The following is a 288,358-nucleotide window of genomic DNA, read 5'->3' on the forward strand; positions in this document are numbered from 1 at the left end:
AGTTGAGTGAGTTTTTTATAGATTTAGGATATTAATCCCTTATCAGATATATCATTGGCAAGTATCTTTTCCCATTCAGTAGGATCCCTATTTGTTGTATTTATGGTTTCCTTTGCTGTGAAAAAACTTTTTAGTTTGATGTAATCCCACATGTTTATTTTTTCTCTTACATCCCTCACGCGAGGGGATATATCAGTAAAAATCTTACTCTGGGTAATGTCTGTGAAGTTTCTTCCTATATTTTCTTCTAGATATTTTATGGTTTCAGATCTTACATTTAAGTCTTTAAGCCATTTTGAATTTATTTTTGTATATGGTGTAAGGAGGTGGTCCAGCTTCATTTTTTTGCACGTGTCTGTCCAGGTTTCCCAGCACCATTTATCAAATAGACTGTCTTTACCCCATCGTACATTCTTGCTTCCATTGTCGTAGATTAAATGACCATATAGGCATGGATTTATTTCTGGACTCTCTATTCTGTTCCATTGATCTATGTGTCTGTTTTTATGCCAGTACCATGCTGTTTTAATTACTGTAGCCTTGTAGTATAATTTGATGTCAGGTATTCTTATACCTCCCACTTTGTTCTTATTTCTCAAGATTGCAGAGACTATACGGGGTCTTTTATGGTCCCATATAAATTTTAGGATTATATGTCCTATTTCTGTGAAAAACGTCGTTGGTAGTTTGATAGGAATTGCGCTGAATATGTATATTACCTTAGGCAGTATGGACATTTTAACTATATTAATTCTTTCTATCCCTGAACATGATATGTGTTTCCATCTATTTATCTCTTCTTTCATTCCTTTCTTCAGTGTCTTATAATTTTCTCAGTACAGATCTTTTACTTCTTTGGTTAAATTTATTCCCAGGTATCTTATAGTTTTTGGAGCAATTGTAAATGGGATTGTTTTTTTAAATTTCTCCTTCTGATGTGTTATTTTTGATATACACAAATGCAACTGATTTCTGAATATTAATTTTGTATCCTGCTACTTTACTAAATTCATCTATCAGCTCTAATAGCTTCTTGGTGGAGTCTTTAGTTTTCTCTATATATAGTATCATATCATCTGCATATAATGATAATATTACTTCCTCCTTACCAATTTGCATGCCTTTTATTTATCTTTCTTGTCTGATTGCTGTGGCTAGAACTTCCAGGACTATATTGAATAGAAGCGCAGATAGTGGGCAACCTTGCCTTGTTCCTGATCTTAGGGGGAATGGTTTTAGCTTTTCCCCGTTGAGTATGATGTTAGCTGTGGGTTTGTCATATGTGGTCTTTATTATGTTGAGATATGATCCCTCTATTCCCACTTTATTAAGGGTTTTTATCATAAATGGCTGTTGGATTTTATCAAATGCTTTTTCTGCATCTATTGATATGATTATGTGATTTTTATTTTTCATTTTTTTAATGTGGTGTATCACATTAATTGATTTGCGGATGTTGAACCAGCCAGCATACCAGGGATGAATCCCACTTGGTCCTGGTGTATGATTTTTTTAATGTATTGCTAAATTCTGTTGCTAATATTTTGTTGAGGATTTTTGCATCTATGTTCATTAGAGATATCGGCCTGTAGTTTTCTTTTTTTGTGGTGTCTTTGTCTGATTTTGGGATCAGGGTGATAGTGGCTTCATAAAAAGTGTTTGGGAGTCTTCCCTTTTTTTGGAAGAGCTTGAGGAGAATAGGTGATAATTCTTTTTTGAACGTTTTGTAAAATTCACCTGTAAAACCATCTGGTCCAGGGCTTTTGTTTGTTGGGAGATTGTTGATTACTGATTCAATTTCCCTGGTGGTAATCAGTCTATTCAGGTTTTCTGTTTCTTCTTGAGTTAGCCTTGGAAGGTTGTACGCCTCTAGAAAATTGTCCATTTCTTCCAGATTGTCAAATTTGTTGGCATATAGTTGCTCATAGTAGCTTCTTAAAACTTTTTGTATTTCTGCGGTGTGTGTTGTCACTTCTCCTCTTTCATTTCTGATTTTATTAATTTGGATCCACTCTCTCTTTTTTTTAATGAGTCTGGCTAAAGGTTTGTCAATATTGTTTATCTTCTCTAAGAAACAACTCTTGGAATCATTGATCTTTTGTATTGTTTTTCTGGTTTCTATTTCATTTATTTCTGCTCTGATCTTTATTACCTCCTTCGTTGTGCTCCCTTTGGTCTTATTTTGCTGTTCTTTTTCCAGATCCCTTAAGTGTGAAGATAAACTGTTGATGAGTGATGTTTCTTGTTTCTCTAGGTAGGCCTGCAAAGCTATGAATTTCCCTCTTAGGACTGCTTTCACAGCATCCCATAGATTTTGGGTCGTCTTGTTTTCATTTTCTTTTGTCTCGAGATATCTTTTGACTTCTTCCTTGATCTCCTGCTTGACCCATTCATTATTTAGTAATAAGTTATTCATCCTCCATGAATTGGTGTGTCTTCCATTTTTTTTCCCTGTAGTTCATTTCTAATTTCATAGCACTGTGATCAGAGAAGACAATTGGTATGATTTCAATTTTCTTAAATTTATCAAGACTTGTTTTGTGGCCTAACATATGGTCTATCTTGGAAAATGTTCCATGTGCGCTTGAGAAAAAGGTGTATTTTGCAGCATTGGGGTAAAATGTTCTGAAAATATCGATTAAATCCAAGTAGTCCAATGTATAATTTAAGGCTGTTGTTTCCATATTGATTTTCTGTCTGGAAGACCTGTCCCCTGTTTTCAGAGGTGTGTTGAAGTCCCCTACTATGATAGTGTTACTGTTGATCTCTGTCTTTATGTCAGTCAGTATCTGTTTTATATATTTAGGAGCTCCTATGTTGGGTGCATAGATGTTTACTAGGGTTATGTCCTCTTGTTGGATCGAACCCTTTATTATTATATAGAGCCCATCTTTATCTTTTAATATGTTCTTCATTTTAAAGTCTATTTTGTCAGATATAAGTATTGCAACTACAGATTTTTTCTTGTTTCCATTTGCATGAAATATCTTACTCCAACCCTTCACTTTCAGCCCGTGTGTGTCTTTTGTTCTGAGGTGAGTCTCTTGTATACAGCATATACAAGGGTCTTGCTTTCTATCCAGTCAGCCACCCTATGTCTCTTGATTGGAGCATTTAATCCAATTACATTTAAAGTGATTATTGATAGGTACATAGTTATTGACATTTTTTAAATTTGCAGTTAGGTTGTTTTGATCTTTCTTCTATTTACAGAAGTCCTTTTAGTATTTCTTGCAATGCTGGCTTGGTGGTAATAAATTCCTTTAGCTTATTTTTTTCTGGAAAGCTCTTTATCTCTCCATCAACTTTAAATGATAGTCTTGCTGGATAAAGCAATCTAGGTTATAGGCCTTTGTTTTCCATCACTTTGAGTATCTCCTGCCACTCCCTCCTGACCTTCAATGTTTCTGTCGAAAAATCTTATGGGAGTTCCCTTGTATGTAACCCTCTGTCTTTCTCTTGCTGCTTTTAGGATTCTCTCTTTGTCTTTATACTTTGACATTTTAACTATAATGTGTCTTGGTGTTGACCTATTTGGGTTTATCCTGGTCGGAACTCTCTGCACTTCCTGGGCTTGTATGTTGGTTTCCTTCATTAGGTTGGGGAAGTTTTTGGACATTATTATTTCAAATATGTTCTCAATACCTTGCTTCCTCTCTTCACGTTCTGGTATTCCTATGATGCACATGTTGTTGTGCTTGATGTTATCCCAGAGGTCTCTTAAGCCATCCTCATTGTTTTTTATTCTTTATTCTTTCTGTTGTTCCATTTGGGTGATCTCAGCTACCTTGTCTTCTAAGTCGCTGATTCGATCCTCTGCTTCATCTAACCTGCTGGTAATTCCTTCAATTGAGTTCTTAATTTCGGTAATTGTGTTCTTTAGTTCTAACTGTTTTTTCGTTATGATTTCTACATCCTTCTTTATGTCTTCTCTAAACTCCTTAAAGATTCTTATCACCAGTGTTCTGAACTCTGTCTCTGAAAGGTTGGTTACCTCTGCTTCATTTGGTTCCAGTTTTGGAGGTTTCTTCTGTTCTTTTATTTGGGATGTGTATCTTTGTTTCCCCATTCTGGCTGACTCTCTGTGTTTGCTTTGATGTATTAGGTAGATCCACTAGAGTTCTTAGTTCTTGCTAGGTTATCTTATGTAGTATGTGTCCTGTATATTTGACTTGCACTACTTCATTCTTCTCCTCTGCGTATCCTCCAAAGGTGACTCTTGTGTTATGTATATTGTCCTGTTCAAGAAGATCTTTAATTGCTTTTTGCTTGTGAGTAGGTGGGGTTAACTCCTAGGTTGACTTGTGAGACTTGGCTCTGCCCACCGCAGGGCATTCTGCTGCGTGAGGGTTAACCACATAAATGTGGTGTGGCCTCTTTGGGCTCTTTTGCCTGCAGAGAATTCCCTCTGTGTGTGTGACTTGTAGGTCAAACCCGGTGGTACTCTGTTTTGGCCTGGAGTTGGCCTCTGGATATGTTGTATCTTGTGCCTCTTCAGCTGGCCCCTGGTAGGGCAATTTCAGAACAAAGCAAATCACCAAGCACAACAACAACAACAAAGAAAAAAATCAAATACATTCACGTGTAAAAACACCCGATAACCCCCACTTGACACAGGTAAAAATATCAAAGATATAAAGACAAAACACAACAAAACAAAACACAGTAAAACAAAAAGCAGCACCAGTCTTGGCTTAAGCCCACCAAGTAATGTCCAGGTTGTCCTCTGCTGTACCAAAGAGCCCCCTGCTTATTGCGCAGGCAGAGCTGGTCACCTGGTGCCCTGAGTGACTTTGGGACTGTAGATTGAAATGCGTGGGCCTGAGGGGTCTGGATGATAGCTTTTACAAAGTCAGTGCAGTTTCTGCTCTAGCCTGCACATATGCACACTGAGCGTATCACCACCAGCCCCGTGTCCAGTACTCCTGAGTCTTAGGGTACTTCTTCAGTTTGTGTATTTATGGGAGGGGTGCGGGTGGGAGATTCCTGAGCTGCTGAAATCCCAGAGCTGCATCTGCCGCTTACTGCTGATCCCTCGGAGTGTCTCAGCAGTAGCACTAGCCCCGCCCTAGGCAGGCCAGAAAGGTTGGGGGCTGGTGATGGAGGGGTCTTCTTACTCCCATCCCAGCCGCGTGTCACCCTCTTCCTGCAGGCCAGAAAAGGTGGTGGCTGGGGGTAGAGGGGTCTCTTCTCTCCTAGCCCAGCCAAAATCACACTCTTCCCAGCCTCTTCCCTGGGTCAGAGCTGCCTGTCAGTCTTCCCAGAGCCTGAGCACTAGAGCTCCTCTGTAATCTGACACTACCCTTCAGTTCAGGGGCCAGTTTAAGTCTCTGGAAGGGTGGGGGTAGGATTGGAAGAGCAGGGGGGAGGGGCCCAGGTATGGAGACTGTATTCTTTGTCCACCCTAGGGCCCACTAGCCGCCCTCCTGGTGGGAAAGATCAGCTGTGGGACTCAGGGAAAGAGCCCACCTCCTGTTCTCTGTGCTCTCCGTTCCGCCTTGGGATTTTTCGCCGCCACCGCCGCTGCCGGCAGAGACCTCGCTGGCCCTCACGTTTTCACTCCTCTCCCTTCCTTCCTTCCCCTGCTCGCCCAATTAGCGCACCTTCAAGTAATCCTTCCACGAGTTTCTTAGCTGTTCTGTGTGATGAGCAAAGAGTTCTTTGATGGGTTATAGGTCCCGTTTGTAATAAGATCCGAAGGAGAACTAAGAAAGTTCGCCCCCCTGCTACCATTCCTATCAAATAACTTTCTTCTTAAGCACAGTGTTTGAAAATAGGGTAACAGAGAACACTGTAATCTTCTTCTAGGTGGTTAGTATAATCCTAATACCAAAACTGCACAAAAAGTGGAATGGATATAATTATTAATCAAACTCATGTATGATCATAATGAAAAATTCCTAAATAAAATATTAGCAAATTTAATTCAGAAAGGTTTTAAAATAATAATAAAGTAAAAGCAAGTCAGATACGTCTTAGGAATTGAAATAATTTCATATATCTCTGTAGTTTACTTCTTTAATAGATTGGAAGGAAAATATTAGCATCTCACTGATATAAAAGAAGACCTTGATGAAGCAAAGAAAAATAAATAGAAAGTATAATGATTCAGGAAAAATAGCTAAAACCTAAAAATTAAAATATATATATATATATATATATATATATATATATATATATATATATATATATATATCAATCTTGTTATTTTTCTGGGAAGACATGCTATTACAAATAAAGAGTTGCCAAATGACAGAAATAAAATTCTCACTGGATAGGCTCAATAATAGGATGGGAATGACAGATGATAATATCATTGAGCTTGAGGACAAACCAGTAAAATTCATTCAGTCCACATAATAGAGAGAAAGTATGCTCTAAAAAATAAACAGAAGCTCAGTGACCTGGGGGACACAAATTTATATCATCAGAGTACCAGAAGAAGAGGAAAAGGGAAAGGGGCTGAATGAGTAGTCAAATAAATAATAGCTAAACACTTCCTAAATTTGATGGAAGACACAAACTTAAAGATTCATAAAGCTGATTAAATACCAAATAGAATACACCAAAATATCCATGCCAAGACCCGTCATAATTAAAATTTTGAACACTAAAATCAAAGCAAATATGTTGTAACCAGCCAGAGAGAAAGAATACATTAACTACAGGAAAACACCAATTTAAATCATAGCACATTTCACATAGACCTTGGAGGCCAGAAGGAAGCTACAAAAAATACTTCAAGTAACGAAAGGGAAGAACTATTCAGCACCTTTAGGAATAAAAGGAATATAGAAACGTTCTTACATGAAGGAAAACAACAAAAAAATTGTAACCAGTAGATGCAACTTTTTTTTTTTTGCTATTTCTTTCTTTTATCATTTTTTTCCTTTATTTACAAAATTTGTATAATTTTTCTTAGATAATCTCATTTCTTAATTGAAGTTTATTGTGGTGACAATTGTTAGGAAAGTTACATAGATTTCAGGTGTACAACTCTGTATTACATCATCTATAAATCCCATTGTGTTTTCACCACACAGAGTCAGTTCTCCTTCCATCACCATATATTTGATCCCCTTTACCTTCATCCAACACACCCCTTCCCCCTTCCCATCTGGTAACAATTACACTTGAGTTTTTGTTTTTCATTTGCTTGTCTTGTTCTATTGTTGTTTTAGTTTATATAACACATATCAGTGAAATCATATGGTTCTCTGCTTTTCCTGTCTGACTTATTTCGCTTAGCATTATAATCTTGAGATCCATCCATGTTGTCACAAATGGTCCTATTTCATCTTTTCTTACCGCCGAATAGTATTACATTGTGTATACATACCACAACTTCTTTATCCATTCATCTATCGAAGAACATTTTGGTTGTTTCCACATCTTGGCCACCTTAAATAAAGCTGCAATGAACATTGGAGCACACGTGTCTTTAAGGATAAAAGTTTTCAGATTTTTTGGGTAGATACCCAGGAGAGGGATTGCTGGGTCATATGGTAATTCTATTCGTAACTTTTTGAGTTACCTCCACACTGCCTACCATAACGGCTGCACCACTCTGTATTCCCACCAACAGTGTATGGGGGTTCCTTTTTCTCCACAGCCTCTCCACCACTTGTTACTATTTGTCTTGTTGATGACAGCCATCCTAACTGGGATGAGGTGATATCTCATTGTGGTTTTTATTTGCATTTCTCTGATGATTAGTGATGTTGAGCATTTTTTCATATGTCTATTTGCCATTTGTATGTTCTCTTTGGAGAAATGTCTCTTCAGGTCCTCTGCCCATTTTTCAATTGGGTTGTTTCCATTTTTGTTGTTGAGTTGCATGGGTTCCTTGTATATTTTGGACATTAGCCCCTATCGGAGGCTCCGTTTGCAAAAATCTTCTCCCATTCAGTTGGTTGCCTCTTTATTTTGTCAATGGTTCCTTTTCCTGTGCAGAAGCTTTTAAGTTTGATATAGTCCCATTCATTTATTTCAGCTTTTACTTCCCTTGCCTTTGGAGTCAAATTCATAAAATGCTCTTTGAACCCAAGTTCGATAAGTATAGTACCTATGTTTTCTTCTATGCAGTTATTGTTTCAGATCTTATGCTTAAGTCTTTGATCAATTTCGAATTAATTTTGGTGACAGATACCAGTCCAGTTTCATTCTTTTGCATGTGGCTTTCCACTACTCCCAGTACCATTCATCGAAGAGGCTGTCTTTCTCCATTGTATGTTTATTGCTTCTTTGTCAAAAATAATCTATCCATATTTATGTGGTTTTATTTATGGGTTCTCAATTCTATTCCATTGGTCTATGTGTCTCTTTTTCTGCCATTACCATGCTGTTTTGATTATTGTTGTCCTATAGTACAAGCTAAAGTCAGGGAGTTTGACACCTCCAGTATTGTTCTTTTTTCATAAGATTGCTTTGGTTATTCAGGGTCTTTTGTTGTTCCAAACAATTCTGATGATTTTTTTGTTCTTTGTCTTTTTTTAAATGCCAAGTCGTCATCAAAATGGCGGCGTGCAGTGAGCCTCTGTAAAGCTCCCCTTTATTTTACAATTAATCGAACAACAATAAGTCCACAAAGGACTCCTTGCACAGCAGACAGGCAAGACGAAGAGGCCCACTACTGAATTCACTGAAAGGTGGGCGAATTGCGTGAGCGGGGAAGAAGGGAAGGGAGAAGTACAGAGACGGAGTCACGCAGGCGGGCGCAGGATGCAGGCCTAGCTCAGTGCTCTGAGCTCGCTGCATCCCGGAACTACCGCAGCTGCGGGAGAGGGAAGAACTCGGACTGCTAGGGCTCTGCTTATGGCCCACAGGGATGAGAGGACAACATATAACACGGCTGAACCCAATGATCACGGCAGAGATCTTGGAGCAAAGACTGAGGGAAGAAGGCTGAAAACAGTGTTTTACGCCCTCACTGCCGAGCAGAGAACGGAAGCCTTAGGCACTGAGATTTGCCACCCCCTCCCTACCCTCCAAGAGCACTCTCCACCCACACCTGCCCAGTGCTAGAAGCAGAACAGTAGCAGTGTCAGATCAAAAGAATGGAATGTTTGCTATTCTGAGAACTGTGGACTGCAGACACTGATTCTCAGCCCAACTAGTTCTGGCAGAGGGGAGGGAGCTGTGGAAGCGGGACCGGCTGTGGTGATGGTCACCGCCATTACTCTGGGCCACCTCTCACAACTCACCCTGACGCTGGCCCCACTTATCTTGGCGGATCCTTGCAGGAGTAAACAGAACTGCTGAAACATACGGGCTGTGAATCCTGTGCAGGAAGAACTTTGGAATTTCAAAAGCTCTCCACATACCCACACGGACACTGCAATCTGTGACCCAAGTGAACTATTAGCAGAGGTGAAGCCCGACTTCCAGGGAATTCCCCAATTGTATGAGAAGCTGGAATAGTGCAGAGAAAATATAGCACTACTGTGTGAGAGAAATAAAAGGCTGCAGTCAGAGAGAAAATAAACATTCTACCAACAAGTACTGGAAAACAAAAGAAAGACTTCTTCCTATAAACCTGTTGCAGAGGCCACACCTGTAAATGTCTAGGAAGAGAAATAATAAATCAGTATTTGCCATGAATAACCAAGGCAACAAGACAGCTCAGAAACAAAGTGAAAAGTCTCCAGAAAAGGACCTCAAAGATATGGAAATATGTGACTTAAATGACAGAGAATGCAAGATTGCAGTTCTGAAAAGAATTACGAGATGCAAGAAAACACAGAAAAGGAGTTTAATGAACTCAGAAACGCAATCCAAGAACAACATGAGCATTTTACTAAAGAGATTGAAATTTTAAAAAAGAACCAAATAGAATTTCTGGAGATTAAGAATTCAATAGACGAAATTAAGAATGAAATAACCATCTTAGGTAGTAGAGATGACCAAATGGAGGAAAGAATCAGTGACATCGAAGACAGAAACCTGGAAATTACACAGATGGAAGAAGAAAGAGACTTGAGACTTAAAAGAAATGAAAGAACTCTACGAGAAATTTCTGAATCCATCAGAAAGAGCAATATAAGAATAATGGCATACAACTAGGAGAAGAAAGACAGAAGGGAACAGAGAATATATTCAAACAAATTGTTGATGAGAACTTCCCAAACTTGTGGACAGAACTGGATCCTGGAATCCAAGAAGCAAATAGAACACCTAATTACCTCAATCCCAATAGGCCTTATCCAAGGCACATTGTATTGAAGCTCTGTAAAACCAACGACAAAGAAAGAATCCTCAAGGCAGCCAGGGAAAAGAAGACGGTAACCTACAAAGGAAATCCCATTAGATTATCATCAGATTTTTCAGCAGAAACTCTACAAGCCAGAAGTGATTGGAACCAAATACTCAAACTATTGAAAGAGAGAAATTATGAGCCAAGAATAATGAATCCAGCAAAAATATCTTTAAATATGAAGGAGGAATAAAGACCTTTCCACAGATACAGAAGCTGAGGGAATTTTCTAATACACAACCTTCACTACAAGAAATACTAACGGAGGTTATTCGACCACCATGAACCGGGACAATTTGTGGTAACCAAAGCATAAAAAGGGGGATAGTAAAGGCCTGAACCGGAATATGGGAATGGAGAAAGTAAGCGTGCTGAAGAAAAAGAAATACTCTAAATATCAAACTTTCTTTTACTTAAACTTAAGGGTAACCAGTCAAGAAAAATCCAGAACTGAAATATATACTGTAATAAAAGAAGAAACAGAGGGAAACATCATAGAATACCACCATACAGAAATAATAGACAACAACAAAAAGGCAAGGAAACAATGGAGACACAGCCTTACCAGAAAACTAAAGATACAATGACAGGAAATTTTTGCATATCAATAATCACCTTAAATGTAAATGGACTGAACTCACCAATAAAATGGCACAGAGTAGCAGATTGGATCAAAAAACTAAACCCAAACATATGCTGTCTCCAAGAGACACATCTCACCTACAAGGACAAGCATAGACTCAAAGTGAAAGGGTGGAAATTGATACAGCAAGCAAATGGTACCCAGAGAAAATCAGGTGTAGCCATAATGATATCAGATGAAACAGACTTCAGGGTGAAAAAGATAACAAGAGAAACAGATGGACATTTCATAATGGTAGAGGGGACTATACAAGAAGACATAACAGTCATCAATATTTATACCTCCAATCAGGGAGCACCGAAATGTACCAAGCAACTACTATCAGAACTAAAGGGAGAAATTCACCAAAACACAATTATACTAGGGGACATAAATAAATCACTGACAGCTATAGATAGATCATCCAAACAGAAAATAAATAACGAAATAGCTGCCATAAATGACACATTATATGAAATTGACATAATTGACATATATAGAGCACTTAATCCTAAAACATCAGACTATACATTCTTTTCTAGTGTACATGGAACATTCTCAAGGATAGACCATATAGTGGGACATAAAATAAGCCTCAGCAAATTTAAGAAAACTGAAATCATACCAAGCATATTCTCTGATCACAAGTCTTTGAAATTGGATATGAACTGCAAAAAGAAAGCAGGAAAAAACACAAATACCTGGAGATTAAACAACATACTTTTAAAGAACGACTGGGTCAAAGAAGAAATTACAGGAGAGGTCAAATGATACATAGAAACAAATGACAATGAAAATACATCCTACCAAAATTTTTGGGATGCATCGAAAGCAGTTTTAAGAGGGAAATTAATATCATTACAGGCCTATCTCAAGAAACAAGAAAAATCCCAAATAAATAACCTCATGTTACATCTTAAAGAACTAGAAAAAGAAGAACAAGTGAAACCTAAGGTCAGCAGAAGAAAGGAAATAACATAAATCAGAGCAGAACTAAATGAAATAGAGAACAAAAAGAGTAGAAAAAATTAATGTGACACGGGGTTTGAAAATTAATCTGGGGAACGTAATTTAGTGGTTACCAGAGGGTAAGGGGGTTGGGAGGTGGGAGATGAGGGTAAGGGGGATCAAATATATGGTGATGGAAGGAGAACTGACTCTGGGTGGTGAACACACAATGTAATTTATAGATGATGTGATACAGAATTGCACACCTGAAATCTATGTAATTTTACTAACAATTGTCACCGCAATAAAAAAAAAAATGTGACAAAGAGCTGGTTCTTTGAAAAGATTAGCAACATCGACAAACCGTTTGCTAGACTCACTAAGATAAAAAGAGAGAAGACACTAATTAACAAAATCAGAAATGAAAAAGGGGAAGTTATCACGGACACCACAGAAATACAAAGAATCATCCAGGAATACTATGAAGGAGTATAAGCCACTAAATTCAATAACCTAGAAGAAATGGACAAGTTCTTAGAAACATATAGCCTTCCAAGGCTGAACCATGAAGAACTGGAAAATCTATACAGACCGATCACCAGTAACGAAATTAAATCAATCATCCAAAACCTTCCCAAAAGCAAAAGTCCTGGACCAGATGGCTTCACTATTAAATTCTACCAAACCTTCAAAGAGGATCTATTACCAATTTTGCTCAAACTCTTCCAAAAAATTGAAGAAGAGACAATACTCCCTAACTCATTTTATGAGGACAACATTACCCTGATACCAAAACCTTGTAAGGACAACACAAAAAAAGAAAACTATGGACCAATATCTCTGATGAATTGACATGCAAATATCCTAAACAAAATTCTAGCAAATCGAATACAACAATGATTTACAAAGATCATTCATCACGACCAAGTGGGGTTCATTCCTGGGGCACAAGGATGGTTCAACACCTACAAATCCATCAATGTAATACATCACATAAACAAAATAAGGACAAAAATCATATGATTGTATCAATTGATTCTGAAAAAGCATTTGACAACATACAACATCCATTTATGATTAAAACTCTTAGTAAAATATGTATAGAAGGAAAAAACCTTAATATAATAAAGGCTATATATGACATGCCCTCAGCTAATCTCATAATTAATGGTGAAAAACTGAAGCCCTTTGCTCTATGTTCAGGAACACGACATGGCTGTCCCCTATCACCTCTGTTTTTCAACATAGTGTTAGAAGTCCTTACCAGAGCAATCAGGCAAGAGAAAGAAATAAAAGGCAACCACATTGGGAATGAAGAAGTTAAATTATCACTCTTTGCAGATGACATGATGCTATATATAGAAAACCCTAAAGACTCCACCAAAAAGCTATTAGAAGCAATTAACGAATACAGTAAAGTAGCTGGCCACAAAATCAACGTACAAAAGTCCATTGCATTCCTATATACTAACAATGAAATCTCAGAAAAAGAAACACAAAAAACAATTCCTTTTGGAATTGCAGCAAAAACAATAAAACACCTAGGAATAAACTTAACCAAGGATGTGAAGGACCTATATGCTGAAAACTGTAAGACATTTTTGAAAGAAATTGAAGAAGACACAAAGAAATGGAAATACATTCTGTGCTCATGGATTGGAAGAATCAACATAGTTAAAATGGCCGTATTGCCCAAAGCAATATACAGATTTAATGCAATCCCCATCAAAATCCCAATGGCGTTTTTTAAAGAAATAGAACAAAAAATCATCAGATTTGTTTGGAACCACAAATGACCCTGAATAGCCAAAGAAATTTTAATAAAAAAGAACAATACTGGCGATATCACACTCCCTGACTTTAGCTTGTACTACAGTGCTACAATAATCAAAACAGCATGGTATTGGCAGAATAATCAAAATAGCATGGTATTGGCAGAAAAACAGACACATAAACCAATGGAATAGAATTGAGAACCCAGAAATAAAACCACATAAATATGGACAGATAATTTTTGACAAAGAAGCTAAAAACGTACAATGGAGGAAAGACAGCCTCTTCAATAAATTGCGGTGGGAGAATTGGAAAGCCACATGCAAAAGAATGAAACTGGATTGCTATCTGTCCCCATGTACCAAAATTAATTCAAAATGTATCAAAGACCTAAGCATAAGACCTGACACAATAAACTGAATAGAAGAAAACTTCTGTACTAAACTTATGGACCTTGGGTTCAAAGAGCATTTTATGAATTTGACTCCAAAGGCAATGGAAGTAAAAGCTAAAATAAACGAAGGGGACTCTTTGAAACTTAAAAGCTTCTGCAAAGCAAAAGAAACCATCGACAAAATAGAGAGGCAACCAACTGAATCTGAGAAGATTTTTGCAAATAGTCCTTCCGATAAGGGGCTAATATCCAAAATATACAAGGAACTCATGCAACTCAACAACAAAAAAACAAACAACCCAATTGAAAAATGGGCAGAGGACCTGAAGAGACATTTCTCTAAAGAGGACATACAAATGGCAAATAGACATATGAAAAAATGCTCCACATCGCTAATCATCAGAGAAATGCCAATAAAAACCACAATGAGATATCACCTCACCCCAGTCAGGATGGCTACCATCAACAAGACAAATAGTAACAAGTGTTGGAGAGTCTGTGGAGAAAAAGAAACCCTCATACACTGTTGGTGGGAATGCAGACTGGTGCAGCTGTTATGGAAGGCAGTGTGGAGGTTCCTCAAAAAATTATGATTACAATTACCATATGACCCAGCAATCCCTCTCCTGGGTATCTACCCAAAAAATCTGAAAACATCTACACATAAAGACACGTGTGCTCCAATGTTCATTGCAGCTTTGTTTACGGTGGCCAAGACATGGAAACAACCAAAATGTCCTTCGATAGATGAATGGATAAAGAATTTGTGGTATATATACACAATGGAATATTATTCGGCGGTAAGAAAAGATGATATAGGAACATTTGTGACAACATGGATGGATTTTGAGAGTTTAATGCTAAGCGAAATAAGTCAGACAGAAAAAGCAGAGAACCATATGATTTCACTGATATGTGGTATATAAACCAAAAACAACAAGAGAACAAGACAAACAAATGAGAAATAAGAACTCATAGACACAGATAATAGTTTAGTGGTTACCAGAGGGTAAGGGGGTTGGGGGTTAGGAGATGAGGGTAAGGGGGATCAAATATATGGTGATGGAAGGAGAACTGACTCCGGGTGGTGAACACACAATGGGATTTATAGATGATGTAATACAGAATTGTACACCTGAAATCTAGGTAATTTTACTATCAATTGTCACCCCAATAAATTAAAAAAAAAATACCATTGGGATTTTGATGGGGATTGCATTAAATCCGTACATTGCTTTGGGTAATATCACCATTTTAACTATGTCGATTCTTCCAATCCATGAGCACAGAATCTCTTTCCATTTCTTTGTGTCTTCTTCAATTTATTTTTAAAATGTCTTGTGTTTTCAGCATATAGGTCTTTCACATCCTTGTTTAAGTTTATTCCTAAGCATTTTATTATTTTTGCTGCAGTTTCAAAAGGAATATTTTTTTTTATTTCTTTTTCTGAGATTTCATTGTTAGTATATAGGAATGCAATGGAGTTTTGTACATTGATTTTGTAGCCGGCAACTTTACTGTATTCGTTGATTGTTTCTAATAGCTTTTTGGAGGAGTCTTTAGGGTTTTCTATATATAGATAGCATCATGTCATCTGCCAAGAGTGACAATTTAACTTCTTCATTGACAATTTGGATGCCTTTTGTTTCTTTCTCTTGCCTGATTGCTCTGGCAAAGACTTCCAACACTATGTTGAAAAGCAGAGGTGATAGGGTACAGCCCTCTCATGTTCCTGAACGTAGAGCAAAGGACTTCAGTTTTTCACCTCTTTTTTTTTAATTAAAGTTTATTGGGGTGCCGATTGTCAGTGAAGTTACATAGGTTTCAAATGTACAGTTCTGTAATACATCATCTATATATCATTTTGTGTTCACCACCCAGAGTCAGTTCTCCTTCTATCACCATATATTTGATTCTGTTTACCCCCCTTTGCCACCACCCTGGTAACCATTAAACTATTGTCTATGTGTATACGTTTTTGTTTCTTTTTTCATCTTGTTTGTTTGTTGCTTTCAGCTTTATATCCCACATATCAGTGAAATCATATGGTTCTCTTTTTTTTCTGACTTATTTCACTTAGCATAATAATCTCCAGATTCATCCATGTTGTCACAAATGACACCATTTCATCTTTTCTTATGGTAGAATAGTATTCCATAGAGTATATATACCACATCTTCTTTATCCAATCATCTATTGAAGGACACTTTTGTTGTTTCTATGTCTTGGCCACTGTAAATAAAGGTGCAATGAACATCAAAGCACATAAGTCTTTATGGATAAATGGTTTCAGATTTTTTGGGTATATACCCAGGAGAGGGATTGCTGGGTAATATGGTAATCCAACCATTTTTTTTTTGTTTTTAATCAATTTTATTAAGTTATAATTGAACAAAATTTTGTATATTTAAAGTGAGTAACATGATGATTTTGCCATACACATATTTTGTGGAATGATTACTACAATCAGATGTTGACATAAAAGTATCCAAACCTGTGGAAAATTTCCGTAATAATTTATTTGAGCAAACAGAGGGTATACTTGGAAGCAAGTTCTCAACAGACAAAAAAAAATTGTTTCTGAGAATGAGTTTGCAATTTGTTTTATGCATTTGGAATTAAGGAGGGAGCATAAGGAAGATTATAAGAAAGTGGGAGAAAGCTAGGCTGGATAAGATTACAGGATAGTTAACAAGGTTATGTGCTCTCTTGAAGGTGGTTACATCCCAGGGGTCTGGAATAGGAGATTACTCTGGCATTTCAAAGGTGTGTTGACCTAGATGCACAAGAACAATGGATAGTGCTTGTTTAAGGCAAATACAAAACTTTTATTAAAGAAGTTATATGCCTGGGATGTGACTACTCACCATGTCCTGCTCAGTTAGGAATTTATGATCAGATCACCCTGGAAGGTGACTTTTGGTCACTGGACTAGTCAGACTAGTATTATAGAATCCCCTTTTTTATGTCCACACCCATCACCTCACATAGTTATCATTTCTGTGTGTGGTGAGAATGCATAATGTCTACTCTTTTAAGAAATTTCAAGCACACAACACAGTATTATTAACTAGCATTACCACGTTCCAGAGATAATTCATCTTACAACTGAAGGCTTGTAATCTTTGACCAGCATCTCCCCACCCTCTCCAGTCTCTAACCCCTGGTAGCCACCACTGTAGATCTAGAGAGATGGCTAAAGGAAGTTCTTTAAACAAAAAATGCAATGATAAAAGAAAGAAACATGAAAAAAAAGAAGAAACAACAGAAAGACAAGAAATATGAGTACATATTATAGACTACCTTTTTGCTTATTAGCCTTATGAACTATATTTGATGATTGAAACAAAAATTTTAACACCATCTGGTACTCAAGAAAATCTCATTTTAAAATGGGGAAGACTAAGCAACCTAAATGAATGTGAATATTCCATCTTCATTTGAAGCGGTAAAAAGCTGATACCAGCAGACTTTGATAATATATATGTATATTGTAATACCCAAAGCAATTATTATAAAAACTATGCAAAGAGATACTCAAAAACACCATAAATCAATCAATATGGAATCTGAAAAAATAGTGTTCAAGTAACCAACTGGAGGGCAAGAAAAGAGAAATAGAAGTATGAGATCCAGAGGAAATACCTAAGTAACAAAACAACAGACTTAAGCACTAGTCCATAATTACCTTAAATGCAAATGATCTAAATAACTAATCAAAAGCCAGAGATTGATTTTTTAATGCCCAGACTTTATGCTATTCAGAAGATAATCACTTCAATTATAACAATACAGACAGGTATTAAGTAATAGAATGAAAATATATATACTACACAAACATTAGTTTTTGTTTTTGTTTTTTTACTTTTTATTTTATTAAATTTATTGCAGTTACAATGGTCAGAAAAATTACATAGGTTTCAAGTGTACAATTCTATAATACTTCATTTATATATCACATTGTGTCCTCACCATCCAGAGTTAGTTCTCCTTACATCACTATGTATTTGACCCCCTCTCTTCTACCATCTCCCTTCCCCCTTACACGCTGGTGCCCACTAAACTGTTTTCTGTGTCTATGAGTTTTTGGCAAACATTAGTTTTAGAAAGGCAGAAGTAACTATTAATATCTGATAAAGTGATGAGACAAGTAAAGAGTTAATAGGAGCAGGCACGTGAGCTGTTACGATGGGACAGGCAAAGAGTTAAGAAGAGGGAGCTTGTGAGTTAGCAGGAACGAGCTTAAAAATTCATTTCTTTGCTCTGAATTCCCTGGCTGGCACTGCATCTGCAAGCTGACAAGCACCTTACATCCATCATAGGTGGGAACAGAACAGTTCCCAATCGCAATAGCAACTCCCTGCAAAGTAACAAACACCCATCATAGATAGGAACAGAACAGTTCCCAATCACAACAACAACCCCATGTAAGCTGACATCCATCATAGATGGGAACAGGAGAGTTACCAGGAGAAGAAAGTTGTAATGGCAGCCCCCCCTGCAAGCTGAAAAGCACCCTACATCTTGCTTAGAAAAATATAAAACTAGAGCTAAATAGAAACCTGCTGCAGCTCTCTCTATCAGACTCTGCCTGGCAAACTTTTCCTGCCATATTTATCTTACCCCTCTGTCTTGGCAGCTCTCTCTATCAGACTGCCCTAGAAAAACTCCATTTGCCAGATCCCAACAGAACTCTCTCTATGTCTGACTTTCAATAAATCATTTTGCTATTGTACAGTCTCGTGAATGCTTTCACATTCTGTGAATGACCAGGGGTTAATTCTACATCAAGACATAAAGTAGACTTCCAACCAAAAAATAAAGAAAAATTACTAGAGACAAAGAGGGACATTGCACAATGATAAAAAGGATCAATTCCCTTTTCCCATTCTAATTCACCATAGTACTGGAAGTTTTAATTACTGTAATAAGGAAAGAAAAAATAAATATATGCAAATTGGAAAAGAAAAACAATAAAACTCTTTTTGCATATGACATGATTGCCTACAAATAAAAATTCAAGGAACATACTAAAAAGTATTCTTAGAATGAATAAATGATTTCAGCAAGAACCAAGATACAAGATCAATATGCAAAAATCACTCGCATTTATAAAGACTAACAATCAGTATGTACCACACTAATGTAAGATAGTATAACAGGGAAAACTGTAGGGATGGTCTTATAGAAGCTACATGAAAACTCTGTACTTTCCATTCAATTTCTCTATAATCTAAAACTGCTCCAAACAAAAGTACATTAGTTTTTAAAAACAATCAATGTATGAGGTCTGACAATTAAGTGCGTGAAATTGTTGCAACAATGTTGCTAACCTTTTTCTGATATCAGAGGGAGTATTCATTATGAATTTGTACCAACTGGACTGTTAACCAAGTTTACTATTTGGAAGTGCTGAAAAGGCTGTGTGAAGAAGTTAGATGACCTGAACTTTTCACCAACAATTCATCACTCTTGCACTACGACAATGCACCAGCTCACATGGCACTGCCTGTGAGGGAGATTTTATTCAGTAAACAAATAACTGTATTGGAACACCCTCCCTACTCACCTGATGTGACCCCAATGATTTCCTTCTTTACCTGAATATAAAGGAAATATTGAAAGGAAGACACTTTGATGACATTCAGAACATCAAGGATAATACGTCAACTCTGATGGCCATTTCAGAAAAAGAGTTCCAAAATTGCTTTGAAGGGTGGACTAGGCACTGGCATCAGTGCATAGCTTCCCAAAGGGAGTACTTCAAAGGTGACCATAGTGATATTCACCAATGAGGTACATAACACTGTTTCTAGGATGAGTTTGCAAACTTAATTGTCAGACCTTGTATATATCTAAACAAAAAAATAAAACAAAATGTTATAACAATGTATGATAAACTATTGTGTTAGAGGAAATAAAATATAATGAATAAAATCTAGTCTAAGAATCAGAAAAGAATTTCTCAAAAAGCAGTAAGTTAGTTATAGTTTTATAACTAATAGTAGATTATGAATTATCCACCAGTAAGAGAATCTACAAACTGGAAATAGTGAAAGAGAAAGAAAATTTACAGTTAGTTAAAAAGGAAGATATTTATAGTGTAACGATTAAATAATTATAGAGGAATTGTGACAAGGAATGAGACTAGAATTGAAGGCAGCATTTGCTAGACAGTTGAGGTATTTGTAAGCATCATGGATTAGTCAGGTTTCTCCAGAAAATCAGAACTAGTAGGGTATATAGCAATAGGGATGATGATAGAGATAGAGATAGATAGATGATAGATAGATAGATAGATAGGATTAATTTATTTTTAAGAACTGGCTCATCATTATAAATGCTGAGAAGTCCCATAATCTATCATCTGCAAGTTGGAGACACAGAAAAGCTGGTAGTGTAATTCAGTCTGAATCTGAAGGCCTGAGAACCAAGATATAATGATTTAAATCCCAGTCTTAAACCTGAGATGTCCCCATTAAAGCAGGCAAGTAGGACTACCAAGGGGCAAATTATTTCTCTGCTTTTTGTTCTATTCAATTCCTTAAAGGATTACAAGAGACCCACCCACATTGGGTAGACCAATCTCTTTTACTAAATCCACTGATTCAAATGTTAATCTCATCCCAAAGCACCTTCACAAACACACCCAGAAGTAATGTTTAATCTGTGTACCCCATGGTCACTCAAGTTGACATAAAATTAACCATCACACAATGTTTTGGGTTTCAGACTTTATCCTAAGGGTAATGAGAAGGAATGGAAAGCTTTTATATACTCAAGTGACATAAGCATATTTGCATGTTAATACGAAAACTATAACTACAGTGTGGAAAATGGATTGGATGGGAGCAAAAGTGGATGCTGGAAAACAAGTTAGTGGGCTAAGGCAAAAGTCAAGTTCTTGCTCCTGAAATAAACCTTACTCCTTGTGGCTGTATTAATTGTAGATGTAAATTCAGATGCTGACTTGAGGAACTGAAAAATCTTCACTCTGTCTGATAGCATGTTGGGTTTTCTCCTTTTATGAGTAAATATCTTGGTAAGCTTCTGTATTGTCTTTAAAAGTACTCTGGACCTTTAGTGTCTGTTTACATTTTTCCTTCAATCACATCACTCACAATGTAACACTCAGATACATAATGGAAATATAAATAAACACTCTTATAAGCAAAATTCAAACATGCTGTATTATTCAACTATGATGCAATAAAATTCTGGAGGTGGACAATTATTTTAAATTTTAAAAATGAGTAGGAAATATGACAGAATAATTTATTATTTTGTTAACTTCTACTTATATTGACAGCTGTTAAAAAAAAGTGAATTATTGTTCAGTGAATTTTTTTGTTCCCCCATTCCAAGAACCTAGTCAGAGCCTGAGCTCTCTTAACTCAGACATGTTTGAAGTTCCCAAGTAGAATTTACTTAAATACAACTTAGAGTTATTCAGAAATATTTTCTAACTGTTTCTTAAGAGGAGATAAAAGAAGAAATAACTCAGACATGTTTGAAGTATCCCAAGTAGAATTTACTTAAATACAACTTAGAGCTATTCAGAAATATTTTCTAAATGTTCCTTAAGAGGAGATAAAAGTAAAAGAGAGAAGTAAAAAGATACCATAAATGTTATGGAGAATGACGATTTTCCTAGAGATAAAAGTACTGGGAAGTTTGTGTTTTTCACAAATAAAGAGCAAACATGAATATGGCAGGACCTCTAGGGAAATGGTTTTCAGTTTTTGAAAAGAATCCTGTTTTTAAAAAGACTACTGAATAAAGAAAGCTACCACACAGCATGGAATCATAAAGACTTAAACAATTAAGCAGTGTGGTCCTAACTCCAGAGGGTACTCTCTAAATGTCTTACTTGATGTATCTTTGGCACCTTTATATAACTTTGGGTAAATTTGGCAGCCTTAGCACTGAGAATGACTGAAAATTTAATATCTCTGAAATTCAACAAAATGGAGTTATAATTTCATATTAGTTTCCTGGAATTGTAACAAAAGACCGCAGAATGGGTGGCTTAAAACAACAGAAATTTATTCCTTCACATTTCTGAAGTTCAGAAATCTGAAATCAAGATATCAACAGGGCCATGTTCCATCCAGTTTGAACTCATTTTAACTGGATTATATCTGCAAAGACCCTACTTCCAAATAAGGTCACCTTTACAACTACCAGCAGATAAGACTTCAGCATAACTTTTAAGAAGACACAATTCAAACCATAACAGTCTACTTTCTGCACCCTCCCCCCTAATTCCTGTTTTTCTCACATGCAAAATACATTAACCCTATCCTAATATCCTTAAGTGCCTCCCCAGAAGAATTGAGCCTCCCCAGACACCATTAGACATAAGAATTCTCCACAGATCCTTCTTGGATAACCCCATCTCTATTGTTGGCTTCTGTTGAAATGGTTGATTGGATCCATGAGTTACATCCCTAATCTCTCCAGCAAAAGATTGCTCAGCCACACACTTGGTGTTCTCTCCAGAGCATACCTTAGCATATTTTTCTGTATGAATAGGTTGAAACTTTTTCAAATAATCAATTTCAAGTTCCTTTTTTATTCAGTTTTTCCACTCACATTTTACTATAAGCAGTAAGAAGAAAACAGACTACACCTTCCACATTCTGCTTGGAAATCCAACTTCATCACTTATAAATTCTATTTTCTATCCAACAGAACAACATGACTCAGCCGTGTTTTCTGCTATTTCATAACGTATAACCTTTCTTCCAGTATCCAATAACGTTCCTTATTTCCATCTGAAAATTTACCAGAAGTATCTTTAACCTCCATATTTCTAACAGTAGTCTTTTAAATGCAATGTAGGCTTTTCCTATCATGTGTCCCCACATTTTCCAGTTTCTATCTATTCCCCCAATCCAAAGCCATTTCCATATTTTGTTTAGGTACTTAATACAGCAGCACCCCACTTCTTGATACCAAAATCTATATTAGTTTTCTAGGTCTGCCTTGATAATTTAGCCAAATACAGTGGTTAAAAATAATGAATATTGAACATCTCATTGTTCTGGAGGCTAGAAGCTTTGAAATCAAGGAGTTAATAGGGCAATACTCCCTTCAAAGTCTCTAGGGAAGATAACTTCCTTGCTTCTTCTAGCTTCTGGACGTTGCTAGCAATCTTTGACATTCCTTGGCTTTTGGTAGCATAACTCCAGTACCTTTGCCCTTCTTCATATGGCCACTTTCTTGCATTTCAGTGTCCAAATCTCCCTCTCCTTTCGCTTATAGTGACACCAGTCACTGTAAGAGCACCAACGCTAACACAGTATGGTTTCATTATTTTGATTACATCTGCAAAGATCCAATTTCCAATAAGGTCAAATTCACATGTACTGTGGACTAGGAATTCAACATAACTATCATATTGGGTGACACAATTCAATCCACAACAAACTTGGATTTTAATTTTATTTAATAGAAGTTATGTGACCTTTTTAAAAACACCTGTGTCTGCATAATAAGATGTATCATTATAGGAATTCAAAGTTATGCTGCTAAGTAACCCTCATGTTAAACAGGAAATCAAAATTATAGAGTACTTAGAAAAATATGAACAACTAGACCACTAAATATCACAATTTAAGGGGTTTGCGCTATAGTTATACTCAAAATTTATAGCTTCAAATTATGCATTAAAGAAGCAAGAATGAAAATAACTGAATTGGACATTCAATTTAATTTATAAAGAGCACAACAAAAATTATAAGGGAAAGAAGAGGAAGGAAATTATATAAAAAACAGCAGAAATTGATGAATTAGACACTTCTTCCAAGAAGACATGCAAGTGTCTCACAGATACATGAAAAGATGCTCAACTTCACTAGCTATTAGAAAAATGCAAACAAAAACCAATGTGAGATAGCACTTCACACCTTAAAATGGCTATCATCAAAAAGACAAATAATAACAAGTGTCAGACCAGTTGTGGAGAAAAAGGAACCCTCATACACTGCTAGTGGAAATTTAATTGGTACAACCATTCTGGAAAATAGTATGGAGGTTCTTCAAAAAGTTAAGAATAGAATTATCATATAAGCCCACAATCCCTCTTCTGGGTATCTACCAAAAGAAAGAGAAAACATTTATCCATAAAGATATATGTACCCCTATTTTCACTGAAGCATTATTCATGGTGGCCAAGACATGGAAACAACTGAAGGGTACTTTGATAAATGATTGGATAAAGAAGATGTGGTACATATATACAATGGAATATTACTTGGCCATAAGAAAATATGAAATGCTGCCATTTGTGACAACATGGATGGATTTTGAGTTTATCCTGCTAAGCAAAATAAGTCAGATAGAAAATTCAAGAAACATGACTTCGCTCATATGTGACATACAAAACTGAAATCAACAAAGAAACAAGAAAAACAAACAAAGAAAGGAAACTAATAAACACAGACAACAGTTTAGTGGCTACCAGAGGGAAAGGGCATTCGGGGAGGTAGAAACGGGTAAAGGGGGTCAAATATATGGTACCAGAAGGAGATATGACTTTGGGTGGTGAACACACAATACAATATATAGATGATGTACTATAGAATTGTACACTTGAAACCTGTATGATTTTATTAACCAATGTCACCCCAATAAATTTAATAAAAAAGAGTATTTTTTAAAAAAGAAAGAATAAGGAGAGGATGTTTCTCTTATCCTTCATGTTCAAGAGTATGCTGAAAGACCTAGCTAATGCAATAAGATAAAAGAAGGAAATAAAATGTACCCTGTTTCCCCAAAAATAAGACCTAGCTGGACAATCAGCTCTAATGTGTCTTTTGGAGCAAAAATTAATATAAGACCCAGTCTAATATTATATTATATTATATTATATTATATTATATTATATTATATTATATTATATTATATTATACTATATATTAAATAAGACCCTTCTTATAGTAAAATAAGTCTGGCTAGGTCTTATTTTGGGGAAACATGGTATACAGATTGGGAAGGAAAACATATACAACTGCCTTTGTTCACAGATGATGTGGCGGTCTATGTAAAAAAAAAACCCTCAAAATAAAAAAGAAAAAATCATGGAACCTGTAAGCAATTTTAGCAAAGATAAAATTGTAGGATAAAAAGTCAATTGCTTTTCTATTTAACAGCAATAAACAATTGGAATTTGGAATTTAATGTACAACATTTACATTAGCAGCAAACAAATAAAATACTTAGGTATATCTGCAACAAAACGTGCAGTATCTATATGAGGAAAACTACAAAACTGTGATGAAAGAAATCAAATAAGATCTAAATAAATGGATAGACATTCCATGTTCATGTACAAAAGACTCAATATCATTATGATGTGAGTTCTTCTCAAATTTATCTATAGATTCAATGCTATGCCAATCACAATATCAGCAAGTTACTTTGTGGATTGAGACAAAGTGATTCAATGTTTATATGGACAGGGAAAAGACCCAGGATGGCCAAAACAATACTGAAGGAGAAGGAAAAAAGAGTACTGACACAATCTGACTTCAAGATTTATTATACAGTAACCAAGACTCCGTATGTATTGGTGAAAGAATAAACAAATGCATAAATGCAACCAAATAGAGTCCAGAAGTAGACCCACATGTATATAGTAGTACTTCAGTTTTCCATCGACTCCGCTGACGAAACATTTTGGTTTACAAATGCCAAAACCCCGAAGTAAATGGTTCGGTTTTCAATCACACCTACGAAGTCGAACATGTCATGCAGCTTCCACTAAGTGCAAGATGCTGAGGCCTAGCTGTCGGCTGTTGAGTCCTGAGCACCCACACAATACAGAGGTGATATCTGGCTTATTTGGTGACTGTGTGAAATCAATCTATACTCATCTCATCTCAGGAACACTCTTGCAACCAATTTGTTTTTGTGACTGTGTGCAATCAATCTGTGTTCATGTCATCTCAGGAGCCCTCTGCCAATCAACACTTGCTGTGAGAAATGGATAAAAGCTGCAAAGCCAAGAGAATCATTGACAGAACAATAGTAGAGGTGAAGAAGTAAATTATTTCCAAACATGAAAGTGGTGTCCATGTATGTGATCTGGCAATGCAGTTTGGTATTGCCAAATCTACAATTTGTACCATCTTAAAAAATAAAGAAGCCATTAAAGGAACCAATGTTGCAAGAGGTGTTAAAACACAAGACAAAGAACACAGACAATTGAAGAAGTGGCAAAATTGCTTTTCCTTTTTTTTTTTTTTTTAAAGATTTTATTGGGGAAGGGGAACAAGACTTTATTGGGGAAGAGTGTGTACTTTCCATGACTTTTTTTCAAAGTCAAGTTATTGTCCTTTCAATCTTAGTTGTGGAGGGTGCAGCTCAGCTCCAGGTCCAGTTGCCGTTGCTAGTTACAGGGGGCACAGCCCACCATTCCTTGCGGCAGTCGAACTGGCAAACCTTGTGGTTGAGAGGATGCGCTCCAACCAACTGAGCCATCCCGGAGCTCAGCTCAAGGTGCCGTGTTCAATCTTAGTTGCAGGGGCCGGAGCCCACAATCCCTTGTGGGACTCGAGGAATTGAACTGGCAACCTTGTGATTGAGAGCCCACTGGCCCATGTGGGAATCGAACCGGCAGCATTCAGAGTTAGGAGCATGGAGCTCTAACCACCTGAGCCACCGGGCCAGCCAAAAAAAAAAATGCTTTTCATATGGATAAATGAAAAACAGTTGGCCGGTGACAACATTTCTGAAAGCATAATTTATGAAAAAGCTTTACATTTGCATGCTGACCTCATCAAAAACACCCCTGGAACAAATGCTGAGAGTGATATTTTCAAGGCAAGTAGAGGGTGGTTTGAAAAGTTTAAGTGGAAAAGTTGTATACACAACGTGGTGAGACATGGTGAAGCATGCCAGTTCCAACAAAGAAGATGCCGACCAGTTTGTTTTGGAATTTAAAGATTATGTAGAGGCAGAGGGTTTCCTTCCCCAACAAGTTTTAAACTGTGATAAGACAGGCCTCTTTTGGAAGAAAATGCCAAAGAGGACCTACATAAAAAAGAAGAGAAATCATTGCCGGGAAACAAGCCCATGAAAGACAGCCTAACCCTTTTATTTTGTGGGAATGCAAGTGAGTATTTTAAGTTGAAGCCTTTGCTAGTCTACCATTCTGAGAACCCCAGGATATTTAAGAAAAACAATTGTCATAAAAAGCAAATTGCACGTGATGTGGAGGGCAAACAGCAAAACTTGGGTAACCAGGCAATTTTTTATTGAGTGGGTTCATGAAGTGTTCGGACCAAGTGTAAAAAATTACCTCCAAAACAAAAATCTTCCAATGAAATTCCTGCTTGTTATGAATAACACCCCAGCTCTCCCCCCAAGGCTTGGAGGATGATTTGATGGAAGAGTTCAGTTTTATCAATGTAAAGTTTTTGCCCCCCAACACAACTCCTCTCATCCAGCCCATGGACCAGCAGGTCATATCTGATTTTAAGAAGAATTACATCAAAGCACTGTTCCAAAAGTGCTTTGAGGTGACCTTGGACACAGAAATAACCTTCAGAAAGTTCTGGAAGAACCATTTCAGTATCCTACATTGCTTACATTTCATAGACAAAGCATGGAGGGATGTGTCTCACACAACAATTCAGGCCGCATGGAAGAAATTGTGGCCAGATACTGTCCCTGAACATGTATTTGTGGATGTTGAAGAGGATGCTGCTATTGTTGAAGATATTGTGTCTCTGGGAAAGTCCATGGACTTGGAAGTGAGTAGTGATGATGTGGAGGAGTTAGTGGAGGATCACAGGACTGAACTCACCACAGAAGAACTTCAAAACGTTATGACGGAGCAGCAACAGGGGACAACTGAGGAATTGTCTTCAGAGGAGGAGGGAAGAAATAGTGTTTCTACTGCACTGATCAAAGAAATGTGTGCAAAATGGGTTGAAGTGCAAATTTTTGTTGAAAAATATCACCCTTATAAAGCTGCTGTAAGTCATGACACTAACACTTTCAATGATAATGCTATGTCTCACTTTAGACAAATTTTAAGACATCAGAAAAAGGAAACGTTAATTGATTTTTTTTTAGTAAGGAAAAGATCCAGTGAGTCTAAACCAGGTGTCAGTGGTGTAAAAAAATCAAAAGAAGGAATGGCAGAAGAGGCGTCACATACAGTGATTACGGAAGAGGGCTAGAGAACACCTGAAAAAGGCTCACCTATTGTGATTCTCAAAGAGGACCACAGAACACCTGAAGAACAGTCACCTATTGTGATTATTGAAGGGGACCCCCAATCTAAACCATGACTATCATCATTGAAGGTAAGAAAAAATTCCATTTTAATTTTTATCATGTACAGTACTGTTTTTACATTGTGTTTATGTATTATTGCTTTTACAGTACAGTATATTGTGTTTATTGCTTTCATTGTGTATCATTTTATGGATCTATGGTATCATTAGATAGTGAAATTCATGCTAAATTGCTGTGTTAGGGATTGATTTTAAAGGTCTGGAAGGGATTAATTCATTTTGCATTACTTTCTATGGGAAACCATGCCTCAGTTTTCGAATGTTTCAGAACTCGAACGGTCTCCTGGAATGGATTACATTAGAAAATTGAGGTACTACTGTATAGCCAAAAGATCTTAGACAAAGGAGCAAAAGCAATTTAATGGAGAAAGAGTAGTCATGTCAACAAATAGTGCTAGAAAAAGTGGAATCTATATGTAAAAAAAAAATCGATATAAACACAGACCTTATCTTTTCACAAAAAAATAACTCAAAATGGATAATAGATCTAAATGTAAAATCTGAAACTTCTAAAAGATAACTTAGGGGAAAATCTAGGTGATGCTGAGTTGAAAAATGACTACTTAGGTAAAACAATAAAACCAAAATCCATGAAACAAAATGTTGATAAATTGAATTTCATTAAAATTTAAAAAGATTCATCCTGCAAAAGATACTCCTAAAAGAATGAAAAACAAACAAACAAACAAACAAAAACAAGCCGCACACTAGAATAAAATATTTGAAATGAATGTGACGGGTAAAAGACTTATATCTAAAATACACAAAGGACATTAAAACTAAAAAATAAATAAATAAATAAATAAATAAATAAATAAATAAATAAATAACAAAAATAAAAATAAAAATGAGCCAATTATTTGAACAGATACCTCATCAAAGAAGATGTACTGATGACAAGTTAGTATATGAAGAGAGCTCTATATCTATGCCATTAGGTAATTGAAAATGTTAAAAAGTATTTTAATGGTGTACACCTGACATAATGCATTTCTCAAAACCCACAGAACTGTATAACACAAACAGAAAGCCCTAATGTAAACTATGGACTTTATTTAATAACCAATATTCATTCATCAATTACAAAAAATATACCACACTCATCCAAGATGTTAATACTAGAGGAAACTGTACAGAATGTTGGGGACAGGTGGTATATAGAAACTCATGTAGTAAATGCTCAAAAATATGCAGAGTTGGGATTACACCACAGAAATGGAAGCAGGACAAGTTCCTCTTGAAATCTCCCCTGGAATTTACACCAAATTGAACAGCTATAATTCCAAAATGGACTCCCTTCATAGTATAAACGCAAGACTGAGAGAAGCACAATTAGAATCATTTAGAGAGATGTCATCAAAATGGCAGTGTGAGGTGAGTCTCTGTAAATCTCCCCTGGAATTTACAACTAGTTGAACAGCTGTAACTCCACAAAGGACTCCATGCACAGCAGACAGGCAGGACAAAGAGGCCCACTACTGAATTCATCTAAGGGTGCACAAGTCTCGTGAACAGGGTAGGAGGGAAGGGAGAGGTGCTGAGACGGAGTCGCACGGATGCGGGATGCAGACCTGGCTCAGTGTGCCGAGATTGTTGCATCCCAGGGATGCCACTGCTGCGGGAGAGGGAGGAGCTCGGAATACTGGGGCTCCAATTATGGCCCACAGGGCCGAGGGGACAGCATATAGCACTGCCGAAATGAACGCTCATGGCAGAGACCTTGGAGAAAGGACTGAGGGAAGAGGGCTGAAGGGGGTGGTTAAAGGCCTCACTGCCAAACAGAGAATGGAAGCCGTATGCACTGAGACTAGCCATCTCCTCCCTACCCTCCCAGAGCTCGTCCCGCCACAACATACCTGGTGCTGGAAGCGGAACAGTAGCACTGTTGGATCAAAAGAACAGAACATTTGCAGTGCTGAGAACTGTGGACAGCAGACACAGATTCACAGCCCAAATGGTTCTGGCAAAGGGGAGGGAGCTGTGGAAGCAGGACCGGCTGTGGTGGTGGTCGCCAACATTGCTCTGGGCCACCTCTCATAACTCACCCCAAACCTGGCCCAAACTATCTGGGTGGATCCCTGCAGGAGTAAACAGAACTGCTGAAAAATACAGGCTCTGAATCTGGTACAGGAAGAGCTTTGGAACTTCAAAAGCTCTCCGCATACCTACACGGACACTGCACCCTGTGATCCACATGAACTATTAACAGAGGAGAAGCCCATCTGCCCAGGGAATAAACCCATTGTGTGAGAAGAGGGAATAGTGAAGAGAAAACATACCACTACTGTGTGAGAGAGAAAAAAAGGCTGCAGTTGGAGAGAAAACAAAACATTTTACCAACAAGAACTGGAAAGCAAAAGAAAGATCACTTCTTATCAAACTGTTGCAGAAGCCACCCCTGTAGATGTCTAGGAAGAGAAATAATAAATTAGTAATTGCCATAAATAACCAAGGCAACAAGACAGCTCAGAAAGAAAGTGAAAAGTCTCCAGAAAGAAACTTAAAGATATGGAAATATGTGACTTTTAAATGACAGAGAATTCAAGATTGCAGTTCTGAAAAAATTCAACGAGATGCAAGAAAACACAGAAAGGCAGTTTAATGAACTCAGAAACACAATCAAAGAAGCACATGAGCATTTTAGGAAAGAGATTGAAATTTAAAAAAAAGAACCAAATATAATTTCTGGAGATTAAGAACTCAAGAGAAGAAATTAAGAATGAAATAACCAGCTTAGGTAGTAGAGTTGACCAGATGAAGGAAAGAATCAGTGACATTAAAGATAGGAAATGACAAGGAAATGACAAGGAAAACCTGGAAATGACAAAGATGGAAGAAGAAAGAGACTTGAGTCTTAAAAGAAACGAAAGAAATCTACAAGAACTTTCTGACTCCATCAGAAAGAGCAATATAAGAATAATGGGCATACCAGAAGCAGAAGAAAGAGAGAAGGGAATAGAGAATATATTGAAACAAATTGTCGAAGACAACTTCCCAAACTTGTGGACAGAACTGGATCCTCGAATCCAGGAAGAAAATAGAACACCTAATTACCTCAATCCCAAGAGCCCTTCTCCAAGGCACATTGTATTGAAGCTGTTTAAAATCAACGACAAAGAAAGAATTCCTCAAGACAGTCAGGGAAAAGAAGATGGAAATTTACAAAGGAAAGCCCATTAGATTATCATCAGATTTTTTAGCAGAAACGCTACAAACCAGGAGGGAGTGGAACCAAATATTCAAACTATTGAAAGAGAAATCATGAGCCAAGAATAATATATCCAGTAAAGATATCCTTTAGATATACAGGAGGAATAAAGACCTTTCCAGACATACAGAAGCTGAAGGAATTTTCTAATACACGAACTGCACTACAAGAAACACTAAAGGAGGCTATTCGACCACGATCAACAGGGAGAATTTGTGGCAACCAAAACATAAAAAGGGGGAGAGTAAAGGCCTGAACCAAAATGTGAGAATGGAGAAAGTAAGCGTGCTGAAGAAAATGGAATACTCTAAACATCAAACTTTCTTTTACATAAACATAAGGGTAACCACTCAAAAAAAATTCTGAACTGAAACATATACTGTAATAAAAGAAGAAACAGAGGGAAACATCATAGAAAACCACCATATAGAAATAATAGACAAAAACGAAAAGGCAAAGAAACAATGGACAGACAGGCTTACCAGAAATCTAAAGATAGAATGACAGGAAATCCTCACATATCAATAATCACCCTAAATGTGAATGGACTGAACACACCAATAAAAAGGCACAGAGTAGCAGATTGGACCAAAAAACTAAACCCAACCATATGCTGCCTCCAAGAGACACATCTCAGCTACAAGGACAAGCATAGACTCAAAGTGAAAGGGTGGAAATTGACACTCCAAGCAAATGGTACCCAGAGAAAATCAGGTGTAGCCATACTGATATCTGATGAAACAGACTTCAGGGTGAAAAAGGTAACAAGAGACAGAAACGAACATTTCATAATGGTAAAGGGGACTATACAACAAGAAGACATAACAGTCATCAATATTTATGCCCCCAATCAGGGAGCACCGAAATACACCAAGCAACTACTAACAGAACAAAAGGGAAAAATTGACCAAAACACAATTAAACTAGGGGACTTAAATACATCATTGACAGCTATGGATAGATCATCCAAACAGAAAATAAATAATGAAATTGCAGCCCTAAATGACACACTAGATGAAATGGACATAATTGACATATATAGAGCATTTCATCCTAAAATATCGGAGTGTATATTCTTTTCTAGTGTACATGGAATATTCTCAAGGATAGACCATATATTGGGTCAAAAAGTCAGCCTCAGCCAATTTAAGAAGATTAAAATCACACAAAGCATATTCTATAATCAGAAGCCTTTGAAACTCGATATCAACTGCAAAAAGAAAGCAGGAAAAAACACAAATACATGGAGATTAAACAACATACTTTTAACGAACGGCCAGGACAAAGAAGAAATTAGAGGAGAGATCAAAAGATACATAGAAACAAATGACAATGAAAATACATCCTACCAAAATTTTTAGGATGCATCGAAAGCAGTTTTAAAAGGGAAATTAATATCATTACAGGCCTATCTCAAGAAACAAGAAAAATCCCAAATGAATAACCTCATGTTACACCTTAAAGAACTAGAAAAAGAAGAACATATGAAACCAAAGATCAGCAGAAGAAAGGAAACAACAAAAATCAGAGCAGAAGTAAATGAAAAGAGAACAAAAAGACAACAGAAAAAAAATAATGTGACAAAGAGCTGGTTCTTTGAAAAGATTAACAAAATTGATAAACCCTTGGCTAAACTCACTAAGTAAAAAGAGAGAAGACATTAATTAACAAAATCAGAAATGAAAAAGGGAAGTTATCACAGACATCACAGAAATACAAGGATCATCGAAGAATACTATGAAGGACTATATGCCACCAAATTTAATAACCTAGAAGAAATGGACAAGTTCTTAGAGATATATAGCCTTCCAAGGCTGAACCACGAAGAACTGGAAAATCTAAGCACACAGATCACCAGTAATGAAATTGAATCAGTCATCCAAAACCTTCCCAAAAGCAAAAGTCCTGGACCAGATGGCTTCACTAGTGAATTCTAACAAAACTTCAAAGAGGATCTAATACCATTCCTGCTCAAAATCTTCCAAATAATTGAAGGAGAGACAGTACTCCCTAACTCATTTTATGACGCCAACATTACCCTGATACCAAAACCTGGTAAAGACAACACAAAAAAAAGAAAACTACAGACCAATATCTCTGATGAATACAGATGCAAAGATCCTAAACAAAATTCTAACAAATCGAATACAGCAATGCATTAAAAAGATCATTCATCACGACCAAGTGGGGTTCATCCCAGAGGCACAAGGATGGTTCAACATCTGCAAGTCCATTGTTGTGATACATCACCTAAACAAAATACAGGACAAAAATCATATGATTATATCAAGTGATGCAGAAAATGCATTTGACAAGATACAACATCCATTTATGATTAAAACACTTAATAAAATAGGTATAGAACGAAAATACCTTAACATAATAAAGACCATATATGACAAGCCCTCAGCTAATCTCATAATTAATGGTGAAAAACTTAAGCCCTTTGCTCTACGTTCAGGAACACGACAGGGCTGTACCCTATCACCTCTGCTTTTCAACATATTGTTGGAAGACCTCGCCAGAACAACCAGGCAAGAGAAAGAAATAAAAGGAATCCACATTGGGAACGAGGAAGCTAAATTATCACTCTTTGCTGATGACATGATGCTATATGTATAGAAAACCCTAAAGACTCCACCAAAAAGCTATTAGAAACAATCAATGAATACAGTAAAGTTGCCGGTTACAAAATTAATGTACAAAAGTCCATTGCATTCCTATATACTAACAATAAAATCTCAGGAAAAGAAATACAAAAACAATTCCTTTTGCAATTGCAGCAAAAAGAATCAAATACCTAGGAATAAACTTAACCAAATATGTGAAGTACCTATATGCTAAAAACTATACGATATGTTTGAAAGAAATTGAAGAAGACACAAAGAAATTGAAACACATTCCATGCTTATGTGTTCCAAGAATCAACATAGTTAAAATGGCCATATTTCCCAAAGCAATATACAGATATAATGCAATCCCCATCAAAATGCCAACGGCATTTTTTAAAGAAATAGAACAAAACATCATCAGCTTTGTTTGGAAGCACAAAAGACCCCAAATAGCCAAAGCAATTTTAAGAAAAAATAACAATACTGGAGGTATCACACTCCCTGACTTTAGCTTGTACTATAGGGCTACAATAATCAAAACAGCAGGGTATTGGCAGAAAAACAGACACATAGAGCAATGGAGTAGAATTGAGAACCCAGAAATAAAACCACATAAATATGGACAGATAATTTTTGACAAAGAAGCTAAAAAAAGACAAGAAAAAAAGGGAAGGTACTGTCGAGGCAAGATAACTGAGTACATTTCAGAGCCACTTCTCACAACCCATCCCGCCCCCATCTGCACCTATCTAAGCAGATCTCTGCTTGGGTAAATAGAACCACGGAAAGACACAGGCTCTGAATCTGATTGCAAGAGAGCTTTGGGACTTCATAAACTCTCCACATACCCCCGAGGAGGTGGTGCACTGAGACCCAGGCGACCTGTTCAGAGGGGAGAAGCCCACGATCCAGGGAAGCCAACTCCCTATTGTGTGAGAAGATGGAAGATTGCCGGAGGATATATAAGAGAGAAGAAAAGGCTGCAGTGGGACAGAAAATGAAACATTCCACCAACATCTACTGGAAAGCAAGAGAAAGACGTCCTCCTAACAAGCTGTTCTAGAACCTACTCCTGTAGATGCTAAGGAAGATAAATAATAATTTGTAAATTGCCATGAATAGCCAAGGTAACAAGGCAGCTCAGAAAGTAAATGAAGAGTCGAGAAAATGAACTCAAAGATATCGAAATATGTGACTTAAATGAAAGAATTGGAGAGTGACATAATCAAAATGGCAGTGTGAGGTAAGCATCTGGAAATCTCCCCTAGAATTTACAACAAATTGAACAACTAAAACTCCACAAAGGACTCCCTGCACAGCAGACAGGCAAGATGAAGAGGCTCACTACTGAATTCACCTAAAGGTGGGCAAATTGCGCCAGTAGGGGAGGAAGGAAGGGAGAAGTGTGGAGAGGGGGCAGTGCAGGTGCAGGATGCAGACCTAGCTCACTGCTCTGAGCTCACTGCATCCCAGAACTACCGCAGCTGCAAGAGAGGGAAGAACTTGGACTGCTCCTGCTCCTTTTATAGTCCACAGGGCTGAGTGGACAGCATATAACACGGTTGAACCCAACGCTCACTGCAGAGACCTCGGAGCAAAGACTGAGGGAAGATGGCTGCAAATGGAGGTCTAAGCCCTCACTGTCACAGAGAATGGAAGCCTTAGGCACTGAGACTAACCACCACCTCCCTACCCTCTCAGTGCTCGCCCCGGCCCTACCTGCCCAGTTCTTGAAGTGGAAGAGAAGCAGTGTCAAATCGAAAGAACAGAATATTTGCAGTTCTGAGAACTGTGGTCACAGACAGATTCGCAGACCAACTAGTTCTGGCAAAGGGGAGGGAGCTGTGGAAGCAGGACCGGCTGTGGTGGTGGTCACCGCCATTGCTCTGGGCCACCTCTCACAAGCCACCTCGCCCCTGTCCCCACCTATCCGGGTGGATCCCTGTAGGAGTAAACAGAACTGCTGAAACACACGGGCTCTGAATCTGGTGCAGGAAGAATTTTGGAACTTCAAAAACTCTCCGTATCCCCACACAAACGTGACGCCCTATGACCCACGTGAACTGTTAACAGAGGAGAAGCTTGTCTTCCAGGGAATGGCCCCATTGTATGAGAAGCTGGAATAGTGCAGAGAAAACATAACATTATAGTGTCAGAGAGAAAAAAGGGTTGCAGTTAAAGAGAAAATAAAATAATCTAACAACACGTACTGATAAAGAAAACAATAAAGACATCTTCCTATCCACCTGTTGTGGAACCCACTCCTGTAGATGTCTAGGAAGAGAAATAATAAATCAGTAATTGCCATGAATAACCAAGGCAACAAGACAGCTCAGAAAGACAGTGAAAAGTCTCCAGGAAAGGAACTTAAAGACATGGAAATATATGACTTAAATGACAGAGAATTCAAGATTGCAGTTCTGAAAAATCTCAATGAGATGCCAGAAAACACAGAATGGCAGTTTAATGAACTCAGAAACACAATCAAAGAACCACATGAACATTTTACCAAAGAGATTGAAATTTTAAAAAAGAACCAAATAGAATTTCTGGAGATTAATAACTCAATAGAAGAAATGAAGAATGAAATAGCCAGCTTAGGTAGTAGAGTTGACCAGATGGAGGAAAGAATCAGTGACATCAAAGATAGAAAACTGGAAATTACAAGGATGGAAGAAGAAAGAGACTTGAGACTTAAAAGAAATGAAAGAACTCTACAAGAACTTTTTGAGTCCACCAGAAAGAGCAATATAAGAATAATGGTGTGGGGACAGAGCCCCAGAGAACAGTTTGCAGTTTGTCAGCCTCATGTGGAAAGGTGCTGGCTCAGGTAGTAGATAGCCATCAGCTGTGTCTGGTTGGCCATCAGCTGTAACCATTGAGCCATTGGCCACTATAATAACTGCCGTGGCTACGGAGGGAAGTCGAGGAGAGAGGAGGAGACTGAAGGAGAGTGGAGGAGAGTCGGTCGGTTGGCAGCAAAGCGGACAGCAGGTCACACGTCGTGTAAACCCAGCCTCCAGTGAGACCATAGTGGTATGACTTCCCTACCTATGGCTCCGTGGGTGTTCCTTTTTGGCCTAGCCATATCCTGCGTTCTTGTGTGGGGAGTGGGACCAGAGACCCCGCAGGGTCCCACGCACGACAAACGAACATACCAGAAGGAGAAGAAAGATAGAAGGGAACAGAGAGTATATTCAAACAAATAGTCGATGAGAACTTCCAAAACTTGTGGAAAGAACTTGATCCTCAAATGCAAGAAGCAAATACTGCGGAACATCTAATTACCTCAATCCCAACATGCCTTCTCCAAGGCACATTGTAGTGAAGCTGTCAAAAATTAATGACAAAGAAAGAATCCTCAAGACAGCCAGGGAAAAGAAGACAGCAAACTACAGAGGAAAGCCCATTAGATTAAAGTCAGATTTTTCAGCAGAACCTCTACAAGCCAGAAGGGAGTGGAGTCAAATATTCAAAGTATAGAAAGGGAGAAATTATGAGCCAAGAAAAATTATCTAGCAAAGATATCCTTTAGATGTGAAGGAGGAATAAAGACCTTTCCAGGCATATAGAAGCTGATGGAATTTTCTAACACACGACCTGCACTACAAGAAATACTGAAGGAGGCTATTCAACCTCAAACAAGAAAGCAAAAAACTAGAAAACCACGAGTAATATTGCAAACAGAGAGACAGAAGCAGGAAATGCCAACCCTTACACAAATAGGACATTGTACACTTGAACAAAACATACAAGGTACAGAAGAAAAAAATTAAAGAAAAAAATGCAATTTCTACTGCAAGCAGAAATCTACTCATAGCATAAATAGGGATAATTTGTGACAACAAAAACATAAAAGGGGAGAGAGTAAAGGTCTGAACCAGCAAAGGGGAATGGATAAATGAAGCGTGCTGAAGAAAATGGAACACCCTAAATATGAAATTTTCTTTTACATAAACTTAATGGCAACCACTTAAAAAAATATCCAGAACTGAAATATATGACATGAAAAGAGAAGAAACAGAGAGAAAAATCACGGAATACCACCACTGAAATAACAGACAGCGACAAAATGGCAAAGACACAATGGAAACACTGTCCTACCAGAAAACAAAAAAAAAGAAAGATAGAAATACCTTATATATCTATGATCACCTTAAATGTAAATGGACTGAACTCAGCAATAAAAAGGCAAGAGAGGCAAATTTGATCAAAATAGTAAACCCAACCACATGCAGCCTCCAATAGATGCATCTCCACTACACAGAGAAATATAGACCCAAAGTGAAAGGGTGGAAAATGACACTCCAAGTAAATGGTATTCAGAGAAAAGCAGGTGTACTCCTGCTTATAAACAGACTTCAGGACAAAAATGGTAACAGGAGACAAAGATGGACATTTCATAATGATAAAGGGGACTATAACAACAAGAAGACATAACATCATTAATATTTATGTTCCCAATCAGGGAGCACTGAAGATTACAAAGCAACAATTAAGAGAACTAAAGAGAGAAATTGACCAAAACACAACTATAATAGGGGATATAAACACATCATTGACAGCTATGGATAGATCATCCAAGAGGAAAATAAATGAAGCAATAGTAGCCCTAAATGATACATTAGATGAAATGGACATAATTGACATTTATAGAGTATTTTATCCTAGAACATCAGACTATACATTCTTTTCTAGTGCACATGGAACATTCACAAAGAGAAACCGTACGCTGGGACAAAAAACTAGCCTCAGCAAATTTAAGAAGATTGAAATCATACCAAGCACATTCTCTTATCACAGGGCTTTGACTGGATATCAACTGCAAAAAGAAACCAGGAAAATTCACATACACGAGGTCTAACAATTAAAAATGTGAATTTGTTGCAATGATGTTGCTAATTTTTTTATATATTAGAGGGATTATTCATTATGAATTTGTACCAACTGGACAAACACTAATCATCAGAGAAATGCAAATAAAATGAACAATGAGATATCACCTCACACCAGTTAGAATGGCAATCATCAACAAGCCAAATAATAACAAGTGTTGGAGAGGCTGTGGAGAAAACGGAACACTCATACACTGTTGGTGGGAATGCAGAATGGTGCAGCTGCTATGGAAGGCAATGTGGAGCTTCCTCAAAAAATTAAGAATATCATTACCATAATACCCAGCAATTCTTGTCCTGAATATGTGCCCCAAAATACCTGAAAACATTTATCCGTGGAGATATATGTGTTCCACTGTTTATTGCAGCTTTATTTATGGTAGCCAAGACATGGAAACCAAAGTGCCCTTCTATAAATAATTAGATAGAGAAGATGTGGTGAATATACACAATTGAATACTATTCTGCTGTAAGAAAAGATGAAATAGTGCCTTTTGCAACAACATGGATGGCTGTTGATGTAATTATGCTGCTAAGTGAAATAATTCAGACAGAAAAAGTTGAGAACCGTAGATGTCACTGATATGTGGTATATAAAGCTGAAAACAACAAAGGAACAAGGCAAACAAATGAAGAAACAAAAACTCAGACACAGATAATAGTTTAGTCATTACTGGAGGGTGCGGGGGAGAAGAGTGGTAGATGAGGGTAAAAGGGATCAAATATATGGTGATGAAAGATGAACTGACTCTGTGTGGTGAACACACAATGTGACATATAGATGATGTATCACAGAATTGTACACCTGAAACTTATGTAAATTTGGTAACAATTTTCACCCCAACACACTTTAAGTAAAAAAAAAAAAGGAAAAACCAATGAATGAAGAGATAAATAAATAGAGGTAAAGTGATAAGAAAAAAAATTAACATTTAATATAAAGTAGCAATCTATGTATCTAAGTATCACACCAAATCTCAAATAGGGTAAATACAAAGAAAATAAAACCAAGGCATGTCATAATATAACTGCTGAAACCAAAGGTAATTTTCTTTAATATAAGGGGGAAATCATATGAATCATAGAGGAATGCTAATGTCAACAACCATAGATTTATCATCTGAAACTAAGTATTCCAAAAAATGGTGGAATAACATTTTTAAAGTAGTGGAGGTGAAGGAAGAACTAGGAAAACTCATTTTCTATCCATAGAAAAATTCCTTGAAGTTTCTACCACAAAAAACTGGAAAAGTGTGAATTAAACCAAAGGATTTAAGAGAGCCTAACTAAATGATGGTATGCATCACATTATAAATTGGAAGTCTCAATATTATAAAGGCAACAATGCTCCCTAAATTGATATATACATTCAATCCAATGTCAATAAAAATTCCAGCAGGACTATTTGTAGAAAATGACAAGCTGGTTCTAAAATTTCTATGGAAATACAAAGGATATAGAATGTAAAACAATTTTACAAAACTAGAAGTTGGAGGACTTTTATTACTGTGTTTCAAGCTACAAAGCTCAAGACAGTGTGATATGGGGGAAAATAGACAAAAGGAAAATAGAGAAATACTAAAGGAGCAGAAAAGAGTGTCAGAACACAGAATGACACACATACAGTAAAATAATTTTCTATAAGGTTGTTGAAGAAATTGAATGACAGAAAACATTTTTTACTTTGTGTGATATATTTAGTACAATTGACCATATGTTTGATCATAAAGCAATCATTCACTTCTTTCTAATGTTTCATATTATTCATGATTGGATCACGTTCCACTAACTGAATTACTTAAATACATTCTATTTTTCAGCAACATATTACATAAAAATATTCCCTAAAATATCTATTTAATGATTCATGATATTAGCTTAAGGTAGCAAATGCATCCACTTCACAATAAGGATGTTGATGAGAATGAAATGCTGCAAGCCTATTTGCTATGACCTCCTGAATAATCCAAGTGATTTACTAGCACACTCATGCTTAGACTGTGGTTTTGAGGACACTCTAAATTTGTTATATGATTTCCAAGCTGAACCCTCTGCGACCCCTTGCCTACTTCAGCGTGTTACATCCTTGCCTGCAATATATGTTAATATAACCCAAGCAGTTTAAAATAAACTCTTAAAGGGCTGAAAGTCATTCTTGTTTCTTAAGATGATTCTGAATGTTTCTGCTTTTGTCTATTATGTGTAAATTTCATAATGTAAACTTATTTCCAAGTTCTTTGAAGATTTCTCCCCGTGATTCCCATGTGCTGGCAACATTCATGGCCTGTTAACATTTTCATCTCATCCATTCAAGCAGTTTTCTACTATTCCTAGTACTATATTAGATTTTAGTGTTATTTTCAAATACTAAATTAAGACCACAGTGGCTATTATTTTTTGTCTTTATGATGTATATTTTCCATGTTGCTATATTTTATTTGTATGTTTTTTCATATTTTTTGTATTTACCCAATGCTCCATTAAATAGATACATCATCATTACTTAAGTATTTCCATTATGGTTGTTTGATTATTTTCACATTTTTTCTATAATAAATAATGTTTATAATAATAATAACACAATATTTATTGAGGGATTTCTTTATGACAAATGCTTTAAATGCTTTATATATATGATTGAAGTTTCAAAAAATTGTTTTGGTTAAGGTAATGCTAGCTAGCTGTTTTAACAGACAAATACCAAAAGTTTAATGGCTCAATAAAAATATGCTTCTTCCTAAATCACATAAATACTAAATAAATATTTCTGATCAGCAGGTGACTGTTACAAGTGGTGCTTCAGGAAAACAAACCCAGTTAGTCTCACCAGAGATCAAATATTTTAAACCAATTTGTATTATTTTTAATGGTTTTGTAAGTTCTTTTAAAGATTATTTATTAGGGGAATAGCACAAAAGTAGAATTATTAGGATAAAGGATATGGATATTTTAATGATACTTGGTTTTAAAAATGGTGACTACTCCAGCAAACTAATTTTATGCACCACTGCCAGCATTTGGCACATTATGGACTTAACTATGCATGCAAATTGTATAGGTTAAAACGGTACTAATTTTTTTCATTAAAGTTTGTTGGGTTGACAATTATTAGCAAAGTTACATCGATTTCAGTTGTACAATCTGTAATACATCATCTATATATCATATTGTATGTTCACCATCCAGAGTAAGTTCTCTTTCCATAACCATATATTTGATCCCCTATAACCTCATCTACCACCCTCTTACGCCTTACCCTCTGGTAACCACTAAACTATTGTCTGTGTCTATGACTTTTGTTTCTTTGTTTGTCTTTCCTTTGTCACTTTCAGTTTTACATCGCACATATCACTGAAATTGTATGGTTCTCTACTTTTTCTGTCTGGCTTATTTTGTGTACCATTATAATCTCAAGATCCATCCATGTTTTCACAGTTGGCACTATTTCATCTTTCCTTCATGGCAGAATAGTATTCCATTGTGTATATATACCACAACTTCTTTATCCAATCATCTATTGAAGGACACTTTGGTTGTTTCTCTGTCTTGGCCACCATAAATAAAGCTTCAATGAACAACAGAGCACATGTACCTTTACGGATAAATGTTTTGAACTTTTTGTGGTAAATACCCAGGAGAGAAATTGCTGGATCATATGGCAATTCTATTCTTAATTTTTTGAAGATCCTCCCAACTGCTTTCCATAGCGGCTGCACTAATCTGCATTCACGCCAAAAGGGTATGAGGTTTCCTTTTTCTCCACAGCCTCCCCAACACTTGTTATTATTTGTATTGTTGATAACAGCCATTTTAACTGGTGTGTAGTGATAACTTATTTTGGTATTTATTTCCATTTCTCTGATGATTAGTGATGTTGGGCATTTTTTCATGTCTATTACCTATCTGAATGTCTTTAGAGAAAGGTCTATTCAGGCCATCTGCCCATTTTTTAATTGGATTGTTTGTTTTTTTGTTGTTGAGTTGTATGAGTTTCTTATATATTTTGGATATTAGCTCCCTATCGGAGGAGTTGTTTGCAAAAATCTTCTCCCATTTGGTTCGTTGTCTCTTTATGTTGTCCATGGCTTCTTTTTTTTGTGCAGAAGCTTTTTAGTTTGATACAGTTCCATGCATTTATTTTACCATATACTTCCTTGCCTTTGAAGTGAATCCATAAAATCCTCTTTAAACCCTATGTTTTCTTCTATGCAGTTTATGTCAGGTCTTATGTTTAGATCTTTGATTCATTTTGAGTTTATTTTGGTACATGGTGACAGATAGCAGTCTAGATTCATTCTTTTGCACGTGGCTTTGCAATTCTCCCACCACTATTTATTGAAGAGGCTGTCTTTCCTCCATTGTATGTTTTTAGCTTCTTTGTCAAAAATTATCTGTCCATATTTTTGTGGTTTTATTTCTGGGTTCTCATTTCTATTCCATTGGTCTATGTGTCTGTTTTTCTGCCAATACCGTGCTGTTTTGATTACTGTTGCCCTGTAGAGCAAGCTGAAGTCAAGGAGTGTGATACCTGCAGCATTATCTTTTTTCTTAGGATTGCTTTGTGTATCTGGTGTCTTTTGTTGTTCCATACAAATCTGATGATTTTTTGTTCTATTTCTTTAAAAAATTCCATTCGGATTTTGATGGGGATTGCAATAAATCTGTATAAAGCTTTGGGTAATGTGGCCATTTTCACTATTCTGATTCTTCATATCCGTGAACAGGGAAAGTCTTTTTTTCTTTCTGTCTTTTCATTTCTTTTAAAAATGTCTTATAATTTTCAGTGTATAGATCTTTTACATCCTTGAATAAGCTTATTTATTCCTAGGTATTTAATTCTTTTTTTTGCAAATTACAAATGGAATTCTTATTTTTTAATTTTTTCTGAGATGTCATTGTTAGTTTATAAGAATGCAATGGATTGTTGTACATTTATTTTGAAGCTGGAAAATTAATGTATTTCTACATTGTTTCTAATAGCTTTTTGGAGGAATCTTTAGGGTTTTCTATACATAGCATTATGTCATCTGCAAAGGGTAACCGTATAATTTCTTCATTCCCAATTTGGATGCCTTTTATTTCTTTCTTTTGCCTGATTTCTCTGGCTAGGACTTCCAATACTAAGTTCAATAGCAATGGCGACAGGGGACAACCCTGTCTTGTTGCTGAACATAGAGCGAAGGGCTCCAGATTTTCACCATTAATTGTTATATTAGCTGAGAGTTTGCTATAAATGGCCTTTATTACGTTAAGGTATTTCCCTTTTATAACCATTTAATTAAGTGTTTTTATCATAAATGTATGTTGTATATTGTCAAATTCATTTTCTGCATCTATTGATGTGATCAAATGATTTTTTAAATTGAAGTTTATTGGGGTGACAATTGTTAGCAAAGCTTCATAGATATAATGTGCACAATTCTGTAATACATCATCTATATATCACACTGTGTGTTCATCACCCAGAGTCAGTTCTCTATCATTCACCATATGTTTGATCCTCTTTACCCTCATGTACCACCTCCACCTCCCCTTACCTTCTGGTAACCATTAAACTATTGCTTCTCTATGAGTTTTTTTCCTTCATTTGTTTGTCTTGTTGCTTTGTTGTTTTCAGTTTTATATACCACACATCAGTGAAATCATGTGGCTCTCGAATTTTTCTGTTTGACTTATTTCGCTTAGCATTATAATTATAATCTCAAGAACCATCAATGTTGTCTCAAACGGCAATATTTCATTTTTTCTTTTGTCAGAATAGCATTCCATTGTGTATATATATCACAACTTCTTTATTCAATCATTATCAAAGGACATTTTGGTTGTTTCCATCTCTTGGCCACTGTTAATAAAGCTGCGATGAACATGAGAGCACATATATCTTTACAGATAAATGTTTTCAGATTTCTTGGGCAGATACACTGGAGAGGGTTTGCTGGGTCATACGGTAAGCCTATTTGTAGTTTTTTGAAGAATCTACACACTGCCTTCCATAGCAGCTGCACCAATATGCATGCCTACCAATAGTGCATGAGGGTTCCTTTTTTTCCATAGCATCTCCAGCACTCCTTAGTATTTGTCTTGTTGATGATAGCCATTCTAACTGGTGTGAGGTGATATCTCACTGTGGTTTTTATTTGCATTTCTCTATTGATGAGTAATGTTGAGTATTTTTTTCATGTCTATTGGCCATCTGAATGTCCACTTTAGAAAAATGTCTATTCATGTCCTCTGCCCATATTTAATTGGATTTGTTTTTTGTTGTTGTTGTTGTTGAGTTGTATGAGTTCCTCATATATTTTGGATATTAGCCCCCTACCAGAGTTGTTTGTAAAAATCTTCTCCCATTCGGTTGGTTACCCTTTTATTTTGTCAATGGTACATTTGCTGTGTAGAAGCCTTTTAGTTTGATATAGTCCCATCATTTATTTTACCATTTACTTCCCTTGCCTTTGATACCCAATTCATAAAATCCTCTTTGAACCAAAGGTCCATAAGTTTAGTACCTGTGTTTTATTCTATGCAGTTTATTGTTTCAGGTCTCATGTTTAGTTCTTTGATCCATTTTTTTATTAATTTTGGTATTCAGTGACAGATGGTAGTCTAGTGTCATTCTTTTGCATGTGGCTTTCCAATTCTCCCCGTACCATTTATTTGAGAGGCTGTATTTTCTCCATTATACATTTGCTTCTTTATCAAAAATTATATGTCCATATTCCTGTGGGGTTATTTCTGGGTTCTCAATTCTATTCCATTGGTCTGATGTTCTGACAGTACCAAACTGTTTTGACTATTGTTGCCCTGTAGTCAGGGAGTGTGATACCTCTAACATTGTTCTTCTTTCTTAGAACTGCTTTGGCTATTCAAGGTCTTTTCTGCTCCATACAAATCCAATGATTTTTTGTCCTATTTCTTTTAAAAATGCCATTGGGATATTGATGGAGATGGGATTAAATCTGTATATTTCATGGTGATGGAAGGAGAACTGACTCTGGGTGGTGAACACACAATGGGATTTATAGATGATGTAATACAGAATTGTACACCTGAAATCTATGTAATTTTACTAACAATTGTCACCCCAATAAATTAAAAAAAAATCTGTATATTTCAGTGGGTCATATGGCCATTTTAACTATTTTGATTCTTCCAATCCATGAGCATGGAATGTCTTTCCATTCCTTTGTGTCTTTTTCAATTTCTTTTAAAAATGTCTTACACTTTTAAGCATACATGTCTTTCACATCCTTGGTTAAGTTTATTCCTATATATTTTATTCTTTTTGTTGCAATTGCAAAAGGAATTTTTTTTTCTTTACTTTTTCTGAGGTTTGATTGTTAGTATTAGGTATGCAATGGACTTTTCTATGTCAATTTTGTAGCCCGCAACTTAAATGTATTCATTCATTGTTTGTAATAGCTTATTGGCGAAGTATTCAGGGTTTTATATATATAGCATCATGTCATCTGGAAAAAGTGACAATTTAATTTCTTCATTCCCAATTCAGATGCCCTTTATTTCTTTCTTTTGCCTGATTGCTCTGCCTAGAACTTCAAATACTATTTTGGAAAGCAAAGGTGATAGGGGACAGCATCGTCGTGTTCCTGAATGTAGAGCAATGGGCTTCACTTTTTCACCATTAGTTATGACATGAGCCGACGGTTTTGTCATATATGCCCTTTATTGTGTATTTTCTTTCTATACTCATTTTCTTCAGTGTTTTAATGATAAATGGATGTTGTATCTTGTCAAACACTTTTTCTGTATCTATTCATATAATCATATGATTTTTGTACTTTATTTTTTTTTAACGTGGTATGTCACATTGATTGATTTGCATATCTGAAACCATTCTTGTGTCCCTGGGATGAACCCCACTTGGTCGTGTTGTACAATCTTTTTAATGCATTGTTACATTTGATTTGCTAAAATTTTGTTTAGGACATTTGCATCTGTATTCATCCGAGATATCGGCCTGTAATTTTTTGGGGGTGTGTTATCCTTACAAGGTTTTGTTATCAGGGTAATGTTGGCTTCATAAAATAACTTAGGGAGTACTGTCTCTTCAATTTTTTGAAGAGTTTGAGTAGGACAGGTATTAGATCCTCTTTGAAGGTTTGGTAGAATTCACTAGTGAAACCATCCAGTCCCGGACTTTTGCTTTTGGGAAGGTTTCAGATGATTGATTCAATTTCCTTACTTCTGATATGTCTATTTAGATTTTTTCATTCTTCATGATTCAACCTAGGTAGGCTATATGCTTCTAAGAACTTGTCCATTTCTTCTAGGATATTGAATTTGGGGGCATATAGTCCTTCATAGTATTCTTCGATGATCCTTTGTATTTCTGTGCTATCCATGGTAATGTCCCCTCTTTCATTTCTGATTTTATTTATGTCTTTTCTCTTTTTATCTTAGTGAGTCTAGCCAAGGGTTTGCCAATTTTACTAATGTTTTCAAAGATACAGCTCTTTGTTTCATTAATTTTTTCTATTGTATTTTTATTCTCTATTTCATTTAATTCCACTCTGATTTTTATTATTTCTTTCCTTCTGCTGACTTTGGTTTCATTTGTTCTTCTTTTTCTGGTTCTTTAGGGTTACGTGAGTTTGTTTATCAGGGATTTTTCTTGTTTCTTCAGATAGGCCTGTAATGATATAAATTTTGCTCTTATTACTGCCTTCACTGTATCCCAATAATTTTGATAGGATGTATTTTCCATCTCATTTGCTTCTATGTATTATTTGATCTCTCTCATATCTTCTTTGACCCAGTCATTCCTTAAAAGTATGTTATTTAATCTCCAGTTATTTGTGGTTTGTCCTGCTTTCTGCTTGCAGTTGATAAACAAATTGATACTGCCTTCACTGTATCCCAATAATTTTGATAGGATGTATTTTCAATCTCATTTGCTTCTATGTATTATTTGATCTCTCTCATATCTTCTTTGACCCAGTCATTCTTTAAAAGTATGTTATTTAATCTCCAGTTATTTGTGGTTTGTCCTGCTTTCTGCTTGCAGTTGATAAACAAATTGAAAGCTTTGTGATCAGAGAATGTACTTGATATGATCTCAATCTTCTTAAATTTGCTGAGGCTACTTTATGTTCCAATATGTGGTCTAACCTTGAGAATGTTCAATGTACACTAGAAAAAATGTATAGTTTGGTGTTCTAGAATGAAGTGCTCTATAAATATCAGTTATGTCTATTTTATCTAATGTGTAATTTAGGGCTGCTATTTCTTTTCTTCTTTTCTTTTTGGATGATGTATCCATAGCACTTAATGATATATTTAGATCCCTTACTATAATTGTGTTTTGGGCAATTTCTTTTTTTAGTTCTGTTAGTAGTTTCTTTGTATATTTTGATGCTCCCTGACTGGTGTGATAAAGATTGATGATTGTTATGTCTTCTTGTTGTGTAATCCCCTTTATTATTATGAAATATCCATCTTTATCTCTTATTACCTTTTTTATCCTGAAGTCTGTTTCATCTGATATATGTATGGTTACACCTGACTTTCTCTCAATACCATTTGTTTGGTGTGTCAATTTCAACACTTTCACTTTGAGTCTATATTTTTCCTTGCAGCTGAGCTCTGTCTCTTGGAGGCAGCATATGTTTGGGTTTAGTTTTTTTATTCAGTCTGATTCTCTGTGCGTTTTTCTTGGTGAATTCAGTCCATTAACATTTAAGGTGTTTATTTTTTTAATTAATTTATTTTTATTAGTTTTAGGTACACAAAACAATGTAATAGTTAGACATTTATCATTTATATCCCTCACACAGTGACAACCCACCTCCCCCCATCCACTATCCCTCTGACATCCCACACAGCTATTACATTTCCATTGTCTCTGTTCCTAATACTGTTCTCTGCTTCTTGTAACTATATATATAGTTACATATATATATATATATATATATATATATATATATATATATATATATATATTTACATATATATACATACATATATATGTATATATATTTATATATATAAAATTGTAGTTGAGATTCATTATTGTTCAGCTTCAGGTGTACAGTGCAGTGATCAGGCATCTACATCTTCCCTGACGTGGTCTCCCTAAAGAGACAAGTGTCCGTCAGATACCCTACAAAACCTTTACAACATTATTGATTACATTCCCCAAATTGATTTGCATAAACCCATGGCGACCTTGTGGATACTGACTGTGCTTTCTAATCCCTTCACCTACCCCTTTATCCCCACATCCCCCCATCTAGCAACACTTAGTTTTTCCTCTATGTCTCCAAAACTGTTTCTGATTAGTTCATTCATTTATTCTTTTCTTTACATTTCACATATAAGTGAGATCATATGGTATTTGTCTTTCTCTGTCTGACTTATTTCGCTTAACATAGTTTTCTTTTGGTCCATCCATATTGTGGCAAATGGTAAGATTTCTTTCTTCTTTATGGCTGCGTAATACTCCATTGTATAAATGTACCACAATTTCCTAATCCAGTCGTCTACTGATGGGCATTTCAGTGTTTCCATGTCTTGGCTATTGCGTATAGTGCTGCAAGAAACATAGGGGTGAATAAATTTTTTTCAATTAGAATTTTGGATTTCTCCAGATAGATACCTAGGAGTGGAATTGCTGGATCACAAGGTAGTTCCATTTTCAGATATATGAGATTCCTCCACACTGTTTTCCACAGTGGCTGCACCAATCTGCAATCCCACCAAAAGTGCACAAGGGTTACCTTTTCTCCACATCCTCGACAGCACTTGTTGTTTGTTGATTTATTGATGATAGCCATTTTGACTGGGGTGAGGTGGTATCTCATTGTGGTTTTTATTTGCATATCTCTGATGGTTAGTGAGGTTGAGCATTTTTTCATGTCCGTTTGCCATCTGTATGTCCTTTTTAGGAAAATGTCTCTTCATCTACTCTGCCCATTTTTCAGTTGGGTTGTTTGTTTTTTTTTGTAGTTGACTTGAGTGAATTTTTTTTATAAATTTGGGATATTAACCCCTTATCGGATATATCATTGGCAAATATCTTTCCCCATTCAGTAGGATCCCTTTTTGTTTTATTGATGGTTTCCTTTACTGTGAAAAACTTCTTAGTTTGATGTAATCCCACATGTTTATTTTTTCTCTTACTTCCCTTGTCCGAGGGGATATATCAGTAAAAATCTTACTCCGGGTAATGTCTGTGAAGTTTCTTCCTATATTTTCTTCTAGGAATTTTATGGTTTCAGAGCTTACATTAAGTCTTTAAGCCATTTTGAATGTTTTCTTGTATATGGTGTAAGGAGGTGGTCCAGCTTCGTTTTTTTTGCATGTATGTGTCTAGGTTTCCCAGCTCAATTTATTTAATAGGCTGTCTTTACCCCAACATAAATTCTTGCTTCCATTGCCATAGATTAAATTACCATATAGGCATGGATTTATTTCTGTACTCTCTATTCTGTAACATTAATCTATTTGTCTGTTTTTATGCCAGTACCATGCTGTTTTGATTACTGTATCCTTGTAGTACAATTTGATGTCAGGTATCATTATACCTCCCAATTTGTTCTTATTTCTCAAGATTGCTGAGGCAATCTGGGGTCTTTATGGTCCCATATAAATTTTAGGATTATATGTTCTATTTCTGTGAAAGACGTCCTTGGTAGTTTGATAGGAATTGCATTGACTATGTATATTACTTTAGTCAATATGGGCATTTTAACTATATTAATTCTTCCTATCTACGAACATGGTATGTGTTTCTATCTATTTATATCTGCTTTAATTTTTCTCTTCAGTATACTATAATTTTCTGAGTACAGATCTTTTACCTCTTTGGTTAAATTTATTCCCAAGTATTTATAGTCTGTGGAGCAATTATAAATGGGATTGTTTTCTTAATTGCTCCTTCTGATATTTTATTATTGGTATATACAAATGCAACTGATTTCTGAATGTTAATTTTGTATCCGGCTACTTTGTTAAATTCATTTATCAGCTCTAATTGTTTCTCGGTGGAGTCTTTAGGGTTCTCTCTATATAGTATCATGTCATCTGCATATAATGACAATTTTACTTACTCCTTACCAATTTGGATGCCTTTTATTTCTTTTTCCTGTCTGATTTCTGTGGCTAGAACTTCCAGCACTATGTTGACTAGAAGAGGAGAATGTAGGCAACCTTGCCTTGTTCCTGATTTTAAGGGGAATTGTTTTAGCATTTCTCTATTGAGTATGATGTTAAATGTGGGTTTATCATATATGTCCTTTATTATGATGAGATATGCTCCCTCTATTCCCACTTTCTTAAGGGTTTTTATCATAAATGGCTCTGGATTTTGTCAAATGCTTTTTCTGTATCTATTGATATGATCATATGATTTTTATTTTTCATTTTGTTAATGTGGTGTATCACATTAATTGATTGCGGATGTTGAACCACCCAGCATACCAGGAATGAATCACACTTGACCATGGTGTATGATTTTTTTAATGTATTGCTGAATTGTATTCGCTAATATTTTGTTGAGGATTTTTGCATCTGTGTTCATTAGAGATACCGGCCTGTAGTTTTTTTTTTTTTTTTTTTCTTTTTTTCTTTGGTAGTATCTTTGTCTGATTTGGGCATCAAGGTGATAGTGGCCTCGTAAAAAGTGTTTGGAAGACTTCCCTCCTTCTGGATTTTTTGGAAGAGCTTGAGGAGAATAGGTGATAATTCTTTTTTGAACGTTTTGTAAAATTCACCTGTAAAGCCATCTGGTCCAGGGCTTTTGGTTGTTGGGAGCTTGTTGATTACTGATTCAATTTCCCTGGTGGTAATCAGTCTATTCAGGTTTTCCGTTTCTTCTTGCGTTAGTCTTGGAAGGTTGTATGCTTCTAGAAAATTGTCCATTTCTTCTAGATTGTCAAATTTCTTGGCATATAGTTGCTCATAGTAATTTCTTAAATTTTTTTGTATTTCTGCGGTGTCCGTTGTCACTTCTCCTCTTTCATTTCTGATTTTATTAATTTGTGTACTCTCTCTTTTTTTGATGTGTCTGGCTAAAGGTTTGTCGATTTTGCTTATCTTCTCCAAAAATCAACTCTTGGATTCATTGATCTTTTGTATTGTTTTTCTGGTTTCTATTTCATTTATATCCGCTCTGATCTTTATTATCACCTTCCTTGTACTCCCTTTGTGCTTATTTTGCTGTTCTTTTTCCAGATCCCTTACGTGTGAAGAGAAACACTTGATTAGTGGTGTTTCTTGTTTCTTTAGGTAGGCCTGCAATGCTATGAATTTCCCTCTTAGGACTGCTTTTGCGGCATCCCATAAATTTTGGGTCGTCGTGTTTTCATTTTCGTTTGTCTTGAGATATCTTTTGATTTCTTCCTTGATCTCATGGTTGACCCATTCATTATTTAGTAACATATTATTCAGCCTCCATGAATTGGTGTGTCTTCCAGTATTTTTGCTGTAGTTGATTTCTAATTTCATAGCACTGTGGTCAGAGAAGACAATTGGTATGATTTCAATTTTCTTAAATTTATCAAGACTTGTTTCATGGCCTAACATATGGTCTTATCTTGAAAATGTTCCATGTGTGCTTGGGAAGAATGTGTATCCTGCAGCTTTAGGGTGCAATGCTCTGAAAATATCGATTAAATCCAAGTGGTCCAATGTGTCATTTAAGGTCATTTTCTCCATATTGATTTTTTGTCGGGAAGACCTGTCCCTTGTTGTCAGAGGTGTGTTGAAGTCCCCTACTATGATAGTGTTACTGTTGATCTGTGTTTATGTCAGCCAATATCTGTTTTATATATTTAGGTGCTCCTGTGATGGATGCATAGATGTTTACTAGGGTGATGTCCTCTTGTCAGATAGATCCCTTTTTTATTAAATAGTGCCCATATTTGCCTTTTAATATACTCTTCATTTTAAAGTCTATTTTGTCAGATATAAGTATTGCAACTCCAGATTTTTCTCATTTCCATTTGCATGAAATATCTTACTCCAACCCTTCACTTTCAGCCTAGGTGTGTCTTTTGATTTGAGGTGAATCTCTTGTATACAGCATATGCAATGGTCTTGCTTTCTTATCCAGGCAGCCATCTTATGGCTTTTGACTGGAACATTTAATCCATTTACATTTAAAGTGATTATTGATAGGTACATGGTTATTGCCATTTTTTAAAGTTGTAGTTAGATTTCTTTCATCTTTTTTCTGTTTACAGAAGCCCTTTTAATATTTCCTGCAATCTTGGCTTGGTGATAATAAATTACTTTAGCTTTTTCTTTTCTGGGAAGTTCTTTATCTCTCCTTCAATTTTAAATGATAGCCTTGCTGGATAAAGCAATCTAGTTTGTAGGCCTTTGTTTTCCATCACTTTCAGTACCTCCTGCCACTCCCTCCTGCCTCCAAAGTTTCTGTAGAAAAGTCATTTGATAGTCTTATAGGAGTTTCCTTGTATGTAACCTGCTATCTTTCTCTTGCTGCTTTTAGAATTCTCTCTTTGTCTGTAACCTTCGCCATTTTAACTATAATGTGTCTTGGTGTAGACTTGTTTGGGTTTATCCTTGTTGGAACTCTCTGCACTTTCTGGGCTTGTATGTCGGTTTCCTTCACCAGGTTAGGGAAGTTTTCGGATTTTATTACTTCAAATATGTTCTGGATCCCTTGCTTCCACTCTTCACCTTCTGTTATTCCTATCATGTGCATGTTGTTGCGCTTGATGTTATCCCAGAGGTCTCTTAAACCATTTTCATTGTTTTTTATTCTTTTTTTCTTTTTGTTGTTCCGTTTGGGTGATCTCAGCTGACTTGTATTCTAAGTTGTTGATTTGATCTTCTGCTTCATCTAGCCTGCTGGTAATTCCTTCAAGTGTGTTCTTTATTTCAGTTATTGCAGTCTTTAGTTCTAACTGGTTGTTCATTATGAATTCTCTATCCTTCTTTATGTAGTCACTAAGTTCCTTAAACACTCTTATCATCAGTGTTCTGAACTCTGTCTCTATAGATTGGTTACCTGTATTTCATTTGGTGCCAATTCTGGAGGTTTCTTCTGTTCTTTTATTTGGGACATGTTTCTTTGTTTCCCCATTCTGGCTGACTCTCTGTGTTTGCTTCAATGTATTACATAGATCCTGTAGGGTTCTTGGTTTTTGCTGGGTTATCTTATGTAGTATGTGTCCTTTATATTTGACTTGCACCACTTCCTTCTTCTCCTGTGCGTGTGATCTGAAGGTGACTCTTGTGTTGTGTATATTGTCCTGTTAAGGTTGATCTTTAATTGCTTGTGTCTTGTGAGTAGGTGGGATTGACTCCTAGGCTGACTAGTTGTGAGACTTGGCTCTGCCCACAGTGGATGTTCTGCTGCATGAGGTTTGATCGCTCAAATGAGGCTTGGCCCCTATGAGCTCTTGTTCTTGTAGAGAATTCCCTCTGGTGTGTCACTTGTAACCCAGTAATACTCTGATTTGGTCTGGAGTTGATCTCTGGGTGTGTTGAATCTTGTGCCTCTTGAGATATGCCCTTCAAGTAATCCTTGTACAAGTCTCTTAGCTGTTCTGTGTGATGAGCAGAGAGTCCTTTGATGGGTTATCGATGTTCAATTTGTAGTAGGTTCCAGAGGAGAACTCAAGAAGTTCGTCTCGCTGTCGCCATTTCTGAGTCTCTCTGTCCTAAGGTGTTTATTGATATGTGAGGATTTCCTATCTATCTATCTTTGTTTTTTTGGTAGAGTGGTTTCTCCATTGTTTCTTTGCATTTTTGTTGGTGTTTGTTATTTCACTGTGGTAGTATTCTATGATTTTTTTCCCTCTGTTCCTGCTTTTTTTATGTTATATATTACAGTTCTGGTTTTCTTTCTTTTTCTTTTTTTTTTTGTGGTTATCATTAAGTTTATGTCAATGAAAGTTTCATATTTAGAGTATTCCATTTTTAGCCTGCTTCCTTTCTCATTCCCTTCTTCTGGTTCATACTTTTACTCTCTCCGCTTTTACGTTTTTGTCACAAATTATCCCCATTTATTCTGTGAGTTAATTTCTATGCTGCAGTAGCAAATTGTCTTTTTTTTTAAGTTTTTTTCTTCTTTACCCTGTATGTTATGTTTAAACGTACAGTCCTATTTGGTGTAGGTGTTGCCATTTCCTGCTTCTATCTGTTCATAAGGCACTTATGGTTTTGTATTCTTTTCCTATTTAATTTTAGGTCAAATAGCCTCCTTCACTATTTCTTGTAGTTCAGGTCAAATGTTGGAAGATTCCGTCAGCTTCTGTATGGCTGGAATGGTTTTTATTCCTCCTTTATATCTATAGGACATCATTGCTGGATATATTATTCTTGGCTCATACTTTCTTTCAATAATTTGAATATTTGATTCCATTCCCACCTGGATTGTAGAGTTCTGCTAAAAAATCTGATGATACTCTAATGGGCGTTCTTCTGTAGGTTACCACATTCTTTCCCTGCCTGCCTTGAGAATTCTTTCTTTTTCGTTAATTTTTGACAGCTTCAATAAAATGTGCCTTGGAGAAAGCCTATTGCGATCGAGGTAATTAGATGTTCTATTTTCTTTCTGGATTTGAGGATTGTGACGGGCCAGCCGCCACAAATCGAACAGTACCCGAATGGGGGAGTGGGAATGAAAAAAGACACTCACACATATGATGATGCGGCCGTTCTTCAGTGATCCTGAAGCACCGAGTTTACTATTCTTCACCAATTTATACCGTTTGTGTACATGCAGCTTAACAATCATGAGTATGCATTATCTCATTAAGAGTAAATTTATGACTTTTACATACAAACTACAAAATCCTTGAAACTTTCCCAAAGTCATTATCTCATGACAAAGCCCACCAATTATCCTGCTAGTCTTCAGTCCTCAGTGTCCGAGAACCGGTCACTCCCACCTACTTTCTCAGCAGCTTGCAAGCACCCTCCAGGTGCAGACAGAGATAATGCCTTAGAAGCTGAAACAAGTTAATCACAAACTGAGCCAGGCTGCAAGGCTTTAGAATAACAAGAAATCATGGCTCCCCACATCTCCCCCTTTTTTATTTTATTGAAGCAAAATCCATATTACAGGAGATATAAGGTGACGGTGCCTGTCTTAGGCATCCCGGGACCATCTCATCAATTAACCCGTCTTTGGAACTTGTATTTTTTAATACAAGCCCTGTCTTAGGTGTTGAAGGACCTCCCAGGATTTACCCGTCATTGGCTAACCCGTTCCAATACATACAAGGGGGAGAGAGAGACTTAAGGCCTTGTCTTAAGCTCAAGCTGATGGATGTCAGCTCGCAAGTCTAACATCCTGCTGATGAAACATTTAATGAGGATGGGGAGTAGGCACAGAACCAAACAGACACAGATGTCCAATATAAGAAAAATCATAACAGAATGGGTAATATGAGGCATAGATGGCATAGCATTTCTAAGAGCATCAATAAACTCAGAAGCAGCCTGAGCTGCATCAAATTTTAAGTGTTTAGCTTTTCTCATATTTTGAATTTTATCATGAAGCCGAAACATATCTAAAGACACATTAGCATCATGCCAAATTTTTTGAAGATGTGAACGAACCCGATTTTAATCATATTGACTATCATTATATCTTTTAGGAGTAACACATATCCAATGATATTTTGAATGACACTCTAAATAAGATTTAACCTTCATACTCTGAATCACATCTCCCATATACTGAACCGTATCATAGAGGGCATTTACCTTTTGTTTTAATTTTTTATCAATAGCTTCTTGGGTCCCTAAAGCCAAAGTAACATTTTTTGAAAGAGTATTAACATAATGAGCATTTTGAATAGTCTGAGAAAGGGCCACCGCTGCGGTGGCAGCAGTTGCAATGACAGTAACCAAAGCCATGATTTTTGCTATGAGAAGTCCAATAAACCGCTTCTGTCTGCTTAAAGCATACTCAATTTTTTTGAAAACCTGCAAACTTCTTTTAGCATACCAAGGTCCAGAGATATTAACAGGAAGCATAATAAAAGATGGTTGTTTAAGTATCATAACATTAGTTTCTAACGGCACCCAAGAAATACAATTTGTTAAAGAACAATTATTACAGGAAACATTAAATTGATTTCCTACAAAGTGTACATCAATATTTTCAATCAAAAGTGCATATGGGGAAGGAACACGACCAGTTACATTAACAGTTTTAACAACAGTGGTCGAATCTCTAGTCCCATCTGGTAAAGCAGCCACCTGACTGCAGGGAGTGCCTGATTTACAAAACTCAACCATTTGAATAACCTCACCCATTGCTCCCATAAGTCTCCATAATGAATTTTGCTGATATTGCGCATCAGAGCTCCAAAATCCAGAAATTAATTCTCGGGCCCATCCTGACCGGTTACTCCTAGACCAGTCAACAATATATCTGCCTGTTCCAGGGATGTCATAGCGAACAGGATTATTGCCAGGACAATCTTTTCATGGAGCAGTCTCAATGTCCAATTTCAGTCTTTTATTGCAAGATGGACGCAATGGAGGGACAGGCAGATTTATTTTGCGTCCTCCGGACCAGTCGCCTAACATGTTGAGACGAATAGTCCATCCAACTAGAGAGTTATTAAGATGCATAGTAACAGGAGAACTGCGCAAGCACCCGGAAATTGATTTATTTTTTGCAATACAAATAGGCAAACATATTTCTATATCATTATAAGTAAAATTCTTTTCCAAATGTTGTTTTATGTGTCCATCAGAAGGCAGTCCTAGGGCGTGAGTGTCATTGACATAGACTGGAATCTCAGGACCATCCCATACAGCAGGGTGGAGGATTGGTGGATCAGGTACATAGGCCCAATACGTCTGGTTTTCTTCTGCATTGCTGAGAGTCATCAATGTCATCAGCAGGTAGAGGGTCCACATGTCGCACCAATCGTTCTGGCAGCCACCGAGGACCCTCTGCATCCTGTGGAAAAACACAAACATGCCCTCGGCCCCATATGAGGACTGGATCTGGGCCTTGCCAAGAGCCTGTAAGTGGGTCTTTCCATTTGACCAAAGCCTGAGTGGCAGTAGAAGGATGCCAAAAGCGCTCTGCAGCACTCTTACCATGGGCATCCAAGGTCAAAAAATTTTGAATAAAGAGAGAATGAGACAGGTAATTATGGGGCGTCAGGGGATATAACTCCCCCTTTTTTATTTTTTGTAAATTGACTTTTAATGTGCCATGAGTGCGTTCAACAATCCTTTGCCCCTGGGGATTGTAAGGAATGCCAGTAACATGATTGATAGAGAATTGCTGGCAAAATAAAGAGAATTTTTTGCTGAATGGCTTTCTCAACCTTAGAGAGAGCCTTCCGTGTAGGCTCAGTAAGAGACCTGGGGGAGGTCGGATCAGAATCTCCTTTTAAAATTTTAAACAGTGGTTTAAGATCTCCAGTAGTTAATCCCAAAGAAGGGCACAGCCAATTAATATCTCCCAACAACTTTTGAAAATCATTAAGAGATTTAAGATGATCTTTTCTAAGCTCTATTTTTTGTGGAGTGAAATACTGAGCAAACAACTGAAATTCCAAGTAAGAATAAGGCTCACTTCTCTGTACTTTTTCGGGTGCAATAATAAGACCTGAGGCCAGAAGGTTCTCTTTCATATTCACAAAGCAAGCTAACAACACCCCTTCCTTCTTACAGGCCAACAAAATGTTATCCATATAATGAATAATGTAAACAGAAGGAAACTGTTTTCTGGTGTTATCAATTGCTTTACTAACAAACTTTTGACACAAGTTGGGGCTATTTGCCATGTCTTGGGGAAAGACTCGCCACTGATATCTTTTTATAAGCTAGTTTTATTTACTTTTTTAAAATCTTGTAACAATCTCTATTTCTCCGATTTTTTCTTAATTACAAAAATGGGTGAATTTTAGGGTGAAGTAGATTTAATTATATGGCCTTTATCAAGCTGTTCCTGTACTAAAAAATTAACGGGGAGGCCGGGAATCAAACCCAGGCCTCCTGCGTGGCAGGTGAGAATTCTACTACTGAGCCACCAATGCTTCACTAGTCAGTGTACCTAAAATTGTTATGGTAAAGGGGGCAATGGGACCGTACTGTGTGTAAGCTTTTTTTAATTACTTGTTCTTACTGAAAAGGTCTCCATTTTTTAATCCTGTTTTTTGTCTGATCAGTTCTTTTAATAAGAGGATATACTCCAAATTGTCCTAAAGACTCTCCGTTTGTGACCTCTTCACAAGCCATTTGAAAGGGAAGCACACAACAGAATCTGACCCTGGCTTAACATATCCTGGCGGGGGGGTCTTTACCCCGAGGATCCCACTGATCTCTTAAAGAAATCTGGGGACCCAGAGGACAATTTTCTTTACCCACAGCAACTTTGAGCTCTACCAACTGTCCCTGAATCATCTTTATCTGTTTTGTAAGTGTAAATATAGGATTTACAAACCGCCTGCTTTCTTGAGCTGCAGCCACCACTAAATCTTCCTGATCTTGAGGGTCTAAATCTTCCCAGTGTTTATCTGGAGGTTTCTGGATAACAGGCTCTTTATTATGTTTAGCAAGTCCCTCTGCATATCTGACTCCTTCCCTCTCCTCTTTCTCTTCTGGAGAGGCGGCAGATGGAAAAGTTTTCTCAGCATAATCAGCCCCCTCCCTTTCTCCCAGCTCTTCCAGTGAAGCGGCAAACGGAAGGGTTTCTTCATTTCCTGCCTGTTTTACTCTTTCTAACTTACAGCCTTCCCTTTTAAGATCTAAGCAATCTCTAATTAAAGTCCACAATCCAAATGTTTCTATAGGGACCCGCAGAGGTCCTTGGACACTATAATAGCCTTGTAATTGTTCTCCAACCTTTTCCCAAGTCTCCAAGCTGACGGTACCTTCATCTGGAAACCATGGGCAAACTTTCTTTACAAATTCTAAAAATTTATCTAATTGCTCTTTGCTCACCCTGCTGCCACGGGCAGCAAGTAATCTCTTAAGTCCTCTAACATACAGGTCCTTGCTGCTGGCGTGACCCATTTTCTTAAGTCCTCTAACACACAGGTCCTTGCTGCTGGCGTGACCTATTTCTCTTTTCCCTGACTCGGCCCTTCTTTCAAACAAAGAAAAACAATCAGATGCCCGTCTGGCCGTGCCCCTCTCGGGACCAAATCTGTCTTAACAAAAGGCGTTTTGGTATAAATCCCCAAACTGGTGGGCGGAAGCCCAATCGCCGTTATGCCATATGACAGAACCGGAACCTCAGATTAGGGCCCAAACAAGCTCCGTAACACAAAGTCGTGGAGCTATCATTTACTCACACATTTATTTGACCGAGGGCACAGTGCCTTACTCACCGCGCATCCATGAAATAAGCTCCTCAATAAGAGCCGGGCCCTAACCACGCGGTGTTTTTCACTGTTACCCCCGTATTTGGTCCCTGTTCGGGCGCCAAGTGTGACGGGCCAGCCGCCACAAATCGAACAGTACCCGAATGGGGGAGTGGGAATGAAAAAAGACACTCACACATATGATGATGCGGCCGTTCTTCAGTGATCCTGAAGCACCGAGTTTACTATTCTTCACCAATTTATACCGTTTGTGTACATGCAGCTTAACAATCATGAGTATGCATTATCTCATTAAGAGTAAATTTATGACTTTTACATACAAACTACAAAATCCTTGAAACTTTCCCAAAGTCATTATCTCATGACAAAGCCCACCAATTATCCTGCTAGTCTTCAGTCCTCAGTGTCCGAGAACCGGTCACTCCCACCTACTTTCTCAGCAGCTTGCAAGCACCCTCCAGGTGCAGACAGAGATAATGCCTTAGAAGCTGAAACAAGTTAATCACAAACTGAGCCAGTCTGCAAGGCTTTAGAATAACAAAAAATCATGGCTCCCCACAGAGGATCCAGTTCTTTCCACAAGTTTTGGAAATTCTCCTTGATTATTTGTTTGAGTATACTCTCTGTTCCCTTCTCCCTTTCTTCTCCTTCTTGTATTTCTATTATTCTTATGTTGCTCTTTCTGATGGAGTTGCAAAGTTATTGTCGAGTTCTTTCATTTTTTTTTAACACTCATGTATCTCTCTTCTTCCATCTGTGTCATTTCCAGATTTCCATCTTCGATGTCACTGATTCTTTCCTCCATCTGCTCAGCTCTATTACATTACCTGGCTATTTCAATCTTCATTTCCTTTATTGAGATTTTAATTGCCAGAAATTGTATTTGGTTCTTTTTTTAAATGTCAATCTCTATAGTAAAATTTTCAGTTTGTTCTTTTGTGCTCCAATGTTCATTGCAGCTTTGTTTACGGTGGCCAAGACATGGAAACAACCAAAATGTCCTTCGATAGATGAATGGATAAAGAAGTGGTGGTATATATACACAATGGAATATTATTCGGCGGTAAGAAAAGATTATATACGAACATTTGTGACAACATGGATGTATCTTGAGAGTATAATGCTAAGCGAAATAAGTCAGAAAGAAAAAGCAGAGAACCATATGATTTCACTGTTCTTTGATTGTGCTTCTGAGTTCATTAAATCGGCTGTCTGTGTTTTCTTGCACTTTTGAGTTTTTCAGAACTTTAGTGTTTAATTCTCTGTCTTCTAAGTGACATATTTCCATGTCTTTAAGTTCATTTTCTGGATAGTTTTCATTTTCTTTCTGAGCTGCCTGTCACCTTGGTTATTCATGACAATTAATGAATTATTATTTCTCTTCCTAGGCATCTACAGGAGTGCAGTCTGCAACAGCTTGATAGGAAGATGTCTTTATTTTACTTTTGAGTTGGGGTTGGTGGAATGATTTATTTTCTCTCCCGCTGCAGTCTTTTATTCCTCTCATGCTGTAGTGTTATATTTTATCTCACACTGTTCTGGTTCCTCGAAAAATTGGGGAGCGTTCCCTTGAAGGTGGATTTCTCCTCTGTGAGCACGTCATCTGGGTCTAGAGTACCATCTCCACGAGGGGATGTGCAGAACTACTGATGTAGCAAAACTCTTCCTGCAACCAGATTCAGAGCCTATGTTTCACCAGCTCTGTTCACCCCTGCAGCGATCTACCCAGATAGGTGGTGATGGAGGCAGGGTAGGTTGTGAGAAGTGACTCTGAACAATGGTGACTATCATCACCCAGTTTGCTTGCCACCACAGTTCCTTCCCCTTCACCAGAATTTGTTGTGCTGTGAGTCTGTGACTGCAGGGCTTAAGTTCTCAGAGCTGTACATATTCAGTTACTTTAGGCTGAAACTGCTATCATTTCACTTGTAGCACTGGGTGGGTGAGGGTGGTTTAAATCACTGTTTTTATCCTTTTTCCTTCTTTCCCATCACTATTTTTGTCCATTTCTACAAGATGTCTGCAGCAAAAACATCTCTGGACGGTGGGCAATAATATAACCTGATACACTGGTGACTAATGATTTTTTACTCTACTTGGTAAGGGAAATCTGTCATTTTATGTATGTAGCCAGACTATATTCTTATCATAAATATTTGCTAAGGTAAAAACATGTTAACTTACACATGGAGTTTGGGATTGCTTAATTAAAAGTTTTTCATTCATGAAAGGATATCTAGAGAATATTTTCTTGAGATTTGAGCACAGTATACAGTCTGAAGGCTGAAGGACAGATAGGAATGGAGAGGTAATTATACTTCCCATTTATTCAATTAATATTTGCAAAGGTCATTCTATGAGCAAGTTACTGTGCTATCACAGAAGTTTCTGCTGCCAAGTTAAAATTTGACATTAGTTGCAGTGTTAATTTCAAATAGGGATGAAGTTAGGATATACTGTTATAACAAATATGATACCAAGTAAATAATGTAATTTATCTTCATGTATCTAAAAAAGTGACATTTACACCAAACGAGTCATATTGTAGGTAACTTATTTATTAGAACAGCACAACTACTCCTCAGAAAAATTACATACACACACACATACACACACACACATATATGTATGTGTGTGTGTATATACATACATATATATATATATAAACTTTCTTGATACTTTTAGGCACTTTAGCCTCTCCATTTTTTTTTTTTTAATTTCTTGGGGTGACAATTGTTAGTAACATTACATAGATTTCAGGTGTACAATTCTATATTACATCATTTATGTATTGGATTTTGTGTTCACCACCCGGAGTCAGTTCTCCTTCCATCACCATATATTTGATCACCCTTACCCTCATCTCCCACCCCCCACCCCCTTAACCTCTGGTAATCACTAAACTATTGTCTGTGTCTATGAGATCTTGTTTCTCATTTGTTTTCCTTGTTCTTTTGTTGTTTTTGGTTTATATACCACATATCAATGAAATCATATGGTTCTCTGCTTTTTCTTTCTGCCTTATTTCGCTTAGCATTATACTCTCAAGATCCATCCATGTTGTCACAAATGTTCCTATATCATCTTTTCTTACCGCCGAATAGTATTCCATTGTGTATATATACAACAACTTCTTTATGAATTCATCTATCGAAGGATATTTTGGTTGTTTCCATATCTTGGCCACCGTAAACAAAGCTGCAATGAACATTGGAGCACACGTGTCTTTATGTGTAGATGTTTTCAGATTTTTTGGGTAGATACCCAGGAGAGGCATTGCTGGGTCATATGGTAATTCTATTCGTAATTTTTTGAGGAACCTCCACACTGCCTTCCAAAACGGCTGCACCAGTCTGCATTCCCACCAACAGTCTATGAGGGTTGCTTTTTCTCCACAGCCTCTCAAACGCTTGTTACTATTTGTCTTGTTGATGACAGCCATTCTGACTGGGGTGAGGTGGTATCGCATTATGGCTTTTATTTGCATTTTTCTGATGATTAGTGATGTTGAGCATTTTTTCATATGTCTATTTGCCATTTGTATGTCCTCTTTGGAGAAATGTCTCTTCAGGTCCTCTGCCCATTTTTCAATTGGGTTGTTTGTTTTCTTGTTGTTGAGTTTCATGGGTTCCTTGTATATTTTGGATATTAGCCCCTTATCGGAGGCACTGTTTGCAAAAATCTTCTCCCATTCAGTTAGTTAGCTCTTTATTTTGTGGATGGTTTCTTTTCCTGTGCAGAAGCTTTTAAGTTTCATATAGTCCCATTCGTTTAGTTTAGCTTTTACTTCCATTGCCTTTGGAGTCAAATTCATAAAACGCTCTTTGAAACCAAGGTCCATAAGTTTAGTACCGAAGTTTTCTTCTATTCAGTTTATTGTGTCAGGTCTTATGCTTAAGTCTTTTATCCATTTTGAATTAATTTTGGTACATGGTGACAGATAGCAGTCCAGTTTCATTTTTTTGCATGTGGCTTTCCAATTCTCCCAGCACCATTTATTGAAGAGTGTGTCTTTCCTCCATTGTATGTTTTTAGCTTCTTAGTCAAAAATTATCTGTCCATATTTATGTGGTTTTATTTGTGGGTTCTCAATTCTATTCTGTTGTTCTATGTGTCTGTTTTTCTGCCAATACCATGCTGTTTTGATTATTGTAGCCCTGTAGTACAGGCTAAAGTCAGGGAGTGTGATACCTCCAGTATTGTTCTTTTTACTTAAAATTGCTTTGGCTATTCGGGATCTTTTGTGCTTCCAAACAAATCTGATGATTTTTTGTTCTATTTCTTTAAAAAATGCCATTGGGATTTTGATGGGGATTGCATTCAATCTGTATATTGCTTTGGGTAATATGGCCATTTGAACTATGTTGATTCTTCCAGTCCATGAGCACGGAATGTCTTTCCATTTCTTTGTGTCTTCTTCAATTTCTTTCAAAAATGTCTTATAGTTTTCAGCATGTAGGTCCTTCACATCCTTGGTTAAGTTTATTTCTAGGTATTTCATTCTTTTTGCTGCAATCGCAAAAGGAATTGTTTTTCGTACTTCTTTTTCTGACATTTCATTGTAAGTATATAGGAATGCAATGGACTTTTGTACGTTGATTTTGTAGCCAGCAAGTTTACTGTATTTGTTGATTGATTCTAATAGCTTTTTGGTGGAGTCTTTAGGGTTTTCCATATATAACATCATGACATCTGCAAAGAGTGATAATTTAAATTCTTCATTCCCAATGTGGATGCCTTTTATTTCTTTCTCTTGCCTGATTGCTCTGGCAAGGACTTCCAACACTATATTGAAAAGCAGAGGTGATAGGGGACAGCCAAGTCGTGTTCCTGATCATAGAGCAAAGGGCTTCCGTTTTTCACCATTAATTATGAGATTAGCTGAGGGCTTGTCATATATGTCCTGTATTATGTTAAGGTATTTTTCTTCTATACCTATTTTATTAAGTGTTTTAATCATAAATGGATTTTGTATCTTGTCAAATGCTTTTTCTGCATCAATTGATATAATCTTATGATTTTTGTCCTGTATTTTGTTTAGGTGATGTATCACAACGATGGACTTGCAGATATTGAACCATCCTTGTGCCCCTGGAATGAACCCCACTTGGTCTTGATGAATATTCTTTTTAATGCATTGTTGTATTCGATTTGCTAGAATTTTGTTTAGGATTTTTGCATCTGTATTCAACAGAGACATTGGTCTGTGCTTTTCTTGTTTTGTGTTGTCCTTACCATGTTTTGGTATCAGGATAATGTTAGCCTCATAAAATGAGTTAGGGAGTACTGTCTTTTCTTCAATTTGTTGAAAGAGTTTGAGCAGGTTTGGTAATAGAACGTCTTTGCTGGCTTGGTAGAATTCATTAGTGAAGCCATCTGGTCCCGGACTTTTGCTTTTGGGAAGGTTTTGGATGACAGATTCAATTTCATTACTGGTGATCGGTCGGTTTAGATTTTCCAGTTCTTCATGGTTCAGCCTTGGAAGGCTATATATCTCTAAGAACTTGTCCATTTCTTCTAGGTTATTAAATTTGTGGCATATAGTCCTTCATAGTATTCTTGGAAGATCCTTTGTATTTCTGTGGTGTCTGTGATAACTTCCCCTATTTTATTTCTGAGTTTGTTTATTAGTGTCTTCTCTCTTTTTATCTTAGTGAACCTAGCCAAGGGTTTGTCAATTTTGTTAATATTTTCAAAGAAACAGCTCTTTGTCACATTAATTTTCTCTATTTTTTTGTTCTCTATTTCATTTAGTTCAGCTCTGATTTTTGTTATTTCCTTTCTTCTGCTGACCTTGGGTTTCACTTGTTCCTCTTTTTCTAGCTGTTTAAGGTGTAACATGAGGTTATATATTTGGGATTTTTCTTGTTTCTTGAGATAGGCCTGTAATGATATAAATTTCCCTCTTAAAACTGCTTTCGCTGCATCCCAAAAATTTTGGTAGGATGTATATTCATTGTCATTTTTTTCTATGTATCTTTTGATCTCTCCTCGAATTTCTTCTTTGACCCAGTCATTCTTTAAAAGTATGTTGTTTAATCTCCATGTATATGTGCTTTTTCCTGCTTTCATTTTGCAGTGGATATCCAATTTCAAACCCTGTGATCAGAGAATATGCTTGGTATGATTTCAATCTTCTTAAATTTGCTGAGGCTGATTTTATGTCCCAATATATGGTTTATCTTTGAGAATGTTCCATGTACACTAGAAAAGAATGTATAGTCTGATGTTTTAGGATGAACTGCACTACATATGTCAATTATGTCCATTTCATCTAATGTGTCATTTAGGGCTGCTCTTTCGTTATTTATTTTCTGTTTGGATGATCTATCCATAGCAGTCAGTGATGTATTTAGGTCCCCTAGTATAATTGTGTTTTGGTCGGTTTCTCACTTTAGTTCTGGTAGAAGTTTTTGGTATATTTCAGTGCTCCCTGATTGGGGGCATAAATATTGATAACTGTTATGTCTGCTTGTTGTATAGTCCCCTCTACCATTATGAAATGTCCATCTGTTTCTCTTGTTATCTTTTTCACCCTGAAGTCTGTTTCATCTGATATCATTATGGCTACACCTGATTTTCTCTGTGTACCATTTGCTTGTTGTATCAATTTTCACCCTTTCACTTTGAGTCTATGCTTGTCCTTGTAGCTGAGATGTGTCTCTTGGAGACAGCATATGGTTGGGTTTAGTTTTTTGATCCAATCTGCTACTCTGTGCCTTTTTATTGGTGAGTTCAGTCCATTTACATTTAAGGTGATTATTGATATGTCAGGATTTCCTGTCATTCTATCTTTAGTTTTCTGGTAAGGCTGTGTCGCCATTGTTTCTCTCCCTTTTTGTTGTTGTCTATTATTTCTGTTGGTGGTATTGTATGATGTTTCCCTCTGTTTCTTCTTTTATTACAGTGTGTATTTCAGTTCTGGATTTTTCTTGAGTGGTTACCCTTAAATTTAAGTAAAAGAAAGTTTGATATTTAGAGTATTCCATTTTCTTTAGCACGCTTACTTTCTCCATTTTCGTATTCCGCTTTAGGCTTATACTCTCCCCCTTTTTATGTTTTTGTTGCCACAAATTGTCCCTGTTGATGGTGGTCGAATAGCCTCCTTTAGTATTTCTTGTAGTGCAGGTCATGTATTAGAAAATTCCCTCAGCTTCTGTATGTCTGGAAAGTCTTTATTCCTCCTTCATATCTAAAGGATATCTTTACTGGATTCATTATTCTTCACTCATAATTTCTCTCTTTCAATAGTTTGAATATCTGGTTCTACTCCCTCCTGGTTTGTAGAGTTTCTGCTGAGAAATCTGATGATAATCTAATAGGCTTTCTTTTGTAGGTTACCGTCTTCTTTTCCCTGGCTGCCTTGAGGATTCTTTCTTTGTCGTTGATTTTAGACAGCTTCAATACAATGTGCCTTGGAGAAGGCCTGTTGGGACTGAGGTAATTAGGTGTTCTATTTGCTTCTTGGATTTGAGGATCCAGTTCTGTCCACAGGTTTGGGAAATTCTCATCAACAATTTGTTTGAATATATTCTCTGTTCCCTTTTCTCTTTCTTCTCCTTCTGGTATGCCCATTATTCTTATTTTGCTCTTTCTGATGGACTCAGAAAGTTCTTGTACAGTTGTTTCATTTCCTTTAAGTCTCAAGTCTCTTTCTTCTTCCATCTGTGTAATTTCCAGATTTCTATCTTCGATGTCACTGATTCTTTCCTCCATCTGGTCAACTCTACTAACTAAGCTGGTTATTTCATTCTTAATTTCTTCAATTGAGTTCTTAATCTCCAGAAATTCTATTTGGTTCTTTTTTAAAATTTCAATCTCTTTCGTAAAATACTCATGTTGTTGTTTGATTGTGTTTCTTAGTTCATTAAACTGCCCTTCTGTGTTTTCTTGCATCTCGTTGAGTTTTTTCAGAACTGCAATCTTGAATTCTCCGTCATTTAAGTCACATATTTCCATATTTTGAAGTTCCTTTTCTGAAGACTTTTCACTTTCTTTCTGAGCTGTCTTGTTGCCTTGGTTATTCATGGCAATTACTGATTTATTATTTCTCTTCCTAGACATCTACAGGAGTGGCTTCTGCAACAGGTTGATAGGAAGTGGTCTTTCTTTTGTTTTCCAGTACTTGTTGGTAGAATGTTTTATTTTCTCTCCTACTGCAGCCTTTTTTCTCTCTCACAACGTAGTGTTATGTTTTCTCTGCACTATTACAGCTTCTCACACAATGGGGCGATTCCCTGGGAGACTGGCTTCTCCTCTGTTTATAGTTCACTTGAGTCACAGGACTTAGTGTCCGTGTGGGTATGCGGAGAGCTTTTGAAGTTCCAAAGCTTTTCCTGTACCAGATTCAGAGCCTGTATGTTTCAGCAGTTCTGTTTGCTCCTGCAGGGATCCGCCCAGATTGGTGGGCTAGGGACGGGGTGACTTATGAGAAGTGGCCTGGTGCAATGGCAGTGACCACCACCACCACCAGTCCTGCTTCCACAGCTCCCTCCCCTTTGCCGGAACTAGTTGGGCTGTGAATCTGTGTCTGTGGTCCACAGTTCTCATAACAGCAAATATTCTGTTCTTTTGATCTGACACTGCTACTATTCTGCTTGTAGCACCAGGCAGGTGGGGGCAGGGCGAGCTCTCGGAGTGTAAGGAGGGGGCGGCTTGTCTCAGTGCCTAAGGCTTCCGTTCTCTGCTCAGCAGTGAGGGCTTAAACCACCGTTTTCAGCCTTCTTCCCTCAGTCTTTTCTCTGAGGTCTCTGCCGTGAGCATTGGGTTCAGCTGTGTATATGCTGCCCCCTCAGACCTGTGGGCCATAAGCGGAACCCTGGTAGTCCGAGTTCTTCCCTCTCCTGGAGTTGCGGTATTTCCGGGATGCAGTGAGCTTTGTGCACTGATCTAAGTCTGCGTCCTGCGTCAGCTCGGCTCCGTCTTGGCACTTCTCCCTTCCCTCCTCCCCTGCTCGTGCCATTCGTCCACCTTTCGTTTAATTCAGTAGTGGGCCACTTCCTCTTGCCTGTCTGCTGTGCAGGGAGTCCTTTGTGGAGTTATTGTTGTTCGATTAGTTGTAAATTCCAGGGGAGCTTTACAGAGGGTCACCTCAAGTCGCCATTTTAATGACATCTCTGTTCAGATAACATTTATTGAATGGTTACTTTGTTACAGGGAATATTCTAAGCATTAAACATATATTATTAATTCATGATATCTTCATAACCACTTATTCAGCTCCTGCTATTATTACTTTATTTCACTGATGAGAGAACTGAACCAAAGCGTGATTGACTAAAATTGTCAGAGATCCCACGTAATTTAAATAATGGAGCTAAGATTCAAACCTATACAGTTATAGTACTGGCACTATGCTCTTAACAGCTATGCTATACTGTCTGTCTATTGTCACAAGGTGGAGGAAGCAATCACCCATCCAGTGGTAACTAGTTTGGTGTGTATCCTCCTCACTACCATGCCTTTCATTATAATCTCACAAGTAATCATTTTTAACCTCATTAATAGATGCTGACATTTTAGTTGATTTGTTGAATAGGCAAACAACCACCTGTCCAGTGGTAACCATCCACACTCTCATAACTTTCTCTATGATATTACAAACATCCTCCAATAAATACTAACTTTAGGTTTTATATTCTTTATGTCAATATGCAATCATCGTATATATATATTTTTTTTTTCTCAACATTTTTTCCACAGATCAATATTTCATGGAGACCTTTCTAGGCTAATAGACATAAGTATTCTTTATTTTCTTTAAAATCTGAAATGAATACACCATAATTTAGTCATCTAACTCCTCACAGAAGGAAAATATGTACAGTTCATTTTCATTAAAACAATGATGCAGTATGCATTTTACAAATATTTTATTTAGGTAAGAGAGATTTTTAATAGTGGAAATTTTGGATTAAAAAATGTTTATTTTAACATTAACGTGCAGAATAATTGCCTTAGCAAAACATTATACCAATTCACAATATCAGCCTCCAGCTTCATCCAGCCCATTTTCTCAGAACTTGTTAAAAGCAGATATCAGTCATTTATACTAATTATTTTCCAATCTCAAAGGTGAAAGTGGTACTGTTATACTTATTTCTCTTGTAGTTATCTGAAGTTCATGTTTAGGCTGACTATAATGCTTCTAATACTTATTGTTTGGTTGATTGTCATATTACATTTGCATATGCCAGTTGGTAAATCTTGAATTCATATATCATCACTCATTTGTCAATTATTATTGGCTAAGAAGGAGGAGGGTTTGATATAGTCCCATTTGTTTACTTTACCTTTTACTTACCTTGCCTTTGAGGTCAAATTCACAAAATCCTCTTTGAACCCAAGGTCCATAACTTTAGTACCTATGTTTTCTTCTATGTAGTTTATTGTTTCAGGTCTTATGTTTAGGTTTTTTTTTTTTTTTTTATCCATTTTTAGTTAATTTTGGTATATAGTGACACATAGCAGTCTAATATCATTCTTTTGTATGTGGCTTTCCAATTTTCCAACTAAAAAGCTTCTGCACATCAAAAGAAACCATCAACAAAACAAAGGGACAACCAACAAAATGGGAGAAGATATATGCAAAAAATGACTCTGATAAAGGGCTAATATCCAAAATATATAAATAACTCATACAACTCAAAAAAAAATCCATTAAAAAATGAGCAGAAGACCTGAACAGACACTTCTCCCAAGACATAAAATGGCCAACAGATATATGCAAAAATGCTCAACTTCACCAGTTTTTAGGGAAATGCAAATCAAAACCACAATGAGGTGTCACCTCAAATTGGTTAGAATAGCTATCATCAAGACAAATAATACGTGTTGGAGAGGCTGTGGAAAAAAAGGCACCCTCATACACTGTTTGTGGGGATGTAAATTGGTACAGCCACTATGGAAAACAGTATGGAGGTTCCTCAAAAATATAAGAATAGAATTACCAGAATGACCCAACAATCCCTCTCCTAAAAAATCCCAAAATATGAAAATATTTATCCATACAGGTATATGTAGTCCAGTGTTCATTGAAGCATTATTTATGGTGACCAAGACATGGAAACAAATAAAGTGTCCTTGGTAGATGACTGGATAAAGAAGATGTAGTATATATACTCAATGGAATACTACTCTGCCATAAGAAAAGTTGAAATACTGTCATTTGCAAAAACATGGATGGATCTTAAGACTATTATGTTAAGCAAAATAAGTCAGTTAGAAAAAGTCAAGAACTGTATGACTTCACTCATATATGGGATATAAAACTGAAAGCAACAAGGGAACAAGACAAACAAACAAAGAAACAAAAATTCATAGACATAGACAACAGTTTAGTGATTATCAGGGGGTAACGGAGCAGAGGGATGGTAGAAGTAGGTAAAAGCGGTCAAACATATGATGGTGGAAGGAGAACTGACTGGGTAGTGAGCACACAATGTGATATATAGATGATGTATTATAGAATTGTACACTTGAAACCTGTGTAATTTTACTAACAATTGTCACCCCAATAAATTTTATTTAAAAAATTAATCTATAGTTTTAACACAACTCCTATCAAAATTTCAGCTAGAGAATCAAGATTGTGGATTAGGTAAATGTTGTGCTTCCTGCTTCCCAGGATCACACCTACAAATTATAGAAAAGTCAACCTTAAGAATCACCTGAACACTAGGTGAACAGAACCACTATAACTAAGGATATAAAGAAGAGGCCATTTCCAGAAAAACAGACACATAGACCAATGGAATACAATTGAGAACCCAGAAATAAAACCACATAAATATGGACAGATAATTTTTGACAAAGAAGCTAAAAACATACAATGGAGGAAAGACAGCCTTTTCAATAAATGGTGCTGGGAGAATTAGAAAGCCACGTGCAAAAGAATGAAACTGGACTGCTATCTGTCACCATGTACCAAAATTAATTAAAAATGGATCAAAGACTTAAGCATAAGACCTGACACAATAAACTGAATAGAAGAAAACAGGTACTAAACATATGGACCTTGGGTTCGAAGAGCATTTTATGAATTTGACTCCAAAGGCAATGGAAGTAAAAGCTAAAATAAACGAATGGGACTATAATGATACTTAAAAGCTTCTGCACAGCAAAATAAACCATCGACAAAATAAAGAGGCAACCAACTGAATGGGAGAAGATTTTTGCAAACAGTGCCTCTGATAAGGGGCTAATATCCAAAATATACAAGGAACTCATGAAACTCAACAACAAAAAAACAAACAACCCAATTGAAAAATGGGCAGAAGACCTGAAGAGACATTTCTCCAAGGAGGACATACAAATGGCAAATAGACATATGAAAAAATGCTCAACATCACTAATCATCAGAAAAATGCAAATAAAAACCATAATGAGATATCACCTTACCCCAGTCAGAATGGCTTTCATCAACAAGACAAATAGCAACAAGTGTTTGAGAGGCTGTGGAGATAAAGGAACCCTTATACACTGTTGGTGGGAATGCAGACTGGTGCAGCCATTATGGAAGGCAGTGTGGAGGTTCCTCAAAAAATTATAAATAGAATTACTATATGACCCAGCAATCCCTCTCCTGGGTATCTAACCAAAAAATCTGAAAACATCTACACATAAAGACACGTGTGCTCCAATGTTCATTGCAGCTTTGTTTACGGTGGCCAAGACATAGAAACAACCAAAATGTCCTTCGATAGATGAATGGATAAAGAAGTTGTGGTATATATACACAATGGAATACTATTCAGAGGTAAGAAAAGATGATATAGGTACATTTGTGACAACATGGATGGATCTTGAGAGTATAATGCTAAGCGAAATAAGTCAGACAGAAAAAGCAGAGAACCATATGATTTCACTGATATGTGGTACATAAACCAAAAACAACAAAAAAAATAAGACAAACAAATGAGAAACAAGAATTCATAGACACAGACAATAGTTTAGTGGTTACCAGAAGGTAAAGGGTGGTGAGGGGTGGGAGATGAGGGCAAAGGGGATCGAATATATGGTGATGGAAGGAGAACTGACTCTGGGTTGTGAACACACAATGGGATTTATAGATGATGTAATACAGAATTGTACACCTGAAATCTATGTAATTTTACTAAGAATTTTCACCCCAATAAGTTAAAAAAAGAAGAGGCCATTTCAAGACTGTTAAGAAGGGTGGAGATGTGAAACAGGCTGACCCCAAATCCACAGAGAGAGTTTGAACACTGGGAGGGTCACCTCTGTGGTATAGTTCCCACCTGAAGAAGGAAGGATCCCCCCAACCTCATGCCAGGCACCCCAGTCCAGGGGTCCTGTGCTGGGAAGAGGAGTTCCCACAACATCTGTCAGTGAAAATCAGTGAGGACTGTATGCCCTTCCCAGTGGGGTGAAATGTGGCTTCAAAACCAGATGTCCTCTTTTAGAGCTGGCCCGTGGAGTGGCTCACTGGCAGTAATTCACCTGGTCTCTGGCGGAGGGGGTGGCAGCTCAGGATGCCCAGGGATGTGCAGGAACAGACTGAACTCAGTGTTTTTGGCATGGGAACTGGAGGGACTGGAGGCATGTTTGACACTGTCTGGAGCCTGTACTCATGTGGCTTATGTGGGGTAGACATAATCTTATCAAGATTAAGCCCTTCCCCAAAGGGCCATCTCTGGGACCTCATTAAGCCCTCCCCCAAAGGGCCATCTCTGGGAATCCATGCATGCATGTTGCTTTGGTAAGACCCTGGATCCCTGCCCTCCCCACAGTTGATGTGACATTGCCCTGAAAACTCTTGACTGTCAGACTGCTGGCCCCACCCCACAGGCTGGGGATTAATGTGGGTGGAGTGCCTGTGGCAGCCCAAGAAATGTTTGCTGGAAGTCATTATGCCAAGATGTGCACCATAGCATAGACAGGAGGTGGTGTGGCAGGCTTAAGAGGAGCAATGCCTTCCCATAATGTTCTCAGGGCAGTTTTTGTGAGGTGGTCCTGTGCTCAACACAGGATGGAAAGCCAAGACAGATCTGAATTTGTAGAAATCACTGACCACACCCCTTAGCTCCCTGTAACCCTGTCCCTCCCACTTAGAGTTGCATTGCCTGGGACACTCTGGATACCTGTGGGGCCAGCCCCACCCACAGAAGGCATGGAGGAGGGTTTTTTGTTTGTTTATTTGTTTGTTTGTTTTTGTTTTGTTTTGTTTTGTTTTCTATAGCAGCAAACAATCCAAAATGGACCTGGTAGATTTTAGGAGTGGATAGGTACTAAGAAACTGCATCACAGCCACTCAAAGTTAGCTCTTGGGAATTTGTGAGCCTGAGGTGGTAGCAGGGTGCAGTGTTTTCCATGCACTGGGCAAGGTGGTCACATACCAGGCACTGGCATAAGAACTGAATCTGTATTAACATTGTAAAAACTACCAGTCACATCTCCTGACTCCCTTGAACTCCACCCTGCCCTGCTAGTGCTACATAGTCAAGGGCACTCTCAACACCAGGTCAATCAACCCAGCACACATACATAAGGAACTTCTTTCAAGGGCTGGGCCTTATGGGCAGATGGCAGGTGGTAATAGTCCTGGGCGCCCTGGGCACTTTGCTAACCTGCCTTAGGCACACTATTGGTGGCAGCAGGCCTCAGTTGACAGTGAGGCCATTCCAACATGCCTCCAGTTCCAGCATAGGCAGGGTACAACCACTTATAGCTTTGAGGCTCCAACCAGATAGCCATGGGCCAGTAACAGGCAAGGCTGAAATTTCCCTGCATGGGAGCCCCACCCAAGAGACACCAAAACCACACAACCAGAGGCCAGCTTCAAACCACATCAGAGCACTACCTGATTAGCCCCACAAGTGACACACACAAAGGGGGGGGGTCTCGTCAGGCACAAGAGCCCACAGAAGTGAAGACCCCTTTGAGGTGTCAGCCCCCACACAGCAACTCATATACTGTGGGTTGTTGTCACACAACAGCCTAGCTGATTGTCCCCCCGTGTCTTTCCTTAAGGAAAGAAGAGTTTGTGAGACTGTGCATCTCTGGGACTGTATATTTCTCTCTATTTAGTCTCCAAAAGAGGGTTTGCAGCCAATGATGAGTAAGATTCCCCACAGGGGGGACAACTCAAGCCAGGTGGAACCCCGTGGTGACCCCTGCCTTAGAAAGATTTGTGAAGGGGCCTTGTCTCCCTTTCCCCCTGCCTTGGAAAAGCCGCTGCTGACTCTCGCTTACCCCTCTCACCTAATTGTGAGAAGAGTCTTTAGAGCAATAAGATTAAGCTCTCTCTGTTCAGCTCTGTAAAACTATTTCGACACGTGATATATATCACTCAAGGGAGTCACATATCTCACCTCAAGGACTTTCCGCTTCGGCTGTTTAAAGATCAAATAATTGGTTTGGGGAATTTCTAAAACGTGATAAATGAGTCTCACAGACTGTGACAAAAACACTGCTACTCCCTTGTATAATTATCAATAAAAACCACCAGTCGGCTTAATTCTGGGCTCCAGTCTTTCATGACTGTGAGGCCCCTGGGCTTCTGAGATTTAACTGCATTAAGTCTCTGTTTCTTTCTTTCTTAAAACCTTAACCCAAGCCACCACTTCTCTCACCCTCACTGCCCATGTTGTGCTGGATGCGACAGTGGGTGTAGCCAGTCCTCACAATTAGTCATCCTGGAAGTCAATCCCACCTACTGATGCACCAATTTCCATCAAAGCTCAACTATAACAGGAAAACACATACAACACATGAGGGATACTCCTGGAATACATGCACAGGAGATTAGGGAGATTGTGCAATTCAACTACACAGGACACATACTACATAAGGCCATCCAGCAAAGACTGAGAGACACAGGAGATCTACCTAATACATAGAATAAAACACAGAGTGGCAGGCAGAATGAGGAAATAACAAAATGTACCAAATAAAGGAACATGAGAAACCTCCAGAAATAGAACTAACGAAATGGAGGCAACCAACCTACCAAAGACACAGTTTAAAACACTGATTATAAGAATGCTTAAGGAACTTAGTGATAATTTCAACACAGACATAGCAAGCATGAAGAAGGACATTAAAACCATGAAACAGAACCAGTCAAAAGAGGGCAAATGGGGTCTAACATGTGACGATGGAAAGAGAACTGACTCTGTGTGGTAAACACACAATGTGATATATAGATGATGTATTACAGAGTTGTACACCTGAAATCTATGTAACTTTAGTAACAATTGTCAACCCAATAAACTTTAATTTAAAGAAAAAAAAACACAGAAGCCAGTCATAAACAAAAAAATACAATAATTGAAATGAAGAATATACTAGAAAGAATCCACAGCAGATGGGATGAAGTAGTGGGTTGAATGAGCGATTTAAAAGACAACATCGCAGAAAACACCCAATGAGAACAACAACAACAAAATAATAATAAAAAACAATGAAGATAATTTGAGGAACCTGTGGGAAAATATCAACATTTGCATCATAAGAGTTCCAGAAGGAGAAGAGATGAGGCATGTGATCAAGAACCTATTTGAAGAAATAATGACTAAAAAATTTCCTAACCTATTGAAAGAAATTGACATACAAGACTGGGAAGGGCAGAGAGTCCCAAACAAGAAGAACCCAAACATGCCCACAACAAAACACATCATAGTTAAATGACAAAGGTTAAAGACAACGAGAGAATCCTAAAAGCAGCAAGAGAAAAATAACTAGTTACTCACAGGAGAGCTCCCATAAGACTATCAATTGAGTTTTCTACAGAAACTTTACAAGCCAGAAGAGAGTGGCAAGAAATATTCAAACTGATGAAAAACAAGGGCCTACAACCATGACAGCTTTACCCTACAAGGTTATCATTTAAAATTGAAGGAGATATAAAGAGCTTCCACAAAAGAATAAGCTAAAGGAATCCACTACCACCATGCCAGTATTACAGGAAATGTTAAAAGGACTTCTTTAAGTAGAAGAAAGGAGAAAAAAGAAACTAAGTAACAAAGACCAAATATATGAATAATAAAATGGCAATAAGTATGTGGCTATCAATAGTCACTTTAAATGTAAATGGATTAAATGTTCCAATAAAAAACACATAGCGTAATTGAGTACATAAGAAAGCAAAACCCATGCATATGCTGTGTATAATTGACCCACTTCAGATTGAAAGACACACACAAACTGAAAGTAAGAAGATGGAAAAAGATATATCACACAAACAGAAATGAGAAAAAAAGCTGGAGTAGCAATACTTATATCAGACAAAATAGACTCTAAAATGAAGAATGTAACAACAAAGGACATTACATAATAAAAAAGAGATCAATCCAACAAGAGGACTTAACCTTAGTAAACATCTATGCACACAATATAGGAACACCTACATATATAAAACAAATATTTACAGACATAAAGGCAGAGATCAACAGTAACACAATCATAGTAGGGGATTTTAACACCACACTGACACGAATGGACAAATCATTCAGAAAGAAAATCAACATGGAAACAAAGGCCTTAAATGACACATTAGAGCAGATGGAAATAATTGATATTAATACAGCATTTCACCACAAAGCAGCAGAATATACATTCTTTTGAAGGGCACATGGAACATTTTCCTAGATAGACCACATGTTAGGCCACAAAACAAGTCTCAATAAATTTAAGAAGATTGAAATGATCAAGTGTCTCCTCTGTCTACAGTGATATGAAAGTAGAAATCAATTACAAAAAAAGCACACACACACACCAAAAAAAAAAAAAAAAAAAAAAAAAACAACTGAAAAACACACAAACACGTGGAGATTGAAAACCATGGTACTCAATAACAAATGGGTCAGCAAAGAGATCGAGGAAGAAATCAAAAGATACCTTGAGAAAAAGGAAAATGAAAACACAATGGCCCAAAATTTATGGGACACAAGTGAAAGCAGTCCTAAGAGGGAAATTCATAGCAATGCAGGCCTACTTAAAGAAATAAGAAAAATCTCATATCAACAGTCAATCTCTACACCTAAGAGAACTGGAAGAAGAACAACAAAATAAGCCCCAAGTGAGTACAAGGAAGGAAATAATAAAGTTCAGAGTGGAAATATACAAACTAGAGACAAAAAAAAAAAAAATCAATGAAACCAAGAGCTGTTTTTTCTTGAAAGGTAAACAAAATTGACACACCTTTAACAAGACTCATCAAGAAAAAAGAAAGAAGGCCCAAATAAATAAAATTATAAATGAAAGAGGAGAAGTGACCACAGAAATACAATAAATAAATAAATAAATAAATAAATAAATAAATAAATAAATAAATACTATGAGCAACTATATGCTAAATAATTAGGAAATCTGGAAGAAATGGATAAATTATGATAAACATACAACCTTCCAGGGCTGAATTGAGAAGAAACAGATAATCTGAACAGACTGATTACTACCAAAAACATTGAACCAGTAATCAACAAACTCCAAACAAACAAAAGTTCTGGGCCAGATGGCTTCACAGGTGATTTTTACCAAATATTCAAAAAAGAATTATCACCTATTCTCCTTAAACTATTAAAAAAAAAAAAAACCCTCTAGAAGTAGGGCAGTTTCCCAAGCTAATTTTATGAGGCCACCATTACCCTGAACCCCAAACAAGACAAAGACATTGCAAAAAAAAGAAAACTATAGGCTGATATCCCTAATGAACATAGATCCAAAACTCCTCAACAAAATATTAATAAACAGAATTCAGCAAAATATTAAACAGATCATAAACCATGATCAAGTGGGAATCATTCCTCGTATGCAAGGTGGGTTCTATATTCACAAATCAGTTAACGTGATACATCATATAAACAAAATGAAAAATAAAAGTCCTATGGTCACATCAACAGATGCCGAAAAAGCATTTGATAAAAATGAGCATCCATTTATGACAATAACAGAAAATGGGAATAGAGGAAACATATCTCAACATAATAAAGGCCATATATGATAAACCCACAGTTAACATCATACTCAATGGGAAAGAGCTAAAACTACTCCCCTTAAGATCAGGAACAAGACAAGATGCTCACTTTCACCACTTTTATTCAACTAGTAATGGCATTTCTAGCTGCAGCACTCAGACAAGAAAAAGAAATAAAACGTATCTAAATTGGAAAGGAGGAAGTAAAATTGTCATTATTTGCAGAATACTTGATACTATATATAGAGAACCCCAAAGATTCCACCAAAAGACTATTACAATTAATGAGAAAATTTAGTAAAGTAGCAGGATACAAAATTAATATTCAGAAATTGTTTGCATTTTTGTATACCAATAATGAATTATCCCAAAGAGAAATTAAGGAAACGATCTCATTTACAATTGCATTTAAAAAATAAAATACTTAGGAATAAATTTAACCAAGGACATAAAAGATTTGTACTCAGAAAATTATAAGACATTGAAGAGAGAAATTTAACAAGATAAAAATAAATGGAAACATATACCATGCTCATGGATAGGAAAAATTAATATAGCTGAAATGTCAATACTACTCAAAGTGATGTATAGATGCAATGCAATCCTATCAAAATTCCAATGACATTTTTCACAGAACTACAACAAATAACCCTAAAATTTGTATGGAATCATAAAATATCCTGAATAGCCACAACAATCCCCAAAAATAAGAACAAAGTGGAAGGTATCATGCTACCTGATACCAAATTATACTACAAGGCTATAGTAATCCAAATAGCATGCTATTGGCATAAAAACAGGCACATAGATCAATGGAACATAATAGAGAGCCCAGAAATAAATCCATGCCTATGTGGTCATTTAATCAATGACAAAGGAAGCAGGATTTTACATGGGGGTACAGCCAGTCTATTTGATAAATGGTACTGGGAAAACTGGACTGATACATGAAAAAAAATGAAACTCAACAACCTTCTTACACTACATACAAGAATAAACTCAAAATGGATTAAACACTTCAATATAAACCCTAAACTATAAAAATCATAGAAGAAAATATAGCAAGTAAACACACAGACACTACCCGTAGAAATATTTTTGCTAAAAGAAAAAAAAAAATTGCTGACATACCCTCAGGAAGGGAAGCAAAAGAAAAAAAAAATTAAAAATGGGACTGTCAAACAGCAAAGCTTTTTCAAAGCAAAGGAAACCATCAACAAAACAAAAAGCCATCCTATTGAATGGGAGCAGATATTTGTCCATGATACATCTGATAAGGGGTTAATATCCAAAATTTATAAAATAGTCATATAAGTCAACACCAAAAAAAAAAAAAAAGAAAACAAACAACCCTATTAAAAAAAAAATAGACAGAGAACCTGAATAAACGTTTCTCCAAAGAGGGCATACAGATGGTCAATAGATATATGAAAAGATGTTCAACATTACTGATCATCAGAGAAATAAAAATAAAAACCACAATGAGAGACCACCTCACTTCTGTCAGAATGGCTATCATCAGTAAATCAACAAACAAATATTGGCAAAGACGTGGAGAAAAGGGAACCCTCATACATTGTTGGTGGGATTGCAAATTGGTGCAGACACTATGGAAAACTGTATGGAGGTTCCTCAAAACATTAAAAATAAAGCTACCTTATAACCCGGCAATTCCATCCCTGGTATTTTCCCAGAAAAATCCAAAATACTTATTTGAAAAAAAAATATATGCACCCCTTTGTTTATTGCAGTGCTATTCACAGTAGCCAAGACATAGAAACAACTGAAATGCCCATCAACAGACGATTGGACAAAGAAATTGTGGTACATTTATACAATGGAGTATTACTCTGCCATGAAAAAAGAATGAAATCTTACCATTTGCAATAATATGGATGGACCTAGAGAATATTATGCTATGTGAAATAAGTCAGACTGAGAAAGACAAATACCATATGATCTCAATTATATGTGTAATTTAAAGAACAGAATAAATGAGCAAACAAAACAGAAATAGACACAGAGATACAGAGAAAGAACTTATGGTTGCTAGATGGGAGGGGGTTTGGGGGATAGGGGAGAAGTTGAAGGGATTAAAAAGTACAAATTGGTAGTGACAAAATAGTCATGGGGATGTGAAATACAGTATGAGGAATATAAACAATAATATTGTAAAGATCAGGTAGGGTGCCAGACGGGTATTGGACTTGTCAGGGATATCACTTGATAGATTGTATAGATGCCTGACCACTGCACTGTACACCTGAAGCTTAAGTAGAATAATATGGAATGTTAACTATAATTAAATATATATGCATATATATGATAACGGGATATAAACTACATCATAGGGAATATGGTCAATGGTATAGTAACACCTATATACGATGTCAGAGGGGTAGTAGACTGGAAGGGGGTTTATCACTTTCTGAGCGTTATAAATGTCTAGTCATTATGCTGTTTTGTGCACCTGAAGCTAATAAAAATAACTGAAAAACATTCCAGGTACAGTTTTGTAGACACAGGCAAGCTTACTATAAAATATTTATGTAGAGACTCAGGTCCTAGAATAACTAAAACAGTCTGGAAAAGTAGAATCATGTTGAATGAACCACTCCACCTCGTATTAACACATACTATTAGCCACAATATATAGCCACAACAATCATGATAGGTTGATATTGTCAGGAGATCAGTGAAACAGAATGCAGAACACATAAATTGACACACACAAATATTCCCATATATTTTTTATTGCAAAAAATTCCCATATATTAAAGTGCAAAACAGTTTAATGTAGGAAAGATAGTGTTTTAAATAAATGGTGCTGGAGCATTTATATATCCAAAGACTTAAAAATCAACCTCAACCTAAACCTCACAACTTATTCAACAATTAACTAAAAATGGATCATGGGACTTAATATAAAATATAAAACTATAAAACTTTGAAAAATAGCAAAGGAGAAAATCTTTGGGACCTAGGGCTAGGCAAATAGTTCTTAAAGACTTGTCATCGAAACATGAAAACTAAAAGAAAATTTGTTAAATTGTACTTCATCAAAATGAAATATATTCAAAATGATTTCCCTGATAAGTCCAGTACCCATCTGCACTATAGACCTGAAGCTGAAGGAGAATAATATTGAATGTCAACTGTTATATATATATATATATATATATATATATATATATATATATATATATATATATAGAGAGAGAGAGAGAGAGAGAGAGAGAGAGAGAGAGAGAAAATATGTGCACCCCTTTGTTTATTACAGTGCTATTCACAGTAGCCAAGACATGGAAACAACTGAAATACCCATCAGTAGACGATTGGACAAATAAATTGTATATAATTGTATATATTGTATAATTGTATATATTATATATTATATATATGTTATATATATATATGTTATATATATGTTATATATATATATATATATATATATATATATATATATATATATTCCACAGGATGTAAACTCAGCATAGGGAATATAGTCAATGGTACTGTAACAGCTATATACAAGTCAAAGGATTAGTAGATTGGGAGAGGTGGGGGTTATCACTTTGTGACGGGTGTAAATGTCTAACTATTACCTATATTGCTTTGTATGCCTGAAACTAATAATAATTAAAAAAAGAAACTAACCACACTTGCTCTGTAAAAATCCCTTTTAAGAGTAGGAAAGGAATTTACATAGTGGGAGAAAATATTTATAAACCACATATCCAAAAATGAACTAGTATCTCTCAAAATTCAATGGTAAAACAACAACAACTACAAGTAGACATATACAAAAGACATGAATAGATATTTCACTGAAGAGGACATACAGATTTAAACGCATGAAAATATATTCAATATCATTAGCCATATGATAATGATAGCAAATGAAAGCCACAGTGAGATATAACCACACACCTATCAGAATGGCTAAAATAAAGTGATAATACCAAATGCTGGAGAGTAGAGAAACAATCAATTTTATATTGCTCATAAAACTGTAAAATGGTATAGCCAATTTGGAAGCAGTTTGGCAGTTTCTTAAAAAACTAACCATGTAGCTAACATACAACTCAGCAGTTACTCTTCGGTATTATCCCAAAGAAATAAAAACATACATTCACAGACAAATTTACATCTGAATTCTTATAGCAAATTTTTTCATAACAACCAAGTACTGGAAATAATCCCAATTCCCTTCAACAGGTGAATGGTTAAACAATCTGTGACCCCCTGGGAATACTACACACAACTTGGATAGATCTCAAGTGAATCATGCTGAATGAAAAACATCCAGTTCCCAAATCTTGCATACTGTGTGATTCAATTTATACAACATTGTTGAAATGATAAAATTATAAAAATTAGCAGTTGTCAGGGGTGAAGATAAGGATGAGACGGGAGGGAAGCAAGAATGGTTGTAACAAAGCAAAATAAGGGATTCTTGACGTTATGGAAATGTCCTATATCATGAGTATATCAATGTCAGCGCTCTGGTTGTGACATTATACTCTAATTTTGTGAGATATTACTATGGGAGAACCTGGATAAAGGGTAGACATGGTCTCTCTATTGTTTCTTAAAACTACATGAGAGTCTACAATTTTATTACAATAAAAGGGTTTAATTTAAGGGAGAATTTCTCTGACTGTGATAAAAGCAAAAGGCTCACCATTCAAGTTTCTCAAAATAAGTGTGATTGTGCATTGAGATTTCTTAAAATTAAAGATTTGCTTTGGGAATGACAAGCCTTGCTTGCTTTCAGTCTCAGAGGCTGACTATTTTTTATGTGACATTTCTTACCAAACCCTATGACATTCCCCACTGATGACGCACTGAAGCACCCCAAAGGTAGAGAGAAACTTGAGAACCAAGAATCTTAAGGTTCAGAAGTATAGAAAATGAGAGATAAACCAGATAAATGCTTAAGACCAGTTTTTGAAGCATGACAAACTATTTATTTTATGTCATTCTTATCATAAATAAAATTTTAACTTCAAAAAAGGTTTAATTTAAAAAGTGTATAAAATAAAAATGGATACTACCTATTTTGTATGTTGTACAAGAGATTAAATTACATAATATTAATTATAATTGCAATAGTAACTCAAACTCATGGTTATAGTCCTGCTAATGAGACTGGAGTGAAAGAATTGAGGATAATGACAGTATTACAGCTGCAAGGGTAGGGGGACTAGAGATAAAAAAAAAAAAAAAAAAAAACAGGATAAAAATTGTATAACCTGAGGGTGAACTTCTATCTAGAAAACTCCTTTAGCTGTCGTGTCAAATATTCCACATTAGTTTAGGATTAAATTCTATATAACAAACAATGGATTTGCCATATTATAGTACCCAATTTACGGGTCTCAAATCTAACATACATACACATACACACATGTACACACACACACACACACACACACACACACACACACACACACACACACTTGTTTCTAAGCTCCACAATAGCAGGTAATAAGTGTCATATCTTTGTGTCATTATCATTTTGCCTAGAGCCAGGCACTTAGGATGGCCACGCATATTCATATCCTAAGCTATTCAAAGTCTGGTCCATGGACCAGCAGCATCAGCATCTCCTGGGAGCTTGTTAGATGCAGAATATCAGGCCCTATTCCTGATCTACCGAATTGAAATCTGCATTTCAACAACATCCTCAAGTGATTCGTTTACACAGTAAAGTTGAAAAGCACTGCTGTAGACAATCAGCATTTGAAATGACCACTTGTGTAATAGCTTATTTCAAGTTAGGAAAGAAAAATATAATCCTTTGTATATATTGTCAAATAATTCTAGATACTTCCTTGGGCAAGTCTATCATTCCTGTTTTGAAAACTTCTGGGAAAGAGTATCTATCATGCCATAATGCTTTTCCATGGGCAGAGGAAAAGAAGATCTTGTTAACAGTGTGCTAATGTGGATGAGGAAAAAGGACCAGGGGTAATGTGGAATAAGTCTCCAAATTTGATGAAAGCAAAAATTTCCTGCTGTAATTTATATCTCAAATACCATATTGTCATGGCTACACCACACATAGTTCAGTTGATAATATTTATCTCCTGTAGAACATCAAATAATTGCTCAAGGGCCAAAGAGAAAATTAAATAAGGAAATTGTAACTATTATGAAGAGATTAACTTCAAACCCCACCCTGTTGTAGCTGAACATATGTCATTATTTCATTCTTTTGCAAAACTATTATGATGATAACCTAGCATTACTTATACATATTTACTACTCCTGCTCAGTCAATATCTAAGCTCAGAAATATAATAATAATGCATGCTGCTAAGACGCCAAAAGATTTGGATAAAGATATCAAAGGCAAATATATTAAACACATTTTATTTTTATTTTATTTCATTTTTTTAAATTAAAGTTTATTGGGATGACAATTGTTAGTAAAGTTACATTGGTTTCAGGTGTACAGTTCTGTATTACATCCTCTATATATCACATTGTATGTTCACCACACAGAGTCAGTTCTCTTTCCATCACCGTATATTTAATCCCCTTTACCTTCATCTACTACCCCCTTCCACCCCTACCCCGTGGTAACAACTATTGTCTGTGTCTATGAGTTTTTGTTCCTTCATTCGTTTGTCTCGTTCCTTTGTTGGTTTCAGTTTTATATCCCACAGATCAGTGAAATCATATGGTTCTTGACTTTCTCTGTCTGACTTATTTCGCTTAGCATTATAATCTCAAGATCCATCCATGTTGTCACAAATGACACTATTTCATCTTTTCTTATGGCAGACTAGTATTCCACTGTGTTTATTTATGGTGACCAAGACATCAAAACAACCCAAGTATCCTTCAATAGATGATTGGATAAAGAATATATGGTATGCAATGGATTTTTGCATGTTGATATTGTAGCTGGCAACTTTACTGTAATCATTTATTGTTTTTAATAGCTTTTTGGTGGAGTCTTTAGGGTTTTCTATACAGAGAATCATGTCATCTGCAAAAAGTGAAAACTTAACTTCTTCATTCCCAATTCAGATGTCTTTTTTTCTTTCTCTTGCCTGATTGCTCTGGCTAGGACTTCCAATACTATGTTGAATAACAGTGGTGATAGGGGACAACCCTGTCTTTTTCCTGAAGGTAGAGCAAAAGGCTTCAATTTTTCACCATTAATTATATTATATGAGGGTTTGTCACATATGGTCTTTATGATGTCATGGTATTTTCCTTCTACACCCATTTTATTAAGTGTTTTAATCATAAATGAATGTTGTCTTGTCAAATGCTTTTCCTGCATCTGCATCAATCGATACAATGCTATTATTTTATCCTCTATTTTGTTTATGTGATGCATCACATTGATGGATTTGCATATGTTGAACCATCCTTGTGCCCCTGATATGAACACCACTTGATCGTGATGTATAATCTTTTTAATGCATTGTTGTATTCCATTTCCTAGAATTTTGTTTAGGATTTTTGCACCAGTATTCATCAGAGATTTCTGTCTGTAATTTTGTGTGTGTGTGTGTTATCCTTACCCGGTTTTGACATTTTCTTCTCTATTTCACTTAGTCCTGCTCTGATTTTTATTATTCCCTTACTTCTACTGACTTCGGGTTTCATTTGTTCTTCTTTATCTAGTTCTTTAATGTGTAATGTTAGCTTCACTATCTTGGATTTTTCTTGTTTCTTGAGATAGACCTCTAATGATATATATTTCCCTCTTCTTACTGCTTTTGCTGCATCCCAATAATTTTGATAAAATTTATTTTCATTCCCATTTGCTTCTACATATCTTTTGATCGATCCTCTTATTTCTTCTGTGACCCAGTCATTCTTTAAAAGCATGTCGTTTAATTTCCATATATTTGTGTTCTTCCTGCTTTCTTTTTGTACTTGATAGCCAACTGCAAAGCCTGTGATCAGAGAATATGCTCGGTATTATTTCAATCTTCTTTAATTTGTTTAGGTTAGTTTTGTGTCCCAACATGTGATCTATCCTTGAGAATGTTCCATGTAAACTAGAAAAGAATGTGTAGTCTGATATTCTAGGATGAAGGGCTCTATAAATGTCAATTATATCCATTTGGTCTAATGTGTCATTTAAGGCTGATAATGCCTTATGGTTTTTCTTTTGGATGATCTATCCCTAGCTGTCAGTGGTCTATTTAGGTCCCTTACTATAATTCTGTTTTTGCCAGTTCCTTCCTTTAGTTCTGTTAGTCATTGCTTTGTATACTTTGGTCGTCTGTCATTGGGAACAGATATATTAATTAATAAGTGGTATGTCTTCTTGTTGTATTATGTCCTTTATCATTATGAATTATTCATCTTTGTCTCTTGTTGCCTTTTTTTTTTATCCAGAAGTCTGTTTCTTTTTTGTTTTTGTTTTTTCAGATATAAACATGACTAAACCCAGTTTTCTCAGGATGTCATTTGTTTGGAGCATGTTTTTCCGTCCTTTTGCTTTGATTCTATATTTGTCCTTGCAAGTGAGATGTGTCCCTTGGTGGAAGGATATGGTTGGGTTTTGTTTTGTTATCCAATCTGCTATTCTGTCTTTTTAATGATGAGTTCAGTCCATTTACATTTAGTGTTATTATTGATATGTGAGGATTTCCTTAGCCATTTTATCTCTTGGTTTCTGGTAGATCGGTGCCTTCATTGTTAGTTTGCCTTTGTGTTTCTGTCTGCTATTTCAGTTTGATGGTGTTCTATGATTGTTTTCCCTCTCTTTCCTTTTTCTTTTAACTTTATGTGTCTCAGGTCTGGATTTCTGTATTTTATCAGTGGCTGCCATTAAGTTTATGTAAAAGAAAGTTTTATATATACAGTAGTCTTTAGTCTTTTTTTATTCAATATGCATCTTATCTCCATTCTCCTTTGCAAAGTTCGACCTTTAACCCCTCCTCCTTTACGTTTTTATTGTCAAAAATCATCCCTATTTATGCTGTGATTTCATTTCTGAGTTGCAATAGCAAATTGTCCATTCTTCTTTTTTTATATTTTTATCTTCTTTACACTTGATGCTATGTTTAAATGTATGGTGCCCTATGCTGTGTAGTGGTAGCCATTTTCTGCTTCTGTCTGTCTGTCAGTAATCTTGCTCATGACTTTGTAGTCTTTTGTCTTTTTGTTTCAGGTCACATAAGCTCTTTATTTCCTGTAATGCAGGACTTGTGGTGGAAAATTCCCAAGGCTTCTGCATATCTGCAAAAGTTTTTATTCCTCCTTAATATCTAAAACATAATTTTGCTGGATATATTATTCTTTTCTAGTGATTTCTTTCTTTCAATAGTTGTTTCAATAATTTCATTCCACTTTCTCCTGACTTATAGAATTTCTGCTGAAAAGTCTGATGATAATCTAATAGGCTTCCTTTTGTAGGTTCCTGTCTTTTTTTTCTCCCTCACAGCCTTGAGAATTCTTTCTTTGTCATTAATTTTTGACAGCTTCAATATAATGTGCCTTGGAGAAGGACTGTTAGGATTGTGGTAAGTAGGTGTTCCTTTTGCTTTTTGAATTTGAGGATCCAGTTCTTTCCATATGTTTGGGAAGTTCTCATCGACTCTTTGTTTGAACAGACTCTGTTCCCTTGTCCCTCTTTTCCTCTTCTAGTATACCCATTATATTTATACAACTCTTTCTGATGGAGTCAGATAGTTCTTGTAAAGTTCTTTCATTTCTTTTAACTCTCAAGCCTCTCTCTTTTTCCATCTGCATCATTTCCATATTTCTATGTTCAATATCATTAATCATTTCCTCCACGTGGTCAGCTCTATTTCCTAAACTGGCTATTTCACTCTTCATCTATTTTATTGAGTTTCAGGTCCAGAATTTCTATTTACAATTTTCAATCTCTTTGGTAAAATATTCATTTTGTCTGTTGATTTTATTTCTGAATACATTAAACTGCCTATCTGAAGTTTCTTGAATCTCATTGATTTTTTTCCAGGACTGTGATCTTGAATTTTGTAATTTAAGTCACATATTTCTGTGTCTTTCAGTTTGTCTTCTGGAGAGTTTTCACTTTCCTTGTGATTGCCTTATTATTTTGGTTATTCATGGCAATTAATTTCTATTCTTGGGTATCTATGGTAATGAATTCAGCAGCAGGTTGATATGAAGAGGTCTTTCTTTTGCCTCCCAATAGGCACTGGTGTATTTTATTTTCTCTTTCATGGATCATTTCATTTTCTCTTGAGTTGTTCTAGCTTCTCATATCATGAGAAATTTTGTGGGGAGGTGGGCTTCTCCTCTGTAACCAGTTTACCTCAGTCTCAGGGCACCACCTCTGTGGAAAGATGTGGTTGGTGATGGGAATCTTAGCCTCTGAAATCTCAGTGCTGTCCTCACAGCAAACTGTGAGCATCAGCAGCCCTTGGTGACCCTGCTGCAATCAGCTGTGCATATAAGATGGGGGTAAGGTTGCCTGGGAGATTTGGCTGGTGTGTTTGTGGCTTTGTTCTCTTCGGAGTAATTGCCATTTCCAGACCACAGCTGCCTCATCCCTATAGCGCTTCCCTTGTCACTGGAATTGGCCACACTGTGTGTCTGCTATTCAGGAACTCTCTCTTAAGTTCTCAGGGATATAGATATTCTGATCCTTAAACGGACACTGCTGCCATTTCTGGGAACCCCTGCTAACACTGGGAGGGTGTGAGGGAGGTGAGCTATGGAAGGATGGATAGAGACAGCCAGGCTCTGTGACTTTGTTTTCTGCCTGGAAGTGATGGGCTGTTAAACTGCAGTTGTCACAAATATGTATTTAGTCTTTGCCCTGAGGTTTCTGCACTGACCACTGTGTTCACCCATATTATATGCTGATCCCTCAGGCAGAATTGCTGAGGCCACAGAAAGTGGGTCAGTTCCCACAGAGCAGCTCATACACTGTGGGTAGAGCCAATCATCATAGTCACCCTGGGAGATAGTCATACCAACTGATGCACCAAAAGAAATCAGAGCTCACCTAAAGCAGGAGAAAACACACAACACTCTCAAGCAACTCTCCTGCAACACACATGCATGAGATCTGGGAAACCGCCCTATTGGACAACACAGGACACATAATACATAAGTCAATCCAGCAAAGACTGAGAGGTATAGGAGATCTATATAACACATAGAAGCAAACATAGAGTGGCAGTCAGAATGAAGAAACAAAGAAAAATGCCCCAAATAAAAGAACAGGAGAAAGCAACAGAAATAGAACTAAAAAAAACAAAGGCAAACAATCTATGAGACAGAGTTTAAAAAATTAATTTTATAAATGCTTAAGGAACTTAGTAGGAATTTCAACAAAGAGATAGCAATCATAAAGAAGGACATAGAAAATATAACAAAAGACCAGTCTGAAATAAAGAATAAAATAACTAAAGTAAAGACTACACAAGAAGGAATCATCATCATATTAGTTGAAGCAGAGGACTGAATCAGCAATTTGGAAGACAAGGTAGCAGAAAACACATAATTGGGCCAAAAAAATTAAAAAGCATAACAAAAAAAGAAGATATTTTAAGAGGCTTGTGGGACACCATCAAGTGTAACAACATTCTCATCATAGGAGTACCAGAAAGAGAAGACAGGGATCAAGGGATCAAGAACTTATTTGAAGAAATAATGACTGAAAACATCCTTAGCCTGCAGAAGGAAATAAACATAAAAGCCCAGGCAGTGCAGAGTCCCAGGCAAGATGAATCCAACCAGGCCCAAATAAGGCACATTATAATTAAAATGGCAAAGTTTAAAAACAGAGAATCGTAAAAGCACAAAGAGAAAGGCAAGTAGTTACTTACATGGGAGCTCCCATAAAACTATCAACTGACTTCTTAAAGGAAACTTTGCAGGCCAGAAGTGAGTGGAAGGAAATATTCAAAGTGATGAAAAACAAGACTTTACAACCAAGACTACTCTACCCAGCAAGACTATGGTATGATTTAAAATTGAATGAGAGATAAAGAACTTTCCAGACAAGAAAAAGCTAAAGGAATTCATTACCACCAAGCCAGTATTACTAGAAATGTCAAGAGGAGTTTTTTGAGCAAAAGAAAGCAAAAACAAACACAATTCAAAAATATGAATAATAAAATGGAAGTATTATGTACCTATCAATAATAAATTTTAATGTAAATGGATTTAATACTCCAATCAAAAGACAAAGCATAGCTAAATGGATAAGAAAATACGACCCATGTGTATGCTGCCTATATGCAACCCAACTTGGATAGAAAGACACACACAGACTAAAACTAAAGCGATGGAAAAAGATGTTTAATTCAAATGGAAATGAGAAAAAATATGGGATAGCAATACTTATATCAGACAAAATAGGCTTTAAAGTGAAGAATAAATAAGAGACAAAGAAGGGCACTACATAATAATAAATAAATAAACCCAACAAGAAGACATAACCCTGGTAAACATCTATGTACCTAATGTAGGAGCACCTCAATATATAAAACATATATTGACCAACATAAAGGCAGAGATTAACAGTAACACAATAGTAGGAAACTTTAACACCCCACTGACACTAATGGACAAATCTTCCAGACAAAAAATCAATGCAGAAATGGCAGCCTTAAATGGCACACTAGACCACATGGATTTAATTGATATTGTTAGGGCATTTCCCAAAGCAGCAGAATATACATTCTTTGCAAGTGCACATAAAACATTTTCCAAGATAGACCACATGTTAGGCCATAAAAATTTTGTCTCAATAAATTTAAAAAGATTGAAATCCTATCATGTGTCTTCTCTAACCACAGTGGTGTGAAACTAGAAATCAATTGCAAGAAAAACTGAAAAACAACACATAGGGACTAAATAACATGCTACTAATAATGAATAGGTCAACAATGAGGTCAGAGAATAAAATCAAAAAGATACCTTAAGACAATAGAAAATGAAAACACAATGACCCAAAAATCTATGGGACACAGTGAAAGCAGTCCTAAGAGGGAAATTCATAGCAATGCAGACCTACTTAAGAAACAAGAAACATCTCAAATAACGAGGCTATCTTTACACCTAAGAACTGGAAAAAGAACAGCAAACAAAATCTAAAGTCAGTACAAGCAAGGACATAATAAAGATTAAGAGCAGAAAAAAATGAACTAGAAACTAAAGAAAAAATGCAAAAGATCAATGAAACCAAGAGCTGTTTTTTTGAAAAGGTAAACAGAAATGGACAAGTTGTTAAGAGGGATGACTCAAATAAATAAAATCAGAAATGAAAGAGAAGTGACAACCAACATCTCAGAAATACAAAGATTTAAAAAATATACTCAAAATTCTGAAAATGGAACTACCTTATGATCCAGTAATTCCACTCCTAGGTATCTATCCGGAGAAATCCAGAACTTCAATTCAAAAATCTCTATGCACTCCTATGTTTATTGCAGCACTATACACAATAGCTAAGACATGGAAACAACCAAAATGCCCATCGGTAGATGACTGGATTAAGAAACTGTGGTACATTTATACAATGGAGTATTATGCAGCCATAAGGAGAAAGAATCTTACCATTTGCAACAACATGGATGGATCTAGAGAACATTATGTTAAGTGAAATAAGTCAGACAGAGAAAGATAAGTTCCATATGATCTCACTTATTTGCGGATTCTAAAGAAAAGAATAAGTGAATTGAACTAATCAGAAACTGTGTGGGAGACAAGGAGGAAAAACTGAGGGTTGCTAGATGGGCGGGGGGAGTGGGGGGGTGGGGGGGAAGGTGAGGGGATTGGAGGGCAGTCGGTGACCACAGGATGGCCACGGGTTGAAAATTAATCTGGGGAACGTAATTTGGTGGTTACCAGAGCGTAAGGGGGTTGGGGGTGGGGGATGAGGGTGAGGGGGATCAAATGTACGGTGATGGAAGGGGAGCTGACTCTGGGTGGTGAACACACAGTGTGATTTATGGATGATGTGATTCAGAATTGCACAACTGAAATCTATGTAATTCTACTAACAATTGTCACCCCAATAAATAAAAAAGAATAAAAAAAAAAAAAAAAAAATATACTACAATCCAATGACGTCATACAAATGGCAGCATGAAGTGAGCCTCTTGAAATCTCCCCTGGAATTTACAACAGATTGTATAGTTATAATTCCAAAAAGGACTTCCTGTGCAACAGACAAGCAACACTAAGAGACGTGCAACTGAAATCATCTAAAAGTGGGCAAATTGGGGGGAATGGGGTAGTGTGGAGGGGTGGGTCACGTGGGGCTGCAGGATGCAGACCGCAGCTCTCAGCTCCAAGCTCCCTGCACTCTGGAGCTACCACAGAGAAGAATTTGTACTGCTAGTGCTCCCATTGGCCCACAGTCCTGCTTGAGAGATAAGCATATAAGACAGCTGAACCCAACGCAAACGGCAGACCTTGGAGCAAACACTGAGGGAAGAACGGTGAAAGTGGTGGATTAAGCCCTCACTGCCAAGCAGAAGACTCAAGGTGTAAGCACAGAGCCTGGCTGAACCCTACCTACCCTCCCAGAGCTCGCCCCACCCCCACCTTCCAGGTTCGAGAAATGGAAAGCCGTGTCAGATCAAAGAACAGAATATTTGCAGTTCTGAGAACTGCAGCCCGTAGCCACAGACTCAAATCCAATTAGTTCCAGTGAAGGGGAGAGATCCTTGGGTGCAGGATTGACTGTGCTAGTGGTCGCCACCATTGCTCAGAACTACCTGTCACACCCCACTATACATCTGCCCAGCCCTAACTGGGAGGTGACCTGCAGGGGTAAACAGAGCCACTGAAACACACAGGCCCTGGATCTGGTATAGTAAGAGCTTTAGAATTTCAGAAGCTCTCTACAACCCCCCATGGAGGTAGTGCCCTGAGATGCAGGTGACCAACTCAGAGAGGAAAAGCTCACATTTCAGGTAACAACCCCCACCCATTGTGTGAGTAGCCAGAACAGTGCAGAGAAAATACAACACTTCACCATGAGAGAATAAAGGCTTCAGCAGGACACCATATATATATATATATATATATATATATATATATATATATATATATATATATATATATATGTATGTGTGTGTGTATATATATATATATATACACACACACATATATATGTATACACACACACACACACACACACACACACACACATTCTACCAACACCTACTGGAAAGCTGAACAACCTGCTTTTAACAACCTATTGCACAACTCACTCCTGTAGATGCCTAGGAAGAGAAACAATACGTTACTGGCCATGAATAGTCAAGGAAACAAGGCAGCTCAGAAAGAAAATGGAAGTCTCCAGAAAATGAACTTAAAGACATGGAAATATATGACTTTGATGACAGAGAATTTGAGATTGACCTTCTGAGAAAAATTAATGAGATGCAAGAAAACACAGACAGGCAGTTTAATGAATTCAGAAAGACAATCAAACAACAAAATTAACATTTTACCAAAGAGATTAAAATTTGAAAAATGAACCAAATAGAATTTCTGGAATTATTGAATTCTTAAATTCAATAAAAGAAATGAAGAGTGAAATAGCCAGCTTAGGTAATACAGTGGAGAGATGAAGGAAAGAATCAGTAACATCCAAGATAGAAATCTGTAAATAACACAGAAGGAAGAAGAAGAGACTTGAGTTAAAAGAAATGAAAGAACTCTACAAGAACTTTCTGAATCCATCAGAAAGAACAATATAAGAATAATGGGCATACCAGCAGGAGAAGACAGACAGAAGGGAACGGAGAGTACATGCAAATAAATAGTCAACAAGAACATCCCAAACTTGTGGAAAGAACTGGATCTTCGAATCCAAGAAGCAAACATCACACCTACTTACCTCAATCCCAATAGAGATTTTCCATTGCACATTGTGTTGAAGCTGTCAAAAATTAATGACAATGAAAGAATTTTCCAGGCAGCCAGGGAAGATGGTAACCTACAAAGGGAAGCCCATTAGATTATCATCACATTTTTTTAGCAGAATCTCTACAAGCCAGGAGGGAGTGGAGAGAAATATTCAAACTATTGAAAGAGAGAACTTATGAGCCAAGAATAATATACCCAGCAAAGATATCCTTTAGATATGCAGGAGGAATAAAGACCTTTCCACACATACAGAAGCTGAGGGAATTTCTAACATATAACCTGCACTACAAGAAATACTGAAAGAGGCTATTCAACCTGAAACAAAAAACAAAAGGATACAAAACCATGAATAGTATCATGAACAGAGAGAGAGGCAGGAAATGGCATCACCTACACCAAATAAGACACTCTATATTTAAACATAAAATACAGGGAAGTGAAGAAAAAAATTTTAAAAGGGAAGAAAAAGACAATTTGCTACTGCAGCACAGAAATCAACTCACAGCATAAATAGGGAAATTTCTGACAAAAAAAAAAAAAAAAAAAAAAAACAGAAAACGGGAGATAATAAAGATCTGAACCAGCAGAGGGGAATGGAGAATGTAAGAAGAAAATGGAATGATGAAGAAAATGGAATACTCTACATAAGAAACTTTCTTTTACATAAACTTAATAGTAACCACTCAAAAAGATCTAGAACTGAAATATATAACATAAAAGAAGAAGAAACAGAGGGAAAAAATCATAGAATTCCACCAAATTGAAATAATTGGCAACAAGAAGGCAAAGAAAAAATGGAGACACATTCCTAGCAGAAAACCAAGATAGAATGATAGGAAATCTTCATATATCAATAATCATCCAAAATATAAATGGACTGAACACAGCAATAAAGGCAGACTAGCAGATTGGATCAAAAAATCTAAACCCAACAATATGTTACCTCCAAGAGACTCATCTCAGCTACAAGAACAAATATAGACTCAAAGTGAATAGATGGAAATTGACACTCCAAGTAAATGGTATTCAGAGAAAAAACAACTGCAGCTATGCTGACATCACATGAAACAGACTTCAGGATTACAAAGGTAAAAGGAGACAAAGAAGGACATTTCATAATGATACACGGAACTATACAAAAAGAAGACATAACAGTTATCAATATTTATGCCCCGAATAGGGGAACACAGAAATATAAAAACCAACTACTAACAGAACTAAAGGGAGAAATTCAGCAAAACACAATTAAACTAGGGTACCTAAATACATCATTGAAGTTATTGATAGATCATCCAACCAGAACATAAATAAAGAAATATCAGCCCTAAATAATACACTAGATGAAATAGACATAATTTGACATTTACAGAGCACTCGATCCTAGAACATCCACTATACATTCTTTCCTAGTGTACATGAAACAATCTCAAGGATAGACTATATATTGGGACATAAAACTAGCTTCAACAAATTTAAGAAGATCAAAATCATACCAACAATATTCCCTGACCACAAGGATTTGAAATTGGATATCAACTGTAAAAGGAAAGCAGAAAAAGGCACAAATATGTGGAGATTAAACAACATACCCTTAAAGAGCAAATGGGTCAAAGAAGAAATACGAGGAGAGATCAGAAGATAAATAGAAACAAATGAGACTGAAAACAATTCCTACTGAGTGACGTCATCAAAATGGCGGCGTCAGGTGAGCCTCTGTAAAGCTCCCCTGGAATTTACAACTAATCGAACAACAATAACTCCACAAAGGACTCCCTGCACAGCAGACAGGCAAGATGAAGAGGCCCACTACTGAATTCACCAAAAGGTGGGCGAATTGCGTGAGTGGGGGTGGGGGGAAGGGAGAAGTGCGGAGACAGAGCCGCAAGGGCGGGCGCAGGATGCAGAACTAGCTCAGTGCTCCGAGCTCACTGCATCCCGGACTACCACAGCTGCGGGAGAGGGAAGAACTCGGACTGCTAGGGCTCTGCTTATAGACCACAGGGCTGAGGGAGCAGCATATAACAGAGCTGAACCCAACACTCACGGCAGAGACCTCGGAGCAAAGACTGAGGGAAGAAGGCTGAAAATGGTGGTTTAAGGCCTCACTGCCAAGCAGAGAAGGAATCCTTAGGCACTGAGACTAGCCGCCACCTCCTTACCCTCCCAAGCTCGCTCTGCCCCCACCTGGTCAGTGCTAGAGGCAGAACGGTAGCAGTGTCAGATCAAAAGAACAGAACATTTACTGTTCTGAGAACAGTGGATCGCAGCCCAAATAGTTACAACAAAGTGGACGCTGCTGTGGAAGTAGAACTGGCTGTGATGGTCGACGCTATTGCTCTGGGCCACCTCTCACAACACACCGCGCCCCAGGCCCCAACTTCTGGGCGGATCCCTGCAGGAGTAAACAGAACTGCTGAAACATACAGGCTCTGAATCTGCTGCAGGAAGAGTTTTGGAACTTCAAAAGCTCTCTGCATACGCACACTGACACTGCGCCCTGTGACCCAAGCGAACTATTAACGAAGGAGAAGCCCGTCTCCCAGGGAATCCCTCCATTGTGTGAGAAGCTGGAATAGTGCAGAGAAAACATAGCACTACCGTGTGAGAGAAATAAAAGGCTGCAGTCGGAGAGAAAATAAGACATTCTACCAACAAGTACTGGAAAACAAAAGAAAGACTTCTTCCTATCAACCTGTTGCAGAGGCCACTCCTGTAGATGTCTAGGAAGAGAAATAATAAATCATGAATTTCCATGAATAACCAAGGTAACAAGACACCTCAGAAAGAAATTGAAAAGTCTCCAGAAAAGGAACTTAAAGGTATGGAAATATGTGACTTAAATGACAGAGAATTCAAGATTGCAGTTCTGAAAAAACTCAACGAGATGCAAGAAAACACAGAAAGGCAGTTTAACGAACTCAGAAACACAATCCAAGAACAACAAGAGCATTTTAAGAAAGAGATTGAAATTTTAAAAAAGAACTAAATAGAATTTCTGGAGATTAAGAACTCAATAGAAGAAATTAAGAATGAAATAACAAGCTTAGTTAGTAGAGTTGACAAGATAGAGGAAAGAATCAGTGACATCGAAGATAGAAACCTGGAAATGACAAGGATGGAAGAAGAAAGAGACTTGAGACTTAAAAGAAATGAAAGAACTCTACAACAACTTTCTGACTCCATCAGAAAGAGCAAAATAAGAATAATGGGCATACCAGAAGCAGAAGAAAGAGAGAAAGGAACAGAGAATACATTCAAACAAGTTGTTGATGAGAACTTCCCAAACTTGTGGACAGCACTGGATCCTCGTATCCAATAAGCAAATAGAACACCTAATTACCTCAGTCCCAACAGGCTTTCTCCAAGGCACATTGTATTAAAGCTGTCTAAAATCAACAACAAAGAAAGAATCCTCAAGGCACCCAGGGAAAAGAAGACAGTAACCTACAAAGGAAAGCACATTAGATTATCATCAGATTTTTCAGCAGAAATTCTACAAGCCAGGAAGGAGTGGAAGCAAATATTCAAACTATTGAAAGAGAGAAATTATGAGCCATGAATAATGTATCAAGCAAAGATATCCTTTAGATATGAAGGAGGAATAAAGATCTTCCAGACATACAGAAGCTGAGGGAATTTTCTAATACACAAACTGCACTACAAGAAATACTAAATGAGGCTATTCGACCACTATAAACAGGGACAATTTGTGGCAACCAAAAGATAAAAAGGGGGATAGTAAAGACCTGAACCGGAATATGGGAATGGAGAAAGTAAGTGTGCTAAAGAAAATGGAATACTCTAAATATCAAACTTTCTTTTACTTAAACTTAAGGGTAACCACTCAAGAAAAATCCAGAACTGAAATATATACTGTAATAAAAGAGGAAACAGAGGGAAACATCATAGAATACCACCATACAGAAATAATAGACAACAACAAAAAGGCAAAGAAATAATGGAGACACAGCATTACCAGAAAAATAAAGATAGAATGACAGGAAATCCTGACATATCAATAATCACCTTAAATGCAAATGGACTGAACTCACCAATAAAAAGGCACAGAGTAGCAGATTGGAACAAAAAACTGAACCCAACCATATGCTGTCTCGAAGAGACATATCTCAGCTACAAGGACAAGCATAGACTCAAAGTGAAAGGGTCGAAATTGACACTCCAAGCAAATGGTACCCAGAGAAAATCAGGTGTAGCCATAATGATATCAGATGAAACAGACTTCAGGGTGAAAAAGATAACAAGGGACAAAGATGGACATTCCATAATGGTAAAGAGGACTATACAACAAGCAGACATAACAGTCATAAATATTTATGCCCCCAATCAGGGAGCACCGAAATATGCCAAGCAACTACTAAGAGAAATAAAGGGAGAAATTGACCAAAACACAATTATACCAAGGGACATAAATACATCACTGACAGCTATAGATAGATACATCAACCAAACAGAAAATAAATAACGAAATAGCAGCCCTAAATGACACATTAGATGAAATGGACATAATTGACATATACAGAGCTCTTCATCCTAAAACATCAGACAATACATTTTTTTCTAGTGTACATGGAACATACTCAAGGATAGACCATATATTGGGACATAAAATCAGCCTCAGCAAATTTAAGAAGATTGAAATCATACCAAGTATACTCTCTGATCACAAGGCTTTGAAATTGAATATCAACTGCAAAAAGAAAGCAGGAAAAAAACACATATACATGGAGATTAAACAACATACTTTTATAGAACGACTGGGTCAAAGAAGAAATTAGAGGAGAGATCAAAAGATACATGGAAACAAATGACAATGAAAATACATCTGACCAAAATTTTTGGGATGCAGCGAAAGCAGTTTTAAGAGGGAAATTTATATCATTACAGGCCTATCTCAAGAAACAAGAAAAATCCCAAATAAACAACCTCAGGTTACAACATAAAGAACTAGAAAAAAAGAAGAAGAAGTGAAACCCAAGGGCAGCAGAAGTAAGGAAATAACAAAAGTCAGAGAAGAACTAAATGAAATAGAGAACAAAAAGACAATAGAAAAAATTAAAGTGACAAAGAGCTGGTTCTTTGAAAAGATTAACAAAAATGACAAACCATTGGCTAGACTCGCTAAGATAAAAAGAGAGAAGACACTAATTAACAAAATCAGAAATGAAAAAAGGGAAGTTATCATAGACAACACAGAAATACAAAGTATCATCCAAGAATACTATGAAGGACTATACGCCACCAAATTCAATAACCTAGAAGAAATGGACACGTTCTTAGAAACATGTAGCCTTCCAAGGCTGAACTACGAGAAATTGGGAAATCTAAATGGACCGATCACCAGTAATAAAATTGAATGAGTCATCCAAAACCTTCCCAAAAGCAAAACTCCGGGACAAGATGGCTTCACTAGTGAATTGTACCAAACCATCAAAGAGGATCTAATACCAATCCTGTTCAAAGTCTTCCAAATAATTGAAGGAGAGACAGTACTCCCTAACTCATTTTATGAGGCCAACATTACCCTGATATCAAAACCTGGTAAGGACAACACAAAAAAGAGAACTACAGAGCAACATCTCTGATGAATACACATGCAAAAACCCTAAACAAAATTCTGGCAAATCGAATACAACAATGAATTAAAAAGATTATTCATCACGACCAAGTGGGGTTCATCCCCGGGGCACAAGGATGGTTCAACATCTGAAAATCCATCAATGTGATATATCACATAAACAAAATAAAGGACAAAAATCATATGATTATATCAATTGATGCAGAAAAAGCATTTGACAAGATACAACATCCATTTATGATTAAAACACTTAATAAAATAGGTATAGAAGGAAAATTCCTTAACATAATAAAGGCCATATATGACAAGCCCTCACCTAATCTCATAATTAATGGTGAAAAACTGAAGCCCTTTGCTCTACGATCAGAAACATGACAGGGCTGTCCCCTATCACCTCTGCTTTTCAACATAGTGTTGGAAGACCTTGCCAGAACAACCAGGCAAGAGAAAGAAATAAAAGGCATCCACATTTGGAATGAAGAAGTTAAATTATAACTCATTGCAGATGACATTATGCTGTATATGGAAAATCCTAAAGACTCCACCAAAAAGCAATTAGAAACAATCAACAAATACAGTAAAGTTGCTGGCTACAAAATCAACGTAGAAAAGTCCATTGCATTCCTATATACTAACAATGAAATCTCAGAAAAAGAAATACAAAAAACAATTCCTTTCGCAACTGCAGCAAAAAGAATAAAATACCCAGGAATAAACTTAACCAAGGATGTGAAATACCTATAAGCTGAAAACTATAAGACATTTTTGAAAGAAATTGAAGAAGACACAAAGAAATCGAGAGACGTTCCATGGTCATGGATTGGAAGAATCAACGTATTGAAAATGGCCGTATTACTCAAAGCAATATACAGATTTAATGCAATCCCCATCAAAATCCCAATGACACATTTTGAAGAAATAGAACAAAAAATCATCAGATTTGTTTGGAACCACAAAAGACCCCGAATAGCCAAAGCAATTTTAAGAAAAAAGAACAATACTGGAAGAATCACACTCCTTGACTTTAACTTGTACTACAAGTCTACAATAATCAAAATAGCATAGTATTGGCAGAAAAACCCATACATAGATCAATGGAATAGAACTGAGAACCCAGAAATAAGCTTCCACAAATATGGACAGATAATTTTTGACAAAGAAGCAACAAACATACAATGGAGAAAACGCAGCCTGTTCATTAAATGGTGCTGGGGGAATTGGAAAGCCACGAGCAAAAGAATGAAACTGGACTGCTATCTGTCACCATGTACCAAAATTAATTCAAAATGGATCAAAGACTTAAGCGTAAGACCTGACACAATAAACTGCATAGAAGAAAACATAGGTAGTAAACTTACAGAACTTGGGTTCAAAGAGCATTTTATGAATTTGACTCCAAAGGCAATGGAAGTAATAGCTAAAATAAACGGATGGGACTATATGAAACTCAAAAGCTTCTGCACAGCAAAAGAAGCCATCGACAAAATAAAGAGGCAACCAAGTGAATGGGAGAAGATTTTTGCAAACAGTGCCTCCGATAAGGGGCTAATAGGCAAAATATACAAGGAACTTATGCAACTCAACAACAAAAAAACAAACAACCCAATTGAAAAATGGGCAGAGGACCTGAAGAGACATTTCTCCAAAGATGACATACAAATGGCAAATAGACATATGAAAAAATGCTCAAAATCACTAATCATCAGAGAAATGCAAATAAAAACCACAATGAGATATCACCTCACCCCAGTCAGAATGGCTATCCTCAACAAGACAAATAGTAACAAATGTTGGAGAGGCTCTGGAAAAAAAAGTAACCCTCATACACTTTTGGTGGGAATGCAGACTGGTGCAGCTGTTATGGATGGCAGTGTGGAGGTTCCTCAAAAAATTATGAATAGAATTACCATATAACCCAGCAATCCCTCTCCTGGGTATCTAACCAAAAAATCTGAAAACATCTACACATAAAGACACGTGTGCTCCAATGTTCATCACAGCTTTGTTTACGGTGGCCAAGACGTGGAAACAACCAAAATGTCCTTCGATAGATGAATGGATAAAGAATTTGTGGTATATATACACAATGGAATATTATTTGGCGGTTAGAAAAGATGATATAGGAACATTTGTGACAACATGGATGGATCTTGAGAGTATAATGCTAAGCAAAATAACTCAGAAAAAGCACAGAAACGCATGATTTCACTGATATGTGGTATAGAAACCAAAAACAACAAAAGAACAAGACAAACAAATGTGAAACAAAAACTTATAGACACAGACAACAATTTAGTGGTTACCAGAGGCTGCAATAATTTTAACTTATGTGCCAACCAAGTTGGCGTCATCTCTAGTTAAGCTTACCTTACTCAAATCACACCTTTGCTTTCTGTGGATGCACACCAAATTTTTATACTATATTCATTTGCATTCACTTGTTGAATAGGGACAACACCTTCTGCTTATTCACAGACAACTCACTTATTCCGTAATGCCTAATTAAGTGTTCTCTGTAACTTGTAGTGTGAAATATTTCAACAAATGTTTATGTTTAATATAACATAATTAACAAAAACAAAGTGAGCAGTCAATAAGTATTTTAAACATTTTTCTAAATATCACTTAGGTGAGTTATTTCTCATGTCAAAGTCATTTATTTGGTATCATTACTCATATTTGAGTAATAGAAAGTAGAATGGCATATTAATTTATTTTAAAATAAGCCTCCCAGCTTATCACATTTAAGAATTTCTTCTAAATGATTGTTGTTGAACCTAGTAGAAGCTAACACCACTTTTAATGAAAACCTCTTTTGTTCAAATTCACTGAACACTCTCCTTTTAAACCTCATCATCTTTTAAATTTTGCTGTGAGCTGAACTCATTTAACCTCACCTCTGCACAAACAGTAGATAAATAGGTTACTGCTTGCAAAATATTTCATGTTCTTCATGATAGAAGTTTAATAAGATAAATGAATTTCTCTAAATAAGAAAAAAATGTGTGTGAAAAAGGCAAATTTTAATGTAGAGGGAATGTGTCTTTAAATTATTTAAATAAAAAAACTGTTAGCTGAGATAAAGAATTTGGTATTGATGCATACAGCTATCAGTAGTCTACTACGATATTCTGAATTAATAACTTAATAGAAAGTATACTTGAACTGAATAAGTCATACGTAACACAACAAATTTTACATAATTGTGACAAAATGTCATCTATTTACTTCTGAGATAGTCTTTCCTTAGAAATTGGTATCATCAGTCTCTGAAACCAATTCCAGCTGTCACTATCCCATCAGAATATAGAGTAGTGTGTTTGTTGTGCTCACAAACACAGAAGTGGTTCTTACAGTTAATTCCCCCTTTGATTGAATTTAAGGTGTATTTTCTCTAAATTAAGGATAGCCTATCTTACCTAGGAATGTTATATTCTTCACAAACACTGTAATTTCTATCACAAAGCCACTGTCAACCTAATTCTTTCCACAGCCTCCCTCAGTCTGCCCCCTGCAGCTCACAAAGTGAATAAGCATTCTAAAATGGTAAACCATCCAATGAATTTAGTCATATTTTCCTTAACTTCATTTAAACACAGCACAAAACAGTGTATTCCAAAAAAATATGAATTTACAAGATATTAAACAAATGTGGTTTCTGAAAACCATTCTTTATTGCCAAAACTTTTATAAAATATAAACCCCAAGATCTGCAGACGTTTTCTTTAAAACTAGACCTAACTTCTGAGGTAAGTGTGCTTCCAGTGGTCCTTTTGCCCAGACAGAACAGAGGTGGCATGTGATCTATCAATCATCAACCCACTAAAAAGCATCTGGTAATCAGTCCACTCCAGGATAAGGTGCAGAAAACAATATATGAATCTCCCCTTATGCATTTAATTTGCATTTCTAAGACGTTTCTCATTTTGTGCCTCAGATTTTCCTAATTATTTTAATTGCCTGGACAATTATCATTTGTCAGTTCAGAAATTAAAGGGAAACAATGATAACTACCACACTGTGAGTATTTATTCCTGGCACTAATAACTTTTTGCTTGTTACCTCAACTTGAATGGCAATATTTTACTTTGGGTGAGAGTTATGTTTAACTCAACAAGTAGCTAAAATCTTTTATGCTTTCCCTAAAATGCTGCTTCTCAGGTGAGCTTATATGTAGAAAAAGCACACTGAAGATTTCCTTTTCATATAAAAGCATAAAGTCATATGTGCACATTTTTTAAGAGTTTGTATGGGAGGTAGATAGGGTGGAAAAAATACGTAAACTAAAAACAAAATATAAATACTATATGGGAGACTTTCACTTTTGGTTATGCTTTAGAAAGTGACAAGAGAATATCTTTAATACTCTAAATATGATCTGGCCTTACCTATATCTGTAACAAAGCCCAGATTCATAAACTCTTTCCAGATATGAGGAGATCAGAATTCAGGGAGGCTGAGACATCCAAATATTGAGGGGTAAGAATACCAAATAAAAGTAAAACCTGGAAAAAGAACGCTAGAAATCTGCATAGCTGAATGAACACAGGATGAAATTTCATAAGGTGTGGCAAAGAACAAATATCAGGTAAAGGATAACTACTAGAGGGGTGAAGTAAGCAGAACAACTACCATTATTCAGACAAAACTGAGAGCTATTTGATTTCTCAGCAATCAGAGAAGAGAGACCTCATTGAACACCCAAAACATTCAGCATAAACACCAGGTAGGTCACAAAGTACGGATAGAACTCAATTGGTACTTGTAAATACTACTCTAGAGCCACATTAAGAAAATATTTTTTAAAAATTCAAAAGGATATAACTGATTCACAAATATCTTCACGGCTTGTCAAAACAGAATTCATCATTCTTTGTAGTCAGACACGCATAAAGACATGCAAAAATAACATTCACATTCTCCAGGATGCAATAAAATTTAATAGACATGTGAGAAAACAGGACATTTGTTGCCAGGGGCAACAGGGAGGGTAAAATGGGAAATTCGAGCTCAACGGGTATAATGTTTCATTTATGTAACATGAATAAATTCCAGAGATCTGCTGAAACACTTAGTGCCTATAGTTAATAATATAGTACTGTACACTTTAAAATATGTTACCAGGATAAATCTCATATTAAGCATTCTTACTACCCACAAAGCACACAACAAGAACACAAGGAAATTTTGGGAGGTGATGGATAAGTTTAGTACCTTTACTGTGATGATAATATCACTGGTGTATGCATATGTTCAAACTCCTCAACATGTATATACTAAATGTATGCAATTTTTGTATATCAATTATATATCAATAAATCTTAAAAATAAATATATGGGTGGCCAGTTAGCTCAATTTGTTAAAGCATGATTCTAATAAAACCAAGGTTACCAGTTCAATCCCCACATGGGCCACTGGGAGCTGTATCCTTCTTAAAAATGAATGAGAGTGACGTCATCAAAAAAATCTCCCCTGGAATGAAAATCTCCCCTGGAATTTACACAAATTGAACAACCATAACTCCACAAAGGACTCCCTACACAGCAGACAGGCAAAACAAAGAGGCTGACTACTGAATTCACCTAAAGGTGGGCAAATTGCATGAGCAGGGAAGGAGGAAAGGGAGAACTGCGGAGACAGGGCAGCGCAGATGGAGGACGCAGACCTAGCTCAGTGTTCCGAGATGGCTGCAACCAGAAACTACTGCAGCTGTGGGAAAGGGAACAACTCTCACTGCTAGGGACCATTTATGGCACCCAGGGCTGAGGAGACTGCATATACACAGCTGAACCCAACCCTCACGGCAGAGACGTCAGAGCAAAGACTGAGGGAAGAAGGCTAAAAACGGTGGTTTAAACCCTTAGTGCTGCAGAAAATGGAAGCCTTAGGCACTGAGACTAGATGGCCCCTCTCTACCCTCCCAGAGCTCTCCCCGCCCCCACCTGTCCAGTGATACAAGTGGAAGAGTACCAGTGTCAGATCAAAAGGACAGAATAATTCCAGTTTAGAGAAATGTGGTCCACAAAAAAAGATTCGCATCACAACCAGTTCAGGCAGAGTTGAGGGAGCTGTGGAAGCAGGACCGGCTGTGGTGGTGGACGCCGCCATTGCTCTTGGCCACCTCTCACAACTCACCCTGCCCTTGGCCCCACCTACCTGGGTGGATCCCTGCAGAAGTAAACAGAACTGTTAAAACATATGGGCTCTGAATCTGTTGCAGGAAGACCTTTGGAACTTCAAAAGCTCTCCGCATACCCACACGGACACTGCGCCCAGTGACCCAAGCGAACTATTAACAGAGGAGAAGCCCATCTCCCAGGGAATCCCCCCATTGTGTGAGAAGCTGGAATAGTGAAGGGAAAACATAGCACTACTATGTAAGAGAAATAAAGGCTGCAGTCGGAGAGAAAATAAGACATTCTACCAACAAATACTGGAAAAGAAAAGAAAGAGCTCTTCCTATCAACGTGTTGCAGAGGACACTCCCATAGATGTCTAGGAAGAGAAATAATAAACCAGTAATTGCCATGAATAACCAAGGCAACAAGACAGCTCAGAAAGAAAGTGAAAAGTCTCCAGAAAAGGAATTTAAGATATGGAAATATGTGACTTAAACGACAGAGAATTCAAGATTGCAGTTCTGAAAAAACTCAACGAGATACAAGAAAATACAGAAAGGCAGTTTAATGAACCCTGAAACGCAATCCAAGAACAACATGAGCTTTTTACGAAAGAGATTGAAATTTTAAAAAAGAACCAAATAGAATTTCTGGAGATTAAGAACTCAATAGAAGAAATTAAGAATGAAATAACCAGCTTTGGTAGTAGAGTTGACCAGATGGAGGAAAGAATCAGTGACATCGAAGATAGAAACCAGGAAATTACACAGATGGAAGAAGAAAGAGACTTGAGACTTAAAAGAAATGAAAGAACTCTACAAGAACTTTCTGACTCCAACAGAAAGAGCAATATAAGAATAATAGACATACCAGAAGCAGAAGAAAGAGAGAAGGGAACAGAGAATATATTCAAACAAATTGTAGTGTACATGGAACATTCTCAAGGATAGACCATATATTGGGACATAAATCTAACCTCAGAAAATTTAAGACCATGGAAATCATACCAAGTATATTCGCTAATGACAAGATTTTAAAATTGGATATCAACTGTAAAAAGAAAGCAGAAAAAACAGAAATACATGGGGATTAAACAACATACTTTGAAAGAATGACCGGGTTAACGAAAAAATTAGAAGAGAGATGAAAAGATACATAGAAACAAATGAGAGTGAAAATACATCCTAACAAAATTTTTGGAATGCAGTGAAAGGAGTTTAACAGGGAAATTTATATCATTACAGGTCTATTTCAAGAAACAAGAAAAATCCCAAATAAATAACCTCACATTACACCTTAAATAACTAGAAAAAGAAGAACAAATGAAACCCAGGTCAGCAGAAGAAAGGAAATAATAAAAATCAGAGCAGAACTAAATGAAATAGAGAACAAAAAGACAATAGAAGAAACTAATGTGACAAAGAGCTGGTTCTTTGAAAAGATTAACAAAATTGGCAAACCCTTGTCTAGTATCACTAAGATGAAGGCACTAATAAACAAAATCAGAAATGAAAGAGTGGAAGTTATCTAAATACAAAGGATGATCCTAAATACAAAGGATCATCCAAGAATACTATGAAGGACTATATGCCACCAAATTCAATAAACTAGAAGAAATGGACAAGTTCTTAGAAACATATAGCCTTCCTAGGCTGAACCATGAAGAACTGGAAAAACTAAACATAACAATCACCAGTAAGGAAATTGAATCAGTCGTCCAAAACCTTCCCAAAAGCAAAAGTCCGGGATCAGATGGCATCACTAGTGAATTCTACCAAACCTCCAATGAGGATCTAATACCAATCCTGCTCAAACACTTCCAAAATATTGAAGAAGAGACAGTCCTCCCTGACTCATGTTATGAGGCCAACATTACCCTGATACCAAAACCTGGTAACGACAACACAAAAAAAGAGAACTACACACAAATATCTCTGAAGAATACAGATGCAAAAATCCTAAACACAATTCTAGCAAATCAAATGCAACAATGCATTAAAAAGGTTATTCATCACGACCAAGTGGGTTTCATCCCATGGGTACAAGGATGGGTCAATAACATCTGCAAATCCATCAATGTGATATATCACATAAACCAAATAAAGGACACAAATCGTATGATCATTTCAATTGATGCAGAAAAAGCAGTTGACAAGATACAACATCCATTTATGATTAAAACACTTAATCAAATGGGTAGAGAAGGAATCTATCTTAACACAATGAAGGCCATATATGACAAACTCTCAGCTAATCTCATAATTAACAGTGAAAAACAGAAGATGTTTGCTCTACGTTCAGGAACACTGCAGGGCTGTCCCGTATCACCTCTGCTTTTCAACATAGTGTTGGAAGTCCTTGCCAGAGCAATCAGGCTAGAGAAAGAAATAAAAGTCATCCAAACAGAAAATGAAGAAGTTAAATTGTCACTCTTTGCAGATGACATGATGTGATATATAGAAAACCCTAAAGACTCCACCAAAAAGCTATTAGAAACAGTCAACGAATACAGTAAAGTTTCTGGCTACAAAATCAACATACAAAAGTGCACTGCAGTCCTATATACTAACAATGAAAACTCAGAAAAAGAAATAAAAACAACAATTCATTTCGCAATTGCAGCAAAAAGAATAAAATACCTAGGAATACACTTAACCAAGGATGTGAAAGACCTATATGCTGAAAACTACAAGACATTTTTTAAAGAAATTGAAGAAGACACAAAGAAATGGAAAAACATTCCATGCTCATGGATTGGAAGAATCAACATAACTAAAATGGCCACATTACCCAAAGCAATATACAGATTTAATGCAATCCCCATCAAAATACTAATGGCATTTTTTAAAAGAAATTGAACAGAAAATCATCAGCTTTGTTTGGCATCAAAAAAGACCCCGAATAGCCAAAGCAATCTTAAGAAAAATGAACCACTAAACTATTGTCTGTGTCTATGAGTTCTTGTTTCTCATTTGTTTGTCTTGTTCTTTTGTTGTTTTTGGTTTATATAGCACATATCAGTGAAATCATATAGCTTAGTGGTTACCAGAGGGTAAAAGGAGTGGGGGGTGGGAGATGAGTGTAAGGGAGACCAAATATATGGTGATGCAAGGAGAACTGACTCCAGGTGGTGAACACAATGCGATTTATAGATGATGTAATACAGAACTGTACAACTGAAGTCTATGTAATTTTACTAACAATTGTCACCCCAATAAATTAAAAAAAAAAGTAAAAAGAACAATGCTGGAGGTATCACACTCCCTGACTTTAGCTTGTACTACAGGGCTACAATAATAAAAACAGCATGGTATTGGCAGAAAAACAGACATGTAGACCAATGGAATAGAATTGAGAACTCAGAAATAAAACCACAGAAATATGGACACATAATTTTTAACAAAGAAGCAAAAAGTTTCAATGTATAAAAGACAGCCTCTTCAATAAATGGTGCTGGGAGATTTGGAAAGCCACATGCAAAAGAATGAAACTGGACAGCTATCTGTCACCATATACCAAAATTAATTCAAAATGGATCAAAGACTTAAGCATAAGACCTGAAACAATAAACTGCATAGAAGAAAACAGAGATACTAAACTTATGTACCTTGGGTTCAAAGAGCGTTTTATGAATTTGACTCCGAAGGCAAGAAAAGTAAAAGTTAAATAAATGAATGGGACTATATCAAACTTAAAATCTTCTGCACAGCAAAAGAAACCATCGACAAAATAAAGAGGCAACCAACTGAATGGGAGAAGATTTTTGCAAACAGTGCCTCTGATAAGGGGCTAATATCCAAAATATACAAGGAACTCATGCAACTCAACAACAAAAAAACAAACAACCCAATTGAAAAATGGGCAGAGGACATGAAGAGACATTTCTCCAAAGAGGGCATACAAATGGCAAATAGACGTATGGAAAAATGCTCAACATCACTAATCATCTGAGAAATGCAAATAAAAACCACAATGAGATATCACCTCACCCCAGTCAGAATGGCTATCATCAACAAGACAAATAGTAACAAGTGTTGGAGAGGCTGTGGAGAAAAAGGGACCCTCATACACTGTTGATGGGAATGCAGACTGGTGCAGCTGTTATGGAAGGCAGCGTGAAGGTTCCTCAAAAAAATAAGAATAGAATTACCATATAACCCAGCAATCCCTCTCCTGGGTATCTCATAAAAAAATCTGAAAACATTTTTCCCTAAAGACATATGTGCTCCAATGTTCATTGCAGCTTTATTTACTGTGGCGAAGACATGGAAACAACCAAAATGTCCTTCGATAGATGAATGGATAAAGAAGTTTTGGTATATATACACAATGGAATACTATTTGGTGGTAAGAAAAGATGAAATAGGACCATTTGTGACAACAAGGATGGATCTTGAGATTATAATGCTAAGCGAAATAAGTCAGATAGAAAAAGCAGAGAACCATATGATTTCACTGATATGTGGTATATAAACCAAAAACATCAAGAGAACAAGACAAACAAATGAGAAACAAAAACTCATAGACACAGAAAATAGTTTAGTGGTTACCAGAGTTTAAGGGGGCAGGGGTGGTAGACGAGAGTAAAAGGGATGAAATATATGGTGATGGAAGGAGAACTGACTCTGGGTGTTGAAGACACAATGGGATTTATAGATGATGTAATACAGAATTGTACACCTGAAATCTATGTAACTTTAGTAACAATTGTCACCCCAATAAACTTTTAAAAAAAGTATTTACTGCCTATGGGATTTCACTGAAGTCTTATTACATCAAAACCGTTACTTACGACTAACTCTTACGAGCTATCTACAAGTGTACACACACACACAGATACCCTCATATACACAAGTAAAGATAACTTTCTTACTGCATAAATTCTGTGATAGCTGTTAAAAAAAAAAAAAAAAAAAAAAAAAAAAAAAAAAAAAAAAAAAAAAAACAAAGATTCCCATTCTTCACTGATATTCTCAGTGCTTTTACCTTCCTGACTCTTGTTTCCCCAGCAACACTGTAAGGTTAAAGCTGCTCAGCATTTCACAATTTCTATATACCATCAAGATTTGGAAATGCAAATGACACATCTCTTATTCTCCAATGTCATTTTCAAACTATTACTCTTCCACTTTCCTCTAAAAGTATTTGTTCCTTACAGACCAAAGCTATCTGGCTGAACCACATTTCTTTTCAGTCTTAAAAGATTTTAGCATCTGGTTTATAATCTCTCCTTTTCAGCACAAGTTCTCTCATTATTTCAGGTGACTTCAACAACACCATAGATGACTATGCCAAATCTTTGCATCCTTGAATTCTACATCTCAAAGGTAGTCATCTATGTTATCCCTACTACTCGGTCATACACTGGTCTTTGTCATAATTGGAACTTATCAAGCTTCTAAATCTAAAATTCACATGTCCTACTTTTACAGCATTATCTCTTTTCTTTCTAGCCTTCACACCCCATAATCTCAGGACACTTGCTCTTTCTTCATTCTTGATGGAGAAACAGTATTACATAGTACTTTACTGATTCAAGTTTATTAATACCTATAGGATGACTCAAGTTGCCTACTTCTTCACGAGTCAGTTTTGGTAATTTATATTTCCCAAGGAGTTTGTCCATTTGGATAACTATGTCTTTACATATGTAATGCAAAAGTTGATCATAATGGTCTCAGTATTTTGATCTCTCCTCCTACATTTGTACTTATAATCTGTTTTCATTCTAAATAATGATTGTCTTCTCTCTCTTTGTTTTATTTGATCAGTCTTGCCAAAGTTTCATCCATTTTATTTATAATTTTTATTCAGCTATTTGTATCCTTTCTATTGTATTTTTGTCTGTTTTCTTATTTTCTACTCTTTAGTTAGGTTTTTCATGTTGCTCTTTGATTTTTTTTTATTGTGTATGCTTGACTCACTAATTTTCAGACGTTTTTATTTTCTAAAATAATCATTTAATACAAAAACTGCTCTTTTAAATACCACTTTAGCTGCATTCCACAAGATAATATAGTACTTCACAGTTTTCAGTTAAAATAATTTTAATTCTCATTATTCTTTCTTCTTTGGTCAGGAGTTATTTACATGTGTTATTGTCTAGTGACTAGGTGTATATTTTTACATACTTTTCTATTATTGAGTTCTAATTTGTGTTTTGGTCATCAAAGTGGTCTTTATGATACTTCAAAAGTATTTGTAGTAGCTTGCTTTATGACAAAAACATAAATTCTCAAATATGTTCCATGAAAACTTGAAAATAATGAATATTATGTAGTTAATTTACATATATAGTAATATATATTTATATGTATAGTAATTTTTACACTTCCACACATGAAAACACATCTATTATGTTAAGCTTATTTATTTTTATATAAAATAAATACAGGGATTCTGAAAATCTATAATTTTACTATTTAAAAATATATTTAAAATGTGTTAAAATCATCCTCAATTTTGGTGAATATTTTCCACTTCTTTCAATTTTTCTTTCTTTATGTTACATTAAAATTGTGTTATTCAGTAATTTTAAGTTTACAATTGCTCATTCACCCTAAAAAACTTACCCTTTATTCCTATGCATTACTTCTCATTATTTTTAGTAATTTCTTTTATTAAAGTTTATTTTAGCTGATATTAATATAGTCACCCTAGCATTATTTTGGCTAGTATCTTACTTGCATAAGTATCTTTTAAACTTTCAACATTTTTGTGTTCTAACATTTTAACAGTGCTTTTGCCAATGCCATATAGGTGGGTCTTTTAAAACTCCATTCTGTCAAACTTTGTCTTTTAACTATAACATTTACTCTATTTACATTTAATGCAACCCTGCCACATTTAGGTTTAGTTCTACCATATTTTTTTTTAAATAAACTTATTTGGGTAACAATGGTTAATAAAATTAAATAGGTTTCAAATGTACAATTCTATAACACATCATCTGTATGTCACATTGTGTGGTCACCACCCAGAGTCAGTTCTCCTTCCATCATGATATATTTGATTTCTATCTTCTATTTGTCTCCTTTTCCATGCCTCTGTTCCCCCTCCCCTTTCTTACTCTCTTTTGTATTTTTTCTCCCTTAATCCACTTTTCCCTCTCACAATGTTAAGTTATACTCTTTCTCATTATCCTTTTAGTGGTCTCCTAGTAAATTTAGATAACAAATTTGATACTAAAGTTTTAATTTTACAAATCAGACATGTAACTTGGAAACAATGCATTTGCTATAGGAAGCCCTTAAGCCATTTCAGCTAGAAGACAATAATAACAAACTTGGGCTGAGATCCATCTTCCAATTAATTGTAAGCCTTAATTTTAAAGTCTAATAATCATAATCAACTTGGAATTTAAAAACTATTCCTGTTCCTGACTTAACTTTTCAACTCCTTGGGTTGTACCGTAACCAGCAGCTTCAGAAAGTATCATAATATAACACAACTAACCTAATACAATCATAATTGAGGATGTTTCTACAGAGATGAAAATATCCTCATTAACTCAAGCTCAAGATTATTGAAAAAGGTAAAAATTACTTCAGTGTGCTACTATGTTCAAGTTATCACTAGGCTTAAACCTTATAGGAATTGTAGCTTGAAATTTAAGATCTTGGTTATCTTTCTAAACCATCCCAGAGCAGCCCAATGAGTAGGTACATAAGGCTCTGTACAAGTTCCAATATTCAATATTCCAAGGGAAGCATATTAGGGCCAATGCAGTCCTGCAAGTGTTTTTTCCCCCCTGATGAATAAAATAAGTCAATCGTCAAAATCATAAGCAGCAGGTAAAATTTATGAACACCTGGACAAGGACTTAAGGTGAGTGTTGGCTGAAGCACCAATGAACACATGGGGATAATATAGTTTAGCAGTAGAAATTCTATTCTAGAAAAAAGAACAATGGCCCAGGAGTCTTGAAATATGGATATTGTTTCTAGTCCAACAAGTGAAAATCCCTTTTGTATACAGCAAGTCACCTCCATATTATAAATAAAAACAACTTCAAATAATGACATTGATAAATAAGTACAACGTTACCAGTTAAGGTTAGAAGCAGAGTTAAAGAGCATAAGACACCATATCATAAAAATATTTTGCCTCATAAGGGAATGACAGGCAGTTAGTTTCACAGAATGCTGATGACAGACCTCTTCCCCTCAACAATAATAATAATAATAATAATAATAATAATAATAATAATAATAATAATAATAAAATTATGGAACATCTGAAAATGCCAGAGTAAGAACTACGAATTTTACATATTTTAAGTCATTTAGTCTCCATAATGACCATATGAATAGGAATATTAGATCATTTTTTTACAGATATGGAAATTGAGGTAATAGATAGCTAGTGGACTTGCCCATAGTCAGACGGATAAAAAATAACAGAGCTAGGGCTTCAAATTCCATGTCCATGAACCTGTAGAGTACTTACTGTCTCTGTCACTTTGTACATAAAGATGAAACAGTTTATAGCACAACTAACTTTGTACATGAGATGAAACAGATTATTACACAAGAAATTTCCCAATGACATTATATAAAAATTATGCTTCAAGGAACCACACAATATCTAGTACAGAGATAAGAACACAGTAGATATCCAATAAAACTTTTTTGTTGATGTAATTTGACCAATTCTATTGTGCTTCCACGGCTTTTCTATATCTACACTCATTCAATGCTAAGTTTTGTAGCAAATGTTCTCTAATGAATTCCTAGGAATGATTTAAAGAAACAAACACTGGCAGCAGGAAAGCCTGTGCCACCTGGCTTAGCACTGTCTTCATTACTTAGTTATCAGGAACAATATGTTGAAATGTACAGGTGCCATCATTTTATTAGTAGTCTACTGTTTCATGCTGGACACATGCTTAGGGCACCCACAATTTAAAAAGAAAAGACTCTCTATGATAAGATCAAGACTGAATTTGTTAAAGGGATAAAAAATAGATCTTTCCAAAATAAAGAGAATAAAAAAATGAATGCAATGAATCATTGACATAGCAATCTATATCTTGAGGGAGTTGTTCTCTACACTATAATTATGCATATGTTACAATGAGTTCTTCAAGACTTGTGTTCAAGTTAAGGGAAAGACACAAGCGATGGGTGTCTCAGGGTGGGAGACTCAAAATGGAGTGTCTTGTGATGAAGGTTTACTGGTAGAGGATGAACGAACATTACCTCAGATTTCTCATGAAGTTAATCTCTGAATCCCCAGAGCACGGACAATCTGAATTACTGATTTACATCCTAAGTAGGCTATGTTTTTTGTTGTTGTTGTTGTTTTTTAATTTATTGGGGTGATGATTGTTAGTAGAATTACATAGATTTCAGGTGTACAATTCTGTATTACATTTCTGTATTACATCATCTATAAATCCCATTGTGTGTTCACCAGCCGGACTCAGTTCTCCTTCCATCACCATATATTGCATCCCCTTTACCCTCAACCCCCACCCCCCTTACCCTCTGGTAACCACTAAACTATTGTCTGTGTCTATGAGTTCTTGTTTCTCATTTGTTTATCTTGTTCTTTTGTTGTTTTTGGTTTATATACCATATATCAGTGAAATCATATGGTTCTCTGCTTTTTCTGTCTGACTTATTTCGCTTAGCATTATACTCTCAAGATCCATCCATGCTGTCAAAAATGTTCCTATATCATCTTTTCTTACTGCCGAATAATATTCCATTGTGTATATATACCACAACTTCTTTATCCATTCATCTATCGAAGGACATTTTGCTTGATTCCATGTCTTGGCCACCAAACAAAGCTGCAATGAACATTGGAGCACACGTGTCTTTATGTATAAATGTTCGCAGATTTTTTGGGTAGATACCCAGGAGTGGGATTGTTGGGTCATATGGTAATTCTATTCGTAATGTTTTGAGGAACCTCCACACTGCCTTCCATAATGGCTGCAACAGTCTGCATTCCCACCAACAGTGTATGAGGGTTCCTTTTTCTCCACAGCCTATCCAACACTTGTTACTATTTGTCTTGTGAATGATAGCCATTCTGACTGGGGTAAGGTGATATCACATGGTGGAATTTATTTGCATTTCTCTGATGATTAGTGATGATGAGCATTTTTTCATATGTCTATTTGCCATTTGTATGTCCTCTTTGGAGAAATGTCTCTTCATGTCCTCTGCCCATTTTTCAATTGGCTTGTTTGTTTTCTTGTTGTTGAGTTTCATGAGTTCCTTGTATATTTTGGATATTAGCCCCTTATCGGAGGCACTGTTTGCAAAAATCTTCTCCCATTCAGTTGGTTGCCTCTTTATTTTCTCGATGGTTTCTTTTGCTGTGTAGAAGATTTTAAGTTTCATATAGTCCCATTCGTTTATTTTAGCTTTTACTTCCATTCACTTTGGAGTCAAATTCGTAAAATGCTCTTTGAACCCAAGGTCCATAAGTTTAGTATCTATGTTTTCTTCTATGCAGTTTATTGTGTCAGGTCTTATGCTTAACTCTTCAGTCCATTTTGAATTAATTTTGGTACATGGTGACAGATAGTAGTCCAGTTTCATTCTTTTCCTCGTGGCTATCCATTTCTGCCAGCACCATTTATTGAAGAGGCTGTCTTTCCTCCATTGTATGTTTTTAGCTTCTTTGTCAAAAATTATCTGTCCATATTTATGTGGTTTTATTTCTGGGTTCTCAATTCTATTCCATTGGTCTATGTGTCTTTCTGCCAATACCATGCTATTTTGATTATTGTAGCCCTGTAGTACAAGCTAATGCCATGGAGTGTGATACCTCCAGTATTGTTCTTTTTTCTTCAAATTGCTTTGGCTATTCCAGGTATTTTGCGGTTCGAAACAAATCTGATGATTTTTTGTTCTATTTCTTTAAAAAACGCCATTGGGATTTTGATGGGGATTGCATTAAATCTGTATATTGCTTTGGGTAGTATGGCCATTTTAACTATGTTGATTCTTCCAATCCATGAGCACGGAATGTCTTTCCATTTCTTTGTGTCTACTTCAATTTCTTTCAAAATGTCTTATAGTTTTCAGCATATAGTTCCTTCACATTCTTGGTTAAGTTTCTCCTAGGTATTTTATTGTTTTTGCTGCAATTGCAAAAGGAATTGTTTTTTGTATTTCTTTTTCTGAGATTTCATTTTTAGTATATAGGAATGCCATGGACTTTTCTACGTTGATTTTGTACCCAGCTACTTTACTGTATTTGTTGATTGTTTCTAATAGCTTTCCAGTGGAGTCTTTAGGGATTTCTATATATAGCATCGTGTCATCTGCAATGAGTGATAATTTAACCTCTTCATTCCCAATGTGGATGCCTTTTATTTCATTCTCTTGCCTGCATGGTTCAGGCTTGGAAGGCTATATGTTTCTAAGAACTTGTCCATTTCTTCAAGGTTATTGAATTTGGTGGCATATAGTCCTTCATAGTATTCTTGGATGATACTTTATATTTCTGTGGTGTCCGTGATAATTTCCCCTTCTTCATTTCTGAATTTGTTAATTAGTGTCTTCTCTCTTTTTATCTTAGTGAGTCTAGCTAAAGGATTGTCAATTTTGTTAATCTTTTCAAAGAACCACCTCTTTGTCACATTAATTTTTTCTATTCTCTTTTTGTTCTCTATTTCATTTAGTTCTGCTGTGATTTTTGTTATTTCCGTTCTTCTGTTGACCTTGGGTTTCACTTGTTCTTCCTTTTCTAGTTATTTACGGTGTAACATGAGGTTATTCATTTGGGATTTTTCTTGTTTCTTGAGATAGGCCTGTAATGATATAAATTTCCCTCTTAAAACTGCTTTCGCTACATCCCCAAAATTTTGGTAGGATATATTTTCATTGTCATTTGTTTCTATGTATCTTTTGATCTCTCCTCTAATTTCTTCTTTGACTGAGTCGCTCTTTAAAACTATGTTGTTTAATCTCCATGTCTTCGTGTATTTTCCTGCTTTCTTTTTGCAGTTGATATCCAATTTCAAAGCCTTGTGAATAGAGAATATACTTAGTATGATTTCAATCTTCTTAAATTTGCTGAGACTGATTTTATGTCCCAATATATGGTCTGTCCTTGAGAATGTTCCATGTACACTAGAAAAGAATGTATAGTCTGATGTTTTAGGATGAAGTGCTCTATATATGTCAATTATGTCCATTTCATCCAATGTGTCATTTAGGGCTGCTATTTCATTAATAGTTTCTGTTTGCATGATCTATCCATAGCTGGCAATGATGTATTTAGGTCCCCTAGTATAATTGTGTTTTGGTCAATTTCTCCCTTTAGTTCTGTTACTGGTTGCTTGGTATATTTCGGTGCTCCTTGATTGAGGGCATAAATAATGATGACTGTCATGTCTTCTAGTAGTATTGTCCCCTTTACCATTATGAAATGTCCATCTTTGTCTCTTGTTATCTTTTTCACCCTGAAGTCTGTTTCATCTGGTATCATTATGGCTAAAACTGATTTTCTCTAGGTACCATCTGCTTGGAGTGTCAATTTCCACCCTTTCACTTTGAGTCTATGCTTGTCCTTGTAGATGAGATGTGTCTCTGGGAGACAGCATATGGTTGGGTTTAGTTTTTGATCCAATCTGCTACTCTGTGCCTTTTTATTGGTGAGTTCAGTCCATTTACATTTAAGGTGATTATTGATATGTGAGGATTTCCTGTCATTCTATCTTTAGTTTTCGGGTAAGGCTGTGTCTCCATTGTTTCTTTGTCTTTTTGTTGTTGTCTATTTTTACTGTATGGTGGTATTCTATGATGTTTCCCTCTGTTTCTTCTTTTATTACAGTATGTATTTCAGTTCTGGATTTTTCTTGAGTGGTTACCCTTAAGTTTAAGTAAAAAAAGCTTGATATTTAGAGTATTCCATTTTCTTTAGCACGCTTACTTTCTCCATTCCCATATTCCGGTTCAGGCCTTCACTCTCCCCTTTTTTATGTTTTGGTTGCCGCAAATTATCCCTGTTGATGGTGGTCGAATAGCCTCCTTTAGTATATCTTGTAGTGCAGGTTGTGTATTAGAAAATTCCCTCAGCTTCTGTATGTCTGGAAAGGTCTTTATTCCTCCTTCATATCTAAAGGATATCTTTGCTGGATACATTATTCTTGGCTCATAATTTCTCTCTTTCAATAGTTTGAATATTTGGATCCACTCCCACCTGGCTTGTAGAGTTTCTGCTGAAACATCTGATGGTAATGTAATGGGCTTTCCTTTGTAGGTTACCATCTTCTTTTCCCTGGCTGCCTTGAGTATTCTTTCTTTGTTGTTGATTTTAGACAGCTTCAATACAATGTGCCTTGTAGAAGGCCTGTTGGGATTGAGGTAATTAAGTGTTCTATTTGCTTCTTGGATTCGAGGATCCAGTTCTGTCCACAAGTTTGGGAAGTTCTCATCAACAATTTTTTGAATATATTCTCTGTTCCCTTCCCTCTTTCTTCTCCTTCTGGTATGCCCATTATTCTTATATTGCTCTTTCTGATGGAATCAGAAAATTCTTGTAGAGTTCTTAATTCTTTTAAGTCTCATGTCTCTTTCTTCTTCCATCTGTGTAATTTCCAGGTTTCTGTCTTTGATGTCACTGATTCTTTCCTCCATCTGGTCAACTCTACTACCTAAGCTGGTTATTTCATTGTTAATTTTTTCTATTGAGTTCTTAATCTCCAGAAATTCTATTTGGTTCTTTTTTAAAATTTCAATCTCTTTCGTGAAATGCTCATGTTGTTCTTGGATTGCATTTCTGAGTTCATTAAACTGCCATTCTGTGTTTTCTGGAATCTCGTTGAGATTTTTCAGAACTGCAATCTTGAATTCTCTGTCGTTTATATCACATTTTTTCCATATCTTTAAGTTCCTTTTCTGGAGACGTTTCACTTTCTTTCTGAGCTGTCTTGTTGCCTTGGTTATTCATGGCAATTACTGACTTATTATTTCTCTTCCTAAACATCTACAGGAGTGGCTTCTTCAACAGGTTGGTAGGAAGAGGTCTTTCTTTTGTTTTCCAGTACTTGTTTTTAGAATGTTTTATTTTCTCTCCGTCTGCAGCCTTTTATTTCTCTCACACAGTAGTGCTATGTTTTCTCTGCACTATTCCAGCTTCTCACACAATGGGGGGATTCCCTGGGAGACTGGCTTCTCCTCTGTTAATAGTTCGCTTGGGTCACAGGGCGCAGTGTCCTTTTGGGTATGTGGAGAGCTTTTGAAGTTCCAAAGCTCTTCCTGCACCAGATTCAGAGCCCGTATGTTTCAGCAGTTCTGTTTACTCTTGCAGGGATCCGCCAAGATAGGGGGCAGGGACGGGGTGAGTTGTGAGAGGTTGCCCAGAGCAATGGCGTCGACCACCACCACAGCCGGTCCTGCTTCCACAGCTCCCTCCCCTTTGCCGGAACTCGTTGGGCTGTGAATCTGTGTCTGCGGTCCACAGTTCTCAAAACAGCAAATATTCTGTTCTTTTGATCTGACATTGCTACTGTTCCTCTTCTAGCACTGGCCAGATTGTGGCGGGGCGAGCTCTGGGAGGGTAGGGAGGGGGCGGCTAGTCTCAGTGCCTAAGGCTTCCATTCTCTGCTCGGCAGTGAGGGCTTAAATCAGCGTTTTCAGCCTTCTTCCCTCAGTCTTTTCTCCGAGGTCTCTTCCATGAGCGTTGGCTCAGCCGTGTTATATGCTGTCCCCTCAGCCCTGTGGGCCATAAGCTGAACCCTAGCAGTCCGAGTTCTTCCCTCTTTCGCAGCTGCGGTAGTTCCGGGATGCAGCAAGCTTGGAGCACTGATCTAGGTCTGCATCCTGTGCCCGCCCGCGGGGCTGCCTCTCCGCACTTCTCCCTTCCCTCGTCCCCTGCTCGCGGGATTCCCCCACCTTTAGGTGAATTCAGTAGTGGGCCTCTTCGTCTTGCCTGTCTGCTGTGCAGGGAGTTCTTTTGGAGTTATTGTTGTTAGATTATTTGTAAATTCCAGGGGAGCTTTACAGAGGCTCACCTCATGCCGCCATTTTGATGACGTCACTAGGCTATGTTATTTTAAAAAATTCTTTCACATTACAAAATTAATAGTACGTCTGTATAACTGTTGACATAGGAAAAATATTAAAAGAAATTCAAAGCATTTATTTTTCACCACAGAGATAATCAAAATTAAGATTTTGATGATTTTCCTTATCCTCTACTTTCAAATTTCAGTTATTTTTACTTGATACAGTGATTGGTAACAACGAAGCTGCCCATGTGATTGTCTGTCTCTGAAAGGTTTAACTATTCTAAGAGCAGCTTGTGGTTGGCTGAGATTAAGGCCAAAGCTATGATATATTTTTTATTATCATGATACTTACAGCTGTGTGTATGGACAGTTCCACTTGGGGCCTCTGTCTCTGCTTGTTCCCTCTGATAGGGTACCTTGGCCCCACCCCTAATCAAGCTGAAAGGAGTCAGCCTCAAGCAGCCGCATGAAGTTCTGGAGGGACACACATCGCACTTTCCCAGACATCTCCTTTAGGCTTTGCCAAAATTGCTGTACCGGTCGCAACTCTTTCCAATGTTTCAACAAGAGTGCATTGGGTTGTAGGTCTATTTTTTCCCAATCAACCCCTGCTGCCACAAGATCATGCCACATCTGTGTGTGTGCTACTCTCTGAGACCCGGGATCTCGCTCCTTTACTTTTGATTTGGGCTTCCAGGTCTCAACTGCTCGGACCTCCTGTCTTAACTTCCTTTGCCGCCAGCTTTCAACGTCCCACAAGGTGGCCATGGCAACAGTAAATTCATGGATCCGCCACCCCACATAGGGCATAAGAATGGCAACCAAGGATCCAAAAATACTTGCAGGTGCAGTATCCAAAACCAGACCTCTCATGCTGGCTGTAAAAAGTTCTTCATCTGGCCGTTGAAAATTAGGGTTGAAAATAGCATGTTTCATACTCATTTCATGGAAGCTTTGAGTAAGTTCTATATATGACTGCCATTTACTCATAGTGTCTGGCAGCTCAGCAGCCTCTCCCCATACTGTGCATACTGCAGCAGTGAGCCACTCCATTAGAGTGTGGTTGCCCTGGTCGTGGGCCAACCTGTGGCAGTTCTGTAACCTTTGTCGCAGGGACGGATGCAGTGTCACGAAGGCGAGCTTTTCCATTTCGCCTGGGGAGCAGAGAATACTGTCTGCCCCCTCATCCCATAAACGTAGTAGCCAAGTGTGGGGACAGAGCCCCAGAAAGCAGTTTCCAGGCTCTCGGCCTCATGTGGTAAGGTGCTGGCTCAGGTAGTAGATGGCCATCAGCTGTGGCTGGTTGGCCGTCAGCTGTAACCATTGAGCCATTGGCCACTAATATAACTGCCGCGGCTACGGAGGAGAGAGGAGGAGAGAGGAGGAGACTGAAGGAGAGTGGAGGAGAGTGGAGGAGAGTCGGTCGGTTGGCAGCAAAGCAGACAGCAGGTCGCACGTCGTGTAAACTCAGCGAGACCATAGTGGTATGACTTCCCTACCTATGGCTCCGTGGGTGTTCCTTTTTGGCCTAGCCATATCCTGCGTTCTTGTGTGGGGAGCGGGACCAGAGACCCTGCCGGACACCCCGCATGACACATGGCGAAGTCGGCAGGATCCCCTGCACTACACCAAGCCAATACTGACTCTCCAGGACTCTGTCTCTACCGCCTCCCCAGCTCCTGCAACTCAGTGGGAGTGTATGGGGTATAGGTTGTGATCTCAGTCACAGCTGGGTTGCCAGCAGCAATGCCCCTGCGGCACAAAGGTTGCTCACGTTTTATCTTTTGCTTCAAGATTGGCCGGGCTTGGGGCTTGGGAGCTACATTGTTTCCACTCGCATCCTCTGCCTCTGCCTCACAGTCTCCACTGTGGGGCCCCTCTTCTAACAGGCAGACCCAAACTTCGAGCGCCTCCAACCGAGTCACCTGGTCTGGCACTTGAGCTATTTCATTAAGCGCATATTATGTATTGAGACTCAAGGCGGTGAGCAACATCCAGCCCACGCGGTCGGCTGTACCCTTCACCTTCTCTGGCAACCACTCAGCTAGAACCTGCAGGGCTCTCTCCACGCTGGCTGGAGAGCCATCCATGTCCTCCCACCCATCCTCAGAGGTCCAACTCCTGAAAACAGTGGCCATGGGGCACCACACACTGTGTGGGGTCTGCCTTCGAAATGGCAGGAGATAGCAGATGCCTGCTATGACTGTGCCATCTGTGCCCAGTACAGCTCCCAAAGGGGGAGGCTCCCCTGGGAGACACAGCAGATTATGCGAGGGAGGGTGCCCCTCACTCGCTTACAAGTGAATTACATTGGACCTCTGCCTAAGGCCCTCAGTGTAATGTATGCATTCACAGCAGTGGACACTGCTATGGGGATGATGTTTGCTTGGCCGTGTTCAGCTGCAGATCAGCAGCATACAGTGGTCTCTCTTAAATAGCTGTGCACCCTCTATGGGAGCCCCCAAGTCATTGAAAGTGACAGGCGTACCCATTTTACAGGGCAAGAAGTGCAACACTGGGTTGCCATGATGGACATACAATGGTTGTTTCATACCCCATATAACCCACAAGCAGCTGGCATGATTGAACCCTACAACGGCCTTTTGAAGCAAGGCCTCTGGGTGTCAAAACACCCTCCCACAATGCGCGACTGGGCCTTGCGTCTATGGGACGTTTTGGGAATCCTGAATGAGAGACTACAGAAGGGAGGGCCAGCACCAGTAGAAGCTCTGCTACATCGGACGGCCTCTCCCATTCAATTAGAGGTTACCACAAGTGAGAATCTGTTAAAGCCAGGCTATGGCAGAAATGGAAACATTTTGCTGCCAACTCCCACACACTTGAAAGCAGGGGAACGGCAGTAATGGACTTGGCCCTGGCGCGTCAAAAGCTCCTACTGTAGGTGGTTGGGCCTGATAGCCCCATGGGGGGCTGGTTTGACTCATGATTTGCAAGTTACGCCAGGAGTGATGGCCGAGTAACCACCGCAAGTGACTGTAGTATACGGAGGTCCCGATTCCGGGATGATTTTGTGGGGAACCTATGTGCTCCCACTATGGGCTATAATGGGGTTCTCTGTTGTGTTACATGTTGAAACCATGCAAGGGATCCCAAGCACTGCCATAAAGATCTGGTAGCACAAATCGGGAAAATTGCCAGTGGCAGCGACCCTCCTTTTCCAGGACAAAAAGCTAGCATGTATTCTCCCAGATGGAAGGGATTTGTCATTGTTGGTTCCTAAGACTACTATTTCTTTCCATCCGTAGGTGCCTGTAGGGTAATATGATTGTGGGGACAGAGCCCCAAAAAGCATTTTCCAGGCTCTCGGCCTCACATAGAAAGGTGCTGGCTCAGCTAGTAAATGGCCATCGACTGTGATCAAATGGCCATCAGCTGTGGCTAGTTGGCCGTCAGCTGTAACCAGTGAGCCATTAGCCATGAATATAACTGCCGTGGCTAGGCTAGCAGAAAAAATGAGTCTAGCAAGAAGATGGTGGCTGAGCCTACAAACTGCGCAGTGAGGGTTGAGAATTGTGTGGCTCCTGTTTCCTGTTTTTCCAACCCAGCCACCAGCAAGAATATAGTGGTATGACTTCCCTACCTATGGCTCCGTGGGTGTTCCTTTTTGGCCTAGCTATATCCTGCGTTCTTATGTGGAGAGCAGGAACAGAGACCCAGCAGGCCGCCCCACATGACACATGGTGCAGCGAGCAGGGTCTCCCACACGACAAATGGCGCAGCGAGCAGGGTACGGTGCCGGCCCAAGCTCTCTGAAGGGCGGTGGAGCAGTTTGTGCCTATGAACACTCAGTTACAGGAAGACCAGGAGGAGTAGCTGCTGGAGAGCTGGACCCCATGGAGGGGTGGAAAGACATGGACGGTTCCCCAACCAGCAGAGGCCAGAGAAAGTGAAGGTCCTTGCAGCCCGGTGGGCTGGGAAGTTCTTGCTGAGGCAGCCCTGATGCAGGACTTGTAGTCCCAGGAGGAATGGCTTGCGGCGTCCTCCGTGGGAGCTGAGGGTGAGGTCAAGGTCATCCCTCACCCCCAGGACAGCCCTGGCGAATGACTATGGACTATGGGGAATTGCCTTCCATCCCTAACTTAATGGACAGCTTGACTATTTGTTTGGGAACATACCACTATGTAGTGGAACTGGCAGATGTTTGCTTTTGTGTCTTGACTGGCCGCCATCGAGAATATGTCACCACCTTGACTGTGAGCCGCTGTTGTTCCAGCACGGTACCCTGAGAGGCCCAGAGAGAGTGGCAGTGCCCTGAGAGCCCTGGCTGTGTCCAGGAAGTCTGGCTGAGCCGAGAGAGAGTGGCAGTGCCCTGAGAAGCCCTGGCTGAGTCCAGGAAGTCTGGCTGTGCCCAGAAGTACTGGTGGTGCCCTGAGAAACCCTGGCTGTGACCAGAGAGCTTGGCTGTGTCCAGGAAATGGCATTCACCTCCAGGCTCCTCGCACAGGGCTCCTCGCAGAAGACGCTTGTCGCGTAGATTGTGAGGCGAGACCCTGTAGGGGTGGAGTGTGGGGACAGAGCCCCAAAAAGCAGTTTCCAGGCTCTCGGCCTCACATAGAAAGGTGCTGGCTCAGGTAGTAAATGGCCATTGACTGTGATCAAATGGCCAGCAGCTGTGGCTAGTTGGCCGTCAGCTGTAACCAGTGAGCCATGAGCCATGAATATAACTGCCATGGCTAGGCTAGCAGAAAAAGGGGGAGCTAGCAAGAAGATGGTGGCTGAGTCTGCAAGCAGCACAGTGAGGGTTGAGAATTGTGTTGCTCCTGGTTCCTGTGTCTCCAACCCAGCCGCCAGTGAGAGTATAGTGGTATGACTCCCCTACCTATGGCTCCGTGGGTGTTCCTTTTTGGCCTCACCAAGTCCTGCGTTCTTATGTGGGGAGTGGGACCAGAGACCCGCCTGACACCCCGCATGACAATGATACAGGACCCTCACAGAAGACGCTTGTCATGTAGGTTGTGAGGGGTGCAGTACCCTGTAGGGGTGCAGTGTAGGAACAGGGCCCCAGAAAGCAGTGTCCAGGCTCTCAGCCTCATATAGAAAGGTGCTGGCTCCGGTAGTAGACGGTCATCAGCTGTGACTAGTTGGCCATCGGCTATTACTGGTTAGCCATTAGCCACTGATATAACTGCCGCAGCTGAGCTAGCAAGGTCTGGCGTGGTGGTCTAATGGTGTGGCGTGGTGGTGTGCCGTCCTGGTGTGGTGTGGCATGGTGTAGTGTGGATTACGGATTGCAGCTAGCTAGTGAGATTGGTAGGCAGAGACAAGTGGACGGCAGGTTGCGGATTGTGTGGCTCCTGCCGCCTCTGTCTCCAACCCAGCCGCCAGTGAGAATGTAGTGGTATGACTCCACTATCTATGGCTCTGTGGGTGTTCCTTTTTGGCCTCACCATATCCTGCATTCTTATGTGAAGAGCGGGACCAGAGACCCCACATGAAAGCCGGCATGACACCGTTGTTCTCAAATTGTGGTCCCTTGACCAGCAACATCAACAACATGGGAAAATTTGTCAGAAATCCAAATTTTCAGGCTTACCCCACCTCTACTGATTCAGTAACCCTGGGTGTGGAGCCCAGTAATCTGTGGTATAACAGCATGCAAGGGGGTACTGATACACACTCAAGTTTTAGAACGACTATTCTAATCAAATTTGTTATCTGAAGATGTACAGTCAGGGTGAGAATAATAATACCTAACACTTTTTGAGTACTATTGTTGTGTGGGGTGTCATACGGGGTCTCAGCTACGGCTCCCCACATAAGAACACAGGATGTGGCTAGGCCAAAAAGGAACACCCATGGAGCCATAGGTAGGGGAGTCATACCACTATAGTCTCACTGGAGGCTGGATTCACACGACGTGCGACCTGCTGTCCGCTTTTCTGCCTGCCAATTGACGGACTACACTTGACTCACCCACCAGTGCAGCCTCAGCAGTTATATCAGTGGCTAATTGGCTAACTGGCTACAGCTGACGGCCACCTAGCCACAGCCCACGGCCATCTACTACCCGAGCCAGCACCCCTCCACATGAGGCCGAGAGCCTGGAAACTGCTCTCTGGGGCTCTGTCCCCACAACTATGTTCCAAATATTGTACTAAACACTTAAAATACATAATGTAATTTATTCTAACACATACATGTGAGGTAAGTACCGTTATTTCCATTATACAAATGAAGAAACTAAGGAGTTCAGGTAACTTGACCAAAGTCACATAGATAATAAATGGTAGGGTCATGTTACAAATCCAGGTAGTCTGTCTCCAGAAACCCTGCTTTGAACTAGCGTAATATATCATGTTCTACCTTAGACTATTGAGGCAAAAGTAGGCTGAATATCCCTATTTACATTATGTAGAAATAAAGATACTGCTCTCAAAAATAGCTGTCTCACCACATGGCATTCTCCATAATAAAAATAAAGGGAGAGAGGCAAATTATCTTTTGGTCTCCAGTTAATCAAGGTATATCTTCTTTTCTCTCAAACTTACTAAACAAAATAAAAATAAATTTCAATATACGAATTAAACATTGGGACAAGTGGCTCTGCAGTTCCTAGCTGAATTGTTTACATTCTCTAAATTCTCAGTTTTCTTTCAGTAAAAATGAGATAATAATGGTATCTACCTACAAAATATTTGTTGTGAGGATTAAATTAACCTCTGTGTGCGTGTGTGTGCATGTGTTTGTGTGTATGAGAGAGAGAGACAGAGAGAGAGAGAAGTATTAGTAGTACATGCTGTTGTTGTTTTGTCATTTAGATGTTAAGGAATATCTCAATATTGCCCAGAATTTTCTTTCTTTTTTCTTTTATTCTTTTTATTTGTTTATTGGGGTGACAATTGTTAGTAAAGTTACATAGATTTAAGGTGTACAGTTCTGCAATACATCATCTATATCTCATATACTGTGTTCACCACCCAGTCAGTTCTCCTTCCATCATCATGCATTTGAACCCATTTACCCTAATTCTAAAACCTTTTTCCTTCCTTACACTCATAACCACTAAACTATTGTCTATGTCCATGAGTTTTTGTTTCTTCATTTGTTGGTCTTGTTCCTTTGTTTTGTTTTTAATTTTATATCACACATATCAGTGAAATCATGTGGCTTGAATTTTTCTGTCTGACTTATTTCATTTAGCATTATAATCTCTTTTTTTATTTTTTGAAAATTTATTGGGTTGACAATTGTTAATAAAATTACATAGATTTCAGGTGTACAATTCTGTATTACATCATCTATAAATCTCATTGTGTGTTCAACACCCAGAGTCAGTTGTCCTTCCATCACCATATATTTGATCCCCCTTACCCTCATCTCCCACCCCCCACGCCCCTTACCCTCTGGTAAACACTAAACTATTGTCTGTGTCTATGAGTTTTTGTTTCTCATTTGTTTGTCTTGTTCTCTTGATGTTTTTGGTTTATATACCACATATCAGTGAAATCATATGGTTCTCTGCTTTTTCTGTCTGACTTATTTCGCTTAGCATCTCAACATCCATCAAGGTTGTCGTAAATGGTACTATTTTAACTTTCCTTACTGCTAAATAGTGTTCCATTACGTATATATACCACAACTTCTTTATCTATTCATCTATGCAAGAACTTTCATTGTTTCGAATGAGTTTTGTTCTGTCAGTTGTTTGTCTTGTTCTTTTGTTGTTTTTGGTTTATATACCACATATCAGTGAAATCATGTAGTTCTCTACTTTTTCTGTATGACTTATTTCACTTATCATTATACTCTCAAGATCCATCCATGTTGTCACAAATGGTTGTATTTCATCTTTTCTTACCACCGAATAGTATTCCATTGTGTATATGTACCACAACTTCTTTATCCATTCATCTATCGAAGGACACTTTGGTTGTTTCCATGTCTTTGTCACCATAAATAAAGCTGAAATGAACATTGGAACACACTTGTCTTTATGTATAAATGTTTTCAGATATTTTGGGTAGATACCCAGGAGAGCGATTGCTGGGTCATATGGTAATTCTATTCGTAATATTTTGAGGAACCTCCGCACTGCCTTCCATAGCGGCTGCAACAATGTGCACTACCACCAACCCTGTATGAGGGTTTCTTTTAATCCATAGCCTCTCTAACAATTGTTATTATTTATCTAGTGGATGATAGCCATTCTACCTGGGGTGAGGTGATATCTCATTGTGGCTTTTCTTTGTGTTTCTCTGAGGATTAGTGATCTTGAGCATTTTTTCACACGTCTATTTGTCATTTTAATCTCTCCTTTGGAGAAATGTCTTTCAAGGTCCTCTGTCCATTTTTTCAATTGGGATTTTTTGTTGTTGTTGTTGAGTTGTATGAGTTCTTTGTACATTTTGGATATTAGCCCCTTATTAGAGGCAATGTTTGCAAAAATCTTCTCCCATTCAGTTCGTTGCCTCTTTATTTTGACAATAGTTTCTTTTTCTGTGCATCATCTTTTAAGTTTAATATAGTCCCATTCATTTATTTTAGCTTTTATTTCCCTTGCCTTTGCAGACAAATTCATAAAATGTTCTTTGAACCCAAGGTTCATAATTTAGTACCTATGTTTTCTTCTATGCAGTTTATTGTTCAGGTCTTATGCATAAGTCTTTGATCCATTTTGAATTAATTTTGGTACACGGTGACCGAAGCAGTCAAGTTTCATTCTTTTGCAGGTGGCTTTCCAATTCTGCCAGTACCATTTATTGAAGAGGCTCCATTGTCTGTTTTTGTTTCTTTGTCAGTATTTATCTGTCCATATTTATGTGGTTTTATTTCTGGGTTCTCAATTCTATTCCACTGGTCTATGTGTCTGATTTTCTCCCAATACCATGCTGTTTTGATTATTGTAGCCCTGTAGTACAAGCTAAAGTCAGGGAGTGTGATACCTCCAGCATTGTTTTTCTTAGGGTTGCTTTGGCTGTTCGGGCAATTTTGTGATTCCATACAAATTTGATGATTTTTTTCTATTTATTTAAAAAATGCCATTGGGATTTTGATGGGGATTGCATAAAATCTGTATATTGCTTTGGTTAATATGACCTTTTAACTATGTTGATTCTTCCAATCCATGAGCACGTACTGTCTTTCCATTTCTTTGTGTCTTCTTCAATTTCTTTTAAAAATGTCTCACAGTTTCAGGATGTAGGTATTTCACATCCTTGGTTAACTTTATTCCTAGGTATTTTATTCTTTTTGTTGCAACTGCAAAAGGAATTTTTTTTTTTAATTTCTTTTTCTGACATTTCATTCTTAGTATATAGGAATGCAAAGGACTTATGTATGCTGATTTTGTACCCAGTGACATTACTGTGTTATTTACTGTTTTTAATAATTTTTTGGTGGAGTCTTTAAGGTTTTCTATATATAGCACGAAGACATCTGCAAAGAGTGACAAATGAACTTCTTCTTTCCCAGTTTGTATGCTTTGCTTTCCTTTGTCCTCATGATTGGTCTGGAAAGGACTTCCAACACTATGTTGAAAAGCAGAGGTGATAAGGGACAGCCCTGTCATGTTCCTGAACATAGAGCAAAGGGCTTTAGTTTTTCACTCTTAATTATGAGATTAGCTGAGGGCTTGTCATATATGACCTTTATTATTATTAAGGTATTTTCTTTCTATACCTATTTTACTAAGTGCTTTAATGATAAATGGATGTTGCATCTTGTGAAATGATTTTTCTCCATCAATTGATATAATCATATGATTTTTGTCCTTTATTTTGTTTGTGTGATGTATCACATTGATGGATTTGTGTATGTTGAACAATCCTTGTGCCCCTGGGATGAACCCCAGTTGGCAGTGAAAAATAATCTTTTAAATGTATTGTTGCTTTCGATTTGCTGGAATTCTGTTTAGGATTTTTGCATCTGTATTCGTCAGAAATATTGGTCTGTAGTTTTCTTTTCTTTTTTGTTATCCTTATCAGTTTTCGGTGTCAGGGTAATGTTGGCCTCATAAAATGAGTTAGGGAGTACTGTCTCTTCTTCAGTTTTTTGGAAGAGTTTGAATAGGACAGGTATTAGTTCCTCTTTGAATGTTTGGTAGAATTCACTAGTGAAGCCATCGGGTCCCAGACTTTTGCTTTAGGGAAGGTTTTGGATGACTGATTCAATTTTGTTACTGGTGATCTGTCTGTTTAGATTTTCCAGTTCTTCATGGTTCAGCCTTGGAAGGCTATATGCTTCTAAGAACTTGTCCATTTCTTCTAAGTTATTGAATTTGGTGGCATATAGTCCTTCATAGTATTCTTGAATGATCTTTTGTATTTCAGTGGCACCTGTGATAACTTCCCCTCTATCATTTCTGATTATGTTTATTAGTGTCTTTTCTCTTTTTATCTTAGTGAGTTTAGCCAAGGGTTTGTCAATTTTATTAGTCTTTTCAAAGAACCAGCTCTTTGTCACATTAATTTTTTCTATTGTCTTTTTGTTCTCTATTTCATTTAGTTCTGCTCTGATTTTTATTATTTCCTATCTTCTGTTTATCTTGGGTTTCTTTTGTTCTTCTTTTTCTAGTTCTTTAAGGGGTAACATGAGATTATTTATTTGGAATTTTTCTTGTTTCTTGAGATAAGCCTGTAATGATATAAATTTCCCTCTTAAACTACTTTTGCTGCATCGCCAAAATTTTGGTAGTATGTATTTTCATTGTCATTTGTTTCTCTGTATCTTTTGATCTCTCCTGTTATTTCTTCTTTGACCCAGCTGTTCTTTAAAAGTACGTTGTTTAATCTCCATGTATTTGTGGTTTTTCCTGCTTTATGTTTGCAGTTGACATCAAATTTCAAAGCCTTGTGATGAGAGAATATGCTAGGTATGATTTCAATCTTCTTAAATTTGCTGAGGCTATTTTTATGTCCCAATATATAGTCTATCCTTGAGAATGTTCCATGTACACTAGAAAGCAATGTATAGTCTGATGTTTTAAGATGAAGTCTAAATGTCTATTATGTCCAGTTCATCTAATCTGACATTTAGTGCTGATATTTCTTTCTTTTCTGTTTTTATGATCTATCCATAGCTGTCAATGATGTACTTAGGTCCCTTACTATAATTGTGTTTTGGTCAATTTCTCCCTTTAGATCTGTTAGTAGTTTCTTGGTATATTTAGGTGCGCCCTGATTGGGGTCATAAATATTGATGACTTTTATGTCTTGTTCTAGAATAGTCCCCTTTATCATTATGAAATATCCATCTTTGTCTCTTGTTACCCTTTTTATCCTGAAGTATGTTTCATCTGATATCAGTATGGTTATCAATGCTTTTCTCTGAATACCATTTGCTTAGAGTGTCCATTTCCATCCTTTCACTTTGGGTCTATATTTGTCCTTGTCTCTTGGAGGTAGCATATGGATGAGTTTAGTTTTTTGATCCAATCTTCTACTCTTTACCTTTTTATTGGTGAATTCAGTTCATTTACATTGAGAATGATTATTGATAAATGAGGATTTTCTATCATTCTATCTTTGGTTTTCTGGTAGGACAGATTCTGCATTATTTCTTTGCCTTTTTTTCCCTATATATTATTATTTCAGTGTGGTAGTATTCTGATTTTTCCCTATGTTTCTTCTTTTCTTATGTTATATATTTCAATTCTGGATTTTTTTTCTTTTTTTTAGTGTTTACCATTACGATTATGTAAAAGGAAGTTTCATATTTTGAGTATTCCATTTTCTTCAGCATGCTTACTTTTTCTATTGCCATATCAGTGTTCTGGCCTTACACTGCCCCATTTATGTTTTTGTTATCACAAATTATCCCCATTTATGCTGGTTGAATAATCTCTTACAGTATTTCTTGTAGTGCAGGTTGTGTGTTAGAAAATTTCTTTAGCTCTGTATGTCTGGAAAGGTCTTTATTTCCCCTTCATATCTAAAGAATATCTTTGCTGGATATATTATTGTTGGCTCATAATTTCTCTCTTTAAATAGTTTGAATATTTGAGTCTACACCCTCCTGGCTTGTACAGTTTCTGCTGAAAAATCTAAAGATAACTTAATGGGTTTTTCTTTGTAGGTCACCATCTTTTCCCTGGCTGGCTTTAGGATTCTTTCTTTGTTGTTAATTTTTGACAGCTTCAATACAATCTGCCTTTGAGAAGGCCTGTTGGGGTTGAGATAATCAGGAGTTCTATTTCCTTCTTGGTGTTGAGGATCCAGTTCTTTCCACAAGTTTGGGAAGTTCTCGTTGATTTTTGTTTGAATATACTCTCTGTTCCGTTCTCCCTTTCTTCTCCTTCTGTTATACCCATTTTTCCTGTATTGTTCTTTCTAATGGAGACAGAAAGTTCTTGCAGAGTTCTTTCACATCTTTTAAGTCTCAAGTCTCTCTCTTCTTTCATCTGTGTCACTTCCAAATTTCTATCTTTGATGTCACTAATTCTTTCCTCCATCTGGTCAGCTCTATTACCTAAGCTGTCTATTTCATTCTTCATTTCTTTTCTTTTCTTTTCTTTTTTTTTTTTTTTTGAGTTCTTAAACTCTAGAATTTATATTTGGTTCTTTTTGAAAATTTCAATTTCTTTGGTAAAATGTTCATTTTGTTATTTGATTGTGTTTCTGAGTTCATTAAACTCCCTCTCTGTGTTTCTTCCATCTCGTTGAGTTTTTTAAGAAGTGCAATCCTGAATTCTGTGTCATTTAAGTGATATATTTCCATGTCTTTAAGTTCATTTTCTGGAGACTTTTCATTTTCCTTTCTGAGCTGTCTTGTTACCTTGGTTATACATGGCAATTAATGAATTATTATTTCTCCTCCTAGGATTGTACAGGCTTGAGTTCTGCAATAGGTTGATAGAAAGGGGTCTTTCTTTTGTCTTCCTCTATGTGTTGACAGAATGTTTTATTTTCTCTGTGACTGCAGCCTTTTATTCTCTCTCCCACATTAGTGTTATATTTTCTCTGCAGTATTCCAACTTCTCACAGAATGGGGGGATTTCCTGGAAGGCGGGCTTCTCCTCTGGATCTCAGGGCACTGCCTCTGGGGGGGATGTGGAGAGCTTCTGAAGTTCAAAGCCCTTCCTGCAACAGTTTCAGAGCCTCTGTGTTTCAGCAGCTCTGTTTATTTCTGCAGGCATTTGCCCAGATAGGTGTGTTACGAGAAGTGGCCCAGAACAATGGAGGCAATCACTACTACAGCCAGTCCTGCATCCAAGGTTCCCTCTTCTTTGCTGCAAAAGGTTGGGCTGCAAGTCTGTGGCTGTGGACCACAATTCTCAGAACTGCAAATATTCTGTTCTTTTGATCTGACACTGCTACTGTTCTGCTTCTAGGTGGTGGTGGGGCAGGCTCTGGGAGAGTGTGAGGAGTAGGCTAAGCCCCATGCCTAAGCCTCCCATCTTCTGCTCAGCTTTGAGGGCTTAAACCACCATTTTCACCCTTCTTCCTTCTGCCTTTGCTCCGAGGTCTATGCCGTGAGTGTTGGGTTCAGCCATGTTATATTCTGATCCCACAAATGGGACTGTGGGCCATAAGCAGAGCACTAGCAGTCTAAGTTCCTCCCTCTCTTGTGGCTGTGGTAGTTTCAAAATGCTGCATCCTACTCCTCCCGTCTCAGCACTTCCTGTTTCCTGCATCACCCCGCTTGCCCAGTTTGTCCACCTTTAGGTGATTTCAGTTGTGAGCTTCTTAGTCTTACCTGTCTGCTGTGCAGGGAGTCCTTTGCGGAGTTATTGTTGTTCAATTAGTTGGAAATTACAGGGGACATTTTAAGAGGCTCACCTCATACAGCCATTTTTATTTGTTAAGCCCAGCTTTTTAAGAAGCTCATCAGGGTTCTCCATGTGGATGATGTTTGAAAAGATTTGGAAATGTGAACCCTGCCGAAAGTAATTCAGTCTCAGGCCATCCAAGTCTGGTACTCCATATTTAACTCAAAGTCAAGTTTGTAGCATTTTGTTTTTTAGGTTATTAAAGAATAATGTTATTATTTTACTATAAAATTATATGTATCAACAAACGGAGCAGAATTTCATTATGAGATTAACAGGGAGGTTATAGTGTTAGGAGATTCTAATAGCTAGGCAAAGGTACACATTAGTTTTAGGGTTCCGGAGCGCATCTACGAAGCCTTCCTCACTCCCCAAGGACCTCTGAATCCTCAGAGCACTGACGTTCTGACAAACTGTACTTGTTTATATCCTGATTTATGTTGATTGTATGTGTAAGATTTAAGTCTCACACCATCTTAAAAATTATTTGAAAGCATGGATTTTCTCATATAGCACAGTACTATTCTTAATTTTTTGAGGAACCGTCACACTGCCTTCCATAGAGGCTGCACCAGTCTGTATTCCCACCAACAGTGCGTGAGGGTTCCTTTTTCTCCAGAGCCTCTCCAACACTTGTTACTATTTGTCTTGTTGATGATAGCCATTCTAACTGGGGTGAGTTGGTAACTCATTGTGCTTTTTATTTCCATTTCTCTGATGATTAGTGGTGTTGAACATTTTTTCATATGTCTATTTGCCATTTGTATGTCCTCTTTGGAGAAATGTCTCTTCAGGTCCTCTGCCCATTTTTCAATTGGGTTGTTTGTTTTTTTGTTGTTGAGTTTCATGAGTTCCTACTATATTTTGGATATTAGCCTCTTATCGGAGGCACTGTTTGCAAAAATCTTCTCCCATTCAGTTGGTTGCCTCTTTATTTTGTCGATGATTTCTTTTGCTTAAAGCAGAAGCTTTTAAGTTTCATATAGTCCCATTCGCTTATTTTAGCTTTTACTTCCATAGCCTTTGGAGTCAAATTCATAAAACGCTCTTTGAACCCACGGTCCATATGTTTAGTACCTATGTTTTCTTCTATGTAGGTTATTGTGTCAGGTCTTGAGCTTAAGTCTTTGATCAATTTTGATTTAATTTTGCTACATGGTGACAGATAGCAGTCTAGTTTCATTCTTTTGCACATGGCTATGCAATTCTCTCAGCACCATTTATTGAAGAGGCTGTCTTTTCTCCATTCTATGTTTTTTTGCTTCTTTGTCAAAAATTGTCTGTCCATATTTATCTGGTTTTATTTCTGGGTTCTCAATTCTATTCCATTTGTCTATGTGTCTGTTTTTCTGTCAATACCCTGCTGTTTGGATTATTGTAGCCCTCTAGTACAAGCGAAAGTCAGGGAGTGTGATACGTCCAGTATTGTTCTTTTTTCTTAAGATTGCTTTGGCTATTCGGGGTCTTTTGTGGTTCCAAACAAATCTGATGATTTTTTGTTCTATTTCTTTAAAAAATGCCATTGGCGTTTTGATGGGGATTGCATTCAATCTGTATATTGCTTTGGGTAATATGGCCATTTGAACTATGTTGATACTTCCAATCCATAAGCATGGAATGTCTTTCCATTTCTTTGTCTCTTCTTCAATTTCTTTAAAAAATGTCTCATAGTTTTCAGCATATAGGTCCTTCACATCCTTGGTTAAGTTTATTCCTAGGTATTTTATTATTTTTGCTGCAATTGCAAAAGGAATTATTTTTTTGTATTTCTTTTTCTGAGATTTCATTGTTAGTATATAAGAATGCAATGGACTTTTGTACGTTAATTTTTTAGCCAGCAACTTTACTGTATTCGTTGATTGATTCTAATAGCTTTTTGGTGGAGTCTTTAGGGTTTTCTGTATATAGCATCATGTCACCTGCAAAGAGTGACAGTTTAACTTCTTCATTCCCAATTTTGATGTCTTTTATTTCTTTCTCTTGCCTGATTGCTCTGGCAAGGACTTCCAACACTATCTTGGAAAACAGAGGTGATAGGGGACAGACCTGTCGTGTTCCTGAACCTAGAGCAAAGGGATTCAGTTTCTCACCATTAATTATGACATTAGCTGAGGGCTTGTCATATATGGCCTTTATTATGTTAAGGTATTTTCCTTCTATACCTAGTTTATTGTTTTAATCATAAATGGATGTTGCATCTTGCCAAATGTTTTTCTGCATCAATTGATATAATAATATGATTTTTGTCCTTTATTTTGTTTATGTGATGTATCACATTAATGGATTTGCGGATGTTGAACCATCCTTGTGCCCCAGGGATGAACCCTACTTGGTCGTGATGAATAATCTTGTTAATGCATTGTTGTATTCGATTTGCTAGAATTTTTTTAGGATTTTTGCATCTATATTCATCAGCGATATTGGTCTATAGTTTTCTATTTTTGTGTTGTCCCTACCAGGTTTTGGTATCAGGGTAATGTTGGCCTCATAAAATGAGTTAGAGAGTACTGTCTCTTCTTCAATTTTTTGGAAGAGTTTGAGCAGGATTGGTATTAGATCCTCTTTGAAGGTTTGGGAGAATTCACTAGTGAGGCTATCTGGTTCCGGGCTTTTGCTTTTGGGAAGGTTTTGGATGACTGATTCAATTTCATTACTGGTGATGGGTCTGTTTAGATTTTCCAGTTCTTCATGGTTCAGCCTTGGAAGGCTATATGTTTCTAAGAACTTGTCCATTTCTTCTAGGTTATTGAATTTGGTGGCATATAGTCTTTCATAGTATTCTTGAATGATCCTTTGTGTTTCTGTGGCATGCGTTGTAACTTCCCCTTTTTCATTTCTGATTTTGTTTATTAGTGTCTTCTCTGTTTTTGTCTTAGTAAGTCTAGCCAAGGTTTTGTCAATTTTGTTAATCTTTTCAAAGAACCAGCTCTTTGTCACATTAGTTTTTTCTGTTGTCTTTTTGTTGTCTATTTCATTTAGTTCTGCTCTGATTTTTGGTATTTCCTTTCTTCTGCTGACCTTGGGTTTCACTGGTTCTTCTTTTTCTAGTTCTTTAAGGTGTAACGTGAGGTTATTTATTTGAGATTTTTCTTGTTTCTTGAGATTCACTTGTAATGCTATAAAGTTCCTTCTTAACACTGCATTTGCTGCATCCCAAAGATTTTGGTAGGGTGTATTTTCCTTGTCATTTGTTTCTATGTATCTTTTGATCTCTCCTCTAATTTTGTCTTTGACCCGGTCATTCATTAAGAGTATGTTGTTTAATCTCCATATATTTGTGTTTTTTCCTGCTTTCTTTTTATAGTTGATATCCAATTTCAAAACCTTGTGATCAGAGAATATGCTTGGTATGATTTCAATCTTCTTAAATTTGCTAAGGCTACTTTTATGTCTCAATACATGGTCCATACTTGAGAATGTTCTATGTACACTAGAAAAAAAAAATATGTAGTCTGATGTTTTAGGATGAATTGCTCTACAAATGTCAATTATGCCAATTCGTCTAATGTGCCATTGACGACAGCTATTTCGTTATTTATTTTCTGTTTGGATGATCTATCCATAGCTGTCAATGATGTATTTAGGTCCTGTACTATAATTGTGTTTTGGTCAATTTCTCCCTTTAGTTCTATTAGTAGTTGCTTTGTATGTTTCTGTGCTCCCTTCTTGGAGGCATAAATATTAATGACTCTTATGTCTTCTTGTTGTATAGTCTCCTTTACAATTACGAAATGTCCATCTTTGTCTTTTGTTACCTTTTTCGCCCTGAAGTCTGTTTCATCTGATATCAGTATGAATACACCTGATTTTCTCTGGATACCATTTGCTTGGAATGTTAATTTTGATTGTGTTTCTGTGTTCATTAAACTTTCTTTCTGTGTTTTCTTGCATCTTGTTGAGTTTTTTCAGAACTGCATCTTGAATTCTGTCATTTAAGTCACATATTTCCGTATTTTTAAGTTCCTTTTCTGGAGACTTTTCACTTCCTTTCTGAGCTGTCTTTTTGACTTGGTTATTCATGGCAATTGATGATTTATTATTTCTCTTCCTAGACATCTACAGGAGTGGGTTCTGCAACAGGTTGATAGGAAGAGGGCTTTCTTCTGTTTTCCAGTATGTGTTGGTAGATTGCTTTATTTTCTCTCCGACTGCAGCCGTTTTTTTTCTCTCTCACACTGTAGGTTTATGTTTTCTCTGTACTATTCCAGCTTCTCACACAATGGGGGGATTCCCTGGAAGGTGGGCTTCTCCTCTGTTAACAGTCTGCCTGTGTCATAGTGCACAGTGTCTCTGTGGGGATGCATAGAGCTTTTGAAGTTCCAAATCTCTTCCTGCACCAGATTCAGAGTCCATGTGTTTCAGCGGTTCTGTTTACTCCTGTAGGTATCTACCCAGATAGGTGGGGAGAGGGGCGGTGTGGTTTGTGAGAGATGGCCCAGACCAATGTGGCGACTACAACCACAGCTAGTCTTGCTTCCACAGCTCCCTCCCTTTTGCTGGAACTAGTTGGGCTGTGAATCTGTGCCTGCGGTCCACAGGTCTCAGAACAGCAAATATTTGGTTCTTTTGATCTGACACTGCTACTCTTCCGCTTCTAGCACTGGACAGGTGGGGTCGGGTTGAGCTCTGGCAGGGTAGGGAGGGGGCGGCTAGTCTTAGTGTCTAAGGCTTCCATTCTCTGCTCAGCAGTGAGGGCTTAAACCACCATTTTCAGCCTTCTTCCCTCAGTCTTTGCTCCGAGGTCTCTGTCGTGAGTGTTGGTTTCAGCCATGTTATCATCTATCCCCTCAGCCCTGTGGGCCGTAAACGGAGCCCTGGCAGCCTGAGTTCTTCCCTCTCCCAGAGCTTCGGTAGTTCCGGGATGCAGCAAGCTCAGAGCACTGAACTAGGTCTGCGTCTTGCACTTGCATGGCTCCATCTCCACACTTCTCCCTTCTCTCCTCCCCTGCTCATGCAATTTGTCCACCTTTTGGTGAATTCAGTAGTGATCCTCTTCGTCTTGCCTGTCTGCTGTGCAGGGAGTCCTTTGTGGAGTTATAGTTGTTCAATTTGTTGTAAATGCCAGTGTAGATTTCCAGAGGCTCATGTCACACTACCATTTTGATGATGTCTCAATTTTGACTTCTTAATCCCTTCCACTTTTTACCATCCCTGGTCCTCCTCCCATCTGGAAACTATCAAAATCTTCTTTGTATTTATGAGTTTGTTTCTATTTTGTTCTTTAGATTCCCCATATACGCAATGTCCCATTGCATCTAGTTTTCTGTCTGATATACTCTGTAAAATATCCTCCAAGTCCATCCATGGCTGAGCAATATTCCCTTGCACATATGTACCACCTACTCTTTATCCATTCATCCATTGACAGACACCCAGGCATCTTGACATCTTGGCCATTGTAAACAATTCTTCAATGAACATATGAATGCACTTGTTCCCTCAAAGTAGTGTTTTTTGGGTTTCTTCTGATTAATACCCAGAAGTGTCATTACTGGGTCCATCTTTGTCTCTTCTTATAGTCTTTCTTTTAAAGTCGATTTTGTCTGGCATAAATATAGCTACATCAGCTTTTTTGTTTGTTTGTTTTGTTTCCATTTTCATGAAATATCTTTCTTCCCATCCCTTTACTTTCAGTTTGTGTGTGCCTTGGGATATGAAGTGAGTCTATGATAGGCAGCATATGTAAGGGTCTTATTTTCTGATTCATTCAGTCACACTAAGTTTTGATTGGAGCATTTAATCCATTTACACTTTAAAGTAATTGTTGATAGATATGTCATTATTGTCATTTTATTATATATATACATATATATATGTATATATATATATATACATATATATATATATATATATATATATATATATATAGAGAGAGAGAGAGAGAGAGAGAGAGAGACAGATGATACATATATATGTATATATATGTATATATATTGAGGTGAAATATATATATATATATATATATATATATATATATATATATATATAGAGAGAGAGAGAGAGAGAGAGAGAGACAGAGACAGAGAGAGAGACAGAGAGAGAGAGAGAGAGACAGAGAGGAGAGAAGACTCTCTAACATTTCTTGTAATACTGGATTGATGTTGATGAAATCCTTTAGCTTTTTCTTGTCTGGAAAGCTCTTTATCTGCCCTTTGATTCTAAATGATGGCTTCGCTGGGTAGAGTAATAATGGTTGTAGGTGCTTGCTTATCATCACTTTAAAAAATTCATGCCAATCCTTTTTAGCCTGCAAAGTTACTGTTTGAGAAATCAGCTGGAAACTGATTGGGAGTTCCATTGTAGGTAACTAGTAACTGCTTTTCTCTAGCAGCTATCAAGAGTCTCTCTTTGACCCCATTTACCCCCATCTACCACCCTCCTCCCCCATACCCTCTGGAATCCACTATTGTCTGTATCTATGAGACTTTTTCTGACTTATTTCGCTTAGCATAGTAATCTCAGGATTTATCCATGTTATTGCAAATGACACTATTTCATCTTTTCTTATGGCAGGATAGTATTCCCTTATGTATATGTACCACAACTTCTTTATCCAATCATCTATTGAAGGACACTTAGGTTGTTTCCATGTCTTGGCCACCATAAATAAAGCTTCAATGAATATCAGAACACATATATATCTTTATGGATAAATGTTTTCAGATTTTTGGGGGTAGATAGCAGAGTAGCATTCCATTGTGTATGGGTAAAAGGGGTCAAATATATGGTGATGAAAGGAGAACTGACTCTGAGCGATGAAAACACAATGAGATATATAGATAACGTATTACAAGTTGTACACTTAAAACCCATGTAATTTGACTTACCATTGTCACCCCAATAAATTTTAATTAAAAAGAGAGTCTGTCTTTGCCTTTAAACTTTGGCATTTTCATTATGATTATGTCATTATGATTATGTCTTTCATTATCATTATGTCTTGGTGTAAGCTTGGTTGGGTTCATCCTGTTAGGGACTCTCTGCACTTCCTGGGCTTGTATGTCTATTTCCTTCACTGGCTTAGGGAGGTTTTCTGTGATTATTTCTTTAAATAGGTTTTCAGTTCATTGGTGTCTCTCTTCTCCTTCTGGTACTCCTGTAATGTGAATGTTAGTATGATTGACGGTGTCCCAGAGGCCCCCTAAACTATCTTCATTATTTATATTTTTTTTTCTTTTTGCTAGTCTGATTGGGATTTTTCTGTTACCTTGTCTTCTAAATCACTGATTTGATCTAATCTGCTGTTGATTCCTTGTAGTGTATTTTTTTTTTATTTCAGTTATTGTATTCTTTATTTTTGACTAGTTCTTTTTGTTGTTGTTTTCTCTATTTTTATTTTCCCTGTCTCTTTGTTGAAGTCCTCCCTGAGATCATTGAGCATCCTTAAAACCAATGTTTAGAACTCTGCACCTGTTTTATTGTCACCATTTTGTTTAGTTCTTTTTCTGGAGCTTTGTTCTTTTATATGGGACATATTTATTGGCCTCCCCTTTTTGGATGCCTCCCTGTGTTTGTTTCTGTGTATTAGGTATGGTTGCTATACCTCCTGTTCTTAGTAGAGTCTCCTCATGTAATTGGTGTCCTATGAGACCCAGTGGTGCAATGTTCTCCGTCACCAAAACTGCATTCTCCAGTTGTGTCCTTTATGTGGGTTTTGAGTGTCTTCCTGTTGTAGATGAGCTTTGGTTTAGGTTTGCACATCAAGGAGAGGGACTAACCCTCAGGTTGACTTTTTGAACGGACTGGTCATGACTACAGTGGAGGAGCTGTCTTGCAAGGGCTGACCCTACAGAGCTGGGTTCACTTTAGTGGGTTTCTGGTGCATGCCCAGTCTCCCCTTGGGGTGTGTCATCCTTAGATGTGGCTGGGTGATGTTCTGGCTTGGTTCCAAACTAGTCAACAAGTGTGCCAGCCTTAGGGCTTCTTGGGAGGGGACCCACTGTAGGCCAACTTTAGCCGCAGCCTGTGCCCTGTCTGGGGCCACCTAATATGAGCCCTAAAGCAATCCGTAGATAGCCACTATCCACACTGTGCTTGGAGATGCCTTGAGAGAGGCCAAACCATAAACCAAGGCACGCTCTTGCTATCGTGTTTCCCCAAAAATAAGACCTTGCTGGACAATCAGCTCTAATGAGTCTTTTGGAGCAAAAATTAATATAAGACCCGGTATTGTATTATATTATATTACATACTTGGTATTATGTTATAGTAAAATAAGACTGGGTCTTATATTAATTTTTGCTCCAAAAGATGCATTAGATCTTTTGTAAGATAGCTAGGTTTTATTTTGGGGGAAACATGGTAGTGCCAGGTTTAGGGCTGCTTAGCCAGAGGTATGGGACACTGTGAAGCCAGATGCTGTTTGTTTGGGTTTAGTGAACCTTTCAGAGATTTTAGGAAAATCCACAGCATGAGCTAAGACAGGTTGTTTGTAGAGAAAAATCACTGGAAATGTCTTGGGTGTGCCCAGAAGTTTGGTGGGGCGGGGTCTCAGGGAATCACTCTGGTTGAGATGAAAGGCAATCATTAATTTGATAGAGACCCAGATATGGTGGCCCCCTGTGTCTGCAAGCAGGGGAAGTGAGGTCTCAACAAAGAAACAATAGTTTCCACCAGCTCCTCCCTCTGAAAGAAAACTGCTCCTTCTGCCCTCACCCTAAAGTTAGATAATTCAGTTCCTCCTCAGATGTCCTTGCTGCCTTTCAAGCTGCTGCATCAGTGCTGAAGCTCAGAGTGAGTTAGTCCATCAGTGAGTAAGTCCATATTTGGGCCCTTTAAGAGGAGTGCCTTTGACTCCAGCCACCCTCTGGTTCACTCAGCCACAATTTCAGCTGGTTTTCTTAGCCAGACATTATAGGGACTCCTCTCCCTGGCACTGGATCTCTGAGCTTGGGAGTCTGGTGTGGGGCTGGGATCCTTGCTCCTCTTTGGGGGACCTCCACAACCAAGATATCCCTCCTGGCCTTTAATGGTCACACCTGGGTGTGGGACAAACATGTTCCATATCTCTTCACCTCCTACCAGTCTCAAGGTATCTTCTTCTGTATGTACTGTATGTAGGGCTTTGGTTCAACTAGACTTCAGGCAATTCTCAATGATGGTTGTTCTGTAGTTTAGTTGTTATTGATGTGGTTCTGAGAAGAGGCAAGCACAACATTTACTACTGTGCCATCTAGAAAAAAAGTTTTAAATATTCAGTTTACTCAAATAAGTAATAATCAAATTTCTACTCCACATACTCAATATCTATATCCTATTTCGAATAGGCACTTATAACATACTGAAGTACCTTCTATTGTAGTTACCTAGATTTGTTTGATATCTCCTCCTGTAATCTCTGTGAGTCCAGGGACTCATGTTTTTAGCCCCAAAGTACCTAAAAGAATGCCTAGTAATCATATGAATTTTAAATAGACACTAAATCAATTAACAAATATAATACAATCTGGGTGACCATGAATGTACTTTGAATAAATTTTATCATTTGGCAAGATACTTAAGTCTCTTTTCTTACAAAGCATTGCTTAGAATGTGTTACAATATATAACTTACCTGATTTACATAAAGGTATTTATACATTATTTATACAAATGGCATCATTCATTTGATGGTGTGTACAGCCTTAAATTCTGTGGAATAAACTGCTACACCATTGTGTAAGATTCCTCCAAAGTGGGTCATAAAAGAAAGAAAAAAATAGAAGATGGCAGATTAGGTGGATGCTGTACCAACTGCCTCTCAGGATCACACCAAAACTGCAAATAAATTATACAATAATCAACCTTGGGATTCATCTGAACACTAGCTGAATAGAACCACTAAAACTAAAGATTTAAAGAAGAGGCCATGTCAAGACTGGTAGGAGTGGCAAAGACACAAGGCAGGATGACTCCAGACATATGGGGTGGGGTGAAATGCAGAGAGGGACACCCCAGTGGCAGAGGTCTCCCATGAAGAGTCAGGGCCCCCACCCGGCCCCACGTCAGTCTCCCCAGCCCAGGGGTCCTGTGCCTAGAAGGAGAGCTCCACGATAGCTGGTAGTGGAAGTCAGCATAGACTCTGTCTGCCTGTCCTGGTGGGTTGGAGGGAAGCTGGAGGCCCAGTTGCCCTATTGTGGAGCCAGCACACAGACTCAATTGCTGGTGAACACTCACCTGGTCTCTGGTGGGGGGAATAGCAGCTTGGGGGTCCCAGGAGCCTATGGGGAAGGACTGAACTGAGTGCTTTTGGCATGGGAGCTGGAGGGACAGGGGCTATTTTCCCCCAGGGCAGAGCCTGCACATATGTGGATTACATGAGGGCACCATCTTTTCAGCAATAAGCCCTCTCCCAAAGGGCCAGGTTTGGGACTGCATTGGTCTGGTGAAATCCACACAAGCTGGCATGGTGATGCCTGCTGTCTCTGCCCTCCACACTGCTTTTGCAGCATTGCCCAGGAAACACCTGACTGCCAGGCTGCTGGCCCTGCCCCACAGGTTGCAGATTGAGACAGGCAGAGGGACTGTTCTAGTGGGACAGTGTTTGCTGTAGGGTGTTGAGTTGAGAGCTGGCCAAGGTATTCTTGGCACGGTTTTGTGGGCTCATTGCTGATGCAGGAACGGAGACTGCTCTGACTTTGTGGGGGCTACTCACCACACCCTGTGGTGTCCTGGGTGCCTGCCCTGCCCACCTCGATCAGTGTTGAGGGAGGCACTCTGGGCACTTAATGTCCAGCACCACCTCCACAGGCCATAGAGTTTTTTTCAGCATAGGACAGCCCACATTGACCTGGGGAGCTTTTTGGTGGTGAGCAGTGTCCCAGAGGCCATCAAAGCTACTTGCAGGGGGTAGCTCTCGGGACTCTTTGAGCCTGAGGTGGAAGCAGTGCACGTGTGGCTCACAGTGGGGTGCTATTTATTCCAGGTTGGGTCCTCCCCCAGAGGGCTAGGTCTGGGATCTCATTGGTCCAGTGGAACCTGCTGTGGTAACTGCCTTGTGAAGCGCTGGGTCCCTGCCCTCCACACAGCTAATGCTGAGTCTCAGTGAGACTCCTCACTGCTGGGACTCTGGCTCTGACCCATAGGCTGCGTGGAGACTAAAGTGAGCAGAGAGCCTTTTTCTTCTCTTTTTATTTTTTCTTTCCCTTTTTAATTTTTTTTTCCTTTTTTTCTGCTTTCTTTCTTTTTTTGTTGTTGTTTCTTTTGTTTGCTTGTTATAGTTTTTGGTTATCTTTTTTCTGCTTTGTTCTGTTGTTTTATTTTTTAAATTTTTGTTTGTCTTGTCTGTTTGTTGTTTGTTGTTTTTTTGTGTGTAGGGGAGTGTATTTGTGTTTTTTTGTGGTGGTTTCATTTTTGTTTTGTTTTGTTTTGTGAGATGGTCTGAGGCTTAGCACTGGTCCTGGAGCCAAGACTACACTGAATTTGTAGAAATCACTGACCACACAATTTACCCTCTGCAACAGCACCCCACCCACATACAGGTGTATTGCAAGGGGCACTCTGTGTTCCTGGGTGACCAGACCCACCCCACAAACCGAAGAGAAGGTTTTCTACAGCAGCAGATGGTCTGCAGTGATCTGGGGAGATTTTGGTGGTGAACAGTAATGCAAAACCTGCACTGCAACCACTCAGGGGCAGCTCCTGGGAATTTGTGAGCCTAAGGTGGAGGCTGGCTGCAATGCCCTCGGGGCGCTGTACAAGGTGGTCACAGGCCAAGTACTGGCATAAGACATTAATCTGCATTAACATTATAAAATCCACTGGTCTTATTTTGTGACTCACTTGAACTCCATCTTGCCCAGCTAGTGCCACATTGCCGAGGGTACCCTCAACACTGGGTCAACCAGCCAGACACGTTCTCCTAAATAGCCTCTTTCAACAGTTGAGCCTTACAGGTAACTGACAAGTGGCAACAGGCTTAGAGGGACCTGGGCCTTTTGCTAAGCTGCCTCAGGCTCAATAGTGGTGGCAGCCAGCCTCAATTCATAGAGAGGCCACCCCCACATGCCTCCAGATACAGCATGGGCAGCAGCCTACCATATACAGCTTTGAGGCACCTACCATGTAGCCACAGGCCCATAACAGACAGGGCTGAAACTGCCCTGCATGGGAGCCCCACCCAAGAGACATCAGAAACAATACATGCAGAGGCCTGCTTCAAAACAAACCAGAGCCCTACCTGGTTTGACCTACAAGAGGCACACTCAAAGGAAATTCTCTACAGACACAAAAACTGGCAATGGTGATGCCTTGCCTGAGGGGTCAAACCTCACACAGCATCTTATACACTGTGGGAGTAGCCAATTCTCATAGCTAATGAGCCTGGGAGTCAATCCTACCCATTGACAAGTGAAAACCAATTAAGGCTCAACTTCAACAGGAGAATGTACACAACACAACAGAAACCTCTGGAACACATGCACAGGAGAATAGGGAGACTGTGCAATTCAACTACAAAGGACACATACTACATAAGTCCATGCAGCAAAGACTGAGAGACATAGATGTTCTACCTAATACATAGAAGCAAACACAGAGTGACAGCCAGAATTAGGAAACAAAGAAACATGTTCCAAATAAAACAATAGAAGAAAACTCCAGAAACAGAACTAAATGAAGCAAAAGAAACCAACCTATCAGAGGCAGAGTTTGAACACTGATTAAAAGAATGTTTAATAAACTTAGTGAGAATTTCACCAAACAGATAGCAAGCATAAAGAAGAATACAAAAATCATAAAAGATAACCAGTCAGAAATATAAAATAACCGAAATGAAGAACACACTAGAAGGAATCACCAGAAGATTAGATGAAGTAGAGGATAGAATCAGCAATTTAGAAAACAAAATAGCACAATTCACCCAATCAGAACAACAACAACAAAAAAAAAAAAAACAATGAAAATAGTTTGAGACATGTGGGATAACATCAAGCACAAAAACATTTGCATCACAGGACTACCAGAAGGAGAAGAGAGGGAGCAAGGGATTGAGAATCTTTTTAAAGAAATAATGACCAAAAACTTCACTAACCTGGGGAAGGAAAATGACATATAAGCCCAGGAAGTGCAGAGAATCTCAAACAAGATGAACCCAAACAAGCCCACACCAAGACACATTATAGTAAAAGTGGCAAAAGTTAAATACAAGAAGAGAATCCTAAAAGAAGCAAGAGAAAGACATCTAGTTACTTACAAGGGAGCTCCCATAAGACTATCAGCTGACTTTTCTAGAGAAACTTTGCAGGCCAAAAGGGAGTGGCAGGAAATATTCAAAGTGGTGAAAAAAAGGCCTACAATCAAGATTGCTCTGCCCAGCAAAGCTTTCATTTAAAATTGAAGGAGAGATAAAGAGCTTCCTAGAAAAGAATAAGCTAAAGGAGTTCATTATCACAAAGCCAGCATTGCAGGAAATGTTAAAAGGGCTTCTTTAAGCAGAAGAAATGTGAAAACAAACTAACAAAGGAAGACCAGAACTACGAATAATAAAATGGCAATATATATGTACCTAGCAATAATGACTTTAAATGTAAATGGATTGAATGCTCCAATTAAAAGACGTAGGGTGGCTGAGTGGATAAGAAAGCAAGACCCATGCAAATGCTGTTTATAAGAGACATATATAAAAGGGAATATTACTCAGCCATAAGAAAGGTGAAATACTACCATATACAACAACATGATTGGTCTTGATATTATCATGCTAAGTGAAATAAGTCAGACAAATATTTGAGAACCATATGACTTCAGCCAAATGTGGCATATAAAACTGAAAGCAATAAATGAACATGACAAACAAACAAACAAACAAACAAAAAACCTCATAGACACAAATAACAGTTTAGTGGTTACCAGAGGGTAAAGAGGGAGAGGGTGTGGTAAAAGAAGGTAAAAGGTCAAATACATGGTGATGGAAGGGAAACTTACTCTGAGTGGTGAACACCCAAAGCAATACATAGATGATGTATTATAGAAATGTATATGTGAAACCTATATAATGTTGCCAACCAATTTCACCGCAATAAATTTAATAAAGATTTTTTTTAAATAAATAAATGCAAGATTTTCAACAATGGGATTTAAGAAGAATGTGGCAGTAGACACTATACTTTCTCACTGTACTCATCCCCTACACCTAATCAACACCAGTTTCTTATAATTTGTATCTACTAAATACCCATGGGATATGCCATTACTGTCTATCCCCATGTCACTTTCCTAAGGGCACCACCCTCATTTTTTAACTGGACCACTGCATCCTAGCACGTCTCCCTGCATCCAGTCTTTTCCCATTCCAAACTATTTTTCATATTACAACATCACTGATCTTTGTAAATAAAGCACATTTGTGATCATGCCACCTGCACCTTGCCTTCAGGCTTCCCATTGCCTGCTAACTTAAGTGCAAATGTTTTAACAAGGCATGCAAGTACAAGTCTCATCTCTTGTCTCTAACTAATTTCATCCATATGTGATTATATATTTCATGTTAAAATTATACCAAACTGCTTACAGCTCCATATTTATTTATTTTGTCTCATATTCAGAATTTAGCACACACTAGTCCCTCTGTTGTGTACACCATTTAACACCTTACCCAGCCTTTTCTAGTGCTAATTCTTACTCATTTTTCAGGTCTCAATTAAAACAATCTACCTCCAGGAAGCTTCCTCTAACTTTCCCGGAATGTGTTAAATAACCCTTCTTTATTTTACCAGAGCACTTTGTAATTCCTTCATCATACCACTTAATTTTAATTGCCAGCTTATTTTTCTAACTTTATAACTAGACTGCAAGCTCCATGAAAATAATTTTATCTTGTTAATCCTCAACTCCTAGCATAAAATGTCCAAACAAAATTTTGTTGTTAAGTGAATAGGTCTAATATCCTATAGCAACAATTTTTTTTTTTCTTTCATAGAATCAGTGGCAAAATAAGCAGCATAAAAATGGGGGAGCTTTAATGTCTGGAGGAGGGTAAATGTCACTTGGGCTGCCCGTCATATCCAGAAACTCAACCTATAAAGTGATATGTTGTATAAAGGGTCCGTCGTCAAGGATTCCTTTCTTCTTTTTCTTTCTTTTCGCTCTTCTTCTTTCTTTCTTATCTCTTCTTTCTTTCTTTCTCTTTCTTTCTTTTCCGTTCGGTCTGCCCCCTTTTTTCCTTTCTTTTCTACCCCTCTTTCTTTCTTCTTTCTTTCTTTCTCCCTTTTCCTCCCCTTCCTTTTTGTTTTCTTCTTTTCTTGCTTTTCTTTCTTTTCTTTTTACATTGGCTACAAGTAACGCCACAGAAGCTTTAATAGAGGGAATCCCCCCCGTTATTAACAGAGTGTGGGCAAATATTAAAATCATTCTGTCCAGGGCAGACAATACTGCTCCACCAGATACAGAAGAAAAGAAACCATTTTACTACTGAATAAGCACTAAATTTAGATTGCAATGCAACACCATAGGCAGTCTACTATTGAAGAAGGAAGTAATTTCACACTCATGCATCACCAAGCAGTTGCAATCTGTACATACGTGTGTCTTAAAGATTATCCATTGGATGACATCATAGAAACGGGCAGCATGAGGTGGGCATCTTGAAATCTACCCTGGAATTTACAACAAATTGAACAACTATAATTCCACAAAGGATTCCCTGCACAGCAAGAGATGCACAACTGAAATCATATAAAAGTGGGCAAATAGGGTGAGTGGGGGAAGAGGGAAGTACAGAGATGCTTGGCGCACACACGCAGGATGCAGACCAGAGCTCAAAGGTTTGAGCTCTCTGCATTCCAGAGCTACTGCAGCTGCGGGAGAGGAAAGAATTCAGACTGTTAGTGCTCCCCTTATGGCCCACAGTTGGAGCAAAGGCTGAGAGAAGAAGGGTGAAAACAGAGGTTTAAGCCCTCACTGCCAAGCAGAGAACTGAAGGCTTAGGCATCAGAGCCTACCTAACCCCGACTCACCCTCCCAGAGCTCACCCCACTCCCACCTGCCCAGTGCTAGAAGCAGAATGGTGGCAGTATCAGATCAAAAGATCAGAATATTTGCACTTCTTAGAACTGTGGCCTACAACCATGGACTCAGAGCCCAACTAGTTCCAAATAAGGGAAGGGACCCCTGGGTACAGCACGGGCTGTGCTACTGGTCACAACCATTGCTCACAGCCACCTCTCACAACCCATGGTGGCCCTGCCCCCACCTATCTGGGCTGGACCCTGCAGGGGTAAACAGAGCCCCTGAAACACACAAGCCCTGAATCTGGTGCAGTAAGAACTTACGAACTTCAGAAGATTTCCACATCTCCCAATAGAGGTGGTGCCCTGAGACGCAAGAGAACTGCTCACAGAGGAAAGCCCACCTTCCAGGGAATCCCCCCCATTGTATGAGAAGCCAGAACAGAGCAGAGAAAATATACCTTACAGCATGAGAGAGAATAAAATACTACAGGTGGAAAGAAAATAAAACATGCAAGCAACATCTACTGGAAAGCAAAGGAAGGACATCTTCCTACCAACCTGTTCCAGAATCCACTCCTGTAGATGCCTAGGAAGAGAAATAATAATTCACTAATTACCATTAATAACCAAGGTAACAAGGCAGCTCAGAAAGAAAATGAAAAGTATTCAAAAAATGAACTTAAAGACGTGAAAATATCTGACTTAAATGACAGATAATTCAAGATTGCAGTTCTGAAAAAAATACTCAACGCAGTACAAGAAAACACAGAGAGGCAGTTTAATGAACTCAGAAACACAATCAAAGAACACAATGAACATTTTTACCAAAGAGACTGAAATTAAAAAAAAAAAATAGAATTTTGGGAGATTAAGAACTCAATAAAAGAAATGAAGAATGAGATAGCCAGCTTAACTAATAGAGCTGACCAGATGGAGGAAACAATCAGTGACATCAAACGTAGAAATCTGGAAATGACACAGTTTGAAGAACAGAGACTTAAGAGTTAAAAGAAAAAAAAGAGCTCTACAAAAACTTTCAGAAATTGCTTTCTGAAAGAGCAACATAAGAATAATGGGCATACCAGAAAACAAAGAATGAGAGAAAGGAACAGGAGAATATTCAAACAAATGGTCAATGAGAACTTCCCAAAATTGTGGAAAGAAATGGATCCTCGAATTCAAGAAGCAAATAGAACACCTAATTACCTCAATCCCAACTGGCCTACTCCAAGACATACAGTATTGAAACTGTCAAAAATTAAAGACAAAGAAAGAATCCAGAAGACAGCCAGCGAAAAGAAGACAGTAACCTACAGAAGAAAGCCGATTAGGTTATCATCAGATTTTTCAGCAGGAACTCTACAAGCCAGGAAGGACTGGACTCCAATATTCAAACTAGTGAAAGAGAAAAAAATATGAGCCAAGAATAATATATCCAGTAAAGATATCCGTTAGATATTAAAGAGGAATAAAGACCTTTCCAGAAATACAAAAGCTGAGGGAATATTCTAATATATGACCTGTACAACAAGAAATAGTGAAGGAGGCTATTCACCCTGAAAAAAAAAAAAAAGGCAAAAGAATACAAAACCATGTTGAGTATTATGACCAGACAGACAGAAGGAAAAAATAGCAACCTGTGCACCAAATAAGACACTATACACTTAACCATAACTTACAGGGCAAAGAAGGAAGAAAAAAAAAAAAACACTTAAAGAAAAAGAGGAAAAAAACAACTTGTTACTGCAGCAGGGAATCTACGCACAGCATAAATAAGGATAATTTCCTACAACAAAAACATAAAAGGGGGAATAGTAATGATATGAAAAGGCAGAAGGAATGGAGAAAGTAAGCATGCTGAAGAAATTGTAGTACGCTAAATATGAAACTTTCTTTTACGAAAACAAAATGAAAACCACACAAAAAACCCAGAACTGAAATATATAGCATAAAACCAAAAGAAACAGAGTGAAAAACCATAGAACACCATCACACAAAAATAAGAGACACCAACAAAAAGGCAAAGAAACAATGGAAACACAGTCCTACCAAAAAAAACAAATGTAGAATGATAGGAAATGTTTTTTTGGTCATCAAAACGGCGGCGTGAGGTGAGCCTCTGTAATGCTCCCCTGGAATTTACAACTAATCAAACAACAATAACTCCACAAAGGACTCCCTGCACAGCAGGCAGGCAAGACTAAGAGGCCCACTACTGAATTCACTATAAGGTGGGCGAATCGCGTGAGCGAGGGAGGAGGGAAGGGAGAAGTGCGGAGACGGAGCCACGTGGCCACAGGATGCAGAACTACCTCATTGCTCTGAGCTCGCTTCATCCCGGAACTACCCCAGCTGTGGGAGAGGGAAGAACTCAGACTTCAAGGGCTCCACTAATGGCCCACAGGGCTGAGGGGGCAGCATATAACACGGCTGAACCCAACGCTCACGTCACAGACCTCGGAGAAAAGACTGAGGGAAGAAGGCTGAAAACAGTGGTTTGGGACATCACTGCTGAGCACAGAATGGAAGCCTTAGGCACTGAGACAAGCTGCCCGCTCCCTGCCCTCCCAAAGCTCGTGCCGACCCCACCTGCCCAGTGCTACAAGTGGAAAAGTAGCAGTGTCAGATCAAAAGAACAGAATATTTGCTGTTCTGAGAACTGTGGACCGCAGACACAGAGTCACAGCACAACTAGTTCTGGCAGAGAGGAGGGAGCTGTGGAAGAAGGACCCGCTGTGCTGGTGGTCACTGCCATTGCTCTGGCACCTCTCACAACTCATCCCGCCCCTGGCCCCACGTATCTGGGCAGATCCCTGCAGGAGTAAACAGAACTGCCGAAACATATGGGCTCTGAACCTCATGCAGGAAGATCTTCGGAACTTCAAAAGCTCTCCACATATCCACAAGGACACTGTGCCCTGTGACCCGGGTGAACTATTAACAGAGGAGAAGCCCATCTCCCAGGGAATCCCCCTATTGTGTGAGAACCTGGAATAGTGCAGAGAAAACATAGCACTACTGTGTGACAGAGAGAACAAAAAAAAAGGCTACAGACTGAGAGAAAATAAAACATTCTCCAACAAGTACTGGAAAACAAAAGAAAGTCCTCTTCCTATCAACCTGTTGCAGAAGCCACTCCTGTAAATGTCTAGGAAGAGAAATAATAAATCAGTAATTGCCATGAATAACCAAGGCAACCAGACAGCTCAGAAAGAAAGTGAAAAGTCTCCAGGAAAGGAACTTAAAGATATGGAAATATGCGACATAAACGACAGAGAATTCAAGATTGCAGTTCTGAAAAAACTCACCGAGATGCAAGAAAACACAGAAAGGCAGTTTAATGAACTCAGATACGTAACCAAAGAACAATATGAGCATTTTACGAAAGATTGAAATTTTAAAAAAAGAACCAAATAGAATTTCTGGAGATTAAGAACTCAATAGAAGAAATTAAGAATGAAATAACCAGCTTAGGTAGTAGAGTTGACCAGATGGAGGAAAGAATCAGTGACATCGAAGATAGAAACCAGGAAATTACACAGATGGAAGAAGAAAGAGACTTGAGACTTAAAAGAAATGAAAGAACTCTACAACAACTTTCTGACTCCATCAGAAAGAGCAATATAAGAATAATGGGCATACCAGAAGGAGAAGATTTAATTCTGAGTCAATGACTGGTGACATCCAGTTTTGCCAAGAAAAAAAAATGCAGAAAATCTTACTAAATTTATGCTTCTGGGAATATCATCTAGCAGTACATACATGCTGCTAACAATAAGACAAAAAGAAACCCAACGATATGGATGATATACAAACTCCAGTGAGCAAATGGTGCTATCACCTCACATCAGCTTGTTAGAGCTTTATGATTTCTGTCTCGTTACATGTGACATCGAAGTGACATCGAAGACAGAAACCTGGAAATTACACAGATGGAAGAAGAAAGAGACTTGACACTTAAAAGAAATGAAAGAATTCAACAAGAACTTTCTGACTCCATCAGAAAGAGCAATATAAGAATAATGGACATACCAGAAGGAAAAGAAAGAGAGAAGGGAACAGAGAATATATTCAAAAAAATTGTTGATGAGAACTTCCCAAACTTGGGGACAGAACTGGATCCTCGAATCCAAGAAGCAAATAGAACACCTAATTATCTCAATCCCAAAAGGCCTTCTCCAAGGCACATTGTATTGAAGCTGTCTAAAATCAATGGCAAAGAAAGAAACCTGAAGGCAGCCAGGGAAAAGAAGACGGTAACCTACAAAGGAAGGCCCATTAGACTATCAACAGATTTTTCAGCAGAAACTATACAAGCCAGGAGGGAGTAGAAACAAATATTCAAACTATCGAAAGAGAGAAATTATGAGCCAAGAATAATGTATCTAGCAAAGATATCCTTTAGATATGAAAGAGGAATAAAGACCTTTCCAGACATACAGAAGCTGAGGGAGTTTTCTAATACACGACCTGCACTACAAGAAATACTAAAGGAGGCTATTCAACCACCAACAACAGGGACAATTTGTGGCAACCAAAAGATAAAAAGGGGGATAGTAAAGGCCTGAACCGGAATATGGGAATGGAGAAAGTAAGCGTGCTAAAGAAAATGGATTACTCTAAATATCAAACTTTCTTTTACTTAAATTTAAAGGTAACCACTCAAGAAAAATCCAAAACTGAAATACATACTGTAATAAAAGAAGAAACAGAGGGAAACATCATAGAATAACACCATACAGAAATAATAGACAACAACAAAAAGGCAAAGAAACAATGGAGACAAAGCCTTACCAGAAAACTAAAGCTACAATGACAGGAAATCCTCACATATCAACAATCACCATAAATGAAAATGGACTGAACTCAACAATATAAAAGCACAGAGCAGCAGATTGGATCAAAAAACTAAACCCAACCATATGCTCTCTCCAAGAGACACATCTCAGCTACAAAGAAAAGCATAGACTCAAAGTGAAAGGGTGGAAATTGACACTCCAAGCAAATGGTACCCAGAGAAAAAAAGGTGTAACCATAATGATATCAGATGAAACAGAATTCAGGGTGAAAAAGACAACAAAAGACAAAAATGGACATTTCATAATGGTAAAGGGGACTATACAAAAAGAAGACATAACAGTCATCAATATTTATGCCCCCAATCAAGGAGCACCGAAATATACCAAGCAACTACTAACAGAACTAAAGGGAGAAATTGACCAAAACACAATTCTACTAGGGGACCTAAATACATCACTGACACCTATGGATAGATCATCCAAACAGAAAATAAATAAAGAAATAGCAGCCCTAAATGACACATTAGATGAAATGGACATAATTGACATATATAGATCACTTCATTCTAAAACATCAGACTATACATTCTTTTCTAGTGTACATGGAACATTCTCAAGGATAGACCATATATTAGGACATAAAATCAGCCTCAGCAAATTTAAGAAGATTGAAATCATACCAAGCATATTCTCTGATCATAAGGCTTTGAAATTTGATATCAACTGCAAAAAGAAAGCAGGAAAAAACACAAATACATGGAGATTAAACAACATACTTTTAAAGAACGACTGGGTCAAAGAAGAAATTAGAGGAGAGATCAAAAGATACATAGAAACAAATGACAATGAAAATACATCCTACCAAATTTTGTGGGATGCAGCGAAAGCAGTATTAAGAGGGAAATTTATATCATTACAGGCCTATCTCAAGAAACAAGAAAAATCCCCAATAAATAAACTCATGTTACACTTTAAATAACTAGAAAAAGAGGAACAAGTGAAACCCAAGGTCAGCAGAAGACAGGCAATAACAAAAATTAGAGCAGAACTACATGAAATAGAGAACAAAAAGACAATAGAAAAAATTAATGGGAAAATGAGCTGGTTTTTTGAAAAGATTAACAAAATTGACAAACCGTTGGCTAGACTCACTAAGATAAAAAGAGAGAAGACACTAATTTAAAAAAATCAGAAATGAAAAAGGGGAAGTTATCACGAACACCACTGAAATACAAAGGATCATCCAAGAATACTATGAAGGACTATATGCCACCAAATTCAATAACCTAGAAGAAATGGACAAGTTCTTAGAAACATATAGCCTTCCAAGGCTGAACCATGAAGAACTGGAAAATCTAAACAGACCGATCTCCAGTAATGAAATTGATTCAGTCATCCAAAACCTTCCCAAAAGCAAACACCCGGGACCAGATAGCTTCACTAGTGAATTCTACCAAACCTTCAAAGAGGATGTAATACCAATCCTGCTCAAACTCTTCCAAAAGATTGAAGAAGAGACAGTACTCCCTAACTTATTTTATGAGGCCAACATTACCCTGATACCAAAACCTGGTAAGGACAACACAAAAAAAGAAAACTACAGACCAATATCTCTGATGAATACAGATGCAAAAATCCTAAACAAAATTCTAGCAAATCAAATACAACAATGCATTAAAAAGATCATTTATCAGGATCAAGTGGGGTTCATCCCCGGGGAACAAGGATGGTTCAACATCCGCAAATCCATCAATGTGATACATCACACAAACAAAATAAAGGACAAAAATCATATGATTATATCAATTGATGCAGAAAAAGCATTTGACAAGATACAGCATCCATTTATGATTAAAACACTTAATAAAATAGGTATAGAAGGAAAATAACTTAACATAATAAAGGCCATACATGACAAGCCTTCAGCTAATCTCATAATTAATGGCGAAAAACTGAAGCCCTTTGCTCTAAGTTCAGGAACACGACAGGGCTGTCCCCTATCACCTCTGCTTTTCAACATAGTGTTGGAAGTCCTTGCCAGAGCAATCAGGCAAGAGAAAGAAATAAAAGGCATCCACATTGGAAATGAAGAAGTTAAATTATCACTCTTTCCAAATAACATGATGCTATCTATAGAAAACCCTAAAGGCTCCATCCAAAAGATATTAGAAACAATCAACGAATACAGTAAAATTGCTGTCTACAAAATCAACGTACAAAAGTCAATTGTGTTCCTATATACTAACAATGAAATCTCAGAAAAAGAAATACAAAAAACAATTCCTTTTGCAATTGCAGCAAAAATAATAAAATACCTAGGAATAAACTTAACCAAGGATGTGAAGGACCTATGCTGAAAACTATAAGACATTTTTGAAAGAAATTGAAGAAGAGACAAAGAAATGGGCATACATTCCGTCCTCATGGATTGGAAGAATCAACATAGTTAAAATGGCTATATTACCCAAAGCAATATACACCTTTAATGCAATCCCCATCAAAACGCCAGTGGCATTTTTTAAAGAAAGAGAACAAAAAATCATCAGATTTGTTTCAAACCACAAAATACCTCGAATAGCCAAAGCAATTTTAAGAAAAAAGAAAAATACTGGAGGTATCACACTCCCTGACTTTCGCTTGTACTATAGGGCTACAATAATCAAAACAGCAGGGTATTGGCAGAAAAACAGACACATAGACCAATGGAATAGAATTGAGAATTCAGAAATAAAACCACATAAATATGGACAGATAATTTTTGACAAAGAAGCTAAAAACATACAATGGAGGAAAGACAGCCTCTTCAATGGTGCTGGGAGAACTGGATAGCCACCTGCAAAAGAATGAAACTGGACTGCTATCTGTCACCATGTATGAAAATTAATTCCAAATGGATCGAAGACTGAAGCAAAATACCTGACACAATAAACTGAATAGAAGAAAACTTCCGTACTAAACTTATGGACCTTGGGTTCAAAGAGCATTTTATGAATTTGACTCCAAAGTGAATGGAAGTAAAAGCTAAAATAAACGAATGGGACTATATGAAACATAAAATCTTCTATACAGCAAAAGAAACCATCAACAAAATAAAGAGGCAACGAACTGAATGGGAGAAGATTTTTGCAAACAGTGCCTCAGATAAGGGGCTAATATCAAAAATATAAAAGGAACTCATGAAACTCAACAACAAAAAAACAAACAATCCAATTGAAAAATGGACAGAGGACCTGAAGAGACATTTCTCCAAAGAGGACATACAAATGGCAAATAGACATGAGAAAATGCTCAACATCACTAATCATCAGAGAAATGCAAATAAATACCACAATGAGATATCACCTCACCCCAGTCAGAATGGCTATCATCAACAAGACAAATAGGAACAAGTGTTGGAGAGGCTGTGGAGAAAAAGGAACCCTCATACACTGTTGGTTGGAATGCAGACTGGTGCAGCCATTATGGAAGGCAGTGTGGAGGTTCCTCAAAAAATTACGAATAGAAATACCATATGACCCAGCAATCCCTCTCCTGGGTATCTGCCAAAAAAATCTGAAAACATCTACACACAAAAACACGTGTGCTCCAATGTTCATTGCAGCTTCGTTTACGGTGGCCAAGACATGGAAACAACCAAAATGTCTTTTGATAGATGAATGGATAAAGAATTTGTGGTATATATACACAATGGAATATTATACGGCAGTAAGAATAGATGATATAGGAACTTTGTTGACAACATGGATGGATCTTGAGATTACGGTGCTAAGCGAAACGAGTCAGACAGAAAAAGCAGAGAACCATATGATTTCACTGATATATGGTATATAAACCAAAAATAACAAAAGAACAAGACAAACAAATGAGAAACAAGAACTCATAGACACAGACAATAGTTTAGTGGTTACCAGATGGTAAGGGGGTTGGGGGGTGGGAGATGAGGGTAAGGGGGCTCAAATATATGGTGATGGAAGGGGGACTGTCTCCGGGTGTGAACACACAATGAGATTTATAGATGATGTAATGCAGAATTGTACACCTGAAATCTATGTAATTTTACTAACAATTGTCACCCCAATAAATTAAAAAAAAGAATAGTGTCAATGGAATTGTAATAGATATATAGGGTGTCAGAGGGGCAGCAGATTGGATGAAGTGGTTATCATTTTGTGAAGGGTGAAATGTCTAACAATTACATTGTTCTGTAACCTGAAAGTAATAAAAAAGCTAATAATAAGAAAGAGAGAGAGAGAGAGAGAGAGAGAGAGAGAGAGAGAGAGAGAGAGAGAGAGAGAGAGAGAGAGAGAAAGAAAGAAAGAAAGAAAGAAAGAAAGAAAGAAAGAAAGAAAGAAAGAAAGAAAGAAAGAAAGAAAGAAAGAAAGAAAGAAAGAAAGAAAGAGAAAGAAAATAGCACAAAAGAAATCACACACACTTTGATATCGCCCAACTGACTGTGGTAATTCAAGTGAAGAATATGAATTATAATCAAATTATATCAACTAACATATAATGAGAGGCAAGGCGATACGGTAATTAGGAGGACAGTGTCTGGAGCCATATTGCCTGAGCTCAAATCCTTATTAAACTGCTTAATAACTGTGTGACCTTGGGCAAGTTACTTACCCACTCTGTGTCTCAGTTTTCTATAAAATGACGATGATAATAGTACCTAGTTCATTGGATTGTTGTTGAGAATTAAGAAAGATTATACATGTAATGAGCTTAGTGCCTAGCACCCAGTACTTGCTCTATATATTTTAATTATTACTACCGGACACTATGTGCCACACACTATGTAGGGAGACCTCCACCACCACTAAATCCAAGGAATCCAAATAGCTCCCACACACTTTATATATGCTCTGCCTCTAGGAGAAAAGTTTGTGTCACTGAATTTCTATCTTTCTGACTCAACTGTGTCTCATTAATAGCCCATAATTATTTTATCTCCATATCTCAAGCATCTAGGAGGAGATTACTAAGACTATCACATTTGACAGTGTATAGTATATAGTAAATAACATAGATGCTATGGGTGAAAGGAAAGGAAGCAAAAAGTTATTACCTCCTATTGCTTCCCCTCTATCCCAAAGCCTACAATTTCTCTATTCATTTATTTATTTTTGTATTTTAAATACATCAATTAAAATATGGCTAACACACAATATTATATTATTTTCAGTTGTACAACATAGTCATTCAACATTTATACACCTAAAGAAATGATCACCATGATAAGTCCAGCATTCACCTGACACTGTACTATACTATCACAATATTATTGACTTTATTCTCTATGCTATACATTACATCTCCATTAAATATTTGTGTTTTCCTGGAAATTTGAATCTCTTATTCCCCTTCACCAATTTCCCCCATTTTTAAGAATTCTCAATTACAGTTGACACTCATCTCTACTCATTTTATATATCAAACTTTTGATTCTCGGGACTCTCTATGTTCTCCTCTCTTGAGCTTCTAGGCTTGAAGACTAACAAAGGTAGCAGAGATGCCTCAGAGACTCCGGCATCACTAGCCATATAGGTACCCAGAATAGTTAAGACTGAATGTGTAAGTTTCCCATTAATCATTTCACACCTCTAACACTGATTTAATGGTTGGCATAAATGAGCACATCTTTAGTTTTCACTAAACTCATAAATAAGTACACTGATCTTAATAAACTCCTTCACTAGGAAATAGGAGGCTAAGTCCATGAAATTTTGAGATAAGTTTAAAATTGCTAAGAGAAGGCTGATTTCTCTGATAAAGAAGTAATAAAGGAAAACAAAGTATGGCCAATATTAGAGTTATTGCAAAACACTGGGATTGAGCAGACCTAATTATGTAATGATTAACTCAAAACAATAAGACAATGGAAATCTTAAACACCTTACTTGTATTTATGATTTTACATTTGAAATGAGCTCTTAGTATTGAAAATTGGTAGTCGCCATTTGTACAGAAAACTGAACATCACAAGCGAACCAAAGAAAATTTTCATCATTATCTGAAGTTTCAATCCCAAATTTTATTTGGATTTGAATTAGCTGGTATGCTGACTAAGATTTTAGCTTTCTCATTTCTCATGAAAAAAATGTGGCTGTGACAAAATTATTTTTTTAAGTTTATTGCAGTGACAATTACTAGTAAAGTTACATAGATTTTAGGTGTACTATTCTGTAATACATTATGTACATCTCATATTGTTTGTTCACCACCCAGTCAGTTCACTTTACATCACCATACATTAGACCCCGTTTACCCTCTTCAAGAGCCCCCTCCCCCCTTAACATCTGGTAACCTCTAAGCTATTTATATCTATGAGTTTTTGTTTCTTTGTTTGTCTTGTTCTTTTTTGTTTTCAGTTTTATATACCACACCTCAGTGAAATCATATGGTTCTCTACTTTTTCTGTCTGACTTACTTCACTCAGCATTATAATCTCAAGATCATTCCATGTTGTCACAAACGGTCCTAGTTCATCTTTTTTTACCGCCACATAGTATTCCATTGTGTGTATATACAACAACTTCTTTATCCATTGATCAATCCAAGGATATTTGGTTGTTTCCGTGTCTTGGCCACCATAAATAAAGCTTCATTGAACATTGGAGCACACTTGTCTTTATGGATAAAGGTTTTCATATTTTTGGGGTAGAGGGAGAAGGATTGCTGGGTCATATGGTAATTCTATCCTTAATCTTTTCCGGAACCTACACTGCCTTCCATTAGCACCTGCACCGATCAGCATTTTATGAGGGTTCTTTTTCTCCACAGCCTCTCGAACACTTGTTACTATTTGTCTTGTTGATGATAGCCATTCTGACCAGGGTGAGGTGGTATCTCACTGTGGTTTTTATTTGCATTTCTCTGATGATTAGTGATGAGCACCTTTTCATATGTCTATTTGCCATTTGTATGTCCTCTTTGGAGAAATGTTTCATATCTGCTCCCCATTTTTCAATTGGGTTGCTTGGTTTTTTGTTGTTTAGTTGTGTGAGTTCCTTCTATATTTTGGATATTAGCCCCTTATCAGTGGTGCTGTTTGCAAAAATCTCCCATTCAGTTGGATGCCTCTTTATTTTGTCGATGGTTTCTTTTCCGTGAAGAAGCTTTTAGTTTGATATAGTCCATTCATTTATTTTACCTTTTACTCCCCTTGCCTTTAAAGTCAAATTCATAAAATGCTCTTTGAACCCAAGGTCTATAAGTTTAGTGCTTATGTTTTCTTCTATGCAGTTTATTGTGTCAGGTCTTATGCTTAAGTCTTTGATCCATTTTGAATTAATTTTGGTACATGGTGACAGATAGCAGTCCAGTTTCATTCTTTTGCACATGTCTATCCAATTCTCCCAGCACCATTTATTGAGAAGGCTGTCTTTTCTCCAATGTATGTTTTTTGCTTCTTTGTCAAAAATTGTCTGTCCATATTTACGTGGGTGTATTTCTGGGTTCTAATTCTGTTCCTTTGGTCTGTGTGTCTAATTTTCTGCCAATACCATGCTGTTTTGATTATTGTTGTCATGCAGTACAAGTTACAGTCATGGAGTGTGATACCTCCAGCATTGTTCTTTTTTCTTAGGATTGCTTTGGCTAGTAGGGGTCTTTCGTTGTTCCATAGAAATCTTTTCATTTTGTTTTTGCTACTTCAAAAAAATGCCTTTGGGATTTTGATGGGGATTGCATTAAATCTGTATATTGCTTTAGGAAATAGTCATTTATCTATGTCGATTCTTCCAATCCATGAGCATGGAGTGTCTTTCCATTTCTATGTGTCTTCTTCAATTTCTTTTAAAAATGTCTTATAGTTTTCAGCATACAGGTCTTTCACATCCTTGATTAAGTTTATTCCTAGGTTTTATTCTTTTTGTTGCATTTGCAAAAGTAATTGTTGTATCTTTTTATTTCTTTTTCTGAGATTTCATTGTTAGTATATAGGAATGAAATTGACTTTCGTACATTGATTTTGTAGCTGGTAAATTGACTGTATTCGCTTCTTGATTCTAAAAGCTTTTTGTGGAGTCTTTCGGATTTTCTATATAGGACAGATATTATATCCTCTTTCAAGGTTTGGTAGGATTCACTAGTGAAGCCATTTGGTCCCAGACTTTTTCTTTTAAGAAGGTTTCAGAAGACTGATTTTATTTCCTTACCGGTGATCTGTCTATTTAGATTTTGCAGTTCTTCATGATTCACTTAGGAAGGCTATAAGTTTCTGAAGACTTGTCCATTTCTTGTAAGTTATTGAATTTGTTGGTATACAATCCTTCATAGTATTCTTGGATGATCCTTCGTGTTTCTGTGGAATCAGTGATAACTTCCCCTCTTTGTATTCTGATTTCTTTTTAATTTATTGGGGTGACAATTGTTAGTAAAATTACATAGATTTCAGGTGTACAATTCTGTATTACATCACCTATAAATCCCATTGTGTGTTCACCACCCAGAGTCAGTTCTCCTTCCATCACCATATATTTGATCCTCCTTAAACTTATCTCACACCCCCAACACCCCTTACCCTCTGGTAAACACTAAACTATTGTCTGTGTCTATGAGTTCTTGTTTCTCATTTGTTTGTCTTGTTCTTTTGTTGTTTTTGGTTTATATACCATATATCAGTGAAATCATATGGTTTTCTCTTTTTCTGTCTGACTTGTTTCGCTTAGCATTATAATCTCAAGATCCATCCATGTTGTCAACAATGTTTCTATATCATCTTTTCTTACCGCCGAATAATATTCCATTGTGTATATACTACAACATCTTTATACATTCATCTATCGAAAGACATTTTGGTTGTTTCCATGTCTTGGCCACTGTAAACAAAGCTGCAATGAACATTGGAGCACACGTGTCTTTATATGTAGATGTTTTCAGATTTTTTGGGTAGATATCCAGGAGAGGGATTGCTGGGTCATATGGTAATTCTATTCGTAATTTTTTGAGGAACCTCCACACCGCCTTCCATAACGGTTGCATCAGTCTGCATTCCAAACAACAGTGTATAAGGGTTTCTTTTTCTCCACAGCCTTTCCAACATTTCTTAGTATTTGTTTTGTTCATGATAGCCATTTTGACTGGGGTGAGGTGATATCTCATTGTGATTTTTATTTGCATTTCTCTGATGACTAGTGATGTTGAGCATTTTTTCATATGTCTATTTGCCATTTGTATGTCCTCTTTGGAGAAATGTCTCTTCAGGTCCTCTGCCCATTTTTCAATTGGGTTGTTTGTTTTTTTATTGTTGAGTTTCATGAGTTCCTTGTATATTTTGGATATTAGCCCCTTATCGGAGGCACTGTTTGCAAAAAACTTCTCCCATTCAGTTGGTTGCCTCTTTATTTTGTCGATGGTTTCTTTTGCTTTGCAGAAGCTTTCAAGTTTCATATACTCCCATTCATTTATTTTAGCTTTTACTTCCATTGACTTTGGAGTCAAATTCATAAAATGCTCTTTGAACCCAAGGTCCATAAGTTTAGTACCTATGTTTTCTTCTATTCAGTTTATTGTGTCAGGTCTTATGCTTAAGTCTTTGATCCATTTTGAATTAATTTTGGTACATGGGGACAGATAGCAGTCCAGTTTCATTCTTTTGCACGTGGCTTTCCAATTCTCCAAGCTTCATTTATTGAAGAGGCTATCTTTCCTCCATTGTATGTTTTTAGCTTCTTTGTCAAAAATTATCTGTCTATATTTATGTGGTTTTATTTCTACGTTCTCAATTCTATTCCATTGGTCTATGTGTCTGTTTTTCTGTCAATACCCTGCTGTTTTGATGATTGTAGCCCTCTAGTACAAGCGAAAGTCAGGGAGTGTGATACCTCCAGTATTGTTCTTTTTTCTTAAAATTGCTTTGGCTATTCGGGGTATTTTGTTGTTCCAAACAAATCTGATGATTTTTTGTTCTATTTCTTTAAAAAATGCCATTGGCGTTTTGATGGGGATTGCATTAAATCTGTATATTGCTTTGGGTGATATGGCCATTTTAACTATGTTGATTCTTCCAATCCATGAGCATGGAATGTCTTTCCATTTCTCTGTCTCTTCTTCAATTTCTTTAAAAAATGTCTCATAGTTATCAGCATATAGGTCCTTCACATCCTTGGTTAATTTTATTCCTAGGTATTTTATTCTTTTTGCTGCAATTGCAAAAGGAATTGCTTTTTGTATTTCTTTTTCTTTGATTTCATTGTTAGTATATAGGAATGCAATGGACTTTTGTACGTTGATTTTGTAGCCAGCAGCTTTCCTGTATTCGTTGATTGTTTCAAATAGCTTTTTGGTGGAGTCTTTAAGATTTTCTATATATAGCATCATGTCATCTGCAAAGAGTGATAATTTAACTTCTTCATTCCCAATTTGGATGCCTTTTATTTCTTTCTCTTGCCTGATTGCTCTGGCAAGGACTTCCAACACTATGTTGAAAAGCAGAGGTGATAGGGGACAGCCCTGTCGTGTTCCTGAACATAGAGCAAAGGGCTTCAGTTTTTCACCATTAATCATGAGATTAGCTGAGGGTTTGTCATATATGGCCTTTATTATGTTAAGGTATTTTCCTTCTATACCTATTTTCTTACGTGTTTTAATCATAAATGGATGTTGTATCTTGTCAAATGCTTTTTCTGCATCAATTGATATAATCATATGATTTTTGTCCTTTATTTTGTTTGTGTGATGTATCACATTGATGGATTTGTGGATGTTGAACCATCCTTGTGCTCCGGGGATGAACCCCACTTGGTCGTGATGAATGATGTTTTTAATGCATTGTTTTATTCGATTTGCTAGAATTTTGTTTGGGATTTTTCCATCTATATTCATCAGAGATATTGGTCTGTAGTTTTCTTTTTTTGTGTTGTCCTTACTAGGTTTTGGTATCAGGGTAATGTTGGCCTCATAAAATAAGTTAGGGAGTACTGTCTCTTCTTCAATTTTTTGGAAGAGTTTGAGCAGGATTGGTATTACATCCTCTTTGAAGGTTTGGAAGAATTCACTAGTGAAGCCATTTATTCCCGGGCTTGTGCTTTTGGGAAGGTTTTGGATGACTGATTCATTTTCATTACTGTTGATCGGTCAGTTTAGATTTTCCAGTTCTTCATGGTTCAGCTTTGGAAGGCTATATGTTTCTAAGAACTTGTCCATTTCTTCTAGGTTATTGAATTTGGTGGCATATAGTCCTTCATAGTATTCCTGGATGATCCTTTGTATTTCAGTCATATTCGTGATAACTTGCCCTTTTTCATTTCTGATTTTGTTAATTAGTGTCTTCTCTCTTTTTATCTTAGTGAGTCTAGCCAAGGGTTTGTCAATTTTATGAATCTTCTCAAAGAACCAGCTCTTTGTCACATTAATTTTTTCTATTGTCTTTTTGTTCTCTATTTCATTTACTTTTGCTCTGATTTTTGTTATTTCCTTTCTTCTGCTGACCTTGGGTTTCACTTGTTCTTCTTTTCCTAGTTCTTTAAAGTGTAACATGAGGTTATTTATTGGGGATTTTTCTTGTTTCTTGAGATAGCCCTGTAATGATATAAATTTCCCTCTTAAAACTGCTTTCACTGCATCCCAAAAATTTTGGTAGGATGTATTTTCATTGTCATTTGTTTCTATGTATCTTTTGATCTCTCCTCTAAGTTCTTCTTTGACCCAGTCGTTCTTTAAAAGTATGTTGTTTAATCTCTATGTATTTGTGTTTTTTCCTGCTTTCTTTTTGCAGTTGATATCCAATTTCAAAGCCTTGTGATCAGAGAATATGCTTGGTAAGATTTCAGTCTTCTTAAATTTGCTGAGGCTGATTTTATGTCCCAATATATGGTCTATCCTTGAGAATGTTCCATGTACACTGGAAAAGAATGTATAGTTTGATATTTTAGGATGAAATGCTCTATATATGTCAATTATGTCCATTTCATCTAATGTGTCATTTAGGGCTGCTATTTCTTTATTTATTTTCTGTTTGGATGATCTATGCATAGCTGTCAGTAATGTATTTAGGTCCCCTAGTACAATTGTGCTTGGCCAATTCCTCCCTTTATTTCTGTTAGTAGTTGCTTGGAATATTTCGGTGCTCCCTGATTGGGGGCATAAATATTGATGACGGTGTAGCGGACCAGCTGTTACGAGTCGAACAGTTCCTGACAAGGGGAGTGGGAATGAAAAAGAGACACTCACACAATTGATGATGCGGCCGGTCTTCAGTGATCCTGAAGCCCAGAGTTTACTTTCCTTTACCAATTTATACCACCTGTGTACGTGCAGCTTAACAATCACGAGTGTGCATTACCTCATTGAGAGTAAATTTTTAACTTCTACATAGAAACTACAAAATCACTGAAACTTCCCCAAAGTCATTTTCTCAATGACAAAGCCCACCAATTACCCTGATAATCATCAGTCCTCAGTGTCCGGGAACCGGCCACTCCCACCTCATTCCTCAGCAGCTTGCAAGCACCCTCCAGGTGTAGGCAGAGACAATGCCTTAAGAGCTAAAACAAGTTAACCATAAACTGAGCCAGTCTGCAAGGCTACAGAATAACAAGAAATTATGGCTCCCCACATCTCCCCCTTTTTTATTTTATAGGAGCAAAACCCATCCGGCTAGGATGGCGAGGTGACAGCGCCTGACTTAGGTGTCTCGGGATGCCGACTTCAACTTACCCGTCCTTGGAACTTATATTTTATAATACAAGCCCTGTCTTAGGTGTTGAAGCGGTGCCTAAGTACAACCCGTCTTTGACTATCCTGTCCCTCTGAATGCTCGGGGAGGAAGGCTCAGGGCTTTGTCTTAAGTTTAAGCTGATGGATGTCAGCTCGCAAGTCTAACATCCTGCTGATGAAACATTTGATGAGAATGGGGAGAAGGCACAGAACCAAACAGACACAGATGCCCAATGTAAGAAAAATCATAACAGAATGGGTAATATGAGGCATAGATGGCATAGCATTCCTAAGAACATCAATAAACTCAGAAGCAGCCTGGGCTGCATCAAATTTCAAGGGTTCAGCTTCTCTCATATTTTGAATTTCATCATGGAGCCGAAACATATCTAAAGACACATTAGCATCATGCCAAATTCCTTGAAGATGTAAACGAACCCGATTCCAATCATATTGACTATTATTATACCTTTTAGAAGTAACACATATCCAATGATATTCTGAATGACATTCTAAATAAGATTTAACTCTTATACTCTGAATCACATCTCTCATATACTGAACTCCTACAAAATGTACATTAATATTTCCAATCAAAAGTGTATAAGGGGAAGGAACACAAGCAGATACATTAACAGATTTCTTAGACCAGTCTCTAGTCCCGTCTTGTAAATCAGTCATCTGACTGCAGGGAGTGCCTGATTTACAAAACTTTCCAAATGTTGTTTCATGTGTCCATCAGAAGGCAATCCTAGGGCATGAGTATCATTGACATAGACTGGAATCTCAGGACCATCCCATACAGCAGGGTGGAGGATTGGTGGATCAGGAACATAGGCCCAATACGTCTGGTCTTCTTCTGCATTGCTGAGGGTCATCAATGTCATCAGCAGGTAGAGGGTCCACATGTCGCACCAATCGTTCTGGCAGCCACCGAGGGCCCTCTGCATCCTGTGGAAAAACACAAACATGCCCTCGGCCCCATATGAGGACTGGGTCTAGGCCTTGCCATGATCCAGTAAGTGGATCCTTCCATCTGACCAAAGCCTGAGGGCCGGCAGAAGGATGCCAGAAACGTTCAGCTGCACTCTTACCATAGGCATCCAAAGTCAAAAAATTTTGAATAAAAAGAGAATGAGACAAGTAATTATGGGGCGTTAGGGGATATAACTCCCCCTTTTTTATTTTTTGTAAAATGACTTTTAATGTGCCATGAGTACGTTCAACAATCCCTTGCCCCTGGGGATTGTAAGGAATGCCAGTAACATGATTAATTAAAAATTGTTGACAAAATAAAGCAAATTTTTTACTGGTGTAGCCGGAGCCATTATCTGTTTTAAGTTTTTTAGGAGTAGCAGAAGGGTGTGGTAACCCTGGCTGGAGGGCACCCATAACTTTTATAGTTTCATTTACTTTTCTCAAGTCCTGTAACAATCTCCATTTTCCTGATTTCTTCTTGATTACAAAAATAGGCGAATTCCAGGGTGAATTGGATTCAATCACATGGCCTTTTTCAAGCTGCTCCTGTACAAGTGCTTGAGCGGCTAATATTTTTTCTTGAGTTAGGGGCCATTGATCTATCCACACAGGCGTATCAGATTTCCAAGTTATTGCCTTTGCAGTTTTTTGGTGGAGTACAGGTAAATCTATGACCCCTGGGGAAAATATCCTAAACCTGTTCTTTGTAAGTTAGGATTGGGTGAAATGGGTTCCTGTCGTCCCTGTCCTTCAATTCCTAAGCCCTGTCCTGGGAGGAGCCCTTGATCAAACATTTGCTGAGTTACTTGAAGGCTTGGGCTAAAGAGATAAACTCCCATATCACTCATAATATCTCGTCCCCAGAGATTGACTGGGAGGCCAGGGATAATATACGGTTGGAAAGTTCCCTGATGACCTTCCTCATCCTGCCAAGATAAAAGATTACTACTTTGTTGAGGAGAATGAGATTGGCCTATGCCTTGTAGATCTGTATTAGTAAGATGCGTCGGCCAGTTAGAAGGCCAATGTTTAGCAGATATGCAGGACACATCAGCTCCAGTATCTAAAATTTCTTGAAAACTTTTTCCATTTATTTTAAGTAGCAACACTGGCCGATTTCTCTTTATTTTCTGAATCCAATAAGCATCTGAGGAGCCAAATCCTCGATCTCCTCGTTTCTGATCTTGTCTATTCTTCCCCACCTTAATGCGAGGCAAAATAATTAACTGAGCAATTCGGGTACCAGCAGGTATAGCAGAAACGTTCAATGGTGAGTGTGTCATAATTTTAATTTCACCAGTAAAATCCTCATCAATAACTCCTGGGGAAACATGAATTTCTTTCATGATTGTACTACTTCTCCCTAACAATAAACCTACAGTTTTTGGGGGGAAGGGCCCAAAAACACCTGTGGGCAATGCTTGCATTCCCATTTCAGGAGTTAATACGATGTCGGTGGTGGAACACAGGTCCAATCCTGCGCTGCCTGCGGTGGCCCTGAATAAATCTGTGATGTATTTCCTCTCAGGGACCCGTTTCCCTTTTGTCCCTGCATCTGCTCCAGAATTTGCAGTGCCCCATAACATTGTTGATTCGGGGCCTGGGGTTGGCCCCTCACCCAGTTTTCCTGGATCGGCTTTCCATCCTTATCTGTCTTAGACTTGCATTCATTAGCCCAATGCTTTCCTCTCCTACACTTAGGGCATATATCTGGCGGCTTTTTTGTGGGAGCCGCTGAATTCTCGGGCTCGGCTTTGCGAGGGCATTGAGCCGCTCGATGTCCCAATTTTCCACAAGTAAAACAAGCCCCAGAACGACTCCCTGCATGGAGTTTTGCCTGTTGATACATTACTTCTTTTATAGATTTTCCTTGTAAAGCTGCAGCTAGGGCTATACCTTGAGAAAAAGACGGTCCCACATCTGAGCACAAATGGATAAAATCAGATAAAGTTCCTTTTTTTCTAAATGGTCTGATAACTGCTTGACAGGCAGAATTAGCATTCTCATAAGCAAGCTGTTTAATAAAAGCCTGAGTGGCCACTGTTGAACCAAAAGTTCGCCCCGCAGCTGTACTAAGGCGAGACACAAAGTCCTGAAAAGGTTCATCGGCTCCTTGTCTTATTTGAGTAACCTGTTCTTCTTTGCGGGAGGAATCAGGCAACATTCGCCAGGCGTCTTTAGCTGCTGCGGCAATCTGGCCGTAAGCACCAGGCATGTAGCCCATCTGATTTCTTAACTCGGCATACAAGCCTTCTCCCGCCAGCATATCGAAAGTAACAGGAATTTGTCTCAATGCATTCTCATTAGCCTTTGTCTTACAATTTTCATAAAATTCTGATTTCCATAAAAGGTAATCGCCTCCAGAAAGGCAGGCATGAGCGATGTGTTTCCAGTCCTCCGGGGGGGTAGCGTCCCCCGTTAATGCATCAATAATGGCCATAGTAAAAGGAGCTATAGGGCCATACTGAGCACATGCCTCTTTCAATTCTTTTACCTGTTTCCACTGAAAAGGTCTCCACTCCCTAACTTGATTTCCTGCCTGATCAGTTCTCACAAAAAGGGGATATACGCCAAAGTGTCTTGTAGATTCTCCTTGCGTGTGAGCTTCCTCACAAGCCAGCTGAAGTGGAGATCGTACAAGTGAATCTGACCCTGGCTTAACAAAACCTGGCGGGGGCTTTGTAAACATGTCCCAAATCGGTGGCTGTGGTGGTGGCAGCGGAGGATCCCACATACGAGGTCCCTCTGGAGGTGGTGCAGTGGGGTTAATTACAGGGGATTCGCCACCCCCTGGATATCCCGGATCTCTATAAGGAATCTGGGGAGGCCTGGGACAATTTTCCCCTTCCCTAGTAATCTTGAGTTCTACTAATTGTCCTTGAAGCATCTTTATTTGTTCTGTAAGCGTAAAGATAGGATCTACAAACCGCCTGCTTTCTTTAGCTGCTGCTATCACGGGAAAATATCTTTCCCTGTCATATTTTGCTGCAGCTTCTTCTAAATCTTTCTGATTTTGAGGGCCTAAATTTTTCCATTGATCATCTGGAGGTCCCTGGCTAGCAGGTTCTTTATTATGCATAGGAGCTTCCTCGGCACAGTCAACCCCCTCCCTTTTTTCTAGCTCTTTATTATGCTTAGCAAGTCCCTCTGCATACCTGACTTTCTCCCCCTCCTCTTTCTCCTCTGGAGAGGCGGCAGATGGAAGAATTTTTTCATTTTCAGCCTGTTTCACTTTTTCTAGTCTACAACTCTCACTTTTAAGATTTAAACAGTCTCTTATTAAAGTCCATAACCTGAATGTTTTTATAGGGACCCGCTGAGGTCCTTGGGCAATATAATAGTCCTGTAATTGTTCTCCAACCTTTTTCCCAGTTTCCAAGCTGACGGTACCTTTATTTGGAAACTTAGGGCAAACTTCCTTTACAAATTCTAAAAATTTATCTAATTGCTCTTTGCTTACCCTGCTGCCACGGGCGGCAAGTAATCTCTTAAGTCCTCTAACATACAGGTCCTTGCTGCTAGCGTGACCCATTTCTTTGTTCCCTAACTCGGCCCTTGTTTCACACAAATTTCACTCAGATGCCCGTCTGGCCGTGCCCCTCTCGGGACCAAATCTGTCGTAGCTAGAGGCGTTTTGGTATAACCCCCCGAACTGGTGGGACGGAGCCCCAATCGCCGTTATGCCATATGACAGAACCGGAACCTCAGATTAGGGCCCAAACAAGCTCCGTAACACGAAGTCGTGGAACTACCATTCACTCACACACACATTCGACCGAGGGGACTGTGCCTCACTCACCGCACATCCATGAACTAAGCCCCACAATCTGAGCCGGATCCTAACCACGAGGTGTTCCTCACTGTTACCCCTATATTCAGGTCCCTGTTCGGGCGCCAAAATGTAGCGGACCAGCCGTTACGAGTCGAACAGTTCCTGACAAGGGGAGTGGGAATGAAAAAGAGACACTCACACAATTGATGATGCGGCCGGTCTTCAGTGATCCTGAAGCCCAGAGTTTACTTTCCTTTACCAATTTATACCACCTGTGTACGTGCAGCTTAACAATCACGAGTGTGCATTACCTCATTGAGAGTAAATTTTTAACTTCTACATAGAAACTACAAAATCACTGAAACTTCCCCAAAGTCATTTTCTCAATGACAAAGCCCACCAATTACCCTGATAATCATCAGTCCTCAGTGTCCGGGAACCGGCCACTCCCACCTCATTCCTCAGCAGCTTGCAAGCACCCTCCAGGTGTAGGCAGAGACAATGCCTTAAGAGCTAAAACAAGTTAACCATAAACTGAGCCAGTCTGCAAGGCTACAGAACAACAAGAAATTATGGCTCCCCACATGACGGCAATGTCTTCTTGTTGTATAGTCCCCTTTACCATTATGAAATGTCCACCTTTGTCTCTTGTTACCTTTTTCACCCTGAAGTCTGTTTCATCTGATATCATTATGACTACACCTGATATTCTCTGGGTACCATTTGCTTGGACTGTCAATTTCCACCCTTTCACTTTGAGTCTATGCTTGTCCTTGTAGCTGAGATGTGTCTCTTGGAGACAGCATATGGTTGGGTTTAGTTTCTTGATCCAATCTGCTACTCTGTGCCTTTTTAATGGTGAGTTCAGTCCATTTACATTTAAGGTGATTATTGATATGTGAGGATTTCCTGTTATTCTGTCTTTAGTTTTCTGGTAAGGCTGTGTCTCCATTGTTTCTTTGCTTTTTTGTTGTCGTCTATGATTTCTGTTTGGTGGTATTCTATGATGTTTCCCTCTGTTTCTTCTTTTTTTACAGTATGTATTTCATTTCTGGATTTTTCATGAGTTGCTTTCCTTAAGTTTATGTAAAAGAAAGTTTGATATTTAGAGTATTCCATTCTCTTTAGCTCACTTACTTTCTCCATTCCCATATACCGGTTCAGGCCGTCACTCTCCCCCTTTTTATGTTTTGGTTACCACAAATTGTCCCTGTTGATGGTGGTCGAATAGCCTCCTTTAGTATTTCTTGTAGTGCAGGTCATGTATTAGAAAATTCCCTCAGCTTCTGTATGTCTGGAAAGGTCTTTATTCCTCCTTCATATCTAAAGGATATGTTTGCTGGATACGTTATTCTTGGCTCATAATTTCTCTCTTTCAATAGTTTAAATATTTGGTTCCACTCCCTCCTGGCTTGTAGAGTTTCTGCTGAAAAATTCTGATGATAATCTAATGGGCTATCCTTTGTAGATTACAGTCTTCTTTTCCCTGGCTGCCTTTAGGATTCTTTCTTTGTCATTGATTTTAGACAGCTTCAATACTATGTGCCTTGGAGAAGGCCTGTTGGGATTGATGTAATTAGGTGTTCTTTTTGCTTCTTGGATTCGAGGATCCAGTTCTGTCCACAAGTTTGGGAAGTTCTCATCAACAATTTGTTTGAATATATTCTCTGTTCCCTTCTCTCTTTCTTCTCCTTCTGGTATGCCCATTATTCTTATATTGCTCTTTCTGATGGAGTCAGAAAGTTCTTGTAGAGTTCTTTCATTTCTTTTATGTCTCAAGTCTCTTTCTTCTTCCATCTGTGTAATTTCCAAGTTTCTGTCTTCGATGTCATTGATTATTTCCTCCATCTGGTCAACTCTACTACCGAAGGTTGTTATTTCATTCTTAATTTCTTCTATTGAGTTCTCAATCTCCAGAAATTCTGTTTGGTTCTTTTTTGAAAATTTCAATCTTTTTCGTAAAATGCTCATGTTGATCTTTGATTTCTTTTCTGAGTTCATTATACTTCCTTTCTGTGTTTTCTTGCATCTCATTGAGTTTTTACAGAACTGCAATCTTGAATTCTCGGTTGTTTAAGTCACATATTTCCGTATTTTTAAGTTCCTTTTCTGGAGACTTTTCACTTTCTTTCTGAGCTGTCTTGTTATCTTGGTTATTCATGGCAATTACTGATTTATTATTTCTCCTCCTAGGTGTCTACAGGAGTGGCCTCTGCAACAGGTTGATAGGATGAGGTCTTTCTTTTGTTTTCAAGTACTTGTTGGTAGAATGTTTTATTTTCTCTCCGACTGCAGCCTTTTTTTCTCTCTCACACTGTAGTGCTATGTTTTCTCTGCACTATTCCAGCTTCTCACACAATGGGGGGATTCCCTGGGAGATGGGCTTCTCCTCTATTAATAGTTCGCTTGGGTCACAGGGTGCAGTGTCAGTGTGGGTATGCGGAGAGCTTTTGAAGTTCCAAGTCTCTTTCTGCACCAGATTCAGAGCCTGTGTGTTTCAGCAGTTCTGTTTACTCCTGCAGGGATCTGCCCAGATAGGTGGGGCCAGGGGCGGGATGAGTTGTGAGAGGTGGCCCAGAGCAATGGTGTCGACCACCACTACAGCCTCTCATGCTCCCACAGTTCCCTCCCCTCTGCCGGAACTAGTTGGGCTGCGAATCTGTGTCTGCGGTCCACAGTTCTCAGAACAGCAAATATTCTGTTCTTTTGATCTGACACTTCTACTGTTCCGCTTGTAGCACCCGTCAGGTGGGGGCAGGGTGAGCTCTGGGAGGCTAGGGAGGGCGCGGCTACTCTCAGTGCCTAAGGCTTCCGTTCTCTGCTCGGCAGTGAGGCCTTAAACCACCGTTTTCAGCCTTCTTCCCTCAGTCTTTGCTCCGATGTCTCTGCTGTGAGCCTTGGGTTCAGCCATGTTATGTGCTGCCCCCTCAGCCCTGTGGACCATAAGCGGAGCCCTAGCAGTCCGAGTTCTTCCCTCTCCCGCAGCTGCGGTAGTTCCCGGATGCAGTGAGCTTGGAGCACTAAGCTAGGTCTGCGTCTTCCACCCGCGGGACTCTGTCTCCACACTTCTCCCTTCCCTCCTTCCCCAATCACGTGATTCGCCCATCTTTCGGTGAATTCAGTAGTGGGCCTCTTCGTCTTGCCTGTCTGCTGTGCAGGCAGTCCTTTGTGGAGTTATTGTTGTTTGATTAGTTGTGAATTCCAGGGGAGCTTTACAGAGGCTCACCTAATGCCGCCATTTTGAACCTACCAGTGTATTCTGATTTTATTCATGTCTTTTCTCTGGTTTTCTTAATGTGTCTAGTCAAGGATTTGTGAATTTTATTAATCTTTTCTAAGAACCACCTCTTTCTCACATTGTTTCTATTGTCTTTTTGTTTTCTAGTTCATTTAGTTCTGGTCTGATTTTTATTATTTCCTTTCTTCTGCTGATCTTGGGTTTCATTTGTTTTTCTTTTTCTAGTTCTTTAAGATGTAATGTGAAGTCATTTCTCTGTGATTTTTCTTCTTTTTTGAGATAGGCCTGTAATATGTAAAACTCCCTCTTAAATTCGCTGCATCCCAAAAATTTGGTAGTATGTATTTTCATTCTCATTTGTCTCCATGTGTCTTTTCATCTCTCCTCTAATTTCTTCTTTCACCTGGTCATTCTTTAAAATTTTATTGTTTAATCTCCACATATTGGTGGTTTTCCCTACTTCTTTTTGCAGGTGGTATCCAATTTCAAAGTCTGGTAATCAGAGAATATGCATTGTATGATTTCCATTTTCTTAAATTTGCTGAGTGCTCCTTGATTGGGGGTATAAATACTGATGACAGTTATGTTTTCTTGTTGTATACTCCCCTTTATCATCATGAAATGTCCATCTTTGTTACCTTTTTTATCCTGAAGTCTGTTTCATCTGATAACAGTATGGTTTTGCCTGTTATTCTTTGGATACCATTTTCTTGGAGTGTGAATTCCACCTTTTTACTTTGAGGCTATATTTGTCCTTGTAGCTGAGACGTGTCTCTTGGGGGAAGCACAGGTGTTCGGTATAGGTTTCTGATCCAATCTGCTACTCTGTGACTTTTTCTGGTGAGTTCTGTCCATGTATATTTAGGGTAATTATTGATATTTTAGGATTTCCTATCATTCTGTCTTTGTTTTTTTGGTAAGGCTGTGTCTCCATTGTTTCTCTGCCTTTTTGTAGTTGTCTATTATTTCTGTGTGGTGGTATTTTATCATTTTTCCCCCGTTTCTTTTATTACATTATATATTTCAGTTCTGGATTTTTTTTTTTTTTTTTTTTTTTTTTTTTTTTTTTTTTTTTTTTTTTAGTGTTTACCATTAAGTTTATGTAAAAGAAAGTTTCATATTTAGAGGATCCCATTTTCTTCAGTATGCTTACTTTCTCCATTCCCATAATCTGCTTCTGGCCTTTACTCTACTCCCTTTTATCTTTTGGTTGCCACAACTTATTTCTATTTATGCTGGCTGAGTAGCCTCCTTCAGTATTTCTTGTAGTGCAGTTCGTGTGTCAGAAAATTCCCTCAGCTACTGAATGTCTGGAATGGTCTTTATTCTTCCTTCATATCTAAAGGATATACTATTCTTGGCTCATAATTTCTCTTTTTCAATAGTTTGAATATTTGGTTCCACTGCCTCCTGGCTTGTAGAGTTTCTGCTGAAAAATCTGATGATAATGTAATGGGCTTTCCTTTGTAGGTTATCATCTTCTTTTCCCTGGCTGCCTTGAGGATTGTTTCTTTGTCATTAATTTTGAAAGCTTCAATACAATATGCCTTGGAGACGGCCAGTTGGGGTTGAGGTAATTAGGTGTTCTATTTGCTTCTTGGATTCAAGGATCCAGTTCTTTCCACAGATTTGGGAAATTCTCCACTTTTTGTTTGAATATATTTTCTGTTCCCTTCTCTCTTTCTTCTCCTTCTGGTATGCCCATTATTCTTATATTGCTCATGCTGATGGTGTCAGAAATCTCTTGTAGAGTATTTTCACGTCTTTTAAGTCTCACGTCTCTCTCTTCTTCCACCTGTGTTATTTCCAGATTTCTATCTTTGATGTCAGTGATTCTTTCCTCCATCTGGTCAACTCCACTACCTATGTTTTCTGTTTCATTCTTCATTTCTTTTACTGAGTTCTTTATCTTCAGAATTTCAATTTGGTCCTTTTTAAAATTTCACTCTCTTTGGTAAATGTTCATTTTGTTCTTTGATTGTGTTTCTGAGTTCGTTAAACTGCCTGTCTGTGTTTTCTTCCATCTCTTTGAGGTTTTTAATAATTGCCATCTTGAATTCTTTGTCATTTAAATCATATATTTCCATGTCTTCCAGTACGTCTTGGTAGAATATTTATTTTCTCTTCGACTGCAGCCTTTTTTTCTCTCTCATACTGTAGTGTTACATTTTCTCTGCACTCTCCCAGCTTCTCGCACAATCAGGGGGTTCTCTGGAATGTGGGCTTCTCCTCTGTGAACAGTTCACCTGGGTCATAAACCACCGCCTTCGTGGAGGGATGTAGAGAGTGCCTGGAGTTCCAAAGCTCTTCCTGCACCAGATTCAGAACCCATGTGTTTTAGCAGCTCTGTTTACTCTTGCAGGGATCAGCCCAGATATGTGGTCACTGGGTCAGGGTTTGTTGTGAGAGGTTGATCAAAGCAATGGCGGGGACCACCACTACTGCCAATCCTGCTTCCACATCTCCTTACCCTTTGCCGGCACTAGTTGTCATGCTAGTCCATGTCTGTGTACCACAGTTCTCAGAAATACAAATATTCTGTTCTTTTGATTTGACAGTGCTACTGTTTTGCTTCTAGCACTGGGCAGTTAGGGGCCAGGCAAGCTCTGGGAGGGTAGGAAGGGGGCGGTTAGGTTCAGCGCCTATGGTTTCCATTCTGTGCTTGACAGTGATGGCTTCAACCACCATTTTCACACTTCTTCCCCTAGTCTTTGCTCCGAGGTCTCTGCCGTGAGCATTGTGTTCAGCTGTGTTATATGCTGTCCCCTCAGCCCTGTGGGCCATAAGCGGAGTCCTAGCAGTCCAAGTTCTTCTCTCTCCCACAGCTTCTGTAGTTCCGGGATGCAGTGAGCTCGAAGCACTGAGGTATATCTGCGTCCTGCACCCGCGAGTCCCCATCTCTGCACTTCTCCCTTCCCTGCTCCCCCTCTCACACAATTTGCCCCTCTTTAGGTGATTTCAATAGTGTGCCTCTTAGTTTTACCTGTCTGCTGTGCAGGGAGTCCTTTGTGGAGTTATAGTTCAATTTGTTGTAAATTCCAGGGAAGGTTTCAAGAGGCTCACCTCATGCTGACATTTTTATGATGTCTGGCAAAATTTTAATGATCCATGAATTCTTTAAATGTTAGGCCTCCAATTGAAATTTTGTTATTTTGACAGGGTAAAAGGAACAGAAGAAAAATGATTCTTTAACTTTATCCCCAGAAATGATATCCACTGGTCCCCAAGCAATGGTAGGGTATCTGACCTTGATATAACAAAACAAGGAAAATACAAATACAAAAACATGCATTTTCCCATATCTGATTATAAGTTGCCTAGTTTTCAATAAAGTACAAACAGTGGTGAAATAGTTTCAAGTTAGCAAAGAACAGGAGTTCCAGGTTAGGAATGAAACTACTGATAAAAAAAAAAAAATGTATATACTCACTGGGTACCCACAAAAATGCTGAGAATTTACTCTGCTGAGGGCTCTGTTGAACCTCTGAATTCAGCATTAGTATCTTTGATTTGGGTATTCGTCTACCATTCTCTGCCTGATTAACCATTTTTATTCTACAAGGTCCAACTCAGTTGCCACCAATAGTTGTAATACAAGGTAGAAAGCGTTAGAGGCTGTGAAATGGTACAGGAAAGCAACTGTGGAATTCCAAATTCAAAAAAAGTACAATTAGACTAAGGTAGTGTCTGCTAGATTCATCCAACATAAACTTACATGTCAAAGAACCTTCAGTGGGAGGAGGGTCCAAGATGACAGATTAGGTAAACACTATGCCTACTATATCCCAGAATCACACCACAATTACAAGTAAATTATAGAACAATCAACCTCAAGAATCACCTGAAGTCTAGATGAAGAGAACTCTTATACTAAGGATCTAAAAAGAGGTCACACTGAGACTGGTAGTAGGGGTGGAGATGGAAAAGGGGCTGACCCAAACCCACATATAGTGGTTGAACACTAGAAGGGACACCCCAGTGATGGAGTTCCCTCTGGAAGATTGAGTGTTCCAGGCCACACACCAGGCTTCCCAGCCCAGTGGTCCTGTGTCAAGAAAAGGAGTTTCCATAAAAACTCACTGAAAATCAGTGAGGATTCTGTCTGCCTATCCTGGTGAGATGGAAAGCAGCTGGAAACACTGAGACACTCCTAAAAAGCTTGCACACACTAGCTGTGATGCAGTACTAGCTGTGCAGGGTGGGGAATAAAACTGTCAATAGGGTGTTGTACATGTGTGAATTTTACCAGCTCAATGAGGTCTCAGATTTGACCCTTTGGGGAAGGGTCTTGCAAACACTCACTGTCTTGCAAACACTCACATGGTCTCTGGTGGGGGGATGGCAACTCGAGAGGTGCCAGGGATATATAGGGAAAGGGTGAGTTGCATGGCTTTGGAGCAAAGGCTGGAGGGACAGGAGCCATTTACCCTGTGTGGAGTCAGAGTCACAAGTAACCTATTGGAGGGTGTCATCTTTTCTATGTTGAACCCTTCCCCAAAGGGTCAAATCTGAGACCTCATTGAGCTGGTAAAATTCACACATGTGCAACACCCTATTGACAGTTTTATTCCCCACCCTGCACAGCTAGTACTGCATCACCCAGGACATTCTCAGCTACTGAGCAGCCAGACATGCCCCACAAGCCATGGAAGTCTTTTATAGTACTGGAACACCGATGGCAGCTGGGAAATATTTATTGGGGGCAGTGAACCAAAACCTGTGCTGCAGTGTCTCTTGGGCAGTGTGTCAGGAGCCTGTAAGCCTAAGGCAAGTGGGGGCTGGCTACAATATTCTCAGGGTGTTCTGAAAAGTAGTCATAGGCTGGACACTGGCACAAGAGCTGAATCTGCATTAACTTTGTAAAAACCACTGACCATGACCATACCCTGGCCTTGCCCAGCTAGTGTTGTATCACTGAGAGCAGTCTCAGCCAACTTGGCCCATAAACATAAGGAGGCTCTTTAAACAGTCGAGCCTTATAGGCAGGTGGAAGGTGGAAATAGGACTCTGGGCCTTTTGTTAAGCAGCCACAGGCCCAATACTGGTAGCAGCCAACTTCAGTTCACAGGAAGGACACTACCACATCCTTCCAGGTCCTGCACAGGCAGCAGCCAACCACATGTAGCTTTGTGGCTTCAAAAATGTAGCTGTGGACTGATAACAGGCAAGGATAAAATTGACCTGCAGGGGAACCCCTCGCAAGAGACACCAGAAATAACACACCCAGAGGCCAGCTTCAGACCACACCAGAGCACTGCCTGATGAGCCCCACAAGCAACAACCCAAAGGGTGGTTTCAACAAGCATGAAGACCATGGAGAACACGCTCTGGTTGGTCAGCCCCCATACATTATGGGCATAGCAGCTAATACAGTATGGGCATAGCCAATACTCACAGTCAGTCAGCCTGGGAATCAATCCCACACACTGATCCATCAAAAGCAATCAAGGCTAAACTACAACATGAGAACACACACAAGGGACACTCCTGGAACACGTGCAGAGGAGATCAGGGGGATTGCACTATGGGACCACACAGGACACATACTATATAAGGCCAAGCACCAAAGACTGACAGACATAGGAGATCTACCTAATACATAAAGGAAAACACACAGAGAGAGCCAGAATGAGGAAACAAAGAAATATGTCCCAAATAAAAGAAGAGGATAAACCTCCAGAAATGAAATAGAAGCAGACAACCTTCCAGAGTTTAAAACACTTGTTATAAAAATGCTTAAGGAACTTTATGACAATGTCAACAGAGAGATAGTAAGCATAAAAAAGGGCATTAGATACCATAAAAATAGCCAGCCAGAAATAAAAATACAATAACTGAAATGAAGAATACACTAGAAGGAATCAACAGTAGATTAGATGACGAAGAGGATCAAATCAGCGATTTAGAAGATAAGGTAAGACAAAACAATCAGAACAACCAAAAGAAAAGAAGAATATATAAAAAAACATAGTTGAAGGGACGTGTGGGACAACAAGTATAACGACATTCACACCATAGGAGTACCAAAAGGAGAAATAGGGAAACATGAAATGGAGACTGTATTTGAAGACATAACGACTAAAAACTTTCTAACCTTGCAAAAGTAGTAGACATACAAGCCCAGGAAGCACAGAGTCCCAAACAAGATTAACCCAAACAGCCCCACATCACAATAAAATGGCAAATGTTAAAGACAAAGAGAGTATCCTAAAAGCAGCAAAAGAAAGACAACTAGTTACTTACAAGGGAGCTCCCACAAGACTATCAGTAGATTTCTGAACAGACACATTGCAGTTCAGAAGTGAGTGGCAGGGAATATTCAATGTAATAAAAAAATGAGTACAACCAAGACTACTCTACCCGGCAAGCATATCATTTAAAATTGAACAACAGATAAAGAGCGTCCCAGACAAGGAAAAGCTAAAAGAATCCATTATGACTAAGCCAGTATTACAAGAAATATTAAAAGGATTTCTTTAAGCAGAAAGAAGGAGAAAACAAATGAAGATTAAAAAAAAATGAATAATACGATGGCAATAACTAGGGTAAGGTAACGCTATAGGAATGGCGGCAGCGAAGCAGACTTCTAGAGTTCTCCTCCACAGCTTACCACAAACTGAACATCTATAACCCATCAAAGGGACTCTCTGGTCATCACACAGAACAGCTAAGAGACACATACGAGGATTACTTGAAAGTGGGCAAATTGTGCGAGCAGGGGAAGAGGGAATGGAGCAGAGTGGAAACTCAGCTCGCATCTGCAGTGGTGAACACACGGCCACATCCACAGCTGCGGAGACCCAGGGGATCCCAGGATGGAACAGAGACCACAAGAGCCAGGAGGTGGGCTCTTTCCCTGTGCCCCACAGCTGATCTCTCCTGCTGAGAGAGCAGCATATCCAGAATTTGAGGCAGTAACCTAAGCAGAGACCTCCAGCTGGGCCCTAGGTCAGAAAAAGGATGTAAACCCCATACCTGGACCCCTCCCCCCACTCTCCCAATCTGACCCCTGCCCTTCCAGAGACTTAAACTGGCCCCTGAACTGAGGAGTACTGTCAGATTACAGAGGGGCCATAGTGCTCAGGATCTGGGAAGATCACTGTGCAGCTCTGACGCAGGGAAGAAGCTGTCAAGAGTCTGACACTGCTGGCATGGGAGGGAGAAGACCCCTCCATTCGCAGCCCCCACCCTTTCTGGCCTGCCTAGGGCAGGGCAATTACAACTGAAGAGACACTCTGAGGGATCAGCAGTAGATGGCAGACACAGCTTTGGGCTTTCAGCAGCTCAGAAATCTCCCACCTGCCACACACACACACACACACACACACACACAAACACACACACACACACACACACACAGAAGAAGGGCACTAAGACTCAGGAGAACTTGGCACAGGGCTGGTTGTGTTACTCTCAGTGTGCATATGTGCAGGCAAGAGCAGAAACTGCACTGACTGTAGAAACTACCTTCCAGACTCCTTAGCCCCACTGATCTAAATCTGCAATCCCAAGATCACTCTGGGCACCAGGTGACCAGCTCTGCCTGCACAATAATGAAGAAGACTCTTTGGTACAGCAGAGGACAACCTGGAGATTACTGGGTGGGCTTAAGCCAAGATTGGCGCTGCTTTTTTTGTTTTGTTTTGTTTTGATATCTTTGATATTTTTGCATGTGTTGAGTGTGGGTTATCAGTTGTTTTTACATGTGAATGTATTTGTTTTTTTCTTTGTTGTTGCTGTTGTTGTTGTTGTTGTTGTTGTGCTTGGTAATTTGCTTTGTTCTGAAATTGCCCTAAACCAGGGCCCAGCTCAAGAGGCACAATATTCAACACACCCAGAGGCCAACACCAGACCAAACCAGAGTACTACTGGGTTTGACCTACAAGTGACACACCAAGAGGGAATTCTCTACAGGCACAAGAGCACATAGAGGCCAAGCCTCATTTAAGCAGTCAACCATCACGCAGCAGAACATCAAGTGTGGGCAGAGCCAAGTCTCTCAATTACTCAGCCTAGGAGTCAATCCCACCTACTGACAAGCCAAAAGCAATTAAAGATCAAATTTAACAGGACAATGTAAACAACACAAGAGTTACACTTGGAGCACACACACAGGAGAAGAAGGAAGTGGTGCAAGTCAAATATAAAGGACACATACTACATAAGATAAACCAGCAAAAACCAAGAATACTATGGGATCTGCCTAATACACCGAAGGAAACACAGAGAGTCAGCCAGAATAGGGAAACGAAGAAAGATGTCCCAAATAAAAGAACAGAAGAAACCTCCAGAATTGGAAACAAATGAAATAGAGGTAACCAATCTATCAGAGACAGAGTTCAGAACACTGATGATAAGAGTGTTTAAGGAACTTAGTGACGACATGAAGAAGGATAGAGAAATCGTAATGAACAACCAGTGAGAATTAAGAATGCAATAACTGAAATAAAGAACACACTTGAAGGAATTAGCAGCAGGCTAGATGAAACAGAAGATCGAATCAATGACTTAGAAGACAAGTTAGAAGAGATCACCCAAATGGAATAACAAAAAGAATAAAAAAAAAAACAATGAAAATGGTTTAAGAGACCTCTGGGATATCGTCAAGCACAACAACATGAGCATCATAGGAATACCAGACGGGGAAGAGCTGAAGCACGGGATCAAGAACATATTTGAAGTAATAATGTCCAAACACTTCCCTAACCTGTTGAAAGAATCTGACACACAAGCCCAAGAAGTGCAGAGAGTTCCAACCAGGATAAACCCAAACAAGTCCACACCAAGACACATTATAGTTAAAATGGCAAACGTTAAAGACAAAGAGAGAATCCTAAAAGCAGCAAGAGAAAAACAGCGGGTTACATACAAGGGAACTCTTACAAGACTATCAAATGACTTTTCTACAGAAACTTTGGAGGCAGGAGGGAGTGGCAGGAGGTACTGAAAGTGATGGAAAACAAAGGCCTACAAACTAGATTGCTTTATCCAGCAAGGTTATCACTTAAAATTGAAGGAGAGATAAAGCGCTTCCCAGAAAAGAATAAGTTAAAGGAATTTATTACCACCAAGCCAGCATTGCAGGAAATATTAAAAGGGCTTCTGTAAACAGAAGAAAGATGAAAACAATCTAACTACGAATTTAAAAAATGGCAATAGCTATGTACCTATCATTAATCACTTTAAATGTAAATGGCTTAAATGCTCCAATCAAAAGACATAGGTTGGCTAAGTGGATAAGAAAGCAAGACCCTTGTATATGCTGTATACAAGAGCCTCACCTGAAATCAAAAGACACACACAGACTGACAGTGAAGGGTTGGTGTAAGATATTTCATGCAAATGGAAATGAGAAAAAAGCTGGAGTTGCAATACTTATATCTGAGAAAATAGATTTTAAATTGAAGAATATATTAAAAGACAAAGATGGGCACTATATAATAATAAAGGGATTGATCCGACAAGAGGACATAACCCCAGTAAACATCTAGGCACCCATATAGGAGCATCTAAATATATAAAATAGATGTTGACTGAATAAAGACAGAGATCAATAGTAACACTATCAGAGTAGGGGACTTCAACACACCTCTGACAACAAGGGACAGGTCTTCCAGACAGAAAATCAATATGGAAACAAAAGCCTTAAATGACACATTGGACTACTAGGATTTAATCGATATTTTCAGAGCATATCACCCTAAAGCTGTGGAATATATGTTCTTCTCAATCACACATGGAACATTTTTCAAGGTAGACCGCATGTTAGATTACAAAACAAGTCTTGGTATATTTAAGAATATTGAAATCATACCAATTGTCTTCTCTGACCAGTGCTATGAAATTACAAATCAATTACAGGAAAAAAAATCTGGAAGACTCACAAATACATGGAGACTGAATAACATGTTAATAAATAATCAATGGGTCAACCATGAGATCAAGGAAGAAATCAAAAGATATCTGGAGACAAACGAAAATGAAAACATGACAACCCTAAATCTATGGGACGCAGTGAAAGCAGTCCTAAGAGGGAAATTCATAGCAATGCAGGCCTACCTAAAGAAACCAAAAAAAAAAAAAAAAAAAATCACTAATCAACAGTTTATCCTCACACTTAAGGGAACCTGAAAAATAACAGCAAAATAAGCCCAAAGGGAGTACAAGGAAGGAGACAATGAAGACCAGAGCAGAAACAAATGAAACAGAGACCAGAAAAACAATATGAAAGATCAATTAATCCATTGATCTTTTGGTTTTTAGAAAGGATAAAGAAAATCGACAAACCTTTAGCCAGACTCATCATAAACAAGAGAGAGAGGACTCAAATTAATAAAATCAGAAATGAAAGGAGAGAAGTGACAACAGAAACCACAGAAATACAAAAATTTTTAAGAAATTGCTATGAGCAAGTATATGCCAAAAAATTTGACAATCTGGAAGAAATGCACAAATTTCTAGACGTATACAACCTTCCAAGGCTAACTCAAGAAGAAATGGAAAACCCGAATAGACTGATTACCACCAGGGAAATTTAATCAGTAATCAACAATCTCCCAACAAACAAAAGCCCTGGACCAGATGGCTTTACAGGTGAATTTTACAAACATTCAAAAAACAATTATCACCTATTCTCTTCAAGCTCTTTCAAAAATATTCAGAAGGAGGCCACTATCACCCTGATCCCAAAATCAGACATTGGCACTACAAAAAAAAAAAAAAAAAAAAAAAAAAAAAAAACTACAGGCTGATATCCATAATGAATATATATCAAAAATCCTCAACAAAATATTAGCAAACAGAATTCAGCAATATATTAAAAAGATCATACACCATGATCAAGTGGGGTTCATTCCTGGTATGTAAGGGTGGTTCAACATAAGCTAATAAATTAATGTGATGCACCACATTAACAAAATGAAAAATAAAAATCATATGATCATATCAATAGATGCAGAAAAAGCATTTGACAAAATCCAGCAGCGATTTATGATAAAAACCCTTACGAAAATGGGAATAGAGAGATCATACCTCAACATAATAAAGGCTATATATGATACACCCACATCTAACATCATACTCAATGGGGAAAAAATTAAAAACCATTCTCCTTAAGATCAGGAACAAGGCAAGTTTGCCCACTTTCTCCACTTCTTTTGACATAGTGCTGGAAGTTCTAGCCACAGCAATCAGAAAAGAAAAAGAAACAAAAGGCATCCAAATCGGTAAGGAGGAAGTAAAATTGTCATTATACGCAGATGACATGATACTATATATAGAAAACCCTAAAGACTCCACGAAGAAACTATTAGAGCTGATAAATGAATTTAGTAAAGTAGCAAGATACAAAATTAATATTCAGAAATCAGTTGCATTTGTATATACCAATAATAAAATATCAGAAGGAGAAATTAAGAAAACAATTTCATTTACAATTGCTTCAAAGACTATAAAATACCTGGGAATAAATTTAACCAAAGAAGTAAAAGAACTGTACTCAGAAAATTATAAGACACTGAAGAGAGAAATTAAAGAAGATACAAATAGATGGAAACACATACCATGGTCATGGATAGGAAGAATTAATACAGTTAAAATGTCCATACTGCCTAAGGCAATATACATATTGAACGCAATTCCTGTCAAAGTACGAAGGACGTTTTTCACAGAAATAGAACATATAATCCTAAAATTTATATGGCACCATAAAAACCCTGAATAGCCTCAGCGATCTTGAGAAATAAGAACAAAGTGGGAGGTATAACAATACCTGACTTCAAATTATACTACAACGCTACAGTAATCAAAACAGCATGGTAGTGGCACAAAAACAGACACATAAATCAATGGAACAGAATAGAGAGCCCAGAAATAAATTTGTGGCTATATGGTCATTTAATCTAGGACAATGGAAGCAAAAATTTACAGTGGGGTAAAGACAGTCTATTCAATAAATGGTGCTGGGTGACTTGGACAGACACATGCAAAAAATGAAGCCGGACCACCTCCTTACACCATATACAAAAACGAATTCAAAATGGCTTAAAGACTTAAATGTAAGATCTGAAACCATAAAAAACCTAGAAGAAAATATAGGAAGAAACTTCACAGACATTACCTGGAGTAGGATTTTTACTGATATATCCCCTCAGCAAGGGAAGTAAGAGAAAACATGTGGGATTGCATCAAACTAAAAAGCTTTTTCACAGCAAAGGAAACCATCAATAAAACAAACAGGGGTTCTACTGAATTGGAAAAGATATTTGCCAATGATACATCCGGTAAGGGGTTATCCCAAATTTATAAAAAACTCACTCAACTCAACTCCAAAAAACAAACAACTGAATTAAAAATGGTCAGAGGACATGAAGAGATATTTTTCTAAAAAGGACATACAGATGGCAGACATATGAAAAAATGCTCAACCTCACTAACCATCAGAGAAATGCAAATAAAAACCACAATGAGATACCACCTCACCCCAGTCAAAATGGCTATCATCAATAAATCAACAAACAACAAATGCTGGCGAGGATTTCTTTTGAGAGAAAAGGGAACCTTCCTGCACTGTTGGTGGGATTGCAGATTGGTGCAGCCACTGTGGAAAACACTATGGAGGAATCTCAAATATCTGAAAATGGATCTACTTTATGATCCAGCAATTCCACTCCTAGGTATCTATCTGGGGAAATCCAAAAATCTAATTCAAAAAAATTTATGCACCCCTATGTTTATTGCAACACTATACACAATAGCCAAGACATGGAAACAACTGAAATGCCCATCGGTAGACAACTGAATTAAGAAACTGTGGTACATAATCTTACCATTTGCAACAATATGGATGGACCTAGAGAACATTATGTTAAGTGAAATAAGTCAGAGAGAGAAAGACAAATACCATATGATCTCACTTATATGTGGAATCTAAAGAAAAGAATAAGTGAATGAACTAATCAGAAACAGTTTCAGAGACATAGAGGAAAATCTGAGGGTTGCTAGATGGGAGGGTGGGTGGGGATAAGGGAGAAGGTGAGGGGATTAGAAAGCACAGTCTGTAACCACGAGATTGCCACGGTGTTACGAATGATAATTTGGGGAATGTAATCAATGTTGTAAAGATTTTGCAGGGTATCCGATGGACACTTGTCTGATTAGGGAGACCACTTCAGGGGAGATGTAGATGCTTGATCACTGCACTGTACACCTGAAGCTGAACAATAATGAATGTAAACTACAATTTTATATGTGTGTGTGTGTGTGTGTGTGTATATATATATATATATATATATATATATATATATATATATATAATGTATGTAGTTACAAGAAGCAGAGTACAGCATTAGGAATAGAGACAGCGGAAATGTAATGGCTGTGTGCAATGTCAGAGAGATTGTGGATGGGGGGAGGCGGTTGATACAGTGTGAGGGATATAAGTGGTAAATGTCTAACTATTACATTGTTTTGTGTGCCTGAAACTAATAAAAAAAAGGCAATAACTATGTACCTATCAAGGAACACTTTAAATGTAAATGGATTAAATGCTGCAGTCAGACGACATTGGGTAGCTGAGTGGATAAGAAAACAAGACCCATGCACACATGCTGTCTACAAAGACCCACCTGAGATCGAGACACACAGAGACTGAAAGCAAAGGAATGGGAAAAGGTATTTCATGTGACTAGAAATGAAAAAAATGCAGGAACAGCAATTCACAAAACAGAATATAAAATGAAGACTATATTAAGAGGCAAAGTAGGACATTACATAATAATGAGACCAATTCAACATGAAGATGTTACCCTAGTAAACATTTATGCACCCAACATAGGAGCACCTAAATATATAAAATATTGACCAACAGAAAGGCAGAGATTAATAGTAACACAATCATAGTAGGGGATTCTAACACCCCACTGACATAAATGGACATATCTTGCAGACAGAAAATGAACAAGGAATCATTGGCCTTAAATGGCACAATAGAACAGATGGACTTAATTGATATTTTTTAGAGGATTTTACCCCAAAGCATCAGAATATAAATTCATTTCAAGTGCGCATGGAATGTTTTCCAAGATGAACCACATGTTAGGCCACAAAACAAGTCTTAATAAATGTAAGAAGATTGAAATCATATCAAGCTTCTTCTCTGACCAGGAAAAACTGACTAATAAATAAATAAATAAAGTCACATACACCCAGAAGCTAAATCACATGCTACTAAATAACAAACAGGTCAACTATGAGATCAAGGAAAAAAATCAAATGACACCTGGAGACAAATGAAAATAAAAATACAATGACTCAAAATATACAAGACACAGCGAAAGCACTCCTGAGGAGGGACAATAATAGGAATACAAGCTGACCTCAAGAAACAAGGAAAATCTCAAATAAACACTCCAATGTTGCATGTAGGGAATTGGAAAAAGAACAAAGCCCAAAGTAAATACAAGGAAGGGAAGAATGAAAACCAGAGAGAAAACAAATGAAATACAGATTTAAAAAATGCAAAAGATCAATGAAACCAAGCGTGTGTTTTTTGAAACAACAAACAAAATTGACAAGCCTTTAACCAGACTCATCAAGAAATATAAAAAGGCCCTAAATAAATAAAATCAGAAATTAAAGAGGAGCAGTGACAACTGACACCTCAGAAATACAAAAAAAAAAAATAATAATAAGAAGAAGAAGAAAATATTATGAGTAACTGTATGTCAAAAATTTGGACAGTCTGGAATAAATAGATAAATCACTAGAAGCATACAATCTTCAAAGGCTGATTTAAGAAGAAACAGAAAATTTCACAAGCTAATTACTACCAATGAAATGAAATCAGTAATCATCAAGCTCCCAACAAAGTCCTGGACCAGAGGGCTTCACAGGTGAATTGCACCAAACATTCAAAAAAGAATTATTCCAAAAAATCCAGAAGGAGGGAAGGCTCCCATACTCATTTTATGAGGCTACAAAGATATTTTTTAAAAAAAGAAAACTATATGTTGATATATTTAATGAACAGAGTTGCAAAAATCCTCAACAAAATATTAGCCAACCGAATTGAACAATACATTAAAAACATCATACACTATGATCAGTTAGCATTCATTCTTGTTACCAAGGTTGTTTCAATATCCACAAATCAATTAATGTGATATACACCACATAAAATAAAAAAATAAAAATCATATGTTCGTATCAATAGATTCAGAAAAAGCATTTGATAAATCCAGCATTCATTTATGACAAAAACTCTCAGCAAAGTGAAACTAGAGGGAACATATATCAATATAATAAAGGCCATATATGTCAAACCTACAGATAATATCATACTCAATGTGGAACAGCTAAAAGCATTCTCCTTAAGATCAGAAACATGACAAGAATACCCACTTTCACCACTTTTATTCCACATAGTACTGGAAGTTCTAGCCACAGCAATCTGAAAAGAAACAGAAATAAAAGACATCCAAATTGCAAAGGAAGAAGTAAAACTGTCATTATTTGCAGGTGGCATGATACAATATAGAAAGAACCCTCAACTTTCTACCAAAAAACTATTAGAACTGATAAATCAATTTAGTAAAGTAGCAGGATACAAAATTAATATTCAGAAAATGGTTGCAATTTTCTATACCAATAATGAACTATCAGAAAGAGAAATTAACAAAACAATCCCACTTACAATTGCATAAAAAATTAAATACTTAGGAATAAATTTAACCAAGGAAGTAACAGACCTGCACTCAAAAAATTATAAGACATTGAAGAAAGAAATTTTAAAAAGATACAAATAAATGGAACCATATACCATGCTCATGGATAGGAAGAATTAATAGAGTTAAAATGTCAATACTACCCAAAGTAATGCATAGATTCAATGCAATCCATATCAAAAAATGAATGGCTTTTTTCACAGAACTAGAACAAATAATCCCTAAATTTATACACAACCAACAAAGGCCCGAATAGCCATGGCAATCTTGAGAAAGAAAAACAAAGCTGAAGGTTTCACACTACCTGATATGAAACTGCAAATCTATAGTAATCCAAACAGCATGGTAGTGGCATAAAAAACAGACACATAGATCAATGGAAAAGAATAGAGAGCCCAGAAATAAATCTATGCCTATATGGTCACTTAATCTATTTCAAAGGTAGCAAGAATTTACATTGGGGTAAAGACAGTCTATTCAATAAATAGTGCTGGGAAAACTAGACAGATAGATGCAAAAAAAATGGAACTGGAGCACATTTTTATGCCATACACAAAAATAAACTCAAAATGGATTAAAGATTTAAATACCATAAAACGCCTAGGAGAAAATATAAGAAGTAAACTCTTAAACATTAGCCTTAGTAATATTTGTACTGATATATCTCCTTGGGCAAGGGAAACAAAAGAAAAAAATAAACAAATGGTAATACATCAAACTAAAAAGTTTTGTCACAGCAAAAAAATACCATCAACAAAACCAAAAGACATCTTACTAAATGGGAGAAGTTATTTACTAATGATACATCTGATAAGCCGCTGATAGCCACGATTTATAAAAGTTCATACACACACACACACACACACACACAAACAATCCAATTAAAAAATGGGCAGTGCACCTAAGTAGACATTTCTACATGACGCACATACAGATGTTTAATATACATATGAAAAGATGCCAAATATCATTAATCATCAGAGAATTGCCAAGAAAAAACGAAATGAGATACTACCTCACACCTGTCAGAATGGCTATCATCAATCAATCAACAAATAACAAGTGTTGGCCAGGATGTCGAGAAAAGGGAACACCTGTGCACTGTGGGTGGGATTGCAAATTGTTGCAGCTCCTATGGAAAACAGAATAGAGGTTCCTCAAAAAATTAATATTAGAACTGCCTTATGACCCAGCAATTCTATTCCTTGGTATTTATCAAAAAAAAATCCAAGACACTAATTCAAAAACATTATATGCACCCCTATATTTCCTGAAGTTCTATTCACAACAGAGAAGATATGAAAACAACTGAAATGCCCTTCAATAGATGACTGCATAAATAAATTGTGGTAAATTTATGCAATAGAGTATTACTTTGCCAGTAAAATAGAATGATGTCTTACCTTTTCCAAGAACATGGATGGACCTAGAGGATATTGTGCTAAGTGAAATAAGTCAGACTGAGAAAGACAAATACCATATGATCTCACTTATATGTGGAATCTGAGGAACAGAATATATGACCAAACAAAACAGAAATAGACTCATAGATACAGAGAACAAGCTGATGGTTGGTAGATGGAAGGAGGGTTGGGGGTGGGTGAGAAAAGGTGAAGGGACTATGAAGGAAAATTGGTAGTCACAAAATAGTCACAAGAATTTGAAATATTCTTGGTGAATATAGTATGGTGAATATAGTCAATAATGTTGGAAAAACTTGCACCGTGTCAGATGAGTAGTACACTTTTTGGTGTTATCACTTTGTGAGGGGTGTAAATGTCTAATCATTATATTTTTTGTACCCATGAAACTAATAAGAAATAGTTATAAAGAAAAAATAAAGATCCTCCCTTTATGCTTCCAGCCAAACAAATGTCTCTTGCTAAGTCAGAGGCTAGCGATGGCCAGGGGCTGGAGGATAAAAAAACAAGAACAAGTATCTCAGCTAAACAGGGACTCTACTCTAATGGAAGGAGGAGTTTGGTTATTTTATGCACGTTCAGGAAAATGAGGTTTCCTGATTTGTGTTGCAGCTGTGGTTACTCAATTCAAATCATTTCAACCCAACAATTATTTTTTTTAAATTAAAATTTATTGGATGACAATGGTTATAAAATTACATAGGTTTCAAGTGCACAATTCTGTAATACATCATCTATATATCACATTGTGTGTTCACCACCCAGAGTCAGTTTTCCTTCCGTCACCATATATTTGACCCCATATACCATCATCAACCATCCCTCTAACCCCTTACCCTCAGGTAATCTCTAAATTATTGTCTGTGTCTATGAGTTTTTGTTTATTTGTTTGTCTTTCTCCTTTGTTGCTTACAGTTTTATATACTACTTATAAGTGAAATCATGTGGTTCTCAATTTTTCTGTGTACTTATTTTCCTGAGCATAATAATGTCAAGATCCATCCATGTTGTCTGCAAATGGCGCCATTTCATCTTTTCTTATGGCAGAATAGTATTGCATTGTGTAAATACACACAACATCTTTATCCAATCATCTATCGAAAGACACTTTGGTTGTTTCCATGTCTTGGTCCCCATAAATAAAGTTGCAATGAACATCAGAGCACATGCATATTTACAGATAGATACATGTTTTCAGATTAATCAAGCATTTAGTAAATGTTCAGCCATGTGTTAGATGCTAGTGTGGAGAAAAGAAGTATACAAACTGCTCTGCCCTTGAACATCTCATAGCCTCTTATATTAACAAGCATAAACTAGAGTTAAGTTACCCCATCAGTATGGAAAGCCCTGGTAAGTTGGACCAATTGTGGAAGACTTTGGATAAGAGACAGAATGTGGTCTGGCTCATTAAAGTAGAGCAGAAATTGGAGCATGCCTTATTTGAAAATATCTATTAACTGGAAGTAGTAGAATGGTTAAAAAGAATCGTTATCTAATATTTCTGATACTAGTTTTAGAAACTAACTACAAAGATCTTAGGCAAATTGCTTAGATTCTTTGGACTTCAGGTTTTGTATTTATAAAATGCGGGGATTTGGCTGGATGATTTCTAAGTATCCTCGGAGCAATACCATAGTCAACTGTAATTTAGTGATGATTCCATGTTCTGATGAATTATGTGTTAAAGAGAACATCTGCCTTTCTTTTAAAATTACTGTAATTTTCATCTTTCACTGATTCAGGCTGAGTTTTACTCACATAACCATCTTTTCAGGAGTCTCAAACACAGTTACTTATAGGGGCCAGACTAAAGTGGACTGAGTATTGGTGAAAGCCTTGGAAATCTTTAGAATTTCTGCTCTTACTGACAAAGTGAAGATGCTTTTTATCCTTAGCTCTTGCTTACTATATTCAACATGAACATGAGACCACTGTAGGAAGATGACCCACGTTTAAAGGATGGTATAAATCTGGAATTTTAGGTAAAATTTTCAGATTTTCCATTTCTTTTAAGCTATATGAAGGTCTACAGCCTCTTACTCAAGCAATGCATGTTTTTGTGGGAGCAGAAATAAGCCCAAGGATTGACAGTTTGAAAATTTTCTTGTAGTACACATTATTATTCAAGATATAATTAATACTTAGGTGTATTGATTACTATGGCGCTGTCAATTTCCATAGTTCAAGATGAAAATTTTGTTTCATACATAGATGACATATTTGACTGAGCATCAGGCAAACAAGAAACTTGAGTCAGTCATTGTGTTGAATTTATCCCAACCCAAAATGTGCACTTGCTCATACTAAATCCCTTTGATCAACAACTTATGCTTTTAAGATGGTTGGCTAAAGCCAATATGAGAGTAAAGCCTTTCTTCATCTGCACAAATTATTCCATACCATGTGGCAGAAATAAGCCCAGCATACACCATTCAAAATTCTTGAATAGAAAAAAAAATTCCTGTTTCACCTATGCTCATTATAGAGATCAGATTTAACCCTCCTGATGTTCTCAGCAGCTGTTGCTAACAGACAGTTAATGAGGAGGGCTCCTTCCATCTCAGTCCCTGCTATTCAATACTTCTCATCCCATTAATAGCTGCCTAACTAAAATAAACTGATCCCAATTTTAGAGGAGTTTGCTTATTTGTTTTTCAACCTTCAAAAGATCTATGCTGGGAAGCATATAAACCCATCATCACAGTTTAAAACCATCATCACAGTTTCACTAACTGTCTATAATCAACAGCTCTCATGACCCCAGGAGGGAAAATAAAGTATCCTAAGCTAAATACAGAAGAACATATTTGAAGTAATACTTCAAGTTCTAAGATATATTTATTTGATGTGGTTGAGAAACAAGATGCTCCAGTTTTGTTCTTTGCTAGAAGAGGGTCTGCCTCTTCAGCTCACAGTCTCTCTTGGTGCCTTTTGTATTTTCAAAGATGCCAAAAAGAAAGGAGAACTGATTCTGAGTGGTGAATAAACAATGTAATATATAGATGATGTTTTACAGAATTGTACACCTGAAAACTATGTAACTTTACTAACCATTGTCACCCCAATAAACTTTAATTAAAAGAAAAAGATTTCAGCACTGAGGTTCTGGTTGCACTAGCATTTGCAAAGGATGGTCACTTGGAACATTCTTTAAGGGATATCCAAGGAGCTTAGCTTCATGGTATCAGAGGCTGGGTTATTTGAAATATAAATCTTCATGACGTTATTGTGTTTTCTCTAAAGCTTGCCCTCAATTGTTTAAAATGTAGGTTTGGCTGTACAGATCATTGTTTATTAAAATTAATTTCAGAAAGCACAATGTAGAACTAGCATCAGAAAATGGCAGTATTTGAGATGGAATGATTATAAAACAAAGAAGAAACAAACAAACCAAAAAAAAACCCAGCCCAGAGGAAATGGAGTTTCTTACTTTATTCCCAGAGAGAGATTTATATCTGAGATCTGATGCAAGCACCATTCCCAAACAATTTGATAAATAAATGGCTCTTCTGTGTTAGGACCAGAGGCCATGGAAAGAATATACGATTTTTTCCAGAACATTAGTGAAATGTACAGTGAGAAGGCCCTATCAAAAGTCACCTAGTATTGCACAATACTAGAATACCTTGCAAACCCCTTTTCCATGCCAAACTTAACACTTTTATAAAAGTTGTTCTTCCTGTGTGGGATATTTTATTCCATTAATTAAGTTTATTTATATCATTGAGCACCTACTCTGTACATAGCAATAGTAGCCCATTGCCATCACTAAGAATTATGGAATAAATAGGGTATAGCCCTTCCCTAATGGAGACTCCAATCTCATATTGCCTAATGTATCTACTAAACAACATCTCTCAATGTGTTTAAAAGACTTGGCTTTAGACTCTTGTATTCAATAGAAAAGGTTTTGCCATGAAGCCCAATGACATTTTGGCATTTTCACCATTATACATTGTGGATGCCATTAGCTTTGTTTTATTTTTGTTTACCTGCTACTTTGCCATCATATTGCCTCACATATGCATAAAGATCTGATCTTCACATCTGGATGTTAAGCTCTTAAAAATGATTGACTTATATATATTTATGACTGGGTGAACAAAATCCAGTGGTTAACTCCATAACTTCTAAAAAATTAATAAATCTCATGTATTCTATTTCTAAACTTAAATGCAAATTTTTATACTGACTAAAACAACAATTTATATCTATAAGAAGATGGAAAATGTGTTCAAGGGCTGTCTCTGGTTTACTCTGTGATTTGAGGAAAATCATTTCAAATTTTTGAGCTCCAATTCCCATCTCTGTAATATTGGCCTTCTCCTTTATTGGGAGTTTTGAGTTTAAATTATCAGTCACGGGGTCAAATATATGGTGATGGAAGGAGATCTGATGCTGGGTGGTGAGCACACAATGTGGTATATAGATGAAGTATTACAGAATTTTACACTTGAATCCTGTGTAATTTTACTAACCATTGTCACCCCCAATAAACTTCAATTAAAAAAAAAGAAGATGTGGTATACTATTTTGCCAAAAAAAAAGATGAAATAATGCCATTTGTGACAACATGGGTGATTTTTGAGATTATTATGCAAAGCAAAATAAGTCAGAAAAAGTAGAGAGCGATGTGATTTCACTTATATGTGTTATATAAAACTGAAAACAACAAAGGAACAAGACAAACAAAGGAACAAAAACTCATAGACACGGACAATAGCTTAAGTGGTTACCAGACGGTAAGGGAGAGAGGGGTGGAAATGAGGTTAAAAGGGATCAAATATATGGTGAGGGAAGGAGAACTCACTTGGTGGTGAACACACAATGCTTTCTCTTCAATTAAATGACTTATTTTCTTGATATAGTTCTTCAGATGACTTTACATTACATTCATGTTCCAAAAAATATCCAAATAAATAAAACAATGAGATATGCCTGTACATGTTTTTGTAATTAATTGAGATCCCACACATTTATTTTCCATTATCCTTTAATAAGATCCCTGCCTATAACAGGCAAAACCAAGCAAGGTCTTCCAGGTAATCATATGTTCTCCTAATAAAACTACCATATGTGACACATCTAAGTAATAATTTTCAAAAAATATATGATGTGATAAATTACCTTAAATAATTTAATTTTTATGATTAAGAAGGCCCTAACAATGTTATCCTTAAATTCATATGGAAATGCAAGGTACCCAGAATACCCAAAGCAATCTTGATAAATAACAAAGTTGGAAAACTCACACTTCCTGTTTTGTTTTTTTTAAATTAAAATGTATTGAGGTGACAGTGGTTAGTAAAATTACATTGGTTTCAAGTGTACAATTCTGTAATACATCATCTATATATCATGTTGTGTGTGCTGCCTCATTGCTTTGCTGTTCCACTGACAAACTATATCAGAGTTCATCTATTTGCACTAAATAAAGTGTCTCTCCCTTTACAGCACTCCATGTTGGTGACTCCAGCACTGAATTGGTAATCATGACCTTCAGTTGACACCACCATCAGAGGAATTGGTAAACAAATTGTGGTATATATATACAATGGAATATTATTCATACATATAATGGAATGAAGTACTGATACATACTATACAACATGGATGGACCTTGAAAACATTTTTTTTAAGTAAAATAAGCCAGACACAAAATGTCACCTATTGCATAATTCTATTTATATGAATAAACTAGCATAGGTAAATTACATCTCAATTTTTAAAAGGTGGGATAGTTTTTGTTTTGTTTGCTCATTTATTTTGTTCTTTAGATGCTACATATAAAGGAAATCATATGGCATTTATCTTTCTGTGCCTGACTTACTCTACTCAACACATTACTCTCTAGGTCCACCCATGTTGTTGCAGATGACAAGATTTCATTCTTTTGATGGCTGAGTAATATTCCATTGTGTATATGTACCACTTCTTTATCCATTCTTTCATTGATGGACACTCAGGTTGCCTCCATATTTTGGCTATCGCTGCAATGAACATGTGGATGCACATGCCCCTTCAAATTAGTGTTTTTGTGTGATGTTTGTTTTGTTTTATAAATACCCAGAAATGAGATTATTTGGTCTTTTTTTGTCTCGTTATAGTCTTTGTTTTAAAGTCTTATTTGTCTGGTATAACTATTGCTGCTCCAGCATTTTTTAATTTCCACTTTCATGAAATACATTTTTCCATCCATGCCTCTACTTTTGATCTGTGTGTGCCTTTTGTTCTAAAGCGAGTCTCGAATAAACAAAACAGAAACTACCTCATAGATACAGAGAATATTTTGATGGTTGCAAGATGGAAGGGGAATTTGGGGCATGAGTGAAAAAAGGGAAGGGATTAAGAAGTACAAATTTGTAGCTACAAAATAGTCATGGAGATATAAAGTATAGCATAGGGAATATAGTCAATAATATTGTAATAAATATGTATGATGTCAGATGGGTACAGGATTTATCAGGGTGATCAATATGTCAGTTATATATAAATGTTTAATCACTGGGTTGTACACTTGAAACGAATATAATATGGTATGTCAACTGTAATTATAAAAAACCATTAAAAAACTGCAAAAGACAAAACAATGGGAAAGTAGGTCTGCAGGATTATTTTGCTTAGAAGATTGTCTTCAAACACGTCTTCTGTGAAGATTATTGTCAAAGGAATTATTGTTAAAAGAATCTTTAGCCTCAGATTCCCTAGGAATGAGGCTGGATGCTGACTCTTTGAAAAATTGATATCATAGAATAAGTTCTAAAGTTATTTGTAAGAAAATTTCATCCAAAATGGGACATTCACTGACAAAGGGAGTGCGAAATAGCAAATAGTCACCTATTTTTTTTCTATCATCTAAATTAGTCAAAACACTAGGATTGTTGCCTCACCTTTCCTTTTACATCCAGATATTTTTTTTCTTTTATGAATTCACTTTTCCTTCTTTCCTTGGACTCCATTATAAAAAAGCTATCTGAAGATAGTAGCTCTTATGGATAAATTGAACTCATTTTCTTTCAGGTGCTTCATTTGTATTTTAATTCATTAATACAATCTTTTTCTCTCCCCGTCTCTAATCTCTCTCTTTCTCTCTCCCTCTAAGATTCAAAGCAAAATCAGGAGAAATGGAAATAGACAAAATCATCAGCTTCTTTGACCACAAAAATTCTTCAATCTCATGGGAAGTATATTCTAAGCAGCTGTATATTTTCAGTTTTTAAAGCAAGTACTACCCCACTATGATTAAATTGCAGTAAACATACTGCACCACTAACATGCCCATTGTAACATTGGTCTATGTAAATAATTGATTGGCCCATATAAATAATTTAAGAACTCATGTAAAGAAATTAACCATTATTATTATTATTATTATTATTATTATTATTATTATTATTATTATTTATAGTTTATTATAAATAATATATATGATAATAATAGTGTCAGTTTTACAGATATTGCCTTGTCATGCCCACTTTCTCTGTAAGGTTCCCAGTAGTTGTAATGAGAATTGCTCAGATGCAATATGTAATTCCTAACTGTGGTATAACATTATTGATATTAAAAAATGTGTTGGGACCAGTCCCTTAAATTTGAACTCCTCTCCACTCTGAAAAGGATGCTAACAACTTAGATCCAGTGAGTTTAACTAAATTGAGGCCATTAAATCTGGACAGAAAACATAAATGTGCATGCATGTTTTCATTTGTACATGTATGAATACAAACCCCACCCCACACCTTTCTAGCTACCTATTCCTTTTGAAAACATATGGTGCTCTGATAGGATGGGGACTAGAATAATTTCAGCTGTGAGATTTTGTCTCCAGAAAAAACTAACCAAAATCTGCAGAATAGCAAGCTATATGTCAACTACTGGGTATAAACCCAGTTACATGGCACCTCCCTACAAATTCCAGGGAAAGAGTTGATGTGAAGAAGCATTTCCCTCTCTAAAAAGGGTTTTGATACTTAGATACCAAGGTGACTGTATCTGTGTTTCCTTAGAAACACAGTGATAGGGAGATAACATCAATCCTGAATGCAAACACCCTAAGTGTGCAATTATTCTATTAGCCCATAGAAAAATACCTATTTTCTCTTTTGAGAAAACAGGGCAAGTCTTGCTATTTGGCACTACTTTTTTATCTCACTTATTTTTACAATACACTTAATGAAGAAAGATTTGATTAAGTATGAAATTATAGTTATCCAAATGAAGAAAAATCCTATTACTTTCACATATTCATAATTCCTGAAGAATCCGGTATAATTTGATTTAACAAGTGTAATTTAGCTTGGGACTTTTAAAAGATTTTTTTCTCCTCTGCTTCCTTTCTGCCAGGTCTTAATGATTCTGCTTGCTGTACGCATACCAATTTCAATGTTTCTATTTATTTCAGCCCAGTACTAGCCCTGTGACATGGGAGATGTTTTGCATCTGTATGGGATTCACTTCTAGTTCCAACTTAACTGTACGTGACATATGCAAAGGGCAAATGTTGCAATATCCAGCTTAACTGCACCTTCCCCCACCCCAATGGACAAAACCAAACTTGATAGAAAATTCCACTACAAGCTGAAGCAATTTACATCCTGTTTAGAAAATATAAAACTTGAGAACAAACAAAGACTTGATTAAGTAGTTTTCAGGTGTTTCCAGCAGACTCTGCCCAGCCGACCCTTCTCTTTAACAAATCTGCCTTCTATATTTCTACCTCACTTATAAATTCTTCACAGCCTACAAGTGAGCAGCCACAAAGTGTGTGTGTGTGTGTGTGTGTGTGTGCATTCTGGATGCCTCTCTTTCTAGCCTCACTTCTCCTGTTCATGCCAATGGATTACAAGCTCCTACTGTATTGAATTCCTTTCAGTTCCTTAAAAAGTATCATGTTCTTCTTAATCTCTGCATCTTGGAATATGCTGTGCCATCTGCCCTGAACTCATTCCCATCTTCCCAGCCCTTTGTTCATTTTCATAATAAGAGGTGGGGGTGAGGGGTGGATGAAATGGGTGAAGGGGGTCACAAGATACAAAATTCCAGTTGTAAATTAAGTCACAAGGCTTTAATGTACAGCATGATGACTATAGTTAATCACATTGTGTTGCATATTTGAATTTTGCTGACAGAATATTAAAAGCTTTTATCACAAGAAAAAAGTGGTAACTATGTATGGTGATGAATGTTAACTAGACTTACTGCAGTGATCATTTCATAATATAAACAAATATGAATATATCATGTTGTACACCTGAAGCAGGGCCCAGCAGGGCCCCCTGTGCTCGGAATTCCTCTGGGATGCCCTGCCTCTATCCTGGTGGGCTTCTCAACCATGGGACTGAACTCAGAATGCTTCTGGGATGCCCTGTCCTGGTTTTTGCTCCTTATCTTAACAGATCACCTTGTATATGCTTGTTAATTACAAACTCTATCACTTAGCATTTTCCCAGGCTACTCCCCCACCATTCCCAGTGAGAGAGGGGGCCATCATAAAAGGAGAACAGACCTCCGGGATGGGACATCATGCAGCCTCTGGGAGAGTGCCCTGATTTTCCCTTAAATATCCTGAGCAATCTGAGAATGTTAAGGCAGTTTTTAGAGGGGTTAACCCACTGCCTTCTCAGACCACTGGTGTTCTGATAATAAATATTTATTCTATGACCCAACTCCTGTGTTGATCTATTGGCTAAGCGGCACAGGCAGCATGAGCCCTGGATTGGTTTGACATCTGGTTACACACCAAAAATAATATTATATTATATGACAATTATATATTAATTAGTTTTTCACAGCAGTAGTAATGCTGCATGGTAGTTATTTAGTACTTTTATGATTGCATTTGACCAAAACTGATATAAAGGTGTGTCCAATATGAAATCGTGAAATATGCCTCCATTCAGTAAGTTGGTTGCTCTTGGGATATCAAAGTAAGAGAGGGTTATCATCTTTTAAGCTGTTTTTTGAAAGGAAAGTGTAATAAAAGTAAGAGTTTTCAACAAAATTTGCTCTGTGCTAACACTTTCCTACTGTCTTTTTTATTATTATTTCTTTTTAAATTATTTATTTACTTTTTCAGTTACATTTGCCATTCAATATTATTTTATATTAGTTTCGGGTGTACAGCATAGAGTATTGGTTGAACATTTACATAGTTTGTGCAGTGATCCCCTCAATTAGTCTAGTACACACTTGGCACTGTACACTGTTGTAACATTATTGACTATATTCTTTATGATGTACTTTAGATCCCCATGACAATTTTATAACTACCAATTTATCTTTTGTAATCCCTTCACCTTTTCACCCAGCTCTCTAAAACCACTTTCCTCAGGCAAACATCAGTTTATTCTCTGCATCTATGAGTCTGTTTCTGCTTTCTTTGTTACTTGTATTCCATATGTAAGTAAGATTATTGTAGTGCGGGGGATCCTGCCGACTTCGCCATGTGTCATGCAGGGCGTCTGGCGGGGTGTCATGCGGGGTCTCGGCTCCCAGTCCCCACACAAGAATGCAGTATATGGCTAGGCCAAAAAGGAACACCCACGGAGCCATAGGTAGGGGAGTCATATCTCTATACTCTCGCTGGCGGCTGGGTTGGAGAAACAGGAACCAGAAGCAACACAATTCTCAACCCTCACTGTGCCGCTTTCAGACTCAGCCACCATCTTCTTGCTAGCTCCCCCTTTTTTTTGCTAGCCTAGCCACGGCAGTTATATTCATGGCCAATGGCTCACTGGTTACAGCTGACGGCCAACTAGCCACAGCTGCTGGCCATTTGATCGCAGTCGATGGCCATTTACTACCTGAGCCAGCACATTTCTATGTGAGGCCGAGAGCCTGGAAACTGCTTTTTGGGGCTCTGTCCCCACAGATGGAGACACGGGAAACAGGAGCCACATGATCTGCAACCCTCACTCCGCTGCTTGCTAGCTCAGCCACCATCTTCTTGCTAGCCCCCATTCTCCGCTAGCGCAGCAACAGCAGTTATACTAGTGGCCAATGTCTCACTGGTTACAGCTGATGGCAAACTAGCCACAGCCGACAGCCATCCAATCACAGTGGATGGCCATTTACTACCTGAGCCAGCACCCCTCCACATGAGGCCGAGAGCCTGGAAACTGCACTCCTGGCTCTGTGCCCACAGTAAGATTTCATTCTTTTTATGGCAGAGTAATATTGTGTTGTATACATGTACTACCTCTTCTTTATTCAATCATCTATTGATGGACACTTGGGTTGCTTTCATAACTTAGGTATCGTAAATAGTGCTGCAGTGAACATAGGGATGCATATATTTCTTTTTGAATTAGTGTTTTGAATTTCTTTGGATAAATACCCAGAAGTGGAATTGCTGGGTCGTAAGGTATTTCTAGTTTTAAGTTTTTGAAGAACCTCCAAACTATTTTCAATAGTGGCTGCACCAATTTGCAAATCTACCAACAGTGTATTAGGATTCAATTTTCTCCACATCCTCGCCAACACTTGCTGTTTGTTGAGTTACTGATGATAGCCATCCTGACAGGTATGAACTGATATCTCATTGTGGTTTTACTTTGCATTTCTCTGACTATTAGTGATGTTGAGCATCTTTTCATTTGTCACAGCATGGGTATATCTTCTTTGTAGAAATGTCTATTCAGGCCCTCTGCTGATTGTTTATTTGGTGTAGAGTTGTATGAGTTATTTACAAATTTTGGATGATAACCCCTTATCCAATGTATCACTGGTGAATATCTTCTCCCATTCAGTAGGCTGTGTTTCCTTGGCTGTGAAAAACGTTTTAGTTTGATGTAGTCCCATTTGTTTATTTTTTTTTGTTTGATTCCCCTGCCCAAGGAGATATGAGAAAACATATCAGTAAGAACAATGTGACAGAGTTTACTGCCTATGTATTCTTCTAGGAGTTTTATGTTTTCGGATCTTACATTTAAGTCTTTAATTCATTTTCAGATTATTCTTCTACATGGTATGAGAAAGGGGTCCAGTTTCATTTTCTGCATGTATTTGTCCAGTTTTCCCAATATTGTTTATTGAATAGATTGTCTTTTCCACACTGTATCTTCTTGCCTACTTTGTCATATATTAATTGACCTTATAGTCACGGGTTTATTTCTGGGCTCTCTATTCTGCTCCACTGATTTATTTGTCTGTTTTTATGCCAGTATCATGCTGTTTTTATTACTATAGCCTTGTAGTATAGTTTGTTATCAAGTAGTGTGATACCTCCAACTCTGTTCTTCTTTCTAAAGATTGCTGTGGTTATTCGGAGTCTTTTGTGGTTCCATATAAACTTAATCATTACTTCTTCTAATTCTGTGAAAAATGCCAATAGTATTTTGATATGGATTGCATTGAATCTACAGATTTCTTTCAGAAGTATGGACATTTTAACAACGTTAATTATTCCTATCCATGAACACGGTATATGCTTCCATTTATTTGTATCTTCTTCAATTTCTTTCTTCAGTGTCTTTTAATTTTCTGAATAAAGGTTTTTACCTCCTTTATTAAATTTATTCCTACACATTTTATTTTTTGATGCAATTGTAAATGGGATGGTTTTCTCAAATTCTCTTTCTGACAGTTCATTATTGGTGTATAAAAATGCTACCAATTTCTGAATATTAATTTTCTATCTGGCTACTTTACTGAATTCATTTATCAGTTCTATTAGTTTTTTGGTGGAATATTTAGGGTTCTCTCTATATATAGGTATCTCACTATATATAGTGTCATGTCATCTGCAAATAATGACAGTTTTACTTCTTCAAGCTTTCCAATTTGGATGCCTTTTCTTTTTTTCAATTTTTATTAAATTTATTGGGGTGACATTCGTTAGTAAAATATATAGGTTTCAAATGAACATTTATATAGTACATCATCTATATGTGTGTTTGCAATGTGTGTTCACCACCCAGAGTCAGTTCTCCTGCCATCACCATATATCCGCCCCTTTTACGTTCTTCTACCATCCCCATCCCCTTACTATTTCATGTCTAATTGTTCTGGATAGAACTTCCAATGTTATGTTGAATAAAAGTGGTGAAAGTGGGCATCTTTGTCCTGTTCTTGATCTTAGAGGAAAAACTCAGTTTTTCAACATTAAGTATGATATTAGCTGTGTGTTTCTTGTATATGGCATTTACTATGTTTAGGTATGCTCCCTGTATTCCCATTTTGCTGAAGGTATTTATCATAAATAGATAATAGATTTTGTCAAATGCTTTTTCTGCATTTATTAATATGATCATATAATTTTTATCTTTTATTTTGTTTATGTGGTCTATCACATTAATTTATTTGTTGATATAGAACTAATCTTGCATCACAGGAATAAATCCTGCTTAATCAAAAAAGTTAATGACCTTTCCAATGTATTATTGACCCCGTTTTAATTTATTATTGAATTTGGTTTGCCAATATTTTGTTCAGGACTTTTGCATCTATGTTATTACATATATCGACCTATAATTTTTTATTTTGTAATGTCTTTTGTTTTGTAATCATGGTAATCATGTCCTTGTAAAATAAGCTTGAGAGCTTTACCTCTTTTTGAATTTTTTGGAACAGTTTGAGAACATTCGGTGTTAATTCTGTTTTGAATGATTGGTGAAATTCCCCTATGATTCCATTCAGTCCAGGACTTTTGTTTTTTGGGAGTTTTGGATTACTGATTTAATTTTGTTAGTAGCAATTCGTCAGTTCAGATTTTTTGTTTCTTCTTGATTCAGACTTGGAAGACTGTATGTTTCTAGGAATTTATCCATTTCATCCAGATTGTCCAATTTGTTGGCATATGATTTGTTGTGATATTTACTCATAATCATTTGTATTTCTGTGGTGCCCATTGTGACTTCTCTTTCATTTTTTATTTTATTTATTTGGATACTCTCTTTTTTTCTAGATTAATCGGGTTAGATGGTTATCAATCTTGTTTATCTTTTCAAAAAATCAGCTCTTGGTTTCATTGATCTATTTTTTTTCTCTCTATTTCATTTGTTCACTCTCTGATGTTTATTATTTCTTTCCTTGACTCACTTTGGTCTTTGCTCTTACTTTTCTAGTTCCATTAAGTGTAAGTTTACATTGCTTGTTTGAATAGTTTCTCGTGTTTTTTGTTTTTTGTTTAATTAAAGTTCATTGGGGTGACAATTGTTAGTAAAGTTATATAGATTTCAGGTGTGCAATTCTGTAATATGTCATCTATATATCATATTTTCTGTTCACCACCCAGAGTCAGTTCTCTTTCCATCACCATATATTAAATTCACTTTATCCATACTAATCCATACTATCCACACTTTCCCTCTGGTAACCACTAAACTATTGTCTGTGTCCATGACCTTTTGTTCCTTCATTTCTTTCTTTTGTTTTTTTTTGTTGTTTTCAGTTTTATATACCACATATCAGTGAAATCATATGGTTTGCGACTTCTTCTGTCCGACCTAGTTAGCTTAGCATAATAATTTCAAGATCCATCCATGTTGTCACAAATGACACTATTCCATCTTTTCTAATGGCAGAATAATATTTCATTGTGTATATATACCACAGATTCTTTATCCAATTATTCTATCAAAGGACACTTTGGTTGTTTCCATGTCTTGGCCACTGTAAATAAAGCTGCAATGAACATTGGAGCACATACATCTTTACGAATCAATGTTTTCAAATTTTTGCGGGAGATACCCAGGAGAGGGATTGCTGGGTCATATGGTAATTCCATTATTAATTTTTTTTATTAAATTTATTGGGGTGACAATTGTTAGTAAAATTACATAGATTTCAGGTGTACAATTCTGTATCACATCATCTGTAAATTACATTGTGTGTTCACCACCCAGAGTCAGTTCTCCTTCCATCACCATATTTGATCCCCCTTACCCTCATCTCCCACCCCCCAACCCCCTTACCCTCTGGTAACCACTAAATTACGTTCCCTAGATTAATTTTCAAACCCCGTGGCCATCTTGTGGTTACTGATTGTTTTCTAATCCCCTCACCTTCCCCCTTACCCCCACCCCCCCGCACAACTAGCAACCCTCAGTTTTTCCTCTTTGTCTCCAAAACTGTTTCTCATTAGTTCATTCACTTAGTCTTTTCTTTAGATTCCGCATATAAGTGAAATCATATGGTCATTAATTTTTTGAGGAACCTCCACACTGCCTTCCATAGCAGCTATGCCAATCCACATTCCCACCAAAAGTGTACGAGAGTTCCTTTTTCTCCACAGCCTCTCCAACACGTGTTATTATTTGTCTTGTAGATGATAGCCATTCTGACTGGAGTGAGGTGATATCTCATTGTGGTTTTTATTTACATTTCTCTGATGATTAGTAATGTTGAGCATTTTTTTCATATCTCGATTGGCCATTTGTTTGTTCTCTTTAGAGAAATATCTATGCAAGTCCATGGCCCATTTCTTTCATTGTTTTATTTGTTGTTGACTTGTAATGAGTTTTATATATTTTGGATATTACCCTCTTATCAGAGGCGTTATATGCAAAGATCCTCTCCCATTTGGTTGGCTGGTTCTTTATTTTGTCAATGGTTTCTTTTGCTATGCAGAAGCTTTTTAGTTTGATATCACCTCATTCATTTATTTTAGCTTTTACTTCCCTTGCCTTTGAAGTCAAATTAATAAAATCCTCTTTGAATACAAGGTCCATAAGTTTAATACGTATGTTTTCTTTTCGACTTGTTCAGTTTATTTTTTCAGGTCTTATATTTAAGTCTTTGATCCATTTTGAGTTAATTTTGGTACACGGTAAGAGATAGCAATCTAGTTTCATTCCTTTGCAGGAAGTTTTCCAATTCTCCCAGCACCATTTAATGAATAGGCTGTCTTATCTCTATTGTATGTCTTTGGCTTCTTTATCAAAAACTATCTGTCCATATTCATGTGGGTTTATTTCTGGGTTCTCAATTCTATTCCATTGGTCTCTCTGTGTGTTTTTCTGCCAATACCATACTGGTTTGCTTATTGTTGCCTTGTAATAAAAGCTCGAAGTAGGGAGTGTAATATCTCCAGCATTGTTCTTTTTTCTTTGGATTCCTTTGACTATTCGGGGTCTTTTGTAGTTCCATACAATTCTGATGATCTTTTGTTCTCTTTCTTTAAGAGATAACATTGCAGGGTAAGCTGCAAACTGAGCTGGCTGCCACTAGTGCCAGACTTAGGGCTGCTTAACTAGAGGCATGCCAAGGCTAATTGCTGCTTGTTTGGTGTTTGTGAAACTTTGAGAGATTTTAGGAAAGTGCATATTATGAGCCAAGACAGGCTGTTTGGAGGTAAAATTCACTGGTGGGCCCAGAATTTGGGTTGGGTGGGGGGTCACAAGGAATCAACAGGTGAGACAAATGGTGTTAGCCAGGTTGGTGTAGACACAGATATGGCACCTGCTTGTATCTGCACACTGGGTTGGAGGAAAGCTCACCAAAGGAACAATGGCTCCTGATAGCACTTCTTTCTGGGAGAAAGCTGCCCCTCTAGCACTTGCCATGAAGCCAGACAATTCAGTTCCTCCCCATATATCCCTGGAGCTTTCTGAGCTGCTGCCCCATCACTGGAGCTCAGAGTGAGTGAGTCCATATGCCAGTCAGGACATGCAAGGGCCCTTTAAGAGGAAAGTCTGGGACTACAGCCACCCTCTGTCTCACTCAGGTACAATCTCTGCTGATTTTCACAGCCAGAATTTATGGGGACTTCACTACACAACACTGGAACCCAGGGTTCGGGAGCCTGCTGTGGGGCTGAGACCTCTTGCTCCTCAAGAGAGAACTCCACACTTAAGATATCCTTCTCAATTTTTAACTGCCATTTATGGGTGTAGAACAAGCCTGTTCCATGTTTCCACACCTGCTACCAGTCTTGACATCACTTCTTTTTGTGAATCCTTAGTTTTAGGTCTTCTTTTTGGATAGAATTTAGACTGTTCTCAGTAATGGGTGTTCTGCAATTTAGTTGTAATTTTGATGTGGTCTTGCGAGGAGGCCAGCACAGCATTTACCTAATCTGCCATCTTGACCAGAAGCCTGTTTCTTATACATTAAATTTTTGTCTTCTGTGGTAAATAATAACTTTCCCTCTATCATTTTTTTATTTCCCTTCATTCCTTCTCTTTTCATTCTTCCTTCTTTTCTGTCTCTCTCTCTGTTTGTCTCTGTCTCTGTCCCTCCAGTTTCCTCTTATTATATATAGCTGTCTATGAATTTTGAGGGAAATTTCTTTGTGTGCAACTACCAGGGACTCAATTCTTATTACGATCATTTGTATATTTATTCTGACGTTAAAGCCTTTATAATCTCTATTTTTATAAAATTGAATATGTGTGCATTATGTTCATTTGATATAAAATACAATCAAATAATTTTATTACCTCTCAAAGAAATCTTAGCAAACCTGTCATAATCTACACAATATTAATACTATCTAAAGGGTTCACTGCCTGATTAGTTCTGCAAGGGTTTCAAGTAACTTGACAACTTTCTTTTAAATGGTATTTTTACCCTTTTTTTGATTACATAATTAAAGTAAGCACTTAGTGAAATACTTAAGTAACAAAAATAAAAATGAATAAAAATTGAAATTTCCTTGAAGTTCCATCCGATCCCCATAAAAAAAGATAAAAATGTCCTCCAGTTTGATAGGGTTCAATCTGAACACTCATGAGAATTTATAAGATGGCAGATTTCTACAAATTCACACACACACACACACACACACACACACACACACACACGAAGTACTACAATTAAGTTCTCAAACTCATCCTCGAAAAAGTGCTACTTACCTCATTGCTGAATATCACTACTGTCCCCTTCAAAGTACTCTCCTGGGAAGCTATGCACCAATGCTTACACCTACTCTACTGTTCAAAGCAATTTTGGAATTCTTTATCTGGAATGGCCATCAGAGCTATCGTCATATTACCCTTGATGTCCTGAATCATGAAAATGTCTTCCTTTCAATATTTCCTTTATCTTCGGGTAAAGAAACAAATCATTGGATGCCAGATCAGGTGAGTAGGGAGGGCATTCTAATACAGGTATCTGTTTACTGGCTAAAAACGATCTCACAGACAGTGCCATGTGAGCTGGTACATTGTCCTGATGCAAGAGCCATGCATTTTTGGTGAAAAGTTCAGGTCATCTAACTTTTTCATGCAGGCAGCCTTTTCAGCAGTTCCAAATAGTAAACTTGATTAACTGTTGTCCAGTTGGTATAAATTCATAATGAATAATCCCTCTGATATCAAAAATGGTTAGCAACATTGTTGCAACAAGTTCACAAACTTAATTGTGTGTATGGATGTATATATATTTAATTATATATACATATATACATGTATATCTATATGTATATAAGTATGTATATAATATAAGTATGTATATATGTATATACATACTTACATACATATGCATGTATATATACATATATACATACTTATATACATATATACATGTATATATACATATATGTATGTACATATGTATATATACATATGCACATGCATATAAATACTTGTAATAGTATGCATATATACATACATGTATACATATATACATACATGTATACCTATAATTTTCCGAAAAACTTTCAAGCATGCACTGTGCACTGGTGATTTATATCAATGAAGTGAATATATAGTATTTTTTGTTGCTTGAGAATCAATATACATAGGTCTATGTATACAGATCATGTAAGCATATAAATAAATAGACAGAAAATGTTTATTTTGTATATATGTGTAGATGCACACACATTCTCTCATATATACACAAGCACCTGTTTGATATAAATAATCATTTAAATTAATTCAGATTCTCAGTTAATCAGACATTGTCCCAAACTACTTTCCTCAGGTGTAGCATGTATCTATACTATATAAATATTCCAACCAGTAGGTCTAGTCTCAGTGTTATTTGTATAGGGCATTTAAATAAATACTTTGGATTAAAATTCAACAACAATTAAAAATTAAATATTTCTCATTACTTTCTAGGACCTAACTCTCTCAGACAGGAGTAATATATATGTGTCTGTATGTCAGTGTGTGTGTGTGTGTGTGTGTGTGTGTGTATGTATGTGTAGAAGGCCAACTGGTACAACACAGACTGAAACATGGTATACCATTTTTTCCAAAAATAGTTCTGTTAGCAGACATATCACAACCACAGTACATGTGAACCATAAATATACAACCAGTGGGTGTATGTTTGAAAGGTAGGTAGAAGAAAAGGATCCAAATAAGAAGAGAGATGAGGAACGAATAGAAAAGTAAGAATAAAATCTGGCGTGTGAGATGAATAGATCTTTTTAAGAAGGCAGGCATAAGCAATAGTTTCAAATCCTGTAGACAGCTTAAAGTAAAATAAAAACTAAAAGGTGCTAATTAGTTTAATAACTAAAAAGAGGGAAACATGGTTAGCCCTGAAGCCATTCCTCACTATGATTCTAGGAATTTCCCAAAAACACTATTGTCTTATTTATAGAGAGTAAATTTTATAATACACAGAAGTCATGGAAACTTTGAGGTCATCCTGATTATGAACCTACCCACATTATTACTAATGAGCACAGCTCTTTACACTAAACACTGTAATTTTATCCCTATCCTGTGCCTATTTAAGACAGATATTTGGACATATCAGATTTTTAATGAATATAATCTATCAGGAAGATATACCCAACACATTTTAGTGACTTGATGTTATGGAAAATAGAACTAAGATACAGTCACTTACAAATCAGAAAAAAAAATTTCTTTATAATATTCTATAGGCTTCAATTTTAGAATTATAAAGCTCAAAGGAGAGTGAAAAAAATAAATCAAAGACTTCATTTTGGAGTTTATGAAAACGTGGAAAAGAATGAAGAAGAACACATGTGAGAATCTGAGACAGTAAGGAAGAGGAATCTTAGGGAAAATATATGTTTTACTATTCAGATAAAGCAGAAGAGATAAATGTGAGAGGGAGGAGGGTATTCTGAGCACACAATAGACCATTCAGGAGAAGATCTGATTCAGAAACTCAGGATCTGACACTGCACCCCAGACAATACTTAGATTATATTTGAAGCAACAATGGGGAAAGAATTGAAAGCCAGCATGGGTATGAGAATAATGTCTGTATTGGAAAGTTTGGAATGGTTAGTAAGAAAAAGAAATTGGAATCCTAAGCAAGAGAGAGAGGTTTTCAGAGGACCTTATAATCTTAAATGGAGGTAAGCTACCAGACATAAACAAGTTTTATTCCAGAGAATTAACAAGAACAACCGATTTTCTTAGTATGTACTGTGTACTAGGTATGTTACATGTAGAATTTCTAAGTTTCACAACTCTTCTTGCCAAGTAGATAATATTATTTACATTTTACAAAAAAAAATATTGAGGCTGAGATTTTAAGTAATCTGTTGCACAAGAGGTAAATTGTGGGTCAAAAGTTGAACATTAATCAGACTCTACTGTACACAACCAGGCTACCCTGTTTCTATAGTAAAGTGGTGATATTTGAAGAATCCTAGGAAGGCTATTGGAATAGAAGAGCTATATCAATGTTTCTTTTTTTTTTCCTTTTCTTTAAAAAAGATGGGCAAAACAGAAGTTCATCTTGATCATTTAAAAGATGGTTTTATAAACATTTTTATAGGATTCCACATGGATTTATGAAGAATAAGTTAAAAACAATGTAATCTCATTTCCCTTTTGGGCAGGGTTTATGTGACTAGGAGATCAGAAAAATATTGTAAGCATATTGCATCTGATCTTCAGCAGGACATCTCACAAAGCGTTTCTCAATATCCTTGATGCAAAAAAAGATAGCCAAATATGGATTGGGTGCTGTTAGAGTTAGAGTGATCTCATAAGAATTTGGTTATAGGAGAATCAGTGACAATTTAGAAATTCAGTGGCATTCTGTAGTCATTCTGACTCAAAATTATTGATTATTTGGGAGAAAATTTTGAATTTTGGCTTGTAAATTTTGTTAGTGACAGGGGACTCAAATGACAGTGAACACATTGGATGACAAAGACAGGTACCAAAAATATTAACAAGATGAATTAATTCTAGAATTATTGCAGAATCTTGCTGTTGGGTCTAAATAATAAAGTATTCAACACTGGGGAAATCATGATCCTGAAGCAAAATATGTCAACAAAATATTGTTTGAGTAGATTGACTACACATTTATTCTGAGTCAGCTGTGTATCATAGCTGTTTAAAAATAGATATGGGATGACGTCATAAAATGGCTCTGTGAAGTGAGCCTCTTGAAATCTCCCCAGAAATTTATAACAAATTGAACAACTATAATTCCACAAAGGACTCCCTGCGCAGCAGAGTGTCAAGACTAAGAGAGGCACAACTGAAATCACCTAAATGTGGGCAAATTGGGCAAGTGTGGGAGGAGGGAAACCAGAAGTGTGGAGATGAGGGACTTCCAGGCACAGGACTCAAACCTAGCTTAGAGCTCTGAGCTCCCAGCATTCTGGAGCTACCAAAGCCATGGGAGAGGAAAGAATTCAGATAGCTAGCACTCCCCTTATAGCCCACAGACCCCCTTGAAGAATCAGCATATGATACACTGCTGAACCCAACATTCACAGCAGAGACTTCAGAGCAAAGACTGAAGGAAGAAGGGTGAAAATGGTGGTATAAACCCTCACTTCTGAGCAGAGGACAGAAGTCTTAGGCACGGGTCCTAGCTGACTCCTCTCACCCTCACAGAGTTTGCCCCACAACCACCTGCCCAGTGGTAGAAGTGGAAGGTAGCAATGTCAGATCAAAAGAACAGAAAATTTGCAGTTCTCAGAACTGTGGCCTGCTGCCATGGACTCACAACCCAATTAGTTTTGGTGATGTGGAGGGAACCCTGGGGCTGAGCTTGTAGTCACTGCCATTGCTCACAGCCACCTCTCACAATCCACTCTCCCCATTCCCCCTCCTATCTGGGTGGACTCCTGAAGGAGTAAACAGAGCCCCTGAAACACACAGGCCCTGAATCTGGTGCAGGAAGAGGTTCAAAAGAACTTCAGAAGCTTTCCAAGACCCCAATAGAGATGGTGCCCTGGTATCTATGCAACCTGCTCATAGAGGAGAAGCTCACCTTCCAGGGAATCACAACATTGTGTGAGAAGCCATAATAGTGGAGAAAAAATATAACACTACAGCATGAGAGGGAACTAAAGGCTGCATTAAGAAAAGAAAAAAAAAAATAAAGCATTCTACCAACACCTACTGGGAAAAAAAGGAAAGACTTCATGCTACCAACCTGTTCAGAACCCACTCTTATAGATGTCTAGGAAGAGAAATAATAATTCACTAACTGTCATGAATAATCAAGGTAATGAGACAGCTCAGAAAGAAACTGAAAAGTCTCCAGAAAATGAACTTAAAGACATGGAAATACGTGACTTAAATGTCAGAGAATTCAAGATTGCCATTCTGAAAAAATGCAATGAGATCCTAGAAAACACAGACAGGCAGTTTAATGAACTCAGAAATACAATCAAAGAACAACATGAACATTTTACCACAGAGATTGAAATTTTAAAAAAGAACCAAATAGAATTTTTGGAGATTAAGAACTCAGTAAAAGAAATGAAGAATGAAATAGCCAGTTTAGGTAATAGTGCTAACCAGATGAAGGGAAGAATCAGTGACACAGAAGATAGAAATCTGGAAATGGCACAGACCAAAGAAGAGAACAACTTGAGACTTAAAAATGAAAGAACTCTACAAGAACTTTCTGACTCTATCAGAAAAAGCAATATAGGAATAATGGGCATACTAGAAGGAGAAGAAAGAGAAAAGGGAACAGAGTATACTCGAACAAATAGTGATGAGAACTTCCCAAACTAGTGGAAAGAACTGCACTCTCAAATCCAAGAAGCAAATAGAACCCCTAATTACCTTAACCCCAACAGGACTTCTCCAAGGGACATTGCATTGAAGCTGTCAAAAATTGACCACAAAGAAAGAAAACTGAAGGCAGCCAGGGAAAAGAAGACAGTAACCTACAAAGGAAAGCCCATTAGGTTATCATATTTTTCAGCAGAAACTCTACAAGCCAGGAGGGAGTGGAATCAAATATTCAAACGATTGAAAGAGAAAACATGAGCCAAGAATAATATATCAAGCAAAGATATCCTTTAGATATGAATGAGGAATAAAGACTTTTCCAGACATACAAAAACTGAGGGAATTTTCTAACACATGAGTTACACTACAAGAAGTACTGAAGGACGCAATTTGACCAGCATTAAAAGGGACAATTTGATACACAAAAACACAAAAGGGGGGAGAGTAAAGGCCTGAGCTGGAATATGGAAATGGAGAAAGTAAGCATGCTGAAGAAAATGAAATACTCTAAACATCAAACTTTCTTTTACATAAACTTAATCGTAACCACTCAAAAAAATTCAGAACTGAAATATATAACATAATAAAAGAATAAACACAGTGGAAAATCATAGAATAACACCACACAGAAATAATAATCAACAACAAAAAGGCAAAGAAACAATGGAGACACAGTCTCACTAGAAAACTAAAGATAGAATGATAGGAAATCCTCACCATTCAATAATCACCCTAAATGGACTGAACTCACCAATAAAAAGGCACAGAGTAGCAGATTGGATCAAGAAACTAAACCCAACCATATGCTGTCTCCAAGAGACACATCTCAGCTACAAGGACAAGCATAGACTCAAAGTGAAAGGGTGGAAATTGACACTCCAAGCAGATGGTATCCAGAGAAAATCAGGTGTACCCATAATGATATCAGATGAAACAGACTTCAGGGTGAAAAAGATAACAAGAGACCAAGATGGACATTTCATAATGGTAAAGGGGACTATACAACAAGAAGACATAAGAATCATCAATATTTATGCCCCCAATCAGGGAGCACCAAAATATACCAACCAACTACTAACAGAACTAAAGGGAGAAATTGACCAAAACACAATTATCGTAGGGAACTTAAATGTATCATTGACAGCTATGGATACATCATCCAAACAGAAAATAAATAACGAAATAGCAGCCCTAAATGACCAATTAGATGAAATGGACATAATTTACATTTACAGAGCACTTCATCCTAAAACATCAGACTATACCTTTTTTTTTCTAGTGTACATGGAACATTCTCAAGGATAGACCACATACTGGGACATAAAAGTAGCCTCAGCTAATTTAAGAAGATTGAAACCATAACAAGCATATTCTCTGATCACAAAGATTTGATCAAAGATATCAACAGCAAAAGAAATCCAGAAAAAACAGAAATATGTGGAGATTAAACAACATACTTTTAAAAAACGACCCGGTCAAAGAAGAAATAAGAGGAGTGTCGAGCAGGGTGTCAGGCGGGTTCTCTGTTCCCGCTCCCCACAAAAGAATGCAGGATGTGGTTAGGCCAAAAAGGAACACCTACAGAGCCATAGGTAGGGGAGTCATACCACTAAGTCTCACTGGAGGCTGGATTCATACGATGTGTGACCTGCTGTCCGCTTTTCTGCCAACCAACCGACTCCCCTCGAATCACCAACCAGCGCAGCCACGGCAGTTATATCAGTGGCCAATTGGCTAACCGGCTACAGCTGACGGTCAACTAGCCACAGCTGACGGCCATCTACTACCCCAGCCAGCACCTTTCCACATGAGGCTGAGAGCCTGGAAACTGCTCTCCGGGGCTTTGTCCCCACAGGAGATGTCAAAATATACATAGAAAAAAATGAGAATGAAACTACGTCTGTGGGGATAGAGCTCCAGAGAGCAGTTTCCAGCCTCTCGGCTTCATGTGGAAAGGTGCTGTCTCGGGTAGTAGATGGCCGTCTACTGAAATATATAACATATATAACAGAACTGAAATATATAACATAATATATATGTTATGCTGTGGCTAGTTGGCCGTCAGCTCTAACCATTGAGCCGTTGGCCACTAGTATAACTGCCATGGCTACGCTAGCAGAATAATGGGGGCTAGCAAGAAGATGGTGACTGGCAAGCGTGGATTGCAGTTAGGACGACAGGTGGCGGACAGTGTGGTTCCTGCTTCCTGTGTCTCCAACCCAGCCGCCAGCGAGAATATAGTGTCATGACTCCCGTATCTATGGATCCATGGGTGTTCCTTTTTGGCCTCACCATGTCCTGCGTTCTTATGTGGGGAGCGGGACCAGAGACCGTGCATGACACCCCGCATGACACATGGCGCAGCAAGCAGGGTGTGGTGTCGGCTGAAACTCTCCAGAAGGTAATGGAGCAGTTTGTGTGTAAGAACACTCAGTCTCAAGAAGACCAGGAAGAGCAGCTGCTGGAGAGCTGGACCCCCATGGAGGGGTGGGAAGACATGAATGGTTCGCCAACCAGCATATGCCAGAGAAAGCGAAGGTTGTTGCGGCCCTGTGGGCTGGGAAGTACTTTCTGAGGCAGCCCGAATGCGGGACTTGTAGTCCCAGGAGAAAACACTTGCTGAGTCCTCCGTGGGAAATGAGGGTGAGGTCAAGGTCGTCCCGCACCCCCAATATAGCCCTGGCGAATGACTATGGACTATGGGAATTCCCTTCCATCCCTAATTTAATGGACGGTTTGACTGTTTGCTTGGAACTTACCACCATGTAGTGGAACTGGTGGATGTTTGAATTTATGGCTTTACCGGCCGCCGTCGAGAATATGTAAGCACCTTGACTGTGAGCCGCTGTTGTTCCAGCACGGTACCCTGAGAGGCCCAGAGAGAGTGGCAGTGCCCTGAGAGCCCTGGTTGAGTCCAGGAAGTCTGGCTGTGCCCAGAGAGAGTGGCAGTGCCCTGAGAGGCCTTGGCTGTGTCCAGGAGGTCTGGCTGTGACCAGAGAGAGTGGCAGTGCCCTGAGAAACCCTGGCTGTGCCCGGGGAGATTGGTGGTACCCTGAGAAGCCCTGGTGGTGCCCTGTGAAACCCTGGCTGTTTCCAGGATATCGTATTCACCTCCAGGCTCCTCACACAGGGACCCTCGCAGAAGATGCTTGTTGTGCAGATTGTGAGGCAAGACCCTGTAGGGGTGGAGTGTGGGGACAGAGCTCCAGAGAGCAATTTTCAGGCTCTCGGCCTCACATGGAAAGGTGCTGGCTCTGGTAGTAGATGGCCGTCAATTGTAGCTAGTTGGCCGTCAGCTCTAACCATTGAGCCGTTGGCCACTAGTATAACTGTCGTGGCTACGCTAGCAGAATACTGGGGGCTAGCAAGAAGATGGTGACTGGCAAGCACGGATTGCAGTTAGGACGACAGGTTGCGGATAGTGTGGCTCCTGCTTCCTGTGTCTCCAACCCAGCCGCCAGCGAGAATCTAGTGGCATGACTCCTGTATCTATGGCTCCGTGGGTGTTCCTTTTTGGCCTCACCATGTCCTGCGATCTTATGTGGGGAGCGGGATCAGAGACCCCGCATGACACCCTGCATGACAACATCCTATGAAAATTTTTTGGATGCAGCAAAAGCAGTTTTAAGAGGGAAATTTATATCATTACAGGCCTATCTCAAGAAAGAAGAAAAATCCCAAATAAATAACCTCACATTATAACTTAAAGAACTAGAAAAAGAAGAATATATGAAACCCAAGTTCAGCTGAAGGGAGGAAATAATAAAAATCAGAAAAGAACTAAATGAAATGGAGAACTAAAAAGCGATAGAAAAAATTAATGTGATAAAGAGCTTGTTCTTTGAAAAGATTAATAAAATTGACAAACCTTTGGCTAGTCACTAAGATAAAAAGAGAAAAGACACTAATAAACAAAATCAGAAATGAAAGAGAGGAAGTTATAACAGATGCCACAGAAATACAAAGGATCATCCAAGAATACAATGAAGGACTATATGTCACCAAATTCAATAACCTGAAAGAAATGGGTAACTTCTTAGAAACATATAGCCTTCCTAGGCTGAGTCATGAAGAACTGGAAAATCTAAACAGATCGATCACCAGTAACGAAATTGAATCAGTCATCCAAAACCTTCCCAAAACCAAAAGTCCGGGACCAGATGGCTTCACTGTTGAATTCTACCAAACCTTCAAAGAGGATCTAATACCTGTCCCACTCAAACTCTTCTCCAAAATTGAAGAAGAGACAATACTCCCAAACTCATTTTATGAGGCCAACATTACCTTGATACCAAGACCTAGTAAGGATAACACATAAAAATAAAACTACAAACTAATATCTCTGATAAATACTGATGCAAAAATCCTAAACATAATTCTAGCAAGTCGAATGCAGCAATACATTAAAATATTATTCTTCACGATCAGGTGGGGCTCAACCCAGGGGCACAAGGATGGTTCAACATACACAAATCCATCAGTGTGATGCACCACATAAACAAAATAAAGGACAAAAATCATATGATTATATCAATTGATGCAGAAAAAGCATTTGACAAGATACATCATCCATTTATGATTAAAACACTTAATAAAGTAGGTATAGAAGGAAAATACCTTAACATAATAAAGGCCATATTTGACAAACCCACAGCTAATTTCATAATTAATGGTGAAAAACAGAAGCCCTTTGCTCTACGTTCAGGAACATGACAGGGCTGTCCCCTATCACCTCAGCTGTTCAACATAGTATTGGAAGTCCTCACCAGGGCAATCAGGCAAGACAAAGAAACAAAATAAATCCAAATTGGGTTGAAGAAGTTAAAGTGTCACTCTTTGCAGATGACATGATGCTATATATAGAAAAACCTAAAGACTCCACCAAAAAGCTATTAGAAACAATCCACGAATACAGTAAAGTTGCCAGCTACAAAATCAACATACAAAAGTCCATTGCATTCCTATATACTATCAATGAAATCTCAGAAAAAGAAATTTAAAAAAAAAGCAATTCCTTTTGCAATTGCAGCAAAGAAAAATAAAATACCTAGGAGTAAACTTAACCAAGGAGGTGAAAGACCTATATGCTGAAAACTATAAGACATTTCTAAAACAAATTGAAGAAGACACAAAGAAATGGAAAGACGTTCCTTGCTCATGCATTGGAAGAATCAACATAGTAAAAATTGCCATATTACCAAAGCATTATACAGATTTAATGCAATCCCCATCATATCTCCATGGCATTTTTAAAAGAAAGAAAACAAATCATCAAATGTGTATCGAAGTACAAAAGACCTCGAATAGTAAACAATCCTAAGAAAAAGGAACAATGCTGGAGGTATCACACTCTCTGACTTCAGCTTGTACTACAGGACAACAATAAGCAAACAGTATGGTATTGGCAGAAAAACAGACACACAGACCAATGGAACAGAATTGAAAACCCAGAAATAAACCCACATAAATATGGATAGATAACTTTGGGCAAAGAAGCCAAAAACATACAATGGAGAAAATACCACCTCTTCCATAAATGGTGCTGGGAGAATTGGAAAGCCACGTGCAAAAGAATGAAACTGGACTGCTATCTGTCACCATGTACCAAAATTAACTCAGAATGGATCAAAGATCTAAACCTAAGACCTGAAAAAATAAACTGTATAGATGAAAACATTAGGTTCTAAACTTGTGGACCTTGGGTTCAAACAGGATTTTATGAATTTGACTTCAAAGGCAAGGGAAGTAAAAGATGAAATAAATGAAAAGAACAATATTTGAAAAGGAAATTTAGGTTGCTAGATCTAGGTATTTAGAACTGATGTTCTCAGGCTTTTATATTTGAATTTGTTTCGTGGATCAGTTCATGGTTATACTATACTTTAAAAAATATTTTATCCACTCTGTTGCACAAATTCTTTGTATAATGCTAATATACATCATTTCTTTTCCTGTATCACTGTCTCTCACAGTGAATAGGCTTAATATTTACACTAACAATGTTACAAGTAGCTCCTAATGGGTGGAGTTTTTATGATTCTCATGTAATAGTAAGTAATGTTACCCTAAGGGTCTACTGCCTTTGACTTAAGCTTGATTTTGGAAGAGTAAATCTTTTTATAAATCCTTATATGTCTAGAAAGTAGTCCTGATGTTCCTCCTTGAGTTTTACATTTGCTGATTCTTTATTTAACATTCAATTTTATTTCTGACACTTTAAAGTAAAAATTGTCAAAACAAATATTTGGTTTCAAGAAGAGCTATCTCTCTGTCAAGAGAGTCAGACATCATAGATACTATGTACCCATGTTAGTGAAATACATATTTTCCATCATGAAATTAATCCGTTGCTCCAGAGCTAACTTTCCCCACACTCCAGTTAGGGTCTTTGTCATCAAGAGCCATTTCTTTTGACCATTCATCTATGTTTCCTAGTACCATGAAAGTCAGAGGTTTCTCATTTTCCATTAACTAATTAATTTCCATGAACACTATAGCGTTAGGTATCTATCATCTCAAAAACATTAGGGTAGATATAAAGGAATGGTGGTACACAAAGACAGGTTAAACAAAAAGTGATAACTTGATAAAATTTTGGGAGCAATTTCAAAAATTATGCTGCATATCACATTGTGTGTTCATCACCCAGAGTTGTACAACTTAAATCTACGTAACTTTGCTAACAATTGTCACCCCAATAAACTTTGATTTAAAAAAAAAAAAAATGCTGTGCCTGATAGCAGTGTGCTGGGGCCACTAAACCTTTTCTGCAAAGGGCCAGATAGTAAACATTAGGTTTTTTGTGGGCCATATTTTTCCTGTCACCACTAAATTTGCTATTATAGCGTGAAATCAGCCTTAGACAGTAAGGCACTATATAACAATAAATGAGCATGGCTCTGTTTCAACAAAACAGATGATGGACCAGATTTAGCCAATGAACTGTAGTTTTTCCAAACCCTGGTCCAAAGGAATTATTCTCATCAATGGGGACTCAAATAGCAGTTATTTTGCCATTTACATTCATTATCTATAAATAGTGATAATACTATTTTGTAGCGTTGTCATGAGCATTAATTATGATTGCTTTGAACTGAATTGTGTCCCTTTAAAATTCATAAGTCAAAGCTCTAATTTCCAATGTGACTGCATTTAGAGATAAAGTCTTTAGGAGGTAATTAAGGTTAAATACGAGCACAAATCTGATAGGACTGATGGCCTTTAAGAAGAGGAAAAGAGAAATATCTTCCTCTTTAGGTTGGTGTACACAGAGGAAAGGTCCTGCAAGGATACAGTGAAAAGGAAGCTGTCTGAAATTCATGGAGAGAGTTCTCATCAGAAATTCAATTGGATAGCACCTTGATCTGGGACTTCTAGTCTCTGAAATGACAAAAACATAATTTTTTATTGTTTAAGCACCCAGTATATCATATCTTGTTATGGCAGCCTGAGAAGTCTAAATCACTATGATCAAGTAAACAATGTCTTTAGTACAGGGATAGTTACATGGTATAGTTGCTTAATGAATGCTAGTGCAATTTCCTTAAGGTATTTCAATTCTACATAGTCGTAAAGCTAGCTAGCCCTAGATCAACAGAGTGAAACTAGAGAGATTAGAAATGGTATCTAAATATACCTGTGCCATGAATATTTGAAATTAATCCAAACTGAAATGCTGAAATAAACTCTATCTTGAACCCATGGCCTGGTGGACTGAAAACATACCAATGCTGCAGGAGTTTAGTCAAGACATTTCTATGGCATAAAAGTAAGCTCTACCTTGAATCTTATTCAATCCTCATGACTTTTTTTTTGTTGTTGTTGTTAACCTCAAATATTTCTCAAAAGTGTCTTAACACTTCTATCCCACTTGCTTTATTCCAAGTCCTCATCTTAGTTACCTGGAAGATCCGAGTTTTACATTTTTTTACTGGTTTCCCTGCATCTACTTTTGTCCTATACTGCAGCCACAATGATGTATGTAAATTGTAAGTATAACTATGTTTAAATACTCCCAACAACCCTGGGCAAAGTATAACCTCCTTAGATATGCAACCATTGCAAAAATAAATAAAATTTATTTGTATGCATGGACATGGGGAAATGTCATATATATATATATATATATATATATATATATATATATATATATATATATATATATATATATATATATATATATATATATACACATAGACACACACACACACACACACACACACACACATAGTTAGTTGAAAAACAAATTACAGAGACACTTGTAGAGGAATGGCAGCACCGAGGCGCACTTTCTGAGTTCTCCTCCGGATCTTATTACAAACGGGACCTATAACCCATCAAAGAACTCTTTGCTCATGACACAGAACAGCTAAGAGACTCGTGGATTACTTGAAGCTAAGGATTACTTGAAGGTGCGCTAATTGGGCGAGCAGGGGAAGAAAGGGAGCGGAGTGAAAACTCTCATACCACGGTGGCATGCCAGCCCTCGGCAGCGGCAAAAACCGCGGTGGCACGCGCAGTTCCACGCACGCACGGGATCCCAGGGCAGAACGGAGAGCACAGAGACCAGGAGGTGGGCTCTTTCCCTGCGTCCCACGGCTGATTTCTCCCGCCGGGAGGGTGGCTAGTGGGCCCTAGGGCAGACAAAGAACACAGACTCCAAACCTGGGCCCCTCCCCCCCTTCCAATCTTACCCCCGCCCTTCCAGAGACTTAAACTGGCCCCTGAACTGAGGAGTAGTGTCAGATTACAGAGGAGCCTTAGTGCTCAGGCTCTGGGAAGCCTGACAGGCAGCCCTGACCCAGGGAAGAGGCCAGAAAGAGTGTGATTTTGGCTGGGCTAGGAGAGAAGAGACTCCTCCACCCCCAGCCCCCACCCTTTCTGGCCTGCCTAGGGTGGGGCAAGTGCAACTGCCAAGACACTCCCAGGGATCAGCAGTAAGGCAGACGCAGCTCTGGGCTTTTAGCAGGTCAGAAAACTCCCGCCCGCACCCCCCATACACACAAACACTAAGGAAGTGCCCTAAGACTCAGGAGTACTGGATACGGCGCTGGTGGTGATACTCTCAGTGTGCATATGTGCAGGCAAGGGCAAAAACTGCACTGACTTTGTAAAAACTATCATCCAGACCTCTCAGGCCCACGCATTTAAATCTACAGCCCCAAAGTCACTCTGGGCACAAGGTAACCGGATCTACCTGCGCAATAAGCAGGGGGCTCTTTGGTACAGCAGAGGACAACCTGGACATTACTAGGTGGGCTTAAGCCAAGACTGGCACTGCTTTTTGGTTTGCTTTGTTTTGTTTTGTTTTCCTTTGTCTTTATATCTTTGATATCTTTGCCTGTGTCAAGTGGGGGTTATCAGGTGTTTTTACATGTGAATGTATTTGATTTTTTTCTTTGTTGTTCTTGTTGCTGTTTTGCTTGGTGATTTGCTTTGTTCTGAAACTGCCCTACCAGGGCCCAGCTTAAGAGGCACAAGATTCAACATATCCAGAGGCCAACTCCAGACCAAATCAGACTACTACCGGGTTTGACCTATAAGTCATATACCCAGAGGGAATTCTCTGCAGGCACTAGAGCCCATAGAGGCCAAACCACATTTAAGTGGTCAACCCTCACGCAGCAGAACGCCCTGTGGTGGGCAGAGCCAAGTCTCACAACGAGTCAGCCTAGGAGTTAACCCCACCTACTCACAAGGAAAAAGCAATTAAAGATCTTCTTGAACAGGACAATATGCACAACACAAGAGTCACCTTTGGAGCACACGCAGAGGAGAAAAACGACGTAGAGCAAGTCAAATATAAAGGACACATACTACATAAGATAACCTAGCAAGAACTAAGAACTCTAGGGGATCTACCTAATACATCAAAATAAACACAGAGAGTCAGCCAGAATGGGGAAACAAAGATACACGTACCAAATAAAAGAACAGAAGAAACCTCCACAACTGGATCCAAATGAAGCAGAGGTAACCAACGTTTCAGAGACAGAGTTCAGAACACTGATGATAAGAATGTTTAAGGAGCTTAGAGAAGACATAAAGAAGGATGTAGAAATCATAACGAACAACCAGTTAGAACTAAAGAACACAGTTACCCAAATTAAGAACTCACTTGAAGGAATTACCAGCAGGTTAGATGAAGCGGAGGATTGAATCAGCGACTTAGAAGACAAGGTACCTGAGATGACGCAAACGGAACAACAGAAAGAAAAAAGAATAAAAAACAATGAGGATGCCTTAAGAGAAATCTGGGATAACATCAAGCGCAACAACATGTGCATCATAGGAATACCAGAAGGTGAAGAGAGGAAGCAAGGAATTGAGAACATATTTGAAGTAATAACGTCCGAAAACTTCCCCAGCCTGATGAAGGAAACCAACATACAAGCCCAGGAAGTGCAGAGAGTTCCAACCAGGATAAAACCAAACAGGTCCACACCAAGACACATTATAGTTAAAATGGCAAAGCTTAAAGACAAAGAGAGAATCCTAAAAGCAGCAAGAGAAAGACAAAGGGTTACATACAAGGGAATTCCCATAAGACTATAAAATGATTTTTTTACAGAAACATTGAAGGCCAGAAGGGAGTGGCAGGAGATACTCAAAGTGATGGAAAACAAAGGCCTACAATCTAGATTGCTTTATCCAACAAGGCTATCATTTATAGTTGATGGAGAGATAAAGAACGTCCCAGAAAAAAATAACCTAAAGAAATTTATTACCACCAAGTCAGCATTGCAAGAAATACTAAAAGGACTTCTGTAAATAGAAGAAAGATCAAAACAACCTAACTACAAATTTAAAAATGGCAATAACTATGTACTTATCAATAATCACTTTAAATGTAAATGCATTAAATGCTCCAATCAAGAGACATAGGGTGGCTGAGTGGATAAGAAAGCAAGACCCTTGTATATGCTGTATACAAGAGACTCACCTTAGAACAAAAGACACACAGAGGCTGAAAGTGAAGGCTTGGAGTAAGATATTTCATGCAAATGGAAATGAGAAAAAAGCTGGAGTTGCAATTCTTATATCTCACAAAATAGACTTTAAAATGAAGAACATATTGAAAGAGAAAGATGGGCACTATATAATAATAAAGGGATCGATCCGACAAGAGGACATAACCCTAGTAAACATCTATGCACCCAACATAGGAGCACCTAAGTATATAAAACAGGTACTGACTGACATAAAGACAGAGATCAACAGTAACACTATCATAGTAGGGGACTTCCACACAACTCTGACAACAAGGGACAGATCTTCCAGACAGAAAATCAATATGGAAACAACAGCCTTAAATGATACATTGGACCACTTGGATCTAATCGATATTTTCAGAACATTTCACCCCAATGCTGCAAAATACACGTTTTTCACAAGCACACATGGAACATTTTCAAAGATAGACCATATGTTAGGCCACAAAAGAAGTCTTGATAAATTTAAGAAAATTGAAATCATACCAATTGTCTTCTCTGATCACAATGCTGTGAAATTAGAAATGAACTACAGGAAAAAAACTGAAAGACACACCAATTCATGGAGGTTGAATAACTTATTACTAAATAATGAATGGGTCAAGCAGGAGATCAAGGAAGAAATCAAAAGATATCTCCAGACAAACGAAAATGAAAACACGACGACCCAAAATATATGGGATGCCACGAAAGCAGTCCTAAGAGGGAAATTCATAGCTTTACAGGCCCACCTAAAGAAACAAGAAACCTCACTAATCAACAGTTTATCTTCATACTTAAGGGATCTGGAAAAAGAACAGCAAAATAAGCCCAAAGGGAGCACAAGGAAGGAGATAATAAAGATCAGAGCACAAATAAATGAAATAGAAACCAGAACAACAATACAAAAGATCAATGAATCCAAGAGTTGGTTCTTAGAGAAGATAAACAAAACTGACAAACCTTTAGCCAGACAAATTAAAAAGAAAGACAGAGAGGACCCAAAATAATAAAATCAGAAATGAAAGAGAAGAAGTGACAACGGACACCGCAGAAATACAAAAAGTTTTAAGAAGTTACTATGAGCAACTATATGCCAACAAATTTGACAATCTGGAAGAAGTGGACAAATTCCTAGAGGCTTACAACCTTCCAAGGCTAACTCAAGAAGAAACAGAAAACCTGAATAGACTGATTACCACCACGGAAATTGAATCAGTAATCAACAATCTCCCAACAAACAAAAGCCCCGGACCAGATGGCTTTACAGGAGAATTTTACAAAACGTTCAAAAAAGAATTATCACCTATTCTCCTCAAGCTCTTCCAAAAAATCCAGAAGGAGGGAAGGCTTCCAAACACTTTTGACGAAGCCACTATCACCCTGATCCCAAAATCAGACAAAGACACCACAAAAAAAGAAAACTACAGGCCGATATCTCTAATGAACATAGATGCAAAAATCCTCAACAAAATATGAGCGAACAGAATTCAGCAATACATTAAAAAGATCATACACCATGATCAAGTGGGATTCATCCCTGGTATGCAAGGGTGGTTTAACATCCGCAAATCAATTAATGTGATACACCACATTAACAAAATGAAAAATAAAGATCACATGATCATATCAATAGATGCAGAAAAAGCATTTGATAAAATCCAAAAACCATTTATGATAAAAACCCTTAAGAAACTGGGAATAGAGGGATCATATCTCAACATAATAAAGGTCATATATGACAAACCCACAGCTAACATCATACTCAGTGGGGGAAAGTTAAAACCATTCCCCCTAAGATCAGGAACAAGGCAAGGTTGCCCACTATTTCCGCTTCTATTCAACATAGTGCTGGATTTCTAGCCACAGAAATCAGACAAGAAAGAGAAATAAAGGCATCCAAATTGGTAAGGAGGAATAAAATTATCATTATATGCAGATGATATGATACTATATATAGAGAACCCTAAAGACTCCACCAAGAAGCTATTAGAGCTTATAGATGAATTTAGTAAAGTAGCAGGATACAACATTAATATTCAGATATCAGTTGCATTTTTATATACCAATAATAAAACATCATAAGGAGAAATTAAAAAACAATCCCATTTACAATCGCTCCAAAGACTATAAAATACCTGGGAATAAATTTAACCAAAGAAGTAAAAGATCTGTACTTAGAAAATTATAAGACACTGAAGAAAGAAATGAAAGAAGATATAAATAGATGGAAACACATATCATGTTCATGGATAGGAAGAATTAATATAGTTAAAATGTCCATACTGCCTAAGGCAATATACATATTCAACGCAATTCCTATCAAACTAGCAACGATGTTTTTCACAGAAATAGAACATATAATCCTAAAATTTATATGGGACCAGAAAAGACCCCGTATAGCCTCAGCAATCTTGAGAAATAAGAACAAAGTGGGAGGTATAACAATACCTGACTTCAAATTATACTACAAGGCTACAGTAATCAAAACAGCATGGTACTGGCATAAAAACAGACACATAGATCAATGGAACAGAATAGAGAGTCCAGAAATAAATCCATGCCTATATTGCCATTTAATCTACGACAATGGAAGCAAGAATGTACGATGGGGTAAAGACAGTCTCTTCAATAAATGGTGCTGGGAAACCTCGACAGGCACATGCAAAAAAATGAAGCTGGACCACCTCCTTACACCATATACAAAAATAAATTCAAAATGGCTTAAAGACTTAAATGTAAGATCTGAAACCTTAAAATACTTAGAAGAAAATGTAGGAAGAAACTTCACAGACATTACCCGGAGTAAGATTTTTATATCCCCTCGAGCGAGGGAAGTAAGAGAAAAAATAAACATGGGAGATTACATCAAGCTAAAAATTTTTTCACAGCAAAGGAAACCATCAATAAAACAAAAAGGGATCCTACTGAATGGGAAAAGATATTTGCCAATGATATATCTGATAAGGGATTAATATCACAAATGTATAAAAAACTCACTCAACTCAAATCCAAAAAAACAAACGACCCAATTAAAAAATGGGCAAAGGACTTGAAGAGACATGTTTCTAAAAAGGACATACAGATGGCAAACAGACATATGAAGAAATGCTCAACCTCACTAATCATCAGAGAAATGCAAATAAAAACCACAATGAGATACCACCTCACCCCAGTCAAAATGGCTATCAATAAATCAACAAACAACAAGTGCTGGCTCAGATGTGGAGAAAATGGAACGCTTGTGCACTGTTGGTGGGATTGCAGATTGGTGCAGCCACTATGGAAAACAGTACGGTGGTATCTCAAAAATCTGAAAATGGAACTACCCTATGATCCAGTAATTCCACTCCTAGGTATCTATACGGAGAAATCCAAAACTCCAATTCAAAAATCTTTATGCACTCCTATGTTTATTGCAGCACTATACACAATAGCTAAGACATGGAAACAACTGAAATGCCCATCGGTAGATGACTGGATTAAGAAACTGTGGTACATTTATACAATGGAGTACTACACAGCCATAAACAAGAAAGAAATCTTACCATTTGCAACAACATGTATGGACCTAGAGAACATTATGTTAAGTGAAATAAGTCAGACAGAGAAAGATAAGTACCATATGTTCTCACTTATATGTGGAATCTAAAGAAAAGAATAAGTGAATGAACTAATCAGAAACAGTTTTTGAGACAAAGAGGAAAAACTGAGGGATGCTAGATGGCCGGAGGGGTGGGGGTCAGGGGGAAGGTGAGGGGATTAGAAAACAATCAGTAACCACAAGATGGCCACGGGGTTTTGAAAATTAATCTGGGGAACGTAATCAATAATGTTGTAAAGATTTTGTAGGATATCCGATAGACATGTGTCCCATTTCGGAGACCATCTCAGGGAAGATGTAGATGCCTGATCACTGCACTGTACACCTGAAGTTGAACAATAATGAATGCCAAGTATAATGTTATATATATAGGTATGTATACATTTACAAGAGGCAGAGTATAGCATTGGGAGTGGAGATAGTGGAAATGGGATGGCTCGGTGCGATGTCAGAGAGATAGTGGATGGGGGGAGGGGGTTCCACAGTGTGAGGGATATAAATGATAAACGTCTAAGAAAAAAAAAACCTCATATACAAGACAGACAATAGTTAAGTGGTTACCAGAGGGTAAGGGGGGTGGGAGGTTGGAGATGAGGGTGAGGGGTATCAAATATATGTTGATGGAAAGAGAACTGACTCTGGGTGGTGAACACACAATGTAATTTATAGATGATGTGATACAGAATTACACACCTGAAATCTATGTAATTTTACTAACAATTGTCACCCAATAAATTAAAAAAAGTATCGTTATGCCCTCCTATGTTTATTGCAGCACTATACACAATTGCTAAGACTTGGAAACAACCGAAATGCCCATCGGTAGATGACTGGATTAAGAAAATGTGGTACAATTTATACAATGGATTATTACACAGACATAAAGAAGAAAGAAATCTTACCATTTGCAACAACATGGATGGACCTAGAGAACATTTTGTTCAGTGAAGTAAGTCAGACAGAAAGATAAGTACCATATAATCTCACTTATATGCGGAATCTAAAGAAAAGAATAAGTGAATGAACTAATCAGAAACATTTTTGGAGACAAAGAGGAAAAACTGAGGGTTGCTAGATGAGCGGGGGGGTGGGGGTAAGGGGGAGGTGAGGGAATTAGAAAACAGTCAGTAACTACAAGATGGCCACGGGGTTTTGAAAATTAATCTGGGAATGTAATCAATAATGTTGTAAAGTTTTTGTAGGGTATCCGATGGACACGTGTCCCATTTGGGAGACCACCTCAGGGAAGATGTAGATGCCTGATCACTGCACTGTACACCTGAAGCTGAACAATAATGAATGCCAACTATAATATAATATTATATATATATATATATATATATATATATATATATATATATATACACACATACATATATATATATATATGTATATCTTTATGTATGTATACACTTACAAGAGGCAGAGTACAGTATTGGGAGTGGAGACAGTGGAAATGGGATGGCTCAGTGCGATGTCAGAGAGATAGTGGATGGGGGTCGGGGGGTCCACAGTGTGAGGGATATGAATGATAAACGTCTAAGTATTACTTTGTCTTATGCACCTAAAACTAATTTAAAAAAAAATTAAAAAAAAAAAGATTATTCACCACGACCAAGTGGGACTCATCCTCAGGGCACAAGGATGGTTCAACATCTGCAAATCCATCAATGTGATACATCACACAAACAAAATAAAGGACTAAAATCATATGATTATATCAATTGATGCAGAAAATGCATTTGACAAGATACAACATCCATTTATGATTAAAACACTTAATAAAATAGGTATAGAAGGAAAATACCTGAACGCAATAAAGGCCATATATGACAAAGCCTCAGCTAATCTCAAAATTAATGGTGAAAAGCTGAAGCCCTTTGCTCGGTGTTCAGGAACACGACAGGGCTGTCCCCTATCACCTCTGCTTTTCAACATTTTGTTGGAAGTCCTTACCAGAGCAATCAAGCAAGAGAAAGAAATAAAAGGCATCCAAATTGGGAATGAAGAAGTTAAATTGTCACTCTTTTCAGATGACATGATGTTATATATACAAAACTCTAAAAACTCCACCCAAAAGCTATTAGATACAATGAACGAATACAGTAAATTTGCTGGCAGTAAAGTTGATACAGTTAAATCAACGTATAAAAGTCCATTGCATTACTAAATACTAACAATGAAATCTCAGAAAAAGAAATACAAAACACAATTCCTTTTGCAATTGCAGCAAAAAGAATAAAATACTTAGGAATAAACTTAAGCAAGGATGTGAAAGACCTATATGCTGAAAACTATAAGACATTTTTAAAAGAAATTAAAGAAGACACAAAGAAATGGAAAGACATTCCATGCTCATGGATTGGAAGAATCAACATAGTTAAAATGGCCATATTATCCAAAACAATATACAGATTTAATGGAATCCCTATTAAACTCCCAGTGGCATTTTTTAAAGAAATAGAATGAAAAACCATCAGATTTTTTGGAACCACAAAAGACCCCGAATAGCCAAAGCAATCTTAAGAAAAAAGAACAATACTGGAGGTATCACACTCCCTGACTTTAGCTTGTACTACAGGGCTACAATAATCAAAACAGCATGGTATTGGTAGAAAACAGACACGTAGACCAATGGAATAGAATTGAGAACCCAGAAATAAAACCACCAAATATGGACAATTTTTGACAAAGAAGCTAAAAACATACAATGGAGGAAAGACGGCCTCTTCAATAAATGGTGCTGGGAGAATTTTATAGCCACGTGCTAAAGAATGAAACTGGACTGCTGTCTGTCACCATGTATCAAAATTAATTCAAAATGGATCATAGATTTAACCATAAGATCTGACACAGTAAACTGCATAGAAGAAAACATAGGTACTAAACTTATGGACCTTGGGTTCAAAGAGCATTTTACGAATTTGACCCCAAAGGCAAGGGAAGTAAAAGCTAAAATAAACAAATGGGACTACATGAAACTTAAAAGCTTTTCAGCAAAAGAAACCATCGACAAAATAAAGAGGCAACCAACTGAATGGGAGAAGATTTTTGCAAACAGTGCCTCCGATAAGGGGCTAGTACCCAAAATTTACAAGGAACTCATGAAACTCAACAACAAAAAAACAAACAACCCAATTGAAAAATGGGCAGAGGACCTGAAGAGATATTTTTCCAAGAGGACATACAAATGGCAAATAGACATATGAAAAAATGCTCAACATCACTAATCATCAGAGAAATGCAAATAAAAACCACAATGCGATATCACCTCACCCCAGTCAGAATGGCTTTCACCAACAAGACAAATAGTAACAAGTGTTGGAGAGGCTGTGGAGAAAAAGGAACCCTCATACACTGTTGGTGGGAATGCAGACTGGTGAAGCCATTATGGAAGGCAGTGTGGAGGTTCCTCAAAAATTACAAATAGAATTACCATATGACCCAGCAATCCCTCTCCTGGGTATCTACCCAAAAAATCTGAAAACATTTTTCCATAAAGATACGTGTGCTCGAATGTTCATTGCAGCTTTGTTTACAGTGGCCAAGACATGGAAACAACCAAAATATCCTTCGATAAATGAATGGATAAAGAAGTTGTGGTATATATACACAATGGAATACTATTCAGCTGTAAGAAAAGATGATATAGGAACACTTGTGGCAACATGGATGGATCTTGAGAATATAATGCTAAATGAAATAAGTCAGAGAGAAAAAGCAGAGGACCATATGATTTCACTGATATGTGGTATATAAACCAAAAACAACAAAAGAACAAGACAAAGAAATGGGAAACAAAAACTCATAGACACAGACAATAGTTTAGTGGTTACCAGAGGGTTAGGGGGGTGGAGGGTGGGAGATGAGGGTAAGGGGGATGAAATATATGGTGATGGAAGGAGAACTGACTCTGGGTGGTGAACACACAATGGGATTTATAGATGATGTAGTACAGAATTGTACACCTGAAATCTATGTAATTTTACTAACAATTGTCACCCAATAAATTAAAAAAAGAGAGAAACAGTGGTACATTTATACAATGGAGTATTACGCAGCCATAAAGAAGAATGAAATCTTACCATGTGCAACAATATGTATGGACCTAGAGAACATTATGCTAAGTGACATAAATCAGACAAAGACAAATACCATATGATATCACTTATATGTGGAATCTAAAGAAAAGAATAAATGAATGAACTAGTCAGAATCAGTCTCAGAGACATACATGAAAAACTGAGGGTTGTTAGACGGGAGGGGTGTTGGGGATAAGGGGGAAGGTGAGGGGATTAAAAAGCACAATCGATAACCACAAGATTGCCACGGGGATACAAAAGTTAATTTGGGGAGTTTAATCAATAATGTTGTAAAGATTTTGTAGGTTATCTGATGGACACTTGTCCCATTAGGGAGACCACCTCAGGGATGATATAGATGCCTGATCACTGTACTGTATGCCTGAAGCTGAAGCTGAACAATAATGAATGTCAACTACATTATTACATTTTACCCACCACGCAACAGTAGGCCTCAGTGTCCCATTCTTTGCTCGGGTCGGCCGGTGCAGTGACCCCAACTTTTAGTGGGAGGGTCCGAGGTCCCTGTCTCAGGTTGGGCCAGCAGCATGAGGACCCGACCCCCACCAGGAGGGTCGTGGTTCCTGCCCACAACACCAGCCGGCCTCTTCCTTTTTCCAGGATTGTCCGTGCTGCCACCTCTCCCACCCACTGGCTGAAGGTGCAACCATGCCTCCCATCTGGAGGGTCTGGGGTCTTGTCCCCTGCTTGGGCGGGTGAGCACAGTGACCCCACACCCTGCCAAATGGGCCCAGCATCCCAGCCCCAGCTCCAGCTCCAGCTGGCCAGCGTGGCAATCCTGCTCCCTGCTGGGGATGGCCTAAATTCCTGCCCCTGTTTTGGGTATGCCAATGAATGGTCCCTGGCCCCCTTTGGGAGATTCCATGGTTTCATCCCGTGCTCAGATCTGCTGGCTTGCTGATCCTGCCCTGCACTGGGAAACACCAGGGACACATCCCCGGCATTGGCCAGCTGGTGCTTGGACCGATGTGTGCAGGGACCAGCCTTCTACTGGGAGGGCCCAGATTATCACGCCCAGCTCAGACCAGCCTGCTTGGAGACCCTGCTTTTTGCTGGGAGGGACCCAGTCCAACCCTCTGCTCAGCCTCCAGACACGGTAACATCACTGCCTACCAGAAAGGCCCAGGATCTTGGCTCTGGACAGCCATGTGGAAACCCCGACCCCCACCAGGAGGGCCAGGGAACCCAGCGCCAGCTCTGGGCACCCAGCACTGTGACTTCACCTCACAGCGGGAGGGCCCAGGGTCCTGCCCTTGATTTGGGCAGGCTAATGCTTAGACCTCTACCCATACGGGGAGGTCTCAGGGTCCTGTCCCCAGCTCAGGCTGACTGGCACAAATACTCCTCTCTGGAAGGGCCTGGAGTGGAGAAAAAGGAACGCTTGTGCACTGTTGGTGGGATTGCAGATTGGTGCAGCCACTATGGAAAACAGTATGGAGGTATCGCAAAACTCTGAAAATGGAACTACCCTATGATCCAGTAATTCCACTCTTAGGTATCTATCCGGAGAAATCCAAAACTCCAATTCAAAAATCTTTATGCACTCACTCCTATGTTTATTGCAGCACTATGCACAATAGCTAAGACATGGAAACAACTGAAATGCCCATCGGTAGATGACTGGATTAAGAAACGGTGCTACATTTATACAATGGAGTACTACGCAGCCATAAAGAAGAAAGAAATCTTACCATTTGCAACAACATGGATGGACCTAGAGAACATTATGTTAAGTGAAATAAGTCAGACAGAGAAAGATAAGTACCATATGTTCTCACTTATATGCGGAATCTAAAGAAAAGACTAAGTGAATGAACTAATCAGAAACAGTTTTGGAGACAAAGAGGAAAAACTGAGGGTTGCTAGATGGGCGGGCGGGTGGGGGTAAGGGGGAAGGTGAGGGGATTAGAAAACAATCAGTAACCACAAGATGGCCACGGGGTTTGAAAATTAATCTGGGGAACGTAATTTAGTGGTTACCAGAGGGTAAGGGGGTTGGGGGTGGGAGATGAGGATAAGGGGGATCAAATATGTGGTGATGGAAGGAGAACTGACTCTGGATGGTGAACACATAATGTAATTTGTGGATGACGTGATGCAGAGTTGCACACCTGAAATCTATGTAATTTTACTGGGAATTGTCACCCCAATAAATTTAATAAAAAAAAAAAAAGAAAAAAGAAAAAAAAAAAAAACTTTGGGAAACTAATTTGTTCAATAAGGGAAGAAAATGATTGGATTTGCATTTTAGAAACTCTCCCTGGAGGAAGTTGGAAAACATGTCTCAAAGGACTAAACTCAAGGAAAGAAGATTATGTAAAATAGTATAACAATTTGTCATGTGAAAAAAAAACAGAAAGAAAAAATAAACTCATGAAGAAGGAACCAGGGTTAGAAGAGTAAATGACAATAGTGGATGAAGAGGTGGAGAAAAGGGAACATCGTTGTAATGTATTAATTAAGTAGAAATTACACTCAACACAGTTTGTGACTAAATTAGAGGAGGCAGAGAAAGGTGTCAAAGAGTGAGCATAGTGTATGGAACGAAATGGTTAAGCACTTGTACTGAATCTAGATAGCCTCGGTTCAAGTCATGGGATTTTTCTACTCACTCACTATGTGGCCATGGGCAAGTTACTCAACCCTTTTATACTTCAGTTTCCTCATCTGTAAAATATTCGTAATTACAATACCTACCAAATAGGCTATATAAAGATTAATGAATTAAACTCTATAAAATACTAAAAACAGTATCTTGTACATAGTAAGCACCATATGTGTTCAACAAATTTTGAAAAGAATGATTCTGTGAGTACTGCCATCCACTGAGTTTAAAAGTAAATATCTTCTTAACGTCAGGAATATGAAAATATATTATGTAAAATATTATATGTATAGTAAATATGTTAATTTTGTCTGTCACCATTCTTTCCTTGGAGGAGCTACTTCACCGAAACTATAAATGGTTCTAAAGGGAATGTCAACTATAATGCCTGACCCTTTCTTAAATATACTGACAGATATGTGACCCAGACCCTACCAACCATAACATCTTATTCCCTTAATTAAGGGATAGGTCCATGACTCAAGCACCAGTAATCAGAATTTTTACATAAAATTTGCTATATGCACAGTGGGAGTGAGAAAAACTCTTTATGAGTTACAAGCTGTAAAGTGTAGGCTTAAAGGTGGCTGTAGCCATCTTCCTTGCCACATTGAGAGAACTTTTCTGAAAATTGTGCTAATGCACAGAGAGAAATAGAGCACAGATACAGCAGTAACTGATATCTACCTTCAGACTTCCCAATTATGTGACACAATTAATACCTTTTTTGCATAAACTAGCTTAAATTTAGTTCTTGTTTCTTTAACCACAGAGTAATGATAAGTATAATGTGGTTAAGGTAAATGTTCAGAGTGATTTCTTAAAGGATTGTTGACTTTAATTAGCATAATTTTACATATGACAGAGATATCCATAGAATACAGAGAAGAGGAAAAATAATCAAAATAGGACAATCATTCAAAATGTTGCAGTAGCAGAAAAATTAGACACATTTTATAATATGCAAAAAATATCCAAACTAGATGATGATAAATGATAGATAGATAATAGATAATAGATAGATGATAGATAGATAGATAGATAGATAGATAGATAGATAGATAGATAGATAGATAGATAGATAGATAGATATGGATGAAAACAAATGAGAGGACTTGATGGAAAGAAACGGGAAATATATCCTAAGCAGGAGAAAAGAAGTTAATGGAAGATGGAATTTATCAAGTTTCTGAATACAATCTTGTCTTAGGGATTGTTGAAAAGAATAGAGTGATGTAGAGATTTATACATGATTACACCAGTTATCCAAGGCTTGATTGGTGTACTTAATGATTCGTTGGACATAAACTGAAAGTGAAATTGAGAATATTTGTGTCATAAACACAATACAGCACTAAAGTAAACACTATGGAAAAGTGTGAACATCAGAAATGCCTTCTAGGATTAGTCAAAATGAATATCCACCAAGAATTATTTCTCTAACATGGGCATCAAGGGGAAGAGACATGCAGAAACAAGTAGTAGTTGATAAAATGTCACTTGCAATAGGTTACAGAGCTACCAATGCATTTAATCTTCTTTCACGGGACTCTATTTTTTTTAATATATATATATTTTTTTTCAGCTGACATACAATATTATATTAGTTTCAGGTGTACAACATAGTTATTAGACATTTATATAACTTACGAGGTGATCATGCTGATAAATCTTGTATCCATTTGACACCATACATATTTATTATAATATTATTGATGATATTCCTTATGCTATACTTTATATCCTCATGACTATTTTGTAACTACCAGTTTGTTCTTAATTCCTTCCACTTTTTCACACATCTCCCTCAAATCCATCCCATCTAGCAATCCTCAAAATTTTCTCTGTATATATGAGGTTTTTTTCTCTTTTGGTTGTTTGTTTATTGTGTATCAGATGCCCCATATAAGGGAAATCATATGGCATTTGTCATTCTCTGTCTGACTTACTCCACTCAGCATAATACTCTCTAGGTGTATCCATGCTGTTGCAGATAGCAAGATTTCATTCTTTTTCTGGCTGAGTAATATTCCATTGTATGTATGTACCACCTCTTCTTTTCCCATTCATCCTTGATGGACACCCAGGATGTCTCCATATCTTGGCTATTGTAAATGATGCTGCAATGTACATATGGATGTAGATGTTCCTTTGAAGTAGTGTTTTAGGTTTCTTCAGATAAATATGTATAAGTGGGATTAGTGGGTCTTTCTTTGTCTCTTCTTATAGCCTTTGTTTTAGAGTATATTTTGTCTGGTGTAAGTATTGCTACCCCAGCAGTTTTGTTGTTGTTGTTGTTGTTGTTGTTGTTTGTTAGTTTGTTTCAATTTTCATGAAATGTCTGCTTTCATCCCTGTACTTTCACTTTCTGTGTGTCTTTTGATCTGAAGTGGGTCTTTTATAGGCAGCATGGGTAAGAGTCTTGTTTTCTTCTCCATTCAGCCACCCTATGTCATTTGATTGGAGCATTTAGACCATTTACATTTAAAGTAATTGTTGATAGATACGTAACTATAGCTATCTTATTATTCATATTTTTATCTTTTTTTCTTTTCTTTTTTTTTCTTTTCTTCTTCTTTTATCTTTTTTTCTTTTCTTTTCTTTCTTCTTTATTTTATCTTCTTTTTCTTTTCTTCTTTTTCTTATATTTTTTTCTTCTTCTTTTTCTTTTCTTCTTTTTTTTCTTTTCTTCTTTCTTTTCTTTTCTTCTTCTTGTCTTTTCTTCTTTAAAAAAAAAGAAAATTACATCTCTTGTAATTTTCATTAGGTAGTGATGAATTCCTCCAGTTTTCCTTGTCTGGGAAGCTCTTTAGATAAAGAGAATCCAATGATTCTAGCTTTGCTGAAGAGACTAATCTTGTAGGTCCTTGCTTTTCATCACATTGAGTATTTTGTGTCAATCCCTTCTAGCCTGAAAAGTTTCTGTTGAGAAATCAGCTTACAGTCTTATGGGAGCTCCCTGGTAAGTAAATAACTGCTTTTCTCTTGAGGATTCCCTCTTTGTGTTTAACCTTTGACATTTTAATTCTGATGTGTCTTGCTGTGGCCTTCTTTGTGTACATCTTGATTGGGACTCTCTCAACTTCCTAGGTTTGTATGTCAATACTTCATCAAGTTACGGAAGTTTTCTCTTATTATTTCCTGAAATGGTTTTCAATTCCTTGTTCCTTCTCTTCTGGTACCCCTATGATGTGAATGTTGCTATATTTGGTATTTTCCCAGAGAACCCTTAAACTATCCTTATTTTTTGGATTATTTTTTTTCTTTTTGCTGTTCTGTGTATTTTCTGCTACTTTGTCTTCTAAATCACTGATTCAATCCTCTGATTCATCTAATATGTTCATTTCCTGTAGTATATTATTTATTTCTGTTATTGTATTCTTCATTTCTGACTGGTTCTTTTTCGTTATATTAGTTTCAGGTGTACAAAGCAACATAATAGTTAGACATTTACACCCCTCACAAAGTGATAACCCCCCAGTCTACTACCTCTCTGACACCATATATAGCTGCTACAATACCATTGACTATATTCCCTATGCTGCACTGTATATTTTGTAAAAAAAAAAAAAATACATGCGCACACAACACATACACACACACACAAGGTCTGACAATTAAGTTAGTGAATTTGTTGCAATGATGTTGATAAACTATTTTCATATCAGATAGATTATTCATTACGAATTTTTACCAGCTGGACACTTAACCAAGTTTACTATTTGGAAATGCTGAAAAGACTGCATAAAAAAGTTAGACAACCTGAACTTTCCCCAACAATTCATGGCTCTTGCATCACGTCAATGCACCAGCTCACACAGCACTGTCTGTGAGGGGGGTTTTAGCTGGTAAAGAAATAACTGTATTGGAACACCCTGCTTACTCACCTGACCTGGCCCCCAATGACATCTTTCTTCACCCAAAGATAAATGTAATATTGAAAGGAAGACATTGTGATGACATTCAGTACATCAAGGGTAGTTGACGACATGACGACAACTGTGAAGGCAATTCCAGAAAACAATTTCCAAAATTACTTGGAAATGTGGGCTAGGCACTGGCATTGGTGAATAGCTTCCCAAGAGGAGCACTTCAGAAATGGTAATGGAAGGAGAACTGACTCTGGGTGGTGAACACACAATGTAATAAATAAATGATGTATTACAGAATTGTACAACTGAAACCTACGTAACTTTATTAACAATTGTCACCCTAATAAACTTTAAAAAAGAAAATAATAATAAATAAATAAAATGGAGTCCTAAAAAGAATGGAAAAAAAGAAAGCGTCTGTAGTGATATTCAACAATGAGGTATGTAGCACTTTATCTAGCATGAGTTTGCAAACTTAATGGTCAGTTCATGCACACACACACACACACACACACACACACACAGAGGATGCAAAATGTATACACATTTTAAGAATGGAAAAAAACTGTATTAAAATTACACTGATGGTAACCACTTTTAGCAATTGCAGAAGTCAAACGTGACTTGTATTCATCTTTTATTATTGGTATATATTGAGGTTTAGAGTTTTACTAGTGTTTTCCCTTCTTAAAATGTGTATACATTTTTTGGCACTGTGTGTGTGTGTGTGTGTGTGTGTGTGTGTGTGTGTGTGTACACACACAGATATATTTATAGTTGACATTCAATATTATTCTACATTAGCCTGATAGTGTAGTGTGGTGGTCAGGCACCTACATAGTCTATGAAGTGATCACCCTGATAAGCCCATCTGGCACCACACAAAATATTTACAGCATTATGACCATATGATTTTTATTTTTCATTTTGTTAATGTGGTGTATCACATTAATTGATTGCAAATATTGAACCATCCTTGCATACTAGAAATGAATCCCATTTGATCATGGTGTATGATGTTTTTAATGTATTGCTGAATTCTGTTTCCTAACATTTCGTTGAGGATTTTTGCACCTATGTTTATTAGGGATATTGGCCTGTAGTTTTCTTTTTTTGTAATGTCTTTGTCGGATTTTTGGATCAGGGTGATAGTGGCCTCGTAAAAAGGGTTTGTGAGCCTTCCCTCCTTCCGGATTTTTTGTAATAGTTTGAGGAGAATAGGTGATAATCCTTTTTTGAATATTTTGTAAAATTCACCTGTAAAACCATCTGATCCAGGGCTTTTGTTTGTTGGGAGCCTGTTAATTACTGATTCAATTTTACTGATAGTAATCAGTCAATTCAGATTTTCCGTATCTTCTTGAGTTAGCCTTGGAAGGTTGTATGCTTCTAGAAAATTAACCATTTCTTCCAGATTGTTTAATGTGTTGGCATATAGTTGCTCATAGAATTTTCTTAAAATTTTTAGTATTTGCGTATGTCTGTTGTCACTTCTCCTCTTTCATTTCGATTGTATTGATTTGGGTCCTCTCTCTCTCTCTCTCTCTCTCTCTCTTTTTTTCTATGAGTCTGGCTAAAGGTTTGCCGATTTTGTTTATCTTCTGAAAAGACAAGCTCTTTGTTTCATTGATATATATAAAGGATCAATGAAACAAAGAGCTTGTCTTTTCAGAAGATAAACATATATATATATATATATATATATATATATATATATATATATATATATATATATATATATATATGTGTGTGTGTGTCTCAATAGTATTTATTTCCACTCTGATCTTCATTATCTCTTTCCTTGACTCCCTTTGGGCTTATTTTGCTGTTCTTTTTCCAGTTCCCTTAGATGTAAGGATAAACTGTTTATTTGAGATTTTTCTTGTTTCTTTCGGTAGGCCTGCATGGCTATGAATTGCCCTCTGAGGACTGCTTTTGCTGCGTATTATAGATTGTGGTTCTCTGTTTTCATTTTCATTTGTCTCGAGGTATTTTTTAATTTCTTCCTTGATCTCATTGTTGACCCATTTATTATTTAGTAATATGTTATTCAGCCTCCATGTATTTGTGTGTCTTCCAGTTTTATGTTTTTGTTTTTTTTTTTTGTAATTGATTTTTAATTTCATAGCAATGTGGTCAGAGACATGCTTGATATGATTTCAATTTTCTTAAATTTATTGAGACTTGTTTTGTGGCCTAACATGTGGTCCATCTTGGAAAATGTTCCATGTGTGCTCAAAAAGATTTATATTCTGCAGCTTTGGGGTGAAGTGCTCTAAAACTATCGATTAAATCCAACTGGTCCAATGTGTCATTTAAGGCCGCTGTTTCCATATTGATTTTCTGTCTGGAAGACCTGTCCCTTGTTGTCAAAGGGGTGTTGAAGTCCACTACTATGATAGTGTTACTGTTGATCTCTGTCTTTCTGTCAGTCAATATCCGTTTTATATATTTAGGTGCTCCTGTATTGGGTGCATAGATATTTACTAGGTTTATGTCCTGTTGTTGGATCGATCCCTTTATTATTATGTAGTGCCCTTTTTTGTCTTTTAATATATTCTTTATTTTAAAGTCTATTTTGTTGGATATAAGTATCAGTAATCCAGCTTTTTTCTCATTTCCATTTGCATGAAATATCTTACTCCATCCCTTCACTTGCAGTTTGTGTGTGCGTTTTGATCTGAGATGAGTTTCTTGTATAGAGCATATACAAGGGTCTTGTTTTCTTATCCACTCAGCCACCTATGTCTTTTAATTGGATTGTTTAATCCATTTATATTTAATGTGAATATTGATAGGTACATAGTTATTGCTATTTTGTTATTTGTATTTCTAGTCTTCATTTCTTACATTGTTTTCATCTTTCTTCTGCTTAAAGTATCCCTTTTAACATTTCCTGCAATGCTGGTTTGGTGGTTGTAAATTGCTTTAGCTTATTCTTTTCTGGGAAGCTCTTTATCTCTCCTTCAATTTTAAATGATGGCCTTGATGGGTAAAGCAATCTAGGTCGTAAGCCTTTGTTTTTCATCATTTTGAATACCTCCTGCCACCCCCTCCTGGACTGCAATGTTTCTGTAGAAAAGTCATTTGACAGTCTAATAGGAGTTCCCTTGTATGTAACCCGCTGTCTTTCTCTTGCTGCTTTTATGATTCTGTCTTTGTCTTTAACCTTTGCCATTTTAACTATATTGTGTCTTGGTGTGGACCTGTTTAGGTTTATCCTGGTTGGAACTCTCTGCACTTCCTGGGCTTGTATGTCAGTTTCCTTCACCAGATTAGGGAAGTTTTCAGACATCATTACTTCAAATATGTTCTTGATTCCGTGTTACCTCTCTTCTCCTTCTGGTATTCTTATGATGCGCATGTTGTTGCAATTAATGTTATAGTACAGGTCTATTAAACTATTTTCATCGTTTTTCATTCTTTTTTTCTTTTTGCTCACCTGATTATGTGAATTCTTCTACCTTGTCTTCTAAATCGCTGATTGGATCCTCTGCTTCATCTAATCTGCTGGTAACTCATTTAAGTGTGTTCTTTATTTCAGTTATTGTATTCTTTAGTTCTAACTGGTTGCTTTTTATGATTTCTGAATCCTTCTGTATTTCTCACTAAGTTCCTCAAACATTCTAATAATCAGTGTTCTAAACTCTGTGTCTGATATGATGGTTACCTCTATGTCACTGAGTTCCAATTCTGGAGGTTTCTTCTGTTCTTTTATTTGGGACATGATTCTTTGTTTCTTCGTTCTGGCTGACTCTCTGTGTTTGCTTCGATGTGTTAGGTAGTTCCCCTAGGTCTCTCAGTCTTTGCTGGGTGGACTTATGTATTATGTCTCCTTTATATTTGAATTTCACAGTCTCCCTATTCTCCTGTGTATATGTTCCAGAGGTGACCCTTGTGTTGTGTGTATTCTCCTGTCAAAGTTGAGCTTCAATTGTTTCTGGCTTGTCAGTGGTTGGGATTGACTCACAGGCTGACTAGCTGTGAGAATTGGCTATACCCACAGTGTATAAGCTGCTGTGTTAGTGTTGACCCCTCAGGTAAGACTTGGCCCCTATGGACTCTCGTGCCTGTAGGGAGTTCCCTTTGGGTGTGTCACTTATAGGTTAAACCCAATAATGCTGTGGTTTGGTCTGGAGTTGGCTCTGGGTGTGTTGATTCTTGTGACTCTTGGGCAGGGCCCTGGTGTAGGGTGATTTCAGAACAAAACAAATCAACATGCACAACAACAACAAATGCAATACACTCACAGGTAAAAACAACCGACAATCAATCAACACTCAACACAAACAAAAATGTCAAAAATACAAAAAAAAAAAAGAAAAGAAATAAAACAAAAAATTGCAATATCACACCCCTACAAAAAAAATCAATATAGAAAAATGGAAAGAAGGAGGAAAAGTAGAGCAAGGAAAAGAAAAGAAAAAAAGAGAGAGAGAAAGTGGAAAAAAATGTATATATATATATATACACACACACACACACATATAATAAAAATGATAATAATGCTACAATAAACAAACAAACAAACAAAAACTGCACCTGTCTTGGCTTAAGTGCACCAAGTTATCTCCTGGTTGTCCTTTGCTGTGGAATATCTCCTCTGTGTCTTGTGGATGTGAAGCCAGCCACCTGGAACCCAGAGTGACTCTGGCAATGCAGTTCTAGGTGGGTGGGGCTATGCGGTGTGGTTGGTAGTTTTTACAAAGTCAGTGCAGTTTCTGTTCTTGCCTGAGCAAACACATGCTAAGAGCACCATAGCCAGCCACTGGGAGGTGAGCTTCTTCCCTGTGCACAGGTCTCCTGGGTCTTAAGGCACGTCTTCTGTTGGGGTGTGTGGAGAGTGTGTTTTCTGAGCTGCTGAAAGCCCAGAGCTGCCTCTGCCACCCGCTGCTGACACATGCATGTGTCTCAGCAGCTGTAATTGCCCTGCCAGGGGTGCCCAAAAATGGTGGGGGATGGGTATGCAGGTGTCTTTGTCTCCCTACCCAGCCTCTTCCCTAGGTCACAGCTGCAAACCAGCTTTTTCCAGTTCTTCAGGGCTGCAGCTCCTCTGTAATCTGACACTACTCCTCTATTCAAGCTCCAATTTAAGACTCTGGAAGAAAGGGGGTTAGGATTGCCATGGGAACATGGGGGGAGGGGCCAGGTATTTGCTTTCTGTCTGACCCAGAGAGTCCAGCCACAGTTCTCAGCTGAGGTTTCTGCCTCAAATGCTGGGCACCACAGTCCTCTATGCTGATTTCTCGGCAGGACTGTGGGGAGCAGGGAAACAGCCCATAACCTGGCTGTTGCAATCTCTGGTCTGTATCCTGGGACCCCCACATCTCTGCAGCTACAGGTGTATGTCTGGCTCCACACCACTCCCTTCCCTCTTCCCTCACTCTCCCAGTTTGCCCACCTTCAAGTAATCCTCCTGCGAGTCTCTTAGCTGTTCTGTGTGATGAGCAGATACTCCTTTTAGGAGTTATAAATGTTCAATTTGCAGTAACTTCCAGGGGAGAACTCAAGAAGCCCACCTCATTGCTGCCATTTCTATGATGTCACCTCCATTAGAGTTTATGAAACCAGAATGGGTGTTTTTCTTTGAATGCTGCCTGATGAGATGTGGAGAATTAGCTTTGGGCACTAAATACTCTGTTGTTTGGTCATTTCACTGACTAAATCAAAATGGTATACTCTCAATAAAGTTTCGTGTCATAAAACTAATCCCTCTACCTTATTTTTTCTTTTCTCATTAAAGTTTATTGGGGTGACAATTGTTACTAAAGTTACATAGATTTCAGGTGTACAATTCTGTATTACATCATCTATAAATCACATTGTCTGTTCACCACCCAGAGTCAGTTTTCATTCATCACCATATATTTGATCCCCTTTACCCTCATCTACCACCCCCCAACCCCCCTACCCTCTGGTAACCACTAAACTATTGTCTGTGTCTAGGAGTTTCTGTTTCTCATTTGTTTGTGTTGTTCTTTTATTGTTTTTGGTTTATAAACCACATATCAGTGAAATCTTCGGTTCTCTGCTATTTCTGTCTGACTTATTTCCCATAGCATTATATTCTCAAGATCCATCCATGTTGTCACAAATGGTCCTATTTCGTCTTTTCTTGCCAGCAAATTCCATTGTGTATATATACCAAACTTCTTTATACATTCATCTATCAAAGGACATTTTCCTTGTTTCCATGTCTTGGCCACCGTAAATAAAGCTGCGATGAACATTGGAGCACACTTGTCTTTATGAATAAATGTTTTCAAACTTTTTGGGTAGATATCCAGGAGAGGGATTGCTGGGTCATATGGTAATTCTATTTGTAATATTTTGAGGAACCTCCATACTGCCTTCCATAGCAGTTGCACCAATCTGCATTCTTACCAATAATGTATGAGGGTTCCTTTTTCTCCACAGTCTCTCCAACACTTATTACTATTTGTCTTGTTGATGATAGACATTCTAACTGGGGTGAGGTGATATCTCATTGTGGTTTTTATTTGCATTTCTCTGATGATTAGTGATGTTGAGCATTTTTTCATATGTCTATTTGCCATTTGTATGTCCCCTTTGGAGAAATGTCTCTTCAGGTCGTCTGCCCATTTTTCAATTTGGTTGTTTGTTTTTTTGTTGTTCAGTTTAATGAGTTCCTTTGATATATTAGATATTAGCCCCTTATCGGAGGCATTGTTTGCAAAAAACTTCTTCCTTTCAATTGGTTGCCTCTTTATTTTGTCGATAGTGTCTTTTGCTGTGCAGAAGCTTTTAAGTTTGATATAGTGCTATTCATTTATTTTAGCTTTTATTTCTCTTGTCTTTGGAATCAAATTCATAAAATGTGCTTTGAACCCAAGGTCCATTAGTTTAGTAACTATGTTTTCTTCTATGCAGTTTATAGTTTCAGGTCTTATGCTTAAGTCTTTGATCCATTTTGAATTAATTTTGGTATATGGTGACAGATAGCAGTCCAGTTTCATTCTTTTGCATGTGGCTTTCCAATTCTCCCAGCATCACTTATTGAAGAGGCTGTCTTTCCTCCATTGTATGTTTTTTGCCTCTTTGTCAAAAATTATCTGTCCATATTTATGGAGGTTTATTTCTGGGTTCTCAATTCTATTCCATTGGTCTATATGTCTGTTTTTCCGCACATACCATGCTGTTTTGATTATTGTTGCCCTGTAGTACAAGCTAAAGTCAGGGAGTGTGATACCTCCAGCATTGTTCTTTTTTTAAAGATTGCTTTGATGATTCGGGGTCTTTTGTGGTTCCAAATAAATCTGATGATTTTTTGTTCTATTTCTTTAAAAAATGCCATTGGAATTTTGATGGGGATTGCGTTAAATCTGTATATTGCTTTGGGTAATATGGCCATTTTAACTGTTGATTGTTTCAATCCATGAGCAAGGAATGTTTTTCCATTTCTTTGTGTCTTCATCATTTTCTTTTAAAATGTCTTGTAATTTTCAGCATATAGGTCTTTCACTTCCTTGGTTTAGTTTATTCCTAGGTATTTTATTCTTTTTGCTGCAATTACAAAAGGAATTGTATATCTTATTTCTTTTTCTGAGATTTCATTGTTAGTATGTAGGAATGCAATGGACTTTTGCATGTTGATTTTGTAGGTGGCCACATTACTGTATTTGTTGATTGTTTCTAATAGCTTTTTGGTGGAATCTCTAGGGTTTTCTATATACAGCATCATGTCATCTGCAAAGAGTGACAGTTTAACTTCTTCATTCGCAAAATGGATGGCTTTTATTTCTTTCTCTTGCCTGATTGCTCTGGCGAGGACTTCCAACACTATGTTGAAAAGCAGAGGTGATAGAGGTGACAGCCCTCTCATGTTCCAGAACGTAGAGCAAAGGGCTTTATTTTTCGCCGTTAATTATGAGATTAGCTGAGGGTTTGTCATATATGGCCTTTATTATGTTAAGGTATTTTCCTTCTATACCTATTTTGTTAAGTGTTTTAATCATAAATGGATGTTGTATCTTGTCAAATGCTTTTTCTGCATCAATTAATATAATCATAAGTTTTTTGTCGTTTATTTTGTTTATGTGATGTATCACATTGATGGATTTACCGATGTTGTACCATCCTTGTGCCCCTGGAATGAACCCCACTTGATCATGATAAATAATGTTTTTAACGCATTGTTGCATTCCATTTGCTAGAATTTTGTTTAGGATTTTTGCATCTGTATTCATCAGAGATATTGGTCTCTAGTTCTCTTTTTGTCTGTTGTCCTTACCAGGTTTTGGTATCAGGGAAATATTGGTCTCATAAAATGAGTTAGGGAGTACTGTCTCTTCAATTTTTTGGAAGAGTTTGAGAACGATTGGCATTAGATCCTCATTGAAGGTTTGGTAGAATTCACTAGTGAAGCCTCTGGGCCGTGACTTTTGCTTTTGGGAAGATTTTCGAAGACTGATTCAATTTCCTTACTGGTGATCGGTCTGTTTAGATTTTGCAGTTCTTCATGGTTCAGACTAGTAGGCTATATGTTTTTAAGAACTTGCCCATTTCTTCTAGGTTACTGAATTTGGTGGCATATAGTCCTTCATAATATTCTTGGATGATCCTTTGTGTTTCTTTGGCATCCTTGATAAATTCCCCTTTTTCATTTCTGATTTTGTTTATTAGTGTCTTCTGTCTTTTTATCTTAGTGAGCTATAGTGCAGGGGATCCTGCCGACTTCGCCATGTGTCTTGCGGGGTGTCAGGTGCGGTCTCTGGTCCCACTCCCCACATAAGAACGCAGCACATGATGAGGCCAAAAAGGAACACCCACGGAGCCATAGGTAGGGGAGTCATACCACTATACTCTCACTGGCGGCTGGGTTGGAGACACAGGAACCAGGAGCAACACAATTCTCAACCCTCACTGTGTCGCTTGCAGACTCAGCCACCATCTTCTTGCTAGCTCCCCCTTTTTCTTTTTGCTACTAGCCTAGACACGGCAGTTATATTCATGGCTAATGGCTCACTGGTTACAGCTGACGGCCAACTAGCCACAGCTGCTGGCCATTTGATCACAGTCGATGGCCATTTACTACCTGAGCCAGCACCTTTCTATGTGAGGCCGAGAGCCTGGAAACTGCTTTTTGGGGCTCTGTCCCCACACTCCACCCCTACAGGGTCTCGCCTCACAATCTACGCTACAAGCCGTCTTCCACGAGGGGCCCTGTGCGAGGAGCCTGGAGGTGAATGCTATTTCCTGGACACAGCCAAGCTCTCTGGTCACAGCCAGGGTTTCTCAGGGCACCACCAGTACTTCTGGGCACAGCCAGACTTCCTGGACTTCTTAGAGTACCACTAGTCTCCCCGGGCACAGCCAGGGTTTCTCAGGGCACCACCAGGACTTCTGGGCACAGCCAGACTTCCTGGACTTCTTAGGGTACCACTAGTCTACCCGGGCACACGAGGGCCTCTCAGGGCACTGCCACTCTCTCTGGACACAGCCAGACTTCCTGGACACAGCCAGGGCTCTCAGGCCACTGCCACTCTCTCTGGACACAACCAGACTTCCTGGACACAGCCAGGGCTCTCAGGGCACTGCCACTCTCTCTGGACACAGCCAGACTTCCTGGAAACAGACAGGGCTCTCAGGGCACTGCCACTCTCTCTGGGCTCAGCCAGACATCCTGGGCTCAGCCAGGGCTCTCAGGGCACTGCCACTCTCTCTGGGCCTCTCAGGGTACCGTGCTGGAACAACAGCAGCTCACAGTCAAGGTGCTTACATATTCTCGATGGCGGCCGGTTAAGACACAAAAGCAAACATCCACCAGTTCCACTACATTGTGGTATGTTCCCAAACAGTCAAGTGGTCCATTAAATTAGGGATGGAAGGCAATTCCCCATAGTCCATAGTCATTTGCCAGGGCTGTCCTGGGCGTGAGGGTTGACCTTGACCTCACCCTCAGCTCCCACGGAGGACTCAGCAAGCCATTCCTCCTGGGACTACAAGTCCTGCATCCGGGCTGCCCCAGCAAGCACCTCCCAGCTCACAGGGCCACAAGGACCTTCGCTTTCTCCGGCCTTTGCTGGTTGGGGAACCGTCCACGTCTTCCCATCCCTCCACGGGGTCCAGCTCTCAGGCAGCTGCTCCTCCTAGTCTTCCTGCAACTGAGTGTTCATAGGCACAAACTGCTCCACCGCACTTCGGAGAGCTTTGGCCGGCACTGTACCCTGCTCGCTGCGCCATTTGTAGTGCAGGGGATCCTGCCGACTTCGCCATGTGTCTTGCGGGGTGTCAGGTGGGGTCTCTGGTCCCACTCCCCACATAAGAACGCAGGACATGGTGAGGCCAAAAAGGAACACCCACGGAGCCATAGGTAGGGGAGTCATACCACTATATTCTTGCTGGCAGCTGGGTTGGAGAAACAGGAAAAAGGAGCCACACAATTCTCAACCCTCACTGCGCCACTTGCAGGCTCAGCCACCATCTTCTTGCTAGCTCCCCCTTTTTCTTTTTTGCTACTAGCCTAGCCACGGCAGTTATATTCATGGCTAATGGCTCACTGGTTACAGCTGACGGCCAACTAGCCACAGCTGCTGGCCATTTGATCACAGTCGATGGCCATTTACTACCTGAGCCAGCACATTTCTATGTGAGGCCAAGAGCCTGGAAACTGCTTTTTGGGGCTCTCTCCCCACATGAGCCTAGCCAAGGGATTGTCAATTTTGTTAATCTTTTCAAAGAACCAGCTCTTTGTCACATTAATTTTTTCTGTTGTCTTTTCGTTCTCTATTTCATTTAGTTCTGCTCTGATTTTTATTATTTCCTTTCTTCTGCTGACTTTAGGTTCCATTTGTTCTTCTTTTTCTAGCTGTTTAAGGTGTAATGTGCGGTGACTTATTTGGGATTTTTCTTGTTTCTTGAGATAGGCCTGTCATGATATAAATTTCCCTCTTAAAACTGCTTTCACTGCATCCAAAATATTTTGGTAGGATGTATTTTCATTGTCATTTGTTTCTATGTATCTTTTGATCTCTCCTCTAATTTCTTCTTTGACCCAGTCGTTCTATAAAAGTATGTTGTTTAATCCCCATGTATTTGTTTTTTCCTGCTTTCTTTTTGCAGTTGATATCCAATTTCAAAGCCTTGTGATCAGAGAATATGCTTGGTATATTTCAATTTTCTTAAACTTGCTGAGGTTAGTTTTATGTCCCAATACATGGTCTGTCCTTCAGAATCTTCCATGTATACTAGAAAAAAAAATGTATAGTTTGATGTTTTAGGATAAAGTGCTCCATACATGTCAATTACGTCCATTTGATTTAATGTGTCATTTATGGCTGCTCTTTCATTATTTATTTTCTGTTTGGATGATCGATCCATAGCTGTCAATGATGTATTTAAGTCCCCTTGTATAATTGTGTTTTGATAAATTTATCCCTTCAGTTGCTTGGTACATTGTTGTGGTCCCTGACTGGGGGCATAAATATTGATGATTGTTATGTCTTCTTGTTCTATAGTCCCCTTTATCATTATGAAATGTCCATCTTTGTCTCTTGTTATCTTTTTCACACTGAAGTCTCTTTCTTCTGATATCAGTATAGCTACACCTGATTTTCTCTGGATACCATTAGCTTGGAGTGTCAATTTCCACCCTTTCACTTTGAGTCTATGCTTGTCCTTATAGCTGAGACGTGTCTTTTGGAGACAGCATATGGTTGGGTTTAGGTTTTTGATCCAATCTGCTACTCTGTGCCTTTTTATTGGTGAGTTCAGTCCATTGACATTAAGGTGATTATTGATGTGTGAGGATTTCCTATCATTCTGTCTTTAGTTTTCTGGTAAGATTGTGGGGAGCCATGATTTCTTGTTATTCTAAAGCCTTGCAGACTGGCTCAGTTTATGATTAACTTGTTTCAGCTTCTAAGGCATTATCTCTGCCTGCACCTGGAGGGTGCTTGCAAGCTGCTGAGGAATGAGGTGGGAGTGACCGGTTCTCGGACACTGAGGACTGAAGACTAGCAGGATAATTGGTGGGCTTTGTCATGAGATAATGACTTTGGGAAAGTTTCAAGGATTTTGTAGTTTGTATGTAAAAGTCATAAATTTACTCTTAATGAGATAATGCATACTCATGATTGTTAAGCTGCATGTACACAGATGGTATAAATTGATGAAGAATAGTAAACTCGGTGCTTCAGGATCACTGAAGACCGGCCGCATCATCATTTGTGTGAGTGTCTTTTTTCATTCCCACTCCCCCATTCGGGTACTGTTCGATTTGTGGCGGCTGGCCTGTCACACTTGGCGCCCGAACAGGGACTGAATACGGGGGTAATAGTGAGGAACACCGCGTGGTTAGGGCCCCGCTCTTATTGAGGAGCTTATTTCATGGATGCGCGGTGAGTAAGGCACTGTCCCCTCGGTCGAATGAATGTGTGAGTGAATGATAGCTCCACGACTTCATGTTACGGAGCTTGTTTGGGCCCTAATCTGAGGTTCCGGTTCTGTCATATGGCATAACGGCGATTGGACTTCTGTCCACCAGTTCGGGGGTTGATACGGAAACGCCTTTTGTTAAGACAGATTTGGTCCCGAGAGGGGCACGGCCAGACGGGCATCTGATTGTTTTTCTTTGTTTGAAAGAAGGGCCGAGTCAGGGAAAAGAGAAATAGGTCACGCTAGCAGCAAGGACCTGTATGTTAGAGGACTTAAGAAAATGGGTCACGCCAGCAGCAAGGACCTGTATGTTAGAGGACTTAAGAGATTACTTGCCGCCCGTGGCAGCAGGGTGAGCAAAGAGCAATTAGATAAATTTTTAGAATTTGTAAAGGAAGTTTGCCCATGGTTTCCAGATGAAGGTACCGTCAGCTTGGAGACTTGGGAAAAGGTTGGAGAACGATTACAAGGCTATTATAGTGTCCAAGGACCTCTGCGGATCCCTATAGAAACATTTGGATTGTGGACTTTAATCAGAGATTGCTTAGATCTTAAAAGCGAAGGCTGTAAGTTAGAAAGAGTAAAACAGGCAGGGAATGAAGAAACCCTTCCGTTTGCCGCTTCACTGGAAGAGCTGGGAGAAAGGGAGGGGGCTGATTATGCTGAGAAAACTTTTCAATTTGCCGCCTCTCTGGAGGAGATAGAGGAGGGGGAAGGAGTCAGATATGCAGAGGGACTTGCTAAACATAATAAAGAGCCTGTTAGCCAGAAACCTCCAGATAAACACTGGGAAGATTTAAACCCTCAAAATCAGGAAGATTTAGTGGTGGCTGCAGCTCAAGAAAGCAGACGGCTTGCAGATCCTATGTTTACACTCGCAGAACAAATAAAGATGCTTCAAGGACAATTAGTAGAACTCAAGTTTACTAGGGAAGGGGAGAATTGTCCCAGGCCTCCCCAAATTCCTTATAGAGAGGAGGATTGTCCCAGGCCTCCCCAGATTCCTTATACAGATCCATGGAATCCAGGGGGTAAAGGTCCCCCTGTAATTAACCCCACTGTGCCACCTCCAGAGGGACCTCATATGTGGGACCCTCCGCTGCCACCACCGCAGCCCCCGATTTGGGACATGTCTATTAAGCCTCCACCAAGTTATGTTAAATTAGGGTCAGATTCTCTTGTGCGCTCCCCTCTTCAAATGGCTTGTGAGGAGGCCCATGAGCAGGAGGAGTCTACGAGACAATTTGGAATATATCCTGTCTTTGACAGGCTTGATCAGGCAGGAAACAGGATTAAAAAAAGGAGACCTTTTCAGTAAAAGCATCATCAAAAAAAAAAAAAAATTAAAAGAAGCTTGCGCACAGTACGGTCCTATTGCCCCTTTTACAATGGCAATTTTAGATGTTTTGTCTAGTAAAGCATTGGTTGCTCAGTGATAAAATTCTCGCCTGCCACGCAGGAGCTCTGGGTTTGATTCCCGACCTCCCCCAGGTCTCTTACTGAGCCTGCACGGAAGGCTCTCTCTAAGGTTGAGAAAGCCATTCAGCAAAAAATTCTCTTTATTTTGGCAGCAATTCTCTATCAATCATGTTACTGGCATTCCTTACAATCCCCAGGGGCAAGGGATTGTTGAACGCACTCATGGCACATTAAAAGTCAATTTACAAAAAATAAAAAGGGGGGAGTTATATCCCCTAACGCCCCATAATTATCTGTCTCATTCTCTCTTTATTCAAAATTTTTTGACCTTGGATGCCCATGGTAAGAGTGCTGCAGAGCGCTTGTGGCATCCGTCTGCTGCCCCTCAGGCTTTGGTCAAATGGAAAGACCCACTTACAGGCTCTTGGCAAGGCCCAGATCCAGTCCTCATATGGGGCTGAGGACATGTTTGTGTTTTTCCACAGGATGCAGAAGGCCCTCGGTGGCTGCCAGAACGATTGGTGCAACATGTGGACCCTCTACCTGCTGATGACATTGATGACCCTCAGCAATGCAGAAGAAGACCAGACGTATTGGGCCTATGTACCTGATCCACCAATCCTCCACCCTGCTATATGGGATGGTCCTGAGATTCCAGTCTATGTCAATGATACTCACACCCTAGGTTGCCTTCTGATGGACACATAAAAGAACATTTAAAAAGTTTTGTAAATCAGGCACTCCCTGCAGTCAGGTGACTGATTTACAAGACGGGACTAGAGACTGGTCTAAAAAATCTGTTAATGTATCTGCTTGTGTTCCTTCCCCTTATAACACTTTTGATTGGAAATATTAATGTACATTTTGTAAGAGTTCAGTATATGGGAGATGTGATTCAAAGTATAAAGGTTAAATCTTATTTAGAATGTCATTCAGAATATCATTGGATATGCGTTACTCCTAAAAGATATAATGATAGTCAATATGATTGGAATCGGGTTCGTTTACATCTTCAAGGAATTTGGCATGATGCTAATGTGTCTTTAGATATGTTTCGGCTTCATGATGAAATTCAAAATATGAGAGAAGCTGAACCCTTAAAATTTGATGCAGCTCAGGCTGCTTCTGAGTTTATTGATGCTCTTAGAAATGCTATGCCATCTATGCCTCATATTACCCATTCTGTTATAATTTTTCTTATATTGGGCATCTGTGTCTGTTTGGTTCTGTGCCTACTCCCCATCCTCATTAAATGTTTCATCAGCAGGATGTTAGACTTGCGAGCTGACATCCATCAGCTTGAACTTAAGACAAGGCCTTAAGTCTCTCTCTCCCCCTTGTATGTATTGGGACGGGTTAGCCAATGGCGGGTAAATCCTGGGAGGTCCTTCAACACCTAAGACAGGGCTTGTATTAAAAAATACAAGTTCCAAAGACGGGTTAATTGATGAGACGGTCCCGGGGTGCCTAAGACAGGCACCGTCACCTTATATCTCCTGTAATATGGATTTTGCTTCAATAAAATAAAAAAGGGGGAGATGTGGGGAGCCATGATTTCTTGTTATTCTAAAGCCTTGCAGACTGGCTCAGTTTATGATTAACTTGTTTCAGCTTCTAAGGCATTATCTCTGCCTGCACCTGGAGGGTGCTTGCAAGCTGCTGAGGAATGAGGTGGGAGTGACCGGTTCTCGGACACTGAGGACTGAAGACTAGCAGGATAATTGGTGGGCTTTGTCATGAGATAATGACTTTGGGAAAGTTTCAAGGATTTTGTAGTTTGTATGTAAAAGTCATAAATTTACTCTTAATGAGATAATGCATACTCATGATTGTTAAGCTGCATGTACACAGATGGTATAAATTGATGAAGAATAGTAAACTCGGTGCTTCAGGATCACTGAAGACCGGCCGCATCATCATTTGTGTGAGTGTCTTTTTTCATTCCCACTCCCCCATTCGGGTACTGTTCGATTTGTGGCGGCTGGCCCGTCACAGATTGTGTCTCAAGTCTCTTTCTTCTTCCATCCGTGTCATTTCCAGGTTTCTATCTTCGATGTCACTGATTCTTTCCTCCATCTCTACTTCCTAAGCTGGCTATTTCATTCATAATTTCTTCTATTGAGTTCTTAATCTCCAGAAATTCTATTTGTGTCTTTTTTTAAATTTCAGTTTCTTTGGTAAAATGCTCATGTTGTTCTTTGATTGTGTTTCTGAATTCATTAAACTGCCTTTCTGTATTTTCTTGCATCTTGTGTTTTTTCAGAACTGAAATATTGAATCCTCTGTCATTTAAATCACATATTTCCATATGTTTAAGTTCATTTTTCTGGAGACTTTTCACTTTCTTTCTGAGCTGTTTTGTTCCCTTGGTTATTCATGGCAATTAAAGACTTATTATTTATCTTCCTAGACATCTACAGGAGTGGGTTCTGCAACCAGTTGATAGGATGTGGTCTTTCTTTTGTTTTCCAGTATGTGTTGGTAGAATATTTTATATTCTCTCTGAATGCAGCCCTTTTTTTTCTCTCACACTGTAGTGTTATATTTTCTCTGCACTATTCCAGCTTCTCACACAATGGGGGGATTCCCTGTAAGGCGGGCTTCTCCTCCTTTAACAGTTCTCCTGGGTCATAGGGCGAAGCTTCCCTGTGGGGGTCCAGAGAGCTTTTGAAGTTCCAAAGCTCTTCCTGCACCAGATTCAGAGCCTGTATGTTTCAGCAGTTCTGTTTACTCCTGCAGTGATCCACCCAGATAGGTGGGGTAGGGACAGGGTGAATTGTGAGAGGTGGCCCAGAGCAATGGCGGCGACCACCACCACAACAGATCTTGCTTCCACAGCTCCCTCCCCTCTGCCGGAACTAGGTGGGCTGCGAATCTGTGTCTGAGGACCACAGTTCTCAGAACAGCAAATATTCTGTTCTTTTGATCTGACACTGCTGCTGTTCCACTCCCAGCACTAGGCTGGTGGGGGCAGGGCGAGCTCTGAGAGGGTGGGAGGGGGCAGCTACCCTCAGTGCCTAAGGCTTCCATTCTCTGGGCAGTGAGAGCTTAAGCCACCGGTTTCAGCCTTCTTCCCTCAGTCTTTGCTCCGAGGTCTCTGCCACGAGCAAAGGGTTCAGCCATGTTATATGCTTCCCCCTTAGCCCTGTGGGCCATAAACAGAGCCCTAGCAGTCCGAGCTCTTCTCTACCCACAGCCGAGGCAGTTCCGTGATGCAGAGAGCTGAGAGCACTGAGCTAGGTCTCCGTCTTGCACACACGCATCTCCGTCTCTGCACTTCTCTCTTCCCTCCTCCCCTGCTGTTGCAATTTGCCCTCTGTGGGGACAGAGCCCCAAAAAGCAGTTTCTAGGCTCTCGGCCTCACATAGAAAGGTGCTGGCTCAGGTAGTAAATGGCCATCGACTGTGATCAAATGGCCAGCAGCTGTGGCTAGTTGGCCGTCAGCTGTAACCAGTGAGCCATTAGCCATGAATATAACTGCCGTGGCTAGGCTAGTAGCAAAAAGAAAAAGGGGGAGCTAGCAAGAAGATGGTGGCTGAGTCTGCAAGCGGCACAGTGAGGGTTGAGAATTGTGTTGCTCCTGGTTCCTGTGTCTCCAACCCAGCCACCAGTGAGAGTATAGTGGTATGACTCCCCTACCTATGGCTCCGTGGGTGTTCCTTTTTGGCCTCACCATGTCCTGCGTTCTTATGTGGGGAGTGGGACCAGAGACCCTGCCGGCCGTCCTGCATGACACTTGGCGTAGTCGGCAGGATACCCTGCCTGACACCCTGCACGACAAATGGCACAGCAAGCAGGGTCTCCTGCATGACACCCTCCTTTAGGTGAATTCTGTAGTGAGCCTTTTCGTCTTGCCTGTCTGGTGTGCCTCCACATTTTATAACTCCTTTATGGAGTTATAGCTGATTAATTTGTTGTAAATTCCAGGGGAGATTTCCAGAGGCTCACCTCATGCCACCATTTTGATGATGTAATCTCTACCTCTACCTGTTTTGTTAACAAGGAATAAAAGGAAGAGCTTGTTGCTGTGGTTTTCCATACCACCAAATTTGCTTCGGATTGCTATTGCTTTAAAATCATAAACTCCAGTGAAATAAGCTAGTAGAATTTGCTAATACAATAAAATTGCCTTTGGGGAATTATGGAAGGAGGCTGAGGAGAAAAAAAAAAATAAAAAGCTCAACCTAGTCGCTGAAGCTGCAAGAATCTTAGATATTTCTGATTTTCATCCAACTTAATAATCTTTAAACAATGGTATGATGCTATTTGTTATCACTTACATTAAGCAGGCTAGAGAATTGCATGTTCCAATTATATGCATCAGAGCAGTGATTGTTGTGAATCTGTCTCTTAGCCGATATTGATCTTTTTGTCTCATGATCTATTGTCTCATGTCCCAAGATCTATTGTCTCATGTCCCAAAACATGAGACAATAAAAAATACTCCATCAATGAGGATGTTTTCAAGAGGCGAGAAAATGATCCACTTGTGTCACTCTCTTTATACTCAATGAGGATGTTCCTATTTCTTTTCTCCCTTTCATCTCCACATTTTATAGAAGTGAAAATGAAATGAACTTTCAAACTAGTTGAGAGAGAGAAAAAAAGCCTTTGGGGGTAGAGTCCATAAGTATATTTTGGAGCTCATCATACTTAGTAATGAAATAAAAAGGCACTATAATAACTTCATGATCCACCACTGTGGACTTCCCAACATTCAGAGAAACACAGGGTGATTACTCAGCAAATCTACTGATTCGTTCTTTTCAGCTAATATCTGCACTTTGGAAACTTCATTTGGTGCAACTTAACAAATGGCTAGCGATTAACTTTTAGAAAATGTGTGGATTTCTCCTCAAACAGTTCATTTAAAAAGCACAGTATTTGAACTTCCTGATGCATAAATAATATGCCTTCTCATGGCAACCCTGACAGTATTCTTATTCATGTTTCTTTTTAAATAATTTCAAATGACCATGTAGACACAGCCTGAACAAAGTTTTCAATTTCTAAACAAAATATAAACTATTCACTGTGCTACATCCTTTTAGTCAAAAAGTTTAAGAAATTATAGAAATAATCTAGTTTGTTTTCATGTTCTATTTTTGGACCCTCTGAAAAACCATTCCCAATACAACATATGTATTTCAATTATCAAAGAGAATTACTCTAGAATTGCTTCATGTCTGTGATGGTATAAATGCAAAAGAGCCCTCTCACTGAAATTAATGCAATAAGGAAAATAAATATTGTGAGCTACCAAGACTACATGTGTTTATGTGCTCTCAAATGAACAAAGTGAAAATCAGAACCTTGACAACTAGCTATTCCATGTACCCTTTACTTTTGAGTTTTACAACTTTGTCATTCTAACAACTTGGCTTTTACCGTGCAATTTTGATGTTTGAAAAAGATCACCTTTGTAATCATTAGCAGCAATATTTAAACAGCAGACATTAATAGGGGTCCAAGAAGGCAGAAAACAGAAGTCAGGGAGGCCTGGTAATAAAGACTAGGCACCTTTCCAAGACATAGGTGGAGCAAGGTGTTGCAAAAGGCAGAAAAGGAGATTAGTCTGTTAGCACATAACAGGTTAGAGCTACCTCAGGTAACTAGAGCTACCTAGTTAGAGCCACCTCATTGCACAACTTCAGGGGCACCATTCACATCACAGTCTTCAAAATGGTGTTCCCTGGAGTTAAGCAGTATACAGCTTTCATGGCCATATGTGACAATCCTGAGGTTTAGATGGATAAAAAGGCAGAGTCAGAGAATTCAAAGGTCAAGACATGGGAAATGAAATTAAGGGTCTGGATTTTAGTCTCTGAGAATATATAATGATAAAGAAAGCATAGGCATATTTTTTTAAAGAGAATACTTGGCAAAGGATCAAGCACAGTATAAAATAGGGGCATAGTTATGGGTGTGAAGAAGGCACGGATGTAATTGATCATAGGAAACAAGACAAGAAAGGTCTCAGTTATTTTGCAAAGTCAGAATGACATCCTTAGCAAAAAAACCTTGATGTTGAGCTATTGGCCAATGATTACTTAAACTCCCTTTACTAGAGAATAAGCCTACTGCCAGAATTTGTGGTGATGTTAGAACTACTGATAGTAGGTAAATGACCTCTCTTTTGGAGTTCAGATGTATTCAAGGACAAAATTGAGTCAAACTTTTAACATACTATCTGCCCCATTTTATGCCTTACTCTGTAAACAATGTTAAAATATAAAGGTTGCCTAAGTCTATCTGACAGCAAACTATCTACAAAAAATGAAAAAGCCATCCAAATACAGAAATGGTTGATGTGCCCTATGACAAAATCCTATGTGTTTCCAAAAAATGGTGAGAGAAAAATACCTGGAATATTAAAATAATATTTCCCATCTGAACTACTTCAAGTTTCTTAGCTTTAAAAACCCTCCATCCCCACACTTAACCTGTTGTCTAGTTCACCTCACAGATATTTTAAGTTGAAGCACTATTCAATTACATACCTTTTGGGGCCTTTTCCTTCATGCAAGTTATTAGAGTGCTTATATGTCTGATGAAGCTCTAAGGAATCACTAAAAGAGCATATAGGAAAAATAATTTTTGCCAAATATTACACATTCTGGCTCAGTATTTAAAATTCAAGTTTATTTGTAAGAAAGCATTAAAATTTATAACGTTAAGAACTATGAATTCATTTTCACAGATCTGTGTATATGTTGTTAGATCAAGGTAAGAACATTCAGCATTAAAAGTTGTGGAGGTTATTTTTTTGTTTGTTTTTTGTTTTTGAACATACTTGTGAATTGGGAAATCACAACCCGGAAAACTCCTTATTTTGTATTACCCATGCTTAAAGATGATGCTGTTGGAATTTGGTAAAATGGTGATTTCATTAAAGTGGAGAAAGGGAAAAACCTTGGTTAGGGTTAGGGATAGGGATTTAGGAGTTTAATTTTAAATATGCTGAATTTGAAATGGCATGGCATACAAGAACTAAGAAGTCAGAGTACTTGAGTTCAAATCTTAGTTTCACAATTTACTAGTTTATGTAAACTTGGGGAAGTTATAAATTCTTTTCAAAGGTGTTATTAGATCTCTATAATGAGAAAAATGAAAGTACCTACCCCATAGAATCATTGAGAAATTCAAATAATTAGTACATGTGAAACATTTGGAACAGTGCATGGCAGTGCTCAGTACATAATTTTTCTTGTTGTTGGTATTGCCTTTGCTATTTTTGCTTTTGTTGTTACTATTAATGTTGTTATATTTAGGGGGGAAATCCAGTAGATATTTATAAAAGCAGAATTGTAATGGTGACAGTATACTTTTCAAGATTTAACAAGCTAGTTTCTTTTTCTATTTTTTTAAATTCTTTTCTTTCCTTCCCCTCTTCGCTCATTCTATAGCTCTGTTTTTCCTAAGGATACATGCATACTTCCTCAATCTGGTTAATCACTAGAACACTGACTTGAAAGAAACTCATAGACACAGACAATAGTTTAATGGTTACCAGAGGAGAAGGGGTAAGGGGGCTGGTAGATGAGGGTAAAGTGGATCAAATATATGGTGATGGAAAGAGTACTGACTCTGGGTGGTGAACACACAGTGTCATATATAGATGGTGTATTACAGAATTGTACACCTGAAATCTATGTAACTTTACTAACAATTGTCACCCCAATAAACTTTAATTTAAAATTAATTAATTAATTATTTTTAAAAAAAAAGAAAAAAAATCTGTTTCAGCCCTTAGACCTCTGAATGCTGATAACCAGGCTGCTACTCCCTTGCAATTTTCCACTAGATGACACATGAACTGCTCCATCGGGTCTGAGATAATATTATTTTGAAGCAAACCAGACCCTCCGGGGGTGTTTCTCTGGACATCAGCACCCCAGAATCACCTGACTACATCCCTCTTTCTTTTGTTCTGCTTCTTCTTAAGTGCTTATAAAACCTTATGGCTGTTCTAGGAACACAGAAAGTGGTCTTTGAGATAACGGTCTGCCATTTTCCATGAATGCTGGCATTTTTTAATAAACCGACTTTTCTACCAATCTGTGTCTCTTGATTATTGGCTCATGAGCTGCAAGCAGCTGAACATGAGATTGGTAATAGAATCAGGTTGAGAAAGAAATTTGGACCTGGAAATACATGTTTGATATGGCACTGATGAATATTTTGAATATAGATTTAGTAGAATGGTAGGAAGAAATTTAAGATGAAACATATTTAAGTTAGGGGTTAAGAGATCAAGGAGGGATTGTTTGTTGAAGATAGAAAGTCAATTCATAAAGAGGAAGGAAAGAAATAAGGAGGAGTCTAGAAAGGGCAATAGGATCAAGTAAAGATGATTTTCAGGAGAACCCATGGGAGAAACCATGACCCGTTAGTCACTATTTTGGTAAGTTCCATCTGCTCTCTTAGCTCAAGTAACGTATTTTATCTCCCCTTCCTTTACTCTGCTTATACAATCAGTCCTAATGACTCAGCAGTTTTAAAACTCAATTAATTTCCTAACTCCTCCTCCTCCTGATTTTGTGCTCCAATATTTCCCTTACTTGTTTTGTTAATGGGCTTCTCTCCCCCTCAAACAGTGTAAAAAGAGGCTATTTAATTTTCATAGAGGGCACAATTGTCCTCACAGAGAGAACAAAGATTCTAATTTCATCTGCATCAGGACTCAGCGTGCTTTTTGTGATGACCTACTCTCAGAAGTAAATTTTTGACTGTGGCCTCTAATTTTGTGATAAGATTCTTCTCAAGGTTACAATCTGGTTGCAGGTGCAAAAAAATTACATGTGAGGGAAGTATTCCAAATGGAATCTATGTTTCATCAAACTGTCTCTAACTTTTGTTTTTATTTACTTAAACAGTGATTTCCTCCCCTTTATGAGAGAAAAATACACAACATGAGAGTATGACATCTATAGTCATGACTAGGGCAAAGCTGACTGATAATTTCAGGGTGGTTTACATAAGATCGATGTGCTTTATAATGGAATCTTTCATGGTCCAGGACATGGCCGTCAACTCTGTAGGTTATAAAACTATGATACACCAAAATCTAAATAACAGGACAGCTATTTATGAATAAATTATGGCTGTAATATATTATAACAGGGTTGTACTGTTGGGGAGGAAGAAACTTTCCTCTATCTTCAAGGTTCTTTCAGCTGGTTTAATAATGAAATAAACATGAGACAGATTAGCCAGAGAAAATGACCAAATTTAATTGCATATATATCTATGGGAACCCTGATATATGAGAGAGTCAGAGATCTCACATAATGAGAAGTTCAAAGACAGAAAGGAAAAATGAGGTATATATGACATTCTGAGCTAAGGATGATCTTGGGACTTCAGAAAGATAATCGCAAGATGATAAGGGCAGAGGTTCAGTAATTAGAAGTTTACCCTGCTGTATAGATAGGTCAAAAAGGTTAACTCTGATAACCTGTTATTAAAAGCAAGACCCTTAATTCACATTCTTCGAGGTAGTTAAGTGGGTGCAGAAGTTTCTCTTGAGCCCACAGGATCTTGGTTGCCTTTAGCTTAAAACAATCTGTATACCACAGAGGCATATCTTGGGGTGACTTATTCGGAACCCTTATAAAATTTATTTCCATCTTGGCATTAAGACTCTTGGAATATCAAATCGTATAAATTCTGGTGAACATGGATCAAAGAAAATACGTCTTTTCATTTGGAGTGTGATAGAAACTGATGAATTTCCCTTCTCTAAAACAGAACCATACTAGTACGAAATGGGAACATCTGTCTATACTGATTCAGGGTCTGTACTATATAACCCTAAGGGTTGTCATTCACATTGCAATCTGTGGGAATGATGCTCCATGGAGTTATGCAGTACCCAATTTGTGGTGCTGTACACAGTAACTCTGATGATATATGTCTCTTCTTTCTATGTGTGGGGTTGTCTAATTCCTGATAATCTGTGCCTTTATATTCTAAGTCATTACAGTAAGCTTTCCACATTAAATAACAGTTCCTATTTTGTACATTACTTTCTATCCTTCACATTTTAGTGTGATGTCCTGATAACATAAAACAGTGGTTCCCAAAAATTATTACATAAAATGAAAGAAAAACATTTTTTTAAAATGCAGATTCCCTATACCTGTATTCATCAGTTCTGGGGTAGATCCCAGAAATCTGCTTTTTAAAAAGCACTTCTAGTGGTTCTGAAGCAAGTGGTCCTTCAGAAACACTGACTAAAATGCAGATTAATGTCATACTTTACCTTTTTCCAAGCACTTTCTAAGATGTGATACTGCTGGTCAGGTTTTTCTTACATAACATTTTGTCCATGCCATAGAGAATTTTGACCACTTTAGTAACAGATATGGAACTCTTTCTAATCATGATATATATCTATAAAGTTGTCCCAGGGCTAAACTGATACTTAGAACAATACTGTAAAGTAAAATGTATTTTTTTAGAGAGAAGTTAGAAATTCAGTGTAAATCTTTTCATTCCTCGCTTGAGAGATTTCTTTAGCCTGATTCTATTCTGGTGACTGTAAAATGCTCACAGCATGGATGATTTCCATTCAGTACTCTCCTTAGACTAAAATATCTTTTTTTTTTTTATCATTTTTCCTGCATGACAACTTCTACTTGATAGGTTAAATCTGGCTTTCTTGTCTGCTTACATCCTTCAGTTCTTCCAGACAGGTTACTGTTTGGATTTTCAATAATGTTCACAACACTTTCTCCTTTAATTGTCCCGACCTGCGGGACACTACACGAGGGACCCCAAAGTACCTAGAAGGGAGGAAAATGGGAGACACAAAGACCGGAGACAAGACAGGAGTTCTGATCAAGTCTCACTTTATTGCAGCTCAATCATGGGTTATATACATTTTTGTGCTGGGTGGAGGGGCATTAACATAAGCAGGGTTGCCGCAGGTTGATGGTCTTAAGCCCTCTGGACATACCCTACAGAATGTGGGTGTTATCTAAAGACCCAAGTAACTTCCTCTATCTCATGCTTCTCAGTCATGTGATGGTGCCTTACAGGCACCCGCCCACTACAGGTCCCCCTTTTCTGTTTTATAAAAAAGAGCTTTGAGCCCCTAGGGAACTGTGCCTGTCTTAGGTTGGGACAGTCCATCTCTGTGAAACCTGGTACAGTGACAGGTTTTTGATTTTTTATGTTACTTAGAGAGCTGTCCTCTTACCCGTCATTGGCTCTCCAGTTCATCTCACAGGGGAGGAGTCCTGTTTTATGACTCCTGTTATTGGAGATAGGGATCTCCTTGCTCTTGCATCTCCAGTTGGGTGTAATGGACCTGTATGGGCTTGGCCTGCAAGGCCTCTATTTGTTGTCTGAGAAACCGCATGAGTTTATTGAGGAGGATGGGTCCCAGTGATAGTAGGATAAAGCACCCGAGTATGGGGCCAAGCAGGGGTAGTAAGTAGGGTAAAAGTCCATTGAATCCGGTCCAGAGAGGGTTGGAAAGGAGGTCTCTTCTTCTTTTTTCAAGGTCTTCTTGTAATTTTTTGACTCTGTCACGAACAATTCCAGATTTGTTAGCATAAAAACAGCATTTTTCTCCAAGGGCCAGACAGATGCCCCCTTTTTCTGCAGTAAGTAAATCTAATCCCCTCCTGTTTTGGAGGACAACTTCTGCTAGGGAATCAACCTGATCTTGAAGATCTTGGATAGTTTCTGAGAGTACCTGGACATCTGATATGAGTTGTCCAGATAATTTATGGTATTGTACTAGGGAATGTCCTATCCCCGCGGACCCGGTGGCAAGTGCGGTGGTGATGCCTAGACCCGCTAATAAGGGAATAAAATGGACTGCACGTTTAGTGCGTCCTGCAATATGTTCGAAAGTTGGGATAGGGACTGGCTCATCTCCTGGAATGATGGATACATCTGGGAGGAGGGAGCCTAGGGTACAAACTCCTGTCCAGTTTTGTGGTAAATAGGTGTAGGCATAATTATTTCCACAAATATATACCAATCCATTGGGTGCACACATAGGAGAGGATACATTAATGAAGGAGGAGCAAATTGTAAAGGAGAGGCTTCCTAAATTAACCTCTGTAGTATCGTTTTGAGTGGGAGAGAGGATGCACGGGGTATTGTTAAAGCCAAGGGGTTGGACTAAAAAAGGGAGAGCTATGTTGCATGAATTATTGGTAGTAGAGGTGACAAAGGGATAGGGTATAGCTAATGGTAAAGGGGTGCCTTGTAGTAAACACAGCCAGCAGTCTGTGGCGTAGGATGAATTAACAGAAAGCAATAACTTGTGGGTAGAACTAAGAATGTCAAAAGTCTGAGGATCAATGTCCACGTGACCCGGTTTTTTAGGGTGGGCCAAAGGGTGATAGGTAAGTTTAGGGTTAAGGGTCTTTTGTATTTCAGCAAATTTTTTAATGCGTTTTTCATTGGATTGGAGATCGGCTGGACCCCCGCCGTCAGAAACATATGGTATAGGGGATTCAATCTGCCAGCAAATATTTTTTCCTAACATATTAGATGCCGCGCAGGGTGCGGGTTTATAGGAGCCAATGCCAACCGCAGCAGGGGTGTTAGACCAGTCAGAATGAGGGACAGCGGGAGAGTACTTGTCATGACAGCCGTATAATAAGAGGAGTTATCTTTTGTACATGTTTTATAGGTATTGTAACAAGAACTATGAATAATAGGGTAAATAGTAGAGCATTCAGCGGGACAAGGCTGAGGTTTTTCTTGTTTATATTGGGGAGAGGAAGTACAGACCCATTCTTGCCAGCTATTAAGATATCATGTATATAATGAATAATATAAAGAGAGGGCCACTGAGTTCGAATAGGATCGATGGCCAGAGCAACAAATTTTTGACAGAGTGTCGGGCTGTTGGCCATGCCCTGAGGTAAGACCTTCCATTGAAATCTCTGCATGGACCCTTGGAAATTAGTTATAGGTATGCTGAAAGCAAAACGTTGTCTATCTTGAGGGTGTAGAGGGATAGTGAAGAAGCAGTCTTTGAGATCAATAATGATTTTTAAGGATCCCGAGGGAATAGCTACAGGGGTAGGTAGGCCTGGTTGAAGGGCGCCCATAATTAGCATTGTTTTATTGACTTCCCTAAGGTCTTGGAGAAGTCTCCAATTTCCAGATTTCTTTTTTATGACAAAGATAGGTGTGTTCCAGGGGGAGTTACTGGGCTCTAGATGCCCTGCCGCCAATTGTTCCTGCACTAACTGATTGGCAGCATTTAGTTTTTCTGAACTTAGTGGACACTGATCCACCCATATGGGCGAATTGTCTTTCCAGGATATAGGGTCAGCATGGGGTGCAGGTTGGTCAGAGGCCACTAGTGAAAATGTCCTAAGCCTAATCGAGGCGGGCACTGGGCAGTAGACAGGGGTTTTTTAATTCCCTGTCCTTGTTTTCCTAATCCCTGACCTGGGAGAAACCCTTGTTTTAACATCTGGGTGGTTATCTTGGAATTGGGGCTGAACAAGATTACTCCCATTTGGGATAATATGTCACGGCCCCACAGATTTACTGGGAGGTTGGGTACAATGTAAGGTTGTACTGTGCCAGAGTTATTTTCTTTATCTAGCCATGTTAGGAACTTTGCACTTTGTTTGGGGTTAGTTGTTTGTCCTATGCCTTGTAGGTGAGTAAGTGTGTCAGAAAGGGGCCAAGAAAGCGGCCAGTCTTCTTGTCTAATAATGGTTGCATCAGCACCAGTGTCAATAAGGCCTTTAAAGGTTTTTCCATCAAGTTTTAAATCTAGCATGGGCTTATTGGGGGAGAGATTTTGAATCCAATAAGCATCTGAGGATCCAAAATTTTTGTTGTTTCTAGGCTCATTGTTGGCAGATTTATGGGTGGTCTGGAGTGGGAGAAGGAGTAGTTGAGCTATTCTCTGTCCCGGTTGTATGGAAATGAGAGAGGAAGTGGAGGAGGCTACAATCTGTATTTCTCCCATAAAATCATTATCTATAACACCAGGGTAAATATATAGGCCTTGTAGGCTCGAACTACCTCTTCCGATTATTAGACCAAAAGTGTTTGGTGGTAGGGGTCCAGTGACACCCGTAGGTAGTATCTGAGGTCACATGTCAGGAGTTAATATTGATTTGGAGGAGGGACTGAGGTCCAGTCCTGCACTGCCGGGGGTTGCTCAGAGGAGACTTGAGACGGGACAAAGTTTTGTTGTGGATGAGCAAACCGAGTCGCCCCAAGGTTTGGATTCTCTGTAGGGGCCTGGGGCTGGCCCCTCAGGAAGTTTCCCTGCTGGGGCAGGAGAGGATTGCCGTGGGCATCTATTTTTGATCTACATTGATTGGCCCAATGTTTGCCTCTCTTGCATCTGGGACATACTCGCGGGGGCAATATGGGTGTGGGAGTGGGTTGGCCTAATGGTGTCTGGCGAGGGGTTGGGCATTGTTTGGCGAAATGTCCGGGCTGGCCACATGAAAAACAATTGTTTTTGCCTTTAGACAGATTAAGTAATGAATCTTTTAAAGCTGCCCCGATAGCGAGGCCCATTTGGTGACCAGGACCAATATCAGTGCATAGGCGAATGTAATCAGAGAGTGAATCCTTTTTTCTAGGGCAGATGGCTGCCTGACAGGCAGAATTGGCATTTTCAAAAGCTAATTGTTTGAAAAAATCACTATCAGTTTCTGTGCTACCAAGGAGTCTTTCAGTGGCGTTGGTTAGGCGACTGATGAAGTCAGCATAAGGTTCATCTGGCCTCTGTCTAATACTAGTGAGTTGAGTTGTGGCCGGCCCCTTAGGGAGAAGTTTTTTCCATGCCTTAGTAGCGGCAAGGTGAATTTGAGAAAAAAGGCCAGATGGATATTGTAGTTGAGCTTCATTTGTATCGTAGGGCTTAAAGCCCCTGAACTTATCATAGGTCCAATCAGTGCACTCGCCTCCCGCTTCTGCGTTGCGGCGTGCAGTTTCTTTACAGGCCTCAGAAAACTCAGATTTCCAGAGAACATAATCGCCCCCCGATAGGGTGGCATGGGCCAAATAGTGCCAATCGTGGGTGGTTAACCAGAGGTCATCTAGGGATTGTAAAATTGAGTGTAAAGGGGGCCGTGGGGCCATATTCGTCCACCGCTTTTTTGAATTCTTTTGTGGTTTTTAATTCAAGGCGTTTATAGTGTCTGGCAGGTTCTTTATTGTCTCTGTCGGGGTCTTCATCACTATCTGCACTGCCTCCTTCAGTTTTTATTGGGGGGAATTCAATAACGGGGAAAAGATTAAGAGGGTTTTTTTATTTGAGATGGGAAATTTTTTTGTAGGATTTATGGAAAGGGGGGGAATTTTTTGAGTAGCAGCAGAGGAGAGTTGTAAATCTAACTGTTGAAGTTGTTTAAGGAGAGTTAGATGTTGTTTTTTGAGTTGAACAGTTCTTTGTAATTGTTGCACTTGGTGGGAGAGGAGAGTTTGATCAGGATCATGGATAGGAGCTAAAGGCATTTGGGGATTATAGGGAGGGGGCAATTGATTAGAGGCCAGAAACTGCCAGACAGGATTATGATATTTAGCGGCAGCTTCCTCTAAATCAGCCTCGTCCTCAGGGCTTAACTGATCGTCCTCAGGTGGGCTAGAATTTACATTAAGATCAGGACAATTAGGTGGTAGGGGAGGATATAAGGGCTTACTAGGATCTTTTTTGGTGGTCTCAGGATCTTCAGGAGGCATTGAAATAGAAATAGAATCTGAATCGTGAGAGGACTTAGAAGAGAGGTCCTGTAAGGAGGAGGAGGAGCGGGAAGCATTTTGTAAAAATGTGTTTCCTTCTTGTAACACTCGGTCGATGTCAGGGGTGTAGCTATCTACCATAAGTAGCTCATTAATGCAATTCCAATAAGTGAAAGCAGTGATGGGGATTTTTTCAGGGCCAAAAGTTTTATAAAAGTCATTAAGGGCATCTCCAACCCTTTTCTATCTTTTGTGGTCTATGGTTCCTTCCTGAGGGAGCCAAGGGCAAACATCTTTTAAGAAATTAAAAAAGATAACTAAATCTTTTTTCTTGACTTTAACTCTCCTTATTTGTAAGGACTCTTTTAGTCCTGAGATAAACTTGTCATGAACACTAACCTCTTGTCCCATTATGATAAGGAATAAAGACTCTCCTCACGTAGGCAGTCGGTTGGTACAATCCGCCAACACGGACCCAAACGAGACGGCACGGATGGTAACGACCCGCAGACGAATGTCTTTTGGGACTCACCCAGCTGGAGCGACGGGGGTGTTGGGGTGAGAGGAGAAAAAGCCCTTACGTGAGCAATCGGTTGGTATAATCCGCCAACACGGATCCCGAGAGGCGACGCGGCTGGTAACGACCCTCAGGCGAAAGCCAGTCGGGACTCAACCGGTCGGGAAATCCTCTGGGTGGACGATTGGAGCTCAAAGTAAGCAGGCAAAATCTCGCTCAAACGGTCCCAAACACCTAGAAAACTGTCTCGTTGGTGAACGACTAAAACCCAAAGTGAGCTGAGAGCAGATAAAAAGGGAGACTGGGACAACAGGTTAGGGGAACCCTAGTCTAAGTGTCTGAGGGGAAGCCTGTAGACTATACATAAGTCTAGAACACAAATATATGTCCCATTTTTTGAAGGAGTCGTCCGCTTACCTGTACAGATCTCCCACAAGTTGGGTAGTCTTATGGTGATCAAAGAAGAAATATGCTGCAGCTCCTTAGACCGGACGAACTCAGGCGTCTCGTCTTCTAGGAGACTTCAGGCCCCACGTTGGGCGCCAGTTGTCCCGACCCGCGGGACACTACACGAGGGACCCCGAAGTACCTAGAAGGGAGGAAAATGGGAGACACAAAGACCGGAGACAAGACAGGAGTTCTGATCAAGTCTCACTTTATTGCAGCTCAATCATGGGTTATATACATTTTTGTGCTGGGTGGAGGGGCATTAACATAAGCAGGGTTGCCGCAGGCTGATGGTCTTAAGCCCTCTGGACATACCCTACAGAATGTGGGTGTTATCTAAAGACCCAAGTAACTTCCTCTATCTCATGCTTCTCAGTCATGTGATGGTGCCTTACAGGCACCCGCCCACTACATTTAATATCACTTCAAATTTAATCACTATGCCCTTTAAATTCCTTTCAAAGTCATTAATGAATATATTAGCCAAACACAGATACAACACCATTCTTCGGCAACTAGAAAAAATGTCATCTAGAACACAAGTCTCATGTTTCAATTGCATCAGTTCCATTTCAAGGCTTCTAAAACATAGGGCGCCTTATGGTAACAAATATTTACAGAAAAAAATATATTTTATTCATTAAAGTTTATTGGGGTAACAATTGCTAGTAAAGTTACATAGACTTCAGGTATACAATTCTGTATTACATCATCTATAAATCACACTGTGTGTTCACCACCCTGAGTCAGTTCTCTTTCCATCACCATATATTTGATCCCCTTTACCCTCATCTACCACCCTCTTTCCCCCACACCCTCTGGTAACCACTGAACTATTGTCTGTGTCTATGAGTTTTTGTTTCTCATTTATTTGTCTTGTTCTTTTGTTGTTTTCAGTTTTATATACCACATATCAGTGAAATCATATGGTTCTCTATTTTTTCTGTCTGACTTATTTCGCCTAGCATTATAATCTCAAGATCCATCCATGTTGTCAAAAATGGTCCTATTTCATCTTTTCTTATCACCAAGTAGTATTCCATTGAGTATCTATACCACAACTTCTTTATCCATTCATCTATCGAAGGACATTTTGTTTTGTTTTTTTCCATGTCTTGGCCACCATAAATAAAGCTGCAATGAACATTGGAGCACACATGTCTTTATGGATAAATGTTTTAAGATTTTTTGGGTAGATACCCAGGAGAGGGATTACTGTGTCATACGGTAATTCCATTCCATCTCCTTTACCATTATGAAATGTCCATCTTAGTCTCTTCTTACCTTTTCCACCCTCAAGTCTGTTTCATCTGATATCATTATGGCTACACCTGATTTTCTCTGGATACCATTTGCTTGGAGTGTCAATTTCCACCCTTTCACTTTGAGTCTGTTTGTCCTTGTAGCTGAGATGTGTCTCTTAGAGACAGCATATGGTTGGGTTTAGTTTTTTGATACAATCTTCTACTCTGTGCCTGTTCATTGGTGAGCTCAGTTAATTTACATTTAGGGTGATTAATGATATGTGAGGATTTCCTATCATTCTATGTTTAGTTTTCCGGTAAGACTGTGTCTCCATTGTTTCTTTTCCTTTTTGTTGTTTTCTATTATTTCTGTTTAGTGGTATTCTATGATTTTTCCCTCAGTTTCTTTTTTTTATTACAGTATATATTTCAGTTCTTGATATTTTTTGGGTGGTTACAATTAAGTTTATGTAAAATAAAGTTTGATCTTTAGAGTATTCCATTTTCTTCAGCATCCTTTCTTTCTCCATCCCCATATTCCAGTTCATTCCTTTACTCTCCCCCCTTTTATGTTTTGGTTGCCACATATTGTCCCTGTTGATGGTGGTCAAATAGCCTCCTTTAGTAGTTCTTGTGGTGACAGGTCGTATGTTAGAAAATTCCCTTAGCTTCTGTATGTGTGGAAAGGTCTTTATTACTCCTTCATATCTAAAGGATAACAACAACAACAAAAAAAACAATCAAACTAAAAAACAATCCAGTGAAAGAATGGGCAGAAGCACTGAAGAGACATTTCTCCAAAGAGGACATACCAATGGCCAATAGACATATGAAAAAATGCTCAATATCACTAATCATCAGAGAAATGCAAATAGAAATGTATATGAGATATCATTTCACACCAGCTTGAATGGCTATCGTCAAGAAGACAAATAATAAAAAGAGTTGGAGAGGCTGTGGAGAAAAAGGAGCCTTCATACACTGTTAGTGGGAATGCAGTTTGGTGCAGTCAATATGGAAGGCAGGACTCTCATAAGGAGGACTCTCATAATATTAAGAATAGAATAAACACATGACCCAGCAATCCCTCTTTTGTGTATCTACCCTAAAAATTTGAAAACATTTAACCATGAAGATATATGTGCTCCGATGTTCATTGCAGCTTTTTTATAGTGGCCAAGTCATGGAAACAACCAAAGTGTCCTTTGGTAGATGATTGGGTAAAGAAGATGTGGTATATATACACAATGGAATACTATTTGCCATAGGAAAAGATGAAATAGTGCCATTTGCAACAACATGGATGGATTTTGAGTTTATTATCCTAAGCGAAATAAGTTAGATAGAAAAAGTTGAGAGCCATATGATTTAACTGATATGTGGTATATAATACTGAAAACAAGAAAAAGACAAGACCAAATATATGGTGATGGAAGGAGAACTGCCTCCAGGTGGTGAACACACAATGGGATTTATAGATGATGTAATACAGAATTGTACACCTGAAATCTATGTAATTTTACTAACAATTGTCACCCCAATAAATTTAAAAAAAGAAAAGAAAAGGACAAGAGAAACAAATGAAGAAACAAAAACTCATGGATGGAGACAATAGTTTGGGGAAAAGAGGAAAGGGATGGTAGATGAAAGTAAAGGTGATCAAATATATGGTAAGGGAAAGATAAATTACTCTGGGTTGTGAACACAAAACGTGATATATAGGTAATGTATTACAGAATTATACTCCTGAAATATTTGTAAGTTTACTAACAATTGTTACCCCAATAAACTTTAATTAAAAAAAAAATTAAAAGAACCAGTCAGAGATAAAGAATACAATAATGGAAGTGAACATTATATTAGACGTAATCAAGAGGGAGTTACATGAAGCAAAGGATTGAATCAGCAATTTGGAAGATAAGGTAGCAGAAAACACCTAATCAAAGAACCAAAAAGAAAATGAATTCAAACAATGAAGATAGTTTAAGGGAACTCTGGGACAACGTCAAGTATACCAACATGTACATCATGTGGGTACAAAAAACAGAGAGAGACAAAGGAACTGAAAACCTATTTGAAGAAATAATGATGGAAAACTTCCCTAACCTGGCAAAAGAAATAGACATACAATCCCAGAGAGCAAAGAGTGTTCCAAATAAGATGAACCCAAAGAGGCCCACACAATTAAATATATCACAATTAAAATGTCAAAAGTAAAAGACAAAGAGAGAATCTAAAAACAGCAAGAGAAAAGCCATTAGTTACCTACAGGGCAGCTCCCACAAAATTATCAGCTGATTTCACAACATAAACTTTGCAGGCCAGAAGGGTTTGGCTGGAAATATTCAAAGTGATGGAAAGAAAGGACCTACAACCAAGATTACTCTACCCAGCAAAGCTATTATTCAGAATCGAAGGACAGATAAACAGCTACCCAGACAAGAAAAAAGTAAAGCAGTTCATCACCACCAAACAAGTATTACAAGGAATCTTAGAAGGACTTCTATAAGATGAAAAAGAAATAAAAACTAAAATTAATAAAATGGCAATAATTATACACCTATCAACAATTACTTTCAATGTAAATAGATTAAAAGCTCTAATCAAAAGACATAGGGTGCCTGAATGTATAAGAAAATAGGACCTTTACATATGTTGCCTACAAGAGCTTCACTTCAGATGGAAAGATACACACAGATTAAAAGTAAAGATATAGAAAAAGATATTTCATGAAAATGGAAACAATCAAACAAACACAAAGCTGGGGTATTAATATTTATACAGGACAAAATAAACTTTAAAAAACAAGGCTATAACAACAGACAAAGAAGGACCTAGTAATCCCACTTCTGAGTATTTATCTGAGCAAACCCCAAATTCTATTGAAAAGGGACATGCTCACCTATGTGTTACAGTATTATTTACAATATGCAAGATACGAAGACCTCCTGGGTGTCCCTGAATGGATGAATGAGATAAAGAAGAGGTGGAACCATGCAATATTACTGAGACATTAAAAAGAATACAATTTTGCCATCTGTGACAACATGATTCAACCTAGAGGGTATTGTGCTGAGTGTAGTAAGTCAGACAGAAAAAGACAAATGTCATATGAGTTCACTTATAAGTGGAATCTAAAAACAAAATAAAAAACAAATGAAACAGAATCCAACCCATAGATATAGAGAACAATTTGATAATTGTCAGATGTGAGCAGGATTGGGGGTGGGAGAAAAAAGGATTAAGTGAAAATTGGTTGCTACACATTAGTCATAGGGATGTAGGGTATAGCATAAGGAATGTAGTCAATAATATTGTAATAACTATGCATGGTGTCAGATCAGTACTTGAGCTATTTGGGTGAGAGATGGGAGGGGCTTGGCGGCAGCGTGTAAAGGTGAAGGGATTAAGAAATACAAATAGGTAGTTGTAAAATAGACATGGTGATGTAAATGGAGCATAGGGAATATAATCAACAATATGGTAATAAGTATGATAGTGCCAGGCAGGTACTAATCAGGAGTATCACTTCGTAAATTATTTAAATGTCTAAACACTATGCTGTGCCCTGAAATTTATATAAAATAATATTGAATTTCAACTGTAATTGAAAAATTTATAAAGTGGGGAATGTAAAGGCGAATAACAGGTTCAAAGTTCCAGGTATAAAACACGAAATTCTTGGTAATGTAATATACAGCATAGGAAATATAGCCAACAATACTATGATAGCATGGTACGATATCAGATGGTTGCTAGAATTATCATCATGATCACTTCTTTAGCATAGGGTATATAATAAATAATATGATGATAACTATATATATAGTGCAATGTGGGTACTGTTGAATAACTATGATGTACACCTGAAACTAATATAATATTGTATGTTAGCTCTATTTTAATAAATACCTTTAAAATGATATCTAGACCCTAATGTTAATAGTGGCATTATTAACAACATTCAAGACATGGAAACAATCTAAGTGTACATCAGTGGATAAATGAATAAAGGAAATGTAGTATATATAATTAAATGTTACTGACCTATATTAACAGAAGAAAATCTTGCCATTTTTGACAACAGGAATGAACCTTGACAGCATTATACTAAGTGAAATAAGTCACATAGAAAAAGACAAATACTGTATGTCCTCACATATATGTGGAATCTTAAAAAATAAAATAAAATGAATTTTAAAAAATAGGAAAAAGAACCCTCATAGATACAGAGCAGAGATCTGTGGTTGCCAGGAGCATGGCGAGAGGTTGGTGGTCAAAAGGTGCAAACTTTTAGTTATAAGATAAATAAGTCCTGGGGATGTAAAAAAAAAAAAGTTATATGTATGAGATCTATGATAATAAAATCATACGATAAAAAAGTGTTAGATGAACAGGACTTATATCTGTATAAGACACTATAAAATCAAACATACGACTGTTATGTAGTTTGAAACAATCACTCTATACCATAGCACCAATTTAAAAATCTCTCACCCTTACCCCTATCCCATTATGCATCTCTTATGTCTTCTGCATAAAATTTTTCTCTCAGTAGATTCAAGGAGACGGATCATGTCCCATTCATCTTTGAAATGAACAGTAATACCAAAACAAAATTTTGTACATAGTACTAGTTTAAAACATTATAAAATTGTGTAACTGTAGCTAATTTAGTGAACCATCCTGTTTAGAGATCAAACTGTATGGGAATATCGATTCTGTCACAGTGAAGAAATTTGTCATTTGATAGAAAATTATGCTTGATATCTACCTCCAGAGACAGTTTTACTCTAAATCAGACATTATGTGGAAATATTTTTATGTACTTTTCTTTTTGATAAAGAGAACAAATTTGCTAAAGCACCCCATATATCAATTCAACAGCATCTCTTCCTTTATTCATAGCACATAACTGTTCAATAATTTGTGTGCATTCAACGTCTTTTTAAGTAAATTATTGTGTTCTGCCTAAAGGTGTCATTATGGTCTACCTCCTTGCAAGGGTGGAATGGCCTTTAGGATGAGTATATAAACAAGGCTTCTTTTTTCCATAAACCCATGCCAATTTTATTACTATATGAATGTTACCTAAGGCATGTAGATTTTTTTCTTTAATCAACAGTAAAGATGCTGGATCTTCAGGTATTCATCTGAGACTTCATTCAAGAATTATAAGCATCCTTGTCTTTGACTTCAGCTTATTGGATTCATTTGAAAAACTATATAAGGAAAGATATTAACTATACTCTATATTCTAACTATATTATTGTCCACACTACTAAATTAATGGGCATTTAATATTAGAAAACCATAAATTAGGGTATATGGACATGCTTAATTAAGATATAATTTAATGAATTCAAACAATTTACATTAATTTAGTTACTGCTATGAATTCTGTGTTGGAGGATTAAAAACATGAACTAACATAGATCCTAACTTTAAGAAACTAACATGATAATTGAGATCATATATGTATTTACTTCACCATAAAGTAGAAAATCATATGCAAAAAAGGACATGTCATGACAGTTAAAGAAAGAAAAGATTAGGACAGCCATCACAAAAACGGCGGCGTGAGATGAGCCTCTTGAAATTGCCCCTGGAATTTAAAATAAACAGCTATAATTCCACAAAGGACTCCCTCCACAGCACACAGCAAGCCCAAGAGACACACTTTAGGCAGAACACAATAATTTATAATTGAAATTGTAGGTGAGCAAATTGGGAAAGCGGGGGAAGAGGAACAGGGGAAGTGTGAAGTTGCAGGCTACACGACCTGCAGGATGCAAACCTGAGCTCAGAGCTCCCTGAATTCTGGAGCTATCACAGTAGTGGGAGAGGGAAGAATTCAACCTGCTAGTGCTCCCCTTATGGCCCACAGTCCTACTAGAGGGATCAGCATATAACATGGCTGAACTGAACATTCACGGCAGAGACCCTGGTGCAAAACTGAGGGAATTATCATGAGAATGGTGGTATAGGCCCTCATTGCTCAGCAGAAAATGGAAGACATAGGCACTGAGCATGGCTGACCCCTCCACACCCTCCCAGAGCTTGCCCTAACCCCACCCTCCCAGTGCTAGAAGCAGAACTATAGTAGTATAATATATTTTAAAAATCCCATAATATTGACAACTCTGAAGCTTGCAGCCACGCAGCCACAGACTGGCAGCCCAGATAGTTCTGGCAAAAGGGAAGAAACCCTGGGTGCAAGATAACTGCTGGTTATTGCTGCCATTGCTAAGGGCCACCTCTCACAACCAAAACCACCACTGTCCCCATATGTCTCAGTGGATGACTGCAGGGGTAAACATAGCCGTGTAAACACACAGTCTCTGAATCTAGTTGTAGGAAGAGCTATGGGATTCAGAAGCTCCCCACATCCCCTCAAAGTGGTAGAGCTCTGAGATCCAGGTGACCTGCTCACAGAGGAGAAGTCCAACTTCCAGGGAATGACACATAGTTTTGAGAAGCCAGAACAGTGCAAGAGAAAATATAACACTACAGTGTGAGAGACAATAAAAGGTTGCAGAAGGAGAGAAAATAAATATTCCATCAACACCTACTGGAAAGCAAAAGAAAGAACAGTTCCTATCAACATGTAGCAGAACCCACTTCTGTAGATGCATAAGAAGAGATACAATAATTCATTAATTGCCATTAATAACCAAGGAAACAAGGCAGCTCGGAAATAAAATGAAAAGTCTACAGAAAACGAAATTAAAGACATGAAATATTTTATTTAAATGACAGAGAATTCAAGATTGCAGTTCTTAAAACACTTAACGAGATACAAGAAAACACAAACAAGCAGTTTAATGAACTTCAAAATGCAATCAAAGAACAAAATGAACATTTTACAAAGAGATTGAAATTTTTAAAAAGAAGCAAATAGAATTTCTGAAGATTAGAACTCAAGAAACTAACAATTCTCTCCCCAATAAAGTTTACTTAGAAAAGAAAGAAAGAAAGAAAGAAAGAAAGAAAGAAAGAAAGAAAGAAAGAAAGAAAGAAAGAAAGAAAGAAAGAAAGAGACATAAAAATAAATTAATTAATTAAAAAAAAGAAAGAAAGAAACATAGATGAGGGTAAAGGGGATCAAATATATGGTGATGGAGGGAGAACTGACTCTGGGTGGTGAACACACAATGGGATTTATAGATGAGATAATACAGAACTGTACACCTGAAATCTATGTAACTTTACTAACAATTGTCACCCCAATAAACATTAATTTAAAAACAAAGAAACAAAACAAACAAACAAACAAAAATGATGAATGAAACAGCCATCTTAGGTAACAGAGCTGACCAGATGGAGGAAAGAATCAGTGACATAAAAGATAGAAATCTAGAAATGACACAGATGGAAGAAGAGAGAGACTTGAGACTTAAAAGAAATGAAAGAGTTCTATAAGAGCTTTCTGATTCTATAAGATATAGCTACATAAAAATAATGGGCATACCAGAAAGAGAAGAAAGGGAGAAGGGAACAGAATATATTCAAAGAGTAAGGGGGTTGGGGGGTGGGGGATGAGGGTGAGGGGGATCAAATGTATGGTCATGGAAGGGGAGCTGACTCTGGGTGGTGAACACACAGTGTGATTTATGGATGATGTGATACAGAATTGCACACCTGAAAAATATGTAATTTTACTAACAATTGTCACCCCAATAAATTAAAAAAAAAGAATATATTCAAAGAAATAGTCAAAGAGAACTTCCAAAAATTATGGAAAGAACTGGATCCTTGAATCCAAGAAGCAAATAGAACACCTAATTACCTCAACGCCAACAGGCCGTCTCTAAGGTATATTGTATTGAAGCTGTCAAAAATTACTAACAAAGAAAGAATCCTCAATGCAAGCAGGGAAAAGAAGATGGTTACCTACAAAGGAAATCTCATTAGATTATCATCAGATTTTTCAGGAGAAACTCTACAAGCCAGGAGGGAGTGGAATGAAATACTCATACTATTGAAAGTAAGATATTATGAGCCAAGTATAATATATCCAGCAAAAATACCTTTTAGATATAAAGAAGGAATAAAGATCTTTCCAGACATACAGAAGCTGAAGAAATTTTCTTACACAAGATATGAAGTACAAGAAATACTAAAGGAGGCTATTCAACCTGAAACAAACAAACAAACAAAAACATAACAAAATCAAACAAAACCATGAGTAGTATTATGATCAGACAGACAGAAACAGGAAACGGTAAACCCAACACCAAATAGAACGCTATACACTTATATGTAACTTACAAAGTAAAGGAGAAAAAAAAAACCACTTAAAAAAAGAGTAAAAAGACAACTTGCTACTGCAGCACAGAAATCAACTCACAACATAAACAGGGATAATTTATGACAACAAAAACATAAGGGGAGAGAGTAAAATTCTGAGCTGGCAAAAGGGAATAGAGAAAGGGAGCATGCTGAAGAAAATGGAATACACAAAATATGAAAAGTTCTTTTATATAAACTTTATGCTAACCACTCAAAAAAAAAACCCATAACTGAAATATATAACATAAAAAGGAAGATACAGAGGGAAAAATCATAGAACACCACCAACCTGAAATAATAGACAGCAAAAAAAGTTAGAGAAACAATGGAGTCACCATCCTAATTGTCACCCCAATACATTAAAAAAAATATATATATATATATATATATATATATATATATATAACCACAGATAGAATGATATGAAATCCTCATATATCAATAATCACCCTAAATGTAAATGTACTGAACTCACCAATAAAAAGACATAGAGTAGCAGATTGGATCAAAAAACTAAACTGAACCATACTCTGCCTCCAAGAACAAATCTGAACCACAAGGACAAATGTAGACTCTAAGTGAAAGGGTAGACATGGACACTCCAAGGACATGGTATTCAGAGAAGAGCAGATGTAGCCTTACTGATATCAGATGAAACAGACTTCAAGATAAAAAAGATAACAATAGAAAAAGACGAACATTTCATAATGATAAAGGAGATTATACAACAAGAAGACATAACAGTCATCAATACTTAAGCCCACAAACACGAACCACAGAAATATATATATATATATATATATATATATATATATATATATATATATATATATTAATATATATAAACATATAAATATAAATATAAATATAAATATAAATATAAATATAAATATATATATATATATATATATATATATATATATATATATATATATATATAAACTACTAACAGAAATACAGGGAGAAATTGGCCAAAACACAATTATAGTAGGAAACCTAAATACATCATTGACCGCTATGGGTAGATCACACACAGACAAAATAAGAAAGAAATAGCAGCCCCAAATGACACACGAGATAGAGCACTTTATCTTAGAACTGTATTTCCATTTCTATTGTACATGGAACATTTTCAAGTATAGAGCATATATTGGGACATAAAACTAGCCTCAGCAATTTAAGAAAATTGAAATCATACCAAGCATATTCTCTGATCACGTCTTTGAAATTAAATATCAACTGCAAAGAGAAAGCAGAAAAAAAACACAAATACGTAGAGATTAAACAACATGCTTTTAAAGAAGTCCTGGGTCAAAGAATAAACAAGAGGAGAGATCAAATCATACATAGAAACAAATGAGAATGAAAATACATCCTACCAAAATTTTGGGGATGCAGTGAAAGATGTTTTAAGAGGGAAATTTATATCATTACAAGCCTTTCTCAAGAAACAAGAAAAATCCCAGATAAATAAATAACCACACATTACACCTTAAAGAACTAGAAAAAAGAACAAATGTAACCCAAAGTCAGCAGAAGGAAGGAATAATAAAAATCAGAGCAGAACTACATGAAATAAAGAACAAAAAGACAATAGAAAAAAATAATGTTTGATAAGATTAAAAAATCTTTAATAAGATTAATAAAATTGACAAACCTTGGCTAGACTCAGTAACATAAAATGAGAAAGGGCAGAGATGGACAAAATCAGAAATGAAAGAGGGGAAGATACCACAATGCCACAGAAATACAAAGTTTCATCCAATAATACAATGAAGGACTATATACAACCAAATTTAATAATCTAGAAGAAGTGGACAACTTTTTAGAAACATATAGCCTTCCTAGACTGAATAACGAAGAAAAGGAAAATCTAAATTGACTGATCAACATAAAGGAATTGAATCAGTCATCTGACACATTCCCAAAAGCAAAAGTACAGGACCGGAAGGCTTTCCTAGTGAAATCTATCAACATTCAAAGAGGATAAAACACCTGTGTTACTCAAACTCGTCCAAAGTTTGAAGACGAGAAAATACTCCCTAATTCATTGTATGAGGCTAACACTACCCTGATACCAAAAACTGGAAAGGATAAGACACAAAAAAAGGAAATTACAGACCAGTATCTCTGATGAATACTGATGCAAAAATCCTAAACAAAATTCTAGCCAATCGAATGCATCAATGCATTAAAAAGATTATACATCATGATCTAATGGCTTTCATCCCAGAGGAGCAAGAATACTTCAATGCATGCAAATTGATCAGTGTGATGCACAACATAAATAAAATAAAGGACACAAATCATATGATTATATCAATAGATGCTGAAAAAGCATTTGACAAGATACAACATTTATCTATGATTAAAACACTTAATAAAATGGGTATAGACATAAAATACATTAACCTAATAAAGGCCATATATGACAAACACTCAGTTAATATCATATACATCAGTGAAAATAGAAGCCCTTAGTTCTACCTTCAGGAAAACGACTTGGATGTCCCCTATCACCACTGCTTTTCAACATAGTATTGGAAGTCTTAGCCAGAGCAACCAGGCAAGAGGAAGAAATAACAGGCCTCTAAGTTGAAAATGAAGTAGGTAAATTGACACTTTTTGCAAATGACATGAATGTTATATATAGAAAACCCTAAAGACTCCACGAAAAAGCTATTAGAAATCATAAACGAACACAGTGAAGTTGCTGGTTACAAAATCAACGTACAAATGCCTTGCATCACTATATATTTACAATGAAATCTCAGAAAAAGAAATTTTAAAAAATTGCTTTTGCCATTGTCACAAAAAGAATAAAATGCCTAGGAATAAACTTAATCAAGGATGTGAAAGACCTATATGCTGACAACAATAAGACATTTTTAAAAGAAATTGAAGAAGACGCAAAGAAATGGGAAGACATTCCATACTCATGGATTGGAAGAATCAACATAGTTAAAATGGCCATATTACCCAAAGCAATATACAGATTTAATGCCATCCCCATCAAAATCCCCATGGCATTTTTTAAAGAAATATAACAAAAAATCATCAGATTTATTTGGAACCACAAAAGACCCCGAATAGCAAAAGCAATCTTAAGAAAAAAGAACAATACTGGAGGTATCCCACTCCCTGACTTTAGCTTGTACTACAGGGCTACAATAATCAAAAGAGCATGGTATTGGCTGAAAAACAGACACATAGACCAATGGAATAGAATTGAGAACCCAGAAATAAAACCACATAAATATGGAGAGATAATTTTTGACAAAGAAGCTAAAAACATACAATGGAGGAAAGACAGCCTCTTCAATAAATGGTGCTGGGAGAATTGGAGAGCCACATACAAAAGAATGAAACTAGGCTACTATCTGTCACCCTGTACCAAAATTAATTCAAAATGCATCAAAGACCTGAAACAATAAGCTGCATAGAAGAAAACATAGGTACTAAACTTATGGACCTTGAGTTCAGAGAGCTTTTTATGAATTTAAACTCAAATGAATGGGACAATATCAAACTAAAAACCTTCTGCACAGCAAGAGAAACCATTGACAAAATAAAGAGGCAGCCAACAGAATAGGAGATTTTTGCAAACATTGCCTCTGATGCAGGATAATATCCAAAATGTATCATGAAGTCATACAACTCAACAACAAAGGAACAAACAATCCCATTAAAATATGGACACAGGACCTGAACAGACATTTCTTCAAAGAGGAGATACAAATGGCCAATAGACATATGAAAAAAATTTCAACATCACTAACTATCAGAGAAATGGAAATAAGAATCACAATGAGACATCACCTCACTCTAGTTAGAATGGCTATCAAGAAGACAAATAATAGCAAGTGTTGTGGAGGCTGTGGAGAAAAAGGATCTCTCATATACTGTTGGTGGGAATGCAGATTAGTGTAGCTGCTTTGGAAGGCAGTGTGGAGGTTCCTCAAAAAATTACAAGCAGAATTACCATATGACCCAGTTATCCTCCTGGGTATCTATCCAAAAAGTGTGAAAAGATTTATTCATGAAGATATATGTTCTCAGACGACGTTCATTGCAGCTTTATTTACAGTGGCCAAGACATGGTAACAACCAAAATGTCCTTCCATAGATGAATGGATAAGGAAGTTGTGGTATATATATACAACGGAATACTATTTGGCCATAAAAAAGACAAAATAGTACCATTTGTGACAAAATCTACGGACTTGAGATTATAATGCTAAGCGAAATAAGTCAGACAGAAAAAGTAGAGAACCATATCATTTCCTTGATATGTGACATATAAAATTGAAAACAACAAAGGAACAAGACAAACAAATGAAGAAACAAAAACCCATAGACACAGAACATAGTTTGGTGGTTACCTGATGATAAGGGGGAAGGTGTGGTAGATGAAGGTAAAAGAGATGAAATCTATGGTGATGGAAGGAGAACTGACTCTGGGTGGTGAACACACAATGTCATATATAGATGATGTGTTATAGAATTGTACACCTGAAACTTATGTAATTTAATGAACAGTTGTCACTCCAATAAACTTTAATTTAAAAAAAGGAAGAAAGAAGTTCTAATGTTGTTAAAATTTACCCATATGTTCATTGCAGCAATAACCATGGTGCCCAAGATATGGAAACAACCAAAGTGTCCTTTGATTGATGATTGGATAAAGAAGATGTGATACATACCATGTTTCCCCGAAAATAAGACCTAGCTGGACAATCAGCTCTAATGCGTCTTTTGAAGCAAAATTAATATAAGACCTGGTCTTATTTTACTGTAAGAACAGGTCTTTATAATATAATATAATATAATATAATATAATATAATATAATATAATATAATATAATATAATATAATATAATATAATATAATATAATATAATATAATATATAATAGATTTAATACCAGGACTTATATTAATTTCTGCCCCAAAAGACGCATTAGAGCTGATCGTCTGGCTAAGTCTTACTTTTGGGGAAACAGGGTATATACAATGGAATATTACTCGACCATAAGAAAGGATGAAATAGTGTCTTTTGTGGCTACATGGATGTATCTTGGGCTTATTATGCTAAGTGCAATAAGTCAGAAAGAAAAAGTCAAGAACCGTATGATTTCATTCATATGTGAAATACAAAACTAAAAGCAACAAATGAACAAGACAAAAAAGCAAACAATGATCCATGAACACAACCCACAGTTTCATTTTTAGCAGAGGGTAAGGGGGAAGGGGGTGATAGAAGAGTAAATAAGTTGTCAAATATATGGTGATGGAAGGAGGACAGACTCTGGCTGGTAAACAGACAATGCAGTATATAGATGATGGACGATAGAAACGTACACTTGAAACATACACAATTTTCCTAACCAATGACACCCAAATTCATTTAATAAAATAAGAAATGTTCTTTGTTAAATACATTAAAAAATAAAATAGCAAAATTAAATACAGTATTTAAGCATGGGACTCCTCAGAAATTTTATTATGTTACTGCTATTTGTTTATCACCACAGGACAGTATGTAGTATTATTACAAAACTCTATTGTCACTGTGCTTCTCAAAAGGCAAGTATTCTACAAAATATATCCCTAGGGACATTGCTTTAAATTGATTTACATTGAAACTCATATATTTTTGTTTTAGAAATAGTTATAATTTTACAGAAAACATTTTATTTATAATTTATTGACTTTTAAAATTTCATTGGAATAATTATACAGCTTTCTTTTTTAAACCTATTAATATTATCAAAAACGTTAACAAATTTTTTTAGGAATGAACCATCCTTGACTTTCTAGAGTAAATCCCACTGGATCATGGTGCATTACTTTCACAAAATTAGGTCAGATCAATTAAGTGAAATTTAACTTTCCCTTTGTGTGTGTGTGTGTGTGTGTGTGTGTGTGTGTGTGTAAGAGAGAGTGACACACACAAGTACAGAGAGAGTTTTATAGTTAGGTTTTGATTTCAAGTGTAGGATTAAAAAAATTGGAAATTTGCTTTCTTTTTTAGGTCTTACGCTGTTTAAATAATTTAGGAATTGCATATTGGTGACAGACTGAAATATTTCTATATATTTAAATATGTATATTTTCAATTTTTATTAAATTTATTGGAGTGACATTGGTTAATAAAATTATACAGGCTTCAAGCATACATTTCTTTCTTTTTAATTAAAGTTTATTGGGGTTACAATGGTTAATAAAGTTACATAAGTTTCAGGTGTACAATTCTGAAATACATCATCTGTACACAACACTGTGTGTTCACTACCCAGAGTCAGTT

The sequence above is a fragment of the Rhinolophus ferrumequinum genome, chromosome X (assembly GCF_004115265.2).
Source record: "Rhinolophus ferrumequinum isolate MPI-CBG mRhiFer1 chromosome X, mRhiFer1_v1.p, whole genome shotgun sequence".
In the NCBI taxonomy this organism is placed as follows: Eukaryota; Metazoa; Chordata; class Mammalia; order Chiroptera; family Rhinolophidae; genus Rhinolophus; species Rhinolophus ferrumequinum.